A 273,159-nucleotide genomic window follows, 5' to 3' on the forward strand; every position below is an offset into this window, starting at 1 on the left:
TCTCTGGAGGATGTTTGTGAGAAATACACTTGATTATAAACCCGGTACATATAACGTCTAAATTAAAATGATATAATCTTGATAAAATAGTGAAAACATTTACTTTCGGTTTTACTTTCACCATATGATTTGATTAAAAAATACTCATCTAACAGATAGAATACCACATTTTTCAATCTCAGGACAACCAACACCATGTAGAGACACTCCTAAACTAAGAAGAGCCTTATAAATAATCACCATATTTGAAGTGAGTCCAATGACAGCCGCTTAACACTGGCACACATACAACTATGTCTCTTTGTGGGTTGCAGTTGTCACATTTACATTCTGCGGACTCAGATTACCATGTGTTGTGCTCTGATAAAGAAATCCCAGCTGCTGGCGAGGAGCAAGGTGTGGTACAATGGCACACAATATATTATTCAAAGTTGGGGCAGAATTGGTTAAATAAGGTCAAATATTGGTAAAATAAGTGTAGGAAGCTCCTGTCCTTTTCAATCATTGACTCAAATGTGCTTTTTCAGCCATTTTCAGCCAAAAGAGAGTAAGGAACGAAGCAATTATGTATCCTTTCATTGGTCTTTTAGCACAGGAGCCTCTAGGTTCCTTACCAGCGTTAATGAGCTATGAGGCCTCCCACAATCTACAGATCACCCTAAATTTTTCTGAACACAGCCAATCTCTGCACCGTGAGTTTGTAAGAAATGTAAAGTTTTGCTGCCTCTTGGACTTTCCAGAAACAGATTCTTTCCCTCTCTCTTTGTGAATGATTGTTCAAAAATGTTTGTATAATATCAGTATCAGCCATGAAACGTAAACATATCGGTTAATCACTACCTCATACATACATCAAAAATTTCAAAGCAACACTTCATAAAATTAATTTGACTTGCCCAAATGTCCTGAAGCTAACTGTGATGTTGTGTTGTGATGCCCTCTGCTGTCGATCTAAAGAAAGGCCAAGGTCCAAACTGTCAGAAGAGCTCCACAGATTTACAAAGTACTCTCCTGATGCCAGAAACATGTACAGTACACAGTAAATCGCAAGCACACATCTACAAGAAGGTAGCTTACCGCCTAATCACGTCCTATTTTTGGGATCGATCATGGTGCAACTTCAGAATAATCATATAATAATCGGTTGATATGTCGTGTTTGGCATGTTAATGTATCTTATGTTATGACAGGCCATTGCTCGTGTTCAGAACTCAAAGTCTCATTGAGCTGCAGAGGCCGAACTAGCTCTGATTGGCGATCGGTGCACGAGCTGGGCTTTATATAGTGACTATTCCGATGGCAACGCGACTGAGAGACTCGAGTGAGGCTCATTCCGCCTTCTGATTGGGTAATCGTCTTCGCCCAAAACCAAATGACATCATCAGCAACCATCGTGTTCAGTGTTTTCGTAATGAAGAATAAATCAATGATACACTTCAGGAAAAAAAGCAATTTTTTCTGGACTATAAGTTTTTTTCATAGTTTTAGCCGGGGTGCAACTTATTTACACTTATGACTTACATGTGAAATTATTTGTTATTTTCACACTTGCAACCGCATTTCATTCTCCAGTGCAACTTATAACTGTTTTTTCTTCTCTATAATGCATTTTTTGGCTGATGCGACTTATACTCCGGTGCGACTTATAGTCCGGACAATAACGTACGCACCTCGTATCTGGGAACACCGACAGATCCTGTTTATGGAATTTGAAAAACAGAACTCTAAATACTTATTCTTAGCAAAGGGGTAACTTATTTTGGAAGTGTGGAAGGATTGCATTGCATTGCAGGTCACATGTTCAGTCCCTCACAGACGCACTCGCCGGGCTCAAGCCATGAAACACAATTAGTAATGATAGAAAATACACAAACATTCGGACAAATTCAAGTAGCTTCTGAAAGGTTTTTATGCATAGTAGCTGGCATTATAATCATGTATTCTTAAGCTTATACCACAATATTAACAGTCAATGTCAAAAGTTTATTTCTAAAGCACACTTACAACTTTAAAAACCCAAAGTGCTGTAAAAAAAATGCACATAAAGTTTTTTTGTTTTTTTTAAAGGTCAGAGAGAAAAAGTAGTTTTTTTTAACAAAGATCTAAATTGCTCTAGTGTCTCAGCAGATCTAAAATGCAGAGGCTGTTCCAGAGCCACAGAGAAAGCTCGGGCCCCTCTGCTTTTGAGCTTTGACCTGGGCACATCCAGGAGGAGCTGACAGGAAGACCGCATGGTTCGAGCAGGACCATGATGGGCCAGTAACTCCTGCAAATAACAGGGAGCCAGACCATTTAAATACTTCAAAACCATAAGAAACATTTTTAAATTGGATTGGACAGTGAACATGTTGTACACTCACAGGCATTTCTCTGGGTGTAGAATGCATACAACAAATTAATAGTACTCATAAAGCAGTATGGTTGGTAGTATTTGAGGATATTTGTACTGACTGTCTTTGCTCAGCACAAACACAGGAGCTTTGAACGCAAGGGTCAAGTGTGTCAGGGCACAACAGCACACTCTACTGGCTAATGCTGGTTTTGCAACATAGTGACCCATTGTTTCATGTAGTTTATTAAAAAGAAAAATACTGTTATATCTTGGAAAACGCCAAACCAAATTCCCCTTTTCTATCTTTGAACTCCAAAAATCTGGCCTCAAGAAAAATGCTGTTGACTAGCCCTGCTACAGACAAATAAAGTTTATCAAAATTATTACAAGAAGTTAGTGGGTCTTATCACTAATATAAATAATCAGGTTAAACATTTGTGAATTTAGCTTTTTGATATTTCATGGTAGAATTTGGCTACAAATGTACAATGTAATTAATAGATGTAATACAAGTTAATTAAATAAAATATGAATCAGATTAAATCAGACCCATTGTGTAATATTGACCCCTGACCCCATTTGAGATTTAAACATTGTCAAATTCCAGAACCAACCTGCTCATGGGTTACAGCTTCCTCTGATAAACAAAGACTTGTTTTCCACTCAAAAAAATATTATATTCAGTTTTGAATTGTTAATCGCTATGGCAACAGTCCTAATTCGTCATCATTCTGAAACCCGTGGCCTAGACAGAGAATGCGTTGATGGAAGCAATTCTCCTGCTTTGGCGGCTGATCAGGGCTGTTGCCATGGTAACAGATGCAGCTTCATGGAGGATCGTGCCAGATGCTCCACCGCTGGGTCTGGATTTGTACAGACCACAGAACAAGGACAAAGAGGACGTGGATTAAAGGAGTATTGTGTAACTTATTTATATGTTGCTAGTGGGAAATGTCTATTGCTTTACAAAACAATACACAAGTTTAGCATCTTCTACTATGTGTCGGCACAAATTAGCAATATTGTAGCATTGCAAAATTATTAAATTGTACTTAATCGAGAAGGATTGTATATGAGAGATTAAGCATTGCATTAATTAAATGAAAATAATAGTTTGAATTGAATAGTTTACATAATCAGATTCCAAAACATGAACGCATACAGATGATATAGGCTATTATGAAGAAATAAAAAATAAAGACATTACATTTTGTAAATTAATTGTATTTATTTATTTATTTATATTATATAACACAAACATGCAGCAGTTAAATAGAAGTAAAAATTACTAAATACAATCTATAAAGTATCGCACAGCCCTGGATCGTATATGTTTGGGAATGACAGAATCATTAAATGTACGACGAACACAATCAAATCATAGCTGGGCCCAAAATATGTATTTATTTATTTTAGATTTATTTGATTGATTATGGAAAATGTAAAAAAACATATTTAAATCCACTTCCATTAAACTAAACGTCTTAACGTCTTAACGTCGTATCTTTTTTGTGTGCCCACTCCCATGAAACCTTAGCACTATGTTATGGTTGCCACGGTAATAGATGAGCGGGTTTGGCCCACGTGGAGGAGCCAAGATCTGGATTTAGGTCATGAGTCTGTGTTTTGAGAATATCACTGAAACTCCACCATTCTCATGATGCATAGAGCTGTATTCTTTTTAAACTCTTCATATCATAAAAACTAAATAGAATAAAACCAGAGAGTAAAAAGACAAATTCAAAAGGAAACAGAAAAGCTCAAAGAATAAAACTGAAACAAAAAATCAGTCCCTATAATTTCCGATGTTTTTTTGTTTTTTCATCTTGTAAATATCCGTCAAATTCTTCATTTTTCCTGCTTTTTTATAATTCTTGTATTATTTTTCTTTTTCTTCAGTTACACTTATTTTCTGGTGAAAAGCTCGCCACAGCTTGTCTTGAATGTTCCTCAGTATGACATCAGACTTACTTATTTCCACGGAGACAAGCCGGTTACAGGTCAGATCTGAGGAGCGACGAGTCACAGAAAGAACACAAAGAAGGTTTTCAGGGAATTTGAGCAACAAAAACAACTGTAAATGATAAATTCAACAAGTTTATGACCCAGGCAAAGCAAAAACATCCCAAACGGTAAGAATGCGTGAACTGGTTTCGCAGAGTTTTTTTTTTGTGTGTGTGCTATTTTGATCAGCAGAGAGCGAGAATTGTTCAACTTGTTTTCATCTGATACTGTGTGTGATGTCACTTCCTCAATAAAAGGTGTTGCGCAAAAGAAAGCTGCCGAGAGCCTCTACGTGTGGGAAAGACCTCAGCACGTGCTTTTAAAATAATGACCCCGACAAAGTAAAAGACTTTTCAAAACCTTGATTCTGTAGGAGATACCGCAGCTTCCTGGACTCTAAGTGTTAGTTGCATGTTGCATTTCAGACTTCTGTTCTATAGGTAATTCCTCTTTTGGAACTCGGATACTATTTTTCAAACAAGCCGGTGCTGCCGGTTCACATTTCAAAACCGCCCACTCTTAAGACGGCGCTGAAATTATAGTCAGCACTTATTGAACGAAGATGATCTCGTCTCAAACAGAAAAACAGTTTTAGATGAAATACAACCAAACATGGCAACACACACTGGCCCTTATTTGGTGTAAAACCGAGCTGAAAAGGCGGACGAGTCTGGACGGAACTTAGCAAGGCAAATGCAAATCGTTTTTTGACACCACCATCCCATTGAAGTTTGGAATATTGTATTTTCTATATATATACTTATATTTATACTTATACTCTGGAGCGACCTATATGTGATATTATTTGTTATTTTCACACTTGCAACCACATTTCATACTCCAGTGCAACTTATATATGTTTTTTTCTTCTCTATTATGCATTTTTTGGCTGGTGCGATTTATACTCCGGTGCAACTTATAGTCCGGAAAATACGGTAATGTACTTGGGCCTTGAAACTCTCACTATGGACACAGGGGAAGGATGTATTTGGAACATATTCCTGGCAGCGGGGGAAAAAAACATGTATGACTCAAACCGCTCTGACGATGAAGGACTGGACAGTGCCTCAAGTTAAAATACCAATTAAAACAAAAACAATAGACAAAATGGGACAATTATTTGAACTTAATATGCTCTAATTCCTCTTTTCATTCTATCATTATGTATTTTTTTCTGATGCCACTCCCTCATTTTCTAGTTATTTTTTTTCTTTGTTCTTATATTTTGTGCTTTTTGATTCTTTAATACTTTTCATTACCATTTTTTCGGAGTATAAGTCGCACCAGCCAAAAAATGCATGATAGAAAAAAACATATATAAGTTGCACTGGAGTATGAAATGCTGTTGCAAGTGTGAAAATAACAATAATATCACATATAAGTCGCTCCAGAGTATAAGTATATAAGTATAAATATAAGTATAAGTCGCACCCCAGATAAAACTATGAAAAAAGGTGCGACTTATAGTCCGGAAAATACCGTATTTGTCTTCTTCCGAATTTTTTGTCTTTGTCCTTTTTTTGTGCTTTTTGTTTTCATTTCCATTGTTGTTGTTGTTTTATTTTCTGAAACAAAACAACAAAAGAGCATGGACATTTTTTTTAAAAGGAAAAGGCTTTATTTCCTGTAATATTTAACTTAACTTTTCTTCATGAACATGCCACTCGGCTGGTGTGAAATAAGCACAGTTTAGTATTGTAATTGCCAATAAGTCGAGCACATTTCCCAATTATTATCCCCCCAAAGAAACCCCCCAATTTCCTAAATTGTGAATCCCAGAACTACAGTACATACACATTCACGTCACACATGTAGACAGGAAGTAATAGTTATCTGCACTATTTTGCGACCTCTAAAAAAAGAAGAAGTGTGACTTTTCACAGGAAGCGCTGGTTTAAACTCGGTTATGGTGAATTTACATAATACATAACCGACTTGATACTTTTACTCCTACTACTGTATATTTGACAGTGGTAACGAAAAGTATTGCTTCCCACTGTGAGTGACAAAAGCTTTATTTTGACAATATGAAATGATTTGTCTGCTCTGTGCTTTGAAAATACCACAGTATGTGCATTGCTAATTTAATGTTTTAAGTTCAGGAACATTTTCATCTCTTTCTCTCTCCTTTATTTTTATTTTTTATTATGCTATAGCGTAATAATAATAATAATAATTAAAGCCGCAAGCGGCAATGATCGGCCCTCGCCACGCCGCCACGCCGCAAGAGGAGGGGGCGCTAACGCGCCCCAATTGTCCTTTTATTACGCCTACTGCTGAATCTGTGACGCTGTCACATCTTCTCCCCTTTGTTTTACCATCAAAAAGCAATTCTATTTTGAATTCTTGGCAAAATGTGCGGCTTTGCCGCACAGAGACCGTGACTTTTTGAATAAAAATGTGGATACCTTTTGATGGTCCACCCCTGAAGATGAGTCTCACCAAATTTCACGTTGATAGGGCTAACGCCCTGGGAGGAGTTGGTGAAAGTCTAAAGTGTAAACATGTTCTGGCGATTTCCCCATTGGAATAACATGGAAGGTTTCGGTCATCGTTACGGCAACGCCATAACAATTATGACATGGGTCTCATTGACTTTTTTGATGGGGATGCTAAAATTGAGTTGTGTGTCAAATTTCATATAATTTCGCAAAACTAAACATTTAACCTCCATATAAAATCTGTAGGGGGCGCTGTGGCGCCAAATTAATTTATTTCACTTCAAGTAGGTTTAGGGCAAAGAGTTTAACAACAGATTCTAATTTGACGCAATTCGGACTTTATCTGCGCAAACGGCAGAAATGTTAAATTTGGGAGATTTCTGAAATTCTAGCTACAGTTTGCGGCTTCGCCGCACAGAGACCGTGAGAGGTATCAATGTAATTTGGATAACTTTTGATGTCCCACTCCTCAGTAGCATTTTCACCAAATTTCAGCTTTTTAGGGCCAACGCCCTGGGAGGAGTTCGTAAAAGTACGACGTTTGGAAAAACTCCGAAGTCATGTTTAGCCATTTTTGAAGCAATATGGCCGACATTTGGTTGGGCGGACGGCGTTGCCGTAATAATATTTTTTACTTCTCTTGTCACCATGTACCTCTGCGCCAAATTTCATGATTCTACGATCAGATTTTTTTTGGGTCATTTCCCATCTCTCAATGCATTTTTGGTACATTTGGGGGCGCTGACGCGCCAATTTTTTTTATTTCAGAAAAGGGAAATAGCCAGAATGTAGAGAGGCACGATTTTTAGAGGTGTGCAAATTTTTGTGACTTTTCGTCAATGTTCACTGGGTGAAAAATAGGGGGGTTGGTCCCGAGAAGAAAGAAGAAAGAATAATATTCCGATGCGAAAACAATGTTTCCCATTTTTCAAATATCATAAACTATACATTTTCGGAAAGCGCTCGCGCTTTCCTACCTCATGGTGTGGGTCCCTGGTCACTGACGGGTACTTTCGTTAATTTTGAGTGGGCTCCGCCCACTTTGTGTTTTTGGCCCTCTATACAGTAATAATGTTCAATTTTTGCATTACATGCTTATATGCACGGAACATGCAAGAGATGGGGAACGTATTCGTGAGGTACTTAGCGCAAATGAGTGCTTTATATGGGGATGACGACCGCGAAGCGGTCGTCATCTCAATGTAAAGTGCTCGTTTAGTGCGCACTTTTGCACGGGCTTCGCTCGTTTACAACGGTAATGTTCCATTTTCCTAATACTAATTAGTATGCACGGGGCGTGCGTGAGTGAACGAGTGCGTTAGTGAGTGTTTGGAAGTGGGCGAGCTCTTCGCGCTCGATTTCGTGCGCACTACGTGCGCACTTTCGCAGCCGTGCTTTGCACGGCCTTACGAGATTAATAGGCCTCTCGCCAGTTTGTGGCGCTCGGGCCTAATAACTTTTATTTATATAGCGCTTTTCAGTGACCCAAAGACGTTGAACATATATAAAAAAGGGAGGGTATTTACAGACAGGGGGGGACAGCACGTACAATACACATTAATATACAGATAAAATGTAAACAAGACAGAAGAAGTAGAGAGAAAAAGATGGGGATGTAACAGGGTAGAAGAGTAGGGTAGAGGAGGCTAGGGGTAGGGGAGGTCATAGGCTTGGGTGAAGAGGTATGTTTTTAGGCGGGATTTGAATGTTGTGAGTGAGGGAGAGTGGCGGACAGGTTGGGGGAGGGAGTTCCAGAGTCGGGGTGCTGTTCGGGAGAATGCTCTGTCGCCAAAAGTTTTGAGTCGGGATGTTGGTGCAGTCAGGGTGAGAGAGGAGGAGGATCGGAGAGCTCGGGTGGGGCGGTGGGGGATGAGGAGGTCAGACAGGTAGGGGGGGGCAAGGTGGTGAAGAGCTTTGAAGGTGAGGAGGAGTATTTTAAAGTTTATGCGCTGCTTGATGGGGAGCCAATGGAGAGAGCGGAGAACGGGAGTGATGTGATCACGGGACCGGGTGTGGGTGAGGAGGCGGGCAGCGGAGTTTTGGACCATTTGGAGTCTATGGAGGGAATGGGAGGAGATGCCAGTGAGGAGGGAGTTGCAGTAGTCAAGGCGGGAGGAGATGAAGGCATGGATGAGGGATTCAGCAGCGGGGAGGGTGAGGCAGTGTCGGATTTAAGCGTATACAGTAACACATACTTTGAAGATGTACAAGTCCAGTAGGTGGCGGTAATGTAACACTTTATGGACAACAACCGCCACAAAACACCAAAGAAGAAAAAGTTAAATACAGCTCTTACTTTCCCATCAATTTTTTTTTTTATTATATATATATTTTTTTAAAGTGGCCAAAGTAATTTCTACTACTACATTATACTTCTACTTAATACACTACATGTCAAAAATATATATATATATAATTTTTCTGTGCAGACTTTTTAATATTTGTATCATTTTAAAGTACTTACGTGAGAACAGTTTTTGGCTACTTGACCTCCGCTGATATGACGCTATTTTCTTTATTTCAAAAGTACGTAATATGTTGCTTGAATACTTTTTTTAAACTTGTTATTGTAGCAGAAGTTGCAGGATTTCCATGTGTACATTTTATTATTGCTTGCAGTATATTATTCTCTTATTTATATCCTAAAACAACACGACAAATAGCCCAAGAGTTTTCAGTCAGCCTAAAGTTAAACCAATGGTGATTTCAAGATGCGTATGTGTATTCTGATACTACATTTGAGGTATTTCTGGACGATAGTGACACTTTTTGCGTATCGACGATTGACCTTCAGTCTCACAGGCCGATATTAGGTTTCAGCTGCCGAAGAATACACAAAATATCTTCTCCAAACACTAGGCACTGCACAAAATGTGACTCGACTGCGTTCACATCTAGTTTGTAGTAAAACAGGTTTGTGGAAGAGTTTGTAGTACTTTATACTTTCACTTAATACCATTTGAGAGCAGAAATCTGTACTTTCTACTCCACTACATTTTGTTAAGTGGACTGAGAAGTAGACCGTATTTTTTGTACGGTTTGAGTTGTATTTAGCACGTTCATGGTGACATTCTGCATAAAGCATATAACATTTTAACAGCTCTCAAAAATCCATGTGAAATACTTATAGATATAGATAGATTATAGATATACTTTAGATATTTGTACGCTCCAGTGCCACCAGTTTTTTTTGTGTGTTAATTTTCTTTTTTTTTTGCTCCTGTATCTGCACTTTTACTTAAGTAATAAAAGGTTGTATTTCTTCCAACACTGTATAATTTATGGAAAATACATTACCGTATTTTCCAGACTATAAGTCGCACCTTTTTTCATAGTTTTGGCCAGGCTACGGCTTATACTTATATACTTATACTCAGGAGCGACTTATATGTGATATTATTTGTTATTTTCACACTTGCAACCGCATTTCATACTCCAGTGCAACTTCAACTTGTATATGTTTTTTTCTTCTCTATTATGCATTGTTTGGCTGGTGCAACTTATACTCCGGTGCGACTTATAGTCCGGAAAATACGGTATATTGTTTTTTGCCTTGCATAAGAACTATAATTGTATTTATGATTCGTTTGTGAAACTTCATAAACCGCTAAGTTCTGAAAACATTCAGCTGAATTTTAAGTGTGTTTTTTGGACTGAAAACCATTTTTTTCCTGGATAGAACCAGTTAAGGGCAAGATTCTTTCATATTTGTTCAAACTCAAACACATAGAACCATTTTACATCAGAGGGAACCTTCTTAGAACTCTGACAGTTTCAACTGTCTCCACGGCAACAGACAACTACACAGAAGAGAAACAGTTAAACCTCGAGTCCGACAAACCTTAAAATGATATATTTAAAGAACTATTTTATTGCATTTATAACAAACATGTTTTAAGTACTCAAACAAAGAGAACAGAGTAGTCAGATGTATTTACTGTTTTATAGACATTTTCCCACAAATGTGTAGCTGTTTGCTCATTTATTATAGGTACAAATAAGATCTAAATGTTCTTCTTTTCTCATGTGCATTTTAACCATTTCTTATTGTAGATGAAAGACTGAATACAAACTAATATCCTGTTTTTATTATTACTTATTACAGACGGAGGAGCAAATACACACGTCTATGTTTCAGGAGATGAGTAAGTACCATATTTTCCGGACTATAAGTTGTACCTTTTTTCATAGTTTTGGCCGGGGTGCAACTTATACTTATATTTATACTTATATACTTATGCTCCGGAGCAACTTAAATGTGATATTATTTGTTACTTTCGCACTGCATTTCATACTCCAGTGCGACTTATATATGTATTTTTTCTTCTCTATTATGCATTTTTTGGCTGGTGCGACTTATACTTATAGTCCGAAAAATACGGTATTAACTGACTTCCACAGACTTTAGGCTTTTGTATGTCCCAGGCAGTAGACCGCACCAGACCTGCAGCTGTAGGCTACTCATCATTACGAATACTCAAGTCATATTCTTTTATCAGTAAAGTATACAACAAGAAATCAACAAACAAACAAACAAACAAAATGTCCCACAACAGAGAGCCTCCAGTGAGTAGTAAAACACTTAAACAAAGGTGAAGACAGCTAGTGTAGGCCTACTGCAGTGCTTATAGTCCAGCCCGGAGTGAATGAGCTCATTCCCATTGTCGTGAATAGAGTTATTAGTCCAAGTTTGTTTTCGTAGACGCACAGGTCGCATGATGCAGAAGGTGACAGCTGTTAACCCTCCAAAAGGCTCCGAAATCCTACCAAATCACCTTGTCAAAAAACACTCCAGTCCAACAGCGCGTAATAAAACAAGCTTAACATCCGGGAAACACAAGTAAATCCGCTAAAAGACGTGGGATGCCAGTCCTTTTTCCTTTTTTTCTTTTCTGTCCGCCCTTCAAACGCAGTATCGAAGGAGAACTAAACCGCCACATGATTGGTGGATGCGGGGAGCGCGGAGAGAACTGTAAACCCCGTCGTGTTGTTGCATCGGCGGGGCGGAAAGCTCAACGCGCTGCTCTTGTGTTTTGTTTTGCGTTTGTTTCATGTGTTTTTCCCGTTCTTCGTGGTTCAATGACGGCGGCGGCGGGATCCAGGGGTCGGCTGTAGCGGAGGCGAGGCTGTCCTTTCCCCGGGAGCAGAGCGGCCGTCTCCGGGGCAGTGTGCGCTATGTGTGCGGTAAGTGCGCTCCACCTCCGCCAAACGAACTGCGGTGCGTTTGGAAACAAAAAAGGCACAAAGGGGAAGTGGGAAAGGTAACAATGCACACGGTTCAAGGATGTAGCCCGCGGCTCTCTCGGCTCTCAGACGAACGCGGCGTCACGGAGCAGCGCTGCGTGACAGCTGCGGGGCCAATGGGAGCGCGCCGGGGCCAGCTGCGCTCTGACGCGGCCAATGGGAAGAGCAGGAATGCGGAGCTGCTGCGGCTCTAGCCCGAGCGCTCGCTGGCCGGGGGCCCCAGAGACTCTGAGGTGGGGGGAGATGGCGAGCTGAGAGGGGACGGTCTGTTTTAACCCCTCAAGTTTGGTTCGGTCGACTTTTCCCCCTTTATTAATTCAATTTTGTCCACAATCTTATGAAAGGGAACTCTCAAGACTTTTATATGTGTTCCGCCTGGACATTTTTGCTTCATTACAAGTCTCTCAAACTATTTGTTTGTGAATTTAACTTCAGCTTTTAAAAGAGAATTGTCAACAAAAGCTAATTTATCAGCCAATCCCTTCAGAAACCAGCTTTACTCATTCAAACATTTAACAAAGAACATCTTGGCAGGATTTAAAATCTGATTTCCTTTATGCCGAGCTTGTTTTTACTTATATGAGTTAAACAGACATCAGAGTCCAAAACTAAAGTCTCACAAAGGCTCCAGCCAATAGTTTGTGCTCCAAAGGGTTCAGGAACAGCTTCAGTGTAAATGGGGGTCATTTTAGTCAGGTGTCTGAGGAAAATAGGCCCCTGAGTGCAAGGGGTTTAAAGGAGGAGAATTACGTTATTAGAATCACAGAAAAGTGAAGAAAGACTTAATCCAATCCATTTCACTCAAAAGGTTTACATTCACACCGGGATAAAACAAGACAAATTCACTTTATTGTGGCATCCAGAACAGACCTTGGGGGTCGGGACCCTGAAGATTCTGTGGGTGTCCCCAGATGTGAAAGAGGTCCAAACTAGATTGTGTAGGCCGAGGTAGAAGAAGGATGTTTGGTTGCCATTCACCATTGTATCCTCGGGTAAAATAGGGGATGGCGATAAAAGGTATGCAATTACAAGGTATTCTTAAACACTCAGTTGTGTAATTGTATCTACTCAGTGTACATGTAGGTATGATCAGGTTATCAAAGGCTAGGCTTCTTAATTTTTTTTTGTATATTTAGCCCTTCTACAATTCAATCAATGCAATGCAAAAAAAAAGCCAGGTTCTGTGATGTTGCAACACTTGTCAATAGATGTTGTCATAGGGCGATGACTGTGTTCAAACATAGGCTAATACTGACGGCTCAATAGACCTGCTAATTACTGTATCTGCTTGTTTTCCATGTTTGGCCCCTCTGATCACCTGTGGAGGTCTACATCCTGCTCCCTCATCCTTTCACGGTTTTGAATTCCATCCGAATAAAGATTAAACTTAAGTAAACAACAATAAACAACAGCGCTAACAGTTGAATATATATGCTTGATAACCGTGTTGTTTAAAGGTGCACTAAGAGTTCTAGTGGAGGGTTCCGCAGAATGGCATAAAACATATCTTTCTAGCATTTACTTAGTTAAGGGTGTTTTAATGGCTCATTTACAAACCTACCTTACATGGCTGTACAATCGGATAATTTGAATGATCAGTTAAATTAAACCGGTTATTCAGTCTGTTTTTTTTAATGTGTTTACATGCACATGTTTTATTTTAGAAATAAACTTTCTTTTGCCCACCTGGAGGATTGAGGGATTACACAGACGCCATATTTATCAGTTAATTCATGTTTTTTATTCACTTTTAGAAGACAAAGTACAAAGACTTTTAATATTGTTGGCCTCTATTTCATTTTTGTTCGTCACTTTAGTTGCCATTTTTGTGTTAACGAAATCCGGTAACTCAAATGAAGTGTATCTAACTGTTTATAGATCAGTTGAATTATTCTTAACTCCAGAAATCTTACAATTGGGAAACGATCTCGGGTCTCATTTATAAAACTTTACGTGGAATTCTTACTAAAATTATACACACAAACGAAACACAAACTTCCTCAAACTCACTACATTTCCTTGCGTCTCTGAACGCCCTGAGGCACGCTCATTTTTACGTTGTTGTTTGAAAAAATATATATATTCCATACTTAATCTGGAAAATGACGTCACATTTCTGTACATAGGCACACTTTGTAAATGAGACCCCAGCTCACACTCATCGTGCATCTATTCAAATATTTGGATAACTGAAATGAGGTGCACCCAACAGTTTACAGATCAGTTAAATTATTTGTTAACTTCAGAACTCTGACAAACGCTTTATAAATGAGACCCCAGCTCACACTCATCATGCACCTATTAAAATATCTGGGTAACACATCTGGATAATTCAAATGAGGTGCATCCAACAGTTTACAGATTACAAATGCTTTATAAATGAGGCACCAGCTCACACTCATTATGCATCTCTCATTATAACTCAAATGAGGTGCATCTAACAGTTTACAATCGGTTAAATTATTTGTTAACTCCAGAACTCTGACAAACGCTTCATAAATGAGACCCCAGCTCACACTCGTGTCTATTAAAATATCTGGATAACACAACTGGATAACTCAAATAAGGTGCACCTAACAGTTTACAGATTACAAACGCTTTATAAATGAGACCCCAGTTCACACTCGTGCATCTATTAAAATATCTGGATAACTCAAAGTGGGTGCACCCGACAGTTTACAGATCAGTCAAATCATTTGTCAACTCCAGAACTCTGACAAATGCTTTATAAATGAGACCCCAGCTCACACTTCATGCATGTATTAAAATATCTTACAGATCAGTCAAATGATTTATTAACTCCAGAACTCTGACAAACGCTTTATAAATGAGACCCCCAGCTCACACTCGTGTCTATTAAAATATCTGGATAACTCAAATAAGGAGCACCTAACAGTTTACAGATTACTAACGCTTTATAAATGAGACCCCAGTTCACACTCATGCATCTATTAAAATATCTGGATAACTCAAAGTAGGTGCACCCAACAGTTTACAGATCAGTCAAATCATTTGTCAACTCCAGAACTCTGACAAATGCTTTATAAATGAGACCCCAGCTCACACTCGTGTCTATTAAAATATCTGGATAACTCAAATAAGGAGCACCTAACAGTTTACAGATTACTAACGCTTTATAAATGAGACCCCAGTTCACACTCATGCATCTATTAAAATATCTGGATAACTCAAAGTAGGTGCACCCAACAGTTTACAGATCAGTCAAATCATTTGTCAACTCCAGAACTCTGACAAATGCTTTATAAATGAGACCCCAGCTCACACTCGTGTCTATTAAAATATCTGGATAACTCAAAGTAGGTGCACCCAATAGTTTACAGATCAGTCAAATGATGTATTAACTCCAGAACTCTGACAAACGCTTTATAAATGAGACCCCCAGCTCAGGCTCACGCGCTACAACGATCTCTCCCGTTTAAAAGAAGTGCTCTGGCGCGGCGCTCGCTCACAGACTAAACTAAACTTCAACGAAATGGAAAAAAAAGAAGAAAAAAAAAATGTTGTTTGTGTTTCTGGCTGCTGCAGACAGAGGCCATTTTAACCCTCTTTTTTATATAAGTTTGAAATCGCCCGTGTAAAGTAGACCCACACGCGCGTGCCGAGAGCGCGTGAATGAACTCTCGATTAAAAAGCCTCCGCACGGACTTCCACGGCTCCTGTCCGCGCGCTCTTCCTCCTCCCTTCTCTTCCTCCCTCCGCCGTCTCCGTCACCCATCCCTCCTTCTCCCTCTCTCCCTCGCGCTCGCTCTCTCTCCCGGTCCCCTCCCACCTCCACTGCTAATTTTTTATGCATTTTTCTAAAACTGTCATGGCGATTCGGTGTCCTTGGAAATAAAAAAAGAAAAAAGCGCCAGCGTTTTGTCGGGGGGCGAAACATGTCTGGCCGGTGTCCGACGCAGGTGAGCGCTCTCCGCCGGTGGGTGAGGAGGGAGGCTGTGTGCGTTCCGCGGCGGGGTAGACGGGGCTCGGGAGTTCTTTTAGCCGCTCGGTCCGCACGTGTACGCCGCTGTGTTTTTCCCCCCCCCACACACACACACACACACAGCGCGTTCAGCACAACAGCGATGCGGTGACATGACGACGCTAGCGCAGGCGGAGGCAGCAGCGGCAGCGGCGGCGGCGGCTAGCACACGGGGCTGCGGCTAACGCCAAGTAGGACACAATGTCTCGTTTTTCCGCGCCGCTTCGTGGGGTGTTTTGCGTGTGTTTTGTGCGTGTGTTCGTCCCCAGCGGCTCCCGTGTTTCTCCGGGGTCCGCCGGTAACTTGCGGGGTTTTGTAAGCTAGCTTCTCCCAACTTGAGGCTCGCTCGCTCGGGTACATACAGCGGGGAGAGCGGGAGGGGGGGGGAGCTAGCCGCGGTTAGCCCCTGCGTCTGCTAGCATTATCGTTATGAGGCAAAAACGTCAACGAGGACGAGGTGTGAGCTAGGCTGTTAGCGCGTTAGCTTCTCGGGGAGGTTAAATGGTTAAATAGCTTCGTGGAAAAAAAAGAAATGGGGGGGGGGGGGGGGGGAAGTGGACAAAGGAAAGCTGGGGTGAATAGTGCAGGATGAAGACTGGCTCTGGACTGTACCTGGCCAGGTGCAGCACACTCCGGGGTCAGAGACAAAAGCTGCTCTGTCAGTTGTTGCACAGCCTGAGTGTGCAGCAAATGTGCAGAATACAGAACATAAACAAGATTGCGTTGATGTGATTTTATGTCATAGTTGTAAGATGTGTAACTTCCCAGTGTTCTCGCAATACGATATTTCGATGTCGTGGAAAAGGCACGATACTGATTTTGATACTGCTGATAATAAACGATACACTGTATTTTTTTAAGACATTATAAGCGTTCTGTAATTTTCAACTGGAAATAATAGCAGTTTCTTGTAATTTTCCCATGTTTTTGGGATTGTTTTTGAATGACTGTATCGAGTTTCGCCAATAACTTCGTAGAAAAGCTTTTTTCGTTTCCTTAGCGATGTTTGCAAGGTTGTCGGCGCCAAATAGCGTAGTCCAAAATACATTTCAGACGCGTTTGTAGACCTGTGTTAATGAATAAGCCTGTTAAAAAAACTTATTAGACTGCTATGTAAGTGTAAGAAACATAGTAGAATGGCAAGTATGAAAAAAATATACTTTTGTGCGCCAACAATCCTCTCGCATAATTTCAAAACAATGATCTTGGTCGATGCATGTCATTCCCGTCCAACAAAACAAAAACAACGCATTTAAAAAAGCAAATATTAATAATGACATAATCACCCGGCTCATACCAGGCCTTGTCTTTCAAAGCTTTTACTACATTTGCTACATAAATAACACACTTTGAACACAAATTATTAATCTACGTACAAGGCCTTGAACTTTGGAGTTGTTGCATTTGCTTGATTTGTGAATTTGTGGCCTATATGTGCACTTTTGGAATAAACGCTGGTGCCACAAGTGGAAGTGGTTGCAACAGTAAAGGAACTACGGTTTGTATTTCATTGTTGTTTTGCTATTTTTAGAACTCGGGCATTTTTGGTGAGGCGTTCTAAACCAGGCGCACGGAGAGGGTGAAGTTCGTTTACAAGTGCCAAATCGGACGTGTCATACCCGTACGCAATAATGTCATATTCATGAGCAATACTCGTACGCAATAATGTCATATTCATGTGCAATACTCATACGCAATACTGTCATATTCATGTGCAATACTCATATGAAATAATGTCATATTCATGTGCAATACTCATACGCAATACTGTCATTCATGTGCAATACTCATACACAATACTGTCATATTCATGTGCAATACTCATACGCAATAATGTCATATTCATGTGCAGTGCTCATACGCAATACTGTCATTCATGTGCAATACTCATACGCAATAATGTCATATTCATGTGCATATAACTGCTGTAAATAAGAGTGTTTCCTTTGCCACTATTATGATTATTTGTCTTATGTTATCTTGTTATTTGTTCTCCCACTTCTTGCGTTGCAACATCGGCATTTCCCCTTTGTGTGGACAAATAAAGGCTTATCTTATCTGTTTTCTGGTTGATGTAACCGCTATGCTAGCTTAAACAGCAACATTTACCATTACCGTTTCAGGTAGCAAAACATCTAATTGCAATTGATTGTAAATTGGCTGTTATTGCAATTTGCCATTATTAACTCAAGATACAGTTGGCAGAGCTTCTTTTTACATGTGGTCATTCTGAGACGGAAATAATGAAATATAAACCTATGACTAATCACATGTATGGAAGAGGGTGAATGAGTCTATACTACCAACCGACTAGGGTACGTTTTAGTTTATTAAAGGCGAAATGGACGATTTTTCGGCGATTTGAGAACGCAGGCGAAAGTGCGCACACCCCCGTGCGGACTGATACAACACACACGTGCGTTTGTTTATTAGCGCGACGGATCGCATCGCATCTCTCGTCTCCCGTAGATTTCCTTCTACTTCTGAGTCAGCTCGAACTGTCTTTCTCCGTCTTCATTTTGTCCCGTACACTGAGGGAACTATATTATGATAGATCCATGCGCTTAGGCACGCGGAAATGTGGGACGAGCCACACACGGCTGCAGGTGAGCGATAGGTGCGTTTTATGATTGATACGTGGCAGGACTAATCGGCAGTCCACGCCACGAGGAAATAAGACTCAAATTTATGCCAAAAAAATCGTCCATTCAACCTTTAAGAAAGCGTTTGTGTCGTGTCTTCCACATTTGCTAGTGTTCATATTTTATTTGGATTATACATTTTTATGGACAAAAGCAGAAAGGAGAGGGCACAAAGTGAGTTGGCTGGACTTTTTGGAGTGACTGATGCATTTATTGAGCTTTTTTTGCAATTTTATTGGTGTAGAACGTTATCAATTGAACTTGTGTAATTTTTTGTGTGTATTTTTGGTCAGATTGATATATTATCGTATTATAGTATCTGTTGTAGCATTACGCCGTACTCACTTTTAGTCAATCATGAAATTATAACCCGCTTTATGTTTTTTTGTGATACAAGTTTGACTAGAGCTTGGAAAAAAATTATCAAGATGTTTTTTCTCTCTCGCATTGACTGATCTGACATTCACATTGTCCAAAAGCTTGACATTTCTCTAAAATTATGTATTTTTGTCTCTTCCGATTATTAGTTTGTAATTGGGTCCATTCACGTTTTTGCCGATACTTGAACCTCAACAGACATTTACAGACACATTTGAGCACATTCCTGATGCACTGTTTAAATAACATCTCATTACCATTACTGAGGTAATACAAACATATACAGTATCTAGGTATTCATTTTTGTCAATATCACCTCCCGTAAATCAGTCCCATTTAAACACAAAAAAACAAAACACAAACCAAATCACTTGATTTTACATTTACCCTTTAAAAAAAAAAAACTTTTACCTTTTTTAAACATTGAATATCGATCTCAGTAAAAATTCCAATTGCACACCTCTAATTTAGGTTTTATAATAGTAATAATAATAAATATTGTTATGGTGATGATAATAATAATAATAATGATAGTAATAATAATAATTATTATTATGGTGATAATAATAATAATAATAGTAATAATTATTATTATGGTGATGATAATAATAATAATAGTAATAATAATAATTATTATTATGGTGATAATAATAATATTGATACATTTTATTTATATAGCGCTTTTCAAGACATTCAAAGACACTTTACATCAGTGGTTCCAAACCTCACCTCCCAATGACCCATATTTTACCTGTGGATACACTGGGCACCCAAACATCCTTCAGTCTCCTTGTAATGCTACTGTATTATAAGAAAACAATATATTTTATGATTAATTGTAGATGTTATAGAACAGTAATAATTATAAAGTACTTAATAGACGTTATTAACATACCATTCCTTCATTGAAAATCAGTCAAATCTAGTTTAAGAACACCTGGGGAGTCGGACCCCCTGAGAATTTGGATCCCAACCCCCCAAGGATGGGAGTGACCGCTTCACATAACAACAGTAATAAAACAGACAAGTTAAAGACAGACACATGCAAAAAGATAAACACAGTAAATAAAAAAGAGTAGAAAGAGTGAATTTATACTTTTTAGTTCAGTTTGGAGTGGCTACCACTTTGCTACCACCTTTTGATAAAAAAAAGTCCTAAAAAGTATTTTTTTAAAAAGTGTAATAAAAAAAAAACAAGATTAATTTGTAGGAATATTACAGGTAGATAATCCAACCAGAAAAGTCACAAAGTCCACACCTGGTTGGCAATGTGTGATCTAGTCAGCTCTCTGAAGTTAAGCAGGACAGGGCCTGGTTAATACTTTGATGGGCGACTGCTGGAGTCGTGCCAGAGTGGTGCCAGTGGTGCCACAGTTAGAGCTGGATTTCGATTCAAATTTCAAGAATCGGTTCGATTCCGATTTTTACGTTTCAAAATAGATTTTTTTCCGATTTTTCAGATCCCATCTGATTCGCTCCGATTTCGATCTGATTTCCGATTTGATCCGATTTCGATTCGATCCGGGGGTTAATGTTATTAAAAATGAAAAATGTATTTGAACCATTTCCTTCACTTCATGACTGTGTAGAGAAGCAACATATTAAAACTAGTATTATATCAATATTAAACAGCAATTCTTACAAGTATTGATAGTTACTGATGGCTGGAAGACTGATGAAAAGGTTAAGGGTCAATCTACCTTCAAGAAAGATAATCCAGGAGTCCTGAATTATCTTTCTTGAAGGTAGATTGAAGTTCACTGAGGGAAATGTAGAAAATAATTTTAATTAAAAATATATATATATATTTAATTAAAAAAAAAAATCTATCTTTGGACGTACGAATCGATAATCGGTCATTAATATGCGAATCGATTAAAAATCGGAAAATTGATTATTTCAACCCAGCTCTAGCCACAGTGGTGCCACAGTGGTGCCACAGTGGTGCCAGAGTGGTGCCCCAGTGGTGCCAGTGGTGCCAGTGGTGCCCCAGTGGGGCGCGAGAGGGAATGTCGTTGTGTCCTTTGGCAAGGCACTTCACCTACAATGACTAGTAAAGCGCATTGAGTGCTTTGAAGGTGGAAAAAGTGCTGTATAAATACACTGTCATAATAATAGTACATCTTTAATAAAGCTAAACAACAGTTCAAATTAAGCATTTATAACACAGATCTAATATAAAACAAATAATCCTGTGACACAAATGAAGCAGTCGGGTCATAAATTCTGCACACAGCCAGAAGCAGGGACCTTTCTTCTACAGTTCCCATTCATTTTGTGTCAAAACGATGAACTATCACCACGTTAAGTGCATTATGAACTCATTTGAACATCTTACTTATTAACCTTTTAGCTGTAGGTGTATTTGTCAGCCGAGCTTGTAATAAAAGGCTATTCATTCACACAAATCATTTATCTTCCAGACTCCCACGATCAGTTTCTTTTCTTCTGAGGAAATAAGAAAGATAAGTTGTATTTTGTTTGACATTTTTGAATGAAATAAAACTGGGACCCTTCTTTAGTTTGAGTCGACACATAATATTATTGTGGTGTTTTTAATCCAATCACACACGTGCTAAATCTATTACCTGTTATTGCATTGTTTTCCTCTTGCGGAAACCAACTTTGACTACGTATTTTCACCATGTATTGATAATAAATGAACTCTTCTGACAAATGTTCACTGGAGAAAGTAAGGCTAAACAATACGACCCGTCATTGAGGGATTTTTATGCTTTTATTATTTCTGTTTGAATAATTGTTTTAAAATGAATTGCTTTTGTAGCTGGTTAAAAAAGTTAATAATGGTGCCGAGGTTCTTTGAGATTTACAGGGGTTTTGTTTGTTTACTTTTCTGAAAATGTAAATGCAAAACAGCATATCTATTTAAGAATATCCGAGCACATGGTTCCAACAGCTTGATGGCGCTGTTCATCGACGCTTCACATCTTTACTCTCCCATCTCCCGCGCGTCACTCCCGTCCGATGTCCTGGCACGTTTATGTTCTCACAGCAGATATTAATCCACAATGTTCATTTTTAACCGGGCTGGGAATCATCACAGGGTCACGATTCACGATTTAGCGATACATACGATGATCGATATGTATCGCTCATGATTTTCTACAGTATAGCTCTATTTTTTTTTTTTTAAAGAACCCAATACATTTGAACAGTTTTTTGTTATTACAATTGAATACACCCGTTTTAAAATTCGAAACGGTCAAACAGTCTTATGTTTTGCGAGAAAAACAAGTTTCCTCTCTCTAAAACAACAACACAATTGTAGCGCTGTCACAAAATAATTGGGGAAATTATATCAAACAAATAGTCACAGCAATATATAGTTGCTGCAGCCCACGATATCGACACCGTATCGCCAAATTTAGGGTCACGATATGTTGGTATTTTGATATTTTGGCACCGCCCTACATTTTAATATGATAAGATTCCTGTCTGACTGTAAATGGAATATCTTCGGTGACGAGTTGTGATATAGAGCAGAAAGATCCACTATTTTCATTAATCAATTAACAGCTTTTTATTTCACAATGTCCTTGAGGTTTGTGACTATTGTGTTGGTGAAACTTGACTTCAATATGCTATATACATTTAACACATCTCTGCTCAAAACCAGGCTCGATTGTGGACTCTCCATTCCAAAACTCCTCCCAAATAACTGACGACTTCACACGACTCAATCTCGTTCTGTCAGTCTTTCTCTTAATTGCCAGGCCCCAATTGACGCCGATTAATCCCACGCCCTGTTTTGGCCCAACACGTTCCGTCGGATTATGCACAAGGCTTTTTACACGTGGCTGCAGGCTACTTCATTAAGTCATGTTATTATTACAGAAGCAACCGCACAGGAAGAAATACTACATTCTCCATTGTTAAATCACATGCAAAACACCTACAAATTACACACGACATGCTATTTACAAGGGCTGGTAAATAACACGGATGGGTAAATCTGGCCCTTTTTTAAAATCTTTTTAGTTTTGCGCAATATAAATAGAAACTGATGAATTTGTTGCTTTACGTTTCGTTCATGCCCTGATGTTTCCTATTGTTGTGGACACAGCCGCCAGTGTTTATTTGGATGTTGCGTGGCGTAAAAATAGTTATTTCGCTTTGGTTTGATCTCACTGTGCTTGTACGTAAAGTGAATGAAAGTTAATGGAAAGAGTAAAGTTGGAGACGATTAAGTTTGGATTCATTTAGCTTCTTAAATTGCTCGACATAGACATTATTAGCAAGCTCGTCACCAGATACGAATACTACCTGCATGTCATTTGTGATTCATTCAGCGCTCCGATACTTAGACGCCAACAACTTAGGATTTAGATTTGATTTATAGAATGATTAGTAAGCATCTTTTCCCATTTATAGCATGTCGTTTTAAAACATTTCTTTCTTATACTTGTGTAATTGAGCCGTTACTGTGGATTGCCTTCCTCGCCTTCGACTTGAGTGGAATAATGAATGGATATAAACGTGATAGTAGTTTGTTTGAATGAAGAAGCAGACGGTAGACGTGACCTTAAATGTATCGCAGTGTGTAAATACAGTGCAGTGTAGCAGAGGTCCAGACCAGATTAGCTCAGGAGAGGCTGCTGCTGCTGCTGATACTACAGGGATTTGGGGGAGGCTGAGCTCTTTATAATTAAACACAGATCTCTGGTTGTAGATATGGCAATAAACCCTCCAGTGTCGTCTTCTTTTGGGCTGTGCTTCTTCTGGACGTACGTTTAGCTGAAGAACATTTTATTTTCTGAACTGTTTTAGGGGTAGTTTCACCCCCGGCCTGTGTGGGTCACTTGTGCATGTGCACTTATGATGTAGGTGTCTCTGCTTTTAAAGGATACACATTATGCTAACTTGACATTTTTTGCGCTTTTAACCATGTTCTAACATTGTTCTCTCATCAAAAACTTACCTGAGCAGCATTTAGCTTCATTCACACTAGTTTAATGGATGAAAGTCCTCTCTCCTCCGAGCGTCAAACACTCTCTTGAATCTCCCGTATCTGAGACGTTTTCTTGATCTGTGACGTGGCTCTGAGAATCTTCTCTGCTGTTTAAATTCATAAATCATCAGTCATTACATTTGCTCGGCTACATTAGCCTGTTGCCTTTTTCTATTAAATATGAATGACATATTTAAGAGAAAAAGCACTCCATCTACTGCTGCCAGTAGATGGAGCTCATTCCTCGTGTGGGATGAGCCAAAGACATTGGAAATCAGTTGTTTGTTTTTTAACACAAACCATTTGTTTAGTTCTAAAACATGAGATGCCAATCTAAAGGTCACAACACAGTCTGGATTAGAGTCAGGATTGGCCTGGCTGCTCCGGTTTGTTTGGGTAATATGTGCAATTGAACTTGGTTAAAAGCCAGAGAATAGATCCAATCACGGCTAAAGTCCCCCTCAAAGTTTGTTTATGTGACGTGGCTCAGGCAGAGCTCCAAATCTCTTCCTCATGTTTCCCTGTCATTGTTTGGATGATACTGTACACAGCGCCTCTACAGGCGAGGGGAGAGGAGGTGCCTTTCTGAGCATATCGTTTGATTTCAAAAAATGTATTGTGAACGTGAACCAGACCGGCTCAGAGAAAGAGACGATGCTGCCACTTTGATCTCCAATCAAACTGAGTCCACTTTAAGTATTGTGAAAGCAACCTTAATGTTCAAAGGCCAATAACAATACTATATATATATTGTTATTGGCCTATTTTGCAGAGTTTCTTTGCAAAATGTTCTTTTTAGAGCCTTGAACGATGTTATCTTTATAAAAGGAGTTTATTCTGTGTCATTCACACAAATGTCAGTTTTCTTGCTGATGCAGTTTTGATCATTGATCCTGCTGTCCTTCATTGATCCAAATCAAATTGATTTCCATCTTGTGGCTGTCGCACATCTAAAGCCATGAGGCATTTTCCAGGCACATTATTTTGTAATCAAACAAGAAAAGTTACTGACTGTAGCTCTGTATGTTTGCATATGCTGCCTATCCTTTCTCCTGTTTCAGCAGCGCCATGATCCTGTTAAACTGGCACCGCCCACTTTCTGCATCATTCTGTGGTTTAGACTGAAGGAGGGAGGGAACGAGAGGGAGAGAGTTTGGTTCTAGTTTTAGCTCCACACGGATCCTCTTTGTCTTGGGTGAGACTAACTCCTGAACACTGCTGCAGTCAGACGCTCTGCTCTTTTAGAACAAGTGAATCACACAGAAAACAGGTCAAGAAAAATCCACATTGGTCTTTTTAGGTTTGCAGTGCTGGTCCATTTAGGATGCACAATCTAAATCTAGTCCATTGAAACAATTAAACATTGATCAATGTTTTATAGATGTTTGCTGGTCTTTTGCAGTGATTAGCTCTTGGATTTACTACAGGATTTACACCAGATGCCCGTCCGTAAACAGCCCTCTCCAGTGTTGTCAGGGAGGTTGTCAGTGGTGAGGATGTAGACGTAATCGTTGCATAGACAATTCCAAGTTGTCAGAAGTATTTCAATCTCTGTTATGCTACGTTAACTCGTCATCTACTCACTGTGTTTGTTGGGTAGTGTATCATTTATTTTTATACACAATGGTCCTAGACTTTTTTTGTTTCCTCTGATTCACTTTGGAGCTTTTGGACTTTAGTAGCAGCCAAAGGAGTCTGTCTTTGACTCCCAGTGTGCTTTTGAGAAGACAAGACGGCCAAAAGCATTTCATTTCTCACCAAACTTTGACTTGATCTTGTGATAAACCTTCGCATTTCCATTGATGGTAACTTTTTTGTTGAAAGACTTAGCAAAACAAAGCTAGCGCACTGTAGCATCAGCTGTTTCCTTTTTATCGAGCCAACATATAATATTTGCAGTGCAGAAGGCATCGGACATAATCTAAACAAAACACACTACGTACAGAGATGTTAAACTCTGCGTAGAGGCGAGACATAAATGCAGAAACAGCCTAACCAAATTTCTGAGATAAGGTTTATGATTAAAGAATGTTGAAGCTTTTGTTCCCGGCTTGTTATTTTGTCTTTTATTTTTTGAAAAAGAGTACATTTTGTGTTTTCCCCCCGAAGAGTATATTGTGAAAGCAGCACTTTATGATAAGAATGAAACCACTGCGTGCTGCATTGGATAAAGTATTTTATGTCTCGTCAACCCAGAAATAACAGCTGAAAGCAGCGCTGTGATTGGCTGTGCTTGGACCGGACAGCATGAGTTTCATGACTTCACCGTTCTAAAGATTTGCGGGTATTAAAGTGCCAACAAACTTGAGAGAGAATGGAACTACAGTAGTGAGACATCTAAATAACTACTTCCAGTTTTGCTGTGTGAAAATGAGGTACCCCAACCAGGCTTTTAGATAGGATTTGAAAACACCCCGTCCAAATGATTTTGTACGGGGGCCGACTAGGCAAAAAAAACAAGTAGCTTCGGCATTTTCTGGATCACGGCTCGGCAGCCAATCAGAGCCAAGCAAGCGCACAAATTTCGTCGACCAATCAGCGCGCAGCATGCAAATTTTCACTTGTAAACAGTCCGCCATGGTCTGCGTTGTGGGTCGAAACATGGCTGTTGTGGGTCGAAATGTGGCTGTTGTGGGTCGAAACGTGGCTCTTGTGAGTCGAAACGTGGCTGTTGTGAGTCGAAACGTGGCTGTTGTGAGTCGAAACGTGGCTGTTGTGGGTCGAAATGTGGCTGTTGTGGGTCGAAACGTGGCTGTTGTGAGTCGAAACGTGGCTGTTGTGGGTCGAAACGTGGCTGTTGTGGGTCGAAACGTGGCTGTTGTGGGTCGAAACGTGGCTGTTGTGGGTCGAAACGTGGCTGTTGTGGGTCGAAACGTGGCTGTTGTGGGTCGAAATGTGGCTGTTGTGGGTCGAAATTTGGCTGTTGTGGGTCGAAACGTGGCTGTTGTGAGTCGAAACGTGGCTGTTGTGGGTCGAAACGTGGCTGTTGTGGGTCGAAACGTGGCTGTTCTGGGTCGAAACGTGGCTGTTGTGGGTCGAAACGTGGCTGTTGTGGGTCGAAACGTGGCTGTTGTGGGTCGAAACGTGGCTGTTGTGGGTCGAAATGTGGCTGTTGTGGGTCGAAATGTGGCTGTTGTGGGTCGAAACGTGGCTGTTGTGAGTCGAAACGTGGCTGTTGTGGGTCGAAATGTGGCTGTTGTGAGTCGAAACGTGGCTGTTGTGGGTCGAAATGTGGCTGTTGTGAGTCGAAACGTGGCTGTTGTGGGTCGAAATGTGGCTGTTGTGAGTCGAAACGTGGCTGTTGTGGGTCGAAATGTGGCTGTTGTGGGTCGAAATGTGGCTTTTGTGGGTCGAAATGTGGCTGTTGTGGGTCGAAACGTGGCTGTTGTGGGTCGAAACGTGGCTGTTGTGGGTCGAAACGTGGCTGTTGTGGGTCGAAATGTGGCTGTTGTGGGTCGAAATGTGGCTGTTGTGGGTCGAAACGTGGCTGTTGTGGGTCGAAACGTGGCTGTTGTGGGTCGAAACGTGGCTGTTGTGAGTCGAAACGTGGCTTTTGTGGGTCGAAATGTGGCTGTTGTGGGTCGAAATGTGGCTGTTGTGAGTCGAAACGTGGCTTTTGTGGGTCGAAATGTGGCTGTTGTGGGTCGAAATGTGGCTGTTGTGGGTCGAAACGTGGCTGTTGTGGGTCGAAATGTGGCTGTTGTGAGTCGAAACGTGGCTGTTGTGGGTCGAAATGTGGCTGTTGTGGGTCGAAACGTGGCTGTTGTGGGTCGAAATGTGGCTGTTGTGGGTCGAAATGTGGCTGTTGTGAGTCGAAACGTGGCTGTTGTGGGTCGAAATGTGGCTGTTGTGGGTCGAAACGTGGCTGTTGTGGGTCGAAATGTGGCTGTTGTGGGTCGAAACGTGGCTGTTGTGGGTCGAAACGTGGCTGTTGTGGGTCGAAACGTGGCTGTTGTGGGTCGAAACGTGGTTGTTGTGGGTCGAAACGTGGCTGTTGTGGGTCGAAATGTGGTTGTTGTGAGTCGAAACGTGGCTGTTTTGGGTCGAAATGTGGCTGTTGTGGGTCGAAACGTGGCTGTTGTGGGTCGAAATGTGGCTGTTGTGAGTCGAAACGTGGCTGTTGTGGGTCGAAATGTGGCTGTTGTAGGTCGAAACGTTGGCTGTTGTGGGTCGAATCGTGGCTGTTGTGGGTCGAATCGTGGCTGTTGTGGGTCGAATCGTGGCTGTTGTGGGTCGAATCGTGGCTGTTGTGGGTCGAAACGTTGGCTGTTGTGGGTCGAATCGTGGCTGTTGTGGGTCGAATCGTGGCTGTTGTGGGTCGAATCGTGGCTGTTGTGGGTCGAAACGTTGGCTGTTGTGGGTCGAATCGTGGCTGTTGTGGGTCGAATCGTGGCTATTGTGGGTCGAAACGTGGCTGTTGTGGGTCGAAACGTTGGCTGTTGTGGGTCGAATCGTGGCTGTTGTGGGTCGAATCGTGGCTGTTGTGGGTCGAATCGTGGCTGTTGTGGGTCGAAACGTGGCTGTTGTAGGTCCTCAGTGTTGGGCGTTTGCTTGGATAGAAACCGCCTCGAGAGCATCTGCTCATAATCAGATTGTTAGTTTGCAGAGAGCAGCCGCCATCAGGCATATTCATGAGCGACAGGTGTAGATGATTCAAACATTTGGCACCGAGCACGACACACTCTCACATATTGTTTCTTAACTACCATATTTCAGGATGGATGGAGGGCACTCATGCCGAATAGATGTGGATCTAAGGAGCAGTAAGACATTCGTCGGTTATTGTCAAGTCAAATATCTTCTTTTGTAAAATGTGGAGGTTCAGACCCGTGCGACGTACAGCCTTCTGGAGCTGCTGCTCACAGTCTGGGGAAGAAACGACAATTACTTTTCTCTGTAAACTCTTATCAAATCATTAACTCATTATCTCATTTAATTTAAACAAGCGCAGATCCCGGACGTAAATGAGGAGCCTGCACTAATGTAACTCAGGGACAGAGCATTATCTTCACATGATGCGTAGGATTGTCCAGACAGTGTTGGTCCCAGAAGGCGAGGGTACGATTTAGATTCACACCTGTAAAGAATACCGAGAGAGAGGGAAAATGTGAAGTAGTAATTGACTTTTCTGAGCTTTTAGTCATGTCACATTGTTATGGAAAATGGACTTTTTTTCCCCCCCCCAACGTTTAACAAAGGTATAACGGTAATGTCTATCGAATCGGGAGTTGTATTTAACTTCGTTCACGCTTGTTTCATTACTAATCCAGTGTTCAAATTTTTGTTGGTTTAGAGCAGTGGTTCTCAAACGACGGACGAGAGGGTTCATGGAGAGTTTCAAATAATAAAGTATGTATTAAGTAAGTATTAGCTAGAGATGCACCGATTCCAAAAAATTGGCCGATACCGATTTCCGGTTTTTAAGGAGGTCTGACCTGCCAAAACCGATTTTTCCGATACCGATTTTCTATGTAGCCACTGATTTTCCCACAAACTACCCAGTATTTTATGAAAAAGTTGCATGTATACAGGACACACATTTTATAATATAAAATGTAATTTATTTTGTGGAAAAATAGAAAAATAATTAACTATATATAAAAATAATATATAAATACAGAACTATATACTAACTAATATGGCCTGGAGAAGAGTGGGGGACACAGAGGATAAAGGAGTCCATTTCTCCTGCTGAAGATGCAGCTCCAGTGGTTCCAGATTGAAATCAAATGAACTATTTTCATATAGTAATTTATACATTTGTAATTTTACACATTCTTTTGAATGAGCTGGAACCCTCTGCAGGAGAGGAAGCCGATGGAACATGAGGAGGGTCAGTCCCAGAGCGCTGCCAGGTCCTCCCTCTCAAAGCTGGAGGACTCTGGCTCCAGGACCTCTTCCTCGTGGTTCTACAAAAAAAAAACACACATTGCAATTTAGATGACACGGGCTAAAAAACAAATTGTAATCCAACCAAATGCTTTTACACACCTGTGGGTGCAGCAGAAGGGCCAGCATCACCTGAAGGAGCAGGAGCAGCAGGAGCAGGAGCAGGAGCAGGGGCAGGAGCAGGAGCAGGAGCAGCAGGGAGGTCTGAAGGCAAATCCAGATCTTCAAAAAGAACATTGTACAGCAGTTATATTTTAGCCCAGTACATTTACTGCAATATTATTCAAACTTTTACTATTATAATGCAGTATATTAAATGAGGCACATATATTTTGCTAATATCATTTTCCAGTTTCATCAGCTCTTTGATAACTTCACACACTCAGTAGAAGCACAATGAGCTGTGCACTATAGATTCTAGAGCACAGCTGATTGTGTAAACATTTCTTTGAGGCTGTGGGACAATTAAATAGTCCTGACATTAGATTGTAGTCACTCATTTCGCTGTTCGAGTCAGTAATTTAAGTTTTGTATCTACGTAATGTGATCTCAATTGCATCAAAGTATTTTTAAAGTCTCATTTCAGGTGGATGAGATCTCTTGTTAGCATTAGCTCGTAGCCTAGTTGAGCAGAACAACAACAACAACAACTAACTCTTCTGACAGTCCTGCTGCTGCTTCTTCTGGCCCCTTCATGTGTTCCTACTCTTCTGCAGATAACTCTGAATAAACACATTAACTTGTCAAACACAAACCAGCGCAAATTATTTTGACCGCATCAACTATCAACACATAGATTGTAATTGTCTCAAAGTTATAATAACTTACCCCACAGTCCAGTCTCCTCTGATCCTCCTCCAGGCTCGCTCCTTCTTGTGTTCCACCAAAGTTGAACAAATCTGAACTTTTCTGCGACGAACGATTTTAACGCTTTGAAGCTTATGCTTGTCAAAGCGTCTAGAGCAGAAAACACCAAAACGCACCCTCCGCGCCGCGCTCCGCGGCGAAAAAGCAGGAATCGCGTCGCGGGAAACGCAGGAGGTGTTCGACCCGCGTTTACATAGACTTTAATGTAAACTGGACACTTTGGCCGCCGCGCTCTGAAAGAGTCTTGTGGTTTTTAGCTGTTTTGCTCTGGGCGCGTTGAGCTGCTACGCACCGCGCATGCGCGCATGCGGGTCAGTTTGGATCGGCCGAAAACCGGCAATTATGACATGGACCGGCCGGTCACCGATTCTGGCCGATTCAGCATAAAACCGGCTTTTTAAATCGGCGGCCGATTGATCGGTGCATCTCTAGTATTAGCCCATATAAAGCCTCAATCAGCATTAAACAGATGAAACGTGAAACACGAAAGCAAAGATACTCAAAAGTATGTAAGTACTCAAAAATACACGTTTGAAAGGCGCCATGTTTTGTTTCATTTAAAAAAAGTCTGTCTCTTACCCTAACTTCTGCTCGCACATCTTTGAAGCTTTGAATTCTTTGGCCTCGTTTCCACTGCGTAGGTTTCCCTCCAGTTCCTCCAAAGACACGTAATCGGCGGCGGGCTAAGCTTACCCGGTCTGCGCGCTTTCGTTTTTAAACTCAAACGCTATAAGGACAAATAAGGCGCTCTTGCACGTAGGTGTTTAAAGGTTTTCTGAACAGACGGCGTAACGGGGTTGCTTTGACAACCTCGGAAACGTAGCTCTTCTTCAGAGGTCGCATACCAAGTTGAAAAAACGGGTCTGGAACATCTCAAGTCTGTACAAAGCTATTTAGCATGTCACCTGTGAGTTACGCTGACATGTAAACGCTCATCAGGGTTAGTCACTGGTTAAAGAGCAGCTTAATTACACGCGGTCTGAGCGGTGCATTAGCATATTGAACTCGCTAGCGTGATTAGCTTTCCTTAAATAAACAGTTTGACACACGGAGGCGTAAACGATGTTAGAGGAGGAGCATCAGCAGCAAAGAGGGAGCAGTGACTCCTCCCGTCCAGATGCTGCTGATGGTTGATAGTCACGTGACTGAGGCTTTATTGCGTGTATATTTTATCTGTTTTAAATTGTTTTAAAATAATTGACATACTCATTTTTTAAGCGTTATTCATGTAATATTGCAGTAGGGCTACATGTTTTGAATCATATATGTTTTTATTCAACATTAGGCCCATGGGCCAAAACGGGCCCGCCAACAATTTAATCCGGCCCACATCCCATCTTCCAAATATTAATGTTTTAATTGTTAACTAGTTTAATATTGGGTTAGCTCTAGTTTAGACCTGGTTTGGTCTTGATTCTGTTGTTTTTTACTTTTTCGTTAGACCTGTTTTGATTCTGGTTGGTTCTAGTCAAGTCCTAAATTAATTCAGCTTCAGCACTGCGTGGTTTTTGCTATCAGTATTATTTTTGTATTAACTGAATTTATTGAAACAATATTGGGGATATTTCGTGCGACCTAAAATCTGGCGCATCGTGCACCTCTGAAAAAATCTGACCCGCTGGAAAATCAAGTGGAATTACAAGGATCGAGTCAGAGGTATTTCCATGATTGCCTTGAAAGTATTTACAATTTGAGTTAACAGATTCATACATGGATTTAATCATTCATTATCTTGAAGTATGTTCAGGACACTTCTGTGCTAAAAAAAAGAAAGCAAATCAATCAGCATTTTCAAATTTAAAGAATGAGATAGCAGCATGCACATTGTTTGCCACCGGAGAATACGAGACCTTTTTAAATATGAGGTACTGTAGGTCCCCCGTTCATTGAAAAGGGGGAACATAGGTACCGGGGAATATAGGTACCCACCCCAATACGCCTATGGGACATGCGTCGCAGTTTGGATCTGGATATCCCAATCGTCCCAAGTTTCTGAAGACAATCCCAAACAAATAATGATGCATTTTCTTTTGAAAACAAAGGAATACTCCATAGATCTACATAAGCCCTCGTCTTCCATCAGAAATTATGACACCATCAATTTCTAAGGTGAACTCAACCTATTGTACCGTATTTTGAGGTAGTACCCAGTACCTATACATTTTATCCTAAAAATAGCACATTTAAATGTATTACTATTTAAACACGTTTAAATTTGAACATGTAAATACTGCTGGACACAATAGCCCATTGTGCTGGTGTCCAAGCGCAGCCTCATCGCAGGTGCCTGGGGAGAGGGTCAGAACACACGCTGGTTAGGTTGTCGGTCGACACTATCTTATCTTATCTTATCTTAAGCCTACTGCAAAGACCAGGAAGAGCCTGGCGCCAATAACCAGTTTAATACTAAAAGCTTTGGTCAAGTTTTGTCTTGGACAATTAGTTTAGTGAAAGCTAAATCTAGGGAGGGGCAGACGAGACGAGGTCCATCGTTAAAAATACAAAAGCACCACACATAAGGTGGAGGCGTCGACGAGAGAGTTGTCGAAAAAAATACATACGCTCAGCACAGACGTGTGCAGTTTGCAGATAGCGCACTGATATGGGAAAGAATCAGTCTAGAAGTGATGTGTCCATCCAAGTAAATATGGGAAAGAGTCTGGACTGCTATGTGTGTGGCCTTTAATTTCTTTGTGATGTTAATGCATTTTTCCTGTTGTGTGAATCACTTTGAATTGCCTTGGGTATGAAATGTTCTCTACAAATAAACTTGCCTTGCCATGCCATAAGTGGAGAACATCCAGTTTGTGGTTAAGCCTTTATTAGTTATGACTCAAATAACAAAACTCCAAGCCACTCTGCATTTTCTTAGTTTGCTTCAGCCATGACAGGTGTGCAAAGAAAACCACTTTTCCCTGACAGACGGTTTTTGTATTTGATCAAACCCTAAATGTTGACAGAAAACTTTAGCTGGCTTAGGAGTAGCAGGTGGTGCAGTGGTGCTTGGTAAATGGTGGACCACAGACAGGTGGAGGGCCAGACAGCTGAGGTTTATCATCCTGGTGCTAATCTGTTAAAAGACAAAGCGCTTAACGTCATATGTGCAGCTTCACCTCTCACGGGGAACTTCTGCTCTGACTGGAGTGCTTTTTCCATCGAAAGTATGATAGAGAAATATACAGAATTTGTAGCATGCCAAAGCCTGTAGAATATTTTAGAAGACAGAATAATAATTGTGCATCGCTGGACTATTTTCACAGGGTTTTCAAATCAATATTCTTTGATTAAGAGCATATCTGGATCATTATAATTATTTTGAATATGTTTAGGGCTGTCACTAATGGGTATTTTAGTAGTTGACTAGTCAGTAATTATTTCTACATTTAGACTTTAATATGCATTATCATCCAAATAAAGGTTGAACAATTTTAGAGAATATGATTTTTCAGATTTTCACTTTATTCATATGAATAAAGTGAAAATCTGAAAAATCTGAAAATTGTCTTTTTAAAAAAAATGTTTTGATTAGCGGTGCACCGATATTTTCTATACATTGTTTTCATACAAACTTTTGAATATTTTAACAAAGAAATATAGCTATAATCTAATTCCTGTTTCATAAAAATGTTCTATCATATGATCACATTTATTTTAAAGTGTATGGAACTACTTAGAACGCATTTTTCCCTTCATTTGGGACACTTTTGATAGAGCTAGCATTTATTTAGCATTTAGCTATATGTAGGCTATAGGCTGTACTATGATTATTCTTTATTAGAGTAAAGAATAATCGGACACACCTCCAGTTTGTGTGTCATCCTGTGTTGCTCCGCCTCTTCCTGTGACAGCAGCGGCCACAGTCTCAGGGCCGTATTTTGCCCCTGGACTTAGTGTTAACAGGAAGCGTTTTCATGGGGCGGTTCCAGGGCACTATTTAGTGACCTTCTCAGACCAACATCACATGATCTCTCTGGGTGGAGTCTGCATGTCCTCATGTTACCGTGGTTTCTCTGGCTTCCTCCCACCGTCCAAACACATGTATTTGTTAGGCAAAAATTGCCAAGTGTAAATTGGCCCTAGTGAATGAATGTGAGAGTGAATGTTCGTCTGTGCGACGAGCTGGCCCCTGTCCAGGGTGTGCCCCGCCTAACGCCCAAAGTCACAACCTTAACGGCAACAAACGGTAGAAAATGAAGGAATCAATGAATGTTTTTAGATGTAAACTATCCATCCATCCATCCATTTTCTACCGCTTGTTCCTTTCGGGGTCGCGGGTGACTGGAGCCTATCCCAGTGACTTCAGGCCTTAGGCTGGGTACACCCTGGACAGTGGCCAACTTGTCGCAGATGTAAACTACTGAACAAAAATTATATATTAGAAATACTTAACAAAACATTGAATCCCAAAATGTTAGTTTTATGGATCACATGCGCTAAACATCTGACAGCCGACCCTTCTCACCCTGGACACGGACTATTTGAGCCACTCCCCTCAGGCAGGAGGCCACTCCCCTCAGACAGGAGGCCACTCCCCTCAGACAGGAGGCCACTCCCCTCAGGCAGGAGGCTACGGTCCATCCGCTACAAGAACAGTTTCTTTCCCTCTGCCGTTGGTCTCATGAACACTTCCTAAACACTGTCACTTTAACCATAATTTAATCTCTCTCTCTCTCTCTCTCTGCACTGTTCACTTTCTGCTCTACATATGTAAATTCAACTTGTCTACATATTAAGCCTTTTTATCTTGTAGCCTATTTTTATGTTTTATCCTATAGCAGATTTGAATTGTTTTTCTTTTAGACTTGTATCATGTTTCATTGTTTTATGTTGCACCAAATCACCAAAGCAAAGTTCCTATGTTTGTGAATCCTGTTCATTGACAATGGCAATAATGGCAACCTTTTCTGATTCCGATTCTGAGTTTGTGAGTGTTTTCATAGCCAGGTATAAAATCCACGTTTTTCTTGTCATTTGGAATATCATTTTTGTCTTTTTCTTCTGACTGCTCACTTTTCACTAAGAACAAACCAGAAACACTGATATCTGGCAGATTTCGTCACCGTCTGCCGTCTACGTGGTGTTACTATTTCTTTGACACAATGGCAGAAATGGCACAAACACATATTGTACCAACTTTAAACCAGTCAAGTTTTGTTTATTTCGGACATCAAAAACATTGATAAAAACATATATGTACATTGTAGTTGTAGGTAAGAAAATAGTTTGATATTTGATACCTACTTTTAAAGCTAAAACTATAGCTATAATTTGACAATGTTTTTGTATTGTAACGTTACTGTGATGGGTGTAGAAATTATATAATGGTATTAATAGAGCTGGGATGAAAAAATCGATTTTCCGATTTTTAATCGATTTGCATATTAATGACCGATTATCGATTCGTACGTCCAAAGATCGATTTAAAAAAATAATAATAAAACAAATGTTTTTTTGAAAAATGCTCAACGTTTACATTTTATACTTCCAGTTTCAGTACGGGCAGTGTGTGAGCAGTTTTAAAATAAAAATGCTTTTGGTAGCAACCGCTTTTGCGTGAATTCTTAATTATTTTCAAGCATAATAATAATGCACTGGTTAGTGTCCCAGTAGGAATCCACTGTTGCAGATGTAGTCACCTCAATGATGTCCCCATTTATTGTTCTGAATTATCTTTCTTGAAGGTAGATTGACCCTTAACCTTTTCATCAGTCTTCCATCAGTAACTACCAATACTTGTAAGATTTGCTGTTTAATATTGATATAATACTAGTTTTAATATGTTGCTTCTCTACACAGTCATGAAGTGAAAGAAACGGTTCAAATACATTTTTCATTTTTAATAACATTAACCCCCGGATCGAATCGGAATGGGATCGAATCGGAAATCGAATCGGAAATCAGATCGAAATCAGATCGAAATCGGATGGAAACGGATGGAATCTGAGAAATCGAAAAAAAAACGATTTTGAAACGTAAAAATCGGAATCGAATCGATTCTTGAAATTTGAATCGAAACCCAGCTCTAGGTATTAACAACTGCTTTTAGGAAGTTTTGATGACACAGAAGTAGTTTATCTAGTATTGGCAGATACTCAAAGCTGAAGGGTTTCAATATCGATATCGGAACTGAATAAGCCGGATCGGTGCAGCCCCAATGAAGAGTCGTGCCTTGACTGCAGTAAATGTCTGGATTTAATTCTTGCAATCTACTGCCTCAAAGGCTCGTTTTTGACTGGGAAACAAACTAATCTTTCTCTGTTTTGAATACTTCTTGTACTTGCTGTGTTTTACCTTTTTCTGTTTGTTGTTCCTACACAATTTCCTTGTGTATCCATGTCTCCTCAGTACTTTCCTAAATCAGGACTAGCTCCAGCAAATTGTAAACCATGCACGTACCATTATTTTTGTTAAAGGCGCTGTACCTGATGTTTCTTAAAAGGAAAATGAAATACAGCAGTCCAAATTCATCGCTCTTTTACCTAATGCATCCTAAATATTCACAGGCCGGAAAAGAGTTTACCATCACTGTAAAGCTAACCACAACTAGCGTGCTAACTGCACACTTCCTGCTTCGCAGAGTATAAGACGCGTTATAATTAGATGCAGCGCACAGTGGTCTCATTTCAACCCGAATAGATGCTTTTACAATACATCTGTACTGGGGCAATGAAAAGAAAAATCAGGTACAACCCCTTTAATTCTGTGTTTTAGCCCATGTACTATATTTATAAATCACATTTTTTGAGGAAAATGTATTTGCTAAAATCCAAGACTCAAGAACAGACATTTTACCTTGAAATGCAATTTTAAATAATAACAGATTAGAGAACATGGTGAATAGGTGTACGTATGCTAACGCTAACACCTTCAGCTACATGACGCACAGACAACGAACTATGGTAAGTGTCTGGGATGTTAACGTAACATATTAACAGTTATTCAGATAACTATAGCATAAAGAACATGCTAACAAGTTTACCAAAGCATCAGTTTTACCCCATATCACTAAATCTATTGAATTCTTCTTCCTCTGTGTCACTTCTATTCTAAACAACTCCCCAAACTCCGGAGGTAGAGGAAGTGCAGATTCTTCTTCTGCGTCGCTTAGAGCGCCCTCTTATGGTTGTCAGTGTGAAATTAATCAACATGTGAAATGCGGTTGCCAGAGTGAAAATAACGAATAATATCACATATAAGTCGCTCTGGAGTATCAGTCGGCAACTTTAAGTCGGCCAAAACTATGACAAAAATACAGTATTATTATGTTTTTCTCTGTTTGCGCTTGTGCTCATACCTTTCCCCCTCTTTGTGTGATTGCAGATGCAGTGAAGGGCTAGAAGATGAAAATACACAAGAAGGACAAGCAGCAGGTTTGTACTGATACCGCCTCCTGTCTGTCTGGAGGCTACACTTATTATTTAGCGCAAACACATCGACGACGACAGCTGTCTCTTGTCAACATCAGTGTCTGTCCCGGCGAGATGTTCAGGGACGCCGGCGAGCGCGGTTCATTTCAGAAGCATTTGGTCTGGGCTTCGGGCTGATTCTGAGTGGCTCATTTTAGGGCGTTTGCAATATGCCAGGAAGAAAAATGTAATACGGCGGCTGCTGGGGTTGCTACAGTACCAAAGCTAGTATGGGAAAAAAGCTCAGATACTGCACATTTGTCAGGTATCGGCGAGTACTCATCACTGATCCGATATCAGAGCGTCTTTTTACAGGCCTCGCTCTTGTTTTTTTTACGCTTTTATCTATAACAGAACTGAGTACCGTATTTTCCGGACTTTTCACAGTTTTGGCCGGGGTGCGACTTATACTTATATTTATACCTATATACTTATAATTGGAGCGACTAATATGTGATATTATATGTTCTTGTCACACTTGCAACCGCATTTCATACTCCAGTGCAACTTATGTGTTTTTTCTTCTCTATTATGCATGTTTTGGCTGGTGCGACTTGTACTCCGGAAAATACGGTACCTTTTAGTTGACTTTTTCAGTTAGTAGTACGTGGTAATGGAATGGTATCGGTATCAGCACTTATAATTAGACCAAGTATCAGTATTGGAGCGGTTTAAAGCTTTAACAAAGTGGTTAAGTTGTCTTTTAATGAACTCTGTTGGTCTTTTAGTTATAGTATTAGCAGCAATGTTTATTGTAATTATAGTGGTGGTATTGATATTCTGTTATGGTTCAGTTTCAGATATTTTAAGCCTATTAAATCTCCACAATATGTTTTTCCCTAAGCAGACAATATTTGCAGTGCTTTGAGGTGTGATAATATGATATTTCAACACATATTCGTTTGGTGAGTCGTTGCGTACTGCTGTATATAGGCCTGTACAGTAATAAAGTGAGAGAAAGGACTAAATGGATGGAGTTTGATGAGAACCATGTGACTATTCCAGACTGTTCCTTGTCTGTCATGGCTCTACATCATGGCTCAAATTTAAAAGTAAAGTTTTTTTGAACGACAGTTGAAGCTAGGGCTGCAACTAACAATTATTATGCAATTCAATTCATTCAAGACCTGTGAATAACGATTGTATTATTATTTTAAACCAAATGTGACCCAGGTAAAACGGAGTATACTTGCAGAGAAAACCGATTTTTCTTCTGAAACACAAAACTGACATGTTTCCTGTGCCATTTTTAGGTAATTACTGCCTTTTCTGAGCCACAAAACATCTATTCATAGCATGTTTTTGAAGTCTGTTCATGAGCCAGATAACGATTACCGGTAATTGATTGCTAGATGAATTGACTCTTATATAATCAATAATCTATTAGTCCCTATAAGGGTGAGACATTAATATTTGTATATTTCATTATGTAGTATTTGGCTGTAGCTTATGGGCGCTATGGAGCTTATTTTAAACAAAATTATAGCACTTTTTGACACAGGAAAAACAAATAATGACATTGCCTCTTTCAGGTGTTAAGTCAAATTGTCCATACGAGTTTGTTCCTTAATCATTCGTACTTATTTACAGATTTCCAAACCAATTACCTGTCGATGTAATAAAACAGCAGCCACGCGGGAAAATGTAATTACTGCCATATTCATTACATGCTTCAGAGTCTGTTTGTTAATAGATTTGTGGTTCATATTAACAGGGATTTTAATTACGTAGCCATGTGCTGTTTATGGAGGCACTTTTGTGATTAGAGAAGAAAAAAATGTTGATTGTTGGTTACTTTATGATAATGCTATTTAGGTATACGTAGACATTAAAATTGTTCTAAATACTCTAATAAAAGTATCTGTTGAGAACTAGACTTACAGTAGCACATAAAAAGAAGATAACATTTGGTCAAATGTTTACTGTATATTGTGCAAAAGCTTATTGCATTCGCTTGGATGAAAGACTTTTATCTCTATTTCCATGAGAATTGTTGTTTAATTCCTATTTGCGATGAATGAGACGCTGGTCCTTTAACGCCAACAAGTTGAGGCTCTTCTCTCTGGCAACAATGGCAAACCCCAGACCTAAAAGTGATCAAATCTAGAAAAATACACTTGTTCTCCTGCTCTCCTGCTGCGTTTGCGTGCATGTTTGCGTGCATGTGTGCGTGCATGTGTGCGTGCATGTGTGCGTACATGTGTGCGTGCATGTGTGCGTGCATGTGTGCGTGCATGTGTGCGTACATGTGTGCGTGCATGTGTGCGTGCATGTGTGCGTGCATGTGTGCGTGCATGTTTGCGTGCATGTGTGCGTGCATGTGTGCGTGCATGTGTGCGTGCATGTGTGCGTACATGTTTGCGTGCATGTGTGCGTGCATGTGTGCGTGCATGTGTGCGTGCATGTGTGCGTACATGTGTGCGTGCATGTGTGCGTGCATGTGTGCGTGCATGTGTGCGTGCATGTGTGCGTACATGTTTGCGTGCATGTGTGCGTGCATGTGTGCGTGCATGTGTGCGTGCATGTGTGCGTACACGTGTGCGTGCACGTGTGTGTGTCTGCGGAGCGGTCGAGAGCGAGCGACTCCAGCGACACACCGACATTAACTCTTGACTAAGGGTGTAATTGATGTATGTAATAGCTATAACTATAAGCTATAAGAAATAAACTCCGTATTACCCAGTATTATATATCACCCTTCTAATTTTCACTTGGCCTACATATTAACGAGGAAGAGGCTTTCTGTGCAGAAAGCACTTAACACCTTGTTATATACGTATGCACATTTTGCTTATCATTACAATCAGTGAAACTGTCTGAAGGTGGCTCTAAACTGTAGATTTGCTGTGGCCCACAGTCACAGTTGTGCTGAAGACAGAGGAGGTGAAGAGTGTGTCTGTCCCGGGCTCCTCACGGGCTCTGACGCGAGTGCTGAAAGTTCAGGTTTGGGTGGATAATCAGAATGGGATTAAATTCAGTGGGTGAAGTGAGGGGTTGACTTTAGAATCAATACCTTTAGTGGGACTGCTTTCTGTGGGTAAGGTGGAGCAGCTCGTCATCTCTGTGCCTCCCGGCGTACCACCACCACCACCACCACCACCAAGTCTTTTCCGGCTTACTTTCACCCCTGCACGTACTTGGCATTGAATTATTACACAATTAGATCCTCACTATACATTTTGTTCATTCTAAACCCAATATTGATCTAAAATGGCTCAGTAATAGAAAGAGGTTAATTGACTTCCTGTTAAAAACTGCAGAACTGTTAAGCCCCGCCTCTTCATATTCACATTTCACGGTAACAAGAAGCATATTGTCATTTACATATTTTTATTTTGGAAAAGGGTCTACGTCACATTTTAGAACCCTACATTTCAGTTGGAGTCTTTTTCAAATAATCACAACTAAGTAGAGGGATGTGGGCGGGGATAGGGGCTAAGTGAAAACAGGCATTTTCTGAGCACTGGTGCCTTAGTTGCAAGACAACACAGGATTACCCTGGCGTGAATCAACCAAAGTACAACTGTGAATAAACTAATGATGGGGAACACTGTTGTAACAGAGTTAACAGCTCTTTCTAGTTTATTTTGTATAATAATTTATGATAATTAGTGGGTTTAATCCCTCATTCGTCCAGGAGTGTTCCATTGTAGAAAATTATTCAGTTGTATCATCTGGATAAACTGTGTCTAAATGACTGCAACTGAATCTTTTCCAACTATAATCTGATAGTGATAGTATTACTTTTACAGCCTTATCACTTTATGTCATTATGTGATACTAAACCTCAAAGACATGATTTTAGCACCTGTGCTGGATAAATATTGTCTGCTATTGTAATTGAGATCATCCTAAAGCACATCCGTGTGTTGTCAATCATACATCATCAACAAATCAAAATGTTGTTGTCTTAAAACATTTGATTTAGTTATTATTTTATTCCTTCCCTGAAACCATGTTGTCAAGCGCACCGATGTCCTTATATCGAAGCTGTGATGATGGCATTTCCCCGGAGAGGTGAAGTTTATTGTATCTTTATTTGAATTGGCAGCGTTTATCCTCTCCATCTGAACACAGCAGAGATAAGGGCGTTTGTGCTGTTTAGTCTGCGCCAGCGTCAACCGTTTAGAGAAGCGCTGACATCCAGCATACTCAGATTAACATGCTTCACAGGAAGCACTGCAGAGGCACCGACGCGCTATTTACTCAGGATAAGGGCGAGGAAAGGGAGGATTTCTTTAACTAGGGCTACGACGCAATATTCTGAAACTGAGTTGATCCAAAGATCCATGGCAAATATTCACCAAGATCATTTATGTCCAAGTTAGAAATGTGTCCACTGATCTGCTTCACCTTGTAAGATTTTGACCCGTAATTTGATTAGAAATAGAAATGTTTTATATCTACAACAGAAGAAGGCAGAAGGCATGAGTTAGCTGGAGTGTTGGGAGCAAATGTGTGAGCTTAATTTGAATGTACAATTATTCAATCTGCAAGTACTTGTTTGTTATAGATTGTTTGTTTTGCTTTTTGTATGAACTTTTGTGAGCTTGTGGTGCAGCTATTGGTCATCACATTAATTTTTCTTCTCATTAAGTTTTAGCTTACGGTTATTGTGAGATTTAAAGATTATTCACGATTATTGAGACTGTGACAAAACAACAGTGTTTTATTTCTTTCCTGTGGTCTGACAAGTTACTGTTTCTCAAGTTTGTGACCGACTTTACCAAACTGAACTTTCTGAAAGACAAAATGCCAGATATAAAAAAAAAAAACACTTTACATTTAGGTCTACTTTTTTGAGGAAAGAGTGGAAAGTGGCTGAGTGGAAAGGACTTTATTTTGCTTCTAAAATTGTCACTTTCTTTTAATTGAACTAATTGAACAGTCTTGACATCCCGACTTATGAGAAAGCAGACGGCTGTATCCAGACTCACCCGGCTCGTGTTTTAGAAATCTTTTAACTCCCATACGCGCCCGGTTTTTTATCGGTCACCTTTACAGTCAGTTAGTTAGATGACTACCGTATTTTCCGGACTATAAGTTGCACCGGAGTTTAAGTCGCACCAGCCAAAAAATGTATAATAGAGAAGAAAAAAATACATATAAGTTGCTCGTCGAGTATGAGTCGCACCCTGGCCAAAACTATGAAAAAAAGATGTGATTTATAGTGTAGAAAATACGGTAATAAAAATAACTCGCTGTTATTCCCAAGACAATTGCAGTTAAAATACTATGAAATCAAATTGGTCTTGAAGAAAGGGTAATTTATAATACTATATACAATTTACACATATTAAATTAATTAAAAACGAGGTGGAAATACCATATTTTCTGGAGTATAAGTCGCACCAGCCAAAAAATGCATAATAGAGAAAAAAACAAACATATTAGTCGCTTCAGAGTATATTTATATAAGTATAAATATGAGTTTAAGTCGCACCCCGGCCAGAACTATGAAAAACGTTGCGAAAAAATACGGTAATTGCCTTATGTCTTGTGATAAAATGTGAATATATGATTATGTTTCTGTGATATATTTTATCTGCATAATAGTGATATTTTATCTGCATCATTAGTCTAAGAGAAGAACGGGTGTGTGACAAACTGCATTTGTGAAGGGGTCGTAAAGATGGGCCAAAGAATGTTGCCCCAGGGGGGGAGTTGCACCCCCCCTTGCAGGCTTTATCTCTACGGAAAAATACCAAGTGCCTTGATGTGAGGCTGACCAATGAGAAATGTGACCCGCCTATTCCAGAATATCTAATAAAACCAACCAGCATGGGAAAAAACAGGGTGAGACGCAGGAGGGTCAGCCAGGCTCCTTACAACGGCTTGGCTGACACAGTCCCCGCGTTTTCTCCCATGCATGCCACACAAATGTCTGATGTTTCTGTGTCGTTTCATATTCTAGGTTGAATTGTGTTCTCGATGTGTTACGGAATAGCATCGGTGTATGTCTGATTCCATGACATGTCTGGAAGGCTTAAACTTTGTCATTATAAAACAGTAAACCAAGTCCTTTCTTCAGATCGAACACTCTTAAACAGCCTTCTTAATGGGGGAAAAACAAAACAAAAAAACAAACTAGCAGTGTGTCAACCTGTTCTTATTCATGAGTCACACACTATCATCATTTCTTTTTATTATTTCTTTATTTCTCAGCGTCCGTGAGTCAGCAGACTGTGGGTGAAACGATGGTGTTAAGAGAAAGAATTGTCTCTTCGCGCGTCAATGTCTCGTTACGGTCCGTTCTCATTCTCCAACCAAAATCAGGAATTGGGGTTGTCAAGAAATCAATACGCAGTTACTAATTAACCCTAAAACTAGTATCGATACTGAAAAAATAGCATGGAATGGATACATTTGAAACTTGAATATTAATATTTTTTGAAGGAAGCTAAAAGAACTGATTGCAATAGGTCAGTTTGAGATTAATGATACACATTAATCACAAATTGATGCTGATTAATCACGCCAAACACGCTCTTTCCGATTACGAGGCCTCACCTGAGCAGAGGAGGAGCAGCGCCGACATCACACGGTTACATATGCACAGAAAGTCCAGTGGTCTGAAGTTTTATTTTTGTCACATCTGCGCAACTGGGATGATGTATTAGACCAATGCCGTTAGTTTGAATCCCAGCAATGAAAATCTACTGCATGTCCTCCCTCCTCTTTCATCCCCGTTTCAGCTGTCCCGTCTAATTAAGCCAAAAAATCCCCCCCAAAAAAGAGAGAGAAAAACCCCTAGATTTAGACTGATAAGCACTCAGGAGAAACACAGATACATAAACATTTTTTTTCTTCCTATTTATTATTTTTAAACACACAACAACACAGTTTACATAACACAAACTAACCTAGAAATTATAGTTTTACTCCAATCAAGCAGGTATTTGTGGAGAAAACGTAACAAAATCACACTAGGTACACTCATTCCAGAATTTACACAACATTTTTTTTGGACTCTCTAAACATCAATTCCACAAAATAAAGTTCTTCTTGTATATTTTTATTCATCAAATAAAAAAAAAAATGACATTAGAGGAGTTTTTCCCCCCCAGTGATTGCAGAGTAATTTCCTGGTGTGATGTCATCAATTACTATTTTTTATTTTTTATTTTTAACAAAATTTGAAATATATTTAACTTAAAGGTGGAATGGACGATTTTTTTCAGCAAATTTTGTATTATATTTCCTCGTGGCGTGGATAAATCATTTGTCCTGCCACGTATCAATCATAAAACGCACCTATCGCTCACCTGCAGCCGCGCCAGGCTCGTCCCCACGTTTCCGCGTGTCTAAGCGCATGGATCTATCATAATATAGTTCCCTCAGTGTACGGGGCAAAATGAAGACGGAGAAAGACAGTTCGAGCTGATGCAGAAGTGGACAGAAATCTACGGGAGACGAGAGATGCGATGCGATCCGTTGCGCTTATAAACAAACGCACGTGTGTGTTGTATCAGTCCGCACGGGAGAGTGCGCATGCGCACTTCCGCCTGCGTTCTCAAATCGCCAAAAAATCTTCCATTGCGCCTTTAACTGCATTTTTGTTCAATGAGTCAGAGGCATCTGTTAGTTTTTTACTTTTTTAGATTTGACAAATAAGTACATGATTTACTTGTATTAAGAAAATGTGCATAAATACTTCCAAATAGACATTTAATTAATGACATAATAACATAGTAATGTTTAAAAAGCACGCTATGGAATTGATCGTGATTAATCTACATACATTTTTGAATCGATTAATGCTGAGAGGTGATGAAACGGGATCAATGGTTTGTTCTGATTGTCTAAGCGTGTTATGACTGATCTGTGCTGCCGTCCTGGCCAGGAAAAAGAGATACACAATCTCAATGTGTTTTATCCGTTTAATAAAGGTTAAATAAAACATCTATTAAAAAAGGTCTTTATCAGAACCTGTACAAGACTTAAAGGCGGTATGGACGATTTTTCGGCGATTTGAGAACGGAGGCGGAAGTGCGCATGCGCACTCCCCCGTGCGGACTGATACAACACACACGTGCGTTTGTTTATTAGCGCAACGGAGCGCATCGCATCTCTCGTCTCCCATAGATTTCTGTCCACTTCTGCGTCAGCTCGAACAGTCTTTCTCCGTCTTCATTTTGCCTCGTACACTGAGGGAACTATATTATGATAGATCCATGCGCTTAGGCACGCGGAAACGTGAGAAGGAACCGCACGCGGCTGCAGGTGAGCGATAGGTGCGTTTTATGATTGATACGTGGCAGGACAAATGATTTATCCACGCCACGAGGAAATATGATAAAAAATTTGCTGAAAAAAATCGTCCATACCACCTTTAATACTAGTATTATTTTGTTTTGTGAATTGCATTACCTTGTCTTAAAAATAGTGTTTTATAATTTTTGTGGTATTAAAAGAGTTTCTAGAGAATCAAGAACTAAAAGTGATATTTTTAATACATTTGATTACCATAACCAACTTTATTAACTAACTAAACAACTTGATCGTTCTAATTTTGCAGGTTTCTAAAGCAATAATTGCAATAAAATCGTTGAATTTGTATTTGGTGACTAATTATTTTATTGGGACAAAAGCAAAAAGGAAAAGGAACGAATGAGTTAGCCAGAGAATTGGGAATGAATTGTGAATTTATCGTGCCTTTGAAAAAAACAATATACAATACAACTATTTTTATTGTATTGTCATTGCAGTTTTGCTAAAGTGATGAATTGACGCACAGGACCCGTTTCCCTTGACGATTACAGCTCTGTGCTGCCACCTACGTAAAGCTGCCTATGACCTTCACTTGAACTATCGCTGTCATTGACTCTGCGATGCTAAAACGCAAACACCTCAAGCCCAGAGTCTCTTTAATTGCCGCCAGTGCCCGCTAAACGAACTGCAAGTAAGAACGTTTTTGGACTGTACAAAACAGACACACATTTGCGTACTTGTCGGTACATTTGCGTACTTGTCGGTCCATCGGTTGGTGCTGCAGCCGTGAATAGCAGTGGCATCGATGAGACTGCAGTGGTCTATATACAGAACGTGACCGAGAGAGCGCCAGGGCCTGTGTGATATTGATTCATACACAGAGCCCTGTAGGAGCCATGGGCAGATGCACACAACTCGCCCCTGTGCACCGACAGCACCGCTTTTACAGAAGGCAGGTTCAGAAATGCACATTTTATTTGGTAGCTTACTATGGCCCAGGGGCCTCATACATAAAGCTTGTATGCACACTCCGCAGTGTGTAGGCCGCCGTCTGAATTACACGTGGCATTTATAAAAGTTCCATTAAGTGCAGGACTTTGCCGCTCTGTGCAAACTGAGACCCTCATGTAAGTTCTGCACAAAGTATGGAGGCACAGGGAAAAGACAACACTCGTGGAGAGGGCGTGGAGAGAGCGTAGAGAGGGCGAGAGAGGGCGAGAGAGGGCGTGAGAGGGCGTGAGAGGGCGAGAGAGGGCGAGAGAGGGCGAGAGAGGGCGTGAGAGGGCGAGAGAGGGCGAGAGAGGGCGAGAGAGGGCGAGAGAGGGCGTGAGAAGGCGTGGAGAGGGCGTGGAGAGGGCGTGGAGAGGGCGTGGAGAGGGCGTGGAGAGGGCGTGGAGAGGGCGTGGCGTGACATGGTTTCACGTATGCAGATTCCAGCTGCAGGTGGGATCTATAAAGACCTAAGTGTGTGGTGTGTGCCTCTAGTGGTCACTTATAGTATGCACTTACTCAGCAAAATGTCTACACAATCCTTTAAAGATGAGGCCCCAGGTCTTATTAGGGTTGTCATTTTGTGAGATGTGAGTGGTAAAAAAAATGTCGATTTCGAAGAACAGCACCAGTGAATAGAGCTCAATAGAGATAATATATAGTTATGCACCGGAATTTTTTTATTTGAAAAATGCTCCTCAATGCGGTTACAAGTGTGAAAATAACAAATAATATCACAGGTCGCTCCGTTATACTAAGTATATATACTAAATATATTAGTATAAATATAAGTATATGTCGCACCCCGGCCAAAACTATGAAAAAATGTGTGACTTATAGTCTGGAAAATACGGTATATGATAAAGATTGCATAGTAAAACTTAAATATACATACTGATATTTAATATCAAATATAATATATTTTTATATAAATATAAAATATTTTTAACTGGACTTTTTTTTTTTTTACACCTGCCACTTACCACCAAAGCTAAAATCCAGTAAATGCTGTCCGCGCACCAAATTTGATTCCCTGGCTGTTTTTTTTTCTCTACAACGTGCGCTCCAGGTTTTGAATTGGTCGCACTTGCACTTCAGAAGGAGCAGCCAGCAGGTCCGGATGTAATGTGTGGTGCTATGGTGCAAGTGTGAATAAGTAATAAGTGCCTTTTATGTTGCCGTGCCCCCGAGAGGTGAAGAAGAGAGGGAGTGCTGTGTAAGCGCTGCTTTGGCCGCTGAGTGTTCTGGGATATGGAGCTGCTAATATCTGCAGAGGGTTTCAAGTCATTTAGTAGTAGTAGTAGACAGTAACTTTTCTTTGAGACCATGGCTAAAAGCATGGATTTTTGTTTGGTTTACCGAAATGGAAAAAAATAAATTGGAATGAGACAGAAAGGTGTATTGGTACTTTTTTTTACACTGTTGTATCGTTCTATTGCACTTGGGAAGATGAAGTTGAGTATAAAGGCAAATATCTATCACCCATGTAAAAGACGGTCACAATGAGTTTCCACTCCATCTGAGATGGGGTGAAGATATTAGAGAAAGACCCGAAAGCAGCTTGGAGTAGAGCTGCTGCTCCACCATAGGTGCATTTGCCCTCCCTTTGAGACCCAGTTTTGGATTAGTGGTAAAAAACGATGGATGTGAAGTTGAGATGGACTGATCTATTGGCCAATATATCGGGTTGATATTAGTACTTTTTACCATACCGTACGTAGATTTTTTCAGTTTGTGGTAAAAAAGGTTTTTGGATGAGTTCGTAGTTATTTAACATAAACTAACCTCTTATTGGTCGATTTTTAAAATGGAGAGAGTTGAACTAATCTTAATCTTAGACTTAAAGGCCCTGCACCTGATTTTGAAAACGAGTTAATTTTAAATTGTCGGCAGTGATCTAAACATATTGCTCTCTTTTCTATCACATTCAGTTTCTCATCTCTCAGAGGCCAGAGCAGAGTTTGGTCTACTAATACTAACGTGCTAACATGCTAACAGCGCACTTCCTGGTCGATGAAGGGTCAGGCTAATGTAGATGCAGACGGCACACAGAGGTGTCATTTTGATCCTATAGTATAACCCCTTCGACTGAAATACCTGGAATGTCCTTTGCTGTTTATCTTCTAGCCTGATCTAATCTTTTCACATTTGGATCGACACGTTTAACTCGAGTAGACTGCTGTAAGATGACGTCGTCTTCCAATCCCTCTGACAAAGACACGTGTATCGCAATAATGGATCCACAGCTGCGGGAGGGGGGCCTTTCTGTAACACCGGCGTGGCAGCGGTTTCCACGACGACCACATGTTTACCCCCGCCTCCCACAGCTCTAGCGCCGAGAGCCAGTTTCCATGGTGACGGCCCCGTTTAGCCCCACCCCCTCCCCTCGTGTCTGCGAAGGCCGCTCGGTCCTCCGTGCTCGGCTGTGTTCTGCCGTTCTTTCCGCCTGACGCACCTGAGCGAGAGGCCAATCCAAATCAGGCTCACGACACGCGCTGAGCTGTAAAACGAAAAACGCTCAGCCGCGCCCGAAATCCGGGTTCTACACCTGCAACGCCCGGCGAGAACGGCAGGAGACGGGACGCTAATGTGGTCGTTCTTTTGGCATGGTCATAGCTAAAACTTTATTGGGAGAATAATGTGTGCTTCTGACGTCGAGAAGAGTTTAAAATGCAACAGTATTCACACAATTTTATGAGTATTGTCAATTATTGGAACAACAGAAGTAAGCTTGAGAAATGTAATATTAGTTTTAGACTTTTTTTAAACTAAAGCTTCTTGAGCTGCCATTTGTTCTTGTCCAAGTTAGCGAGATCCGAATCCGAATCAGAAAAGGTTTATTGTCATTGTCAATGAACAAAACATAGGAACTTGTCTTGGTGATTCGATGCAACACAAAACAATAAAACAATGAGTAAGTCCTAACAATAATAATAAGCTACTTGGTAAAAATATAAGAGTAAAAATAAAGATAAAAAATAGCTAGAAAGGCTAAACAGCGGAATAGTTGGACCAGAGGGTCAGGGGTTCAAGTCTGGTCCAGAGCGCGGACTGTTTTGCAAGATTAAAACTGGGGTTGAATATTCAAAATGCGTATATTTTAATAGCTTTAATTAGGTGTGTGAATCTTTCAGTTTCTGGCGATTCAATCCCAAATTTTGGTCTTGATTCGATTAAAAAAGTAGTACCAATATATATACTTATAGTCCAGAAAATACTGTAATTACAATGCCCACTTCAGCCAGGACTCTCAGTGGGAGTTTCTTTAGTGTAATAAAATCAACCAGGATTAATTTGCATATATTTTTTTTTATTTAGCTTTGAAACTACAATGGGTTCATGTGCTGCATATGTTTTCGCTTTGCCTAGAATGTTAACCTATTGCATTAAATCAATTGCTGGTATTTTTATTGACAAAAAAATAAAGAAAAAGTTTACATTAAAGTTTTTAATCCAGTTTGTAGAGCTTGTGGTTTACATTTGTTGCTTTGCTGACGTCATTGCGAGCACAGTCAATGCACCCAACTTTAAAACATGCTGAAAGATGAAATAAGACCCTCTCCTAATGTTCTTCTCGCCCACTGCGTGAATCTGAATCCTCGGAGGCAGGCTGATGTCATGTCATTTACTGTGGTTTCTAAATAAAGTCTGAGACACTTTTAGACTCTGTATGACATGCGCTCTGCTGTCATAGAAACAGATCCACTTCTATCACCGGGCCGGGAGATATAGCCATGCTTTGTTCCTATAGAAATAGAGCTGCAAACAAGTGGTCCGGCAGCGCGGTGCTTTGTTTTGGGGAACTTAAAGACAATATACATTTAAAGGAGCAAGTGTGCAATTTTCAAACCAAATATGGAACATTTTAAATGTCCAAAATATATAATGATTATCAACCGGTGTCATAGATACTACCTACTGTATATACCGGACAGACACGCAATTTGCCGTCTTTAAGGTACTTAAATATCCTTAGAGAATTTGGTCTCTGTTTTTCATCAATCTTGTCAAAGGGACAACCTGAAACCGAGCCATTGGAATTTGGAAACTGGGCCAAGCTTCAGCGACCAAACCCAAGCAATAGTATTTGAGAAAAATGTGAAAAACCCAGCATTTTCCACTGTATTTGTGAATGTATACGCTCCTTTTATTAGGAAATATTCTGTAATTAACACATTTTACATGGAAAATAGATGATTAGGATTAGTCTTTCATGCTTGGGCTTAAACCCAACTAGACACAGGCAGAACATCCAAACTGAAAACACTGCCAACCACTTTTTATTTTTTCTTTACCATAGTTGACTAGTTTTTTGTTGTTGTATCAATCGTCATTGGTTTCTCCTGCTCAAAACGTGTCTGTTAATCTGCAGTGCTGTAAATGTATAATGTCTTATTGATATTCTGGAGGCATAACTCTTTATCATTATTAATGTATTTGAAGTGTTAATATTTGAAATCCAGGTTGAGCTGGATCGTCACACCTCAAACAGGCATCATGTGATTGACATCTCAATTGGATCTCTGCATGTTTTATTGACTGGTGTATAGGGATGAAGAACAAAACGAAACCCCAGTGATTCGGTACTGGACTCATAAAACATCTAGCACTCACATACTATATCCTTTTCGTTCTAGAATCTAGACCATCTCAAACCTTAATCCATAGATCGCAAAATTCGCGCTGGAAAAGACGTAAACACTGCCATGCATCGATGCACCCGGACCCTAATTAGCGACGCACGCGTCTTCCCCAGGGCATATGTTGAAGCCGGCAAAATGAGTTTAAAGATGCGAGGGACAGGAGCGCCTCGTACGTGTCGAGCTGCGCGGAACCGTGTATCCACATGTGAACACTGAAGCTGCAGCCGGTGAGATCGCTGGCTTTATTTGAACTGTTTTAAGCTGTGGCCGCCACGTGCGTTGACTGTGATTGTTAATGTGCTGCGTGCGTCGTCACGTGTTAAAGGGGCGGGGTCAGCGTGGGTTCTGGGTTGTGCTTTGGTGTGGGTGTAAATCATGGATCTATTATGGTGTAAATATGAATGAAAAAGAGTAAGTGTTATGTTGTGGTGTGATGTATTTGGCATTTATTTCAGTGGGTTAATGTGCAATATACATATTTATACATCTAAGTAAATACTAAGTCAAAGTAATATTGCTTAATTGCTGCATTCATTAATTTGAGTTTATATTTTGTGATAGTATTTTGTATTCTACAGTTGTTAAATATGGTCTTGTGTTTAATGCTGCTAATATGATGTATTATTTTGATGTGTTGTGTAAAATATTTTCATACTCTATTTTTGATACTGCTAAGTTGATTGCTTTATAGTGGTTCTAGTTGACTTTTATGCTAGTTTTTGTTATTTTACACTGTTGCTTAAAATGAAAGAATGGAAATGTGTCTAAAGGCAAAACATTGTATCAGATGAAACCGCTGCCTTGACCGCTTGACCCAGACTCACTCTGTCAACAATACTCAACTTGCTCTTGTTCAGAAGTTGTTCCTCAAGTGAAACACATGAATGTGTGTTAACTGTTAAGCTATAGTTAAGCTGCTAGATAGTAGCTTGGGATTTGTAAGTTGTAACTTCTGTTAAAAAACAGTGAATAAACCAGACAAGTTGAGTTTATTTCAATCTGCATCGGATTTTGTTCATCGTAAACCACAATATTGATCTAAAATGGCTTAGTAATAGTAGATCCATTGACTTCCTTTTCAAAACTGCAGAACTGATAAGCTGTGAAATTCCCCTGTCACCAGCAGCAAATTGTCATTTACATGCTTTATCTTTTTATTTTTGAAAAGTAGCTACATAAACTTTTAGAGTCCTGCACGTATCACACTGAGTCCTCGCTTTTGAAATAATTGCAACTTAGTACAAGGATGTGGGCGTGGATAGGGTGTAGGTGAAAACTGCCTCAGTTGTAGGACAATACAGACAGAAAAATACTACTTTGAGTAAAATAATGATGCGGAAACACGGTTGCAATAAGGTTTCAAAGCTCAGGTTTTCTGGTACTTAAGTGTTTCGCAGCCATGACAACATTAAAGTTAGAGTTAAAGTTAAAGTTCACATGACAAGTCCTCATGTTTTCCTAATTAGTACTTAGTTTGGTAGGAAAGAAACTGGGAAATATTAATTTGTTTATAGTTTAACGTTTGTGAAGAAAAATCAAAAAATGAACGTGGAAACAGGAAATAGAGTTGAGTTCTGAAACAGTCTCCCTGTGATGTCATCAATAAGCGACACTCAATCCAAAAAGCAAGTACAATTTACACAAAACGGACACATTTTTCTGACAGTTTAAACAATAATTTTACAAAATAAATCCTATCCTCTGTAATATTTAACTATTATACGATTTATGTGGATTTTGCTCTTGTTTACAATACGGTTGCTAGGTAACAGTTATCGAATTACCTCCTCTTATGTCACATTTGCTGTTTAAGTTCAACCAGGAAGTAACATTGTAAACCTAAACCGAAATAAAAGAAAAAAAAGTGAATCTTAATTCCATATGCTTGTTTCCTACGGTTTGATAAAATGTCTAGTTCAAACTGGTAACAGGTTGAACTAGACATTTTATATTCTCACCCTTGTCCACTCCACTCATTTGTGAACATACAACATCGTAGAGAAGGACTTCCAGACCCACTTCACCTTGGCCAAGTCGGTGTACAACCCTGTGGATATGCGAGGTTTCTCTTGATGGCAGAAAGCTACAATCCTCGTTAGCGAAGTGCAGCTATTGACGGGTCCAAATCAATAGCGGCCTTTCGCGTCAAGAGATCTTTCTGCTCGCAATTGCCGCGCCTTTTCAAAACGGACAAAGATGTACGCGCCCATAGCAAGCTTGGCAGACATTATTGGACCAAAGGTTTAAGTAGTTCTTCTTTCGTATGTGTAAAGTTGACTATTTGTGTTTTTTTTGTGTCGGTCGAGAGAAAAGCCTAGCGGTCCATTGTCTGTGGCGGTCGATGTAAATCCACCTCTCAGCTTGTCACTTGTGGTGCTTCATACAGAGACAACTGCCGAGGCCTCATTGACTTACGTTTGTCCCGTTGACCTTCAGAATGAGATGCAGGCAATTCCGAGATCGTTAGAAGCGGCTCGATTTGGTCTGGGGCTCTGGGGCGATATGGCTGTGGAAATAGAAAAAAAAGCGATCTTATTCTCGATGATTTGTGTGAAATCGTCGTATAGTGTGATTTGATGCTTGTTTAATCCATCTGACAGCCAAAACAGAAGCACATTTCTCCACCCACTCCTATTTGTCAGCCTCTGGTGCTGTGAGTGAGTGACGGATGGATTCGACCAATCACAGTAATGCTTAAACTCTTAGAAGCAGCAGGCTTTAGTTACTTCTCTAAAAGCATTATGAATATATTAAATGCACTTGAATCAGGCTAGAATTGAAATTGTGATCCAGGCTCTAAAAATGTTGTATAAACTTTGAAAAACAAATGTAGTTGATGGATATTCTATTGAAAAAGGTCCTGTACATAATCCTGCATGCTGTGGCTGGGTTCTTTTGTCCAAGGAGTGCTTCTCTCTGTTTTTAAAGGACACATATTATGCATTATTCATCAGTGGCCTTTACATATGCTCTTTAGTACCTTTACTTTATCAAACAACACAAAATATAATGATGTAATAAGAAAACAACCTCTACCTTTGACGTCAAAATCTGGATTAAAAAACAGCGTGTTTTCTGAGTGCTCAGAGGGAGAGAACCTTGAAAACAGCATTATCGTTTCAAGTGACTCCTGGAGTGTTTTTGATGAGGGGAACAAAGTTAAAACATGGTTAAAAGTTTAAAAAATACATGTAGTGTAGTACTTTCTTTATTGGACTTATAATTTAGTATATTTTTGAGTATCCTGATAACAATATTCAAACTGTATTACCGTATTTTCCAGACTATAAGTCACACCGGAGTATAAGTCGCACCAGCCAAAAAATGCATAATAAAGAAGAAAAAAACATATATAAGTCGCACTGAAGTATGAAATGCTGTTGCAAGTGTGAAATTAACAAATAATATCACATATAAGTCGCACCCTGACCAAAACTATGAAAAAAGGTGCAACTTATAGTCTGGAAAATACGGTATGTCATGCCAACAGAAATGTGTTAAAACATGTCTGAGTTGAGGCTATCAGACAAATGGGAAATTACTTTAAAAAATATCCGTAAACGTGCAGAAATATCCATTTATTTATGTTTTTCATTTTTATTCTTAATCTTTATTTTGAACAATAAACTTGATAATCCGGTTTTGCATACGTTAAGTATATCTCACACACACACACACACACACACACACACACACACACACACACACACACACACACACTATGAATACACGTACAGTTTATCTTATTTTCAAGTTTGTCAAATAATATTACACTGCTTAAAATGTTTTAAATTTGAACTAGAGCCATTTCAGTCGGACAGCAATTCATTTGACTTAATATAATTACTCCGTGTGTCATACCTCACAACAGTTTGATTTAATTTGACCTCTGTAACCAAGCAACAACAAAAAGTCCCACATTGTTCCCAGAAATGTTCTTTTCATGCAAATGTAAAAAGTCATAATAATGAAGAATGAAAATTGAAAACGTCGTGAGAAGTTTTGATTGAAATAACCTTGAAATGAAATGGATTGAGTGCAGTTCAGGAAACTCGTGTATTTTGCATAAAGTCCACGTGTAGTTTTTGTGTTTTTATGCTGCGGGTGAGACGTTTTTTGTCAATTCAACACAGTTTTTCAAAGCAATCAAATTAATCAGCGTTATATGGATGTATAAATGTTTCACGAACTGTGTGCTCGACATGTCTGCAAAGAGTGTAAATCAAAGCAGAAGAAAATAAATACTATAAAGAAAGAAAAAGTGTTAGTAAACGGCTACTGTAGTCCTGACCAAACCTGGCTCGTCGTGTCCCTGAACGTTGGACTGCAGCAGCTCACGCCTCCTGACAGGTGTCACCCGCCACATTGAAGGATGGGTCAAATGCAGAGAATGAGGGATTAATAAAGGACACATACATCGTTTTTTGACGCAGCAATTATCTCAAATTACATTAACATATTCCGTATAGTTACATTTTTGGGGGGAAATTTATTTGATAAGATCCAAGACCAAGAACAGACATTTCATCTTGAAATGCAATTTAAAATAATAACAGATGAGAGAACATGGTGAATAGGTGTACGTATGCTAACGCTAACACCTTCAGCTACATGACGCACAGACAAGTGTCTGGTATGTTTACATAACATATTAACAGTTATTCAGATAACTATAGCATAAAGAACATGCTAACAAGTTTACCAAAGCATCAGTTTTACCCCAAATCACTAAATCCACTGAATTCTTCTTCCTCTGTGTCAATTTAAACAACTCCCCAAACTCCAGAGGTAGAGGAAGTGCAGATTCTTCTTCTGCGTCGCTTAGAGCCTAGAGCGCCCTCTTGTGGTTGTCAGTGTGAAAATAATCAACATGTGAAATGTGTTTGCCAGTGTGAAAATAACTCACAAAATTATGTAATAATGTGTTAATAATATCACATTTAAGTCGCTCCGGAGTACAAGTCGCACCCCGGCCAAACAATGAAAAAATGTGAGACTTATATTCTGGAAAATACGGTAAACAACAACCATTGATCTGCGCTGTCTACAAACCAGAACATTTATATTTTCATTTTGCTGTCTCATTAAGATTAATAGGATAGGCAGAATGTTTGTATCAGTACCAGGATGTGTGCAACTATTTACAATGAGAAAGAAGTATATATATATACTTCTTTATATATATATATATATATATATATATATATATATATATATATATATATATATATATATATATATATATATATATATATATATACTGTAGGTTTATATTGTTGCACATTGCTACGTTCACAATTGAAGTTGAGAAGTGGAGAATTGTATGTTACTGAAAAGACTCAATAGAATAGATATTTTTCTCCTTTTCAAGTGCTTTTTTCTTCAGACAGGGACACGGGAGTTCATGTTTCATAGTGATGTGTTCTTCTGCAACTATTTGATTTGAAGTATTATTATCGTTTAAGCATCAATTCTGATTCACACAACCCGGCTATACCATCTGAGCCCTACCGGATGGATCACCCGTTTAATTTATAAAACTATTATACAATGTTAAATCTTCTAAAATGAATTTCTTCTATAACTTTAGACATAGACATTTGATATTAAAATACACTAAAGTTTCAACATTTCTTCTTTGTGGGCAGAATGTGTTTTAGTCTGCATTCTAAACACAATTCAAAGTGTAAATAATTGAATGGACTGTGCCTCTTCGGCCTCGCTGGATTTCCATTGTGAATGAAGCCTGAACACACAGCATTGGTACACCTCAGTCAGCATTCATGTACTTCTAAATACTTTTGTCATGTTCCTCTCTACTCATTTGTGATTTTTACTTTGGGAAAAATTTATCTGGCTATGCTTGTTTAACCCTAGAAAAAAACCTTGAGCGAAACCACCTCAGGACCTGGATTGAGAGGGGAATATTTTAAGGATGTTTGGCCCGTAGACTTTATTGGACAGGACAAATGAGAATGAAATGGGGGATGAGAGCAAAGGAAGGACATACAGTAAATAGTTAAGTGTCGGGAATCAAACTCACAACACTGCGGCCGGCTGTACATGTCAGCGATTTCAGATGGATATGATCGACAGGTGGATTAGCAGGGACACAGTATGTAGACAAACATGGCTGCTTACGAGGAAAAGTAAAAGGAAAGAAGCATCACAGGGACTGAAAAACATCTAGTGCTTTGTTGAAACATAAAACTGTTAATCTGAGGTGACAGAAGCGTGACTTTCTAAGTGATAGATGACCAATGAGTTTGTTTGATTCACACACATGTGGTGAAGTGGTGGTCAGTCGCCAAAACAAACCTGGTTTTTCAATAGTTGTAGTTAGCTTCACATTAGCGTCGCTTTCATCACAGCTCAAACGTCCACAAAACCGTCACCTTTCTTTCTTCCACGTGTTTCCCAAAACCACACGTCTCTTTACCCGCTCAGACCTCAAGTCAAATCTGTAAAGTTTAGTGCACATCTGCATTGCACTCAGTCCTCGGCACGCACAGCAGCGCATGAGAGGGACGGCTGCTGCAAAGGACTGTGGGACTGGTAGCTCTAGAGATAATCAATAAATATACATTTGAAATACTTTGGGGCCAGATTAAAACGTTTGGGGGGCCGAATGCAGCTCCCGGGCCACATGTTTGACACCCCTGCTGTCAAACATGTTTAAAGTACATCATATAGAAAGTACATAATGTAGAAAGTACATAATGTGTAGAGAGACTTGATTTCATGCTGCGTGGGAGCCTGTTCTCTGCTATCAGCACTAACAACAGGTCAACTATTATGTTTTTCCTTTTCATTCTACTGAGCTCGCCGTTTTAAAACCCTGAGCAGCCCATTTTCTTTCTTTTGTTCATTTGAGATAGATTCTATACTTCTCATTCGTACTCCATTGATAGAGAATCACTGTTGATAACACATTCAAAAAGAATGAAAAAGATAAATATAGTATCACATATCTACAGGGATTATGTTTTATTTTTTATCACAGTGTAACCATTTGGATCAGTGTTGGAAGTGTCGTAACCTTCTTTCTGTGTGCAGATTTCTATTTCCCCATAGAGATTCAGGTAAAAAGGTATATTAAATGTTCATCAGGGCTAATCAGCTCTGTAGTATTGTAATGAGCATAATGAATACAGATAATGAATAAAGATTTGAAAATATGAAGTACAGTATGGATTCAATCATTTTTTTAAGTCTGTCTGTCCTTTAAAAATTGCAATGTATTTTTCAGACTCTCACTCTCTTTGTCTTTGTCAAATTTATGTTATTCATCTTTTATGTCTTACAATGAGTCGTCTATAAAAACACACACGGGAAGTTTCTGAATCTTTAATCTCCACCGACCGATCAAAACATTTAGCTGAGTTTTAAGTTTTAAATGTGTGTTTTTTGGACTGAAAACATCCGCATTATGGACACGAGTTTGCACATAGCTGTTAGTGCCTTCAAACTGTCGACATAAAATAATCCCAATGGCAAAAATGAATGAATCCGACCGATGCGGGACGAGATCTCACGAGGTCAAACGGCCGCAAAACGTGCACGGAAAAAAAAAAATCCCGCAAGACCTATTTCCCACCGTATATATTAGCACTTGTACGAATGTGTTGTGTTGCACATGTTTGAGCGGCTGCAGTTAAGACTCTTCACGGAGAAACTTGTAGCACACGTGTTCTGACTGAAAACACTTTTTTTTTAGTAGTGACAGGAACAATATTGACGCAAAGTCTGTAAAGAAAGTTCAAATCCTCAGACAATGTGATCCGTAAAGACATTTCTTGGGCCTTTGTTTACAGAAAGAACAAAAGAAAGAAAGTAAAGTCGATTGTATGTTAATAATCTATTGTTATTGCGTTAAATACCAAAATATCGTAATATGTTTTTATATCTATATCGTCGTTTGTATTTCCCAGAACATTTGAACGTCTTGTCAGATATACAGAAATTGTGTGCAGAAAATGTCTATCTTTTATGTACACATTTATACATGAATGATCTTAAACTAATGTTTGCTCTTTTTGCAGATGACACAGTTTTGTTGTTCTGGGAATAATTTAAATAAATGGTTTAATACAAACAAACTCTCACTAAATTGAACTAAAACTAAAAAGGTTATTTACAAATCACAAATGTGCTGAAAATATCGAATTGTTTTTTAATCGAGACATATTTATGAGAAGTCAAAATGGAAGCAACACAAAAAAGAAAGTTGGTACAAACCCATCTTGAGTGAAATGAAAGTGAAATATTTGTTAAATAATAAGGCAATTCTGTATTGTTCTCTGACTTTACCGTATTTTATGTATTGCCTTGAAATCTCGGGTAATTCCTACTTTACTAATTCAATGGCTTTAGTTGTATCACAAAAAAGGGCATTAAGAATATGACACATTTCTTCAGTCATGACTATTGAAATAAATGTACTTGCTTTACAAACTTTATTAATTGTGCACAAAGCAGAACACTGCTTGTTGCCATGGTGGTTTGCAAAGTGTTTTTGTTGTCAACAGTGAGAATAGAAGAAGTAAACGTGTTACTTTAGGTGGCCTTTTGCACAAACTACACTTACCACATGTGTACTTTTATTTGCTGGTGTAAAGCAGTGGAACTCTTTGGACAATGAACTTAAGAAATATTCAAATACAAAAAAAAAAAAGTTATACTGCCTCAGAAAAAAAGAAAGAAAAATAAATATTCAAATACTTAAAAAAACAGCCTCAGAGAAAAGAAATATTGAAATACTTAAAAAATAAATAAAAATACAGTTGTACTGCCTCAGAAAAAAGACATATTCAAATACTATTAAATTTAAATATAAATGTAAACAAAACATAATAACATGATATTTAAAGTAAAACTAAATAAATATATATAAAATCGACTGAGAACTGACCTCTCCATCTCTTCTTTTTCCCCCTTCCAGATGTTTAGTGGTCTTCTGAAGCACACTCCGCCTTCGGCCCTCGCCGCCAGCTCCGCCTCCTTCTCCCCTTCCTCCGCCTCGGACCAGAACCACACACCCGCACACCCCGCGCCCACGCCCACGATCCCACGCGCTCACCTGGTCCTGGGCCCCAAAGACCAGCTCCGCCTCTTGACCCCGGTGGGCAGCTCGGCGACGTCCAAACACTGCACGGCGACCGTCAAGGCGTCCGTCCCCGCAAACCAGGAGGACGATGACGACGGTGGCGGCGGAGGGGGGAGGGCCAAGAAGAAGCGCAAGAAAAAGGACAAGCGCGACAAAGCCGGGGGCGCGGACGAGGAGCCGCCGAGGGGGAGCAGCAAACCAAAGAAACGCAGGGAGGAGAAGGAGAGGGGCCCGACGGTGGTGGTGCTGAGTCCCCGGAAGAGCAAGGAGCCCAAGGAGAAGAAGGAGAGGAAGGAGAGGAAGGAGCGGAAGAGCAAAGCCAAGGACGTCAGAAAGGACAATGGGACGGGGCTTCGGCACCTGAACGTCGTAGGTTCCGGGGCGACCGTGGCTCCCATTAAAATTCCAGGGAAAAGGGGACGCAAACCCAAGATCAAGATCCTACCTCCAATACCGCCAGGTCAAGGTGAGGACGGACGGGGGGAGGAAAAAGGGAAACGGTCCTGCGCACAAACCGTAATGGATCAGCCCCGCCCACCTACACACTTCTCAATCTGATTTTGAACCATGCTAAAGGATTATAGCTCAGTTTGAACTAGGGATACACGATAATACGGGTCACGGATCATGCCAATTATGATGTCACGCCGATCTTTCAGATAATTCCCTCTGAAACCCGACTCTGCCCCTTTTCTCCGGTCCAGGGCGAGGTATTGCATAGAACCTCACGATACGATATGTGTCCCGATTCATGGTTCATTGATATCCCTTAAAACCGGTGTAAAAGTTTACAAAAAACGATGTGAGGATTAAGTAGAATAACAAAATGCATTAGAATTTCATGTTCACACCGTCCTCAATATCAGCACACAACTGTCCCACGATGGAATCACATCTTCAGCTCCTCAGATTCAGCCTCGACGCAGCAGGATGTAGGTTCAGAAGTGCAGGACTCAGCGCTTTTTAATCAAGTCCGTCACGACATATCACGATATACTCCAGTCACACACTCAATATCCATATATGCAGGCTTCTGTCATGCTTTAGAGGAAAGTTATATCAGTGAAACCGCGTTGCACCAGCCTCACGACTACAGGCTTCGTCATACAGAGGTTTCCGTTGCGATGTGTTGCTGCTTGCGCTAAACTCGCTTGACACGGACGCTAACTGGGTCAGACGTTGCAAGGTTTGTGTTCTATTTTTGTTCTATCAAACCAAATAAAGGACGATAGTCGCTTGTGTTCGATTCGAGGCACCAAACATGTGCGTCGCTCTCAGCTCGGTGCAGAGGGCGCGAGATTGTTCGACTCCGCTCACTTTTACTCATTAGTTTCACTGTTTGTCATCGCTGGCTGAGATTGTGTCACTCACAGACCTACAGGGGCCACACAGAGTCGCACAAAGCATATAACCCCCTGGTAAACCTATCGAATTATTCATTTATATAAGTTTAGAATGAGAAAAGGTTTATTGCCATTGTCAGTGAACACAATTCTCAGGCTTAGAACTTGCTTACTGTCATTGACTTAGTATGTTCAACATTTTACAGTTCAATTTACAGTTAATTTGTATTTCTTTGTGTAATATCTGGGCTCTCATAGCTTGGTTTGGCCTCGTTTTTGCCTACAAACAACCCCCCCAGTTAATTAAAAATGTATTTCTGGTTTTCCTTTATTTGTTATCAGTGACAAAAAAATAGAAATGATTGGTTAGGCATAATGGGTGATAAATCCATTATTTTGCAGTCCTAGTTTGAACGGTTCTCACTCTGATTTTGAACCACTATCAGAAGAGTCCAGGTTTGTCATAGGCAGTTGCTTCCATTCCATCCAACAAAATGCTTTTTATTTTCACAGAAGCAATGATATTCTGTCTTTTTCCTCCTCAAACACAGTACACGGAGTAACGAGGCCTAGAGGATCGCTCTTATGAACAGGGATGGTGGAAGTGCAGCGCAGAAAGAGGTTTAGGGCGTATGATCTGCAGACGCTCAGAGCAGCGCTGCGTCCTGTGTCAAGGCGCACACACACGCCTCGGTTTCAGGCGGACAAAATGCTTTCATAAAACAACAATTTGCACTAGAGGACAATCTAACCGCAGAAAACGTTAAGCCTTTATAATTGAAGACGATCGCATCTTAGCAGGCTGAGGTCAGAGGGAGTTTGTGAGACACGGACAACGGAATATGTGTGAATACAGTGCAGCCAGTTATATATTTGTCGCGGGCAGATTGTCTTTATACGCATAGTTGTTTTATGTGCACCTCGACACAGGACCCGGCGCTGCTCTCGGTGTGTTTGCAGATCATTCGCCCTAATCTTCTTTTCTGTGCAGCGCTTCGACCATTGCTGTTCCTAAGATAAAACCCGGAGCATTCAAGTTGAATTTATGCTTCTACTGAATATTCATTAGCAATTAAAGCCAGGATAGTGACCTGGGAGATCATCTTATAACGAGGAGGTTACACTTCCAGCTTCCATTCAGATTGGCATCATCGATCGAAGGAATTAATTAAGTGTTTTAGGGCTTTGCAGCATTTAGTCTTGAACCAAAAAAGACTTATTTATTACTGTTTTTTCACTTTTTCTTAACTAAATCTCAGATATTACAGAGGGAGGATTCTATGCCTTGTGAACTGTGGAGTGTCTCTTTCTGTTTTCTTGTGTGTTTGTTTTGCTGGACAACAAAAGGAAGTGTTTCAAAGTCTCCCGCTGTCCTTAAACGCCCTTAAAGCTACTTTTGGCCGTGTTGCCTTCAAGAGACCTTCGCATTGCAGGATTTTTTTTTGTCTTTCATCAGTTTGGTTTGTAAATACCGGCACATGTGGGAGGCGAGTTCTTCAGAGCTGTTTTGGTAGAAATAGAAACTGTTTCTCTTCATTGGGGGAAAAATATTGTATTCATGCAATGGGAAAGACATTGTAACTGCTAAACTCAAGCAATTTTAATACTATCATATACTACTGTATAATACTATACTATGACCCCACACTAAATTATGTCTGTGTTTAAAATATATATATATATATATATATATATATATATATATATATATATATATATATATATATGTATATATGTATATATATATATTTATATATATATATATATGTAAATGTGTTCGATGGGTTGGTACCAGCCGACACTCTGGACCAGAGGTGCACAAAACATCGATCTGGATCTACCGGTCGATCTGAGAGGCAGAGGGCGTCGAAGCCAAAGCCTTATCTGTTTAACAGACGTTTATTGCCTGGCGTGGATAAACACTCCTCATAGACAACCAAGCCAGCCAGAGACAGAGCTACAATCAGAGCAAGAACAGTTGTTGTTTTGGCTGCTTCTCCATGAGTTTAGACGGGCTAGTGGCAGCGGCCTCAACATGAGTGGAAAACACAAGCCGGCAGCAGAACCGCGGAACAAACTCACTTGAAGGAGGGAGGAGAGAGTTATAGAAAAGAGCAGGGAGGAGAGAGGGGAGAAATTCACCTGTGATGAGGAGCAGAAGGAGGAGACAGGTGGTACCAGAGCGTAATCCTGTTGTCCAACACAGTTTATTATTGGTGTGAGCCAAAGGAAGAGCTGCATGTAATCTTATGGGCCTACTTATATTATTTAGTTGTTACTATACTATAATTTATTTTCAAAATAATCTATAATGATGTGCATCTTTGAGCAGCTGTAGTATAAGACACATGAAGTCATTTATTTATTTTTTAAACCTTTTTTCTTTGTTTATTTCAAAACATTAGATGCCAAATTGAATGTACTCAAGAGCATATGATGGAAATGACTTAATTTAGTTGTTTCCTTCTCTTTATAACAACACATAATTGTGTTAAAAAATGCACAGCATTAAACATAATAATTCTATCAAACAACAAAATGAATGTAATTGTGAATTGAACCGTTTATTGTAAATGATGTCAAAACCTCGTCTCGTTCTTGTGGATCCAGTCTCGTGTCTAGTCTCGTGAAAGTTGTTTTTCATTCCGATACATTTTGTTTTTGTCCCAAGCAGAGGTGGTCAAAGTACTGCTTTTCATTACTTTCATTACATTGGTAAAAGCGCAGATACACCTGGACAAATAATACTCCAATACAAGTAAAAGGAGCTAAGTTGAATTTGTGAAATATTTGCCGTAGAATCCACCTAAGTATCAAAAGTGCGTTCACAGCTCATTTTCAATTGTGGCTTCAAAAATGATTTTTAAAGTTCTAAAAACAAGATGTAGATTGTATTTTTGCTGTATCCTGTTCAGTCCACCATGTGAAACTACTATAAATGATGTAAATATTAGATTAGAAAGGCATTTTTGGTCATGAAGGACAAAAGAATTCAATTAGCTAATATTTAGTATATTTACTTTTTCCAAAACAAAAGCAAGAATAAGCCGACTCGCAGCTTGTTAGAACCGTCAATGTTGTTAACAGCCTTCAAAATGGATTAAAGCCAAGTTAGAACAAAATTGTGTGACATCGCAGCCAGGGAAAAGCTTCTGTGTGAGTCTGGAACATCTGCACAGATCAAGCCTCTGCTGTGAGCTTTAATTGGGACAAAAGACGTGTAAAACTCCTCCGCTAAAGTAAGAACGTATGATAATTGTCTTTCAGATGTAGTGGAGTCAAAATAATAAAGCTAAAATACGGTACGACTCAAGTAAAGTACAGATCCTATTTATTTATATTTTTTTGCAATTTTATTTGTTATTAAAACATAGAACAAAGAAACATAGCAACAACATAAAACAAAATACAATAAGATAAAATGATAATAATTAAAGCATATTCATTTCTGAATGTCTGTTACCCTGAAAAATATTGAAATACTTAATAATTTATGAATGTATTTTTTGCTCCATAAATTGCATATTTCATAAGATTTTTTTCAAACTTTTCCTCAGGTGCACCAGCTCCTCCTGTCCTGTCCAGCAAAGTGTCCGGACACCCGCAGGCTCCCGCAGTCAAGGGCAACGGTCCGGCACACAACCGCGCCCCGCCCTCGGCCCCCAAACAGCGCGGACGCAAACCTAAGTGAGTACCTCCCACGCCTACGGGACAGTAATAGTTATTTATGGTCCCGCGAAAACAATAAAAACACCAAAGACGCAGTTAAGGCTGTCTTCAAGTGGACAATAATGGAGGTGACGGGGAACGAGGAAGCAGTAAAAACGTCAACCTTTAGGAATTATAGTTTGTTCTCGTTCGGGCCTGCAATATATCATTTGGTCTGTCGGTTTTTTTCGAAAATAGACATTGATTTGGACATTTAGCGGTGGATGTGTGACACTTGTTGAAAGCTCTTGTTTCTGGCATTGATCGATTATTATTATTATTATTATTATTATTGTTATGGATGTGAGCAATGGAGTAAAAAACTGATGTGTGGCAAGTCAAATAACCTAATTAGGACCAGGGATGTCATGAGTTCAAATTTTAAGGTAACGATTATAGTGAGAATAAACGTCGCAATTTAACGATTATTCGATATCTTTGACACCAAAACGACAATAAAATCCTACATTTTCTTTCCTTCTCGTTTTTTTAGTAGATTACTGCTCATCAATGTGTGACCCGCTTTATGAAATCAAACTTTCTGAATGATTGATTTGACATAAAAGGCCAGATAAAAAAGCCTAAAAAACTACATTGAACTGAACTAAAAAATACTTAATTTAGCTAAAAAAATCTTAATCTTATTTTTTTATTTAAAATTGTAATTTTCTTGTCTTTACAATTATATTTTGACCTAAAAAAAAAATAATCACAATTTTTGATTAACTAAATCATCTTGACATGAGCAATTTTGGAAAATATGTAGTTGCGGTTTTGTATAGTTTAAGGTTTATTACACTTATATGTAAAAATATAATATTAATATATATATATATATATATATATATATTTTATATAAAAATGTAATAAATTCATAAAATAGTACAAACTTAAAAGAAACCACGGTAACATCAAAAACATACCTGGAGGTGTATTTTTGGCTGGTAAGATAAGATATTCCTTTATTGTCCCACATGGGGAAATTTCATTGGTGCAACGCAGGTAGATACAGAGGTAGATACAGAAGAACAGATCACTTATAGGAAGTCTGAAAAACACTTTCAGTAGAAGATCTCCTATAAATAAATAAAAACTCCCATAGACAAATAAATAAATAAATACATAAATACCATTGCATGTGATCCCGACAGTAATTGCACATGAATATGTGTCACGACAGCACATGAATTGCACATGAATTTCACAGTAATTGCACATATGACAGAATTGCACATCAGTATTAGGTTAGGTCGGTATTGCGAGTGTTCAGTACTAACAGTTTTGTTATAAAGTCTGACAGCAGCAGGAAGGAAAGACCTACGGAACCTTTCCTTCACACAGCGAGGGTGGATCAGTCTCTCACTGAAGCTGCTCTCCAGAGCGGAGAGAGTGTCCTGCAGGGGGTGACACTCATGGTCCAGCATAGATGTGAATCTAGCCAGGACCCTCCTGTCCCCCACCTCCTGCACCGAGTCCAGAGCACAGCCCAGGACGGAGCTGGACTTTGGTCACACAAACATCAACAAATGAAAGGTCATGGACGAGGAGATTTGGATCGTGAACTTAAAAAGCAACTGAATTTCCAGGCCTAAATAATAACATTGATTTCTTGAGCGACTGCATTACATCTAGTGTATTTTTGATGATTGGATTATTGTCAGTGCGCTCACATAAATCTACTTAGAATATACTGTTTAAAATGTTTTAATATTGTCAAACTCGAGCGGTGGAGTCGCAGGCCCCTCACTCACCTGTCGGGCTGTTTGCACCCTGAGGAAGGCCACGAAGGCTGAAACGCATTGGTGTGTATTTTAAGCTAAACTCCTTGCTGCAAAAAAGGCTTTTTGATTTGTTCATAATTTAATCAAGTGCCTTGGTTTATCTTGTCTTTCAGAATACTCAACATGTAGCTCTGTATGTATTTTATTACACTTTTATACCAACATAGGCTGTTTTTTCATATCTGGAGGTGTACTTTGCTTTCAATTTTTGCGAGGTCCTCTTGCTCTGTGGCTCACATTTCAGTTTTTCTCAGATTGTTACGTCAAAGGTAGTCATCCTGCTAAAGTCCATTCATCATCACCAGACTCGTTCTGAGCATTTCTACCATAAATCTTGCTTTTGTCTTTTTCTCCTTGATGATTCATTCCCATTGCTGCCAGTAGACGGAGTGCTAATACCAAATCTCAGTATTGGGAGCGCAGCTGATGGAAAATATCATTATTCTTTTTTGTTCTAAAACATGAAATGCCAACGTGAAAACACTCAATAACAATACAAAACGAGGCATAACGTGTCCTTTAAACAGTTGTGGACATTGAAACTTGCCATTTTGACAGATTTGAACCCGACAGTTTGATGTTTTTTCGCTGAGACTTTTGTTGACCCTATTTCTCGCTTGGTTAGATGAACACATTTCAGGTGATTTCCTTCCACAACAATCGTGACAACAGTAAAAGTTGCAATCGCGTCCTATCAGCTACCTCCAGCTTTCCTATCTGTTTGTTTTTTTTGTCTCTGCAGAGTGTCTGGTTCTCTGCCGGTGGAGAAGAAGAAGAAGGGGAAGAGGAGAAAGGAGGAGCTGCTGCTGGAGGCCGTGGAGAGCGACGACACCACGTCCACGTCGGGCCTCACCGTGGGGGGGGAGGACAGCCAGGACCCTCTGGACAACAGCGTGAGTGAGGGGGGACGGGACGGAAAGCTAACTCGCGGATCTCTGACAGCTTTTTGATGCTCGCTTGTTCCAACATGTTCAGGAGGAGCATTAACACTTGAGAGTAGGGCTGCTACGGTTAATCAGAAGAACTGTAACTAGTCGACTATTAAAGTAATTGTAGGAGTCATTACATTCTCTAAAAAACATACAAAAGATCTTTAATAACACAGACAGCTGCATTATTTAAGTCCCGGCACGTAACTTTACTTTTCAGCCAAAGATTAGGCTAAAATAATGCATGTTTGTGTTCTGTGTCGACTAACGTTTTACACTAGGGGCACTGGTGAGGCTATTTATTTCTATTTAGTCGCACTGACACGCACATATTTTTTGCACAGACAAATAATGTAGTAGAACACATAAATTGATCATAATAAACTAACGCTAATTCTGTTAAGTCCCCGTTTCATCGTGACAGTGGCTCGGAGGTCTCCCCGCCTGCTCCTCGCACCGCTGCAGAGCCTTCTGAACTCTCTCACTGCGTCTCTCTGTTTCTCGCTCTCTCACTCGTCAGTCTTCCGCTGACCTTTGTGTCGCCGACCCCCTGTCATCATTTCCTGCTGAAAAAAGCAACATTTTGGCGCTTAGTTCTGCGCTGTTTAATATGGTTTAGCCTCCAGAGCTCAGCGGACTGAACCGTCCTCTCGGTGGGAACCAACAGTGTGGCGGCCACTCTGGGCTGCGTTGGAAAAGTGAAGGGGTCAGAGTCACAGGGTCGTGTGGAACAACAACAACTTGTGAAAGGTGAAAAGAGGAAGTACAAGCTGCGGCTCGTCCCTCGGCGCTGCTGCTGTGCGAGTGTGGGAGCTCCATCAGAGTTCTGGAGCAGCAGAGACGTGTTGGGACAGAAAACAATACAACACATAAACAGAGTGTCCTCTTCTACAACAACTCTGCTTTTTTCACTCGCACAGGTGCGACTGACTGATATTTTTGGAGCTCACTCCAAAAGAATCAATGTATACAGTTATAGTCACAGTCTAGAACCTGCATCTTGGCGATAAAACATCACTGCTACGGAAAGCAGAACATCAGGGGCAGATGGCGTAACAAACACGGGAAATGGCAAAAATAATAAGCTACAAAGATTAACTGCAGCATTCTCATCCATGTCCTTTAATCCAATAGTATTTTATTCACTTTAAAAAGTGATTAAAAGATGAGAGTAAATGTCCGCGTTAACATATTCACATAGTGAGAATTAGTGAAGCTGCTGCAGATAAGAGACAGTAAACACGACAATAGTCCATCACACCTTTCAGTGCAAAATATTGTTGTGATCCACATTTGATAAAATAACGTCTAAACTAGAATTGCAATGCTCTGCTCTGATTGTCTTGAACACGTTAGAGCCTCACAGTGAGTCGCTTTACTCTAGACAGGAAACAGCTGACGCTAGGTGCGCTAGCTCAAACTGCTAGCGCTGCAGCCTTTGCGCTCATCACATGATTTTAAATCTCATACAATTCTCCTGTAGTGTGTTCCAGCTTTAAGTTAAAACTGCTTTATCCTCATCGTGCCAGCTGTAGAAGTCCTTACTATCTCTGCTGGTATTCTGTTGAGCTCAGTACTGTGTGAGAAAATGAATGTAGCACCTTTTAGGATTAAACTCCGTCACCCTTTCTCTCCTGTCTAGAAGCGGCGTTCAGGGCGGCAGGTGAAGAGGAGGAAGTACAACGAGGACCTGGACTTTAAAGTGGTGGACGATGACGGCGAGACCATTGCGGTGCTGGGGGCCGGGCGGCTCACGGCGCTCAACGCCACGGCCCTGGCCTGGCAGGCAGAGGTGTGTTCTGTTGGTTGTGCTTTCATGTTCACATGCCGCACATGCAAAATGAGCTTTGATGAGCAGTTGACTCTGATGTAATCGCAATCAAAAAACATACCTGGACATGTGGGAAGTTCATGCCAGTGCTTGAAAGGCCTTCAATTTGAGGCATCAATTTGAGGCATCAACCTGTTAGCGAGGTTAAATATACTGTTTGAATTAACAGCACATTTTAATGTTTCCTTATCATTATTTTACTCAAAGTTGTATTGGGATTGATTCCTGCCAGTGAGAGTAATCTTGATTTTCCTGCAACTGAGGCTAGAGCAAATTCCTGTGTTTACCTACCCCCTATCCCCGCCCACATCCCTGTGCTTAGTTGTGATTATCTGAAAAACTAATACTCCCAAGTGACACATGTAGCGTTCTAAAATGTCACAATGGCACTTTTCATATGTAAAAACATTTATGAGACTGTTAGAGTCAAACCTCACTATGAAGAGGCGGGGCTTATCAGTGCTGCAGTTTTGAACAGGAAGTCAATGAACCCGTTTATATTAATAAGCCGTTTTAGATCTATAATGAGGTTGACGATGAACAAAAGGTGAAATGATTACACTGATGTTATAGTTTAATACTTATTACCTGGAAAAACAACAACATAATGTGTCCTTTAAATTGCCTTCAATACTTTGTGTGGTTAGATTATGCCGCTTGAATTACCATGACTACGGCAATCCTCAATCCGTTGCCAGCAGTTGGTGCAGACACTAATCCTGAGGAACAAGGATTGAGCATGTGTCGCATAAGAGGAATTTTCCATACGTAGCACAAGCACTTGAGAGAAACGTCTTTGCTCATAATTCCTTTTGCCGCGCACACATTTAAACACATTTCCATTGTTCATTTGTCAGGAGCCTCCAGAGGACGAGGCCAACATCATTGAGAAAATCCTCTCTGTCAGACCAACGAAGAAAGAGGTGAGGAGGTGGATAAGGCTGCCTAATGACTGTGTTTAATGAATTGCTTGAAATGATGTTTATTACAGCCTTGAATACGATGTGATCAAATGTATTAGTAAATAGTGTTGGGCCATTGTCAGCTTGTAGTAGTTGTTTTTTATTAAATTTAGTGATGAATATGTGGCTGTGTAAATCTAATTCATTCTTTTGATGGGGCATAGGATAATGTAGACTTTATTTTTAAACTAATTCCAATGTACAATATATATTTTGGCTATAACATAGAGTACTAGATTTCATTTAAAGAGAAATGTATTAAAGTTATTGTCCTTTTGTCCTCTTTTGTGTTAATTATTATTTAAAAGAAGCTTATTTGTGGTTTAGTCTCATTTTAGACCTGATTTTGTTGTACGTTTGACCATGTTTAGTCCCAATTTAGGCCTAAAATCTGGGTTTAGACCTGGTGACACTCGCAAAGCCACGTATTATCACAGGTGGTACTTGTAAAACATTTGTGAACCACTGGCCTTATTTTCACTACCTAAAAAAGTATTTGTCACGTTCATTGTGACCTTTTTTTTGCCTGTTTCCAGACTTCATCATCCGAGGACCAATCAGAGGAGGCGGAGGAGTTCTACGTCAAATACAGAAATTTGTGAGTGTCATGGCGGCCCGTTCTCACTTCTCCACATTTGGCATCCGTGGGCTATTTTCAGACCTGCGTCGACTCCACGCCGCTTTGCATAATAGAAAACACGGCAATGACTAAATGAGCACTCCTTGTTTTCAAATCAGCCGAGGTGTTGGACTCCAGCTGTGTTCAAAAGCATGTGATGTTATTTGTGTGAAGTTAACATGATGAAAATTGTATGCTTGATTTTATTCGCAATTTTAAGTAAATTATAAAGCTCTCAGATCCCAATCCACAACACAATACTATTCATTCAGTTTGAAGAATTGTTTTAAAAAAAGCCACGGCATGTTAGCCACACTCGACACAGAGTCTGTCGCTAGCTTTTTGTGCTAAATATTTTAAGTTAAGTAATAATATTTTAATAAGTAATAATAGCACAGTTTCGACTTGATATCTTAACTAGACGTGCAATTGTTTCGAGCACTTCAGAGTCTCAAAACATGAGACGCTTCACTTTAAACAGGAAACGCTGTTGCTAGGTGCGCTAGCTCACAAATGTCAGCTTGTATCATCATTGTAAAGTGTGCCGTCTCTTCTCTGCGATCTCCACGCTCGGGTATACGATGCTCTTCATGTCGGTGGTCTGTACTTTTTGTGTCACGTTTAATCCAATAATACCGTAGAAATAAGCTGCGTAAAGGGCCGTCAAGAGCGACTTTAGCCACAGCAAGATGGCCGCTGCATCACAGAGTTACGATTCTTCTTTAATCATTTTAACACTATAACAAAAGCAGCAAAAATGAATCATCTTTTCACAAGTAACACTCACTTTACTGTTCCAACTGTGTTAGTTTGGCTAAGATAGCAGACGATAAATCCAAACTTAATTACGAAAACCCAGTTAACATGACGAAACAAACATTTACAATAGTAATAATGTATGTAAAATAACACAAATTATTTCTTATCATTGATTCTAGTCCTTGTTATTCATTAATTATTTATTTAAATCTGTTTTGACGGGAAGACAAGACGCTAACAGTTGCAGACCACTTGAGTACATTCAAGATGATGAAACTTGTTGCAATAAAACCATTTTAAGCAACACTACCGTACAAAAGATAGTGTTGGTTAATATAAAATCCAAAATATGGAGACAATTTAGTGAAACGTGACTTTTAGTGGAGCTGAAAATGAGGTCCTGACGTCCTTTTAGTGGAGCTGAAAATGAGGTCCTGATGTCCTTTTAGTGGAGCTGAAAATGAGGTCCCGGCGTCGTCCTTTTAGTGGAGCTGAAAATGAGGTCCTGACGTCCTTTTAGTGGAGCTGAAAATGAGGTCCTGACGTCCTTTTAGTGGAGCTGAAAATGAGGTCCTGACGTCCTTTTAGTGGAGCTGAAAATGAGGTCCTGACGTCCTTTTAGTGGAGATGAAAATGAGGCCCTGACGTCCTTTTAGTGGAGCTGAAAATGAGGTCCTTTTAGTGGAGCTGAAAATGAGGCCCTGACGTCCTTTTAGTGGAGCTGAAAATGAGGTCCTGACGTCCTTTTAGTGGAGCTGAAAATGAGGTCCTGACGTCCTTTTAGTGGAGCTGAAAATGAGGTCCTGACGTCCTTTTAGTGGAGCTGAAAATGAGGTCCTGACGTCCTTTTAGTGGAGCTGAAAATGAGGCCCTGACGTCCTTTTAGTGGAGATGAAAATGAGGTCCTGACGTCCTTTTAGTGGAGATGAAAATGAGGCCCTGACGTCCTTTTAGTGGAGATGAAAATGAGGCCCTGACGTCCTTTTAGTGGAGCTGAAAATGAGGTCCTTTTAGTGGAGCTGAAAATGAGGCCCTGACGTCCTTTTAGTGGAGATGAAAATGAGGCCCTGACGTCCTTTTAGTGGAGATGAAAATGAGGTCCTGACGTCCTTTTAGTGGAGATGAAAATGAGGTCCTGACGTCCTTTTAGTGGAGCTGAAAATGAGGCCTTGACGTCCTTTTAGTGGAGCTGAAAATGAGGTCCTGACGTCCTTTTAGTGGAGCTGAAAATGAGGTCCTTTTAGTGGAGCTGAAAATGAGGCCCTGACGTCCTTTTAGTGGAGCTGAAAATGAGGTCCTGACGTCCTTTTAGTGGAGCTGAAAATGAGGCCCTGACGTCCTTTTAGTGGAGCTGAAAATGAGGTCCTTTTAGTGGAGCTGAAAATGAGGCCCTGACGTCCTTTTAGTGGAGCTGAAAATGAGGTCCTGACGTCCTTTTAGTGGAGCTGAAAATGAGGTCCTGACGTCCTTTTAGTGGAGCTGAAAATGAGGTCCTTTTAGTGGAGCTGAAAATGAGGCCCTGACGTCCTTTTAGTGGAGCTGAAAATGAGGTCCTGACGTCCTTTTAGTGGAGCTGAAAATGAGGCCCTGACGTCCTTTTAGTGGAGATGAAAATGAGGCCCTGACGTCCTTTTAGTGGAGATGAAAATGAGGTCCTTTTAGTGGAGCTGAAAATGAGGCCGACGTGCTCCATAGGCACAGAATGAGTGTGAGGTATCTAGGATCTCTGCCGTGATACGATGTACGACAGTAAACGGCATCCCAGATTAATTCGATTATATACGGGCGTTTTTAAACCAGTCAGAGTGCACTTCACAGCTTTTACCTTTAATTTTGTCGTGTTTGCTTGCTCTCCCTGTGTCTGGAGTATTTTCGGCGTACTCCCGCTCCTCCTCGTCACACTCACAGTTGCTACGCAGGCCAGTCGCACAGCTCGGTTTTCCCTTATCTAAAATTCCTGAAGAGAAAATTCCCGCTGATGAATTCAAACAGTCAAAGCGTTATCTCAAAAGAGTGCCATTGAGTGTTTGAAATTCCTCTAGAGACGCCGCGCCGCTTGTTCTAGCACTTTTCGTGTCTTTGTACAGGCTGCCGCGCCGACACCAATAGGTTAAGGTGTTTGTAATTTATTCCCACTGGTGATGAATAAAACATGTAGCCAAGGCCTCTAGGATTTTGTACACGTTCAAATTCAGAAATAATGTGTTCTCGCACCGTGAAACGTACAAAAAGTTCACATTTGTAACTTTAAAAGAAAAACAAAATGGAGGATTTATGTTATAAGTGGAGTGACAGTTTTATCCATTCGGTTTGAGTTAACTGTTAAATCAGTCATGCTAAAAACAAAGATTTGTTTTAATAGGCTAGAAATCAAGCGATATAGTATTATAATTAGTGATGCAACGGTATTCGATATAATGTAAAATCCTTCACGTTCACTCGATATCATTGGTGTTTAAAATGTTTTGTTACTACCACAAATACCACAGAACTTTTATTTTCTTTTTTTTCTCCGGTGAGAGTTAAAACGTATCAAAATCGATATCGTGACCAGTGTCTGGAGATGCATATCGAATCGTGACAAAACCGTATCATTACATACCTAAACGCCAACCCCACATCTCAAGAAAGTAAATACAGCATAACATTGACAAACTTAATTTATTTTTGAAGACTATAATTTAGGACAGTGCTTACTACTTAACTTCCACCGAGGTCCAGTTTTTTTTATATTTTTCTTAGTTATTTTTCAGCATCCAGCTTGCTAATTAATTCTATTTTACATCTTATAGTCTAATGATGGTATTAAAATTAATTGAAATATTTTATTGCTCTTGTGCGCTGATCAGAACATCGCACACTGGACTCGATAGATGGGGAAATGTTAATATTAGTAGAAAGCGCTTCATGCTAACATAACACGGTGGCAGAGTGGTTAGAGCAGTCCCTGGACCTGAAGGTGTCTTTTCGTGTGGAGTTTGCATGTGCTCCTTGTGCCTTAGTTGGTTTGTACAATCAATTCATTCCAGTTTAAATAAATACATGGCTTGATGGTAAAAGCGCTTGTTTAAATGTATGAATAATTGATGTGCTGTTGTCTGCAGTTCCTATATGCACTGTAAATGGGCCACGCTGGAGGAGCTGGAGAAGGACCCCAGGATCCACCAGAAAATCAAACGCTTCAGGACCAAACAAGCCCAGATGAAGCACATCTTCACTGAGGTCAGACACGCACAATACAAAAGCACTTTACATTGAAGTTTTTGATGTTTCGGAGAATACAATGTACAGATTACAATTTAATTGTGGCCTGGATGATCACAATTGTTGATTATTTTTATTTATTTATTTGTTATTAGTTTATTAGAGCTGGGTCAGTGCACATTGATCATTAATGTCTGTAAATGTGCCAGTATTAGCTGCAGTTTAGCTAGTTTCCAACTATTGTCCCAGGCAACATGTAGAATGCCAGCAATATACAAAACATACATTTACATTATATACAGTACAATTAGGATTAGTAGAAAAATAAAAAATATTACGAGTCCATGTAAAAACAGATTACTGGGTGAAACATGTACAGAAATATGCAAGAGCACAACAATACACAACAATGACATAGACAAGCATGACACTACATCAGGGATGGGCAATTATTTTCCTCCGAGGGCCATATTCGAATCCAGGCAAGTAGCGGAGGGCCGGCCCGCGATCATTGGTGTGAAAATAAAAAACTCAAAAAAATGTAATATCAAATAAAATATCACTTTTCTGTCAAATATAGGCTATTTGAATCTATTATTTAATTCCTTTCATGTCATATTTATTAAGGATAAAGTGCAGACAGATACCTAAGGGCAAAAAGAAGAAAAACAAATTATTATTATTATTTTTTAATATTACTTGGCATGTTTGGCGGGCTGGATTTTAAAAACAAACGTGCCACATGTGGCACACGGGCCGCAGTTTGCCCACCCTGCACTAGACGAAGACTCATTAGGCAGCAGCACAACGGCAGCATTTTAACTATGGTCACAGGTTTGATTCTCAAGTAACCATGATTGCAACATATGTTTAAAAGTTCTGTGTGTATTAGTATTGTGTATGTGCAATGGTATTGTGTTCCAAAACTAAATCATTTTGACATTGCTACTGTGGAAGCTTCAAATTTGGGACTTAACCCGGAACTAACACTGGACTACACCAGGACTAAACCAGGACCAGAACAGGACAAAACCGAGTCTACGTTTGAGACTTTTACTGGGCTAAAACTAGAAGTGAAAAAGGACAAGTATGAACACACCCTAACTGTATAACATATGACTGCATTTACCAACTAAACTACTCTCTCTGTGTCTTCAGCCTGACGAGGATTTGTTTAATCCCGACTATGTGGAGGTGGACCGAGTGCTGGAGGTGGCTGTTACCACGGATACAGAGACGGGAGAGGTACGTCACTGATAAGACAATAATTACAGTTGGAGTTTGATAAAGAGCAAAGAGCTGTTTGAAGAAATAAATGTGAGCATATTTTAACATACTCTGGGAGGACTAAACAGGATGATTCCGGAACTAAATCAGAACTAAATTACTAAACTAAAAAGGGACTGAATCGTAGATGAACCAGCTTCTTAACCAGACAAAATTCATACAAAATACTAGAATGAACAAGGACTAAAACATCACAAAAACAGGACAGAAATGGGTCAAAATCAGTCCAGAACTACTCCAGGACTAAATCTGCTCGAAACGAAACAAAGCCTGGACTAAACCAGGAATAAACCAGGAAGGACTAAAGCAACACAAAACCAGGAAAATATTTAATCGAAACCAAGAGTATTTTCTAGGACTAATTCAGGGACTTAATCAGGATCAAACCTGGGATAAACCTGAGATTAAAACCAATTCAAAAGATAGGAGTAAACCAGGGAATAAAAAACAAGTAAAGCAAGGTCCAGGACTGAACAAGCTCTAAACCAGGTCTGTCCGATGCCCTCTGTGTAGGAGGTGACGCACTACCTGGTGAAGTGGTGCAGCCTGTCGTACGAGGAGGCCACATGGGAGCTGCAGGAGGATCTGGACCCGGAGAAAATCAAAGAGTTTCAGGAGATCCAGAAGCCGCCCCCAGACCTCCGACATGTGGTGAGTCTGAAGTTTAAAACATTTAGACATTGTAGTATTTCCACAGTGTGATCAAAACATCGAACATCATCGAAACATACCTGAATTATTTAGCTTCACTCATGAACGCTAAGTTAAGAATTTACAATCTTAAAATCTCCATTGTTTCAACATTAGACTCATTTCAAACTCTATGAGATCAATCCTGAGGTCTACAAGAATCACAATCACACACAAACATGTTTTTCAAAGATCTGAACTAGGGAGTTGATAGGTTTTAAATTTTTTTTAAAGAACTGAATGTGTTTTATATGTAATGCAAGATGTCGTTGTAATCCCTCATTCGTCAAGGAGTGTTCCATCGTGGAAAAAGATGATGTTTTTGAAAAAACAAGACATTTCGACTTTCATCCAAGAGTATTTTTTTATCTGGGGACCTGGTCTGAGAACTCTGATTTGTCATATAAGCCAAAAACAGGACAGAAGGGAAACAGAACTCTATCCCTTATGTCTTTGGACCAGGCAACACTTAGAAAAACTGGTTCACCCTAAGGACAAGCTGCCGACACAAAAACAGAGCAACATAGTTTATTCTATCCAATGCGGTGAGGAAAGTTGTAAAGAGCGTTACATAGGAATGATTGAACCGCCACTTCTCAAGAGGCTTTATCAGCCCAGAAGACACTCGAGTTCAGGACCACAGAGCGCCGTGCATCTTCATCTTAAAGCCACAAACCACTCTATCAAAGACATTGAGGTGAAGATTACAAACAGGAGAAGACATGGCTTGAAAGAGGAGTTAAATAGGCAATCTTTGTTAAAAAAAAGAAAACCCCTCTTTAGACAGAAATTAAGGTTTAAGGTTCAGTCTTCCGGTCGTGTATATTAGTGTGTTGAAGCCCTGGAGTGGTAGACGCCCAGGTCATCCTGATGCTAATCAGGTACTCTTCAGTGACGAAGGAGCTACAGTCAGTTTACAATAGGATTTCTATGGCCATTACAGGGCTGTTAGGGTAACAAAGAAGATTAGTTTAATAGATTATTTGTATGATTACGTTTGATACGTTCAGTATCATTTTTTATACACCCTTACACCCTTGGATTGTGGACAGGTTCGTTTTTAACGTCTTCTCAATGGGGACTAAAACGCTCTCCACTTCTTCCAGACTAAAGTCGGCTATTATAGACTTACGTCCTACATTTGTGGCATGTTTTAACAGCCTGTATACATCATTATGGTTTTATTTCTAATCCTGTAACTATTTCTCAGAGCATCTTTCCCTGCTGTCCTTGAGACTCCCCACTCGGTCCTGTGTTTGTGTGGCTAATGAGCTTTAACAATGGCCTTATGCTGCTGCTGCTGCTGCTGCTGCTGCTGTTTTTCAAATGCCATTTAAAGATTGTTCAAATGATTATTTAAAAAAATGTAATATTTTGAAAATCATCCACTCTTTAGTGAGGTGAGTTTATGTCAGATTAAAAAACAACAACAACAAGACGTCATTGAGGGTTATGTGAGTTTTGCTAATGGGTGTGATACAATGTTTTTTTTTTGGCAAAATCAGAGACTGGGAAAAGTTTATTTGTTTTTGACAGCCTACTGTAAGAATACATGCTTTTCATGTTTATACTATACAATACTTTTACACTGTGTGGTTTTACATAATTTTAAAATGTTCCAAATTATTCCCAAACTCACACTGGGAATTTTAGTCCCACTATCTTTTCACACCATGTTTCCAGCATGTGTATCAAGTATAGACAAAATAAAAAAAACAATAACATTGATAAAAATCCCTGATCAGCAGTCGTGTAGTCATCGTGAGCAGGTGATCGCAGCTCTTAATCTCCTGTAAACTGCATCTGACACAGACGCCTGCAATACAACAAACAATACCCCATAACAACAATGTTGTCTGAATTCTTTGTATGCAAATGTATTCACACTTTGCCATGACACAAAACTTGAGCTCAGGTTAAAAAAATAATTAATCCACTGATCTTCCTTGAGATGTTCCTACAACTTGATTGGAGTCCACTTGTGGTGAATTCAGTTGTTTGGGCATGATTTGGACCTGTCTATATAAAGGTCCCACAGTGAACAGTGATGTCAGACCTCTGAGACAGGATTGTATCAAAGCACATTTCTGGGGAAGGGACAGAAACATTTCTGCAGCATTGAAGGTTCCTCTGAGCTCAGTGGCCTCTTTCATCCATAAATGGAAAAGGTTTGGAACCACTAAGACTCTTCTTAGAGCTGGGCCCGACCAAACTGAGCAATAGTCAGGGAGGTGACCAATAACCCAATGGTAACTCTGACTAATCTCCAGTGTGTCTCTGTGGAGAGAGGAGAACCTTCCAGAAGAACAACCATCTCTGTAGCACTCCACCAATCAGGCCTGTGTGGTAGAGTGGCCAAACAGAAGCCACTCAGTAAAAGGCACATGAGAGCCCACCTCGAGTTTGTAAAAAGGAACCTGAAGGACTCTCACACTATGGAAAAACAAAAATCCCTGGTCTGATGAAACAAAGATTGAACTCTTTGGCTTGAATAGCAAGCATCATGTCTGGAGGAAACCAAGCCTCGCTCATCACCTGGACAGTACCATCCCTACAGTGAAGCATGGTGGTGGCAGAATGCTGTGGGGATGTCAGGAGCTGTCAGGAAATGTCATGATCAACAGAAAGATGAATCCTGCAGTTACAGAGACATCCTTGATGAAAACCTGCTCCAGAGCGCTCTGGACCTCAGACTGGGGTCAAGGTTCATCTTCCATCAAGACAACGACCCTAAGCACACAACCAGGGTAACAAAGGAGGACAGCTCTGTGGATGTCCTTGAGTTGCCCAGAGGCCAGACTTGAACCCAGTTGAAAATCTCTGGAGAGATCTGAAAATGGATATGAACCGACGCTCTCCATCCAACCTCATTCTGCAAAAAAAGAATGAGAGAAACTGCCCAATAATAAGTGAAGCGCAGCAAACTTGTAGTATTATATAGTTTTTGATATATATAATTTATTATTTTATCATAACGACTTGAGGCTGTAATTCGTGCCAAATGTGCTTCAAAACAGTATTGAGCAAAGGCTGTCAATACTTTTAATTTTGAATATATTTTTTAAGAATTCAGTCAACCTTCTTTCCCTTATCACTATCATTATGTTTGTAGAATTTTGAGGCAAATAATGAATTTAATCAGTTTTGGAACAAAGCTGTAACAAAATGTGGAAAAGAATACTTTCTGAATGCACTATATGTGTCCTTGAAGTTAAATGTGGGGAACATTCCAGGCAAAGCACATTTCAACAAGTGACTGGCCTCCCATCCGAAAAGTAACATTGTGCACTTTTAAGGAAATGAACCTTGTTTGATAATAAATCCTCTACAGTGAAGAAATATGTTTCTTGTGTAGTCCGACTGTGCCGCTCAGTGGTCGAGTGGATTGCACATATGCCAGGCTCAACATTGTGATTTCAATTCCGGCTTAGACATTTTGCTGCGTGTCTTTCCCTCTCTCCATTATCCGCTGCACTACAATAAGGAAAAAGTCAGATTGCCCTTTACTAGAATGCTTTTTCAATTATTGTAATCGTCATAGTGGGTCAATCATTTCAATATAATAATTTTTTTCTGTAGTCATAATAATGTGTGTTTTGTGGGCTCTTCAATTCAATTTAATATGATTAAAATGCCTACGCCTGCACGTCCAAAACATTTGAAATTGCGTTTCACAACAAAAGTTTGATGTTATGATATTTTTTGCTGAAACATAAAAGAAAGACAATGAACACAATGTTTGAAAATGTCCTCCTTTTTCGCTCATCCCCATTTCGCACTAATCTGTCCTGTCTAATAAAGCCTACAGCCCCAAACATCCTTTAAAAAGAAAATAGATTGATCTGAAGGTACTTTGAACGTTGTATTTTTCTGTTGTTTTTGTTGTTATTATCGAAATAGTTTGCATCTTGGCATGCGTTGTTACACTAAACCCATTAAAATATTTAGATTCAAGCCAAATTAGAGAAAAATACATTTATCTTAACTCTAGACCAATACTTCATACAGTGATGTTTCCTTCTACTTGACTAATGTCGATTTGAAACCCGAAATATCAGAAAACAAACAAATAAATAAATCTACATCATCTGAATTGCGATTAAGACTGTAATTGATTTTAAAAGCGCGTTTGATGTGTTTGTCACTTCCAGGAGCGCCCCTCTCCAGAGAAGTGGCAGAAGTTGGATAGTTCCAGAGATTACCGAAACGGGAACCAGCTGCGGGAGTACCAGCTGGAGGGTATGAACTGGCTCCTCTTCAACTGGTACAACAGGTCAGCGCCACTTCTGTCTTCTCATACGCCACGTTTCCACTGGTTCACTTTGGAGCGCGTCGCTATGGCCCGAAACCGTCTCGAATAGCTTAAAGTCTATAACGCCTCATGTTTTTCTAATTTTGACTTTATTATGTGGTATAAAACCTGTAGTAAACATTTGTCATAGTTTTACATCTGTGAAGTTGCAGTTGTTGAATACATTTTGAAAAATAACACTTTAAAATAGCTGGAAGTCGTGCCAAGTTCTTCAGTGCATTTTACACATTTATTGTTTTGTTACAGCTATGTTCCAACATTTATTAGATTCATTATTTGCCTCAAAATTCTACAATAAATAATAAACAATACCCCATGATGGCGACATGAAAGAAGGTTGTTTGAATTCCTTGCAAATGTATCAAAAAAATGAAAAAGACGCAAAAAATTGAGCTCAGGTACATTGTCGTTCCATCGTCGTCATCCTTGAAATGCTTCTACAACAAAATGTGGAAAAAGTTTAGTGCTCTCAATACTTTCCGGATGCACTGTACTGACTGACTGACTGCACTACATCCTTAGTATTCACATGCATTAAGTTTTGGTCACGTGTTCAGCTTTGGAACAGCAGTCAATAATCTCTCATCCAAGAGTCATATATAGCAATGCAATCCAGGTTTTTGTTTGATAAAATGCTTATGAGACATATGCCACTTGCATGGAGCACTTTTTCTTCAATGACTAGTGGAACAGGTTAAATGAGGATACAATTAATGATTAGTGAAATTAAAAGAGGATTAAAAACTTTTTTTAAATGCTGGTGAGACAACTTTAAGCCTTAAAGTGCATAAGGCAGATTTTTTCACGTTTTTGCTAATTATTACTTTGTTTGGTGGGATAGAACCAGTGTTAATATTTATCATAGTTTTACAGCAGTTTGACAAGAGAAATGTAAAAAAAAATCCCTCTATGATGTCATTAATAGGCGACGTTCCATCGAAAATGTGGAGACAATTTACACGCGATTGACAGTTTAAACAATCATTTAAACCACATAGGTCTTATTGGGTATTATTGCTTGTTAAATCATAACTAATATAACTAAATTATATGAATTTTGGCCCTTGTCTATATCATGGTTGCTAGGTAGCAGTTGTGAGATTACCTTTACCTATTGCTTGGGGAACTTGGGGAAAATCAAATTTGTTCATTTAAACCATTTATCCATTTGAGCTCTTTGACTAAAGGCTTCTACATTTAGGAGTTTACTTTCTGTCAGTTGTCCATAGCAATTGTCTACTTGGCATAGATAGGAGCAACAGATTTGTGCAAAATACCTACTTTTAAATTAAGACATAAAGTTAGCTAGCTAAAGTAAAAACTGTAGGATGTTTTCCAAAACAAATGACTACCTGAACTTAGGTTAAAGAGCAGACTCAGTGATTTTATTACTGGTCACACAAATCCAGAGTTTACGAGATAAAAAGCACATGAAGGCAAACAAGTTGGAACCTTGACATTTATTTCGGAATCCTGTGTTCCCGAGGACCACATGAACGCGGGGGCGGTAGTAGCTAAGTCTGAACGTCACCGAGTTGAATCCCGCTCTCAAAATAATCATCCTGGTAGAGTGGTCAGATCCACTGGCCAAGAGGTTTGGCATGGTGATTGCAGCTGCCTCAGGAGAATAGTCGCCGTGTCCTTAGGCAAGACACTTAACCTGCCTGCGTACACTGGTGTGTGAATGGGCGAGTGAATGAATGGGTGTGTGGTTCCTTGAGGTAAAGCACTTTGAGTTCCTGGAAGGTAGAAAAGTTCTATATAAATGGGACCTTTTACCATTTATTTAAGGCAGCATTAATCACATCTGCTGCTCATGTCTAACCAGGAATTAATTAATTAAAAGTCACCAAAACGGTCAAACTGGGGAAAAACTGGCACTTTTTTTTGTAAAATCTTAAAATGTGGAATCTATCCTGGCCTTTGCACTTTACACTTTAGATAATCGGAAGGAGTCTGATGAACTATAATTCCCTGCAACGGATTCAAACATATCTGAGTCCGTCTGTTTCACCTGATATAGTTCTTTCAATTAATTTCCTCTTCTTTTTTTTGGATCCGGCAGGAAAAACTGTATCTTGGCCGATGAGATGGGTTTGGGGAAGACCATCCAGTCAATCACGTTCCTGTATGAGATGTTCTGCCTGGGCATCAGGGGGCCGTTCCTCATCATCGCCCCGCTCTCCACCATCACCAACTGGGAGAGAGAGTTCAGGACGTGGACCCCCATGAACGTGATCGTCTACCACGGCTCGCAGATCAGCAGACAGATGATCCTGCAGTACGAGATGTTCTACAGGGACGCACAGGTGAGGACTGCGGGATTAGTTTGACCCAGGAACTTCGGGTAGATTGTTATAGTCACGAATGTCGTCCGTGTTTCTTGTCCTGAGCGAATCGTCCCTGTCTCTGAAAATATTTGTTAATAAATAACTAAAAACTTTCTGTAATCCAGCATACTCAGAGGTCCTCGGGCAATTTCAGTCTTGTGTGAATGCTCATGTCTGATATGGACCGTTATTAGTCCGTGCATTGAGCTTAACTTGACTCAAAATGTCAGCGTCCATTTTACGGCCACATTTTATTTTCCGGACTATAAGTTGCACCGGAGTATGAAATGTAAAAATAATATGAAAATAACTAATAATATCACATATAAGTCGCTCTGGAGTTTAAGTATAAATACCGGTATATATGAAAAAAGGTGTGACCTATAGTCCGGAAAATACGATATTCAATATTATTAATTCACTCCGGAACCTTCTCCAATCCAATTCATGTTTTTTTTTTCAACAATTAAAAAGTAAAAAAGCTCAAAACAAACTGCAGTAAAGACATGACCCATAGAAGTACAACCCGTTCGAATAAGGCTCCGTTTTACCTAAAGACGTCTATAACATGGAAATTAGCAGCTGGAGACGGCTGGTGTGGAGCATGACCTGGCTCTGAACTCTTTCTACTTCAGGAAGGCTCCGCCCAATGGGCTGGACTTACCACAGAATAGGATAAATATCGGAGTTCTCGACCTAAATTCTTTTATTGACAATGACTCTTGGATGAGAGTCGAAATGTCTATTTTTCTAACTGAGTCCAGATGACTACAACTGAAGCTTTGTTTGTTATGAATATTTTCTTTTTATTTCTAAAACATGAGATGCCAAACTAAATCAGGCTCATCAGGAACTTCCAATGAAGCTGATGGTTTGTGGGTGTGTATAGGAGGGGTATATTATGGTATGTGTGAAGTGTAGTGTAGTGAAGAACGCAATACATACATTAGTTTGTGACCTCAATCATTCGTCCATTCAATATTTTCGTCTTTATTTCATATTGCTAAAATGCATCTCACTGTTTACAGAGTTCAAACTGATCTGAAAAAGTAACATTTCAGTAACAATTTGATTTCCGGGTGTAATAAAGTATATTTAGATTTACCCCAGTACAGATATATTGTAAACTATAGGATGAAAAAGAGACTGCTGTGTGCTGTCAGCATCTGATTATAGAGCATTTCATTCTCCTCGCAGCACGAAGTGTTAGTTCGCTCACATTTGTTAGCTTTACAGCGACGGCAAATGCTGCACTGGGTTGTGAAAGTTGTGGAAAACACTTATGAACACTTCACGGTCAGTCATGGGATGCTCTGAGTGCATTAGGTAAGTGAGCGATACATGTGCACTGCTGTAAACGGTCTCACTAGCTTTTTCTCACAGCTTTTCACATTTTTTAAGACAAAAATACAGCATCTTCAGAATCAGAAAAGGTTTATTGCCATTGTCAATGAACAAAATTCACAAACATAGGAACTTGTCTTGGTGATTCGGTGCAACATAATGTCAACAACAATTATTATTTCTATGCAAACCGGTACGTAGTCTATAAAACTTTTTAAATGTTTTCTGGTTGTCGTCAGGGTAACACGATCCCCGGGGGGATGAAGTTCCACGGGCTGATCACGACCTTCGAGATGATCATGGCGGACTGTCCGGAGCTGAGGAAGCTCAACTGGAGATGCGTGGTCATCGACGAGGCGCACAGGCTGAAGAACAGGAACTGCAAACTCCTGGAGGGACTCAAACTCATGAACCTGGTCAGTGGCACTCCCTTTGCCCAAAATACTGTGTCATATAATATCTACTTTAAAGGAGACGTATTATGCTTTTATGCTGTTACCTTATATTTAATTGCAACATAAGTAGATCACCATTTTTATAGTTTGTTCATTCTTAAAATGCAATATTGATCCAAACCGACTTAGAAACAGGTCCTGACTTACTGTTCAAAATTGCAGGACTGATAAGCCCCGCCTCTAAATAAGACTAATGTAGGATTTGTGGCGCTTGATGAAACAAAACCAACATTTTCTTGTCAAACTCTTGAAATGTGGTCGTTATCCTTATCGTTAATCTTAGCACAGATTGTCATTAAACTAAACGAATCTTCAACGTTGCATTTCGCCGTAGCAGGCAGTGGATTGTCATGTACATGTTTTTCTTTTTGACGTGGTTAAATGTTATTTAGAACCCTACATGAGTTACAGCAAAGTAAAGGGATGTGGGCGGGGATAGGGGGATTCCTGTGAAAACAGGAATTTTCTGAGCACTGGAGCCTCAGTTGCAGGAAAATATAGGATTTCTCAAACCTGCAGGAATCAATCAAAATACAACTTTGAGTAAACTAATGATGAGGTAAAAAGGTTAAAAGTTGATGTTACATAATTTCATTGAATCATTGTCAATATTTTTTTTTGCTTTCACATCCACACATGAATCAGTCTGCAGTCCATTCTCGTAGTGTTCAGTTCAGCTTCTAAAACTTGATTTATCCTTAAGTGTGTTGTGTTTGCAGGAGCACAAGGTCCTGCTGACCGGGACGCCTCTGCAGAACTCTGTGGAGGAGCTCTTTTCTCTTCTTAACTTCCTGGAGCCGCTGCAGTTTCCCTCCGAGAGCACCTTCTTAGAGGAGTTTGGAGACCTCAAGACAGATGAACAGGTCAGTGTAAAATGTATTAATCATTTTGAAAATCAGCCATTTTCTTCGCTCCACTCTATGCTATATATCAGATATAAACTAAAGAATTACATTGTTTTGGTCTGGTGGAGTGTCACCGCCTGCTTATCTCCATGGGGATTTTATTGCTTTGTCTGGAATCTCCCACAGTGTGATATTCAACATCTTCAACATTTACATTGCTGGGAAAAACACAAAGGGCTTGCCTCACCTGCTTGTCTCCAAGCAAAGCAATAACATTTCCATGGAGACATGCAGGTGTCAGACACCCTCCCCTGTGAAGCTATATAATGCACCTTTAAAGCAAGAAACAGATATTAATAAGAAATGTGTACATGTTTTCAGTATATTCCCAGGTCCATTTGTCTGCACAGCAGCCTAAAGCTGGTGTCACTGTTCTGTTTGTTTCATCTTATACGACTTATGTATGTCTCACTTCAAGACATAGGGACTTTCAAGTGTCATTGTGTGATGGTTCACACCATCAGTCGTGACTACCACCAAAGTTTGTCTGAGTGAACATCAGGCTCTAGGCTGTGTTCAAGTCACTGGTGGAGGCAAGCGCTATATGTCAGTGGTGTTTTTGAGCCTGTTATGTTGGTAAATGAAAGGAAAATGGGGAGATACATGAGGGTGATAAATAGGGCTGCAACTAACAATATTTTGTTCATCATTCTTTCGCTTAATCAATTAGTTGTTTGGAACGCAAAAAGTCATGTGATGAAAAGAGTTTTACTGAATGACGACTGTTTAAATAGATGAACTTGTTGCAGCTCTGGTGATAAATCACAACTGAGCTTTTCTGCTGCGAGGAGCGCTTATGTTTACCATTTACAGAAACTGTCGACGCAGCAAGAGGAGGGTTCACTCTGCGACAGCAATTCCAACATTTCAGTCATGTTTGTTATAAGTCACAGCTCGTCTTTGGTCGCACGTCCTTTAAGTTGAATTGTTGTCCCTGTCTTAGTGACAGGATCTATGAGCCACCATTGTCATAGTGTAGTATATTTGAACTTTTTGCATCCCGTAAGCACAGATTGTCACAAAACATGCATGGTTGTGGATACTTTGACCTTTGCCCCCTTGACCCCTGTGCTGTGCTGCTGCAGGTGAAGAAGCTCCAGGCCATTCTGAAGCCCATGATGCTGAGGAGGCTGAAGGACGACGTGGAGAAGAACCTGGCGCCCAAAGAGGAAACCATCATCGAGGTAGGGTGAACGACAATCGTGAAAGAATTAATCATTATTGTTTTCCTCCTCACAAACATAACAGAGCCACTCTTTAAAGTCTCTGGTACGGCTCATGAAAAATAATCTATCAGGCTCTGTGTTGTTGTTTATTAAGGTTGTATTGTACAGTGTGTGTAGCATACGAGGTCGAATGTATTTTCTTTAATTAGCAGTGAAACTCCCGACAATCAAACGGTGCCCAATTGTTGTAGTAATGCAAAAAAGTTAGTATTTTTTAGCCTGGTGCTTGGGGTTTCTGCAAATTCCCTGTTCATGATCCTACAGAAGCCCAGAATTGGTAAGAATACAGATATAAAGAGAGTTATACATATGTTATAAAAATGCTGTCACCTTCAAACCACTTTGAGCTCCACTAATTGTTGGATTTATGGTTGTAATCCCACATTTTATTTGCATTTTATCTATCTAACCTGTTTTTTTTCTTCCTTTTGCTTGTTTTTCTATAACAAAAAAGAGAGTTATTGGCTTTCCCTTATAAATGAGATGAGATAAGTTTAAAAAAATGACATAATTTGATCAAACGTTTAATCCGTTTGTCACATTGTTTATACTGAAATAATACTGTGGCTCTTTCTGACTTTTATGGTTTGAAATGGCTTGTATTCTGTTCATGTTTGTGTTCGGTTGAAGGCGTTTGATTTGTCTGTGACTGCAGCTATTGTGACATTGAGAGGTTTTATTTATGTGCAGTGTTTTTCATGGGACAAGTTTAAAACGCGTGGAAATAATACACATTAGCTGTTTGTTAGCGTCGCTTCATGCTATTAGCTCCAGGACAAACTCCACGCTGTGTCCACGCAGAGGACGGAGGAGCGTGGACCTGTTCTGTATTATTTCCACCTGCTTTAAACACTGCACGTAAATAAAAACCCTCAACTATACTATAGCTCCAGGACTAACTTACGCCTCTGCCCTCTTAGTTAGTTTAGGAGAGTTTAAGAGCGCTTAACGCAAACTCTGCTTTTCAAATTAGTAACATAAAGCAGAGACCTTGTGGAAAGTTTAGAAAGAAGTTAACTTAAAGTGTTGCTTTTGATAATTACTATGGAAGTACTCACTGAAACTGCACTGCTTTTCACGGAAATATAATTAACCCTGACCCAAAAGGAAACATTGTCATTATTTTCTTGGTAACACTATGGAAACAGGCCTGTGAAGTGCATTTCTTCTACATTATGTTACTGACATTGTATTACAAAACAACACACGGCCACAAGGGGCTGTCACACCATTGCACACCACTATTACTGTGTCGCAAAGTGTGACCAAAAGCGTCAAGTCACATTCTGTGTCTTTTGCAGGTTGAGCTGACCAACATGCAGAAGAAGTATTACCGTGCCATTCTGGAGAAGAACTTCTCGTTCCTGGCCAAAGGAGCCAATCAGCACAACATGCCCAATCTCATCAACACCATGATGGAGCTGCGCAAGTGCTGCAACCACCCCTATCTTATCACAGGTGTGGACCCACATCACACACACGCAGAACCTTCTAGACACATGTAAAGCCCTCGTGTTTATTATGGTAAAGTCATGGGATGATCTAAACTAGGATCGGATATGGCAAATAAAACCAAGTGTTCACCTTTGTTTGCCCGAGCGCCGCCAGTCGATGTAATCCTTCTTTCGGTTGTATTTGTTTACATAGGGCTGCCGAGCTCCAGAGAAAATAAGCTCTACACAAGCCGTTTTCTGGCCCAGGGAATCAGTGCATTGTTGACGTGTTGGTCACATGAACATCACACACTAATCAATCTACTTTATGGCGTGTTTTAGCAGCAAGACTTTTCCGTCGCTCTTCATTTAGAATAATTGAGTTTCCGCTCGACCGAAAGTGAGATTACAACAGAAGTGCCTATTCGTGGCAAAAAGAGGCAAAAGTGGCTGAGAATTACCCAGAACAACTGACTAAATTAGACCACTTATTCTGTTTTTGTGAGCAATATTTTACCAAGAAAATAATTTTTATATTTTTCTTATCAGAGTGAAATTAAATGGTTATGAATTACATGTTTTAATGGCAACTACCATTACTTCAGTGGCATTATAGGCACATATATAACTACTGCACTACTTCTACTATCACGACTACGCTGAAGTCTTTTGCGAAATCTACTAAAACTCTGCTGCTACTGTTTTTGTTCAGGCAAGAAAACACACTTTGCTTATCGTTTTGACTTCTGTTGAACCAAACCCATTTGAACTTTTCTTTTCACTCAACCACTGATAATGAAGTTATAATTTGCTAAAACATTAGTTACCACATTATAAGTCGCTCTGAACTATAAGTCACACCAGCTAAAAAAAAAAAAGCATAATAGAGAAGAAAATAACATATATAAGTTGCACTAGTGAATAGGTTGGGGGAATTTGGGGGACATTAATTTGATAAAATAGAAAAGAACAGACATTTCATCTTGAAATGCAATTTAAAATAGTAACAGATTAGAGAACATGGTGAATAGGTGTACGTATGCTAACGTAACACCTTCAGCTACACAACGCACAGACAACAAACTCGTAAGTGTCTGGTATGTTAACGTAACATATTAACAGTTATTCAGATAACTATAGCATAAAGAACATGCTAACACGTTTACCAAAGCATCAGTTTTACCCCAAATCACTAAATCCACTGAATTCTTCTTCCTCTGTGTCACTTCTAAACAACTCCACAAACTCCAGAGGTAAAGGAAGCGCTGATTCTTCTTCTGCGTCGCTTAGAGCCTAGAGCGCCCTCTTGTGGTTATCAGTGTGAAAATACTTAACATGTGAAATGCTGTTGCCAGTGTGAAAATAACAAACAAAAATGATATAATGACGTGTTAATAATATCACATATAAGTTGCGTATAGTCCGGAAAAAACGGTAAATCAGAAACATCTCTACCTCCCCCAGGAGCCGAGGAGAAGATCTTGGAGAGTTTCCGTAAGAGCCACAGCCCCGACGCCCTGGACTTCCAGCTCCAGGCCATGATCCAGGCGGCAGGCAAACTGGTGCTCATAGACAAGCTGCTGCCCAAGCTGCTGTCAGGAGGCCACAAGGTCCTGGTCTTCAGCCAGATGGTGCGATGCCTGGACATCCTGGAGGACTACCTCATACAGAGACGGTACAACACGAGCTCAAAGCACTGTGGGAAAAGACAATGACAGGGAAAAGAAACTACTCAATTGTATGGATGTAGTTGTAGAATATTGTTGTAGATCTCCTTCAGGTGGTACATGGTTTCTTTTTTTAATTGCATTACATATTTTGCAGTGTTTTTCCCCAACACAAACAATAGAACACGACACAGAAAACAAACAAAATCTAGACATCCACTAAATAAAACAAAAATTTCAGCACAACAAATGAATGAATGATTTGGTTCCCGTCCTTGATTATTGGTTCAGTTTGAGTCATTACCTTTTTTTCTGGTAATGGCCTTCTTTCTGCTGCCTGGAGTACGTACCAATATTATTGTGTCCATGGCTTGGGTTTCTAGGCCCAAATACATAGTTGTGAAATCAGGTGGGATGGTGGTGTCAAACAGAGTCTGTAGCGCTTTATTTATCTCAGTCCAATATTTCTGAGCAACAGGACAGTCTCAAAAAACCTGGCTGCCACAATTTCTCCAGCCGTTGGAATTTCCTTGTGAATAATGAGCAGTTTGACACGGTGTTGTGAAGAAACGTGTTACATTTTTCCAACAAAATTCCCTCCAAACATGTGATTTTGTGGTTCTCTATTGTGATGAATGTTCCCACCATTCGTCTGTCAAAACAAGATTACCTTCTTGAACCCGATCTTCATTGTGCAAGTCAAATGCCATTTTCATTATACCTGTCACTCAATTAATGATGAAAAATTATCCTATTTTTTACACTGAATTCTATTCCACTTCACCTGTAAATTATGTGTGCAAAGTTAATATTTTATGTTGCCAGAAATCTATGATATGTTTATTCATATTTTATTACATTTCATTTGCCCTCATGGTTGAATAAATCAAGCTTGTTTCTAATACAATAAGGCACATATAAAGCATTTCAAAACGAAAGACAAGCAACAACAAATTCAATCGTCTTATAATTGTGATAATTTAATCATTATGGAAACATGTCGCTCTTCTTCTTCTGCACGTCTCCAGTTACACATACGAGCGCATCGACGGGCGAGTGAGAGGAAACCTACGGCAGGCCGCCATAGACCGCTTCTGTAAACCGGACTCGGACCGCTTTGTGTTCCTGCTGTGCACCAGAGCCGGGGGTCTGGGCATCAACTTGACGGCAGCCGACACGTGTATCATCTTCGACTCCGACTGGAACCCACAGAACGACCTGCAGGTACCACGCCTCTGCTTTCCACTGGGGGTTTTATACAACCTGATAATGTTAAAAAATAGTGGTCACACAGTTATTGCTACCATAAATGGAAATATATGTTTAAAAGTGAGATTCCATGTGACCAGGGATGTCACGATTTAAAATTATGGTGAGAGTAAACGTTTTTCGATTATTGAAATCACGGTCAAAACAACAATAAAATCCAATATTTTCTTTCCTTCTTGTTTTTTCAATACAATAACGCTGCTCAATGTGTGATCTGCTTTATGAAAACAAACTTTCTGAATCATCAATTTGACGTAAACAGCAAGAAAAAAAAGCACTTTACATTTAGGTTTACTTTGAGGAAAGGCTGAGCAGAAAATACTTCATTTCTTTTAATTAAACTAAAAAATACCTAATGCAGTTCAAAAATTGTCATTTTTCTACAAATTAAATTTGTTTGAATATTTTTCTTTTTCTTGTAAATACAATAAAATAGTTTTGTCTTTTTGATTATATTGTGACCTAAATTATCACAATTATCGGATTAACCTAATAATCTTGACATCCCCACATGTGACTTTATTGGGGAGGTTTACAACGGATGGCAAAGTGCTTTTGTTCAATGTATATATATAAACAATTGCACAACAAAAAACAATAAAACAGACTGCAGCAAGTTTTCTACAACGATATAGTATATTATACATATTAAATAAACACTTTTCTGCTGGTGTCACTTTTCTGCTGGTCTCCATGCAGTTATTGTTTGCATGGAATGTTTCCACAGTATGGCATTTCTCATCCGATATGTGATGCAGTATAATGCACCTTGTAATACTTGATCATCGTTGGTAAAAACTGTACCTGATTGTCTTAATAAATGTAAACAACAGAACCAGTTTATTTTAAAGCGGCGCATGTATCGCTCGCTGTATTGCTTGCTTACCTTCGGCTTTCTGAACATCCTACATTTTCACCACAATCAGTTTATAAGTGCGTTTCACAACTTCCATAGGCCAGAGCAGAGTTTTGCCATCACGGTACAGCTAACAGACATTAGCATGCTAACAACACACTTCTGCTTCGTGAAGAATAAAACGTTGCAGAGCTGCTTTTAAAATATATCTATTCCGAGAAAAGACAGATTTTTACTTTATAAAAACAAATCGGGTACAGCCCCTTTTAAACATTTGTTAAAACTTGCCAAACTGCTCAAATATTCTAATACTTGTGTAGATATTCCTTGATTGCGGTGTGTACTTTCTCTCTTATAGGCCCAGGCGCGCTGTCACCGGATCGGTCAGAGCAAAGCTGTGAAAGTGTACCGCCTCATCACCAGAAACTCCTACGAGAGGGAGATGTTCGACAAGGCCAGTCTCAAGCTGGGGCTGGACAAGGCCGTGCTGCAGGACATCAACCGCAAAGGCAGTCTCAACGGGGTGAGACGCGTCGCCGCGGACTTCTCAGGACGTCCCGCTCGACCTCAGAAGTCCCATTTTATTTTACCTCGAAGAGACGTTTTATCCGAGTTTCTGCGGTCGAGTCGGAAATGCAATGAGCAGTGGATTACAGTGACAACTCAAACAAGTGTTAAACTATGTAAATCCAAGTTCATTTAGTGTCCCAGACGTTACATTTACTGTTTATAAAGTAATGTTGAGTAATTTTTTGCTACATTGAGAGTCATTTTTTGCAACGTGAGCATTTCAGAGCGAACAAATCGAACTTTCGGAATGACAAAATAAAGTTAAAGGTATTACGGACGATTTTAGTTGTCAATATCTGTTAAAAATAGACTATTAGATGTGCAACAGGCTTTTACGGATGGTAAACTTAAAAAAAAAAATATATATATATAAAAATAGATTAAGTGTGGACGTGGTGGGGCCAGTAAAACGTTCACCAATTGTAAACGACATTACCACACTACCTACTAGACAACGTTTCATTTACGAAAACCCCTCAGTTCTCAGCGGTTTCTTCAAACTGTAGCTTCCTCTCTGCTAGCACGACGCTCATTAGCCGCAATACAAAGTCAGGGTTTGAGGTTGCTGAAAAAGAGTAGCCGAGGGGAAAAGGTAAAGTAAAACCAAACTTAAGTGATTATCAGATTCTTTCCAACGATAGCATGCATTGAAACCAATAAAGGGTCTTTAAAACAGGTCGCTAAATGGTACGTACGTTTTATTTATCGTTTGAAAGCTTGAGCGAGTGCGTTTTTTTTTTTCAATTACACACATGCGATCAGCTTTGAGTTGGAACGATGCAGTAGCAGCAGCGGTTCCGGTCGTAAACACAGACATTTCCCAGCGTAAAAAGGAGGCGTTACTTCTTAGGCAGTGGTAGAACACGCACAAATGACACCGAGCACAAATCCCGGTAACGCCAACACTATAATCGCACGTAAAAGACCGTTGTAGACGTTATAACGCGGCTCACGTCCGTGTGCGTTTATCGCCCGGCGCAGGTGCAGCAGTTGTCCAAGCTGGAGGTGGAGGACCTGCTGAAGAAGGGGGCGTACGGAGCTCTGATGGACGAGGAGGACGAGGGCTCCAAGTTCTGCGAGGAGGACATCGACCAGATCCTTCAGAGGAGAACGCAGACCATCACCATCCAGACCGAGGGCAAGGGATCCACGTTCGCCAAAGTGAGCGTGTGGCCGGGGCGAGGGATTGGAAGGCGTGACGTTCAACTCTGATTACGGGTGTCACAATGTCAAATTTTAGTGTTACGTTTGTTGTTACGCAATGATCTACGAGGACAAATCAAACTTTCTCACGGACAAAATAAAGTTAACGTGACTGAAACAGAAAGATTAAAAAAAGGACTTTACGTCTTTTATATTCCATCTAATGTCCAAACAAATACATCTAAAAGGTAAATTTGCTTTGAAAATTGTCACGATTATTATTTTTTTGTTTGTATTATATTGTTTTTTGTTTCTATTATATTGTGATCTGAATAATTACAGATATCGATGAATCTAATTATCTGAACATCTGTAGGTTTGATCATGTAACAGGGAGGAAAAGCATTGCATAATTGATACACGAGTATATACTTTTTAGAATTGTTTAAAATTAAACCAGGTAAATTAAAAGTAAACTACTTACTTACTGTTTATATGCAGATTGACTCTTGTATCATCAATCCTGTTTATGAGCTTGTCTTCTCTGAGCACTCATAACTCACACAGTTTGAATTGCCTCATGGGGGAAAAAAATCAGTTTTTGAGTCCGTAAACCAACGCTGGACTCTTTCTGTTGCCTAAGGGCTTCATTTATGTTCTTATATTTTCATTGTTCGTACCTCACTGGAAACAGAGGTGTAGTTTGTGAAATACCTTTAACCAAAAGCCAACTAAAGCAACTCAAATATCCATATATCAGCTTTAAAACAGAGCCAACAGTATTAAAGACTGATTTATTAGAAGTTTATAACACATCTGATGTTAATACGTAGAAATAAAATATATATAATAGATGTTCAAAGTGTATGTTAACATTACCTACATTTTTTTTTTTTTTTACTTTTAGGCCAGTTTTGTCTCGTCTGGAAACAGGACGGACATCTCTCTGGACGACCCGAACTTCTGGCAGAAATGGGCCAAGATCGCAGAGGTGGAGATAGACTCGAGGTCTGAGAAGGTAAAAGTGAAGGTTATAGAACATGAGCAATTAAGTAGAGCTTGTTTAATATGAATTTATTTATTTACTCCATGTCATTTCAGCCGACACGGATATGCAGTATTTGTCTCGCTGTTGTGGCCAAAAATATCGAAAAATGTATTATATTGCTGTTAAATACTTTCATTGTTTAAATCAATTCAAAATGACAGCAAAAAGAGCTGATTTAAAATATATTAAAAACATCTAGTTTAATCTCCCAAACAAGAGTATAAATTGATATTTTAACTCTTTTCTGGTTGAATTTATGGTCAATTCCATAATGGTTTGTGCAATATTTGAACCTCAACTTTTACACACATTTTAGCACATTCTTGAAATATTATCTGAATATTGTTATCAATACTATGCAAGAACTGTTCACAAATTCACTTTGACCTCCACAAAATGTATTTTTTTGGATAGAATACAGTGCAGAGGAACATGTAAACATACAGCTTGTTCTTTAACCTCTTTCTCGTCTAATTCCGTTACAAATTACAAGAAAAAAAACGCGAAACATTCCCCAAAATCACTTATACTGCAAAAATATATCATCCATCTTGAAATGAAATAAAAATCAAAACCTGCACGACATTTTTGAAGCCTCGTGTCAGCTCCAAGACAAGACGAATGTCAAAAAAAGTCTTCGATAAAAGCGGAAAATCAAACAATGCGGGGTGAAAATGTGGCGGCACACTCTGCAAAACGCATACAAATTGGGAACGCGCGGCTGCAAAAAAAAACAAAAAAAATCCCGGTCGCCTACCGCCAGCTCAGACAGATGGGAGCTCTTAATGACTGAACTACACACGCTGCAGTTTTAGGCCGTGTGCGACTCGTGAGCTGAATACCTGATCATGTCGCTCCTCATCTGCACCCTTTTCTAGCTTTTACATGCACTTTTTGTTCTTTTTAAATTCAGTTCAGAAAAATTCTATCATTAACAATGGGGCAAAGACAAAGTAATACAATCCAGTGCGCCTTTTCTATTTGAAGTGCTTTATTTGTCATTATATTGTACTTGTCAGATAGGGATGCGTACCGCTACGACGGACCGGATCCGGACTTGTAAAAACGTTTCGGTTCAGGTCCAAAAAAAACGAAACCCCGTTGATTCGGTTCTGGACTCATTAAAAATCTACCACTCACATTCTATATCCTTTACGTTCTAGAATCTAAACCCATCTGAAACCTTCCATAGATCGCGAATTTCGCGCTAGAAAAGACGTAAACACTGACATCGCTGTCAATGGCGCGCCCGGAGCATCAGCGATGCACGCGTCTTCCGCGCGGCAGAAGTTGAAGCCAGCGCAATGAGTTTAAAGATCACTGGCTTAATTGAAGCGTTTAAAGTCGCCGCGTGCGTCGCCGCTTGTGTCGCTCCGTGAGTTAGTTTAAGACGCTTGTTAAAGGAGCGGGTGGTTGGTTTGGGTGTAAATATTGTAACTTCTCGCTCAGGTCAGTAATGCTGGTTTAGTGCTCACAAGTTGTCACTTTATTTCTTGAACAGAGTTGGTTACTGTTGGCCGTAACCATGGTGATGGAACAGGAACGTCAAAAACTACCTCGTCTCCTGAGCCCGCTCTTAGCTCCGCCCCAGAGACCGCGCGCACGCGCACTAGAGACTAGGGTCGCTACAATATGAATAAAATAACTGTTATGTTGTGGTGTGATGTAGCATTTATTTAGGTGGGTTAATGTGCCAGATACATATTTATACATCTACATAAATACTAAGTCAAAGTAATATTGTTTAATTGCTGGATTCATCAATTGGAGCTTATATTTTGTAATAGTATTTGCATTCTACAGTTATTAAATATGGTCTTGTGTTTAATGCTGTTGATATGATGTATTGTGTGTAGTGTAAAATATTTTCATATTCTATTTTTGATACTGCTAAGTTGATTGATTTATAGTGGTTCTAGTTGACTGTTATGATAGTTTTTGAAGGTTTTTACCTGACTTTGATGCCAATGGAGCTGCAAAATTAAAGAGTGGAAATGTATCTAAAGGCATTAAACTTCAAGTGTGGGGAACAGCCCAGTCAAACCAGTAATACACTTGACAAACATAGTATCAGCTGAAACAGCTGCCCCAATACCAATACTCAACTTGCTCTTGTTCGGGAGTTGTTCCTCTAGTAAAACACATGAATGTGTGTTAGCTAGCTCGTAGCTTGTGATTTGTAAGTTGTAACTTCTGTTAATAAACAGTGAATAAACCAGATAAATTGAGTTTATTTCAGTCTGCAGTTAAGCCTTGTGTTTGATAGTCGTCCTTGTTCAAGTGTCTTCAGCTTAATTTAGCCAAGTAGCTTGTGTTATGCTCTTATAACATTATGCAAAAATGGCATGAGTTCAGCCGGACTCATTAGGTCCGGACCTGAACCTAAACCTCTGGATTCGAATCCGGACTTGAACCTGAACGTGGGTTTAGGTATGCATCCCTATTGTCAGAACACAAACACAATTCTTCTTCTTAGAAACATGTCAGACTGCGCAGGGATAGAGACAGGTTTAGGCCGTCTAGTATTTTAGCATAAAACTTTGTAGCTTTAATCACTATACGTATAACCAGCAAACATAGGTAAGAGACAGCTCATTCACGTCAGACCTGCTAGGAACTACTTACTCACTAGATATTTTCTCTCTGCGACACAGATAAACACAATGAAGGGCCAATAGTTTTCATTTTGTGAATGTAATGAGTGAGAAGGTTTTGAGTCTCTAGTACTATGCTGACGTGGGGAGAACTGCCACAACATTTGGATGTATGAACCAAAAACTCTTAGAGCCCGAACATGTGCATAATAGTGATGTGGCTGAACCTTTGCATGTTTGGAGCAGTGCCTTGGTCCATGTTCAAAATGCTCTGGCCTCTCAAAGTTATGATTAATGGTAAAAATGAACACACTAATCAGGAATTGGATGGTAAATGATTGGTTCTGATATCATGTGGTATGAAAATGAAAATCAAGTACAGATCACTGACCAGCTGAGGTTTTGGAGCTTTGCTCCCAAGTTTTTTCTCACGATTTTTCTTGATTTGACCCGGGCCCAGGAGTCGCTGGTGATCGACACTCCCAGGGTGAGGAAGCAGACTCGTCACTACAACTCGTTTGAGGACGACGAGCTGATGGAGTTTTCGGAGCTGGACAGTGACAGTGAAGACCGGCCGTGCAGGACCAGGAGGCTGGGAGAGAGGGGCCGCAGGTACCTGAGGGCCGAGTGCTTCAGAGTGGAGAAGAACCTGCTCATATTCGGGTAAGACCAGCAATACAAACGTTGTGAGTGTGGGCCATTTCAGCGTGATCATTAGATGGATTAGTTCCAGTATCGAGTGATTTAAAAAACACAAGATATTGGCTGATATTTGGTGATATTTTTTCTGTATGTGTCTGTGTTATTCCCAGTTTGTCCTCACTTTGGATTTGTCTTTTTGAATAGACATTAGATAAAATGACTTAAAAAAAAAGCTTCATGTTTACACAATCATGCAACAAATCCAATTACATTTTTCATTAGGCCCGAGCGCCACAAGCTGGCTAGAGGCCTATTAATCTCGTAAGGCCGTGCGAAGCACGGCTGCGAAAGTGCGCACGTAGTGCGCACGAAATCGAGCGCGAAGCGCTCGCCCACTTCCAAACACTCACTAACGCACTCCTTCACTCATGCACGCCCCGTGCATACTAATTAGTAGTAGGAAAATGGAACATTACCGTTGTAAACGGGCGAAGCCCGTGCAAAAGTGCGCACTAAACGAGCACTTTACATTGAGATGACGACCGCTTCGCGGTCGTCATCCCCATATAAAGCACTCATTTGCGCTAAGTAGCTCACGAATACGTTCCCCATCTCTTGCATGTTCCGTGCATATAAGCATGTAATGCAAAAATTTAACATTATTACTGTATAGAGGGCCAAAAACACAAAGTGGGCGGAGCCCACTCAAAATTAACGAAAGTACCCGTCAGTGACCAGGGACCCACACCATGAGGTAGGAAAGCGCGAGCGCTTTTCGAAAATGTATAGTTTATGATATTTGAAAAATGGGAAACATTGTTTTCGCATCGGAATATTATTAGGCCCGAGCCCCAGCAGGGCGGAGGGCCTATTGCTCCCGCAACGCTGCCTTCGGCAGCGTTGCAACTGTCTGACCAAACATGCGGGCGCAGCCCGCATGTTTGGTACCCCGTCGCCCCTGGCAAGTACAGTGAACTAGCCCATGCCGAAGGCATGGATCATGCATACTTACTCCTGCTATGACAGAAATAGTCAACAATGAGTGAATGGGCGTAGCCCATTCACTCATTGTTGACAACAGCAGCGCGAAGCGCTGCATTCCTCCAAAAACCCTCTTGGCATCGTCCCGTACGCGAAAATCCATGCCGCAGGCATGGGTCATGCTTGTATCTGCTCAAATCAATGGAAGTCTATGGGGAGTGGGCGGGGCATCCCGACGGAATAGGGAGTGACGAGCGCGTAAGCGCTCGTCATGATGATTCCACCCCATGACGGCATCGGGAAGGCTTAGAGCTTTCAAACGATGTATAATTTGTTGTTATAGTGGAAACGGCTATATTGTTTTTGCTAAAAATATTATTATTTTTATTTTTCTTGTTCTTCTGCTTTTTGATCTCTAATTTGACCCCCTGAACATGCTCAAAAACTCACCAAACTTTGCCCAAAATTCAGAATCGGCGAAAAATTTGATTTTTTCTGGGCCATTTTTTTTTTCGTTAAAAAATGGCGCGACAGCGCCACCGACAAAAGTCAAAATACATTGCGCCTATGGGAGACGCCCCGAGGTCAACTTTGGCGTAAAGCTACGAAATTCGGGACACGCATTCCTCTCGTGAGGACGAACAAAAAAAATCATTGTGGCCACGCCCCCAGACTTACCCTATGGCCGCCATCTTCCTTTGAAAATGAAAACAAGCTGAGTTAGCCATTTTGTTTACGTCAAACTTTGACGAACTCCTCCTAGGGCGTTTTGCCCACCGACTTCAAAATCGGCGTACGTCCTCTGGACAAGTGGGACATCTAAAGTTATCCAATTTTTTGAGATACCTTTTACGGTCTGTGTGCGGCGCAGCCGCAAAGTTGGACAACTTATTTTGGAATATTGCAGATCTAAAAATTGTTCCCATTTGATCAAAACCAGTCCGATTAGGACCAAATTTGAATCAGTTGTTAAACTTTCTAGTTTGGACCAGTTTAGGCTGACAAAATTGAAATGGGCGCGATTGCGCCCCCTACAGAGTGACCTTTAAATTAACATTGAAGGTCAAAAATTAGTTTTACCAAAATTGTCTAAACTTTACCCAAAATTCTACTTTGCCGTAAAAAAAAGCCAATCACAAAAATGCCTAATTTTTTACGGCGTAGTCGTAGCGATGACAGAAACCTCCCATGTTATCCCTATGGGAAAACCACAAAATCTCTCAAATTACCACATTTTTATGTTTTACACTTTAACGAAGTCCTCCTAGTGCGTTTTGCCCACCAACCTCAAAATTGGTGTACGTCCTCTAGACAAGTGGGGCATCTAAAGTTATCCAAATTTTAAGGATAACTTTTACGGTCTCTGTGCGACGGAGCCGCAAACGTTTCCCAGAATTCTGACTATTTGGCCTTCAGAGTGGTCTATAAACAATAGAGTTTTTCCAAATGACATGATATTTTGAACAAAATTCTAATTTGCCATCCTGATCATAAAAGTATGAGAGCCAAAGTCATATTTTGTACGGCGTAACCGTAGCGTTGACAGAAACATCCCATGTTATCCTTATGGGAAAATCGTAGAATCGCTCAAATCACCACATTTTTACGCTTCACACTTTAATGAACTCCTCCTAGGGCGATTGTCCGATCAAGTTCATATTTGGAGAATATCATCTACACAAGCGGGCCATCAAAACTTCCCCATATTTTGATTCTAAGTGCTACGGTCTCTGTGTGGCGGACCCGCAAATATATGTCAGAAATGGGAAAACAGCGAAATCTCTAAAATGACCACATTTTCACGCTTCACACTTTCACCAACTCCTCCTAGGCCGATTGCCCGATCAAGCTCATATTTGGAGAAAATCATCTACACAAATGGGGCATCAAAAGTTATCCATATTTTGATTTTAAGTGCTACGGTCTCTGTGCCGTGGAGCTGCAAATATACTGTCACAAATGGGAAAAACGCCAAATCCTTGAAATGTTCACATTTATGCTTCACACTTTAATGAACTCCTCTGTGGGCAATAGCTCGATCAAGCTCATATTTGGGAAAAATAATCTACACAAGCGGAGCATCAAAAGTTATCCATATTTTTATTCCAAGTGTCACGGTCTCTGTGCGCTGGAGCTGCATATTTGACCGACATTTGTGTTCATTTGCACTGGTTGTCCACATGTCCAATGTGTCGCTGTCTTAGTTCTTAGATAATTGCGTTAGCGCCATCTCTGTAAAATGCAGAGAGCAGAGTCGGAAGGCCGGCGGCCCGCGAGGGCCGTTGGATGCCGCTTGCGGCTTTAATCTTCTTCTTCTTCTTCTTCTTCTTCTCGGGACCAACCCCCCTATTTTTCACCCAGTGAACATTGACGAAAAGTCACAAAAATGTTCACACCTCTAAAAATCGTGCCTCTCTACATTCTGGCTATTTCCCTTTTCTAAAATAAAAAAAATTGTCGCGTCAGCGCCCCCAAATGTACCAAAAATGCATTGAGAGATGGGAAATGACCCAAAAAAAATCTGATCGTAGAATCATGAAATTTGGCGCAGAGGTAGATGGTGACAAGAGAAGTAAAAAATATTATTACGGCAACGCCGTCCGCCCAACCAAATGTCGGCCATATTGCTTCAAAAATGGCTAAACATGACTTCGGAGTTTTTCCAAACGTCGTACTTTTACGAACTCCTCCCAGGGCGTTGGCCCTAAAAAGCTGAAATTTGGTGAAAATGCTACTGAGGAGTGGGACATCAAAAGTTATCCAAATTACATTGATACCTCTCACGGTCTCGGTGCGGCGAAGCCGCAAACTGTAGCTAGAATTTCAGAAATCTCCCATATTTAAAATTTCTGCCGTTTGCGCAGATAAAGTCCGAATTGCGTCAAATTAGAATCAGTTGTTAAACTCTTTGCCCTAAACCTACTTGAAGTGAAATAAATTCATTTGGCGCCACAGCGCCCCCTACAGATTTTATATGGAGGTTAAATGTTTAGTTTTGCGAAATTATATGAAATTTGACACACAACTCAATTTTAGCATCCCCATCAAAAAAGTCAATGAGACCCATGTCATAATTGTTATGGCGTTGCCGTAACGATGACCGAAACCTTTCATGTTATTCCAATGGGGAAATCGCCAGAACATGTTTACACTTTAGACTTTCACAAACTCCTCCCAGGGCGTCAGCCCTATTAACCTGAAATTTGGTGAGACTCATCTTCAGGACCATCAAAAGTTATCCACATTTTCATTCAAAGAGTCACGGTGTCTGTGCGGCAAAGCCGCACATTTTGCCAAGAATTCAAAATAAAATAGCTTTTTAATGGTAAAACAAAGGGGAGAAGATGTGACAGCGTCACAGATTCAGCAGTAGGCGTAATAAAAGGACAATTGGGGCGCGTTGGCGGCGGCGTGGCGAGGGCCGATCATTGCCGCTTGCGGCTATATTTTCAATTTATTTTTGTAACGGCCCAAAATCACAACAGCAGTCGCCTCGGTGGGTGTTCCAGAAATGTTGATTCAAATAACAGAAGGTTAGAGAATCAAAGAATGAAATAATCAAAAGCTGATTAAACAATTATTACAGGGATTAAGCACATGGAGAGCTGTCCCAGAGCGTCCCCTGTCCTTAGACCCTCTGTCTGAGAGGAAAAACTACAAAAAGCCCAGTGGAAAAAAGAAGAAACCTTGAGAAAAACACAGTGAAGGAGAGAACCTACTCCAGGATGGTCCAATACTGAACCGGGACTGAACCGGGACTGAACCGGGACTAAACCTGGACTAAACTTGGACTAAACTTGGACTGAACCGGGACTGAACCAGGACTGAACCAGGATTGAACCAGGACCGAACCAGGACTGAACCAGGGAACCCGGGAACCCGGGACTGAACCAGGACTGAACCAGGACCGAACCAGGACTGAACCAGGGAACGAACCGGGACTGAACCGGGACTAAACTTGGACTAAACTTGGACTGAACCAGGACTGAACCAGGACCGAACCAGGACCGAACCAGGACTGAACCAGGACTGAACCAGGGAACCCGGGACTGAACCGGGACTGAACCAGGATTGAACCAGGATTAAAACAGGACTGAACCAGGCTGCAGATGGTGATGATACTAATAAAAGAAAATTCAAAGTTATAACAAATTGACACAAAAAACACAGTTACAGTATGTTTTTTGAAGAGCTTAAAAGGGGAAAAAGAAACAAAAGATAAGAAAATAAACATACTAATATATAATTTTCCATTTATGCACATTTCCCGACTTGAATAGCTATCACGCTGGCTAATTCACTCAAAAAGAGAGTAACAACGAACCTTCCGCTAATTTTCATTTTGCACAATGACGATATATAGGGATAGAATTTGTGCAATAAAGTCCGTAATTTTACTCAATTACATGGGGAAACAAACAAATGAAACGGTGCAGCCTCTTTAAGTACAGGATATTGTCTACCATTGCTCGGGTGCGAAGAATAATCACATTTTCAGTAAATAGGCGCACATTAAAGCGTTGTAGTTGTACCAGGCAGATGTGGTGACTAATATCCTGGTTCATTTCCCGGTCGGGTATTGTGTTTTTCAGCTGGGGGCGCTGGAAGGACATCCTGAACCACGGGCGATTCAAGTGGCACCTGGCAGAGAGGGACATGGAGGTGATCTGCCGGTGAGTACAGGACGCTCCACGCCCACGCAAACAGAGACGGCGTACCACTAAATAATTGCACGTCACCGGTCGGCGTTGCCACAAGTGAAGATCCGTTCGCCATAGTCCGCAAAGAATCCTGGCAAAGCAAATTTGTACCTTGTGTAAATTGCTTTATAAATCAAACGTTGTGTCAGTGTAATCCCTCATCCATCTTTTAAATACATTTGTATTTTGAGTGATTCATGTTGAAGTAATCCAATATTGTTCTGTATTTGAAGTGAGTGCTCAGAAAAATGTAGTTATGTGTTAGTTAGTTGTAGTCATGATCTATGGGTTTGATGGTTTATTACTAAATACCAAAAAAAAAAACATCATAATGTTTTCTTTAATCATCTGGTGGTATATTAGTTATTAGTATAATTAGGATAATAATTAGTATACCGTACTTTCCGGACTATAAGGCGCACCGGAGTATAAGTCGCACCAGCCAAAAAATGCATAATAGAGAAGAAAAAATCATATATAAGTCGCACTGGAGTATGAAATGCGGTTGCAAGTGTGAAAATAACAAATAATATCACATATAAGTCGTTCCAGAGTAAAAGTATATAAGTATAGATATAAGTCGCACCCTGGGCAAAACTATGAAAAAACTGTCATAGTTTAAGAAGACTTAGACTTATAGTCCAGAAAATACGGTAATTGACTTTTTGGAGCTTTTAACCATGAGATAACATTGTTCCCTTATCAAAAACATACCTGGAGTTGTATTTAGCTTCATTCACGCTAGTTTGATGAATTTGAGTAAATCTCTCTGAGCCTCAAAAAACACTCAAAGCTCTTGAGATCTTCTGCATTTTAAGTCCCTAAATCGTCTCGTTCTGAGCATTTCTTTCTCAAATCACGTTCATTACAACTGCCGTACATGATTACATTAGCACGGTAAGCTAGCTTTTGTTTATTTCTCCATGGTAATTCCCTCTGCTGCCAGTAGATAGAGTTTTAACATGAATGAGGGAACACATGACTGATTCAAAAGTAATGAGATGCCAAAGTAAAGGTACTCAAGAGAATGTTAATGACACAAATAACACATACTGCATCTTTTAATTACCCTTTTGTACCCGTTCATTTCATGGCAGTATATCATCGTGTGAAATGCTTTAGGGCTGTATTTGTCTTCATTTGACCCATGCTCAGTGCTTTGACTCCACCTCACTTGCTGTAAACAGAATGGCGTTTGTTTCGTTCCAGGGCTTTGCTGGTTTACTGCCTCAGACACTACAAAGGAGACGACAAGATCAAGAGCTTCATCTGGGACCTGATCGCTCCCACCAAGGACGGACAAGAGGACCAGACCCTGCTCAACCACTCCGGTCAGAAACACAACCCCAAAAATACCATGTTTACAAATAGATATTCTATTGCAGTGAGTAGTATTTAAATGTATTCATCATGATTTGGGGGATAGAATGCCTTCTTCAGAGGACTATGTATTCTGCTTTCACTGGGTTTTGTTGTAGCGTCTGATTTCTTGTGTAAGTTCAAATGTTAATACTTCAGTATATAGTATAGTAATACTCCTAGAGACAGTGCTGTTTGTTTTCTACTTCAATATTAGCGTGTTTTTGTTTGGTTAAACATTATCTCCTACATTTTACACTAAAACCAGTGACACTCGTGTCGAGTTCTTAAAGTGACGTCTGTGTCGAGCTGTGTCACTCTGTCACTTTAAGAAAAGTCACATGACCGACACATCTGCTGTGTCATTTAGTGTTGCTCGTGTCAGAAGCTGAAGCTGCAGCGTGAGGCTCAAGTGCTTTGTCGGTTTGCTTAGTGGTTCTCTGATGATAAATATTTGCCGGTTCCTCTTAAAGTTATAATTGAATAACCTCTCCAAGCCCTGTTTTACAATTATTTTGACATTAATTTTGAGTCACGTTTTATTACAGCCCACTTTATTGTACAAAAGCCTGTTATTTGATTTAATTACTAAGATTGAGTTTCCTTCTCAATAAGTTATCTCTTTGTTGATCATCAGAACACCTTGTTATTCATTTTTTTAATGAACGAGACTTGTGTTGTGTTAATGTCTGTTTAAGAAGCAGTAGTCCTACCTTTTTTCAGACCACGAGATGGCGCAATACAGTATCAGGAATGTGTAAGATGCACCTTGACGCGTCAGCTACTCATCACTACTAAAAACTGCTCGTTTAGACATATTTACTTCTGGTAGTTTTAAAAAGAGGGGAGCGCAGATAATATAAAATAATCTAATTAAATCAAAACACACAAAAGTGAAAGGTCAGATGTTTTTTTCTTTTTGTCTAATAGCCTATAAGTTGCATATCATTGGCACATATGTTACTTATGAAGCACAATTATATTTTGCAATGATACAAATTCAGAGCTGTATTACAAATCATTAAACCAAATAAACGATGAACTCTAATGGATACATATTATGCCAGATTTAAGTGTTCTGACCCTTTCCCCTCATCAAAAACAAAAGTGCATTTAGCTTCATTCACACTTGTTTGATGAATCCTAGTTAGACAGTCTCCTCGCCTCCGAGCGTCAAACTGACTCTCGGTCTGTGACGTGACTCTGAGAATCTTTGTCACTGTTTTTAAATCCATAAATCATTGCCGGACTCGCTCTGTGCATTTCTGCCGTAAAATCACCATCAAGGCAACTGCATGCTTAAACCAGGAAGTCGGTGTTGATTTAAATTTGTGAAATGCTCGCTACAGCCTGGAGATCGAGCCAAAGCTCAGTTACTCGGGCATCCCTAGGCAGTGGCAAAATTATATTGTTTTTTGTAAAATCCTTTTCTTTTTTAGTTCTAAAATATGATATGCCAAAGTAAAGGTACTCAAGAGCATGTTTAAAGGCTAATAACAATACAAATAATGTATCATATTTGTCCTTTAAAGCACCAGGACTAAACCAGAACTAGAACAGGACCAAGCCAACAATACATCAGGACTAAACTGGGCTCAAACCATAAAGAGTGAAAGCTACTTTATATACGCAGGCTGGAGAAGGGAAAAAAAAACAACAACTAGCCCTCTAAAACATAAAGGTCGCGTAAACACTTGAAACAGACATCACGCCAAAACTATCAGTAAACCCGGAACTATGGGTCAAATTCAGAGGACACATTTCCATACGGGGGAAATAAAGGCTAATCTAATCTAGGACTAGAACAGGACCCGACCAAGTGTACGTAAACCCAGAATCAAAGCAGTACCGAGCCGGGACAAGCAGCGTTTTTTTTGTCTCATCCGGATGTGTTTGTGGCAGGTTTGTCAGCTCCGGTTCCCCGTGGCAGGAAGGGGAAGAAGCTGAAGACTCAGGGGGGAGCAGAGGTGCAGAGTGCGGACTGGCTCGTCCACTGTAACCCGGAGGTGGTGCTGCAGGACGAGAGCTACAAGAAGCACCTCAAGCAGCACTGCAACAAGTTAGTCCCACGCTCACGGGTCGATATATACTGTATGCAGCCAGGAGGGACGTGTTTTGTTCAGTCAAATACAAACTCTTCCATTAAAAATACACATAATTAATTTCACAAATCATAAGAAATTTACTTAACTGTGTTGGAAAGCTGTAGGATTGTCACTTTATACCTCTGTTTGGGAAGGTTTTGAGGTACTTTTTAATAGTTTTAAATGTAGATGATATGTTCAATATTCTACTTTGCAAATTTACAACGCAACATTCGCGTTATGTCATTTAAAATAAATAAATCTCCACCTCTAATTTAGAGTGATTTAGCATTTGAGACACCCTTTGCTAGAAACATTCCCATTTCCGCTCACCACCTATCCATGGGTTTGAGAGTGATGAAAAAATGGGACATTCAACAAATCAAACCAAAAATATTCTATCTTCATAAATGTCAAAACTTCAATATGGCATTTAAGAAAGAGAAGAAAAGAGGAAAAACGAAAAAGAGAAGAAAAGAGGAAAAAATATTTATACATAAAACTAGATACAAAATAATGATGATGATGATAATAATAATAATAATAATAATAATAATAATAATAATAATAATAATAACAATCATGATAATAATAATAATGATGATAATGATAATGATAATAATAAAATACGTTAAAAATAAAAATGGGCAGGACCAGAGAGGACAGAAGATAAATGGCTGGCATCCAACAAAAACGGCTGGTTAAAGCATATCAAGTTCAAAATAATTGTCCCGTATAGTCCATTGTTTCTTAGATTATTTCCATGTTGAGTCCAGAGGTTATTTTTGCCATTGTGCACATGTCGGTCATGATATTAGTCCAGCCCTTAATCATCGGAGCGGTTCGAGTCATCCATTTTATGTGACGACCTTTTTCCCAGGCGCCAGGAGAACGTTCCAAAGAATGTTCTAAGGATATTATGCCATCCACAGAGCTGTACTTCCATTGCATTACGCACTTTTGTTCATTTATTTATTTATTGCTTGTTTGCCTTTATTTGCTTCCGTATCCAGCAGGGCGTGGTCACTTTGTTGCAATGATGTAAGGGACGTACTGGAAAGGATTTATTACAACTATTATCACAATAAAAATGACTGAAAATGTCACTGATTTTGACTTTATACCCAAAACAAATAAACAGACTGTCTTCTTTAAACTCGAACCAGCATTTTTTATCATTAAATCAACGTTAATGAATGAAGCGTGCTTTTATATGGACCGAAAAAGGTCTATCTCATCCCAACACAATGCCAGGAAGACGGTTTCAGTTGCACTCAGGCATGCTAGAAAAACTGGAGCTCCGCCTGGGTCAGTTGGGTCTTGGGGTCAGAAAGACTTTCACATTTAAAAGCGCTGTACCTGATTTTTACTGTCTTAAAACGTGAAAAACAGATTGTGTTGAAACTGTTCCCACGGTCCACATGTGTCGCTCACTTACCTAATGCCTTTCGAGTATCAACAATCTTTTTTCATAGTTTTGGCCAGGGTGCAACTTATACTTATATTTATACTTATATACTTATACTCCGGAGCAATTTATATGTGATATTATTTGTTATTTTCACACTTGCAACCACATTTCATACACCAGTGGTGTATGAAATGTTGGCTGGTGTGACTTATAGTCTGGTGCAACTTATAGTCCGAAAAATACGGTAATAATAAGAGAAAAAAAATCACATTAGGACTTTTGACCTTTTGTTTTGAAATAACCTTTGTCTTTATCAGAACCAGTATAAAACCTCATGGCAATATAAAGAAAGTAGTGTTATTTAGTGTTGAAAATTACATTCCATTCACAAAAAAATATGTTTTTAATTATCACTGCGGCATCAAGTATTGAGCCTGTTCCTCCGTATCGAAATTGACATTTTTAGTATTGTGACAATACTGACTTTCTAAATATTCACTGCATAGGAGTTTTAAAAAAGCGCTTTTCACAACTGTCTGAGGCAAGAGCGAGTGTGCCGCCCCGATAAAGAGAACAAAACACTCAATAATGATTACATATGTTTATTCTAATGGCATCACAATTGTAAAGTAATGTTACTGTTATATGAGCGGTTCGACAGCATGTTCACAAATGTCTCCCCAGGGTGCTGTTGAGAGTGCGGATGTTGTACTACCTGAAGGTGGAGGTGCTTGGGGAAGCGGCCACTCAAGCTCTGGAGGGGGTTCCTGCCAGGTGATGGATTCAAAACCAAAAATCACAGAAGCTCGAGTATATCCGTAACACTGACTGTGCGAATACTGACGGAGATTGTTTGTGCTGACAGTAAACTGGAGGTCACACTCCCGGACATCGACTACATTGAGATCCCCGCCTCGTGGTGGGACGTGGACGCAGACAAGTCTCTTCTCATAGGAGTGCATAAACATGGTACGGGCAGAGTTACTACTACCATGACCACCCCACTACAGTGCAAAGAAATTAACTTAACACAACGGTATATAATGCGTTATTATTTTTGTTGTAATCCTATTGCTTTCAGCTCATTGTTGATGGGTCATGTGCCTTTACAAATGCCACAGAATCTTTTATTTTATCTTTGTGCAGCATTTCTCACAAGGAGGGTTTAACTGCGTCGCAAGAGAAAGAAAGAGAGAAAATCAATCATTTTTCAAAACAGGTGCACTTTGGTACAAGTCAAAGCAAAGAAATAGACCCTGAACGTTAATTAAGAGTAGCTTTATCCACTATTAGCTCAGATATAGATATAGACCACAGGCACCTTTTATGTTCCTGTCTGCGTTCGCTTTTATTACAATGAAAACATTCTGTTGTGTAATGCAGCTTGTTTGCTGGTGTTTTTGCATGTAGGCTGTTGATTTAAATCACGTTTGCACCTAGATGGCGAAGGGATGGGACGAGATCAAACTGCCACGCGAAGAATAATCTCACAAGATTTATTTCCCAGGCTTTATTTTTAGTTTAGTTTTTATTTATCTATTTTTAAATTATTATTATTATTATTTACAATATTTATTTATCGATACAGGGACAATGCACCATATGCATCAACCTTTCTTAGATTCTGACACTTTAACACTTTACTTTGTAGTGCCAGGATCCATTCAATGCTTTGGTTTATAAACAAATATTTAAATATACATCTACATCACCTACGTTTTTCTTTCCTTTTTTTTGCTTCCTTTCTTTTAAATCAAAATCTAAAAAAATAAATAAAAATATTTGACAGGACAGTTTAGGGTGGAATGGGGAGAGAGAGGGGCGAGACATTCAGCCAATGGTCAAGGATCTCATCAAACTCATAGCGCCATGGTAACAACAACGCCCTTATCCACTGCATAACCGGCGATGCAAAGTTTCCACATCTCGCGTTTCATAAAAATTCCGTTTCGTCCTTCTTGTAGTAGCTAGTGATATTCATAAACTGTTATTTTTTCTAATAGCCACAGTAATGTGTCCCCAGGTTACGAGCGGTACAATGCGATGCGAGCAGACTCCGAGCTGTGCTTCCTGGAGCGAGTGGGGATGCCCGACGTCACCGCACTGTCTGCCGAACAGGGCGGGGCCGAACAGGGCGGGGCCGAGGCCAGCGCAGAACCTCCTGACAGGTACAGGAACTGCCACGTGTAGTCTGCTGGTACTACATGTCTCCTGTGGGTTCAGGGGAGTCCTCCAGGCTGAACCTTCGCTACAGCGTCATTTAAAAGGGGGATAAATAGACTTTCCTGGGCTTTCAACTACCGTATTTTCCACACTATAAGGCGCACTTAAACGCCTTTAATTTTCTCAAAAAACGACAGTGCGCCTTATATATGGATTAATCCTGGTTGTGCTCACTGAACTTGACGCAATTTTGTGTCTTCTTCTTCTCCTCCTCCTCCTCCTCTTTTTTCTTCTTCTTCTTCTTCTTCTTCTTCTTCTTCTTCTTCTTCTTCTTCTTCTTCTTCTTCTTCTCCTCCTTCTCCTTCTCCTTCTCCTCCTTCTTCTCCTCCTCCTCCTCCTCCTCCTCCTTCATAACTGTTGTGTAAATTAGGTAATCTTTTGCAGGTAAAATGATACACTTCTCCAGAGGAAAACTTGAATACATCTACGTTATAGTAACAATAGTGTGCACTGTACGTTTTGCTGAGTGAGACCTGCATTTATCCACCAAACCCTCAGAAAGATTACCTGTATGCAGCCTGCTTCAAGGTGTTTTCTGGCTGTTGCTGTGGCGCTCAAACATAAAGAGAAACTCACAAACTCCTCCACAGACTTTCCTCCGGAGCTGGAGGTAATTGTAAACGGCGTGTGCTTTGTTAGCGCTGCGCCTTCATCTCAGAGACGAGCTCCACCGGCGAAACACATGAGAGGAAGCGCAATCCAAGCACTCAAACACCGTGACGGAGGAAAAGCGCACACAGGGATCTGACGGAGCACGTTTTTATTGAAGAGGAAGAAGAAGGCCTGTGTCTTAAGTGTTGGAACATTCAAGGAGACCGCATGGAGTTTGTATATTCAAGCTGAAACGTGCGCAGTAAGTAAAATCCTGACCAAGCCGAGCTCAAGACATGGAGATACGGCCCAAACGGCGCTCTATTGGAGGATAGGTTCAATGCGGCGTCATAAGAACAAGATAAATGTGTTGTTTTAAACCTGGTTATTAGCATGTAAAACAATTTAAAGTACTTTTATCTGTTATTTGATATGAAGAGCACAAATACTGAATTCCAATAAACCAGAGATCATGATCTTTAATACTGTTTAATTTAATATAATAATGTTTCTTAGATACAAACTAAATACTGTTTACTGCTTCTGACATAAGGGGATCTTGTGGAATATATAAAATCACAGCCTACAAAATAAACTACTAACGTATATACATTGCCCCGATGCTAACAACTCCAAAGGGGGCGGGGCCCTTGGATACTTCCACATTGACATTGTCCCTAATGTGCAAAATTACAGCTTTTGTTGCAAACAACTTTAAAAAGACTGAATTGCGAACTGAGGAGATTGACGCCCGCCAACCTCGATATCACTTGTGGCGCAAAATTAGACCGGGCATTTCCGAGTACAACCGAACGCAACCGAACGCAGCGGCCAATCAGATGCCCGCTTTCATCGACATTAAATCACGGACACCGCTCGGCCAATGAGAAGCGAGAAGACTGCGAAGTGGCATGTCTGTCAAAACGAAACTTAAGCGATGGAAATGCCCGCGCACATGCGCTCCGCTGCCTTCCTCCGCTGTAGAACTACAGCAATAATCGTGGTCTGTAATATAGCGCGCCCGAGTTTGTGCATAGGAATCGCTTTGGGCATGTTCACCGCGCTGTTTTTGCCTATTAAAAATTTATATTACGGCGAAAAATTTGCGTCGGTCATTGTGTCCGGAGCCTTGATTTTGGAGTCCATCTATTTACTCATTACAAAATCATGCCATTATTGAGCTGAATTAGTAAAAATAGAAGAAGAAAAAAATCCACAATCATGCAACAAATTATTTTACATTCCATACATGTTGTTATTAATTTAACTAAAGTGATTTTTATTTTTTTTTCAATGTAAGATCTAATTTAAGATCTAAATATTTGTTATCGGCCACAGCAGCAGAATATCGGATATCTATAGCGCCCCAATATTCCATGCGTGGTTGTATTTGTTACAAATAATCGATAAAATGTTTTAATGTGTTTTTTGTGTAATCTTTAGTGTTAAATTTCACACAACTTTTTATTTATTTATGCAACAGTTAATACATAAATACACAAAAGAGATGTTCCACTCAGACCCATAGTGTGCAGCACAGATTATATCACTTACAATGTGGCCAAGCATTTAACAACCATCTTGGCTCCACTTGTGGGGAATTTGGAACATCATGTGGAAAACACACATAACTTTGTGGACAAAGTGAAACATCTCCAACTGGACCCAGATGACCTCATGGTTTCATATGATGTCGTGTCCCTTTTCACCTGCATCCCGACCTCTGAGGCAGTAGCAGCGGTGAGGATCAGACACCACCTACAGGAAAGGACCAAACTGACACCTGAACACATCTGCAAACTGTTGGACATCTGTCTGAACACCACTTACTTTCAATTCCGGGGACAATTTTACAGACAGATTCATGGTTGTGCCATGGGCTCGCCCGTCTCTCCCATAGTGGCCAACCTCTACATGGAGCACTTTGATAAAAAGGCACTGACCTCCTTCTCAGGCATAGCTCCAAAACTTTGGCTTCGCTACGTTGATGATACTTTTGTAACAATCAGTAAACAAGAGCTGAAAACCTTCTCTGAGCACATCAATGCTGTGGACCCTCATATCAGGTTTACAAGAGAAGACGCTAAGGAGAATCGCTTGGCCTTTCTTGATTGTTCCACTATAAGAGGAGAGGACGGGAAACTCCAAATAGAAGTATATAGGAAACCTATACATGCAGATCAGTATCTGCTCTTTGGTTCCAACCACCCACTACAGCACAAGCTGGGAGTGATCAGAACCTTACAACACAGAGCTCAAGGGTGCCCACCAGCTCAGAGGGCAAGAAGAAAGAGGAAAAACATGTCCGAAATGCCCTCTCAGCCTGTGGTTACCCCGCGTGGGCTCTCAACAGAGTGAAGAGAACCAAGAAGCAGGACAAAAGGGAAACTGAACAGAGAAGGAAGGGTGTCCCTTATGTCTTGGGACTATCTGAAAACCTGCAGAGAATTTTTAGACAACATGAAGTCCCTGTTTATTTTAAACCAGGAAACACTTTAAGGCAAAAACTGGTTCATCCTAAGGACAAGATGCCAACCCAAAAACAGAGCAATGTAGTTTATTCGATCCAATGCCGTGAAGAAAGTTGTAAAGAACGGTACATAGGTGAGACAAAACAGCCTCTGCACAAGAGACTCTATCAGCACAGAAGAAATACAAGTTCAGGACCTCAGAGTGCCGTGCATCTCCATCTTGAAGCCTCTAATCACTCGTTTGAAGACGGTGAGGTGAAGATTTTAAGCAGGGAGAAAAGATGGTTTGAAGAGTTAAGGAAGCTATTTTTGTTAAAAAAGAAATACCTTCTTTAAACAGGAATGGAGGGTTAAGGTTCAATCTGCCTGTAGTCTACAATGGAATCTTGAACCCCTGGAGAGGTAGAGGTCCAGGACATTCGGATGCTTATCAGGTCCTCAGGGTGAGTGAGCCAGGGACACACAAAAACAAAGGGGAGACTAATAGCCCATTAAAGGGCTGATAGTAAACAAGGCTAGCTTTTTAGAAAACAAGAGGGTAAGTTTCTGTTGAAACAAACAACTTTTTCTACTTTAGGAAGGACCGCCCGATGGGCGGGACTTACCACAGAATAGAATAAATATCTGAGTTCCCGGCCTGAATTCGCTTATTGACAATGACTCTTGGATGAGAGACTTCAACTGAACCTTTTTCTACAATAAAAAAAAAAAAGAGTTGCTTGCGGATATTGGGGACAGATACTCGTGCTGGTCATTTGCATTGAATTATTACATCATAAAACGACCGTTCATTATTATCGAATTGTGTTTGTTTCTTTCCCAGTGGCAAAACGGAAGAGACGAAGGAGGACGCCGAGAGCAAGGCGGAGCCAGGAGAGGAGCGCCAGGAGAATGGAAAGGTAACGCTGAAGTGTTTAAAATGCAATACGCTTGAGTAGATACTTTGCTTTTCATCACCTGAAGACCACCTTTACCTGATCAATTCCCACTATTGGCCACACCCTAGACCAACGTTTTTCACTAGCTGCACTGGTGTGACCTATTTTATTACATCTAGTCACTCTCTTGCACAAATTACTACTATTACAGATAAATAATGTAGTACCCAATGTCTAGTCCCAATTGCGAGTGGGGCGGAGGAACGTTTAGGGTCGACTAGTAACTTAGCAACAGCATCAAAACTTTGCAGCTATAATAATTGTCAGTACAAAGATTCTACATATAATTACACGTATATATTTTTTGTTCTCTTTTACATGGAACGTTTGACTTGCAGACACGCTAGTCGGGAGATTGTCGCTCACAGGTTTTGTTTGCGCGTTGTTTCTTACATTCCATTCACTAAAAAAAAAATGTTTTGTTACTGAAATTGGTATTCTAGTGTCACTTCTAGTGTCATTTAATACAGATTTTTCAACTTTTCTACACAATTATTAGTGTGAAACTATAATTTATATGTACAACAGGTTTAAATACACTTAAGTAAAATCAAAATTATAAAATTGGAAAAACCTGTCAGGTTTTCCTGCCTGTAAACGCACTTCTGCATCGCCAACCAAACAACAAAGGCTTCTACGGTATATGATACGCCTATAATACGATACGAAACCCCCAGGACTCGGCGGGCGGACACACTCTCTCAATCAGTTTGGCACGGTGACGGGGGCTGTGCTGTAAAAGCGAAGGGGGCGGAGCTACAACAAGCGTTCAGAGATGTTCCGAGAGTGCTGCAGAGCGGGTTTAAGCGGCGCGTCTCCTCCCCGGCGCTGCTGTGTCTGCGAGAAGCCGGAGATCCATCGGTGTTGGCCGTCCGACGCAATGCTTTTTCACATGTACCCCTTGTCCACAAAACTTCAGCATTTTGAGTATAGATGTTTTCAGTAGCAAACTCTAAAGCAATCAATGCCTATGCAACCGTTTCACTCGCAGTCAAGAGCCCTGATTTGTAACTGTACAAGCAACAGAAAGGTTTGTGGACATTATAAAAAAGATAAGATTGATAAAGGAGCCTGTGCTGTGTAAAATGTACCGTATTTTCCGGACTATATTGTACCTATCTTATATTTATACTTCTATACTTATACTCCAGAGCGACTTATATGTGATATTATTTGTTATTTTCACACTTGCAACCGCATTTCATACTCCAGTGCAACTTAGATATGTTTTTTTTCTTTTCACAACCAGGTGTGGAAGGGGATTAACAACCTCACACACTTTATGATATATTTATAGTTACATACCGAGCCCAAACATATGAAATTTTGCTAACATAATGATCATTCTTAAACAGGAATGAGGACATGAGGTCAAATAGCTGCCACTCGGGATTTCAATGAATGCTTTTTGAAGAGAACTTTATTTGTCGTTGTGTCCAGGGAGGAGAGGAGACCTGCTCCAGCACGGACAACACCTCGGACAAACCTGACAGCACAGCTCTGGGTAAGACGTTTATCAAGGACACTCTAAGAACGAGGGATGCAACGATATTCCATATAATTTTGAATCGTAAATATAAAACGATTGGTGACATTTGTGCCCAGGGACCGGACAAAACCTATAATTATTCAAGAAAGGGTCTAACTGTAGGAACATTCAAGAGTTGTTTTGCTCTGTACTAGACAGTGTGGAGCATGTTCTCCCCTTGCACGAGTGGGTTTCCTGACCTGCCACAATCCGGCTGCTCTAATTGGCTGTGGAAAAGTTGATCGCAAGCAGCAGTCGTAAAGATCCAACCTGATAGAAACTTACAATTAGAGGTTTCGGAGCTGCGACCCCACAGACATGAAGAGTGCCACTACAAATTATCACTTTCAAGGCTTTTTAGCAATAGCATAAAGCACCTTTAGATACAATATTCTATCTCAATAATCAGTTCAACAATGATCATAAGGCAGTGTACTATGTCAGATCTCGTCACACCTCAGTACGAGCTGGAAGAATCCCAACGTTTCTGATATTCTTTTCCCCAGAACCTCCTCCTGCTCCGGACTCTCAGGCCCACCTGTCCTTAGACCTCAGCGCTCAGGATGCCACTCTCGTTACCACGACGACCACCGGCAGCGGGATGGGGGTGGCTGCTCTCCAGTTGGTGCAGACACGCCCCCTGTGGCCCACCGGCCCCGCCCTCACGGCCCGTCTTCGCCGCCTGATCACGGCTTACCAGAGGTTCACCCTGCGGCGTGAGCCAATGCTGCGGCACGACTTCCTGCTGCACGACGGACTGGTCGCCATGGGGATAGGAGGAGGTGCGGGCCATCACGGGCCGTTGGCGTGGCAACTGGGGGAGGAGCTACGGAGGTGTACGGTGGTGCCAACAGAAGCTGATCCGTTGTTCTTGGAGTGGCAGAGAAGGTAATAAGAATGTGTAAGGAAGGGCATCCAGAGTAATCACCGTATGAAATGAGTGTTATATATATCTATATATATATATCTATCTATATATATATATATATATATATATATATATATATATATATATATATATATCTGCTCCTTCTCTGAGCCTCAAAAAACACTCAAATTCAGATTCGTTCTGAGCACTTCTGCTGGCAAGCTAGCTTTTGGTCGTTTCTCCGTGGTATTTCCCTCTGCTGCCTGTAGATGGAGTGTTAACACCAATCTTGATGAAGGAACGCCTGACAGATAGAAAGTCCTGTGTGGTTTTCAATGTATGCATTATGTTAAGAGATGGCAAAGTAAAGAGCATGTTGAAAACAGTTGAAATAATGCCTAAAATCTGTGTTTCATATAAATGTGAATAAATAGTGTCACCATTTCTAGTATCAGGCTGCAACATTAAAATGGAGTGGAGTTTCCATACTGCGGTAAGAAGAAAGCTCTTCATAAATGCCTGTTCAGCATTTAAATCTGCACCTTCTCTTGTAGATGGACGCGCCGCGAGCAGGCAGACTTCTACAGGACCGTTTCCTCGTTCGGGGTGGTGTTCGACCCGGAGAGGAAGGCGTACGACTGGTCCCAGTTCAGAGCTCTGGCCCGGCTGGAGAGGAAGACCGACGAGAGCCTGGAGAGATACTTCAACTCCTTTGTCAACATGTGCAGAACGGCCTGCAAACTACCCCCCAGGAAGGAAGAAGGTGGGTCGAGTGCCACCGTCTCCGTTCAGTACATTTATTCGTCTTTTATCGTACTTGAAAATAACGTGGCTTTGTAGGTCTGGTGGATCCTGCGTTGGTTGTGGAGCCTCTGACAGAAGAGAGAGCTGCCAGGACGTTGTATCGGATCGAGCTCCTACGGAAGATCCGGGAGCAGGTACGTTCAGCGATTCAGAGATCCTTTTGTCTGTTTATGATGTAACTCCTTACTTTATGCGTAATATTTAATATGTAAATAGATGGCAGTGACGGACACTATGGCACTGGAAACTGTAACAAGATATCGAAGGAAGAAGTGCTGTTTTTTTTGTCCAGTTGGATTTTTGTTTTTTTAACTTTGAATTCATCTGATTATTGAGCAGTAAAAGTGTCACGATGTCAAATTAAAGTGACAATTATTAACGCCACAAAAGGTCATTCTAAAATCTATTGAATTTACTTACAAACTATCCAATTTGATACATGCACCCTTCCCTTTAATAGTAAATGTATAATGATCATTTATCCTTTTTTATCTGTTCATATTGTGTTTGTCATATTTTTTTCTGTTATTTAAAGCGCTTTGAATTACTTTGTGTACAAATTGTACACAATACATAAACTTGCCTTGGCCTTGCCCTATATGTGGTAACTATGGGAGATTTAGTTTTTGAAAGAATGATCCGAACTTATGATTCATAAATATAAAACCGTCTCGTTGTTGTTGTGGAATTAGCTCCATAAACATAATAATCATATTCATTTTAACAGTTTGAAGTCCTCGCAACTGACAAAAATCACGTTACTAGGGTTGAATAATGACAGTGTGAAAAACGACATTTAACTTTGTTCCAATTTTTTATTTCATGTGAACGGGCCCAGTAAGCACAGAGAAAGGAACGATAAACCAGGACAACAAATGTACAAAACGGCAAATATCATCGTAGATTCTAATTTGTTGGGATGTCGCGTGATACTTTTTACTATTTACCGTATTTTCCGGACTATAAGTCGCTTTTTTCATAGTTTTGGCCGGGGTGCGACTTATACTTATATCTATACTTATATACTTATACTTTTAATCCGGAGCGACTTATATGTGATATTATTTGTTATTTTCACACTTGCAACTGCATTTCATACTCCAATGTGACTTGCATTTTTTGGCTGATGCGACTTATAGTCCGGAAAATACGGGTTTATTTTTCAACATAAAACAAACAAACATATACAAAGGGGAAAAAAAGAGAACAATGAACAAGCTTTTTTAGTTCTTTAATTCATTATGACAGCTATAATCACACGACCCCTGAAAATACTTACCTCATTTTGAACGCTGACTCCTCCCCCTCCAGGTCCTCCGCCACCCGCTCCTCTCGTCCCGCCTGCAGCTGTGTCGCCCCTCCCTGTACCTGCCCGTGTGGTGGGAGTCCGGCAAACACGACCGCGACCTCCTGCTGGGCGCGGCGCGGCACGGACTCAGCCGCACCGACTTCTACATCCTCAACGACCCCCAGCTCAGCTTCCCGGAGGCGCACCGCAACTACGTTCGAGGCCACCCGACCGCCGCCGCGCACCACCATCACCACCCGGGGCTAGCTGTGCACCCCGGGATGGCTCAGTCCGCCTCGCAAATGCCGCATTGCTGCATGTACGACTCGGGCATCCAGCCTCCGGACTACCACGCCGCGCACCACCAGCAGCAGCAGCAGGCCCAGCATCACCCTTTAGCGCCTTCGCCCGCGCCGCAGCTCGACCCCCACGAAGCCAGCGCGGCGCCGTCGAGCCTGGGGATGGGGCCGGGGACGAGGGCGGCGGCTGACTTCATGGATTGCCCGCCGCTGGACGACGCCCTGGAGCTCGGTTCCTTGCAGCACGAGGCAGACAGTCTGCACGGTGGGAAAGGCTCCAAAGACTCGCTGAACGGGTTCCCCTTTAACTCGGCGGCCGGCGGGCAGAGCATGCTGAACTCGTACGGCGTGGGCGGGGCGGATCTGGACTCGAAGTTGAGGAGCGACGTGCTGGTCGGCGAGCAGGGGTCGTCAGAGGAGAGCGGACTCATGACTCCCTCTGTAGAGCTCAACCAGATTCAGGTAAGTGCGTCGCAAAAACATGATAAATTCTTCTGCAAAAGGAAAAAAAGTCTTACATTTTGAGATATCAACAATTGTAGTAATCTAGTACTAGTAACTTTTTCAAATCAGTAATGCGTTTTCACTCACTCACTCACCTCCGCTTTCTCCCCGTAGGCTCCCTGGGACAGCACGGAGGCCTCCAGCCCGGCCCACCACATGTTCAACGAGTCGGACCCGATCCTGGGCCCGTCCGGTCTGGAGCCGGGCTTCCTGGAGGAGGACGAGGAGGACACGAGGGGGGCGGACAGAGCAGAGGAGGGTGGGACGCTAGAGGAATGTCTGGGACTGCCGCCCTCTGCCTCCCCCTCTCTCCCCTCAGCTGGAGACGCATCCACTTACATGCTCTTTAAGGTCGGTGCTTGTCTCACTCTGTACATTTTGTTTTATAATAAAGCTTCCAAGTTTACCTTTAACTATGCAAAGGTTAGTTTGCTTCTACGAGTATTTAACGTCTCATATATAATTGTGAAAGATGTTAGTGATATGACCAGTTACTAGGGATGCATACCTAAACCCACGTTAAGGTTCAAGTCCGGATTCGAATCCAGAGGTTTAGGTTCAGGTCCGGACCTAATGAGTCCGGCTGAACTCATGCCATTTTTGCATAATGTTATAAGAGCATAACACAAGCTACTTGGCTAAATTAAGTTGAAGACACTTGAACAAGGACGACTATCAAACACAAGGCTTAACTGCAGACTGAAATAAACTCAATTTATCTGGTTTATTCACTGTTTATTAACAGAAGTTACAACTTACAAATCACAAGCTACGAGCTAGCTAACACACATTCATGTGTTTTACTAGAGGAACAACTTCCGAACAAGAGCAAGTTGAGTATTGGTATTGGGGCAGCTGTTTCAGCTGATACTATGTTTGTCAAGTGTATTACTGGTTTGACTGGGCTGTTCCCCACACTTGAAGTTTAATGCCTTTAGATACATTTCCACTCTTTAATTTTGCAGATCCATTGGCATCAAAGTCAGGTAAAAACCTTCAAAAACTATCATAATAGTCAACTAGAACCACTATAAATCAATCAACTTAGCAGTATCAAAAAAAGAATATGAAAATATTTTACACTACACACAATACATCATATCAACAGCATTAAACACAAGACCATATTTAATAACTGTAGAATACAAATACTATTACAAAATATAAGCTCCAATTGATGAATCCAGCAATTAAACAATATTACTTTGACTTAGTATTTACGTAGATGTATAAATATGTATCTGGCACATTAACCCACCTAAATAAATGCTACATCACACCACAACATAACAGTTATTTTATTCATATTGTAGCGACCCTAGTCTCTAGTGCGCGTGCGCGCGGTCTCTGGGGCGGAGCTAAGAGCGGGCTCAGGAGACGAGGTAGTTTTTGACGTTCCTGTTCCATCACCATGGTTACGGCCAACAGTAACCAACTCTGTTCAAGAAATAAAGTGACAACTTGTGAGCACTAAACCAGCATTACTGACCTGAGCGAGAAGTCACAATATTTACACCCAAACCAACCACCCGCTCCTTTAACAAGCGTCTTAAACTAACTCACGGAGCGACACAAGCGGCGACGCACGCGGCGACTTTAAACGCTTCAATTAAGCCAGTGATCTTTAAACTCATTGCGCTGGCTTCAACTTCTGCCGCGCGGAAGACGCGTGCGTCGCTGATGCTCCGGGCGCGCCATTGACTGCGATGTCAGTGTTTATGTCTTTTCCAGCGCGAATTTCGCGATCTATGGAAGGTTTCAAATGGGTTTAGATTCTAGAACGTAAAGGATATAGAATGTGAGTGGTAGATTTTTAATGAGTCCAGAACCGAATCAACGGGGTTTCGGTTTTTTTGGACCTGAACCGAAACGTTTTTACAAGTCCGGATCCGGTCCGTCGTAGCGGTACGCATCCCTACCAGTTACTGTTACAAATACCTGTACTGTGTTAAAGAGCAAATACTCTGTATTGTTTGTATTGTTATTATCATTATTTACTTTTCTCGTGGTTTAGAACTTAAGTAATATGTACTAAAAGCACACACAGGGGCCTGTCATGGGGAAATAAACATAAACGCTAACCCATAGTATGCATCCCTAAACTAAGACTACTACTACTCCAGCTTGAACTAAAGGAGGATTAAACCTGGACAAAATACCTGACTATCAAATCAGAACTTGTGATTTTGTGTGTGTTTTTTTGTTTGTATTTCTCTTCCCTTAAACCTATTATGTGTCTCATTTTACATTTGGCCAACATTAAAGGGGATGGCTTCATGGTCTGTGCGGTTAAACCTCCAGGGTAATCACTCACAAGGACTGTAGATAATAGGGTCTTTAAGGGAGGAGAAGGCGAACTCAGTCAGGCTTTGTAAATTTAAAAGAAAAATAAAAGTAAGAGATAATGCAATCAGCAGCAGATTGTCTTTGTAATGAAGAACCCCCGGGTAAAAATCTGAAAGCAATTTAGGTATTAGTGTAAAAACAAGTCAGTGTTTTTAGTGTTGTATGACATGTTTGCAATATTCTGTTACATTTGTTGTTTCTATGTAAACATTTGTTATTTCTTGCTAACCTAAATCAACATGCTAACATTGCATGCCTCAGTACTGCGTTTTTTGGTATTTGCCGTGTTATAATAACGTTGGTTAATAATAATGCATGTAAATTGCGGTTGTACTTGAATCATAGCAACAAAAAGTAACAGCAGGCATAAGTGACAGTATGGAGGACCGCGTGGGGCTGACTCTACAATACAGTCAGAAAAGTTACTGTTGCCAGATTTGAAAGTCCCAAAATGCATGAACATGTTGTGGCGACCACTGTTGCCCCAAAGCACCGAGTGCATTGGGCCGAAGTATGCAGGCTAATGTTAGCACATTACCAAGTGTTATCTTCTTGTCCTCACTGGCACAATGGGAAGTCTCTCCATTTGCGCATGGGGCAAATAATGCACTGATGCTTCATGTGCTCACCGAGCGTCAGCTGGCTGTCTCATTTCAGTCCATCTTAGTCAAAGTGGGTCGCTACTCACTATTCATCCAAATCTATATTCACGTAATATACTGTAGGTCTAACCTCTCGCTCCATCCGCTTTGCCTCGTCTCACCCATTGTCCATAAATAAGCTCCTTTACGCATGGTGTTATCGAGGTTAGATTTGGTGCTGCATCGTGCATAGGACAGGGACTGACGTGTCGGCTGTGGGTGCTGCACCGTGCATAGGACAGGGACTGACGTGTCGGCTGTGGGTGCTGCACCGTGCATAGGACAGGGACTGACGTGTCGGCTGTGGGTGCTGCACCGTGCATAGGACAGGGACTGACGTGTCGGCTGTGGGTGCTGCACCGTGCATAGGACAGGGACTGACGTGTCGGCTGTGGGTGCTGCACCGTGCATAGGACAGGGACTGACGTGTCGGCTGTGGGTGCTGCACCGTGCATAGGACAGGGACTGACGTGTCGGCTGTGGGTGCTGCACCGTGCATAGGACAGGGACTGGCACCTCAGCTCAACTACTACCAGAGACTACTACTACTAAAAATAAAATGTGAAACTGAAGAAAAAATATGAATATAAAAAAAAATGAAAGTGATACTGGCACCATTGGCAGCTCTATGCTTTTGTATATTTTCTTTTTTTTTAAAGATTTTTTGGTCCGTAAGCTTTTATTAGACAGGGCAGCTAAATGGGAATGAGAGAAGGAAGGACATGCATTAAATTGTCAGAGCTGGGATTCAAACTGCGGCCGGCTGCACGTGGAGCCTGGCATATGTGCTACCACATTAACCACTCGACCACCGAGCAGCACGCTACAGGAATCTGAGAAACCTATGAATATTCCATGAATGTATTTATTTTTTGCAGGATATTGGCGTCACAGAGGAACACAGCGGCGACCAAACCGATCTATCAGCAAGCCCCCCTCCACCTTATGTCCCGCCCCCTCCGCTGTCACTCTCTGACATCACCGACCACGAGCCAGTGGACCAGAGTGATGTCACAGAGACCCTGGCCAATCCTGATGAGGAGGGGGAGGGACAAGATGGTGGCGCAGGGTTTGAGTTTGACAAGAAAGAAGACGAGGAGATGCAGAGAGATCCTGAGAGTAAGGATGTGGAAGCTCAAGCAGGTAGGATCAAGATTAGACTGACAGGAAACATATTCTGTTATTGTCAGATATGAACATCAAACTACAGTAATATGACAATCTAACAATGCTGTGGGATTTAATCCGCTGGCATTCCAAACCAATGTCGTAGTATCAACGCTGTGAGTGGACACGTTATAATTGGTTAACATCAGCAAATTACAATAGGTACAACTAACAAAATATGCTTTTGCACCCTTACTGATGAACATAAAAAAACACACAAATGTACTTAATATATTGTTTTATCGTGTTAACTTAAGTTATGATAGTCTTGAAAGTGCACCTTGTAACTGGAGGGTCCGCCACTTGCTTGTGTCCATGGAGATGTTATTACTTTTCATAGAATGTTCCACTGCTGGCATTAAACCTATCTCTCAGATCTGTGGAGCGGCGAGATCACTCACAAACAACAAAATATGTTTCCATGGGCTGCAACACTAAAATAAATGCAAGTGTATTGCATACTGCTGAGCATCCCACAAATGATTTAATAAAACATCAATTCATTTTGTGTAATGCAAATATGAAGTAAATGCTTCAGCCAGTCAGCTGCAAATACTCTGCAGAAATACTTTCCAAAAGAAACCAAAAGATCAGAAAACCACTGAAAAAACAAAACAGTTTTTATACATTTTATTGTCTGGTTGTAGGCTCAGAGCCGGACGTGATGATGGATGTATCAAACCCCCTTTCTGAGGACCTCCAAGGCACCTATAGCGATACAGTGGATCCGTTTTTGGGCAAACTGGACCAGGACAGCTCCCTGGCCTGTTCCGAGTCCCTGGGAGAACCTGGCGAAGATGTGGACCAAATCATGCTGTACCAGCCCATGGAGACGGGAAATCCCCTCAACGCAGACGTCCTGATGGATAACGCTACGGATGACTTCTTAGAACCACCAAACCTCAAAGAGGAATGTACAATGCAAGACACGGAATTAGCAAATGACATAGATGCCATTTCAGAAGGGCAAGCAGATCCGGTATCGCTAATGGAGATGCCCATGTTGCAGCCAGATGAAGAAATTGGAGAGAAGGTTGTTCAAGGCGATGAAACAGACTTGGAAGAACATTCTGAAGCCAACACCTCACAGAACAATGATAACGTCGAGGTCAAAAGTGAAGCAATTATCGATGAGGATGGCAAAAGTAATTTTGAAAATGAAATCAAGCCAGATCCAACTCTTTTCCAAAACAGCGCTGATTTTTCTAACTTTTTAGCGAACGAACAAGTCGAGACGAAGCCGCAACAACTGCCAATTAAAATGGAAGACGCTAAGCAAGAAGACGTGTTCGTGAGATATGATGACGCTATGGAAATAAAACCATTAGGATGCTCTGTAAAATCAGAAATGTTCACCAAAGCTGAGCAATTAGACTATCCCATCAAGGACGAAGACGCCAAACCGCAAAATTTGACATTGAAACAGGAAAGCGTGGACAGTAAGGCAAACGTATTCCAGTTAGCTTACTCGGACGAAATTAAAAGCGAAAACAAGCCTTTAGAGTTTCAACCTTCATTCGCAGACCTCAAGACGGAAGCAAAACCGGAAGATTTGTCGGCGTTTGCAGATAACGTCAAGTCGGAGATAAAGACGGAGGGGCTGGAGCTGACGGCGTGTCCGGATAGCACGGAGGTGAAAGCGGAGACCGGAGCGGAGGAGTTGGAGATGGTTAAAGGGGAGGCCAAGCAGGAGCTACTGGAGGCAGACAGCACAGTTATAACTCCCAGGATGGAGCAGGCAGGAGGAAGGGCGACCGATGGACCGGAGAGCCTGTGCAAAAGTCAAGTGAAGGAAGAGCGGCCCAATACTCCAGGTGAGAATGTAAACACTGTGGGCATTGTTTGGAATGTGGAATGTGCATGATCATCTTGGGAGCCCTGGAGGTACTATGGTTTCCCCCCATCAACCTTAACACATGCACAGTAATCCATCTAGGTACTCCTGACTGTAGACATTTATAGTGACGAAATTCTCTATTTCTTCCCGTTCCTCAAACTTGGGTGATGTGTCAATTATCTAGTCTCCTCCCCAGTAACAACTATGACTTTTAACAAAGATTTCACTTAAATATCAGTCCAACTTCATATTTATAATTTGCTTTTCTTGCAGGCTAATGCTAATGCCTATAAGAAAATTCAGGGCTAGCCGAGTTGCTAAGTGATCAATAGCATGAGTATCGAACACTGTGTTTACTTATTGTAATTCTACATTCCTGACCACGAGCCGGAGAAGAGCTGGTTCCTCTCAGCATTGAGGGATGGGTCAAGTTATCTTGATGTAAAGTTGTGCTGAATAATATTGATAATAATAATGCCCTGTGATTGTTAAATAGGTATTTTTGGGGTGTTTAAAGGGTCCGTCGCCGAGCTCTGTTGCTTAATTCTGCTTTACATTAACAATACAATTAATGCATAATGCACATCTTTTAAAATGTATTCCAGACATCTAGTTACAAGAGGGGAAAAGAAACACATTTACAGCACACTCCTTACCAAACATCTCCTGTATCTCCCGTAGCACCCGCGCTGGAGGGCTACAGTCCTCGCTTTGCCACACCCATGTCCATGTGCGACATCCCAGACAACCTGCACGACTCAAGGGAGAGAGAGCCCACCATCGCACAGCTGCTCCAGGAGAAGGCCCTCTACTCCTTCTCCGAGTGGCCCAAGGTACGCTCCGTCTGCCATAGTCACACAGCACAATGTCAAATTAAAGAATCTATTCATCCCTTGGGAATTAATACGATTAATTTTGATTTTATGATTGTCATGAATTTAAACACCATGAATTGTGACATCTTTAATTGATACGAATAGAGTTCCCTATCTTTAATTCTGAATTTATTTTGAAATGATTGAATTTGACTAAAACGTTCACATCGCGTTTAAACATTGTTTACTATTAGTATAACATGCAGCAAAAAAATGTTCAGTGTGCAGTGCACCATCAGGATCTCAATGTTATAAAAATGAGAGCAATATTGTCACCTTTACAGCGTTCGCTTTTGCTTAAAATATACGTTCAGACTCTCCTGAGACTCTCCAGCCCGCAGTGTTTTCTCTGCTCTAGACAGGACAGTCCAGTCAGACTGAATCAGAGTGCTCCTGGTGCAAGGACCGTCTGAGATTGGGAAATCAGGGGTTCGTGTCCCCAATAGAAAACAGGTTGTAGTATAGGAAGTGCAACAAAATCATACTCACATTGTTACTCATGTTAACAATATTACATTTAAAATACACCAGAAGACAGAAACTTGCACAGTGATTTATAACAAAATTCTAGGGGGTATAGTTTTGTAATAGAAGAGATATGAGGAATAGTTTTAGCGGTCTGTGTTTTGATTTATAATTACCATATAATAGAATCATTTCTTCTCGGCCCCTGGTGTTGGTAGTGGCCCCTGGGGTGGCTTTTACGGGATGACAGCTGACTCACCCACGGGCTAGACACTGATGGTGATGGTAAACAGGAGTAGAACATGGAGAGTCTGAGGAGGCTGATGTTTCTGCTGCTGTGGTCAAGTTGAAGTTGTGGTGGTTTAGTTTCCCGTTGGTGAAATCCCAGTAAAGTAAAGTAAAAAGCCCCGTTTGTAGGATTGGGTTGGTTGAATCTTTCTAGTTGAATTTATGCTGCCGCTTTCAAATAAAGTTGTGCTTTTAAAATGTGATTGCTCCTATTAGGTTCTCTGTATGCCCACTTCACAGGACCGTGTGATCATAAACCGCTTGGACTCTGTGTGCCACGCCATCCTCAAGGGGAAGTGGCCCTCCTCCAATGAGCAGTACGACTCTCCCGGGGTGCTAGCTGCTAACTCCTGCCTGGCTAACAGCTTGGCTCAGCAACACCATCAGCAGCAGCAGCAACAGCAGCAACAGCAGCAGCAGCAGCAGAGGGCGAGCTTCCTATCCTCCACTTCAGTCCAAGCCCGGGTCCAATCCTCTGCCGCTGGACTGAGCTTCCCCCTGCCTCCGCCCCTCACCAGGCTGCCCAAGGTGAGTCACCATTCTTTATACAGCTTTTGAATCACCAAAGATTTGAACTTGTAATCCCTCCGTCTCTCGCGTCATACTGGTCAGTGGTGTCCAATTTGAAAGGCTCACTTGACTGAAATAAACCTTAATTAACACTAAACCTCCTTTATGTATAACTCTATTTATTATGAAATGCTGCTTTGTATACTGCCCAATTATTATGAAGCCATCTATAATGCACTGCTTTGTAATTCAACTATCTGTTCATTTTTTTGTATAGACCTTTCCAGGAGTGATGCGCTTGGTATTGTAGTATTAGTACTGGTCCAAATACTAACTTTGTATCCAATACAAAGTTGATATCAATTTTATCTATTAAACAATTGGATTAAAATATAAAATATAAGTTATTTGATGGTGCCCCCAAATAACTTATATTTGATAAGTTATATATACGTTATTTGGGGCACCATCCTCAAAGGTGATGCAATTACCAATCCTCAAATCAAAATCTAAATTATTTTTTTTATCAATAATTTATAGTTAGTTAATCTGAAGGTTTGTGAGAACATAACTGTGATATTGACCACTTTTCTGGAAATAAATTTCTCTTTTTCCAACTGTGGTTTATAAATATTCATTGTCCAAACAATGAAACTGATTAAATATGCAAACTAGTCATTAACAGGTGGAGAAACAAGATGATGATTGTTATAGAACTATCTAGATCTTTTCGGCCAAACTGTGAAGCAGGAGGGTTCAGTCGTGGGGTCCCAAATATCTAGCGTAGCGTGTTAGCTGATGTCTGCAGAAGGCCCTGTCTGGAGAAGTCAGCCTGCTCAGATGAGGGCAGCATTGATCTGAAGTTTGTTTTGGCTCTGAGGCCTTCCTCCGCTGATGGGAAAGCAGTTGCACTGATCCACAGATGAGGCCAATTTGAAGATTGTCCTGGACCCTAATTGTTATAGACTTGAAAAGTGGCAAAAAGTGGAGTTTGTATGTGTTTCAGTCCTAATCACGTCAACAGGCACGTTGGCGGCCACATGATTAAGGAGGAGAGAGAGTAAAGTTAGTAAAGTTGTTACGTTTTAAAGCTCTCTCTGGAATTTCTCTATCTCCCATCTTAGCTGATAAGCACAGAGACGCTCTGTGTCTCTCTTCTCTCAGTCCTTGGTCTTGGAGGACCAGGATGGAGCTACTCAGGGGGTTGATGTGGCCCCTGTTTTTTTTTTTGCAGTAGACACAACACATTGAATATTGGCGCGAGACTTTTTACATCAGTGCTAGGCTGTGCGGGCAACTACTCTAAACACATCATTCCTGGAAACGTCTATATTCTTCTTAGCTCAAAGTGTAGAAATACGGGTCAAATGCAGAAAAACACACCACCTGATCTGTGTTCACCTCACCTGTTAGCAGCCACACTATTGTAACAGTTTGGTGTATCTTCACACCTACATTGACTACGGTAAGGTACAGCACCGTTATACATTGTACTCAGGGCCCCTCCCACTCTCATTGTTGTGTTGTTGCTTAATGTAAAGCTTTTTGTCTTCGTAATGTGTATTGTTATTATTATGAATGTTTGTAACAGGCCTGGGTGAGAAAATGATTTGTTAGACTTGATGTTGCTTAAGTTTCAAGGCATTAATTATTCAGCTCAATCTAATATGAATAAAACATAAATTCAAGACACTGTATTAATACTATACAATGCTGACTATTATAGTCAAGACACACAATACAGGACTTCACTTCAACATGATTATGTGAACTACTTTCAGTGAGATTAGCTGTCTTACCTGCCATATGCAGTTTTTCTTATAAAAATGTTGTCATTATTGTTTTCACAAACCTCTCTGACAACAACTATGTTAAGTTTAAAGGTGCTTAACTGTTCTGGAGGTGTGCACAGCTTGACACCATAGACATGTGATTGCTTTTTTTGGAATGTTCCACAGTATGGCATTAAATGCACATCAAATGTATCACAAATTTCTCACAAATACCTTGAAAACATGCATTTTTACTGTGAGCAAGGTTACCTCTCTCACTTGATTATCTTCAAGTTTAAAAGAGACATAATATACTTTGTTCCAGGTGATTTGTGTTGAACTACAGTATAACAGACGTAGATCATAATTTAACGGTTTGTTCATAGTTCAAACCCAATATTGATCTAAAACGGCTTAGTAATAGAAACAGGTCATTGACTTCCTGTTCAAAATTGCAGAACTGATAAGCCCCGCCTCTTCAAAAATGACATTTCACTGTAACAAGCCACAGATTCTCATTTACATGTGACTACATCACATTTTAGAACCCTGCACTTCACTATTTTTTTTATTTTTTTTTAAAATAATCACAACTAAGTGCTGGGATGTGGCAGAGATAGGGGGTGGGTGAAAACAGAATTTTCTGCGCACTTGCGCCTCAGTTGCAGGACAACACTGGATTACTCGGACATGCACAAATCCATCAAACTGCAACTTTGAATAATCTTATGTCCCCTTTAACATTATACTGTGAAACATACTAGGCAAAGTTATAACATCTCCATGGAGACACCCTCCATAAGAAAGGTTACGCAGTGTACCTTTAAACTGACCATAGATGAATTCATGACTCTTTGGCCCAGGCCTGGTTGCAGCTGCTTGTTTGCGTCCTGTACTTGTCCATGTGTGTCTAACAGTGCTGCATCTCTCTCCCACCCATCCCTGTGTCTGTCGCCTGGTGCAGTTTGTGTCGCGGGGCGGGGCAGTCGGGAGGGGCGGAGCTTGGCGCCTCACCTCGTTGCCTCTGTTGCAGGAGAGGCTGGTGGCTCCTCCCTATCTGCCCGAGCTCAAGCGAGGGGGAGTGCGCCGGCCCTTTGACTACGAGGCCGCGGCTAAAGCGCTAACCGGTAAGATGACGGCCAGCGACAAGGCGGGGAGTGTAGTAGCTCCTCCCACGCGCCGCACGCCGCCTATGTTGATCAACGGCTGGCAGGAGACGGCCATGGATTTGACCAAGCCCTCAGGAGGCGACCAGGAAGAGGGAGGGGCCAAAAAGATAGCCCCGATCGCCGCCCCATTGCCGGGACTGGACATGTCGGGCATCCTGCAGGCCGGCCTCATTCACCCGGTCACTGGGCAGATAGTGAACGGCAGCCTGCGCTCGGACGATGCCCTGAGGAGGAGGAGGGGCAGGAGGAGGAACGTGGAGGCCCTGTACTCAGAGTTCACCAAAGGCAGAGGACTGACCCCCGAGGCACAGGTGAGGACTGGGGGACCGTCAGCTCTGTGTGCACTGCCTCTGTTTGTCCATATGCCATCACATTACATCATGTCTGTACACAAGCTGAGATCTACAGCTTCTCAAACTCTGGTACGCGGTCGCCTGGATGGTTTGTCTAGTTCAAATGGTTTCTGGTTTCCTGTATTAGATTGTTTTAGCCTAAACCTAGATTATTGCAGAAGTTATAATGCAATATCCAGCAATTTACAATGACTTTGTGGACTGTTAAACTATATAGACCATGATCCTTTGTTTCTGTACGGACTACACGAGTTGTTTGTCCCCATGTTGAAGACATCACCACATGCAGTTACCTCTCTTTTGTGACCCTGTGGATAGTCATAAAAAATAGTGCATAAAACTGGACATCAAAGGGGTTGAAAGTTCATGAATACGGAAGTTATAGGTTTTGATCCTTATCTACTGCGTCGAGTCGCTGACAACAATTAAAAGCAGAGACAACTTGCCACAACAAACTTTTGTGGACATTTACGATCAAGCTTCCTCGTCCACAAGCCCTCTGCACTGGACAACCCCTCAAAACCTTCAAGAGCATGGACTTTGTGTGTGTGTGTGTGGACAGTTTTGAAATTAGGCTTGCAAGGTCTGCAAGCAGGCGAACGTTTATTATGTAAACTAGCATTAGCTAGCTGCTAACTCCCTGAACAAACAGTTCAACACTCAGTCTGGAGTGATTTCTGTAAATCCACTGGTCCCTCCTGACTTAGGCAGGGCACGACCCACAGTGAGCATGCGGCTTTCGTCCCCTAGATGGCAGCAGCAACGAGTCTGTGACGTCACTTTGGACTCAGGTTCATTTTTAGATATTAAGGAGCATTTTCCAGTGACGTGCGGTCAGGCCAATCTGTAAATTACTCTGTGTCACAAATATATTTAAATTGTTTTGAAATATATCCAAATAAGCCCGTTTTCCCCTCACTTCTGCTGCTGAACCTTGGCTGGAAGTCACTGTGTCGTTTAATGCCCATGCAGGCTTTCTTACCTTGTTCAGAGGCCTGTTCATGTTCCGCTAATGATTAGATGTTAGTGAGAAAAACAGGCGGTTATTTAATCACCCAGTGATTCATTTATAATCGTAATTGAGGAAGATCCACACTAAGCAGTGAAGACCAGTGGCATTAGCAGTGGAGCGTCGTCTGTGCCCAGAGGTTTTATGAAGCTGAGCAAGTCAATCTGTGGCTGTTTTGGACCTACTCCACTTCAGGGAAATACAGAGAATTTCTTCAGGAAAGACGTGGCTTTGATTTGCATCTGGGAGTGACAGGTGAGTTTTATTGTGGCTGATTTAATGCAGGGCTGTTTTAATGTGACGTTTGGGGCATTATGGCATTGTGGCTTTATTTAAGTGCATCTGTCTGACCAGTGCACTGCTATTGTATCTCTTCATATGTATGTGTTCTGTTCTGTGTAGTCAGAGCATTACACACTGGAAGAAGAACTTGAAAAAGTACTGCACTTATAATTTCCAACAATTTACTGTACCTTGAAAAGTAGTGCTTGACCGGTCAATAGAGACCACAATGCATTGACATTGTTGGAAAAAGAACAGTGACAGGTCTTTAACTGGACACAACACGACTAACAGAAAGCAGATTGAGGAGCACATGAGTAAACACAAAAACTGCTTACCACAGCGTGAGCCGTTCAAAGATCACTAACACAGGCAAAAGGTTGAGGCAGCATGGTGGCAGAGTGGTTAGCATTCCCCCCATTGATTGGTCCACAACAGTGGGAAAACCCTAAACTGTGTTGATGAGTTTGTTAAGGCAAGAAAAGCACAGTCCTCTTTCTAATCCACAAATGCACAAAGTGAATTCTAGAGTTTGTGAAATCATGAGAGTTCATCTGGCTGCGCACTTTTTCAGTGCAGTGTCAGATTGTTGGTGTGAAAGCTCTCGGATCATCTCAACAATGATCTATTTGCTTCAATGTCTTTGTTTCTCTCCTCAGGCTCGTGTAGAGGCCATCAGCCACTCGGCCGTCTCCTCCTCCACCTCTTCTCCCTCCCCCTCCCCGTCAGAGCGCCCTGCTGGCCCCCCCACGCCCTCGTCCTCCACCCCGACCCCGCCCGCTCAGACCCCTCCACAGCCCGAGATCGTGGCCATAGACCGCGAGGCTGCCAGCAAAGGCCTGATCGAGTGGCTCCGGCAGAACCCCGGATACAGCATGGATCTGCCCGCTTTTGCCCATGTGAGTTTCTAATAGTCATAATGTTATAGTGATGATCAAAATAACTACAGGAAGAGGCGCAATTCTAAAATTAAAATGCACGTTGGAAACAACACACTTTCTTTATTAGAACCTAAATATTTGTTAACGTTCTTCATTAAAGATACACTTTTTATTCATTATATATATATATATATATATATATAAAAAAAAAATAATCTAATTTATTCTGGATCCCAGAACTATTCTTCCTGGAGTCCACATAAAACGACACATTGCACAATTTCACTCATTTACCGTTTGTTTGTGCAAGTTAGAAACAACTTTTACAACCGAACAAAGGTAAATGTTTATCCCTTTAAATGTGAATGAATCCATACATATATCTGGTAAAATTCTTAAAAATTGGGCCAGTTTGCTTATCAATCTCTGCTCTATAATCTGCCATGTCTGGTGTGTCATGTCTACATTTTCTCCTGTGGAGCAGTTAAGAGCTAGTCTAGCAGCTCTAATGGACAATACTCTAAATGAGCTAAAGCTAATGCTGGTATGACTAGTTTAATATACATCAATATACATTTAGAAACATCTGCTTTTTCTGTTAACAGATAGACTTTAACTCCACCCCCAACAGTTTGATTTCCTTTACTTGTTCTAAAACTGCTCCATGTAAGGAGATGGTCAGTTTTGGATTTGCTCAAAATCATGACTTTTGTTTTAGAGGTTTTCAATTTGAACTGATTTTTATCAAACCATTTTGAAGGACACATATTATGCTGTAAACATCGTTCCCTCGTCAAAAACATACCTGGAGTAGCATTTAGCTTGCATTCACGCTAGTTTGATGAATCCTGGTTAGAAAGTGTCGAAAACACTCCATTCTGAATCTCCTTGACGATCTGACGTGAATCTGAGAATCTTCTCTGTCGTTTGAAGTCCATAAATCATCGCCAATCTCTGTGAATTACAACTGTGTGCTGAGACCTGAATGTTCAAGGGCAGCGTGAAATGTGTTGAAAAAAATGTCTTAAACTGTGTGTATTTCCCTCTGCGGCCAGTAGATGGCGCCAAAAACTCAGTTAGTCCCTGGGGAAACAGCAGAGAGCCAAGTGTACTTTTGTAATTTTGCCTGGTACAAACAATTTATTTTATTAGTTCTAAAACATGATATGCCAAACTGCACTTCTCAAGAGCACGTTTAAAGGCTTATAACGATACAAATAATGTTGTAGACTCCAGGAGCCAGTGTGCTGCACGGTTTCATCGAGCGTCCCAAACAGAGGAGGCACCGCTGCAAAGACCCCACCAAACTGGACGTGAACTCTCTGACCGGAGAGGAGCGTGTGCCCGTGGTGCACCGTGGCACCGGGCGCAGGGTAAAACACACTCGGATCACAGCCATCGCCACGTTCTTCTTATATTTGTCACATTAACCAAAAATACTTGTACTGTTGCGCTTCCACAGCTAGGGGGCGCTATGGCTCCAGCGATAAAGGAGCTGTCGCGGTGGCTGGACGCTAACTCGGAGTATTTCGTGGCTCCGGACTGGGCTGATGTGGTCAAACATTCTGTGAGTAGAACGCACTGCACTGCACATGAAATGCTAAATATCACGTTCTTACTTTGATCGTCAAGTTCAACATCTGCGTTTATATTAGAGCGACACGATTTAGGGGGAAATACACGTGCAATAACGATTAGATTTGTGTTATGATAATATGATTGTGTTCAAAGTGTCCAGGAGAATTGACAAAAAGACTGAAATAGGCCTATGAGCTGACAAACGAATAATTAAAAAATATATGTTTATTTATTCTGTTTTTATCAGGGGTTGAGCTGATAAAAAGACAGATATATTGTCATTTGTTTGTGCTTGTAGTTATGTATTAAATATATGAATTAATTATTGGTTCTTGGTTAATGTACTTTTCTTTTTTTTTTAAAGGAAGGGAAAAAAAGGAAATAAATAATTTGGGAAAGTAAATATATGGCCTAAAACACATTGAAATACTGGTGTGGTTTTCTGGTTTATTTTCCCTTTTTCTCATTTTTTAAAATCTATTTTTAATCAATATTATTTAGTTTGTTTTAGTTTTTGATAGAGAAAACAGGATATTTCGTTGTATGCGGAGGAGATTATGGTGCTTCAAAAATCGCAGCTGTCTATTCAAATTGCGATTTCGATTGTGATTATCCTTACAGCCCTAATTTATAAACCTAGAATATTCTACCGTGTCATTATTTCCTGTCCTTCATCTGGGGTCTAAGATATTGCAAACAGAAAAAAGAAAAAAAAAGAACTCTATTCGAGCTGTAGTGCAGTAAATGATATATATATTTAGAATTTTGTTGTAGACTTTAAATTAAAAAGGCCTAAACTAAGTATAATAAGCTAAAAGTAGACCAAGTATGCATTATAATGTTAATATTGTATTGAGAAATGATCATATTGTAAAGCACGGGGGGAAATCCATCTCCATTTATAGCGATAATGAGATAAAACAAACGAATCGCAAATGTTGGGGCTGCATTTAACATACAGATGGACTAAGGGTTTAACTGGTGTGGAGTAAAACATATTCTCCTTGCTTTTCTTTTCTCTGTGCGGCTCAAACTCATGAAGGAAAAGTGCGTCACTTCTAAACCTTTGGTCCCTGTGACTGCACTGGGCAGTTCTCCCATAATCTTGTCACTTTTCACTCAGAACACAGTATGTTTCTTTGTTAGCATTAAGCTAACGCCGTAGCATTCCTCTCCTGTGTCCTCTCTAATAGCCCGTGTGAGGCACTGTCGCCGTAGGTTTAGCGCTCATAAAAGAGTAATACTGTGAATGAACTAATCAATGAGTGTGTATTAACTACAGGTTTTGAAAAGACCCCTGAGGCGTTGTGTGACCTCCACCTCTTGTCTTGTGCCCCACAGGGATATCTGCCTGAGGGAAAGTTCTCTCGCATCCTGACCGAGCCTGTGAACCGGGACGCAGCCAGACGCCGCGGCCGTCGCCCTCGCAGCGAGATGCCCAAGCCCCTGCTCTCCGTGTCGGACGCCTCCCCCACCACGCTGGGCCCGCCCATATTCATGAACGGCGGTCTAATTGGCAGCGTGGACACGATGGTGGCGATGCAAAACCTGCGCGGCGCCGCTATCTCCGGTTTACCCATCTCCGGCATCATGGCCAGGTTTCCTCACGGCTTCCCCGGGGCTTCCTCGTCGCCGGAAGACGCTAAAAACGGCTTGAGCATGCTACCGATGATGCTACACGGTATACCACACGGCGCCACTCTACCGCAACACGCCATGCTAAGCGTCGGTATGATGGCGCACGCTCCTCCGCCCGCTAAAGCTAGCCAGTCCGAATCGGCTAGCCCCTCTTCATCGACTGCAGAGAAGGAATCGTCTTCAAGCGAAAAGGATAAAAACAAAGACGAATCTGGGGAAGGAAGTAAAAAAGCTGCGACCACCACAGCCGCAGCGATAGTCGAACAGGCTGCGATAATAACGTCCACCAGCAGGGGGCATATCAGCGCGGCGCACATTGGCACGAGCGCGAGTAGCCATCTTACGTTTAACCCTTTCCTAATCCCGGGTATGTCGCACGGCCTGCTGTACCCTCACATGTTCCTGCCGCACGGGGGCATCATGGCGCTGCCCGTGATGCCCCCAGGTGTGGTGGATGGGGCCCCGGCGAGCCCAAAGCGGCGGCGCAAGAAGGAGGAGGAGAAAGGAGGCGACGAAGAAAAGGAACTCAACGCCGGCGCGAGCTCGCAGCCGGTTTGTCCGACGGCGCCTCCCGCCAGCTGCGCCGCGAGTGAAAGTATCGAGACGCAGGCGGCGACAGAGAGTCAAGACTCGCAAGGACGCGCGGAAGAGAGGAAGCAGGAAGTGGTGGAAGAGCAAAGACAAGCAAACGGAGAGGAAGGCTAAAATATCCAATCTACTTTCTTGTAAAATTTGTGCCGTGTCTGTCAGTTAATGTCCATGTAAAGACTTTTTCAACAATGATAATAGCGTCTTACTCGGTCATGTTTATAAAGCCACCTCTCTCCCCACTTCTCCTTGTATACAAATACTAGTGCAAGAGACAGAAAAACACATCAGTGTATTCTTTCCATTCTGCATCGACTTCAATGAGAGCAGGACGTATGGAAAGTGCATAAACATTGTACTCGAAGTGTCTGTCGGACGCACAGGAACAGTGACTCATGGACACGCATTTCATCATGAGATCTCTCAGTTTGTCTGTCCTCTTATTTTTTATTTCCTGGCACACTCCAAATGTTTCAACCAAGTGCAATGTTGCGTAGCGAAGAGAAGGCAGAACCAGCATTCCTATGACGACGTGACCCATGAACGCGCCATGGAAACGCCAAATGCAGTGTACAACCGTGTATGTCGTCCCCCTTTGCAGTACTCTTGGCTCGAATGTCAACACACAGCAAGGTATTTGAAAAAAAAAAAAGATGCTTATCGATTAAGTCATGTTTAAGGTTAAATATGTGTGTTATCTTCATTAAATGTCATCTTAAAACCAGCAGCATTGATCAGCCCAAACCCATTCATATTGTAAGTACAATAAAACTGCATTTAAACACGTGGCCCACCTCACACTGAAGTATGTTACAAATGAAAATAGACATAGTCATAACATGCTGGTGTAGCCCATGGCAACAGTCCAGCGTGTTTACAGCATGTGGATCATGTATGCTCATTAACATAATGAATTCAATTTATTTTTGTAATTTCTCAAAATCACATCAGCGGTTGCAATAGCGATGAAGAGTTCTGAAGTGTGATATATATTGCTACTAAAATATCACAATAAACAATAGTGTTGAAACTCAGTAAACCTTTTTTTAAGAGTGCAATAATAATAATATTGTTAAGAACATGAAGCACTTCACAAGTTTTAATATCTAGAGTCCTAAAGTTAGATATTTGACTCTCACAAACTCCACTAGTGCAAAGTAAAGATGATCATACTGAGCCTCTAAAAGTATTGTTCTGTCGGTTATTGTGCGATAAGTAATTCATTATCGCGACAGGACAATTTTGTGTTGAGTTTTACCTCAAACTGACCTCAAAATGTGCATTTCTTTTCCTAAAATCATTTACTGAAGATAATACATTAACTGTACTTGTACCTTATCATTATTATTGAGCCTAATTTTCTATCTTTTAGTAAGATAATGTTAGTTAGTTACACTTAAACCTGTAAGAACTTTTAATTATTTGAATTGCATGTGGTTATGATACTACAACAACTGCAATTTACCATCAGAACAAAATTAATCCTAATATAAATGTTCACTTTTTTGTTTGCTTTAAGTCATTTGGAGCAAAGAACAATCATGAGATTAATTAAATGTTTCCAATCGTGCTTTTAGTTGCTTTTCAGCTCGTCACTTTGCAAACAAAAGATGTTAAATGTCCAGGTCTCTCCACCAGATGGCAGTATACGTTGACCGTTTTTTATCCAGTATTGAGTTTAAAATCCACCCCTAAACAAACATCTTGTAACATCAAACTCTTTTTTTTCTTCTTGTTTTTACGCATATCTCTGTCCTGTGCACTTTGTTCATTGTACGTTTCCGTGTTTGTATCGAAAGGGAAAAGATTGCTAAACCAGGAAGAGGAGTGCCTCGTTTTGTCTCGTTACTTTACACCGACTTGTCACGCCTTTTACGACTTTTACATTTGTAAATCTGTCGCTGTACATTGCTATTTTTATTATGCATCGTATATTATAATTTTGTTTGCCTTTTATTCTTCAGTGGGGAGGGGGGAAAATACTTGACTTAACACACGGTACTGTGCAAAAGTGTGTGCGCGAAAAAGCTATGTCGCAGCTAAGTGTCCAGAAATAAACGCAAAATCAAATTGTTAATTTCTAGGCTAAATGTATTATTTTTATTTCCTTTAGACACAAACTTATATTGTTAAGAAAAATAATCTTACAATAGCGCAAAAAATCTACTGGATGTACTCAAATCTTTTAGCCCGTCTTTTAGCCTTTCTAAAGACATTAGCTAAACATTTTAAATTACTTTTTTCTGTTTTTACGTGATCTTATTTAAAGTTAGAACTATGGCGTTCACTTTCCTCGAGTCTGGTCATTAGAAAGTGATGTAGCACGTCGAAATGGCAAATTAGCAGCGTAGCTATTAGCAACGTGGCGCTAGCATCCGAAATTAGCATCATTAAACTTAAAAGTCCACGATGTAACTTTTCTTCATCTTCGTGGAGACAAAAGCGTGGCGTACTCTTCCCTGGAAACATTACAGAGTGCACTTTTAAGATGGTGTTAGCATGGCGTTAGCGTAGCATTAGCGATTTCCACACTCCCTTTGCACAGTGCCGTTCTCTGGGGAGCTACATGTTGTATCAAAGACAAATGTACTGTACATTCGACTGATGCGAGTTGTATCATCTTTTGCTTTCATAACAGGGTGTTTTCTGTGAGGGTCAAAGGTCAAAAATATGGACTTTTCATGTTTGCGGACTGAAACTTTTTATTTTTGCACAGCCTCCGTGATGGTGAACGTTCTGGGTTCATGAATCACGTCGGACCATGTGACCACGCATGCGCACACATTCAATTTTTTATGTTTTTTTTTTTTTTTTTTCAGCGTGATAAAAAAGCTGAAATGTCGCCTTGTTATACAGACGTAGACGGTACAAAATAGTGGACCAAAGGATCTGACTTCAAAAGACGTATAACCGTTGCGGGTTTCTAACTGGCCTCAAAGAATATTCTTCAAATTAACTTTAAAAGAACATTAGCAACACATTAAAAAATACATAATAGAAATAAAACTAAATAAATGGCCGGGAAAATGCATGTAAAATTGAAATCTCCGTCCTGTGTTTTCCTGGATTATTGGAAATGAGATTATTAGAGACTGTTACTGCTGTCAATACAGTAAAACGAGCTCTAAAACCAACCAAAATACAGGACATTGCACCTCTTTTTTTACCTTTTTTGTTGGAATAGCACACACAAACCCACATTCACCGCTTTATCTTACTTGCACGACACACTGCATACCTTACTGTGAGTCACTATGTGTTATTTTACATACAGAAGGTGTAGGACTCAGTTACTCTGCCCAGACAAACACAAACCAACAAACAGTGGCAGAATAGAACAGATATGGCGTGTTCAGGGTCATACCAAGCAAAAACATCACCACGGAAACGACCGAAAAAGCTACACAACACGCTCTTTTCTGCCTTTATTAACCTTGCATTGGTTTTGATCCACTATTATCCTCTTGTCTGAGCTCTTGAATGTGTGGCTGCATTTGATTTTATTTATTTTATACTTTATTATCTGTTGCTTTTCACCAAATATGCCATTTCTCGTATTCATATTAGTCAAGTTAATGCCTTATTTAGCGCACGCGTCGTGTATTAGCGGCTGTTACGTGTCCATATATTGCTACGTTTATGCCTTGTATTCGTTATTCGTGTGTCGTCTTAAAGAAGCAGAAGTGCAAAGGTCCCGCTGTCCCAATCCACTCAAAAAGCACAAACGGTTAGAAATAGCTGTTCTCATCAGTGCCTGAACAAAAACTCTGCCTACGTATTTAGTTTTCATCGGGCTTCGATTCAGTTCTGCCGGCGTCGACGGCGTGTCCGAAGTGTTTCAATGCAACGCCTTTGAAAGTGTCAGTTGGACTCTTATTTTGAAGGTACGACTTTGGTCACGATAACGCCACAACGATAAAAAATACTCAACCGTGTATCATTTTTTTTAAAAGCTTTTTATTCGCGACCAAATGTGAAATATATTCCGCTCTGGCGTTTTTGTCGTCGAACGTTGGCGTTTTATTTGAGATTAAAATAAGTGAAACGACAAAAGGCTGAACACGGTGGAGTTTGCATGTTCTCCCTGCGCCTGCGTGTTCGGTTGTCCCGGTCCAAGCCAGACGGAATTGAAAAAATATATATACACGCAAGGCAAAAAAGGACAGTATTTGGTAAAGGTTGACTCGACGTGACCTTTTCGGCGCAGGAAGAACATATTTAGGTCAAGTTTGGATTAGCAACGTCACTTTAGCGAAGCTTCCTTAGCGCTTCTCTGGTCCTCGGTCCGCTCGACAAAATCCCAATTCGACTCAAGTCTGGACTCTGGTTGGACTTATAAACCCCTTTGTGACCGCTGTGGACGTTAGTAAGTTCCCGTGTGGTCAGAGTTCTACAGGTTCTTTGGCTGATCACTTACATTCCGATGAAGATGGAGATTACCGTATTTTCTGGACTATAAATCGAGTATAAGTCACACCAGCCAAAAAATGCATAATTGAAAAGAAAAAAAAAAAACATATAAGTTGTACTGGAGTATGAAATGCGGTTGCAAGTGTGAAAATAACAAATAATATCACATATAAGTTGCTCCGGAGTATAAGTAAATAAGTATACATACAAGTATAAGTCGTACCCCGGCCAAAACTATGAAAAAAGTAATACGGTATTTGTCTGTGATTGGCTCTAAATGACTGTGACATTAATCTCATGGCTTAAAGTCCTTCTGAATAATGGCACCACACGTCATAAGAAGCCGAATCATCTAAATTGTGTTGAATCCAGAGTTTAATAAAGCCTGCAAATGTAGTACGTTCGATTGACCTCCACCCCAGACCACGATGCTGCTCTGTGATTGGTTCTTGCCCCCGTAAGCCCGCTCCATAACGCACCAGCATGAGGTTAGGCAGGTCGAGCAATTAAAGAGAATTGAACCATAAACCAGCTCGACAAATGTGCAATCTGACGGTTTAACTGCACATTTCCCCTTAACACGCTCACAACGCAGCGTTATCGTGACCAAAAGAACGACCAAACAACACCATCCGTTTGAATTTAACTGCAGGTAAACGATAATGGCCCATCGATTTGAATCTCTGCGGCGGTTTCCACGGTAACGCCCTCATTCCATGTACATTCTCTCTGTTCTGGCTCGTGTTGTGTTGGAGCTGGTGACCCGGACTGTCCCGTTGTGGTCATCGCGCCGTTGGTTCACAGTGTCGTCCATGTGTTCTGCAGATGTTCTGGAGATGTTCTGATGGTCACCTGGACACGGCGTGAACTCAAAATGATGTATTTATTGTACAGCGGTTGTCTCACAGTGTTGTCCTGACTGATAAAGGCTGGCTTTGTTACTCCTCAAGACAAATGCATTTGGTTCACTCTGACTCTGTGTGGTTTCTTTCTCTCACTCGACACGATTCACCTTCAGTTTGAGCCTGGATTATTCTTATGAAGTCCTTGTTAATGCTTTATTTAGGCTATTAAAAGTGTAGTTATTATAGTGTTCTCTAGAAAGTGTTGCCAACATTACAGTTGTTAACTTTACTTTCACCGATTTAAACACTCCCCACTGTCGCCAGCAGAGGGCGTCAGGTTCTAGGCTTTTTCTATGCACTGTAAACCAGATTTATTATTATCATTATATAAGTTACTGTTCTTCAGTTAATGCTTTAAAACTCTGACTGCCAATGTTACGGTGTCAACACTATTTTAAGAGTCGAAATAATAAAGCATAATGGGTTTATTCGTATTATATATATATTTTTTCTTTTGCCAAAGGTTCAGTCCAACACAAAACACATTAAGACACATGTTTTTAATAACTATTTTTTGAATCAAGCAAACTTCTCAAAAGCGTGTAAACCTGGGTACCACTGCTGCAGCCTCAAAATATACACGAAGAATACATTCACTTCTTAGTACAATCCATTTTTTTACAATGATATTCTGTGTGCTTATTACAGACTGTACTTTTACTTACATAAACAAAACCAACATATTTGTTTTACAAATATTATATTAACACAGAAATATCGATGCTTTTAGAGAAAGTGACTTCAATTCCAAAACCTTTAACTCTTATGTAAAACCATGCAACAAAAACTACAGGATAATTGCAAAATGTATTTATTGCGGAATAGTTCATTTGAGTGACAGCTGCCTCATCTTCAAAGAGAAACGCTAACTTTAATATGTACTATTTGAAAGTAACAATTGTGAATGAATATAAATTACATTGATGAGCTTTAATCAATGTAAAAATCTGATAAAAATGATGTGCGGTATTAAAATGATTTATCGCGTTCATTCAATTACAAGTGTTTCATCGATTTAAATATATATATTTTTCTAACTTGAAAAGCGCTGCCGCTCCACAAATCTGACCTTTAACTTGGGCTAGTGCCTGTTTCCATGGAGATAAGATGAGTTAAATACCATCCTGTGAAGACACTCCAAGCGTTTCGATCACGTGTAATCATAAGTATACATTTTTTCTTCATTCGCGTTTGTTTTATTAATCCCGTTTCCGAGGTCATCTTCTTCTCTCAAATGACTCTGTTTCAATTTCCCCCAGATTGTCAGATTGTATACAATTCTACTCAGCTTTTATGTCCGCGAGCCGACGCTGGACTCTATTAGCGCGCCCGTCACGTTGCCTAGGGGCTTCGTTTATTTATTTATTGATCTTTTCATTGTTCACTTCTGCAGACAGCATTTGAAGATGGCCAAAAGCATGTCATTTAAAGCCACAAGAATGTATAATTATTACGTAATCCGTGTCTAATTTATTAACATTAACATTTCTCGCAATCATTTCAACACCGCTCCAGTTCTACATTTTAGAATTGAAGCCACGATACAAGTACATCTTGAACGACCCCGGGCTTTGCAAAAACAAAACAGACCAACAAACAAAAACGGTACATTCTGCACGCTGGGATAACCGCACGCGCCCGGATGGTTGCCGTGGCGTCTCCGCTCTGTGTTAGACGTTTTCTTGGCTGCGGCGCGTCGAAGTCTGTCAGTTGGTGTTTATTCTGACGACGGGAGCTCGATCCGTGCCATCTTTGCGTCGCAAACCTTTTTTACGCACAAAACCAGGACAAACGCTCATATATTTTGTACCGTCCGAGCTTTTAAAACGACTTCGGACGACTTAACCTTCTTAGTCTGGGTATTTCTTGTAATTTAACTCATATTATTCTAAAGGTAAAGGCGGTATGGGCCTCACACACGCTCACCTCCCACTTCAACGCTATTTCGTGTCCACAATTGTTTGTCTGAAGTAAGTTTTTGATATTAACCCGGTACAATGTAGACAAATGATCACAGTGACACTTATTCCTTAGTAAACCATTTATAATGCATGAATACCGTATTTTCCGGACTACAAGACGCACCTTTTTTCATAGTTTTGGCCTGGGTGCTACTTATACTTATATTTATATACTTATACTCTGGAGCGACTTATATGTGATATTATTGGTTATTTTCACACTTGCAACTACATTTCATACTCCAGTGCAACTTATATATGTTTTTGTCTTCTCTTATTATGCTTTTTATTTTAGCTGGTGCGACTTATAGTCCAGAAAATACGGTAAGCGCTTGTTATTTATCACTTGGTTATTGTAAAACTGTTTAATAAGCCGCTCTGGCAAAGGCTTTACTAATACACACGTTTTCGGTTAATGGCGTATTAACATTTACACGGTTTTATTAAAAAAATAAACAGCTCGTGCCTCTGAACGCCTTAGAAATATCTGACCAACTAAAGAACCTTATTTTAAAGCGATATCCTGAGCCCTGTGCGCACCAGACCAAACACGTGGGTAAGTGTTGTCATTCTGATCAAATTTAAGTGAAATATGACAAAATCAGATCAAAAAGTGAATAGTTTTGACTCTATATGGTAAATTAAGCAGCTGTTTTTCCATTTTATCTACAAATATAGCACATACTTTAGCACAAATTGTACTTTTTGGGAAGCTCAGATCCAATTTTGAGTCTAAAAAATGTAATTTTTGTCATAGATAAACTCACATGAATGAATGAAACTTACGCCTAATTCAAAACTGTAGTAAAACCTAAAAATGCTAAATTTGTCTCATTATCTTCTATTACGAAAGCAAAATAGAGTAGAATAAAACCGTAAATATGTTTAAACCATTCTCTGACATCACGTATCTGAGAACTTTTCATTTGCCAAAACACTTACAATACGTTCCATTTCACTTTTGCCTCCAGTTTCCTTCATTCTGGAATTTAGAACGTTTCTGTTTCCAAATGTTTAAAGGATATACATGCTGCAAAAGATATGGAAACACGTGAATAACAATTGTAACACATGAATATGAAAAGCAAGCAGCAAACTGGTATTTAGAGAAGAAAATACAGATTATTGGAACCTCGTCAGCGTTTTTTTGAGGAATAGATGCTGCTCATTGGCCAGTGTTTTTGTCAGCTGTTTTCTGATTGGTCGATGCTGCAGATGGGAGCCTCCTGGTTGGCTGAAGTAACCGTGCTCTGTAGCCTGGTTGGTGGTGGTGGTGGTGGGGGGGGGGGGGGGTTATTAGCTGATTGGCTGATGCTACTGTCTGAGCAGATGGACGTCTCCTGCTGTCGTGTGATTGGTCAAGAGGCCCTTGGCAGCCAGAGCCAGCATGTGCAGTCTCTTCCTGCTCCTCTTCAACCCCAGTCCCTTTTTCCTTTTACCCCCTTCTGCACAAACAAACAAACAAACAAACAAACACAACAAGTGATCAGACATTTTTTGTTCAGTTCATTTAAATTTTCTTTAAAGGTCCCGTATTATGCAAAATCGACCATTCAGAGCTTTGAACCTTCTTACAGTGCTATTGATGTCTCATATGTGCCCAAAGTGTTTTTTTTTTTATTGATTCCCGCAGTCTTTAGCTAGAGAACAGTCTCTCTCCTTCCCCTTGGATGAGCAGACGGACGGGGCCTACTCACCAGGATGAGCCGCAGCACGCTTCCCTGTTTCAGCCCATCCTCCAGGAAGAACTCCTTGGTGTATTTATTTATGCCTGATGTACATATGAATGATAGTTTTACACCAATCAAGTGGATGTGGAGAAAAGAGGAACAATCTGTCCAACAAAACTCATTCAAGTCAAAGTTTAAGCAGAATTTACACAGAGAAACAACTTTTTTGACTCTCTAAACATTAATTCAATGAAATAAAGTTGCTCTCATATATTTAAATTTGTCAAAAAAAATGTTGTGTGTTTGCTGGGTAATTTCAAAGTGTGATGTCATCAATTACAAACAGAAAGTTAAATCATAAACCTAAAAAAAGTGCTATTCTGAGATAAAAAAAAAAAATCAAATTACGGAAAATTGTAAATATCTTAACTGCATTTTAGTTCAATGAGTCGTCCTTTCAGAGACACTTTAAGAGTCGTCACTATGGCAATGAAGCCTTGTACTAGTGTCTGGCTGCTCTGATTGGCTGTGGTAAAGTTGTTGGAAAATAAAACAGGTGCAAATAAAACCAAACTGTTAAAGAAGGTCAAATCTATTGAACAGCTCATATTTAAATCACTTTGACTTTACGTGTGTCCAATCGCACAAAGAAACATTTACACGGAGTTGCTCTGGCGCGTTGTAAATCCTTTTCTTGAACTCAGCTCTGTCCTCTATAAAACTTGCGCCCGGTGGTTCACACTTGGAGGAGGTCGTCAGCGCTCCAACAGCTGCTCCACACCGTGTTCACCAACACGCTAAAACATCCAACGCAAGAAAGATGAAATAAGACGAAAAACGTGTGGAGTTATTACATGAGCTGAAATTGCACTAGACTCTCTCTCATGCGTCCGGCTTTGCTTTGGTGGAAAACCTTGATTTTAGAGTTCTACTTTTAGATTAAGTTAGCTTTCATAATTAAAATCAATTAATTTGGATCAAATTATTGTAGTTATAGCTTTACAGTTTTTTTCTTTTGTATTAATCGGCCAAAGATTTACGATACAAAAGGTGAACTTTTCTAGTAAAATTGACTCGTGTTTTTATCGCAAAACATACATTAATCCATGGATATATTCAACATAGCCCAACATATACGTTTAATCATACACATTCATAAAGGCAAAATTCTCGATGACTTGATGCTAACAGGATGCTAACAGGGTGCTAACAGGATGCTAACAGGATGCTAACAGGAGCTACGTCAAACGCACGCTTCTTCACATAAGGTGCATATACACTAAATGGTGACGCAAATCCCTGTATTAAAGTATATATATATATATATATATATATATATATATATATATATATATATATATATATATATATATATATTTGTCATTCATCTGCTCTCCTCACTAATAACACAAAATCAGAAAACCCTGAACTTAATTTGGTGCATCAAACATCCTGATGACATCACATCCTGGAGACTCACTACATGGTCCTGCCCCTTCCAGCTGACGTCATAGTGCACTCCAAGTGCAGACTCTAAGCTCAATATAAAAGCATTTCAAAATAAATAATATATATAAATAGGGAGTTCTGACAGATTTTCAAAAGCTTTGCATTTTTACACATTAATATGCTACAATGTACAATGTAAATAGTTTTATTGCAATAAAAAATATAAAAACCTCCTATCTAGTGTCCACTGCGTGTTCTGAAATGTTGCCAAATATCTGGCCCTTTTTTTTGTCACCCATCTACAAACATGAATAGCACTAATAACGGCAGACAGAGGAATAGAAGAATGAGACAAGCTGTTATTTTTAAGTTAAATTACTACAGAAAAAACTGAATTCATGATTCATGTCACGCCATCTGCTGGACGAATACTTTGTTGTAATACCCTTTCAGAACTAATATCACCTCTTGTCTACAAGTCATACTGTTAAACCCATCGCCCGTCCCACCCCGCACAGGGAGCTTGTTAGGGGCCCCGGGGAGGCCCGTGGAGGAGATGCATGAACACATGGCTGCTGCACCGTCCACTCTCAAATTCAATGCAATGTGTGTCATTTGTTATTGTAAACGTGTACGTACAAGTTTCTATTTTTAAGATGAATTTCCAAATACAATTCCACACTTTAATACTGGAGTTTTCCTTTTTCTCTATTTAAACAATTAGAACATTTCTGCAATCCTTTCTAATACCCTAATGAGCCTCATCTCTTTCCTCTTCTCTCTTGGCTCTTTCCTCTTCTCTTTCCTTGGCTTCTTCTTCCTCATCCTCCTTGTCTTCTGCTGCAGTAGAAGGTTCCACTATCACCCAAGTGGAAGGGTTCTCCTCCCAGGATGAGGCAATGAGGCAGGGAGTGCTGTTTGACCCGGCCTGTAGGTCCACTGGCTCACCACAAGGGCGTGTCCTTTCACCTTTGATATTCATCCTGTATACCAGTATGACCAGTACTATGACAACAGGCTCATTGTTAAACATGCTGATGTCTCTGTTAGCCTACTCAAGGAGAGGGAGACCAGCCATGGGCCAATTGCACCAGATTTTACAAAATGTTGTGAGGAGTCGTCTCTGTTTTTGATTGTTAACACGACTAAAGATATGGTTGTTGATTTTAGAATAAGCTCAAACAGGTTTGAAGCGGTCACATTCAATGGTCAGACTGTGGAGCTGGTGACCCAGTGTAAGTGTGTGTGTTCAAGATGGGACTGCGCCTGCACTGCCCCAGGAAACTGGCTTTTGATGTGGTGAAAACTCTTATGTCTTTGTTTTATTCTCTTTTCATTGAGTCCATCTTCGCCTTCTTCATGTCATCTTGGTTTGGAAATGTGTCAGTGAAGAACAAAAATGCACTTTCTCAGATTGTGAAATGGGCTGGAAAGCTGATTGGACGGCCACACCGAATCATGGCGTTTAAATACACCAGCAGCTGCAGAGACTCCAGTGTCACGCAGGACCGGAGCCACGCCCTGAACGCTCTGTGTCAGGACCAGGACCTGCCATCGGGGCAAAGACTGGTCGTGCCAAGATATAGAGACAGGTTCGTCCCAGCAGCTATTGTCCTCGGCATAATTAATCAATTTATTAATCCATATTGTCTGTTTTTATATTGTGTGTATATTTAATGTCTCTTAATCACTGCAAACCAATTTACCCAAGGGTACAAATAAATACACCTAACCTAAGATTCTGCTGTGTAATTCACTCTGCAGCCTGTAGATGGACAATAACATCTCCATGGAGACAAGCAGGTGGACCTTTAACTTTAGGCCCGGTGTGGCTAATCCGGCTTTGAGGGCCGATGGCCGATCTACATGTATTTGACTTGATGTGCTTTGTATGGACCAGTGTCTGTGACCGAGGGCCAACAGCGACGGAGGGCCAACAGCGACCCCGAGGACCAACAGCGACCGAGGGCCAACAGCGACCGAGGACCAAGGACCAACAGCGACCGAGGACCAACAGCGACCGAGGGCCAACAGCGACCGAGGACCAAGGACCAACAGCGACCGAGGACCAACAGTGACCGAGGGCCAACAGCGACCGAGGACCAACAGCGACCGAGGACCAACAGTGACCGAGGACCAAGGACCAACAGTGACCGAGGACCAACAGTGACCGAGGGCCAACAGCGACCGAGGACCAACAGTGACCGAGGACCAAGGACCAACAGTGACCGAGGACCAACAGCGACCGAGGGCCAACAGTGACCGAGGACCAAGGACCAACAGTGACCGAGGGCCAACAGTGACCGAGGACCAAGGACCAACAGCGACCGAGGACCAACAGCGACCGAGGACCAAGGACCAACAGCGACCGAGGACCAACAGCGACCGAGGGCCAACAGTGACCGAGGACCAAGGACCAACAGCGACCGAGGACCAACAGCGACCGAGGACCAAGGACCAACAGCGACCGAGGACCAACAGCGACCGAGGGCCAACAGTGACCGAGGACCAAGGACCAACAGCGACCGAGGGCCAACAGCGACCGAGGACCAAGGACCAACAGCGACCGAGGACCAACAGCGACCGAGGGCCAACAGCGACCGAGGACCAAGGACCAACAGCGACCGAGGACCAACAGTGACCGAGGGCCAACAGTGACCGAGGGCCAACAGCGACCGAGGACCAACAGCGACCGAGGACCAACAGTGACCGAGGACCAAGGACCAACAGTGACCGAGGACCAACAGTGACCGAGGGCCAACAGCGACCGAGGACCAAGGACCAACAGTGACCGAGGGCCAACAGCGACCGAGGGCCAACAGTGACCGAGGGCCAACAGCGACCGAGGACCAACAGCGACCGAGGACCAACAGTGACCGAGGACCAAGGACCAACAGTGACCGAGGACCAACAGTGACCGAGGGCCAACAGCGACCGAGGACCAAGGACCAACAGTGACCGAGGGCCAACAGCGACCGAGGACCAACAGTGACCGAGGGCCTGGGCCTCGTCGGGAACAGAGACTGGATAATGCAGCTGTCTGTTAAGCAAAGTCTTGTCTACTTCTAATTGTCCCTTCTTATCATGTGTTACTTCTCTCGTATGATTGGTTGCCTCTCTAGGGGGCGAGTATTGTTATTTTGAGAGCGCTGCACAACATAAATGATCAGTAAGTGATATTTTAATTTTAAAAAATGCTACAATATCGCCTTAATATCCATGTCCAGGCTTTAGACGTCTGGCTCATCTGGAGAGGAGGAGGCCTGTGTTTGAAGCAATGTGCTTATGAGAACCGAAGCTTGAGGATGATTGTGCCTCTGCTTCTGTGCGGCAGTGAAGAAGACTTTGGATTTGCTCACCTTTATGTTTGAACTTTTGTGGATAGTGGTTTGTATATTTACTTTTCCTTGTATTCTCAATAATTTATCAATGTATTTATATCAAGTTGCATGGCTAAGGCAAATTGAACAAAAAGTGGTGCTGCAGGGAATACAATATGTACAAGTTAAGTCCAAGATTGACTTATAACATATGCTATATTTCAACAAACAACCTCTAAAATGCACCAAGTTACATCAAATAACATCTATTTTATTCAAACTAAATACTTTGGCTGACATTGAAATACTTGTTGATGCCGTTGTTACCTGTGTTTTGCTGCTAAGGTGTAAAAACAGTTTACAGTTTTTACATATAGCACGTTCAATACGCATTAACATAATAAATGATATACATATTAAAATGCATAGTATTGGTACGAAATGTTCCCGGGCTGAAAATGAGTCCCACTCCGGCCCTGCTTACACAATTGTTCCTATGGAGTTCTGAACTTCCAGCTTCACATAAATGCAAACTGCAAATAAATAAATAATGAATACCAAATACATCAAATCAAATCTGATAATCCCCCAAGCCAATGTCCCTGAAGTTTTGTGTGAAACGGTCGCGGTTACAGCCAAAACCACGAGCTAGAACCGGCTTGTGTTTCTGCAGCTCAGTCAAATCCCCCCCAAAAAAAGAAAAGAAAAAAGGGTTATAAAGATTGTAAACTCTTGTATCACAAAGCTCAGATATTATGGCAACGCTGAGACTAATCATGGTCATAAAAGTGCATGGTTGCATAAGGCTAAACTCCCGTTCCAGCTGTTCTGGCTCACAACCCGGAACACATTTTGACATAGCGACTTGAATGATATCCACGGGTCGACTTTAGTTGTCCCATCGCGTTAAAGGAGCTTTGGGCTGAGATAGAAATGTGCTTTTGATGTGTGTTGTGTTGGCTCGGTATGAAGAAAGGGATTTGTTGTGTCAAATTGTGATCTGTCATGTTTGGAGGCTGGTTGGACTTCAGAGAGGCAAGACAATAGATGTTTACTGACGTGTACAGTTTTTCATTTCAATTGCTTTGACGCTAATGTCAAAATGTTGGCAATATATTCAAAACACTAGTATTAGCGCAACCATTTATCCGTTCCCAAGCCTTAACGGAGACATAGTGTACTTTTTTCAGGTACTTAGTTACTTTTTTGAATCATTTTGTCAATTGTAAACTGCAATAGTGATTTAAACGGCCTAGCAATAGAAACAGCTTCAATGACTTCCTGTTCAATGACTTCCTGTTCAATGACTTCCTGTTCAATGACTTCCTGCTCAATGACTTCCTGCTCAAAGAGTTCCTGTTCAATGACCTCCTGTTCAATGACGTCCTGCTCAATGACTTCCTGCTCAATGACTTCCTGTTCAATAACTTCCTGCTCAATGACTTCCTGTTCAATGACTTCCTGTTCAATAACTTCCTGCTCAATGACTTCCTGTTCAATGACTTCCTGTTCAATGACTTCCTGCTCAATGACTTCCTACTCAATGACTTTCTGTTCAATGACTTTCTGTTCAATGACTTCCTGTTCAATGACTTCCTGTTCAATTACTTCCTGTTCAATTACTTCCTGTTCAATAACTTCCTGCTCAATGACTTCCTTTTCAATGACTTCCTGTTCAATGACTTCCTGTTCAATGACTTCCTGCTCAATGACTTCCTGTTCAATGACTTCCTGTTCAATAACTTCCTGCTCAATGACTTCCTGTTCAATGACTTCCTGTTCAATGACTTCCTGTTCAATGACTTCCTGCTCAATGACTTCCTACTCAATGACTTTCTGTTCAATGACTTTCTGTTCAATGACTTCCTGTTCGATGACTTCCTGTTCGATGACTTCCTACTCGATGACTTTCTGTTCAATGACTTTCTGTTCAATGACTTCCTGTTCAATGACTTCCTGTTCAATGACTTCCTACTCAATGACTTTCTGTTCAATGACTTTCTGTTCAATGACTTCCTGTTCAATGACTTCCTGTTCAATGACTTTCTGTTCAATGACTTCCTGTTCAATGACTTCCTGTTCAATGACTTCCTGTTCGATGACTTCCTGTTCAGTGACTTCCTGCTCAATGACTTCCTGCTCAATGACTTCCTGTTCGATGACTTCCTGTTCAGTGACTTCCTGCTCAATGACTTTCTGTTCAATGACTTCCTGTTCGATGACTTCCTGTTCGATGACTTCCTACTCGATGACTTTCTGTTCAATGACTTTCTGTTCAATGACTTCCTGTTCAATGACTTCCTGTTCAATGACTTCCTACTCAATGACTTTCTGTTCAATGACTTTCTGTTCAATGACTTCCTGTTCAATGACTTCCTGTTCAATGACTTTCTGTTCAATGACTTCCTGTTCAATGACTTCCTGTTCAATGACTTCCTGTTCGATGACTTCCTGTTCAGTGACTTCCTGCTCAATGACTTCCTGCTCAATGACTTCCTGTTTGATGACTTCCTGTTCAATGACTTCCTGTTCAATGACTTCCTGTTCGATGACTTCCTGTTCAATGACTTCCTGTTCGATGACTTCCTGTTCGATGACTTCCTGTTCAAAACTGTGGACATGATGAGCCTCTTCATAGTGATTTTTCACTGTAACAAGCAGCGAACTGTTTTTACATTTGTGAAAAGTGGCTACATGACATTTTAGGACCTACACGTGTCACTGTGGAGTCTTCACTTTCAAATAATCACGGCTAAATACAGGTACAAGATGTGGGCAGGGATAGGGGGTAGGTGAAAACTGAGCACTGAAACCTCAGTTGCAGGACAATAAAAGTTATAGGAATCAATCAAAATACAATTATGAGTAAAATGATGCGTAAACACCGTTAAAAGCTCATTAAAACGGATTTAGCATAAAGTGTTGCATTTTTACATTAAAACTGCATAACACGTATTACAGGTGTGCTTTTTGTTACCAAAATGATTGTGTAATAATTGACTTGTGGCTTATACTTACTCTCAACTAAAAACAGTACAATATTAGTCCTATAATAGTCTTATAATACTCCTTTTACACCAAGGTGCAAGTTCTGGGACGGTTCAGAGCCAGCCGTTTTGGGGCTGATGCCAGCCTAAGGCACACTTATATTCATGCTGTCTGAGCAGCATCTTGTGAGGTGGGATGGATTATCTCTGAAGATGAGAAGTGTCACTAGCAACAGAATCCAACAGATTTTTGAAAGAAATGTGTCTTTTGTGTCTGTAGAGAATATTTTATAACTTCAGCTCATGAAAAATAGGAGCAAAAACAAAAGTGTTGCGTTTATATCAGTGTGTAGTTTGGCTCAGTTCCACGCGCACTGAGGGAAGCTGAGAATCTTCAGATCCTGCAGAAGAATCACCAGCGTGTCAAGTGTAGATCTAATGTGGCCGGCAAGATGACATTTTGTAATATTTGTGAGCTCAAAAACATCTGGCCAGACTCCCACAGCAACCGGGCCCGAACCTCTGCTGTTCAGAGACACATCACAGGGCAGCATTGTGGTTCAGGATGAAGTCCTTACGATGGTTACGATGTTTGCAGTCAATATTCGAGTTAAGGTCAGTAGTCCGGTGTCTGAAACATTTGGAATAACCAGTTTACACGCGTGAGCAAACAGTTACTCCTGTATCCATGGAAACTGTAATCAATTGGGATATCGGCTGTTAAAAGTCCCCCGGGAGAGTACTACACATCCCACAATGCAACAGGGTTCATTGTAGTTCCTTAAGGCCCGTATGCCGTGTGTTTTTCCATTACTGTTTTTGCCATCACTGTGTGAGGAGCGGAGCCCAGGTTCGCTGTCTTTTATCCTGCCCTTTTTCCTGCCTTTTTATCTTGCCCTTTTATCCAACCTTATCCTGTGTGTATAGGTACCGTGTGCGTCCATATGATGTGAGTATTGTTTGTAACCATGCATGCATATTAAAGTTCTATAAGTTAGAGCGCAGATGCTTGTTTGCGTGCCTGTTAAAGTGATAGCGCACCACCTGTTACTACCTACAAATAGTTCTTAAATTCTACACATGCATGTCCATAATCCAATCATCTGTCCTGTATGTTTCCTGGTAAATAGTCCCTTATGTATATTTGTGCAGTTTACTTTGTATAAAGTTAAGCTTCACCTGTAACCACTTATAAGCTATGGCTCCCTCTGGTGGTCATTTAATGCAATTACACTATGGCTCCCTCTGGTGGTCGCCAAGTGTAACTGCATCATGGCTCCCTCTGGTGGTCGCCGAGTGTAACCTTTATCCATATTCAATGCAATCTGTTTATGACTGTTCCTGACACAGTTTTTATTGTGTTTCTTTTCAGATAACCACACACACACACACACACACACACACACATTCGCACCTTTCCTCTCAACCCATCTGTATATAGACCTCCTCCTCCCAATGTTTGATCCCCTCAATAAATGTTCAAAGTGTGAACTGGAGTTGTCTGTTCCTTCTGACCGAGGAAGACTCAGCTGAAGATTTATCAATAATCAGTGCATACCGGACGCACATAGTATCGCACAAGTGGTCCTTCGAGCCGGATAATCTTTGGCTGAGTCAACGAGATGACAACTCCACAGAATCCAGATGAGGCACCTCAGGAGAAGAGTCACCGTCCACGCAGGAGCAGGAAGCTTCCAGGACATCTGGCAGACTACAAACATGGCTTATCTGATCCAGAGGACTTATCTGACAGCATTTCAGTAGAATCAGACAAGGAGGAGAGGTCTAGATGGGAGAAGATGGAGAATGCTTGGGACAAAGTGCTGACAACCATGAAAGAGATGCAAGTCACCATGACGGAAACCAGCAGTGCATTAACCAAGCGCGTGGAAAACCTAGAGCGTGACTGTACGTCAAGTAGCCCTTTTACTCAGCGCAGTGATGTGCCTGCACCAGTCAGAGTTTCTTCTCTTCCGCCTACAGCTGAACCAGCATCAACCTCAAGGCAGGACACCGAAACACATGTGAACCTGTTGCTTAGGCCAGTGCAACCTGCTGCAGTAAATACAAGCTTTATTGTCCAGCCTGCTCCCTCCGCACCCGAGAGTTATTCCGATGGTTCAGCCTGCTCCACTACCTGCTCCCCCACCTAGAGCCAATCATGCTATTCATCCTGAGCGACAACCTGCCGTTCGAGTAGCCCAATCAATGCAGCTTGAAAGAATGGAACCAAGTCGGGACCAACTCCTGTACAGCCCGAGTTTGCAACATCTGCCTCCTCTACACAACTCTAACCAGGTTAACTCTGCACAGCCTCATGGGCCTGCAGATGTCAGTAGGCACTACTCTACACCCTTGTATCAGCCGTCACGGGTGGCAGGAGTACAGCAGCCTATTGCCCTTAACCAACAATATGTTGCTCCGCCCACTGATATAGCCAATGCCTATCATCCTCCTACCGCAGATGTAACCCCGCCAAACTTGATGGAAATGATAGTAGCTTCATCATATGGCATCCCTAAACCTAAGCTGGCGACGTTCAGATCAGGCAGAGAGAGTGACTTTGCATTGCTGAAGAAGGGGCTAGACAGTCTACTTTGCCCACATACTCATCTCACAGAGGAGTATAAATTCCACATCCTGCTAGACCATTTAGAGCATCCGTGTGCTGCACAGTTGGCCCGGCGCTACATTCATGACCGCACTCCCTACACTAGTGCTATGAGGGCGCTAGAACAGAGGTACGGACAACCTAGGCAGTTAGTCCAGAGTGAGTTGAGTGCCATACTTAATTGCCCTCCTATTAGGGCCGGTGACACTCAGGCCTTCGAAGATTTCTCACTAGCAGTATCCAGCTTGGTCGGTCTCCTCAGCTCTATAGATGATGTGGCAGCCAGTGAGCTTCAGTGTGGTTCACATGTCGACAGACTACTCACCAAGCTCCCTCCAAGCTACAGGGACAGTTTCATCGAGTACTGCATCACACGTGGTATCATCCGCACTGGTAGCAGCCGCACATACAACATGTATGACATCTCGGAATGGCTGGAACGGAAATCACAGGTTTTGCAGCTGTCAAGACACACCTCTCAACCTCAGCTGGCAGACAAGCCACGCCAAGAGAGAAGCAACCCAAGAGGCACTACAGGGCCCAAGTCACAGAGTAAGTCTACCTCCATTTATTATGGCTCAGACCCTGCTCAAACACAACCAAACCCAGAGCCCAGGGCACAAGCTTCTCCTTCCGTCCCTTCTAAGTAGAGGCAGAAGTTTAAGCCATATTGCCCTTACTGTGAAGGCACAGAGCACTACCTTAACGGCTGTGAAGACTTCAGGAAGCTAGACCTTAAAGCTGTAGCCTCCTGGGTAAAAGAGAAATCCAAATGTTGGCGCTGTGGCCGTAAACACTCTCCTGATCAGTGTACCCTGAAGAAACCGTGCAGCAGTTGCGGAGATCAGCACTTGTCAGTGCTACATGACCTAGTTGAAGCTAACAAACGTGACCCTAACATTCTAACTGTGAGCACCAGCAGGATCTTCATGGGTCCTCTCGGACACTCAGGGCGTGTTATGCTCAAGGTTGTTCCCGTTCAGCTACACCATGACAGCAAGTCCCTGGACACATTTGCTCTTCTGGACGACGGCTCAGAGAAAACTATCATACTTCCAGCGGCAGTCAAATCCCTAGGTTTAGAACAGGCAGAGGAGACCCTTTCATTGAGGACTATCCGTCATGATGTGATCCAGGTACAGGGAGCCTATGTCTCATTTCAGCTCTCACCAAAGTCCAAGCCGAAAACCCGCTACAAGATAACGCAGGCCTTCTGAACAGTCATGCCAAGTAGGGCTCTTAAAGGAGAAGTACCACCACCTACAGCGGGTACAGCTTGAGGGTTTCACACAGGTGCAGCCTTTGGTGTTAATTGGCTCTGACAATGCTCACCTTATCACTCCTGTCCGTCCAGTCCTGCGTGGGCCAGCCCATGGGCCCGTGGCCATCTGCACCAAGCTCGGGTGGACCATCCAGGGTCCAAGCAGCAGTCTGCCTAAACAGCAGGGGGAGGTGCACTGCCTGAACATATCATGCCTTTCTCCTGCAGAAGCCCTACAGCAGAATGTACAGCGTCTGTGGCAACTAGACGCTCCCCTCTACAGACCAGAGAAGGAGGTTACACGCTCTAAAGAGGATGTAGAAGCCATAGATATGTTAGAGGCCAAGACCATCAGAGTTCCTGAAGAAGGGATGGAGAGATATGCCACTCCCCTGCTTAGGAGGAAAGATTTCCCACAGCTCAAAGTCTCTCCGGAAGTAGTCAAAGGCCTCCTGAGATCCACAGAACGTAAGCTAGCTAGGAACCCTGATCTAGCGCTCACTTACAACAAGGAGATCAAAAGGTTAGTAGACACAGGCTATGTTGTTAAGCTGACTCCAGACCAGATAGATAACTCTACTGAATCTTGGTATGTACCACACCACATAGTACATCACAACAACAAGTCTAGGGTTGTCTTTAACTGCTCTTTTGAGTTCCAGGGGACCGTCCTCAACCACTACCTCCTGCCAGGACCTCCACTGGGCCCCACGCTGCTCGGCGTGCTCCTCCGCTTCCGACAGTTTCCTGTGGCTGTTATCAGACGGCGTTGTTAGAGCCGCAGAGGTTCAGGTTAATGACAGTACCTACGTTCGCCCTGTAACCAAACTGGTAGAGCTTCCTGCAGTGCCTGAAGACGCTGTTAGCGTTTCTCTAGACTAGTGGACTTTAGTATGTGTGTATTTGCCCTGCAAATACAGGGGCGGCTGTTAAAAGTCCCCCGGGAAAGTACTACACATCCCACAATGCAACAGGGTTCATTGTAGTTCCTTAAGGCCCGTATGCCGTGTGTTTTTCCATTACTGTTTTTGCCATCACTGTGTGAGGAGCAGATGCTTGTTTGCGTGCCTGTTAAAGTGATAGCGCACCACCTGTTACTACCTACAAATAGTTCTTCAATTCTACACATGCATGTCCATAATCCAATCCTGTCTGTCCTGTATGTTTCCTGGTAAATAGTCCCTTATGTATATTTGTGCAGTTTACTTTGTATAAAGTTAAGCTTCACCTGTAACCACTTATAAGCTATGGCTCCCTCTGGTGGTCATTTAATGCAATTACACTATGGCTCCCTCTGGTGGTCGCCGAGTGTAACTGCATCATGGCTCTCTCTGGTGGTCGCCGAGTGTAACTACATGCCTTTATCCATGTTCAATGCAACCTGTTTATGACTGTTCCTGACACAGTTCTTATTGTGTTTCTTTTCAGATAACCACACACACACACACACACACACACACACACACACACACCTTCGCACCTTTCCTCTCAACCCATCTGTATATAGACCTCCTCCTCCCAATGTTTGATCCCCTCAATAAATGTTCAAAGTGTGAACTGGAGTTGTCTGTTCCTTCTGACCGAGGAAGACTCAGCTGAAGATTTATCAATAATCAGTGCATACCGGACGCACATAGTATCGCACATCGGCGCTGGTACTGACCCACCACCAGAACTGGACATGATTCTGCCTCACGTTCTTCATTAACAGAAGGTGAGAACATGAAGGAATAGAAAATGGAGCCGGAGCTGTGTCGTTCATATCCACGCTTCCTGTTTCCTGTTTCCATCAGAGCCTCATGGACACTTTGGATGAAGGTGAACAGTTTCCTCATCGCTCTAAAAGTGTGGTGCTGTGTCACGTTTGTGTGTCACCATGTTACAAGTCCTTTTCAAATACAAAATATGAGCATACAGTTGGCAATGCGTAACTGGGTTATTGCTAATATTCCAGTTATGAAAGGGTTTTTGACTGCATGTAAATATAGTCATTGATTCTAATAAAGAAATTGCACATACCAAATATTTTTGAATATTTTTGGAATGAAAATACCTCAGTCACAATCAATATATATTAATATTATGGAATCAATCGGCTCGTCCACTGCTGCTACTGCCCTGCCACTGTTTTACACTGCTGGGGTGTGTGGTCTGGAGTTTCTCTCATAAAAGTCGGAAGATAAATAGAGAAGAAGAAGTAACAGAACGCTATGTCATATTATTTCTCATCCTGCTGGACAAAAAGCAGAGCATGAATAAAACCAGCTGACATTATATAAATACTTCATTACTTATTTACTTACTTTGAAGCATTTGGCCATTGAAACAAAGTAATAGTGTCAGATACAAATTGTTCCCCACATAAAAACGATCAACTATGACAGGTAAAAGACATTATAATTCATATTTTCCTCTGAAAGCCTCTTATCAAATCAGATTAAATCAGATCGTGAGACACTCCGACATTCCCAGTCTTGATTTACAATGACATGATTCAAGTGGGACAATCCTGAGATGGAGCCGAGATGAAGACTATTCTCTTTATAGGACCATCTTCACAGGGCGCTTCCTACTGAGAGCGGGAGAGGTAAACCCACAACCCCAGAGCCATCCTGGAAGAGTTACGACTTGCAGAGCTCATCCTATGGAGAACATATGGGATATACGTCCACATGACTTCAGCTCAGCACATTGTGCTCTCAGTGTTTCGTGACGAGGGTGGGACATTCATTAGGGGGGGCAGGCTGTAGAGGGGAACGGCCAGGATGCGTGTTTAGTCCTGATTTAGAGAGCTTCTTATGAGCTTCCTTAGACATAGTTGGACAAGTCCCTGTTATACCTGGTCGCCATGGTTTAGACAAAAGGCCTAGTCCGGTCCTGGCTTGAACTCTTGCTTTAAAGAAGTTCTGGGGGCGTAAGAGTTCTTGGGGCGTTCCAGCATCTTTTGTGGGTTCAAAAACTCTTGGGAATAAATCTTGCTACGATGCGTTCAGACCGCAACATTGAAATGGCAACGCATGCCTCCACGTGTTTGAGAGCAGACAATAGAGACATGGATCTTTGACCTACACAAATCTGTAGAAAGAGGCTGGTCGGCCTGGTAAACACAGGTAAACGTGACGCTTCGGTCTGAACGCATCATTAAGCTCCTGCTGTTGAGTTTGATCGTGATAGGGGACCAATCACAGGGCGGCATTTGGATCTGGGGCGAAAGCAAAGGGGAAATGTACACCAATCTGGGGGTTAACATGTTCTCCCACTGCGACGGTTCAAACGTTGAATACGTCTGTTGGAGCAGATTTTAGGCTCCAACTTTAATTTATTTTGCCCAAGTCAAAGGAACGCCAACGGCAACAGCATTACACAGGCCTTATTGGAAAAGGTTTTATGTTTACTTACTCCGTAGTTACACTGAGTAAAAGCTAGCTCTTTATTAGCTGTGTTTATATCATCAAAAATAGTTCTAATATGTTCTGTCCATTCCTAAATAATTGTAATGGTAATTTCCGTGGTAGATTTGTCCTTTGTGGTGACGGTGATGGAGACCAGGGCTCTTGTCAGAGATGGATCAGAGGAACATGAATTGACCAATGCACGCAGCCACATAAGTACATAATAACGGACAAAATGACTATGACTATAATTTAAAGCCTGATATATCACCCACATCACTGAGACCACTGGAGCGGCAGAGGCAGAAGGTTCAGCTCTCTTTAATTGGTTTAGGCTTCTAAATCGTTGGCAGTGCGATTCCCTCTCTCGCCTACATATATTACATAGTACAGTACATATTTTAAGGGTTTTATAATTGGTTCAGCATTCCATAATAAAGTATAACAGAATAGGCTACTGCTGTCATTGTAGTTGGTTAAGCCATTTTGGAAGAAAAAAGAAAGAAAACTATCTTTCTCTGGAGAAACGGCTCTACAGCTCTGTTTCATTGAGCAACTGATGTCACTCAAACATAACTAATGTTTTCTTTATAAATTAAACCTAAATCTCGGCGATTTACTAAACATCTAAGTGTGTAGTACTCAGAGACGTGGCTAAATGGTGTCATAGTATGCCATGGTCTTGATCCTGGCCTCGAGCACATTTGGACTCGGTCTTGGTCTTGATCCTGGCCTCGAGCACATTTGGACTCGGTCTTGGTCTTGATCCTGGCCTCGAGCACATTTGGACTCGGTCTTGGTCTTGATCCTGGCCTTGAGCACATTTGGACTCGGTCTTGGTCTTGATACGGGCCTCGAGCACATTTGGACTCGGTCTTGGTCTTGATCCTGGCCTCGAGCACATTTGGACTCGGTCTTGGTCTTGATCCTGGCCTCGAGCACATTTGGACTCGGTCTTGGTCTTGATACGGGCCTCGAGCACATTTGGACTCGGTCTTGGTCTTGATCCTGGCCTTGAGCACATTTGGACTCGGTCTTGGTCTTGATCCTGGCCTCGAGCACATTTGGACTCGGTCTTGGTCTTGATACCGGATTCGACTTAAAGTCAAATTGAATATCAGCGTCGAAGACAATCAATTTGCACCGTCTCAATGATCTCAGTCCAGTATTTTTGTCTAACTGGGCGGTCCCTGGGCGGTCCCTGGGCGGTCAGCAGATCCTTGCGAGTAGTGAGCACTTTGACACGGTGTAAAAAGAAACAAGATACATTTTACCAACAAAATTCCCTCCAAACATATGATTTTTTTGGTCCTCCGTTGAAGTGAACATACAGTACATTTTCCCATTCTTTGCCTGTCAAAACAAAATAACCTCCTCTTTCCAGGTCGTAAGCGCAGATGTTACCCAGGGATACTCGATTTATTACAAAATTTTTTCCCACAAAACGTCATGTTAGCAACGCTCTGATTTGATCTGAAATACAGTATAATTTAAGGCAAGGTAAACCCAACCTCCTATTTATTTTGATAATTGTAGAGATTTAAATCAGATCCGAGGTTTCCTGCCTTAATATATCCATTTCTTTGAAGATTGGTGAGAAGGAGAAGAAGGAGCAACAAAAAAATCCATTAATAGAGAAGATTTCCACACACCGCTGTCAAACACCATTTTAGAGTACAAATAAACGTATCTCTTATCACCGTTGCGCGAAACAATAAGTAGTTAATTTTGACATACAGACATTGACATTTCATGTATTTTCAAGTTATTTCAAGCTTATTTCTCTTATAGCCAAAGCCCTGCACCATAGACACATGGCCCGCCTAATGCATCTGTTCATTCTCCTGACCGTCCTACGCCCTGAAGGTCATACACATGGTACAAATTCACAAATATGCACTAAACAGTGGGCAACAATCACTTCGTCTTTCGCTATGCTCTTTTTATCCCACAGCAATAACATATGTATACAGGCTAAAGCAGAGCGAGGCGGGCAGATGTGATGAGCTGGTATGTCACAACATCTAAAGTGAAACCTTACCGTCCAAAAAAATCCTTCCCTTTTGACCAATGGTCCCCGCAAACGTGACGACCTCGAGGCTTGTTTCCGTGCACATGCAGCAATGCTTTTCCCTCACTTTTTGAACTCTTCTCCCGCCGAAAAGTTTATTTACTTTTATGACACAAATGTTTGGATTTCAGAGTTCTCGTACCAAACCCATAGTCCCCCGGGAGCTCCGCAGAATAACGGGCTGTTCCTGTGTTTAAAGAGACGCACCACAAGTTATTGTAATAAAAAACACTGTTCCCATCGAGGAGAGTGAAAAGTAAACAGCGGTTCAGTTGGATTTGGATAAAAATTACATTGTTTTCAAATCGTAGATAGATTGAGTTCATGTTTCCGCTTTAATGCATGTCTGGGATACGTTTTTGTGAGCGAAAAAACAACTCTATGTTTTTGATTAGACTAAAGACTTAACATGGTAGAAAATTTGACAAATAAACGGTACAGAGCAGTAAAAAAGGCTGTTTCCCCGTCCTCTTGTTCTTCTGACTTCTAACCCTCCATTGTCCATTGTGATTCACATTCGTGCCCTTCAAGGATCCAAGGTTAAAGGTCCAACTAGGATTTTGGACTTATTTGACTTCCTGGCTCTAAATCCTGACAGTTAACAAGATAAGATAAGATAATCCTTTATTGTCCACACATGAAGACATTTCATTGATACAACGCAGGTAGATACAGAGGAAAAAGACAGATAACAGATTATAGCAAGTTTAAAAAACACTCTTAATAGAAGATCTCTTATAAACAAAAACTCCTATAGACAAAACCTCCCATTTCCCAAAAAGGGATGGAGGGGAAAAATGAGGATGTCCGCCGGGATAACGTGACGATCTCCGGGTAAGACGATGGTTTCCCCCTCAGTTTCATAAGTTCCTCCTTTGTATAAACGCGCACGGCGGCGGTGGCCAAGGACCGCGGTGGGGCCGGGGGGGGCAAGCTCAGAGCCAGCGCACATCACGGCGACGAAAAACACTCAATAATCCAGCCGAACAAAGTCAAAACAAGTTGAATTAAAGCGATTCCAGCGCGTGTAAAATAAAGCACAATAAGTGTGAAAAAAGTGTGAAAAAAGAGCGGAGCGTTGCACCGGGCTGCCAGCTGGACCGGCGCCTTTGTGACGATAATTACACAGTTATTACACAGTTATAAACAACTGGTAGTTCTGGTGTAGGGACCATCATCGGTTTGGGATTACAATTGTCCCGTTTTGATGACGCAGCAAACTAAATGTATCGTTTTTCTCTTAAAAAGTACAAGTTAAGTGCTGCCTGGTGGTGGAGTGGTTAAGTCACAGCGCACATATGCCAGGCTCCACGTGCTGCCGGCCGCAGTGCCGTGAGTTCGAATTCTGAATCCGACATTTACTGCATGTCCTTTCTCTCTCTCATCCCCCATTTCACACTTTGCCTCTTCTGTCTAATAAAGTCTATGCGCAAAGAAATCTTTAAAATAAAAGTTAAATTTAAAAAAAATACTTGCAATGTTTTTATGTTAATTAAAAATGAAAATAAACAATGCATCAATAACCATGGAACATTACTTGTAGTGAATATATTTTATAAATAGTAGATAGGGTTATTGGAAATATTGGCGTGTTTCTTCCCACTATTTGTTTATTATGACCTACAGTTGTTTTTAATTAATATAATCTCTGAAATGTCCAAACATGTGACTGCTGTAATATCAAATAATGATTTGAAGACGTTGATATCCCTTTGTAAAATTAATTGAAAACATTAAAGAAAGGATTAACTATGAAAAAAGTCAAAATTACAACAATAAACGTGTTGCTCACATAATAAAAATGACTTATAACAAGCATTTATTTCAGACAAACACAGTAATCGTGGTGTCTATATTCCCATATAAATGTAGGTATTTTCACAGTTTACTTTGAACTTCTTCTTTGAATTCAATAGAAATGTAATAATTTAAATGCTTGACAAAGGCATATATTTTGTAGCAGAAGCGTTTTGAGTGCTTCAGATCAAATGACCGCTGTAAAACAAGTTCAGTTCAGTTCTGTTCCTGTCGTATGCACTTCTGGCCAACAGATGGCACTGTTTTCTAAAATGACTGGTGTGTGTCATTTGTAATTTCTACCTTTAGTATTAAGTATAACATAACTTCAGATATTGTAGAGGACATGATGCTATGCAAAAACAGGTTTGGTGTGGGACACTGACCAAAAATATCAATATTTTAATTCTGACCGGAGAATTGAAAAGCATCCATTCTTATGCAAAATGATGGATACTTACATTTTCTCATGAAATAAGCAGTTTTATGATTGAATTTTAGTGCATTTTTGAATGACATTGTTTCATAATTTAGTTTATCGGCATATTTAATGTTTAGATGAGTTCAAGCTGAGGTACATAAACAATATACGGCGGTAGAACGGTTTAACAGTTTTTCAACAGTTTTAACACAAAACTCCTATCAGTATCATATTATCAATATTGCAATAGGAGAAACATACCGTATTTTCTGGACTATAAGTCGCACCGGAGTATAAGTCGCACCAGCCAAAAAATGTATAATAGAGAAGAAAAAAACATATATAAGTCACACTGGAGTATGAAATGCGGTTGCAAGTGTGAAAATAACAAATAATATCAAGTCGCTCCGGAGTATAAGTATAAAAGTTTGAATATAAGTATAAAAGTATAAATATAAGTATAAGTCGCACCCGGGTCAAAACTATGAAAAAAGGTGCAACAAAACATCTTCTGATACTCTGAACTTAATACAGTGTGTGTTCCATTACATAAATATCCCTTTAAACCAGTGTTAAACGTTTAGAGTTAAGGTGAGGGTTAGGAAGTAATTACTAAGGCTGAATCATTCTTAATAAACTGTTCATTATTAATTAAGTCTTTGTTCATGCTTTACAAAGGCAGGAATAAGTGTAGTTATTATAAAGTGTTACCCAAAATACATTGGGATTTCATATTCACAATGACCTTACTTTTTGTTTTTTTATTGCTTTGACATAATTTTTGAAACATTTAATTAATCTGGCCAATCCATAACACACTTTGCCAAACTATTCACTTCAGTCACAAAACAGTTCAGGGTTTGTAGAATCTAACTTTACGAATAAAACAGTGGACAGTGGACCAGGTTTATGCTGCAAGTATGTATCAAATATTTATGTGACAAAAAAATCGTATTTACAATATTTACTTCAGACTTGGACGATGGAGTCTCTGGATCTAAACCTGTTTCAGACTTGGTTTTTACAGAAGTCTTTCAATGTGTTTTCAACTACTTTTATAGTCTGACAATAAAAAATCATAATGTGACTGCACTTGTCTTTAGTCAGTGAAGAAGACTGTAGTAAATGCAAAGAGGCCGTTACAACTGTGTTTAAATAATTCATTGTGTTTTAGGTTCTGTAGTGTTGATTTGAGAACTATTTTATCACCACTTTTATTTTCATTGTAAATACCAGCGAGCTATATGTCATTTTAAAGACAATAAGCAATTACCAATAGTTTGTGATAAAAATCTACGGTTCACAACACATTTCTTACCTTTATTCCCAGTTCTGACAGACTCAACAGGGTTAAATCCACCAGTAGTTGGACTCATTCTGTCCGTAATAATTCACAGAAAAACAATATCCACTTGTATTCTTCCTGAAGTCATTCCATTTGGAGAAATAGTCCAGTTAACTACTTTTTCTTCTGTGAAAAAATGTATTTAATAGTTGGTAACTGCTGATTGCATTGCTAAAGCACCTAAACATGCCATATCGTAGTCCATGTTGATGTTTTATGTTTTTTGGCAGTGGTTGAAGAAGTACCAGTTTGAAATTGATTTGACAAAAAGCGTTAAAGGTGCCATAACATGCTTTTTTTCACGTTTCGTAGTCTATCCTAAGTGTATAATTGATAATAATAAGGGTTGTGCAACACCCTTAACATAATAGTTAAGAAATATCACCCAGACCTTGGACCCCCTCACCAACCCGGAAATGCAAACGGCTTGGTTTGATATTCGCCCCCACCCTTGCGAAGAGCGATCTGGCTCCCCCGCCCAACCCGTGACATAGTCTCAGAGCGCGTGTGCCCCGCCCACCTGTGACTTAGTGTGTGCCCCACAGCTGTCTGCTGTCTGCTCCGCGGTGCGCAGCTCCGCGCCAGTGAGTGAGAAGCGATAGAACTTCAGATCAACACTACTTTGAGACTAAATAAATCTGGAGTTTATTCTACAGCTTGCGCAGAACATAGCTGCTACATAAACCTTCACCATTGTGATAATAGTAAAGAGTGCGATATCATTAATGACGTTTTGGGCCTCTTTGAGCCGTGTTTCGTCGTAAATCGAAGCAGAAAAACTCCGGGGCTTGTCGGGAGACACAGCCTGCAGCAGCGCGGGGCCGGGGGGAAGGGGGCGGGAGGGGGGTTGGAGGGGGGTGGAGAGGGTGGATGGTGACGCGTGCCTGTGGTTATGACGCGGTCTTGTAGACACCCCCCGTCAGTTTGGAGATTCGAGGAAAGGAGATAGTCTGTAATATAGCTAAACACTGCGGGAATCAATAAAAAAACACTCTGGGTACATATATGAAGCACACATGGCAATGTAAGAAGGTTAAAAGCGCTGAAAAGTCGATTTTGCATGTGATGGGACCTTTAAATGTAGTAATTTGATATAGAATTGTGCTGATTTTTGGTCAACAAAAGCATACATTTTTCTTGTTAATTTTTTGTATATATTTTTTGTTTGCTCAAAGCTGGAGTTCAAGCTCAAAACTTCACGCAGAATATTTTCATGAATGTGCTAAAAAATAACCCCTCGAACCATATGAAAAGTACTTTCTACTTTTCAGTCCAGCTCAAAAAAAGTGGAGTAAAAGTAAAACATATCCTCCGTAAAAATGACAGATACCTAATATTCTTTACTGAAGTACTTTGTTACTTTCCACCACTGCAGAAAAGTTGTTGATATGAAAATGAGCCATCAATACGAACACAATTTTTTACATTTTTTTATGCTCTTTATACGGTTCAGGTTTAGATCTGGATCAATTATGATTCAGTCTCGGTTTATAACTCTGGTTCAGCCTCTATTTGGTTCTGGTTTGCATCAAATACATAAAATGGACCAAAACCTCTGCTCTTACTTTGTCCGAATACCAACGCTCTTTTGGACCAGACGTTTTTCAGATGAAGGCATCAAGTACAAGCGCTCTTCTGATCCTCCACAATACAGTTCAGGCTCCGCGCTGCGCTCAGAACCACATGTTGCGGTGGAACTTATGCAGCCTACATGGATATTAAGAGTAAATCAGGTTTGGAGGAGTGGACATGCGCCTAAGGGGGACGCACCACCCGGAGTGACCACACCAAAGACTTACAGTGACCGACGGGACACATGAGCTGGGAACACTCATGTGGAAGAGCGACAAAAGGAGCCCAGACTGTGGGTGGGAACAACAAAACAAAAGACCAACTGGTTCATATTCAGCAAGCAAAAACACAGATTTAAAAGACACTAATTCTGCATTTTTTTAATTGTTCTTTACCTACTATTGCCTTTACCTTTTTTATTTTCTTTATTTTTAGAACGTAACACAATGTATCTACTAAAATCACACATGACTTATTACTTATATCTGTGGCAATCCCTTATCAGGAATTGTTTTGGAACTCCATCTACTGGCAACGGCGAGAATTACCATAGGGAGATATACAAAAACTAGCTTGCCCCCGAAATGAACGTGATTTGACATGAGAAAATACAAAAAGATGATCGTAATTAATTTTAATATTAAAACAGTGCAAAAGAATTCCGGATCTAGATAAAGTATAACAAGTATGAAGTGTAGTTAAATGCAACTTTAGGAGTGTTTTTGATGAGGGAAAAATGTGAAAAGCTCAAAAAAGTGCATTTTATCTTGGTGACTTCTTGTTTTATCTTACTTCAGCTTCAGCAACCAAATTCATCTAAGAACGTCTAAGAACCTGCGCAAACCGTGTACATTGTGTCAGTATTTTCCAATTTCTGTGTGAAACTGCACATTTTACATACACTAAAGGTCAAGGCTCATGAAAATGGCCAGGGTGTTCTCAGGGCTTTGAAACTACACGCCAGCTAACACAACATTACTCAAAAAGAACTACTTAGGAGTTTTTGTAGCCCACACAGACACAAAGCACAGACAAAGGACAGAGATGAAAGGAGCTGCAGGTTCCTCTATCATCAGCCCAACCACAGCCTTGTAATCTGTTAAGAGAAGGTCGTCATCTTAACCGAACACAGATGAGACTTCACACCAAACCAACTCTTTGTTTACTGCTCGGGAGTTGCAACACAAACACTTTTCTTAACAATGAATGCAAACAAAACATATAACCATGACAATTGCAGCATATGAATGAAAGAAAATACACATCTATTCATGTAAAATATTGCTTTAATAATTCTTATAATATTCCCTTAAAAAACAAAAATGGATTAACGTCTCGATGGAGATGTTATTGCTTGACCAGGAATGGTTGATATTTCGACATTGAACTTATCCATTGAATGTATTTAATTATAGGTGTTTATATTGGCCAAAAATACCATACAATAATAAACTTACTGTAAGCTCGCCTCTCCATAGATCTGATCTGTAACTTTGCCTGGTGGCTGTGTGCTTGTCTACAAAGAGATAGACACCCTCCACCATAAAGCTTACCTAGTGCACCTTTAAGGGCGAGATTAATTTAATTTCAGGCAAGGAAAATTAATGTAATTAAATAAAACTTTGAGAATTTCCCAATATTTTTAATAGTCCTGATTTTAGTATTAACCGTAAACACAAATCAATTAAACTTTTTATGCAAAAAGTTGTAACACAAAATGGTATCAGTCCATTAGAAACAACCCCAACAAACCCCAACAAACCACTACCACACCTGTTTAAACAGGCTGAAGATCTACCGACCGATTTTTATTATTGTGAGTTTTTACAATGAGTTTTTAACTGGAATGTTAAGCTATGGAAACACAGTGTAGGCCTAGCTTAGCCTAATAGGCTTATAACATTTTATTCAAATGTACAAATCTGAAAATTACTTGCTTATTGTACAGTTACAGCCTAAATGTCAATTTGTTAATAAATGATAGTGGCCACAACTAAATAGGCCAATAGATGTTCAAGCTTATAATCGCCTCATTTGTAGCAGTATAAGTACAACAGCAGTGTGAACAGGCTGGATTACACTGTGGCACTACCTGTCTCCTCCTCCCCTGTGGGCTCCGCACGCACTGTGGGCTCGCTCCGCGCGCACTGTGGGCTCGCTCCGCGCGCACTGTGGGCTCGCTCCGCGCGCACTGTGGGCTCGCTCCGCCGCGCACTGTGGGCTCACTCCGCGCGCACTGTGGGCTCGCACTGAGCTTTGGGCTCCAGCGTGGTGAAAGTTCCACTGTTGCATCTAAACACAGGGAAGCTCTCAAAAACTGTAGAGGTTCATTTGAACTTGTGTCAACCTCGTGTGACGAACTGGTAATTCAGCGCATTTATCCTCATGCACTTGTACCCCAGACAATAACTGTTATAAAAATAGGGCTCAGAGATCGCAGTCGGTTTGGTGACCACTGATATAGGCATTTTAGAACAAATACAATTTATAAAGATGTATTTGTACACATTGCATAAAATTATAGAAAAACAGGAACTGCACAATGGAACTCAGATCTTCATTGAGAAATATTCCATGATATCAACCAAAGCATCCTAATTTCACCCTCAGACACGTTGTGCTAAATCGAATGTGAAAAACAAAGCATTGGAACTATCATAACCAACGCAGCTTTCTTCAACTCATCCCCAACTTCAAACAGCCCGCCCTTTAGCCCGCCCTTTAGCTCGGCCTCGCCCCCGTGCTTTAGCAAGCGTTTTAGCCCGCGCTTTAGCAAGCCCTTAGCCCACGCTTTAGCCCGCCCTTTAGCAAGCCCTTAGCCCACGCTTTAGCAAGCCCTTAGCCCGCGCTTTAGCCCGCGCTTTAGCCCACCCTTTAGCCCGCCCTTTAGCAAGCCCTTAGCCTGCGCTTTAGCAAGCCCTAAGCCCGTGCTTTAGCCTGCGCTTTAGCAAGCCCATAGCCCACCCTTTAGCCCGCCCTTTAGCAAGCCCTTAGCCCACGCTTTAGCCCGCCCTTTAGCCCACGCTTTAGCCTGCGCTTTAGCCCGCCCTTTAGCAAGCCCTTAGCCCGCGCTTTAGCCCGCCCTTTAGCCCACGCTTTAGCAAGCCCTTAGCCCACGCTTTAGCAAGCCCTTTAGCCCGCCCTTTAGCAAGCCCTTAGCCCACGCTTTAGCAAGCCTTTTAGCAAGCCCTTAGCCCACGCTTTAGCCCGCCCTTTAGCAAGCCCTTAGCCCACGCTTTAGCCCGCCCTTTAGCCCACGCTTTAGCCCGCGCTTTAGCCCGCCCTTTAGCAAGCCCTTAGCCCGTGCTTTAGCCCGCCCTTTAGCCCACGCTTTAGCAAGCCTTTTAGCAAGCCCTTAGCCCACGCTTTAGCCCGCCCTTTAGCAAGCCCTTAGCCCACGCTTTAGCCCGCCCTTTAGCCCACGCTTTAGCCCGCGCTTTAGCCCGCGCTTTAGCCCGCCCTTTAGCAAGCCCTTAGCCCGCGCTTTAGCCCGCCCTTTAGCCCACGCTTTAGCAAGCCTTTTTGCAAGCCCTTAGCCCACGCTTTAGCCCGCCCTTTAGCAAGCCCTTAGCCCACGCTTTAGCAAGCCCTTTAGCCCGCGCTTTAGCCCGCGCCGTGATCTCACATAGGAGCAGCTGATAAGATCTCTGGGAGTGCACTAACACGGAGCCACTCCAGTCAAATCGAATCTGTCACGGTTTCAACCTCATGAAACGCTTGGAATCTACCAACCACATGCTGGTCTCATTTTAGACATTACAGAGGGATACTTTGCAACTGTGCAAAGAGTGGACAAAATGAACTGTTGAGTCTTGGTTTACTCTTGGTTTAGGCTATATTTAGGGATTTGAGCTGGGTTACTCCTGACTTGGTCGTGTCCTTGTTATTTCTGGTAGTTGGGCCATTATATAACTTTTAAGAGTTTCCTCTCTCATCATCAGCCCACTCAAAGTTTTATTTTGTATTTTTATCGATTCATGCAAATTTCAGTCATCCTATATTGTCCTGTATTCAGAAATGTTTTGTTTTCACCTGCAAATTAAGTTTAACGTTGGCAAAACAAGGTTATTATGGAAAGCCTTCTGACGGCTGTGCAACGTTATTTTTTGTTCGGCCCAAACGTTCCTTTAAAGTTTAAGATTCCCCCTATCCTAATGTGATCAACAGAGTACAACACCACTCTGCTGTGAAAGCCCAGGGACGCTAAAGTTCCTCAAGAACATAGGCAACTAGGTGCAATTACCTGAAGGACAGAGACATATGAAGAATAGTACACAAATTGATTTATTATTATGCATAAACCCTGCTCAGTTGTCAATTAAACCAAAGACTGTATTTCACTTTTAAGGCTCAGTGAAGACAACAAAAAGGTAACATGTTTTTAGTTGCATGGACCCTCCTCCGTGAGCATTCAGTCCGAGTTTCAGCACCTCTGGGCGTTAGTGACTCAGCTCTGGGTGAATCTAGATTAACTGAGAAAACAATAGAAAAGTCCGATGCCCGATGTATCAATGTATTACTTTCCTACCAACGCACTCATATCCCACGTGCTCGAGCCGTTTTAGTGATGCAAATCGGTTATTCTTCCCATTACTAGGGCACGTGGAGCTCCTGTCCATTACCAATTGAACAGGAATCGTGACTAAATTCATGGCAAAAGGCCTTGTGCAATATTTGTTTGGGGACTACATAATCCATGCATATTACAGGAATGATTGGCCAGATCGCTGTAAAGTTCGTGCATGTTTTCTTGATTTTCTTTTGGGCAAGGACCCCCAAACCCCCTACCCAATTCTGAAATCTTAGTTATAAAATGTATATATGTATGAGTATGTATATGTCCGTATACTCATCAATATGCTTCAATACGGCTCCATCACCTCCAAAATTCCACTATACATCATTTTTACACATCCACAGCCCTGTTTCTACAAGCCAATAATGTAGCTGTGAAATCATGTTTTGTGCAGTGGCCTCTTTGACCTAAAACAAAGCTTTATGTCTTTCCTTTAAGCAGTTAGTCAGCCCAAACACTGGAATGCCTTGCATCTCAGAATTTCTACATGGAATCTTGGGACACGTTTATTAGTTAGACAACCCAACATGGCTCCAACAATTAAAATATGGATAGTTCTTACATTATTTCCTCTAAAGTTTCTCGCGCAGCCGCTGAGCCTCTGCAGTTATAAATGTGCTTTTATGACATGTTGCTAATGTCTATACAGTTTTATTTATTGACCTTCATTTAATAAGGAACATTCCCTAGAATGACCCTAGAGGGGAGGAGCCTATTGTACATGTTTTTACTGGTAGAGGAAACCGGAGCACCAGGAGGAAACCTACGCAGTCACCTGGAGAACATGGAAACTCCAGCGAGACCATGAACTGCTGCACTACCACGTCTAATGACAACACAAACAAGAAATGACTCTCAAATGTTCATTTATTTATAAATCAGTGTAATCCCTTAGTTGTCCTGGAGTTTTACATTGTAGAAAAAAATATTTAGTTGTAGTCATCTGGACACTGTTTTTTAATTAAACAAACAAACCTCTGATATTTATTACTCAGAGTAGAATAAATATCTAAGTTTTCAGACTCAATTTACAGATTAAGAATTATTCTTGGATGAGAATCGAAACATCCTGTTTATCTAAAAAACAGTGTCCAGATGACTATAACTGAATCTGTTCATTTATAATTTACAAATGTAATTACATTGTCCGTGTTAATGAATGGACTGAATAGGAACCACATTTTGGTTGTTTTGAGACTCCATAAATCAGAAAAGGAAAAAAAGGGAGAGTATGTGACAGGCTGCGGCCTTAAGTGCCCTCACACCGCCAAAGAAGATAGTTCCCACACTTGACCAGGAGCTGCTCTGTGCAGCAGTTTCTGGCTCATGAGCATCATCGAGTTGCTCTTCAAGACATTGATCCGCTTGGTGAATGGTGTTCTTTTTATCAGTGACCTCATAATCTTCCATATATTGTGGTAGTCAGGAGGGCCGTGTTGATCTCCAAACACTGGAGAAGATCCTAGTCTCTCCGTTGCAGCTCCAGAGGGCTGAGAGCGCTGATCCATAGTTGCCCTGCCTCCCACAGGAGCAGGTGCTAAGGTCTGAGCGGTCACTGACATCAGATCTCGGGCCTGTCTGAAGTATTCATTGTTATTTGTTGTCAGATGCTCCATAGTTATAAAAGGGTGGCTCAGGGCTTCGCTTGTTGTGAGTCTCTTCTTTGGATCTGTCTGCAGCATATTTTTTAATAAATCCATAAAAGCCTTCATGTCCAAATGTACATCCTCATCCAGATTTTCTGCATCGAGCATTATCGCTGCCTCTCAATTTGGAACTTCCAAGGTGCACTCTGCAATCTTTGGCTTCTCCCCTTCAGTGTCCTCGTACTCAACAGGAGTCTTGAAGGTCCACTGGCTGCTGGTTTGCAGAAAGAACTTTTCAGCACATATGCTTTTCTGTTGAGCATCTCGTCGCTGGGTTGTCCGAGCAGGTGGATGATGGTCCTCAGGTGGTCGTAGGGTGAGGCGTCTGAGAAGATTTCGCAGCCAAGGAAGAACTCGGCCACAAGACAGCCCAGGGACCACATGTCCAAAGCCTCAGACAGTGGAGCTCCCAGGGTCACCTCAGGAGCACGGTGAAGATCATGCCCTGCTGAAGCTCAGATAAGAACTCCAGAGCCAAAGTCGATGAGCTTCACTTTAAATGGTTGCTCTTCTTAGTTGACCAGCATAATGTTTTCTGCTTTCAAGTCAGTGTGAAGTACTTGTGCTTTCTTCAGTGCCTCAAAGGCCACGAGGATCTGATGAATAATGAGTCTCATCTCGTTCAGGGAAAAAGCATCTTCATGCTGACAGTAGTAGTCCAGGAGACTGCAGTCCAGAACTTTATAGGCAATGCATCTGTACTTCTCCGAGGTGAAGTGGTGAGTATATTTGATTATATGGTGTTGTTGAGATGCTGGAGGATTTTCAGTTCTCTTTCCCCATGCTCGACACCAAGTTCAAACATTTTAAGCGCCACAACTTCCCCAGTCTGAGAGTTTAAACATTCAGTGACTTTTGCAAAGCTTCCTTTTCCAAGAAACTTCTGCACTCGGTAGTCCCCAAGCTGGAGGCCCCTCTAACGATGCACCGAGGGGTCTGCAAGTCGCAACCGTGTTAACAATGTCCATTGTAAGAGCTTGTGTTAAAGTCGCTTCTATCAAAGACTTGATTCAAATGAGTGGTGTTTTATGGCGATTGGTATTCTAGTACCTTCTTCTTCTTCTTCTTCTTCTTCTTCTTCTTCTTCTTCTTCTTCTTCTTCTTCTTCTTCTTCTTCTTCTTCTTCTTCGGTGTTTTATGGTATCCAAGTGTTACATTGCCGTCAGACTTTATTCCAGAGCTAACTCGTCTTTATCTGCCGATGTTTCTGCCGTACAGCTTTTTTCTTTAGGCATTATTATTTAGGCTTTATGCTTCTATTCTTTATTCTTGAGATTTTATTATTTATTCTTTAGACTTTATTCTTGAGACTCTCTCTCTCTCATTTTTAGTTTTTTTATGGTATAGCGTAAAACACATACTTTGAAGACGTACAACCACAGTAGGTGGCGGTAAATGTGCCTTTTTAGTTGGCTGCCAACGCCATTAAAAGTGATACAACACAACAATAACTACTACAACAACAACAACAACAACAACAACATATATTGTACAAGCCGGTGTATCAATGCAAATCGGTTAATCTTCCCATCACTAGGGTATAGTCTTTCTCTAAAATGGTTGACAAATCTTTATAGAGCACTACGCGCACTAAGAGAATCTATTTTTGTAACGGGTAGATCTTTCTAAAGGTCAAACGGGGTCGCCGGACCAAAGCACCCCGAGAACATGGAAGCTCCAATGAGAGCTGCTGCACTACCATGCCCCCAAATGACAAAACAAACAATAAGATAAGATAAGATATTCCTTTATTGTCCCACATGGGGAAATTTCATTGGTGCAACGCAGGTAGATACAGAGGTAGATACAGAAGAACAGAACACTTATAGGAAGTCTGAAAAACACTTTCAGTAGAAGATCTCCTATAAATAAATAAAAACTCCCATAGACAAATAAATAAATAAATACATAAATACCATTGCATGTGATCACGACAGTAATTGCACATGAATATGTGTCACGACAGCACATAGGTTGCACATGAATTGCACATGAATTCCAACAGCAACTGCACATATGACGGAATTGCACATCAGTATTAGGTTAGGTCAGTATTGCGAGTGTTCAGTACTAACAGTTTTTGTTATAAAGTCTGACAGCAGCAGGAAGGAAAGACCTACGGAACCTTTCCTTCGCACATCGAGGGTGGATCAGTCTCTCACTGAAGCTGCTCTCCAGAGCGGAGAGAGTGTCCTGCAGGGGGTGACACTCATGGTCCAGCATAGATGTGAATCTAGCCAGGACCCTCCTGTCCCCCACCTCCTGCACCGAGTCCAGAGCACAGCCCAGGACGGAGCTGGACTTCTTGATGACTCTGTCCAGCTTCTTCCTCTCCCTCTCTGTGATGCTGCTGCTCCAGCAGGCCACACCGTACAGGAGGGCTGATGCCACCACAGAGTCATAGAAGGTCTTCAGGAGTGGCCCTGTCACTCCAAAAGACCTGAGTCTCCTCAGGAGGTAGAGCCGACTCTGGCTCTTCCTGTACAGTGCGTCCGTGTTATGAGTCCAGTCCAGTTTGTGGTTCAGATGAACACCCAGGTACTTGTATGAGTCCACTCTCTCAATGTCCCGTCCCTGGATGTTCACTGGTGAGGGGGCAGTGGGGTGGCGTCTGCGGAAATCCACCACCATCTCCTTGGTCTTCCCCGCGTTGATGAGGAGGTGGTTCCGCTGACACCAGTCCACAAAGTCCTGCGCCAGTCCTCTGTACTCCGCGTCATCGTCGTCCGTGATGAGTCCGATGATAGCAGAGTCGTCAGAGAACTTCTGCAGGACACAGCTGTCCGTGTCATGTCTGAAGTCTGCAGTGTAAAGGGTGAAGAGAAAGGGCGCGAGGACAGTGCCCTGGGGCGCCCCCACACTGCAGGTCCGAGTGTCAGACACACAGTTCCGGGCTCTCACAAACTGGGGTCGGTCTGTGAGGTAGTCCAGGATCCACTCTGCCAGGTCATACTCCACACCAGCCGTCTCCAGCTTGTCCCTCAGGAGCAGCGGCTGGATGGTGTTGAAGGCGCTGGAAAGATCGAAGAACAGAATCCTCACAGAGCTGCCAGGCTTTTCCAGGTGAGAGAGAGAGCGGTGCAGCAGGGAGATGACGGCGTCCTCCACTCCGATGCCAGACCGATATGCAAACTGCAGCGGGTCCATGGCTGAGCTCACGGTGGAGCGGAGGTGGTCCAGGACTAGCCGCTCCAGTGTCTTCATCAGGTGGGACGTGAGAGCCACTGGCCTGAAGCTGTTGAGGTCTTTGGGGCGCGGTGTCTTAGGCACAGGTACCAGACAGGAGGTCTTCCAGACCTGTGGTACCACCCTCAGCTTCAGGCTCATGTTGAAGACATGCTCCACAACTCCACACAGTTCATCTGCGCAGGACTTAAGGAGCCTGGGGCTGATGCCATCAGGTCCTGCTGCCTTCCTCACTTTAATCCTCTTCAGCTCACTCCTCACCTGTGCTGCTGTGACAGTCAGTGGTTGGCAGGGGGACTGTGTGCTGGGGGGATGGGTGAGTCCAGGCGATGTGGGGAGCCGATGGTCCGGGGCAGATAAGCGAAGAGGAACAGATGCAGGGCATTGTCCAGCTGTGGAAGAGGGAGCATGCAGCTGTGCAGGGGGAGGGGCGGGTGACCGATCAAACCTCAAGAAGTGAGCATTTAAATCATTCACCCACTGTAGATCCCCCTCTGTCTGGGCAGGGGGGATTTTGAAGCCCGAGATGGTTTTCAGGCTCCTCCACACTCCCTGAATGTTCTTTTGCTGCAGCTGCTCCTCCATCCTCCTCTTGTAGCCGGCCTCAGCCTGCCTGATCTTCCTCCTCAGCTCCTTCTGCACAGTCCTCAGCTCCTCCTTGTTCCCTGACCTGAAGGCTCTCTTCTTCTCCTTCAGCAGAGCCTTCAGTTCACGGTTAATCCATGGCTTGTTGTTTGGAAAACACCGCACCGTCCGGGAGGGAACAATGTTCTCAAAACAGAAGTTGATGTAGTCCGTGATGCACTCTGTGATGGTGTTGATGTCCTCCCCATGTGGGTCATAAAGCTAAGTCCAGACAGTGGTGCTGAGGCAGTCCCTCAGAGCCTCCTCGCTCTCAGCAGACCACATCCTGACCTCACGGGACACCACAGGCTGCCTGCGCACGATGGGTTCATACACAGGCCTCAGATGTACAAGGTTGTGGTCCGAGCTGCCCAGGGGAGGGAGGGAGGAAGAAGAATAAGCCTCCTTGGTGTTGGCAAAAAACAAGTCCAATGTTCTATTCTCTCTGGTGGGGCAGGTAACATACTGGGTGTATGTTGGTAGAACAGAAGAGGGAGAAGCGTGGTTAAAGTCACCAGAGATGAGGAAGAGAGCCTGTGGATGCTGTGTTTGCAGCCTACAAGTGCAGGAGAGCAGTGCTTCACAAGCATTTTCAGCATTGGCAGACGGGGCCACATAGACTGCGATCAAAATCACATGTGAGAACTCCCGGGGCAGATAGTATGGCCTCATGCCAATAGCCAATAGTTCAATATCCTTGTTACATAGCTGCTCCCTCACTGTGCAGTGTTCGGGTTTGGACCAGCTCGTGTTCACATACACCGCCAGACCTCCACCTCTTTTCTTCAAGCATTCTTTCGTTCTGTCCGCCCGCAGCAGATGAAAATTGTCCAAACCTACAATAGAGTCTGCATTTCTGCTGTTAACCAGGTCTCTGTGAAAATCAAGACGCTGCTGTCCCTATAAATCCTCTGGGACCGCATGAGGCTCGCTATTTCCGTCATTTTATTTTGAAGGGACCTCACGTTACCCATGACTACGGCGGGAACCGACTTCCTGTTTGTCCCTCTCTTCTCTCGGAGTTTACGTCCAGCCCGTCTGCCTCGTTGCGTTTTCCTTAGGATGTCCGCCGGGATAACGTGACGATCTCCGGGTAAGACGACTGTTCTCCGCAGTTTCATGAGTTCCTCCTTTGTGTAAATGCGGTACGGCGCCGGGCGGGGGGCGGGGCCGGAGCCGGGGGACTCAGAGCCAAGACACATCGCAACGACACGACGAAAACACTCAATCCAGCCGAATAAAGTCAAAACAAGTTAATTTAAAGCGATTCCAGTGCGTGTCCCGATCGTTCGTGAAGTTCCTCTTTCATATAAACGTGTATATAAACGTGTACCGACGACACGCCGTACTTTAGCGCGGCCGGAGGGCGCGAGCACGCAGGGAATGATTGACATGTGGGAGAACTACTCAGCTGTCTACGCCACGAGGAAATTAGAATCAAATTTAGATTCCATCACTAGTACTGTCCTGTAGACAGAGGTACACACACACACACACACACACACACACACATACATGCACACGCTTGAGTTTTCACAAGCAGTTTATTTTTTCTGAAACAAAAGTGAATCTTTTAGACATTCAAAGCTCTTGACTGGTCAGGTCTTCATTATAGAAGTCAGTTGTTCCCCAAGGCCACGTCTGCTCACTGATGGTGCAGATTTAACTTAATACATGTGAGATTTGTGGGAATGTGCAGAGCCTGCTGCTGTGTGGTACAGACGGGTCTGGATCCATGTGGCAGCACCCAGACGACTACAGGCTGGGACTTATATGTGCAAGAATGAAAACAGTCACGCATTTTTAATACTAGAAATGTGCCAATGGCTTTGCCTCCTTTCACGGTTATCTCGCACCAGAACCACAGTAGACCTATTTTCTAAATAGTTGTTAATTATTATTATAACTAGGCCCGACGAGGGACTTATAAAATGAAGACCTCGAGAAAAAAACATTGAAAGACGGGTTACGTGCTGCCCGGTGGCTGAGTGGTTAAGGCACAGCACACATCCCTAACCTGTCCTATAAAGCCTACGGGCCCAAAATCCTTAAAAAAAGAAAGAACGCCACCTCTACAAAATACTTTATGTGAGGATATGTAAAAAATCATACTATGACCCCGCCCTAAATCATACAGGAAGTCGGCCATATTGGATCAAAGATGGCGCTGGCAAAAGTGCACCTCGTCGTACTTTTGGCATCTTTGCTTATAGTTTTAATTGAAAACACGACAGAAAACTCATAAGCAATAAAATGTTCTAAATTTAAAGCTGATAGGCCTTCAGTGTGGTCATCGTGAATGTAAAATATTTAAAAAGTATATACATTTCTTAAATTTTTTTTTTATGTTTCATTTCATTGGCGCGTTTGTGAAGATTTCAAAGCTGAACATAGTGTTATGCAAATGTACTAGCTATCGGATAAAATGGCTCTCTAGCACACTCTTCAAATTTGATTTTTAAAAATTCATAAAAGACAATTTGTCCAGTTGGAAATAGACGTGGAGAGACAAGTCGGATTGGTGAGAAAGTCTTACGTCGTCTCAAGTCTCAGCGCTCCAAGTCCAAGTCAAGTCCTGTGTCACTGGCCTCCCAAGACCAGTGTCAAGTTATACATGTGTTCGCGGTGATGTCATACATCCGGGACTTCCTCATAGCGGCCATTTTGAAAGGGGCACGCAATATACTAGCAACCACCACGACTGCATCCTTTTCTACGGCATAATGAGCTACGAATACTTTGATTCTTTAGATGATAACTGCAAACTAAGGCACACGACAAAGCTATCATTCCTTGGTCTGACAACACAGCAATGTCATAACAAAACGCAGGTTTTTTGGCCTCATATATCCTGGATATCGTATGTAGTAGACGTGCGGTTGTGCCCCTTTCAAAATGGCGGACTCGGTTGCTACTGTACAAGTTCCTGGATGTGCGAACGCATGTATAGTCCATTTTGTCTCAGGTCACTAAAATTGTGTCTGACTGGAGGCCGAGTCCAGTTGGTTTCAAGTCCTGATGTGTACTGCAGCAACTCTTCAAACCTTGTGCCTCCTCATGGCAATGGTGGAGTTTTGCTCAGAGGGCTGAAACACGTTTACTACTTTCCATAAAATAGGATCATTAACAAAGTCGAAGTGCTACCAGACTTGCCAGTCTTTAATCAACAAGCATGTCAGGGTTAAGCTGACAACAAAACACAGCAAATCAACCATTTTTATTTTGTCCTGTGAGACTGTGCTGTGGGAAACACAAGCAGACGGTCTCTATTGTGGAGCATACGGATTTTCATTTTCAATATAATTTTGTCTTCTCAGCTCCGTGGGACATTTTCTGCTCTCCATAGCATGTTTGTCGTTAAGATTTTAATCATATCCAGGAGAGTTTTATTTGAACATGATCTGCTTTTGTCATCTGAGCGAAGGAACACAGCTCAATTGAATCGCAACACACGGACAGGATTTGAGGCCCGGGGTCAAAATGCTGGTCTGACTGGAATGCAACAAGTTTCTCCACTGCGACTTCTGTGGTTACATGGATCGTATTTATTCAAGCTAATCGTAATTTGGATCAGAAATATCTCTATAATTATATAAATGTAAGGTAATTTGGGTATTATGGTGCTGTAGTGAAAGTTCTGAGTGTTTTACTTGAGGCTCATTTATGCTCCATAGATTCCTCCGGTCATATGTCACTTCCTGTGTCACCGGAACATCCATAGCAAATAATGTGGTACAATCGGTGATAAACTTCAAATAAACATCCCAAAACTGTATTTAGGGATTTCTATTGAATTGCCAAACACAAAAGGAAGGTGAAGGACCAGTGTTTTGGATTAAGACAATTCACAGAGACGATGGTAAACGTTTCTAAACTGACCGACTTGACTCAAAGTTAATCATGTATGTGTGTATCAGATGCATTCATTTTCATAACAAATATTTGCTAATGTTCACGTTTTATGATAAATGAGCTGGCAATCTAAGTAAAATATTAATTTACGTTATGATTTGTGTTTCAACGCAACGGTAAAAGTGCCCGTACGACCGGAGATGTTGGGATAGGATAACTCCTGACACTGTGTGGGTTCATTTTGCCAAAAGGATTCTTCTTAAGACATCTCGTGACTCCTATTTCTCACAGTTTTTTTCTGCTGTGTAATTGATCAGGATCAAATTACAGCCTTCTATATTACTATGCAAATTGTGTTGAAGTGTTATGAAGGTAATCCAGTAAAACTCATGGATGGTTTTGCGTCTCAGGGCTCTTTGGGTCAGTGAACTCAATCTCAGCACCTGCGCCAAGTAGTTTGCCAGGTAAGTCCAATTAAAGGAAAAAAACACTTAAGCAGACCACTATTTTCAAGCAATATGGGAAAGAAAGAGGATCTCTCCAGTGCTGAAAAGCGTGAAATAGAAAAGCATTAAATAGTTGAATGCCTTGCACAAGATGTGAAAATCTTAAATATTTCATGAAAACTTAAGCGTGATCATTGTACTATTGAGATATTTGTAGCTAATTCAGAGCAGGATTTTTGCAGATAAAGGCACAATGAGGAATCTTTCTGCCAGACCAATACAGTAAGTGGGATTAAGAGAGCAGCTGCTAAAATGCCATTACAAAGCAGCAAACAGGTTCTTGAAGCTGCTGGTGCCTCTGGAGTCCCATGAAGACTAATTCACAAATGAGTTTCGTGCAACCCTGGATGGTCCAGATGGCCAACAAGGCTACGACGTCAGAAAGAAGTGGCAGAGTCATGTTTTGGGCCAGAATCATGGGAAGAGAGCTTTAGGGTCCCTGAGGGTGAGACAATGACAATGTAAAGTATGTGGAGTTTCTGACAGATCACTTTCTTCCATGGTACAAAAAGAAGAACCGTGCTTTCCGTAACAAAATAATCTTCATGTGTGACAATGCACCATCTCATGCTGCAAGGAACACCTCTGCATCATTGGCTGCTATGAGCATAAAAGAAGAGAAACTCATGGTGTGGCTCCCATCCTCCTTGACATCAACCCTATTGAGAACCTTTGGAGTATTCAAGCAAGTGAAAGATCTGTGAGGGCGGGAGGCAGCTCTGGGAGGCTATTCTGACATTTAAGCAGAAACTCTCCACAAACGCACAAGTTCAATGGATGTAAGAAGCTTCTATCAAATAAGGGGTTCGATGTTAAATGTAATTTGACCTGTTAAGATGTTTTGATTGAAATAACTTTTGATTTCAGTAAATACCCTAATGCTTCTAATTTAATAAATAACTATTTTCACAGTACACTAAAGGTGGATGACTTGAAAATGATGACTGTAATTTATATTGACTATTTAGCAAAATCAGATGAAAATATAATTTGCATAATTATTTGGAATGCAGTGTAAAATATTTACCAACTTCTCCGTCCATGGCTGCTGTGTCGCCAGTATCAATATTTTGTTGGCACAAAACTATAACATTTTAACAGTTTGTATCTCCCGCCTATATGTTGAAAAGGGGGCGTGGCTGTAGCGCTAGCCCAAAAGTACCCTCCCACACCCCATTTACACCGCCAACCATTTCTAATGTCCAGGCTGTGTTCTGATATACGATCACCAGAGGGCGGTCCCGGTCGTTTAGAGCGATGGTTCAATCTTTTTCAGTCGCCATAATAACAATCATTGTCATTTGTGAGCCCCAAACACACTAAATAGGCTAACCACAACATTTTAAAGTAGCCTTATTTCTATGTTTGAGTTTATTCTGGTAGCCCACCAACAGTACACACTGAGGAGTAAACGTAACAGTGATGTGAGTGTGATTTAAATAAACTACAGTGCTAAAACTAAAGCGTTCTGTTGTTGTGTGTCAGTGCTCTTGTCAATCCGCTCATTCTGTTTTAGTGATGTTTTTCATTGCTTGAGGACAGACCTACACGTGCTTATTATATGGCATTGTAGTGTGGTAATCCGTCAACGTAAAAGATTAATAAAGCTCAGTCAAACGCATTTACTTTGCTTGATTATTTTATATTTTATTGATATTGATATTTATTTATGTTCCTGTGTTCAGCAACGTAAATCGATTGTCAGCAAACTATATTGGACAGATAATAGTGTTGATTATTGGTAACGCAAGAGTACTCTAACGCATTACTTTTATAACAAAGTAGTGCAGTAATGTAACACGGTAGTTTTCCAGGGCAGTGACGAGGTAACGTAAGGAGTTCATTTGAAAAGTAACGCTAGCCAACACAGCGAAGGACGGACAGAAGCCTCAACGCGTAGCTGAATGTGCCTTGAATGAACATAAATGAGCCTTTAGTAAAGAGGATAAATGAAACAAGCATGGATGAAGCTAAATAAAAGTCCAGTTATGTTTTTGATCGAGAACGTATCACAATATGTCTCATACTGATGGTGAATAAATCTCTCCTGTGTCAGACTTCTTCTATTAAGAGTGTTTTTTACAAGAGTTTGTTTAAGATAAGATAAGATAAGATAAGATAAGATATTCCTTTATTGTCCCACATGGGGAAATTTCATTGATGCAACGCAGGTAGATACAGAGGTAGATACAGAAGAACAGATCACTTATAGGAAGTCTGAAAAACACTTTCAGTAGAAGATCTCCTATAAATAAAAACTCCCATAGACAAAACCTCCCATTTCCCAACAAGGGATGGAGGGGAAAAATAATAAAGATAAAAATACATAAATACATAAATACCATTGCATGTGATCACGACAGTAATTGCACATGAATATGTGTCACGACGGCACATAGATTGCACATGAATTTCACAGTAATTGCACATGACTCACGACAGTAATTGCACATATGACGGAATTGCACATGGTTAGGTCAGTATTGCGAGTGTTCAGTACTAACAGTGTTTGTTATAAAGTCTGACAGCAGCAGGAAGGAAAGACCTACGAAACCTTTCCTTCACACAGCGAGTTCTTCTATTAAGAGTTTTTTTTAAACTTCCTATACGTTATCTGTTCTTTTCCTCTGTATCTACCTGCGTTGTAACAATGAAATTTCCCCATGTGTGGACAATAAAGGAATATCTTATCTTATCTTATCTTATACCTCTTTTTACAATCTCAGGTCCGGCTCTACACCTACAATGCTCGTGGTTCCCTGCTTATTGTCTTCCTGACGTATTAATTTGTGTCAACGCACTCTTTCTCCTTTTGAGTCTGTCCAGATTGAATTATCCAGAGGCCACACGTGCTAAAAAATGTTCCCGTCACGGTTAGTCATCCTCCATGCAGTTTCACAAAAGTGTAAACTCTAAAGCATCCCCAAAGTCCAGATCAACAACAGGTTTCAATCAAAGTCAGAGAGGAAAAACATCACATAATCAATTATTAGCATAGGAATCTTCATACGATAAATAGAATCACAATTTTCTTGAAACCACATCGTGATCACAATTTGATCATGATTTATGTACATTTTGAAGTTTTATACTGCTTTAAAGAGGTAATTCAAGCCTTCTGCTTCTTCTCCCAAAAGGTCACACTTCACAATAATCAGTTAAATAATGACAAACTTAGCCCCCTGGCCACAGAACTTAACCATGCAAAACAAGTTGAATTTAGAGTGATTCATGCATCGTAAACGGGCAGCACCACGGTTTTCAACCCAAGAGTATTTTTAAGACTTAAAAATAAGGCGCTGGTACAGCTGGCAGCCTGGTGTAAACGCTCTCTCTTCTTTCTCACACTTATTGTGCTTTTGTAAATATAGTTAGTATATTTTTTTCTATTTTACTGTACGATAGGGACACGCGCTGGAATAGTTTTTTAATTCAACTGTTTTTGACTTTTTTTGGCTGGATTTGAGCGTTTTTCGTTGCGTTCGTTGTGTTGTGACGTGAGCTAGCTCCGAGCGAGCCCACCAGCCCCCCCCCCCGGGTCCTCCGGCCGCGCTAAAGTACGGCGTGTCGTCGGTACACGTTTATATACACGTTTATATGAAAGAGGAACTTCACGAACGATCGGGACACGCACTGGAATCGCTTTAAATTAACTTGTTTTGACTTTATTCGGTTGATTCGGTGTTTTCGTCGTGTCGTTGCGATGTGTCTTGGCTCTGAGTCCCCCGGCTCCGGCCCCGCCCCCCGCCCGGCGCCGTACCGCGTTTACACAAAGGAAGAACTAATGAAACTGTGGAGAACTGTCGTCTTACCCGGAGATCGTCACGTTATCCCGGCGGACATCCTAAGGAAAACGCAACGAAGCAGACGGGCTGGACGTAAACTCCGAGAGAAGAGAGGGACAAACAGGAAGTCGGTTCCCGCCGTAGTCATGGGTAACGTGAGGTCCCTTCAAAATAAAATGACGGAAATAGCGAGCCTCATGCGGTCCCAGAGGATTTATAGGGACAGCAGCGTCTTGATTTTCACAGAGACCTGGTTAACAGCAGAAATGCCAGACTCTATTGTAGGTTTGGACAATTTTCATCTGCTGCGGGCGGACAGAACGAGAGAATCCGGGAAGAAAAGAGGTGGAGGTCTGGCGGTGTATGTGAACACAAGCTGGTCCAAACACTGCACAGTGAGGGAGCAGCTATGTAACAGGGATATTGAACTATTGGCTATTGGCATGAGGCCATATTATCTGCCCCGGGAGTTCTCACACGTGATTTTGATCGCAGTCTATGTGGCCCCGTCTGCCAATGCTGAAGATGCTTGTGAAGCACTGCTCTCCTGCACTTGTAGGCTGCAAACACAGCATCCACAGGCTCTCTTCCTCATCTCTGGTGACTTTAACCACGCTTCTCCCTCTTCTGTTCAACCAACATACACCCAGTATGTTACCTGCCCCACCAGAGAGAATAGAACATTGGACTTGTTTTTTGCCAACACCAAGGAGGCTTATTCCTCTTCCCCCCTCCCTCCCCTGGGCAGCTCGGACCACAACCTTGTACATCTGAGGCCTGTGTATGAACCCATCGTGCGCAGGCAGCCTGTGGTGTCCCGTGAGGTCAGGATGTGGTCTGCTGAGAGCGAGGAGGCTCTGAGGGACTGCCTCAGCACCACTGTCTGGACTTAGCTTTATGACCCACATGGGGAGGACATCAACACCATCACAGAGTGCATCACGGACTACATCAACTTCTGTTTTGAGAACATTGTTCCCTCCCGGACGGTGCGGTGTTTTCCAAACAACAAGCCATGGATTAACCGTGAACTGAAGGCTGTGCTGAAGGAGAAGAAGAGAGCCTTCAGGTCAGGGAACAAGGAGGAGCTGAAGACTGTGCAGAAGGAGCTGAGGAAGATCAGGCAGGCTGAGGCCGGCTACAAGAGGAGGATGGAGGAGCAGCTGCAGCAAAAGAACATTCAGGGAGTGTGGAGGAGCCTGAAAACCATCTCTGGCTTCAAAATCCCCCCTGCCCAGACAGAGGGGGATCTACAGTGGGTGAATGATTTAAATGCTCACTTCTTGAGGTTTGATCGGTCACCCGCCCCTCCCCCTGCACAGCTGCATGCTCCCTCTTCCACAGCTGGACAATGCCCTGCATCTGTTCCTCTTCGCTTATCTGCCCCGGACCATCAGCTCCCCACTTCGCCTGGACTCACCCATCCCCCCAGCACACGGTCCCCCTGCCAACCACTGACTGTCACAGCAGCACAGGTGAGGAGTGAGCTGAAGAGGATTAAAGTGAGGAAGGCAGCAGGACCTGATGGCATCAGCCCCAGGCTCCTTAAGTCCTGCGCAGATGAACTGTGTGGAGTTATGGAGCATGTCTTCAACATGAGCCTGAAGCTGAGGGTGGTACCACAGGTCTGGAAGACCTCCTGTCTGGTACCTGTGCCTAAGACACCGCGCCCCAAAGACCTCAACAGCTTCAGGCCAGTGGCTCTCACGTCCCACCTGATGAAGACACTGGAGCGGCTAGTCCTGGACCACCTCCGCTCCACCGTGAGCTCAGCCATGGACCCGCTGCAGTTTGCATATCGGTCTGGCATCGGAGTGGAGGACGCCGTCATCTCCCTGCTGCACCGCTCTCTCTCTCACCTGGAAAAGCCTGGCAGCTCTGTGAGGATCCTGTTCTTCGATCTCTCCAGCACCTTCAACACCATCCAGCCGCTGCTCCTGAGGGACAAGCTGGAGACAGCTGGTGTGGAGTATGACCTGGCAGAGTGGATCCTGGACTACCTCACAGACCGACCCCAGTTTGTGAGAGCCCGAAACTGTGTGTCTGACACTCGGACCTGCAGTGTGGGGGCGCCCCAGGGCACTGTCCTCGCGCCCTTTCTCTTCACCCTTTACACTGCAGACTTCAGACATGACACGGACAGCTGTGTCCTGCAGAAGTTCTCTGACGACTCTGCCATCATCGGACTCATCACGGACGACGATGACGCGGAGTACAGAGGACTGGCGCAGGACTTTGTGGACTGGTGTCAGCGGAACCACCTCCTCATCAACGCGGGGAAGACCAAGGAGATGGTGGTGGATTTCCGCAGACGCCACCCCACTGCCCCCTCACCAGTGAACATCCAGGGACATTGAGAGAGTGGACTCATACAAGTACCTGGGTGTTCATCTGAACCACAAACTGGACTGGACTCACAACACAGACGCACTGTACAGGAAGAGCCGGCTCTACCTCCTGAGGAGACTCAGGTCTTTTGGAGTGACAGGGCCACTCCTGAAGACCTTCTACGACTCTGTGGTGGCATCGGCCCTCCTGTATGGTGTGGCCTGCTGGAGCAGCAGCATCACAGAGAGGGAGAGGAAGAGGCTGGACAGAGTCATCAAGAAGTCCAGCTCCGTCCTGGGCTGTGCTCTGGACTCGGTGCAGGAGGTGGGGGACAGAAGGGTCCTGGCTAGATTCACATCTATGCTGGACCATGAGTGTCACCCCCTGCAGGACACTCTCTCCGCTCTGGAGAGCAGCTTCAGTGAGAGACTGATCCACCCTCGATGTGTGAAGGAAACGTTCCGTAGGTCTTTCCTTCCTGCTGCTGTCAGACTTTATAACAAAAACTGTTAGTACTGAACACTCGCAATACTGACCTAACCTAATACTGATGTGCAATTCTGTCACATGTGCAATTACTGTGAAATTCATGTGCAATCTATGTGCTGTCGTGACACATATTCATGTGCAATTACTGTCGGGATCACATGCAATGGTATTTATTTATTTGTCTATGGGAGTTTTTATTTATTTATAGGAGATCTTCTACTGAAAGTGTTTTTCAGACTTCCTATAAGTGATCTGTTCTTCTGGATCTACCTCTGTATCTACCTGCGTTGCACCAATGAAATTTCCCCATGTGGGACAATAAAGGAATATCTTATCTTATCTTATCAAATATGATGCAGTATTTGTAGCGTTATTGGCCTTTACATGTACTCGAGTACCTTTAGTTCGTCATTTCATGATTAGAACGAACAAAAAACAATACACCTTTGTCAAAGCCTTGCGAGATGCCAGAGTAACTGAGCTTTGGTTCCATCTATTGGCTGCAGAGGGAATTACCCCATTTTAAAATCAACACTGTTCCGGGTTTAAGCTCGCAATTGTACTGATCATGATTTGACAGCAGAAATGCACAGAACGAGTCCAGTGATGATTTATGGACTTGAACAATAGTGTTTTTGATGCTTGGAATGGGTAGACAACTTTCTAAATAGGATTTACCAAACTAGCTTGAATTAAGTTAAATGCTACTTTTTGATGAGATGTTTGAAAATGTTAAAAAACTCAGTAAACTCAATTTAGCATAAAATGTAGATCAATATGGCAATTTTAAAAAGGTCCAAAATATAACCTAAAGATCCACGGGTGTTGTAGATTTGAACTATTCAGTAGGCAACAGCACAATAGGTCTCCTTTAAGCAATGACCAACAAGAGGATCATGGGATTCAAACTTCACAAAGCGATGAGTGCAAGCCAAACTTTAAAAGGAAACAATCTCCCACACATTTTGATATTATTAACAAAAGAACAAGATGTGAACCCTTGGCTTTTATAGGAAGTTGCTGGCTCCACCACTGGATGTTCTCATACATGATTATTTTCTAATTATTTGCTTAATAAAATATATACTGTCTATAAAAAGTATTAATGTGCATTTATGCAGCATACAGTATACATAGCTGACATTATTATAATTAGGGGGACGAGGGACCTGTTCTAAGCCAACAAATCAAGTGCACTGTCAGTCAACAACACTGGTTTATGACTCCCGTTGATTCACTTGTGCCTAACTAAGACCAGCCGTTATCCAATCTCCAGCTCAATATTGCACAAATTCAAATTTATACGAATGACAATGTAATCTCCTTCTTCTTTATTCCCTTCCAATCCACCTCATAACCATAATCACTTAATACAAAAGTTCAGTTGCGATGATTCGAACCATATTTCTCTTGTTGCCTCCCTGATGTTATGGCTTCTCCGTGCGCTCAAGTTGTCTCGTGATCGTATATATTGAAGAGGTCGAGACTGTGCGATTTGAAGTCCCGTAATGCGTTCTGACTCGTTTTTGGACGGAGAACGGTAGCGTGCAAGCCTCGAGTGGTTCTGTATTTGATTTTTAAAAGACAGACAGCTGTATTTTTTTTTTCCTCTCGGTGCATCACTTTGATAAATTAAAGTCGCTCGTCTTTTCTGTCCAAGTGTTTTTAAGGCGAGGGTCCGGCAGCGAGCCACCTGGCAGTTTTGGGTTGTGACGAAATGGTGGAGCGCATCATTCACAGGGGAAAACGTTGAGATAAGATTGAGTATAATGGGAGTATAATGGTGGATTTAGTCTTCATAGGGGATCTGCCTTGGTGCTTTGGTCCACGCAGGGGTCATATGAAGTCGATGTAAGACAGATGCACGGAGAGCGTTGGTTCAGATGGGAGAGTGCATGGTGTGCTGTGTTTAAAAGAGGGGTCTTCCGTGGGTCAGAGACTGGGATTAAAATGAATTGTATCGAGCAGTTTTGGGAGATGTAAAGTTTGCTATATCCGAGCAAGATTGTTTCTTAATTCCCCGATAAAACTTCTCACGGTGGAGAGAGAGATATTAGCCAGTTGTGCTAGATAGGTAGCGATTAGCACAGAAATGAACAAACATGCTAACAGCCCCCTAATAAACATTGATTAAACCTAATATTGATCTGGACAATGATGCAACAAAATCATAGCAAGCAACAGCAGATTGACATGAATATTTCAGTTTTCTGTCACCAAGCACTACAAACCTTACAGTAATAACGGAACTTTAGAAAGTGAAATTTAAAGTTTAAATTTAAAATATTGACAGTTATGACTTATAGGCAAATGTGCTTAAAATATAGAGAAGTGCCATTTGTCTTTGCCGTCTGTAAACAACATTTTAAAATGAATGGCATGTGTAAATAAGTACCAGGCTGCGTGCGCTGTTCCAAACACATTACAACTGGAAGGGTCAGGGCTTTTCCGCATCAGGAATTAAGATAGTGCTCCATCTACTGGCTGCGGGGGGGATTACAATGGGGAGATAAACGCACGTATCTTGCCCTCGACATGCTCAAGCAGACAAGTAATGAATGATTTAGGGGCTTAACAACCGCGCAGAAGATCTCGGAGTCAATTTTGCGTAATACTGTGTGTGTCGTTTAAATGACACTTTAGAAGAATATTGTCGTTGCACCCTTGTGAAACTTGGCGGCGATCAATGTTGCGCTTTACAATGAACATAATGTAAAGTCATAATAATCTACCTAATCCAAACAATTGCTTATTATTCTCTTGATATTTTGCTTGAATCTATCTTTGTATTTCAAGCTAGCCTCCACAATGTAGGCTACGTGCGTTTGTGATCTAAATGAGCCATGTCGTGTTGCCTCCAGCTGGATGGTCCTGGTGAAATCATTTGATCACTGACAGTTTGGCCCTTAGCTACAGACAGTCCCTGTACAAAAGGCCCCGTGACTCCTTTGTTTCCACGCACATGTAGTTAGTGGTCGTTGCATGATAGTGTGCTTTATGATGTGCTTCGGAGATAAAGGTATACAAGCGGCGGAACGATTACGGTCACGACCACGATCACGTATACGATAGCAGTCTTGCTAGACAGCGACACACCTGAACCAGCACCTTACACTCCACACTGTCCGTAGTCATCTCTCCAACAGTCTCTTTACAACAGCTAAACATTTATTCCCTTCTAAAGTAGCCGCGCTGCTGTCTGTGAAAGGGAGCATGCTAAATCAACAAGGCGAACGCAGATTAACGCTGCCATAAATACAACTTAATAACTCTTGGCCCTAACGCCGAACACATGTCATGCTCCAGGATACTGTAGAAAAATGTATGCTGAGTGCTAATGCTAAAAATAGTGTGGGCTAACGGTATAGAGTAGCGCATAGAGTGTGGCTAATCATAACAGGCATGCTGTATGAATTTACTCGCTTGTGGTTGAGCAGTCTTCAGTGAGAGGAAACACGCAAGGATTTTATTACCAGAAAAGGCACTAGCGATTCATCTGCAATGTTTAGAGTCATGTATAACATCGACGGACTACATTTTCTGATTACGCATGCAGTTACTGTGTAACCTTAAGGTCGCCAGGCAGATGATGTGAAATAGCATGGTGCATATTGGAAAGATTATATAAATTGGTAGTGAAAGATTTAGGAGGTTTTGACAAAAAGGAAATTAACTTCCTATTATATTTTTCCTATTGCAATTATTTTTGTTATTTGTTTTTAATAAGTATATAGTGTCCAAGCAACAGGGTGTGTCTATGTCTGAGAATGAATGAAAAATGGTTCAAAACAAAGGCAGTGTTACATGTTGCGTTACCATGAAGGTTCCCGCTCCGATTGGGAAGTACCTGCCTCAGAGAAGGAGCTAAAATGATGGCTCCAGTCCCTAGATCCTACTCAATCACCACGTTTATATGCACGGGGAAATCTTACTGCGCTAATAAAACTGACTCAAACCGTCTTTCCCCTCAAGTTCAGAGTTTACATGCAAGAGAGTAAATCACTTTAAGCAGGCGAGCACGATAACTCCTGGCCAACAAGGGCAGAGTGCGTTAAGCGGATGCATCCCACTATCCTCATTCACTATGGATGTGCGTTTGGAACAGGTTCAGAGCAAGGACTGGTGGGAGAGTGTAGTAAACCCCTTATGTGTTCTGTTCTAGTGGGAACTGGACTGAAACACCAAATCTACCGTATGTACCTTTGTGAATAATAATACAAATGCTTTAGAAGTACTTCAACTGTAACCTAAAGTTTTGGTTATGGAGTAATTACAGAATAATAAGTCGCACCAGCCAAAAAACATAATAGAGAAGAAAAAAACATATATAAGTCAAACTGGAGTATACGTTTTTGGGGAAATGTATTTGATAAAATCCAAGACCAAGAACAGACATTTCATCTTGAAATGCAATATAAAATAATAACAGATGAGAGAACATGGTGAATAGGTGTACGTATGCTAACGTAGCACCTTCAGCTACATGACACACAGACAACGAACTGTGGTAAGTGTCTGGTATGTTAACGTAACATCTTAACAGTTATTCAGATAACTATAGCATAAAGAACATGCTAACAAGTTTACCAAAGCATCAGTATTACCCCAAATCACTAAATCCATTGAATTCTTCTTCCTCTGTGTCACTTCTAAACAACTCCACAAACTCCAGAGGTAGAGGAAGTGCAGATTCTTCTTCTGCGTCGCTTAGAGTGCGCCCTCTTGTGGATGTCAGTGTGAAAATAACAAATAATATCACATATAAGTCGCTCTGGAGTATAAGACGCACCCCAGCCAAAACTATGATCAAATCGACTTATTGTGTGAATTGTGTGAAATGGTCGATCATTTGGGAGAGGTTGTTTTTGAATGGAAAAATCCACAGTTGATCCTCTGTCAGTAAAGCATGTGGTTTTGAGCAGAGGTCAGCCTTTGGAGGAAGACATTTGAATATTTGTGTTAAATGGCACTAGCCCGAGTGCACAGGAATGTCTTGGCGAAACACCTGCTTTTCCATGTGAACTATTTGGGGGATTTATAATGGATTAAGATTAATGACACTGCAGACTCGTACCCTTTGGGAGAAACTGTACAGGCAAACTAAACAAACAGCCTTGTAAAACAGTCTAGCCACACAGCCACACATCGCACAACAGATGTTTGTGGTGTTGTTAATAAGGCTGAACCGTGTTTGAAAAGCACGATTTTTCTGAAGTCTAGTAATGGCAATTAAGAGTTCTGATTTCTGTTCCCAAGGCACAATTTAAGCACTAAAGAACTTAAACAAAGACATATTATGCTCGTGTCTGCTTATTATTAAATTGATCTAAAACGACGTCATAAAAGTGACTAGTTTGTCAACTTCTGGTTCAGAGGCTTTTTTAAAACATTCGTGCCAAAATGCTGCGCAGGCAACAGGGCGTATTTGGAGCGATGGCATCTTAATTTGAGTAGAATTAAGTTTACATGAATCAGTCACCTGGAGAGAAAGCTACCAAACTCAATTAATATCTGCTTCCATACCAGTCAGACCACTCTTGTCCCAGGTCAAAGAAACGATCAGGTGTGAACGAGGGGCGTCTAGCAATTTAGCATTAGCGCTAAGACTTTGCAGCGAGAATACAAGAAAAGTCTGCAGTGGAGGGATCTAAAACGAGTGAGTCCACGTCCGAACACATGACAAATATTTCCTTGTCTGTTTCTTACCTGGTGCAGTCGAATGCCTCTCTTAGTGTGATGGGACTGCACTGGTACTCTTCATGCAACAGGACTAGGATTAAACATGGACTTCTCTAGAGGCCAGTTATGCGGTTTTCTTAGCCTGCTTGTAAATGTAGTGATTCTAAATACAACTCTGAGCTGGAAAACAAGGGAAAACAATCATAAAATGTTTAAACGCTCTTAAAGGTACATTTTACTTGAACTAATACAAGACCAACACCTTACAAAACATGTTTTTAGTGGTCTTTAGGTAGGATTAGCAAGACATTGTATGAATTTTCTTCCATATTGTATCTCTGTCTCTAGTATAATCAAATGTGAAGTATTAACTGCTCAGTATTCTAACTTTCCCAATGTTTTTTTTTCACAGCTTTGTACAACTACATATTGGAGAGCACAAAATACAGTAACATTATAAAACTGGAAAATGGCTTCCTCACTGTGAATTATGCATCATCTATCATTTTGCTCTTACTGAATGCTGGTATGTTTCATCCCGTCATCGGCTTTTTATGTTTTATTTTTTTAAAGAGTTCTTGGCCCGTAGACTTTATTAGACAGGAGTGTGAAAGTGTGGAATGGGGAATGAAAGCGACGTGAGGACATGCAGTAAATGTCGGAGTCGGGATTCAAACTCTCGACACTGCGACCGGCTGCACTTGGAGCATTTGGACTGTTTCCTACCCATAATGTGAATTTTATGCGCTGTTTATTGCTGGCATTTTACTCCCTGTGGACTGCAAATGTATACTAACTGTATACTGGGACATATACAGAAATGTGTATTAAATATGATTGACTCCTCCTCAAAGCCTTATCTAGCAACAACTTCACACTAACCCCTCTGTGATACTTCTACTAATCCACATGTACACAATAACACTATTACATTACTTCCACAGCGTGACTAAGTGCACAGATTCCACATAACATCGGCAGGAGCAGCAAGTGAGATGATTTGAGATGTTATCAGACAGAGGGGAAGCCATTTTGAAGACGCTCAGTCCTTTTTAAGTCATGTGGGATGAGTGAGGGTCGAAGCAGGACGCGCTTATCGAATCACCATCTCCTGCTCTGTTTTCCATCCTCTGTTTCCAATCCCAGTTCTCGGCACCATGCACAAAACGACCCCAGGCTCTGTTTGGACACTGTTACGTTGTTAAAGCCAATCAGTCTCAACAGATCCAAGAATGAATGTTCTATGTCCACGGACCAAAAAAAAATCAAAGACTAGAGTTTTGAGCTTCATGAAGACAGCTGGACAAAAATGTGGATAACAATTTTGTGGGTGAAGCAGAGCCAGAGCCCACCCCTGTATAGATGTATAAAAGTGTTGTCTACACTTCCACCAGGCCTGTCGAGAGCTGCCTCACCTTTGCTGCTGCTGCCGGGCAACAAATAATGTCCGTCTCTGTTTGGACGATGTATATTTGAGTTTGTGCTTTTGTTTTATGCACTACAATCACACTGCCCACCACACCAGTGATATCGATATGCTCACAACCTCATACCTTCTTATGCAAGTATTACTCTTTGTTTGCTTTTGTTCTTAAATCATTCTTTTGAGCATGTTAAATCCAGTCTCGTCTTTGTTGTGTCCATGAGCCGGGCATAACAAGCACCTGCTGGGAAAAAACAAAACCAGACTCTTGTTGCCTACAAATTACAAACAATTTACTGACAAAGGACAACCCTGATGGAGTCCATCATGCACCAGGAACAGGCCTGACTTACTGCTGCCAAAGGGCCCCGGATCCCATCCTCCCAGAATACTCTGGACACCTCCAGGCACATGGTCCAGTGGGGCTGTAATCAACTAAATACATTCTTGATTGACCTGCTCTGTGCATCATTTTGTGATACTTAACAAATATAAATTTGAAACAAAATAAATATGTTTTGTTCTAATGCTGAACTCCACAAACTATATCCATATTCAAGGAACAAACATCACCAAGCTTAACATATTGTTGTCCTCCAGACAAGTAACTGTTATGCCGTTCTAAAACCAAACCCCTGATTCCATATCAGTCTGATTTACGAAATAGCATATTATTATTATGGTTGATTATATCAAATTATTTTTTATTTCAATGAATATTCCTCAAGCATTTTTTTCTGCTCAATGGCATTTTACATTTCTTCTAATGCTTCAATTATGGCTCATGATGTTGACATGTTCTAACTACAAACTTTCACAAATATTAATGCCAATAAAAATTGGCTTGAGACATTTTTTGTTGTTGATGTATTGCATTTTTCTCAAATTGATTCATTCACAACACGGCACAAGCTCAAGACCAAAAGTATGAAATCTGTATTGAAATTGTTCATAAATTCAATTGAAAACATGAAAATGATCATGGTGAAGTCATTCATTACATTAGATCTACAATAACAAACACACGTTTATATCTGGCGTCAAATCAATTATAGGTGACATCATGTTAAGCAAAAGTATTTTATGAGCTGTGGAGTCAGTTCCGATTCCTTCGGTACCTCAATAGATTTTACGACAAACCATCAATCTGCAAATGATCATAGTGCTGGAATTAGCGGCCTTGTCATTTTGTCACATCTGGTAGTTTGGTATTTGTAATGGCCTTTAACCATTCGATTGAGTAGTAATAATGTATGTATTGTCTCAGTCAAGTATTGGTGTTTGTACTCTATGTACTGGCAACAAAGGGAATTACCATGGGGAAAGAAACAAAAGCTAGCTTCCCCCCGATGTAAGCAATAGTAATGTAAGCACACCTTTGTAATGAACATGATTTGATGGTGAAGATTTAAGACCCTTTTTGGAGCTTTACCTCTGATGTTACAAAACACGAGGGTTAAAAGAGAGAGGACTTACTAATATTAGTGATTTACATAATATTTGACTAAATGTGTTGTCTATTTTTCTCCGGTCTGCCACTTAACTGATGGAAAACTACCTATCATGCCCTTTAAGTTAAAAAAGCTGTAGTAAAATCCAGTTTATAAATATATATATATATATATATATATATATATATATATATATTAAAATACATATACTAATCTGAAAAGATGCACATGTTTAAGCTTCCATAATCCTCGGCTCCTGAACAACCAAACCCGTTAAAGTGGGCCCTATAAGTGTTAATTGGAAGAAGCACATGTTGGAATTTTTTTATGGGGTACAATTTCTCCCACTTGGCATTATAAATCTGGCCCGTGTGTCAGCCTAGAGCCGGCGCGGCACAGATGTTGGCACGGCAACAGAAGCCAGCAAATAAACTCAGTGATCAGGTTATGTCAGACTGAGCTTCATTAGAAACACACACAAGTTTGTTTGGGACCACTGTAGATGATACATTCATGTAAAATACAGTACATCTTTTACAACAAACTCAAACTTAAAGTATTTTGATGGAGAGAAAAAATATGTCACTAATTCCAGGAGTTTTAAGAGTTTACGCAGCGTTCCGGTTTTCCACTGTGGTCGGAGTTTGGACCATGATGTTTTTGCCGTGTTAGCCTTCCGTGTTCCACATTTCAAGACGGAGGATATGATTTTAGCGACCATTGAAGTAAGTAATATAAGAAATTTACTTTTTGAGCTTTAAACCATGTTATATCCTTGTATTTAGTTGTGTTTAGCTTCATTCACGCTTGTTCGGTGAATCCCTTTTAGTAAGTCCAAAAGAAAGACCCTCAGAAAACACACTGCTTCAAATTTCTCAGACCTGCTGTGCTGTTTTTAAATCATTGCCAGGCTGGTTCTGTGTATTTGTAAACCGTGTTCATAACAACCGTGTTCTTACATTAGCATGTCAGGGAAAGCTAGGTTTATTTTAGTTTCCTCTTTGTAATTACTTCTGCTGCCAGTAGTTGTAACACAAATCCCGATAATGGAACGCCTGAAAAGTAGTGTGTGCTTTGAAATACATAATTTTAAGTTCCAAAACATCAGATGTCAAAGTAAAGGTTCTCAAGGACATGTTTAAAGGACAATAACAACATAGAATGCATAATATGTGTTGCTTAAAATATGACAAAATCGCAATTTAATCAACTTTACACAGCTGCATTATGTAACATTTCTGCATTCCTACCATGAGCGGGCATGCCTCTCCACAGATCTGACCTGTGAGTTGGCCTGGTGGTGTCACTTTGTGTTTGTTAATGACATACTGTGGAACACTCAACAAGGAATAGTTGTACTAATCAAAACTATTAATAGAAAGTATAAAAACAAACAAAGAATGCAATAAAACTGTAATAAAATGTAGTAACGTAAAATAAAACCTGCAACATTAGCAAAACGTCCCATTGCATTTCACAACAGCACAGCATGAGTCATAGGCCTGGTGCTAGAGTCTTTAAAAAACAACAACATGCAATTACTTTCTAACTAAAACATGGCTTTTTAAAAAAATTGTTCGATCTTACCTTTTTTGGGTGGTGTGCATCGCTTCCTCATCCTGCACCTCTGCGTCTCAGCCTGTAGGGGGCAGAAGGAGGTGGTCTGGTTGTCGGACGTGCCCCTGGTCCTGCTCTGTCGGCCCCACCTGTAGCCGCACGTGGCCCCGTCCCGCTGGCACGCGCTCCACTCACTCCACTCGCCCAGGGGAGCCAGGAGACAGTGGTCTGCAAAGGTGCACCATCATATTTAAGGGCTATAACACCTACTCTAGACTTTGAGGAAGTGTGAATGACGCAAAATAAAACTCTGATGAAGGAACAATGTTAGAACATGTTAGGGGACGGTAAAGTAAATGCATTACGGTTAAATAGAGCTTAAATCACATCTGAGTTCTCTGCTTGTCTCGATACATTTTCTGCTCACTACCAAATGTCCTCTGATCTCTTCGAATCCGTCATGGCAGCTGGTGGGCAAATTTCCACTTCTTTTAAAGTATATATTTAGTCTGTATTTAACTAAACGCCGCCTTATTGCCAGGGTTCAAACCAGGTCCACATGAACGGATCCAACGCTATCGCCCCTTTGCATGATGTCACCTGCTCATTGAAGTTCTTTCCACTGTGTCCCCATAATGGAAAAAGAAAACAGGACGCCCGGCATTTCCTTCAGTACTTATCATTATCATCGTCAGATCTGGGGATTAAGAAGCCTCGTTAAGAATCAAGGCTGTGCTTGAGGTGTGTGCGGCGCGGCAGACATGAAAACTTTGAAACATCCACCATCAGATCCAGATGTGCAGCGTTTGCCAAGAATAGTCCAGTAGCCCCAGATGTTGCAGGTGGATGGCAGAGAGATGCACGATACATCTCACTTACTGAGATGGAAGCAACGGACAAGAGCAGAAATAAAGATGAATCCTTTTCGATATGTCGTGGACGGCGTCTGCGATCCGTACACGCATGGGAACATGACTGTGGTTTAACAGTTTTAGTTGGTGATAGTAGCAGAAGCACAACAAATACACGAGCTACAGGCAAACTGACTATTGTAATCTGTTGTTTTAAGATACGTTTAGTGGTTACAGTTAGTGTTGACATGGTACTAAAATGTCAAACTCTGAGAATAGGCTTGACACTGATGATGGTTCCACAATGATCATTAGAAAAATGGTAATAATTTGTTTATATAACAGGCATTTTTAACACAAGTGAATAGTACTTTCTTTGTGTTACCATGTAGTCGTATTCTAGTTCTGATAAAGCTCAAGAGCATTGTACAACTTCCAGGATAGGTTGTTGAGTATTACCAGTTGTAGTTTTGTAGTACCAGTATCCTTGGTATCAAAATTGGGTTTGAAATGTTTGCATCGTGACAACACTAATAACAACCACTAAACGTATCTTATAAAAAAATAATTATGATGTTCATCTGATCTGTTTTTGTATTTATGCTTGACCAAATTCATTTCTAGTTTTGATACTAGTACGGACTGGTACCTGATTTTTGATATTTTTAACAACCCTTTTCGTTCAATCATTTCAATTTCAATTTCAAAGTTTATCTGCAAAATCAGGAAGTAGTTGTTTTTATCATTTCAACAAACAAGTGTGACCATAGTAATGAAATCATCGTCTTTGCTAACGTTCTTTTTGTTTTTGTGGGCCAGTCACCTCCAGAGTTTTGCTCTAAAACCTACAAAACCTCGGGGTAATAATGGACTCAGACTTGAACTTTAACAGCCACGTCAAATCAATAACATCAGCAGCTTTTTACCATCTAAAAAGCATTGCCAAAATCAAAAATATACTGTCAAAACCAGATTTAGAGAGACTTATCCACGCGTTTGTCTCCAGTAGATTAGACTACTGTAACGGCCTGCTCACTGGTCTCTCCAAACGAGCTGTAAAACAGCTGCAGTACATCCAGAACGCTGCTGCTCGGGTCCTGACTAGAACCAGGAAGTACCATCACATTAGTCCTGTTCTCAGGTCTCTGCACTGGCTCCTGTGGCTCAGAGAATAGACTTTAAAGCAGCTCTGCTTGTGTACAAGTCTCTCCATGGCCTAGCACCAAAGTACAACTCGGACATGTTAGTGTCATATGAACCATCTTGGACTCTGAGGACCTCAGGGACCGGCCTCCTGCTGGTGCCCAGAGTCAGGACTAAACATGGACCGGCCTCCTGCTGGTGCCCAGAGTCAGGACTAAACATGGACCAGCCTCCTGCTGGTGCCAGAGTCAGGACTAAACATGGACCGGCCTCCTGCTGGTGCCAGAGTCAGGACTAATCATGGACCGGTCTCCTGCTGGTGCCAGAGTCAGGACTAAACATGGACCGGCCTCCTGCTGGTGCCAGAGTCAGGACTAAACATGGACCGGCCTCCTGCTGGTGCCAGAGTCAGGACTAATCATGGACCGGTCTCCTGCTGGTGCCAGAGTCAGGACTAAACATGGACCGGCCTCCTGCTGGTGCCCAGAGTCAGGACTAAACATGGACCGGCCTCCTGCTGGTGCCAGAGTCAGGACTAAACATGGACCGGCCTCCTGCTGGTGCCAGAGTCCTTGCAGACGTGGAGGAACAGGCACAGGCGGCCGGACAGTGGAGACAGTAGACGTGTCCTCTGTACATCAAGCTTTCAAAAATGATGTGTGTTTTATCACAATCTGACTTATTGATTTAAATAAAAAGAGCTTAACGAGGAAATTAATTAAGGTGAGGTGCAGATGAAGCGCAGAAAAGTGAGACCGCGGTCACTGTCATGAGCCACCTCAACCCGCCCTGCTGTGGGATGATCCTTTCTGGGCCCAACCCTCGTCCTGCATCAGTCAGATCGCAGCGAGGCTGGAGAGCGCGTTTACAGCGTAGGAGATCAGTGTGGTGTCTGTTATTAGGCCTGTCCGACTAAATGAGAAAGAAGCGCTGTGCAGACTCAACTTTTCCACTTATTAGAGAAACGAGAAGAACGTGAAGGTGTAGAGGGTTTTAGAGTGTGACGCAGCCAATCACATCGCTGCATTCAGTGAAGTTTAGTGCAGAGTCCAGTTTGTGATGTTCTGATCAGTGAAAAAGAGCAATACAATATGTCAATTCATTCTAATACCATCAATAAATAGAATTCATTGGTAGGATAAATGTGTGAAAAATAATGAACTTATATTCTAATAGTTTAGTGGCCCTTGCCCTAATGTCCCATGACCCCAATCCAAATGTGTTCCTGAAACAAAAATCAAGCCCTACCTTTAACATATAGATTGAGGAGTAATTTTTCAATTCATAAATATTCCATTATATATATTTAAACGTCTTCAGTAACATATGCAGCTTTTATCAGTGTGTCAGATTGGTTTCTCTAACACAACTGTCAGAAAGCTCTAATTTTTCACAACTGCAGACAGCTTTATCTATAGCTTTATGGACTTTTCTGAAACAAACGCGCGTCATTGTCAGATTTCTGCAACTGGATGTGAATAGATATGAAACTGCACAAGATTACTGTAGATAAGAGCGATAAAAACAATTTGAAGCAGAGGCTTCGGGATCAGCTGCTTTCCACCGCACCTAGTCCATAACTGTGAGTTCAAACAGCCGTTCGAACGCATTCAAGTCACTATGGACACATCGAGATGACAGGCACAAGATAACTGACGAGTTTGTGAGCTTGTCCATCTTTGAAATCTAAATCTGATCACACTGTTTTTCATCATTTTGTCAGTCATCATCTGTTTTGCATAAAATGTAAGCGAAAGAAAGTCTTCTTTCAAAACTGCTGCACACAAACTATCTAATTTGTAAAGCTAGCTATGCAAATTAATTTATTTGTTTTTGCTTTTAATCATGTTATATATCCCTGCCCTCCGTAGATGTTATGCCTCTACGACGATGATGCGGAGTACAGGGGACTGGCGCAGGACTTTGTGGACTGGTGTCAGCTGAACCACCTCCTCATCAACGCGGGCAAGACCAAGGAGATGGTGGTGGATTTCCGCAGACGCCACTCCACTGCCCCCTCACCAGTGAACATCCAGGGACGGGACATTGAGAGAGTGGACTCATACAAGTTCCTGGGTGTTCATCTGAACCACAAACTGGACTGGACTCATAACACAGACGCACTGTACAGGAAGAGCCAGAGTCGGCTCTACCTCCTGAGGAGACTCAGGTCTTTTGGAGTGACAGGGCCACTCCTGAAGACCTTCTATGACTCTGTGGTGGCATCAGCTCCTGTATGGTGTGGCCTGCTGGAGCAGCAGCATCACAGAGAGGGAGAGGAGGAGGCTGGACAAAGTCATCAAGAAGTCCAGCTCCGTCCTGGGCTGTGCTCTGGACTCGGTGCAGGAGGAGGGGGACAGAAGGGTCCTGGCTAAATTCACAACTATGCTGGACCATGAGTGTCGCCCCCTGCAGGACACTCTCTCCGCTCTGGAGAGCAGCTTCAGTGAGAGACTGATCCACCCTCGCTGTGTGAAGGAAAGGTTTCGTAGGTCTTTCCTTCCTGCTGCTGTCAGACTTTATAACAAACACTGCTAGCCCTGAACATGTGCAATACTTGACTGACTTAATCATGTGCAATACCGTCATATTCATGTGCAATTACTGTCATACTCACAAGCAATTAAGGCCATTTCATGTGCATATAACTGATGTAAATAAGAGTGTTCAGTATTACAGTATTAGTATTATTTAGTCTTATGCTAGCTATTTTTACTTTACTTTACTTTATTATTATTTACTTAATTTTATTATTATTTTATTTTAATCTTTTTTATTTTTTTTTTAATTTTTCCTCCATTCCTTATTAAGATAATATCTGAGAGTAGTTTTGTTAATAAAAGTTTTTTGTTTTGTTTATGAGAGTTCCTATAATCTGTCCTTTCCCCCTGTATCTAATGCGTTGTAACACCGAAATTTCGCCATGTGTGGACAATAAAGGATTATCTTATCTTATCCTTCAACATTCCAACTTAAGGGACATTTCCATAGGAGCAGCACAGGGGAAAAGTGCTACCTGCTTGAGTAGTGCAGTGTAACTCAACTTTGGGACAAAAATATTGTAATATAAATACCACACGTTTTTAGCACTGTCACTTATATACACAATATCATGTATTAAGGCAAGGCAAGACAGAAGAGGCAAGTTTATTTGTAGAGCACAATTCAAACACAAGGCTATTCAAAGTGCTTCACACGAAAAAAATCATTAAAATCACAAAGACATGAAATAAAAACCTTCATTTCTATTCATTCAATTTAACAATTTTGCTGACATGAATCATACATTTTGTCTGTGCTTTGTGATCTACCAGATGGCAAACCAAATCTATTGGACCACACTATCCTGTATTTATTTGACATTGCCAGTATGACAGGCGTCTCCATAATGGACACATCACTTTTAGATTGATTCTTTCCCATGTTTGACCGTCCCTAGACGTCAACGCACTATCTGCCTCTGCACATGTCTGTGCTGAGCATATGTATCTTTTACAACGACTCTCTCGAGTTTAGTTAAACTAAACTAACTCAACTAACTGTCCCAGACAAAACTCGACCAAAGCTTTTGAAACTGGCTCTTGATCCGTGGGTACGCATTGCAGTGGCCTTAGCGCCAACTGACAATCTGACCAGAGTATGTTCTGACCCTCTCCCCAGGTGATAAATTACAATTTAAGAGTAACTTGCCCAACACTAAATGGAGTAACATCCACACTCACCCAGGCAGTCTGTGAGGTGAGAGAAGGTCTCCAGTGGACAGCGGCTCAGACACTTCCCTTTGTAAAGTTGAAAACCTGCTTTACATTTGGTGCAGAAGTCTCGGCTGAAGCAGTTTTCACAGTCCAGGGAGCGGCACTCTGAGGAGCACAAATTACATGTTGAGCCTATTGAAATGTATTGTGTAACTCACCCCTGAATCACCAAGGCAAGTTCCTATGTTTGTGAATTATGTTCATTGACAATGGTAATAAACCCTTTCTGTTTCATTCAATCAATAATTGGCATCGTTTGACATTTAAATTTTAATTTATGCATGTGAAACACACTCTTCAGAGTGAATAGTAGTCACAGCAAGATCTTTTAGTGGGAGTTGAGAACAGGGCAGTGTCACAGGTACAGTGTTTCATCACAGAGATCACACCACTGTGTCCTTTGTCCCTCTATTACCCCGTCCCCATCCGCAGAGTCACACAAAGTGGTCTAACTGACAATGACATTAGAACATTTAAATATTCAATTTAGTTGTGAATCCTTCATCGTACTTCTTTTGAGCTCTGTAAACTTGCACTTAAAAAAATATGCACAAAAGGCTCAAACACTGACATTAACAATAAAACTAAAAAAATGTTTTTAGTTGCTAATTGACAATTGTTTTTTGTGATAAATTTATTTCTTTTTATATCACAAACAACTGTGTCTAAGTCAGAAAATGAATAAAAATAATGTAAATATACTTGTTTTAACAAAAAGGTCCCTGTTCTCTCTGGAAAGTACCTAGCTCTAACTAACTTTAATGTTTCTTCATCACGTCAGAATAATCAAATTACCACTGAAAAGGTTTTTAAATTTCAGGTTAAGTTAGACCACTTGCTTTAATTTACCTCTGAATTTCCTATTTATCATCCATTGTTTTCTAATACGCAGCAGACCTCTGTCAGTAAGTCTGTACATGCTGTTTTGTAGACTCACTCCAAACAAAGTGTAAACCACATCCATCCGGAACAATCTGACACCTCTCACTACCAAACAACGACATCCCAGAGGTTTTGCGTGTGTTCAATAAAAAAAAAAACTCACTGCATTTTGGTTTGGGATCAGATCATACAAGACGTTTGGAAACACAAGATGCATTTTTCAACAAAATATTGTTTTTGAGAATGCTTATGGCGTGCAGAGAGGCTGTCGGCGGACGGCTATTTTGCAGTTTACACTTGTGGTCTGTGGTCGGGGAGATTTTTGCTGCGGTCTCGTTGGCAACTCTCCTTCATATAAAACCTTTAATGCAGAGGCCCAGCTATGTACGGAGGAGGATGTTTTTCTTTCATTAGCGGAGTGAGTTAAAGGGATTAACAAGGTGAATCTCCTGAACCATGGATTTTATAGCTCTGCATCTTAATGTATGAAGAATGCATGCTAATAAGACAACTCCAGTTCATTGCCAGTAGAAGTAGAATTAATAGGCAAGAAACTGCAGGTGATCAGGAAAAACTATACTTAAATAGAAATCAAGTCTTAATTAATATGGGTTGACTCTTAATTGTTCATAATTCTTACTGATAATCATAGTCTTTGTTTTCTTTCACTTATTTTTCATTCATTTTTCATTCATTTTCTTAAACTCACTTCCAGCTTTGTTCACAGCACAGTGTTTTCAGTGTAATGCAAGTTGTAAACACAGTTGACACCAATCTTGACCTCCTGTAGTCTTTTATCTTTCTTATCATCATTATTATATAGGTTAAAAAGGCACAGGGACAAAACACACCCCTGTTGGATTCCTCATTTGTTCTCCATTTTGTCTGAAATGCCTGTTGGTTACTCTATGGTTAATGGAGTATTCAAAAACAAGATCATCCCACAAATGAAGTACAATGTACACAATTGCACATTACTATCATCCATGAGAGCACTTTGCATGATTTGTCGTTTCCTAATAAAAGAAGATAACAGAGCACAACTGTTTATGACTTACTCATGCAGCGGTTCATGTCCTTGCTCTTCTGTTCGTAGTGTCCCGTGGGACAGGTGAGGAGACATGTCCCATGGTGAGACATCCCATCCCTCTGCAGGAACAGGAAGAGTCGCTCGGGGCAACGCACACAGCCGTTGTCACGGGAACACTCCAGACAGCTGCGGCAGTCGTCTGTGTCCCTCCGAGCTTCAAGACACACAAGGACTTGAGTTTAGATGGAGAGAAAATCCATTAGCATTATCAAGGTCAAAGTACTAACAAAGACCCTTTAAAATGCTCTGTCAACATAATCTATAATATCTAAAGAAAGAAAACAGAATTGACAAAACATGTAAAAATAAAGTATTTGGAAACAAAAACTGCATATTTACTTCCCAGTGTATTAATGTCAGTTATTATACATTTCTATTAAAAAGAATGAAAGAAAATGGGCCAACTATTTTCTAGCCCTAACATTGTAATAGTAGTAGGTAGTAGGACACAGAGGCTGCTGAAGTAGGTACATGTCATTCAAAGTGTTTTTATTGAAGGTTTTATTCCTGTATATAGTATAATTTGGCTTTTATTTTTGTGTTATGCTTGATCAAAAGTATCTGAAGCAAAAGCAATAATCCCACAGTTATAGTTGTGATGTTAAAAAGTACAGATACAAGTAATGAAACAACAACATTGGTGCATTGTTCTCAGTCACTTCCAGGTACATCTGGAAAGTGCTGCACTTTGCAATAACAGTTTATCTCAGAGGATAAATTAAAGTTATCCTTGTTAAAACCTTTGCTATCAATTACACAGCCAAATGAGTGTTAGTGATGAAATGTTGTGATCTCAGTCAGATGATCATCACCGTCAGATCTTGGACTCATTCCTAAATCTTAAGCCTCGATGGAAAGAGATCCAAAAACCTGCAATATTGCACAAAAAGAGGCAGAAGAACCATCCGATGAGCCTCTTCGTGAAAACGTTTGTCATCTAGAAGGTTAAAATAATCGTGTTTACAATCCAATGTTGCCTAACTAGCAAATGGATGCCCACTCATTGTCTCTCTTTTCCACAGCTCTGACTCGTTCCTCGCTCTCACAATCCCTTTGGCACATTGCTAGAATTCACACACATGAATTTTGTGGGTTCAGCTTCAGGACAGCTGTTTCTCTTTCTGTCTTTGTCCATTAAACGTGACATAGAGAGGAGGGGGTTAGTTTGCACACTGAACTGCACTAAACATGACAAAGGAATATGAAAGACATGCAAAAATCTAAGCTTTCATCAGTATTTATTCAATGCCAGTAACCTTTGGATAGTACTTGTCAGGTATCGCTGTGTCGGCCTTTCAGTGTGGTGTTTGCATTCTTGTTTCATCCTCATACTCAGGTTCGACCCCATCCATGTACTTCTTAAACTGTGGTACGTGTACGAATAGTGGTACTTGGGTCTCTTCTCAAATTAAAGATTTAATGATTGGTCTTTTGCATGTTTAGGTCTGGTTTATACCAAGTTTAGAAATGATTGAGTCCAGATTTGGTGCTATTTAAACCCAGTTTTTAGTTAGACTAGCACTGGTGGTACTAAGGAAGTCAAAAGTTTTACAAAGTGGCACATGGTGGTTTAGCTAAGTGTTGTTGAAGCACAAGCTCAAGATCTGAAAGGATTTAGGAACTGTACATATTGTGCTAGAAAATTCACATGGATTCACGTGTCCATTTTAAACTTAAAATACCAAACTTTGTGCAATAATAAATGGATAATGGTGAATGTTTAACCCCATCTAAGGCTACATGTCACTAGTATATTGATTTCTGGCGGAGTAACTATCTGGCATTTCTGTTAAGGGGTGAAAAGGTTGGATACCTCTGGTCTATAAAGTACTCACTAGAAGTGTTGCATTAATCATTAGTTACCAGTCTTTAGTGGTCATATGATTCACCTACACACAGGAGGTGAAGTGTCTTGCCAAAGGACCCAACGTGAGTATTTAAATGTGACATACTATGCTTTTTTTAAGCAGTAAACTACAACATATACAGATCATTATTTTATATTTTGTTCATTGTAAACTGCAATATTGATCTAAAAAGGGTTAAAGTAGAAACAGGTTATATTGTCGTTCAAAACTGCAGAACTGATCAGTCCTGCTTCTTCATAGTGGCATTTCACTGTTGTAAGCAGCACATTTTCACTTACCTGTTTTTGTTGTTGAAATAAGGCTATGTGATTTTTTTTTAGAAAGGGGGAAGCAGACATTTTCTCATTACCAAAGCCTCAAATGAATAACCAAACAGGATTACCCAAACGTGCATGAGTCAATCAAAATACATTTTTGAGCAAGCTAACGATGACGGAACACTGTTATAACATTGTTGAAGCTCATTAAAGTCTATTCTACATAATATGTCCCCTTCAATGCCAGTATAGGGGATCAAACTTCCATCCATCCACAACAGTAGGCAAACATCTCTACTGACCAAGCCGCTGCTGCCCATGACGACTGAATGTGTGGCGTACCTCAAACATGACTGAATTATGGCCTTTTCATGGTCCCAAACAGTGATGGTCTGCTCTCAATATTTCACACCCTGGAACCACCCTGACTGACAACTCCAGCACTTTAACCGCAGGCCTGCATGCAAGGGATTATGGGATAAAGAGGCCAATCGGAGGTCGTTCCCAAAAACCCGGTCCAAAAAACCTCCGTCCAAATATGAACCTGCACAGACCCATGGTCCAGGGATGACATATTCACTGTAGATATGTAAACTACAGGCAGCCGAGAGGTTCACACACGCTAAGTATTTAGACAAAATAACAGATTCAAATTCCAAAGAGGTGATCAACAGAATCTATGAGACCAATGAAGTGATAAACTTAAATGCTCCGTTGTACTGTCCTGAATACTGCTGTAATACTGCTGTGTAACAGCCCTGCACTACACTCCTTGCACAGCAATATTTTTTTTATATTTGTGAGTTCACAAAATTCATCCCCCAATGTTTCATTTGGGCCGGTCCGTTGTATTAGACCAATTACAGAGCAGCATTAGCCACATTTCCATAGAAGCAGTATGAGGCAGTCCTATGCAAAGGAATCTGTACAGCCGAAGGGGGTCATGAGAAGTAGTAGCTTCCAGAGTGTGCTGGCTCACTTTTGGCTTTTGTCAAAAAATAAATAAAAGAATGCAGACCCAGGTGAAAATGCTGCTCTAAATACAAAATAATCAAAACAACGCTAGCGTTGTTAGCATCAGCTGTTTCTGGTTTGTCGACGGACGGCACTCAAAAATGTAACATTTCCTGAGCATAATAGGGCTGGGCAATAAATCAAATGAATTCTATTAATTTGGGTATTTAATAATCAAGTATGTGAGATAACATCCAAGGAATGGCCTAGCACTGATTTAGCCAGTACTTAATTAGAGACACGAGCAGTGTATTGGAGGAGCTTTAATGCAGTTTAATGTGTAAAAGTTGTGTATCTGTGTGTGTGTCTGTGTGTGTGTGTGTGTGTGTCTGTGTGTGTGTGTGTGTGTGTCTGTGTCTGTGTCTGTGTGTGTGTGTGTGTGTGTGTGTGAGTGTGTGTGTGTGTGTCTCTGTGTGTGTGTGTGTGTGTGTGAGTGTGTGTGTGTGTGTGTGTGTGTCTGTGTGTGTGTGTGTGTGTGTGTGTGTGAGTGTGTGTGTGTGTGTGTGTCTGTGTGTGTGTGTGTGTCTGTGTGTGTGTGTCTGTGTCTGTGTGTGTGTGTGTGTGTGTGTGTGTGTGTGTGTGAGTGTGTGTGTGTGTGTGTGTCTGTGTGTGTGTGTGTGTGTGTGAGTGTGTGTGTGTGTGTGTGTCTGTGTGTGTGTGTCTGTGTGTGTGTGTGTGTGTCTTTGTGTGTGTGTGTGTGTGTGTGTGTGTCTGTGTGTGTGTCTGTGTGTGTGTGTGTCTGTGTGTGTGTGTGTGTGTGTGTCTGTGTGTGTGTGTGTGTGTGTGTCTGTGTGTGTGTGTGTGTGTGTGTGTGTCTGTGTGTGTGTGTGTGTGTCTGTGTGTGTGTGTGTGTGTGTCTGTGTGTGTGTGTGTGTGTGTGTGTCTGTGTGTGTGTGTGTCTGTGTGTGTGTGTGTGTGTGTGTGTCTGTGTGTCTGTGTGTGTGTGTGGGTGTCTGTGTGTGTGTGTGTGTGTATGTGTCTGTGTGTGTGTGTGTGTGTGTGTGTGTGTGTGTGTGTGTGTGTGTGTGTGAGAGGTGGTCACACGTAAACTTAAAAACGTTGAGATATGAAACAAGTTGACGTGTGACTGAGCAGAGCTGATTTTGCAGAATGAAGGAGTGAATTTAGCATGAAGTGGATTGAGACTGTAGAGGATGATCAGAAAGAAAAAAAATGCATAAATTAAGATGAAAATAATACAAACAAATGTTAAATTGAATAGATGGCAAAGTAAAATGCTAGTAGACTACTAAACCACAGCAATAAATCCCACAGGAATACATACTTTGCAGCCTAAATTACAGGCATATTAAAATGTATCAAAATACTGATGATAAACCAGAAGTTGTGTCTTTTTTACTCCAGCTTTAGCCAAGTCTCACAGTGCCACAAACCCGGGATTATGTCTTTTTGGGAGTTTTTTTAGCTGAGATCTACCGCATGAAAAAGTATAATTATACCTTTATAAAACTTCAGCAAAATAACAAAATATGCAGCACACAGTGAACATTAGTACACATAAAAGCAAAAACCAACACCAAACAGAACACATCACTGCGCCTGTAGATCAAGTATAATTATTAGACTGTTTTATACAGGGCTGTATACAAGGACTGTTGAATTTGTTTTTTAGCTTTACCCAGTTAGCTTTAGCCCGTTATCTTTAGCCCATTAGCTTTAGCCAATTAGCTTTCTACAGACTGTAGACTGCACATATTGTACATAACAGATCATTGTAAAAATATGAATGTAGTTTCTGTTCACTGCAGACAATGCCCACAACATTAGACAACTAAGCACTTATCTAAAAGTCACATCCAGTGGTCATTTGTGCTATTGTTAGCCTGTTAGCAGCGCAGCTAGCTTAAACCTAATGCTGTCTTCGGCTGACAACTCTCTCTCTCTCGCTCCTTTTTTTACGGTAAAGCGTAAAACACATACTTTGAAGACGTACAACTACAGTAGGAGGCTGTAAATGCACCTTTCCTGTTGGCTGCCAACCGCCACTAAAAGTAACACAACAACAACAAGCTTTCAGAACAAAAACCCCAAAACGTGACTGTCAGTGGAAAACTATGCCATAACATAAATATATATAAACCCTCTTTCAGCTTCTTGTTTTTCCATTCAAAAGAGATCATAATTTGTATTATATTTTAGTTGCTATGGTAACTGTCCTAATTTATCAACATTCTGAAACCCATTGATAAAGTTGGGAGTTCATGCTGGTCTGTGCTGGTCTGTACTGGTCTAAGATGGTCTGTGCTGGTCTGCGCTGGTCTGTGCTGGTCTATTCTGGTCTGTGCTGGTCTGCGCTGGTCTGTGTTGGTCTGCGCTGGTCTGCGCTGGTCTATTCAGGTCTATTCTGGTCTGTGCTGGTCTGTGTTGGTCTGCGCTGGTCTGCGCTGGTCTATTCTGGTCTGTGCTGGTCTGTGCTGGTCTGTGCTGGTCTATTCTGGTCTATTCTGGTCTATTCTGGTCTGTGCTGGTCTGCGCTGGTCTGTGCTGGTCTGTGTTGGTCTGCGCTGGTCTGTGCTGGTCTGTGTTGGTCTGCGCTGGTCTGTGCTGGTCTGCGCTGGTCTATTCTGGTCTATGCTGGTCTGTGCTGGTCGAACATTTCATACACAAGGCAATTCAAAGTGCTTCACACAGCAAGAAAAATGCATTAAAATCACAGATAAATGACAGAAACAGAAATACAATAAAATTAACTAATATTTTCGGAGTCCAACTCCCTTTTAAATCAGTCCAACTGATTGTACCAGCAAGAAATCCATGCTGGTCTATGCTGTTTTTTTCAGCAAGTTCAGGTACAATAGTTTTATTCATTAAGAAGACATTTCTTATGTTTGGGTGACGTCAGCTGCTTATGTGTTAATCCACGTCTTATTCCACTGGTGTGACACTTCGATTAATCAGCTTGGAGCATATCTGAGCGACCCATTTCCTCTCATTGTAATAGGGTGAAAAGAGCATGGTAGATAGAACTACTTTACAAATGGTAATAACAACATATTTTCCTGTGATTACTTGTAACATTATTTAATAAAGACAAACATGTTCACTTTCTTTTAGTAATTTCGATGTCTTTAACATGTAAATATTATAATTATACATTTAGTTATCGCGTTTTCCATCAATGTACCATGCTATTACTTTTTGTTACCACAATGCTGATTGATTTATGTGTGCTCTTTAATTAACATTTGGGTTTTTAGTCCAACCTGGACCTCTTTAGACCATATTAGCTGCAGTTGCCATCTCATTTCATTTCATTGGCGAGTCCGTGGGCATAAATACTCAGGTATGTAAAAGCATGCCATTCGTGACTGCCTATACATAATCCACAGGTCCATTACACAGCGCTTTGAGGTCCGGCTCCATTGTCTGCAAACCCACATGTGCGATCGATCTGCCGGATTAAGGGACTGGGAGAGCAGCGGCAAGTTTAGGTAGCGTAAAACGGCGACCTCTGACCTTTGTATGGGGTCGCACCGGCGCCTTAACAAGAACCAGGTGGGGCAGGCACCGCTGGGGTTAGGGCTAACACACAGGGACTTCCACCCAGCAAACTGGATTCATATGAAGGATGAGAAAGGGGCAATAAGAAGAGCATACAAGGGTCCGGACGTGAGCAGATGTAAGACGTGGCAACACCGTGAAATGAGGGAGAAATGAGAAGTATGTCGGGAGTGAATATCTCCAGAGCTGATAACGGAATAGAGAGACTCAATATGTTACAGGGACTATGCAATCTACAAGAATAATACAATCATATAAGGGCAGCACGTTTTCTGTAAGTTTAAAAGTGTTTGGACAAATTATTAAAGGCCGTGGCTGCAGGGCCGCGGCGCGGTCAAATGGCCCAGCAGTTTCAGAAACCGCAGCACTGCCATATAGCCTCATGCCTATCCCTAACCCTAACCCTAACCCTAACCCTGACCTTAACCCTAACCTTAACCTTAACCTTAACCCAAACCCTGACCCTGACCCTAACCCTAACCTTAACCCTAACCTTAACCCTGACCCTGACCCTAACCTTAACCTTGACCCTGACCCAAACCCAAACCCTAACCCTAACCTTAACCCAAACCCTAACCTTAACCCTAACCTTAACCCTGACCCTAACCCTAACCTTAACCTTGACCCTGACCCAAACCCTAACCCAAACCCTAACCTTAACCCTAACCCTAACCCTAACCCTAACCCAAACCCTAACCCTAACCTTAACCCTAACCCAAACCCAAACCCTAACCCTAACCCTAACCTTAACCTTAACCCTAACCCTGACCCTGACCCTAACCTTAACCCGGGACGGTCTAAAGCAACGCGGTCAAATAGCGCAGCAGTTTCAGGAGCCGCGGCACAAAATAACATGGCAGTTTCGGCCGCGGCTCTGTAGACACTCCCAAAATTGAAATGTGTAAAGGCACAGGGGACTCCAATTAAATATGTGGTAACAAATATCCATGATGGGATTATTCTTAGTCCAAAAAACATACCGAAAACATCCCTGATTTAATAACTCGCATTATGTTCACACACACAAAAGCATCGGCGAGTTTATTTTGTCAGTAACAGGGATCAGAATTACTCAATCAATCAAATCAATAAAAAACAATCACATAAACAGGGAAATTCAGTGTGCAGTGGCAATACAGACAACAGACAATTTAGACAATGTAACAATAGACTTGTTTAAGAAACTCAAAGGATTACGAAAGACATCTTAAAAGAGAGGTCACCGTCAAAAGAGACAATTCAAGAATATCAAATTGAGTCTACAAAATAACTATAAATCAGTGCCTTGTCAACATTAATATTTCAAATGTTGGGATTTGAACCTCTAACCTTCAGCTCCTGTAGACTTAAAACTTGCCATATTAGATCATGGGTTAATGAGACCAATGTGCCAGGTAATGTCCGCTCACAGATGTGCAGACTTTAGGCAGCGTGGGAGTTCTATAGTCTTACATCTGGGAAGCCTTTTCACACATTTCTTTCATGTGATTTTTTTCTTTTAAGGCAGGTTTGATGAGATGGTCTTGGGTTTTTTTCTGGGTCTTTTTCACCACAGGCCTCTCAGGGGAGCACTATTACGGTCGTTCCGTACTCGTACAATGAAAAAATGAAAAGAAGCTGCATGAAGAATAGGCTCTTGCAGTGTTTGAGAATACCTGCATTCTAAAGACAGGTATCAGATGAATGGGAGGATTAGCTTTAAACATCAAACATCACAAAGTAAAAACAAGAGCTGTTTTGCTCGACCTCACATAAGTGACATCAGTGTGTGTGTGTGTGTGTGTGTGTGTACATCACTGGCCTAAAGACCGGTTTGCTTTATGGTGAGTTCACACAGCAGCGTCAAAGTGTCCAGTTTACATCCCAAGTCTATGTGGACATGTGTCCTGGGCATCCAGCTTTTTTGCAGCGTGTACACATACCTACAGATTTCACTATCCAGATAAGGACCAAAACAAACCCTGCACCAGTAAAATATCCTCCAGATGCAGCTCTTGGAGCAAATGATGATATTCACTAAACTCTGCTCAGCTCTGAAGTATCTGGTGGACTCAGACAAGCCTCCACTGTTGGACTTTGTAAAGCAAATACAACAAAGCCACCCTCTCGACTTGGTCTGCCAAGACCAAGAGAAAGTATAAGTATAGAATTTTATACTGCCAAGGGTGTTTTGGCCATTGGAGCACTCTAGCACTAGCGAAATAAGCACTCACAAAGATCCAGTTGTTTCTTTTCACTCTTTGGGGTCAAAAAACAGTTTCTCTCCTCCCATTAGCTAAGCTAGACACTTGTGGCCCCTCCCTGCTTCTACAGGTGAAGATGCCTGACTGCAAGGGAGGAGAGACCACAATCTGCATGAATCATAAACATTTCAGAACTCTAATAATCATGAAATGTACATTCTCTGATTTTAATATAAACTGGCTCCAACAAAGGTAATACTTGAAAGATAAAATGTGCATAGAAGTCAGTTTCTAAATCAAGAGAGCTAAGTAGAAAATATGTCGCAGAAGAAACTCTTCGGAACATCTAACAAAGTATTCCTTGCATTTGTTTAAAACATGTTTGAATATTGTTTGTGAGAGACATTCACGCTCCACAGGCTTAAGCCACATGGAGTCACCGCGTTGATGGAATAATTGAAATTTATGTAGAAAAGGTTTGATTTCATTTCCAAAGCCACAGGTGGGGAGGCCGTAAAACAGGACTTTAAATGTAATCACTGACCTCGTGCACACATGGTCTCAATAGAGCTGAAGAAAATCTCTGCTAAATGCATACCTTCCACTGCATTTGCCCTCCTTCTGCATAAATCACACATGCGCATGGACTGAATTATTATTTCAATGTTTGGCAGAAGCACACAGGAATCTAAATAAGCCATAGCATCAACTATAATTTAGTATATGAATGTAGAACGAATGTATTAATTAATATAATGAACGGTGATGTGTTTCCCATTGATCTAATAATAGTCTAATTGTATTCCCCATAGTCTAAAAATAACAGAACAATCAACTGGTATGACATGTAATACTTTTGAACTACGCTGTTCAAAAAGGTTTAAACTGTTTAAAGATAATAGAGGCAATAAGTGACATTAATAACAACAGTTAACAACATTTGCAAAGTACACAAAGACATTCTGCTTCAAATCACAATCATTACATTATTAATGTGCGCGGCTGCATTAGCACGACGGAGGAAAGCTAGCATTCATTTATCTCACCCGTGTAGTTCCCTCTGTGGCCTGTAGATGGAACCAAAAGTCAATTCTTAGCGTGGGAATCCCCAGAGTTTCTGTATGTGAAGTAATTTTGTTTTTTATTAACACCTTTTTTCAGTAGATGCCATAGTAAAGGTACGCAAAAGCATGTTTAAAGGCCAATAACAAAAATAATGCATAATATTTGTCCTTTAACACAATATTCTATTCTATCCATTTTATTTCTAGAGCACATTTACAAACACACGCTGTTTCCAAAGTGCTGCACACAGTGAAATAAGTTAACACAGTGAATAAACTATAAAATCAGATAAACTAAATAGTAAAACAGAAAAAAACGGAATAAAAACATAATTAAATCATAAATAAATAAGCAAAATAGTGATGATATATAGTGAATGAAACTAAGCCTCCCCTGGTGCTAAAACTTCACTGTGAGTTTTGCATTTCTCTTCTCCACAAACCTGTTTCTGTCAATAACCTTTTTTTCTTTTTTCCATGACAAAAGCCAGTCACTTCTGATGGAACCGCTCGCTCCAGACATGTACTCCGTGTACTCCGTGTCTTTCAGGTACTCTGTGTCCTCTTGTTTCTGGCACTACAGCAGAATGACTCCCACACTGCTCCAGATGTCATAGTTGTGTATAAGTACCATGAAAATACATTTTAGGGAAACGCACCTAGACCGAGTATTATGCAACCCGCAGGCCACTACGGTTACAAAAACATCAGTAATCGAGTTATGTCACTACGCTTTATGTAATGCGCAGGACGGGGAAGGCTAGCTAACTGTTTAGCCTTTGTAATGGACTGTTTTAAATGAAGTGAGGTGTTTACATAATGGTGGTCTGATCTGCTTTTTGGCTCGTACTTCTTTGAGTTGTTTTGGTCTAGTTTTTCCCATCAAAAACAATCCTTGATATTTAGGCTTAAGTTCCACCTGTTTGTCCATCAACGGGAATAGAAGAAGTGTAAAAGTCCTTTAGCTTTCTCTTAAAATTTGTTGATCTTTGTCATGGAATTAATCTGTAAATATTGTAAAAAAAAAATGCTCTACGTAATTTTTCTACTTGTCTGTTTTTGTTAGGGGAGGGCGGTTGTGACCAAAAATAATCACAATATTTTTTCTTTATATTCTGACAATATTTTCAGGAATGAGTTTAAACAATCTTTAAATGTCTTGGTTGTATCACAAAAAAACATGAACGGACCATAAAAAGAACCACCAAAAAGGGCAGAATTATCACTTTAAACTGTTGTGGGGATTAAGATAAGATAAGCCTTTATTTGTCCACACAATGGGGAAATTTCGGTGTTGCAACGCAGGTAGATACAGAGAAAAAGGACAGATAATAGGAAGTTTTAAAAAACACTCTTAATAGAAAAACTCTTATAAACAAAACTCCTATAAACAGAACCTCTCATATTCTTAATAAGGAATAGAAATAAAAAATAGAATTAAAAATTAAAAAGATAAAATAAAATAAAAATAAGATAACATAACATAAGACAAAATAATGATAATAATACTAGTGGTAAAGTAAACACTCTTATGCACTTACACTGGATGTTTCTGATGTCTCTTTATTAATGATGAACTATATTCTAATTTAGCAAAACAAGAATTGTGATATTATCCATTTTCAATATAGCTTCCATTTCTATCCACAGTATTGCATTAAACATACTGTATCTATCTCCATGGAGACAAGCACCCAGCTAAGTTATGGTCAGGGGTCTCATTTATAAAATGTTACAAGGAATTCTTACCAAAAAATGTACAGTATAGCCAAACTTATTACAACGTGCTAACTTCTCCTCTCTCATAGCTCTTCTATCTCATTTCTGAAACCTGTGAAGAACAAATCAGTTTATGGACCATTTCTGGCTCATTTCCGTGTCAAGTTTTCTTTTTATAGATCACAATGTGCAGACTACGCAACTTGTTTGTCCGTACACATTCTTATAAATGAGAACCCATAATAATAATAATAATAATAATAATAATAATAATAATAATAATACAACATAAAAAAATAAATGAAATATACAAATAAAGAAATACATCAAAATAAAATGAATTCACAAAGTCATGGAGTGGTGGAGCCCCAACCAGAAAAGGCACATACTGCACCTTTAAATAATGCATATGTAATGACAATAAATCCAGTCCTAATGATTGACACCATTGCTACATGTGGTTAATAACAACTGATGCTAGTCTTATGTTAAATGTGCTTTGTGAAGCTGAAAGGATGCACTTTAAAATCACAGAGGAGCACTTCCTGGAGCTTAAGGTGAGTTCTCAAGATGAATACAACCTAATACATTTAAATGAACAAACTCAATTTAGCATTAGATCTGGCCTTACTGTAACAACTTAAAGGACACACATTATGCAAAGATGACTGTTTTGAGCTTTTAACCGTATGTTCTAACGATGTTCCCTCTGCCCTCAGCCGCCTTCAGCTCGAATAGAACGCTGTGGCTCATTTTCTGTCCAACACACCAGACGTCAGCCCATCACCACAGCTCTTTTTGCACTTCAACGGCTTCCAGTTTATTTACAATTGATTTTAAAATGTTGCTTTTTTGTTTTTAAAGCTCTAAATGGCTTTGCACCTCTTTATCTGTCTTTCTCTGCCGCTGGTCCCAGACTCTGGAACAAACTGACCCCAGACGTGCTCCATCTCAGACTTTAGCCTTTTTAAATCAAGGTTAAAAATGTATTTATTCAGACTGACTTTTAACTCTCAGTAATGTAGTGACACTTTATTTTGTACAGTCTGTTTCACTTTTATGTCTTTTGCCTTGATTTTCATTGTGAAGCACTTTGGTCACCTCGAGTGTGGTAAAAGGCTCTGTGAATAAAACATTATTGATCACATTAGTCCTGTTCTCAGGTCTCTGCACTGGCTCCTGTGGCTCAGAGAAGAGACTTTAAAGCAGCTCTGCTTGTGTACAAGTCTCTCCATGGCCTAGCACCAAAGTACATCTCAGACATGATAGTGCCATATGAACCATCTCGGACTCTGAGAACCTCAGGGACCGGCCTCCTGCTGGTGCCAGAGTCAGGACTAAACATGGACCGACCTCCTGCTGGTGCCCAGAGTCAGGACTAAACATGGACCGACCTCCTGCTGGTGCCCAGAGTCAGGACTAAACATGGACCGGCCTCCTGCTGGTGCCAGAGTCAGGACTAAACATGGACCGGCCTCCTGCTGGTGCCAGAGTCAGGACTAAACATGGACCGGCCTCCTGCTGGTGCCCAGAGTCAGGACTAAACATGGACCGACCTCCTGCTGGTGCCCAGAGTCAGGACTAAACATGGACCGGCCTCCTGCTGGTGCCAGAGTCAGGACTAAACATGGACCGGCCTCCTGCTGGTGCCAGAGTCAGGACTAAACATGGACCGGCCTCCTGCTGGTGCCAGAGTCAGGACTAAACATGGACCGGCCTCCTGCTGGTGCCAGAGTCAGGACTAAACATGGACCGGCCTCCTGCTAGTGCCCAGAGTCAGGACTAAACATGGACCGGCCTCCTGCTGGTGCCAGAGTAAGGACTAAACATGGACCGGCCCCCTGCTGGTGCCAGAGTCAGGACTAAACATGGACCGGCCTCCTGCTGGTGCCCAGAGTCAGGACTAAACATGGACCGGCCTCCTGCTGGTGCCCAGAGTCAGGACTAAACATGGACCGGCCTCCTGCTGGTGCCAGAGTCAGGACTAAACATGGACCGGCCTCCTGCTGGTGCCAGAGTCAGGACTAAACATGGACCGGCCTCCTGCTGGTGCCAGAGTCAGGACTAAACATGGACCGACCTCCTGCTGGTGCCAGAGTCAGGACTAAACATGGACCGGCCTCCTGCTGGTGCCAGAGTCAGGACTAAACATGGACCGGCCTCCTGCTGGTGCCAGTCAGAACTAAACATGGACCGGCCTCCTGCTGGTGCCAGAGTCAGGACTAAACATGGACCGGCCTCCTGCTGGTGCCAGAGTCAGGACTAAACATGGACCGGCCTCCTGCTGGTGCCCACAGTCAGGACTAAACATGGACCGACCTCCTGCTGGTGCCAGAGTCAGGACTAAACATGGACAGGCCTCCTGCTGGTGCCAGAGTCAGGACTAAACATGGACCGGCCTCCTGCTGGTGCCAGAGTCAGGACTAAACATGGACCGGCCTCCTGCTGGTGCCAGAATCAGGACTAAACATGGACCGGCCTCCTGCTGGTGCCAGTGTCAGGACTAAACATGGACCGGCCTCCTGCTGGTGCCAGAGTCAGGACTAAACATGGACCGGCCTCCTGCTGGTGCCAGAGTCAGGACTAAACATGGACCGACCTCCTGCTGGTGCCAGAGTCAGGACTAAACATGGACCGGCCTCCTGCTGGTGCCAGAGTCAGGACTAAACATGGACCGGCCTCCTGCTGGTGCCAGAGTCAGGACTAAACATGGACCGGCCTCCTGCTGGTGCCAGAGTCAGGACTAAACATGGACCAGCCTCCTACTGGTGCCAGAGTCAGGACTAAACATGGACCGGCCTCCTGCTGGTGCCAGTGTCAGGACTAAACATGGACTGGCCTCCTGCTGGTGCCAGAGTCAGGACTAAACATGGACCGGCCTCCTGCTGGTGCCAGAGTCAGGACTAAACATGGACTGGCCTCCTGCTGGTGCCAGAGTCAGGACTAAACATGGACCGGTCTCCTGCTGGTGCCAGAGTCAGGACTAAACATGGACCGGCCTTCTGCTGGTGCCCAGAGTCAGGACTAAACATGGATCGGCCTCCTGCTGGTGCCAGAGTCAGGACTAAACATGGACCGGCCTCCTGCTGGTGCCCACAGTCAGGACTAAACATGGACCGGCCTCCTGCTGGTGCCAGAGTCAGGACAAAACATGGACCGGCCTCCTGCTGGTGCCAGAGTCAGGACTAAACATGGGGAATCTGCATTTCAGTTTTATGCAGCTAAAATCTGGAACAGTCTTCTGAAGATGTGAGACAGGCTTCTACTCTCTCAAATCAAAGCTAAAAACAGTTTTGTTTAGCTGCGCATACGGCTGAAAGGATTTTCTTTGCACTCTTCTCTTTTATGTCATGTCTTTGTGATTTCAATGCATTTTGTTCCTGTTGTGTGAAGCACTTTAAATTGCCTTGTGTATGAAATGTGCTCTACACTTGCCATGAATGATTGATTGACTCGCTTCAAAAAAATGATATCTGTATTAGCAGTAGCTTCAGTCAAACTTCTGATTCTGAATACATCAGAAAGTATGCAGATTTTATTGTCAAGTGATGCTGTTTTATTTTATTTTATTGCAATGTATTTCAATGCTAGCTCTTTGTGTCATGTTTTGTTCTTTTCTGTTATTAAAAAAAAATAAAAAAATGAACAAAATTTAAATAAACAAATGCTCGGTATGCACAAAAATAATTCAGCTGCTGTTGTAAAATTAAACACAGGCTGAGCACATCATTAGTTGTATAAACTATAGCCTACAATAAACCCTCATTTGAGTCATGAAGAAAAAAAAGTATGCTTTCAGTAGCTACATTAGACATCTTTAGAACTGAAATAAAGAGCATGCAAATTACAATAAGCTACAAAACAATGCCGAATATGAGCCAAAGAATAAAATAACATAACCATTCACAGTAAATATCGTCTTGAAAACACCACATATGGAACACATTTCTGCACACTTTACGTGATCTCATTAATACCTTACATACTTCCAAAGTATTATATACCCATTTATTGACTCAAACTCAGCTCTGTGCCCAAAATGTGATTCATACCGGCTCCAACTCGGAAAAGTACTTTGTTTTACTCCTGATTTCCAAACCGCCGGAGGTGCGAAGGAAACTGAATAAATCGCAAAATCTAAACCAAGCACAGATTTTTCGTTATTGTCGTGTCGTGTTCACTTTATCTGCCAAATGCCACTGATAAGCAGGAAGTGTGCGATAAATTGGAGGAAATGGGTTTTGTTGTCAGAGTCTGAAGCGGTTACGATGGTGAAACGAGGCCATGGTTCAGCCGCGTGCTCAAAGCGGTTGTAAAAGTGTCTTTGCAAATGTGAGAAAATAAAAGTTATGAAAAGGTTCTAACGCCAGGGTCTGCATTTCCAAACACGAGGCAGTGGAATCATGGAAACGGTTTGAACTTGAAGAAATTTTGCTGTTTTAGGTAAATATAAATGTTACAATAAACCTTAAACAGTTGAAATTGTTGTTTTTTACAGTAAGACTATTAAAAAAGAATCGATAAACAATTTAGCAAAAACATGAACACAAAAAATAATATGAAGATTTTAGAGGCAATTTTTGGTCTTTTTAGTTCAATATTTAGCCCAAAAAATAGACCTAAATGGATTTAATGGGATTTTACGATGCAGCAATGTCATTTTGCAATAGAATTTTGTACACATTTCTTTTTGCTTTCTTTTATGTTTTAACTTGTGAACTAAAGGTTATGTAAGTGGTTTGAAATAGCAGGTCAAATATTAATAAGCATAACACACTAAAGGCTGCCAAAAATCATAGTTTTCCTTAAAAATTACTGTAAATTCTTTAAAAAGCAAAATCTATGGAATGGATTATAATAATATATTTGTCTATTGCATGTTGATAAGATTCTTGTTGATTAAAACACATACATCAACATTGTATATATCAGTTGTTAACAGTTGCTAACCTTTTCAAACTGAATTGTTTGCTGATAACAATGTACACAGTAAATTGTAAATATGTAATTTCCTTTTCTTTTTACTTTCCTTTTCTAAACAATCCTTGAATAACAGTATAATAATGTCAATCTAAACAGAAATAATAAAAAACTTCTAAGAAAACAATCGATATTCTAAACATATTTTTTCACTTTTTCTGTAAATTACACTCTTGAGTAAGTTTTGTCTTACTCTTACCACTTTATAATAACTGCACCTTAATTACTTTATAAAGGAGTTTGGGTATTAATTAAGTAGTTACTAAGCCTGAATCTTTCGCAATAAACTACCGTACATTTCGAGCCATACAGCGCTCCTGAATAACACCTGTCAATACACAACATGAGATATTTACAGTCGTACACGGTGGTGATGCGCCACTACTGTCCCCTCTGTCTCTACTGTCCCCTCGGTCTCTACTGTCCCCTTTGTCCCTACTGTCCCCTCGGTCTCTACTGTCCCCTCTGTCTCTACTGTCCCCTCTGTCTCTACTGTCCCCTCTGTCCCTACTGTTCCCTCTGTCTCTACTGTCCCCTCTGTCTCTACTGTCCCCTTTGTCCCTACTGTCCCCTCTGTCTCTACTGTCCCCTCTGTCCCTACTGTCTCTACTGTCCCCTCTGTCTCTACTGTCCCCTCGGTCCCTACTGTCCCCTTTGTCCCTACTGTCCCCTCTGTCTCTACTGTCCCCTTTGTCCCTGCTGTCCCCTCTGTCTCTACTGTCCCCTCTGTCTCTACTGTCCCCTCGGTCCCTACTGTACCCTCTGTCTCTACTGTCCCCTCGGTCCCTACTGTCCCCTTTGTCCCTACTGTCCCCTCTGTCTCTACTGTACCCTCGGTCCCTACTGTCCCCTCGGTCCCTACTGTCCCCTTTGTCCCTACTGTCCCCTCTGTCTCTGCTGTCCCCTCGGTCCCTACTGTCCCCTCGGTCCCTACTGTGCCCTCTGTCCCTACTGTCCCCTCGGTCCTTGATGACTGTGTGAGCTGATTTAACTGTCTCAAGTCAGTGGGTTTACATGCAAACGAAATTTCATAAAATTCAGTTTTGACGTGTTGGACAAGCTCTGTCCTTGTCCAAGTACACATGCAGACGAGAAAGTCAAATTCCTGACAAGAACGTGTCGTCCTCCCAACACTAGGTGGCGATATGGGTCGTTTCGGCGGACTAATACAACCCCCCATTCTGGTTGACCTGGTGCGTCTCATATAAACAACTATTGTATGTAATGTCCGCGTTAGTTATTGTGCAGATAAAGTGCAGTGTGAGTGAATGCGGTTGTGTTCTTCCTTGTATGGTTTTGTTCCGGGGTCATAGGTCAGCGTGGGTCGTGGAGCATGCGCACAAGCCTTGAGTTACTTTCTTCCCCTGCCCAGTAGACTCCTGAACGAGTTGAGCAGGCATAATCTGAGCTGAGCAGGCATAATACTTTTATATGGGATTCAGGAAACAGAATGCAGAACGTACGGAGCAGCGGCGGCAGACCCACGCGCGCACCGAAAACACACAGAAAAAGCGCTGCACACTTCCAGTTAACCACAATGCTCCCCTCTCTCTCTTAAAGGGGCCAGCCAGGCTGGTAACACTTGTCTAGTCTCAGTCCGATACGATAGCCCGTTACGCAATCGCATAATCTGGGTGTCTCAATCGGAGATTTTGAACGCCAATTTCTATCGGAGTAAGGTGTTTACATGCACACGAAGATGTCTGATTGTATCGGATTAAAGCAACTATTCATTTTTTTCGTTTGCATGTAAATGATGTGTGTTCACATCTAGTTCATCTGCTCCTGAGCTTGTGCTTAGTGAGTGAGTGTTAAGTTGTAACATTTGTGATATGATATTTACACAGAAATATGGTCCACGGTAGTGATGCCCATGAGTCAGGTCGGGCCAAGAAAGTCTCATTTCAATGCGCCAGGTTCTAAACTGCAGACCATCGTATATCGCACGTCCGCGCACGTCTAGAGTCACTTCCTCATCAGACTCGTTTTTTTGGGAGAAAAATAGTCTGATTGTAATAAAACAGTGTTTTGAAGCTTAAAATAAAATAAAGTGACCACTGTCCACTGACGTCTTCTTCTACAGTGGGTCAAACGTTTGTGCATAGTGCTAGAGCGCCCCCGGGGCCGTTAGCCAGTAAAAATCTATAAATTAACCGCATCGTTTTATGGGCCGCAGGGTTCAAACATGGGGGAAAAGTAGCGGCTTAAAGTCCAAAAAGTGATAAATGATCATTATGAATTAAGTTTTCATGCTTTATTAAGCAAAAGTGAAGTTATTATCCAAATAAAACTAAACAGTAGAATTAAGTAAAATATGGCAATCTATCCAAATAACTCCAACACAGTGAAACCATTGAAATGTCTACAAAATGTGAAACAGATTTTTTTTTAAAAAACTCTTTGCAAAAATATTTTACAGAGTGGCCCTTGAACCTGTCCTAAATGCATTGTAAATGTGTTCCAGATGCGGACTACAGTAATCTCAGACTGGGCCAATCATGACTTTGACCCGCTGACCCAGAGCTGCCAATTCACGCTTTAGGACGGACCCACTTCAGAAAGGAAACGAGAGAGGGAAGGACGGAGCGGCTCCTTTCTGTCCCGCAGCAACGTAGCAACCATAATTAGGATATTTTTACTTACTGTTCAGTACAAGAAAGACAAACTATATCGTTTTGACATTTTTGGTCTCAATATTTATTATGTGTCTTTTATTTGCACTTTTTTCTGTAGTTCTTTGAATAATTATTAGATCTGTAACTCATTAAAGATGAGACATTACAGACTCATTAAAGATACTTACAACTTCAATTAAAGATCAGACTCGTTAAAGATACCAACTACAACTTCAATTAAAGATCAGACTCGTTAAAGATACTTACTACAACTTCAATTAAAGATCAGACTCGTTAAAGATACTTACTACAACTTCAATTAAAGATCAGACTCGTTAAAGATACTTACTACAACTTCAATTAAAGATCAGACTCGTTAAAGATACTTACTACAACTTCAATTAAAGATCAGACTCGTTAAAGATACCAACTACAACTCAAATTAAAGATCAGACTCGTTAAAGATACTTACAAATTCAATTAAAGATCAGACTCGTTAAAGATACTTACAACTTCAATTAAAGATCAGACTCATTAAAGATACTTACAAATTCAATTAAAGATCAGACTCGTTAAAGATACTTACTACAACTTCAATTAAAGATCAGACTCGTTAAAGATACCAACTACAACTCAAATTAAAGATGAGACTCGTTAACAATACTAATTACAATGTAAGTGTTTCATGGCGCTCACAGCTTACAATATTTCTGATTTAGTTTATGTAGAGAAAGGTTTGTTCTAATTATTCTACTTCTAATAATTATACTACTAGATCAGAGAGTCAGTGACTTGAAATAAAAATGTTTTTTCCTGTAACATTATATTTCACTTCTCAGTTTGTTATTGTGACCGGCCGAGGTAAGAAGAATGTAACGTTTATGTACATTTACTGAAACAAAAATGCTCAAAATGATCTGTTCACACTAGATGTTTCAGTCACATAGAACACACAAATATACACGTTTTGATATACAAATATACACGTTTTGATATACAAATATATACGTTTTGATATACAAATATACAAGTTTTGATATACAAATATACACGTTTTGATATACAAATATACAAGTTTTGATATACAAATATACACGTTTTGATATACAAATATACAAGTTTTGATATACAAATATACACGTTTTGATATACAAATATACAAGTTTTGATATACAAATATACACGTTTTGATATACAAATATACAAGTTTTGATATACAAATATACACGTTTTGATATACAAATACACGTTTTGAGTGACCAAAACAGACAGATGGAAAAAGCTCTTGAGCCCAATATACGGTACATCCTTTTACATAGTATGTTCCCTTTTAATAAAAAATGTAAAAGAATAAGTGTTACATATTTAACCTTAATACAATAGACAAATGCATTCATTTAGATATCTTTCTTTAATGGCCTGAGACAATTTATTTTTAAATAAAAATAGAGAATATTAATCTCTTTATTCATTTTATTCCATAACTGAGCCCCAGAAAAATACATTTCATTTTTTTTTTGCAAAATAAACTGACAATAATCTCTTAGTTTAATCTAGTTTATACTTTTTAACACATTCTGAGAGAATATATTCATTTTGCCATAAACATTATTTGACAATTTTGAACAAATGTGTATTTAAATAAAGACGGACAGACGGAATTGTGCTAATTGTTATTTATTATGTTTTTTTTATTTTATTTTAACAATTTTCAACCCTTTTTGAAGCCCTGTCACATACTAACATGGTTCTGTGGAGAAAGCGAAAAGAATAATGACAAATACAAGAAGCGACAAATTGGAGATGACAGGGGGTCAGACTGCAGCCCAAACCCAGCGCTTGACCTTTGACCCCTGACGCCCCGCACATTATTACATCAGTCACCATCCGTACCAAGTTAGTTGTGTCTAAATCGCTTTACGGGCAAAGGCAGGAAAAGTATTCAGAAATCTGGGTTTAAACTAAACACATGTATTTCCAATTCAGCCCACTAAATGAAACACACCTGGGAAAACAGAAGAGAAGAATCAATACAAGGTGGAAAATAGGCGCCGCTTTAGCAAATACAGGATAATAATGTTAGCATTCTATGGACGTTCTATGGAGCCTGCGATATGTGGTGGCATGTAGCGCTCCAAGCCAAGAGCACAGCATTACATTGTGCAAAATCTAAGTCCAGTTGAGTAAATAACAAGAAATGAATGCATTGTAGTAACCTGCATCCTCTTGCCAACATCTTGAAACGTACTTTATTTTTGCATATTTGTAAGCTACAGTAGATACTCTTTCTGCCTCTGTAACTGGGGTGGCCGATGTGTGAGAAGCGTCTTTTCAGTTCGGTCCAGTGTCTAAATAGATTGTGCTAAGACTTATTTTTTTGCTTTTATGCATATTGGCCAACATTAGTTCTGAGAGATACGTTACTTTGTTTGAACATTGTATAAAAAGGTTCAGTTGTTGACTTCATAAAAATGTTAAGGAAAAAAAAACACTACGTTTCGACTCTCATCCAAGAGTAATTTTTAATCTGCGGATCGAGTCTTGGAACGCAGATATTGAATCTTCTCTGAGCAGGCCCTGCACACGTATGCCAGGCTCCACGTGCAACTGGCCGCAGTGTCGAGAGTTCGAATCCCGACAATTTACTGCATGTCCTCCCTTCTCTCTCACCCCCATGTCCTTTCCACGAAATAGGATTTCGTTCCCACAATCGGGGCACTACTTTTCAGCCCTCAGAGGCGACTGTTGTTGTGATTTTGGGCCTTACAAAAATAAATTGATTTGATTAGATTTGATGTTGAGAATGACTCTTGGATTAGAGTCGAAACTTGGAGTCTCTAAAAACTGTGTCCAGATGACTACAACTGAATCTTTTTTTACAATGAAACGCTCCTGGACGAATGAGGGATTACACCAACTTTATTTGAACTTTTAAGCAATTGTGTAAACTTTATGTAGCGCTTTTCACAGATACAATTACAAAGTGCTTTACAAAGAGCAGGCACAGCAAAATTATAACAATAATTGCAAAAAATAAGACTCAGTCAACTGAAAGTTCGTCTAAACAAATGCGTTTTCAGCTGCATTTTAAAGGAAGAACAGAGTCACCCGCTCGGAGAGACAGAGGGGCCACAGCCGCTTTAGTGCAGCAGTGACTTCAGCACAAGATGATCTGGTACAAATGTGACTCCTGCTGTCTCCAGCTTTGCCGGGCTCTGGATATTTGAAAAAGCATTAGAGATTTGCTGTGTCTTGTAGTAACTTCACTGAGTTTATAGTTATTCACTAGCAAGGACCACAACCCCAGATACGATGCAAGGTGTTTATTGGCAGGGGAGAAACATGAACAACACGAATGTACGAAGTTGATGCCGTTTTGGGTCTTCTTGCGATGAGGGCTGAAGGCTCCCGGGCCTCGATACCCCCAAAAGAAGCTTAACGAGGCAGTGCGGATTGGCAGAATGGAGGACGAGGAAGTAATGGTGTGTGTAGACCTGGAAAGTCATGGAGAACCAGTGCTCCACGATATAATGAGGCGGTCACCGACTCCTTAACTGGAGGCAGATGTGGCAGCGCCAATGTGGGAAAAGTTTGGTAGGAAATGTGGGGACCAGGTGTGGAACGACTTTAAGTAAAGGATGAACCAGATCCTGAGTACGCTGGGAAGTGCCACTTGACGACCAGTGCACAAGGTCTGGACGGATTGCAAAGGGGCTCGGAATAGATCGTGTTACCACAGTAGTCCTGCTGTTTTAGGGGAAGACTTAAGCGTTGGTTGGAGGTACTTGATGCAGGGGTAAGGAAAACTATTGTGGACAAGACGGCCTTTGAGCAGGGGAACGTGCCTGAAGAGACGTCGATGCCACTCGGGTAGGCTTTGAGTACTTGCAATGTGACTGGTAGTCGAAGGTGAATGGGAAGTAATTAGTTAAGAAGGTTAAACGTGGTGAGGGTAGAATGAAGCCATGATGGAAGGAACGTTAACTGAGCTGGATGGTCTAGGAAGACTGAAGCACCTGAAGCGGAGCTTATGTGTGAAACGTGGTAGCTGAGGTTGGAGGAACTGGGGTCGATGATGTTCCACCTCGGTAGTAAATGTTCTGAATGCATTTGTTGATGATACAGGGTCATCGGACTGGACGGCCATGAACATGAATGACCCGACAGGAAGGCAGCAATCCTGATAGCATCGGTCTTAAAGAACCCCCAAACCGGCTGATAGAACGGTGTATCAAAGTGCATCAACAACTTGATGGACTGGATGAGAATGACGACGCTTTGGAGTGATGAACCGAAGACGTTAGGGTCGAGAGGTGGGAGATACAGGGCTTGTCCCAAGGGGATGATCTGCATGGTAAAGTTGGTATAACCAGCTGCTGTTTAGAGGACTCCAAAACATGGAGGACCGGCATCCCGGTGCCCGAAGGGGGAAGAGGCGGCATCCCGGTGCCCGAAGGAGGAAGAGGCGGCGGTATGAGGGAAGAGGCTGCATGAGGGAAGAGGCTGCATGAGGGAAGAGGCGGGAAGAGGCTGCATGAGAGGCGGGAAGAGGCTGCGTGAGGGAAGAGCGAAGAGGCTGCAGGAGGGAAGAGCGAAGAGGCTGCAGGAGGGAAGAGCGAAGAGGCTGCAGGAGGGAAGAGCTAAGAGGCTGCATGAACCTCACGGAAGGAGGAGACATGGCATCCCGGTGCCGGGGGGGAAGGGGGGTAGTGGGTTAGAGGTGGGGGGAAGAAAGTTGACCTGGCATCCCGGTGCCGAGGGGGGAAATAAAGTAGACCTGGCATCCCGGTGCCGAGGGGGGAAATAAAGTACACCTGGCATCCCGGTGCCGAGGGGGGAAAGAAAGTAGACCTGGCATCCCGGTGCCGAGGGGGGAAAGAAAGTAGACCTGGCATCCCGGTGCCGAGGAGAGAAGGGGGGAAAGAAAGTAGACCTGGCATTCCGGTGCCGAAGGGGGAAAGAAAGTAGACCTGGCATCCCGGTGCCGAGGGGGAGCATAAGAGAGGGCATGAGGTAGAGATGTTTAGTAAAAGGTAGTGTTCATTGTTAGGGGGAAGGGCAAAAAGGAGATCTGGCATCCAGGTGCCTGAGGGGGAGATATTTAGTAAAGGTAGTATTGACGGTTAGGGAGAAGGGCGAAAAGGAGGTCTGGCATCCCGGTGCCTGAGGGAGAAATATTTAGTAAAGGTAGAGTTCATGGTTAGGGGAGGACGAGGAGGAGATCTGGCATCCCGGTGCCTGGGGGAGAGAGCATGAGGGGGTAGAGAGTGATCATGAAAGAGGGGGCATAAAGAAGAGACACTTGTTCGGATTTGGTTTAATTTAGAAATAAATGAGAAAAAGTGAGGCCTAGTGATCCAGGAAGAGAAAATTGCGACCTTTCGCTGGATAAGAGTGGGGCCTGGCATCAACCCGGCGAGAGGGAGGGAGAAGGAGGAAGGGGGAGAAGGAGGAAGGGGGAGAAAGAGAGCGCGGGTGAGCGAGAGCAAGGGTAAAGGACGGGAGGAAAAGGAATGAAAGGAATGAGGCTGGAACCTGGCGACGTAAAGCCAGAGGATAAAACGCTAGAACCTGGCGACGTAAAGCCAGAGATGAAACGCAAGAACCTGGCGACGTAAAGCCGGAGGTGAAACGCTAGAACCTGGCGACGTAAAGCCAGAGATGAAACGCTAGAACCTGGCGACGTAAAGCCAGAGATGAAACGCTAGAACCTGGCGACGTAAAGCCAGAGGATAAAACGCCGGAACCTGGCGACGCGGTGCCCGAGGATGAAATGCCGGAACGTGGCAACGCGGTGCCCGAGGATAAAATGCCGGAACGCCCGAGGATAAAATGCCGGAACGTGGCAACGCGGTGCCCGAGGATAAAATGCCGGAACGTGACAACGCGGTGCCAGAGGATAAAATGCCGGAACGTGGCAATGCAATGCCCAAGGATAAAATGCCGGAACGTGGCAACGCGGTGCCTGAGGATAAAATGCCGGAACGTGGCAACGCGGTGCCAGAGGATGAAATGCTGGACCGTGGCAACGCAGTGCCCGAGGATAAAATGCCAGAACGCCCGAGGATAAAATGCGGGAACGCGGTAACGCGGTGCCCGAGGATAAAATGCGGGAACGTGGCAACGCGGTGCCCGAGGATGGAAACGTTAGAACCTGGTAAAGACTGTAACCGAAGCTATAAGCTGGCAACTTTGAGTCAGGACGAAACACGGTACCGGGATGAAATGCTGGAACCTGGCAACGCCGAGCTTGAGGATAAAACGCTAGAACTTGGCAACGCAGTGCTCGAGGATAAAATGCTGGAACCTGGCACGCCAAGCTAGAGGATAAACCGCTAGAATCTGGCATCGCAGAGCCAGAGGATAAAACGCAGGAACCTGGCGACGTAGCCAGAGGATAAAACGCAGGAACCTGGCGACGTAGCCAGAGGATAAAACGCAGGAACCTGGTGACGTTGCCAGAGGATACAACGCAGGAACCTGGCGACGCAGTGCCAGAGGATACAACGCAGGAACCTGGCGACACAGTGCCAGAGGATACAACGCAGGAACCTGGCGACGCAGTGCCAGAGGATACAACGCAGGAACCTGGCGACGCAGTGCCAGAGGATACAACGCAGGAACCTGGCGACGCAGTGCCAGAGGATAAACCGCAGAAACCTGGCGATGCAGTGCCAGAGGATACAACGCAGGAACCTGGCGACGCAGTGCCAGAGGATACAACGCAGGAACCTGGCGACGCAGTGCCAGAGGATACAACGCAGGAACCTGGCGACGCAGTGCCAGAGGATACAACGCAGGAACCTGGCGACGCAGTGCCAGAGGATACAACGCAGGAACCTGGCGACGCAGTGCCAGAGGATACAACGCAGGAACCTGGCGACGCAGTGCCAGAGGATACAACGCAGGAACCTGGCGACGCAGTGCCAGAGGATACAACGCAGGAACCTGGCGACGCAGTGCCAGAGGATAAACCGCAGAAACCTGGCGATGCAGTGCCAGAGGATACAACGCAGGAACCTGGCGACGCAGTGCCAGAGGATACAACGCAGGAACCTGGCGACGCAGTGCTAGAGGATAAAACGCAGGAATGTGGCAACGCAGTGCCGGAGGATAAAACGCAGAAACCTGGCGACGCAGTGTCGGAGGATAAAACGCAGAACCTGGCAACGCAGTGTCAGAGGATAAAACGCAGAACCTGGCGACGCAGTGCTAGAGGATACAACGCAGGAACCTGGCGACGCCGTGCCAGAAGATAAAACGCAGAAACCTGGCGATGCAGTGTCGGAGGATAAAACGCAGAACCTGGCAACGCAGTGTCGGAGGATAAATGCAGAACCTGGCGACGCAGTGCCAGAGGATAAACCGCAGGAACCTGGCAACGCAGTGTCGGAGGATAAAACACAGAACCTGCCGGAAGGTGGCAACGCGGTAAAACTATGTAACTTGGCGACACGGTGCCAGAAGATTAACGATGAGGAAGGAGAGGAGGGGGGAGAGATGGCAGGGTAAGTTTTTTTTTTTTTTTTTTTAATATACGTTTTTATTATTATTTTATAATATACACATGCACGTTGTATGTATTTATTTATTGTTATTTTGAGCGATGCGGGAGGGGTGAGCGAGTAAGGTGAATTAATTACTTGAAAGAGGTGAGAGAGTCTGGCTCCAAGGCTTGAGTGATGGGCAGCTCGGTGCAGGAGGAAGGAGACAACGGAGGAGGAAGGAACGACGGAGGAGGAAGGAGACGAGGGCGAGGATACTTTACCTGGAGGAGCCGCTCCTGCCCGCGAAAGTGGGCGGGGCAGAGCGCGCTCCGCTGTGGAACGAGAGTTAACGGGAATTGTGAGCGCAAAAGAAGTTTAAAACATCATGATTTGATGACGGTGCCGTGGTCTGGAGACCTGCCGCCGTCCACGCGGACGGTCAATGTAGAGAGAAATGACGAGCGCGTGCGGTGGGCGCTTAACGAGCGAGGCCGCGGGATGAGCGCTGGGATGACGCGGGCGCTGGAAAGACCGGAGCGCTGGGAGGAGGGCGCAGGACGCGCGGCGATCTCAATACCGGACTAGCAGAAGTGATGCGAGGTGGGACGCCGGTCTGCTGACGGGAGCCTGGCCGTGAGCGAGAGCTGAGCCTGTGAGAACAGCTGATGGGACCGGAGCGGTCCTAGTGGGACACCAGTGGAGGATGGCCCGGTGTGGCTCGCCTGTGCTGGGCAGATGCATCGAAAGGAACGATGTCGAGTTGATTCATAGAAAGGTCGGGAACGAGTGTGTTTTCGAGCGAGGCTCCCGCCGCCATGGAGCGTGTGCACGAAAATCACGAACACAGGTGTGTGTGATCTGGATGATTAAGTAGTGTAGCCGCAGGAAGGGGCGTGGTCCTGCTCCCGAACTTAAGATAACAAACTTATCTTCATTTATGAGGGGTTTTCATGGTTAACCGTCACCAAATGCTTAACCGAGTGGTATTATTTAGACAGGATAACATTTCATTTGTCTTGTTTCTGCCATATACTTGTAATACATCATCGTGCCACCAGAGAGTGCGCAAGTGCCCCTTTACAAAACTGACGGCTCCTGAGGGCAGAAAAGTAAGCTGAACTGCAGAAATAATGGATTTATGTCATAAAGACTGCGCAAACCTCATAGCACAAACTAAATATAATGTAAATGTATGTAAATTGTCTGTTATTTGTCATATGTAACTTAAATGGCGTAAGGTTATGCTTTTGATGGTGCTTGATTGTTGGAGTAAGTGCGGTCACCATGCCGACCCTACTGACTTTTACCCAGGTTTGGAGCAGGTACCGAGCTCCTGGTCACATGCACCAACAGGACCCAGCTCTACAAACCCGGTGAGAGCGATCCAGTTTGTCTTTCCCGTTGCTGTGGTGACGGCACTGGAGCACAGGCTGAAGCTCTGTGTTTCTCTCAATTTTTTGGGGTTTACAGGATTTAAAGAAAAAATGTTTCATTGGATCTTTTGCTGGATTTTCTTAACCTTTGGATCTACCTTGGAAGTCTAAATACGAATTATAAACACAAGGGATAAGAACTGTGGAACATTAAAGGGGCTATATGAAACAAAAGAGTCCAAAGAAAATGTGTACTTAAGCTAAGGATGTCTCTAGGATTGATTAGTGGCTCAAAAAATAGATATTGAACCGTTTTATTCATAATCAGGACTAAACAATGCATTTAAACCGTTTTTCTAACGTTCATTCAGCCATGTTGTTTAGTTTTGCTGCCCTGCGTTTACTCTCTTAAAGGCACAATGGACGATTTTTCGGCGATTTGAGAACACAGGCGGAAGTGCACATGCGCACTCCCCCGTGCGGACTGATACAACACACACGTGCGTTTGTTTATTAGCGCAACGGAGCGCATCGCATCTCTCGTCTCCCGTAGATTTCTGTCCACTTCTGCGTCAGCTCGAACTGTCTTTCCCCGTCTTCATTTTGCCCCGTACACTGAGGGAACTATATTATGATAGATCCATGCGCTTAGGCACGCGAAACGTGGGCACGAACCGCACGCGGCTGCAGGTGAGCGATAGGTGCGTTTTATGATTGATACGTGGCAGGACAAATGATTTATCCACGCCACGAGGAAATATGATAAGAAATTTGCTGAAAAAAATCGTCCATCCCACCTTTAATGTATTGTTGGTATTTTTTCCCGACAGTATTATGTCAATGTATTGGATGTCTTTAAAATGTATTACCAGATGGATGGTAAAGTATCTGTTAAATCACAAAAGTGCAGACATATTTTTCACTGTAAAAGATATATTCATTCATTCATTTTCTACCACTTGTTCCCATTAGGGTTGTGACTTTGGGCCTTAGGCAGGGTTAGGTTGTCAAACCTAAATAAAATCAATTATCAAAATCTGCCCTTAATATCAGCCTCAAGGACGACAAATAAAAATAAAAAAACAATGGGCAAAATGGGACAAATATTTATATTTTATTTTGCTCTAATTTCTCTATTTTTTAAATTGATTTATTTTTCTTCTTTTTTTCTAATGCCAGTCCCACTTTTACCCCTTTACTAGCCTTGTGTTCTACCTGCTCCAGCTCGTTCTTTGTGTTTTTTTTTATCTGTTGTTGTGTTGTTGCTTTGTTTTTGTTGATCTATGTTCTAATAAACAGAATAAAAAGCGACAGCAACAAAAAAAGAGTTTATCGGGACTGCGGGGGATTAAAATCACTGGCATCGGACATGAACACAAAAAAAAAGCATACTGTTCGATCTCTCTCCCTTTTGGTTGGAAACCGAACAATTTGCGAAAAACAAACTGTGCCACTGACGCCACTATTAAGCCATATATTTCTTTTTCAAGCTACTCAATTCTATCAACCATTTTTCTCTTCTATTACAATAAAAAATTCAACTTGCAATTGGCGCGGCTCCTCTTACAAAATGATTCCAAAAACAAAATTGCAAATATTTTAAACTTTCATCTTATCTTAAACGTGACCAGGTTTCCAGCAATTTCCCAACACCTCACACAGACATTTCTATCTGTCACTGCCAGTTAGCTTGAAATTTCACCTGCCGGCCGCACAAATCCCCATAAGATCCTTTTCCAACACCTTTGACAGCCATGGGAAAAGCCTTAATGTCGGCAGTAATTTGGACCGGATCTTCCTTATTTTTCGTGGGAATTCCAGTCCAAGGTCAGTGCATACCTGCGTGGAATAGGCCTATAAAAAGTCATTACCTCTAAATGTGGTTCAGAGCAGGATTTTGTCAGTGAGCGAGGAGCTTAACCAGGTCCGACATGACGATTTAGACTTTAATGTGAGACATGTGAGAGCGAAAGCACCAAAGGAGCAACGAAAGAAAGGGGCGTGGCCCAGATAAAGCGCTGATATTACGTAAAAACAACTCTGTGCCGATATCGAAAATACACTGTGGTGGTTTTACGCGGATGAATATGGATAATCTGAAGTCTCTCTTCTTTTTTTTTTCGATGTTAAAATGGTTGGCCCCACTGCATGATGTCATCAGGTGGTGAAACCCAAAATATTGTGTGTTTTTTAAAGCCCACACACTCTCATCCAGATGCATCGTGCTCGGATTGCGTTCACAACGGAGTGAGCCAGCAATCAGCTTTTTTGCGTTATTTAACCTCAGACAATTTGCTGAATGTATTCCCAACTCTTCTCAAGTTTTGACGCTACACTGCTCGGTCTAACAAAGCAGACAGGCCAAAAACATCCTTTAGAAAATAAACTGCAAAACTGACGAGCAGAATAGGAAGTATCTACTGTCGATCTATTATAATTGTTTTGTCTTTTGTCCGTTCGGGTTTAAATGTAAATATATAAATTTGAAACTTCTGCTGTAGTTTACTCACATAAGAGAAAAATAAAACGTTTATCATCATGTAATGTTTTCATTAAAATAAGGCATTGTATGTTTAAAAACATATTTAGGACATATAATTCTGGGCAGAGCATGGTTTAGATTTTTTTGGGTAATTTTAAGATACAAAAAAACACTATAACTTTCTGATTTAGTTTTTGAGTAAAATTGGCCTAAAAATTAAGCCTCATTTTTTAGGCTTAAAACATGAATAAATCAGGCTTGGAATTAGATATGAACAAATCCTCTGGTATATTCTGGTATTATAAATTTGGTGTGTGTTGGCGCTACTTTAAGGACTGATATTTATGATTTGTCCGAGAAAAATGCCTTTTCAGAAAACGCCCTGTGAAGTTACAATGTCCCAGAGTAATCGTTGGTCGAAGTGGATTAAATGAAAATAAAACATTTTTATGGGCAGATTGGACAATGCTGTTTCCACATTAAAGCTAAAATGTTGAGAAAGTAAGTTGTCAATTGTAATTTTCCTCATCATTTTAATACCATTCACGTTTTTGATGTAATGTTGTAGTTGCTGTGCAAAATAAGGGAAAAATATCATTTGAAAAACTAAGATTAAAATTGATCTGCAATTTTTTCGCAGATATTCACTAGACTAGAAAATAAGACAATTGCAAAGGTTCCTGGCATACCTTACATCATTATAATTTTTTACCACTATTAAATATCAAACTTTTCACCAGAAACGGCTGCCGTAGAAACAAATTGTAAACGCTTCTCAAGAGCACAAGATAATGGCAGTCAAGTGCAAAGTAAAAGGAATTTAAAAAAAAGAAAAGAGTAAAAAGAGTTAAAAATACATTTCCAATACTGTAAAAGTGACTATAAGGTTTATTCATCAAGTTTTTTTTAATGATTATATTTACTCAAGTAGAGTAATTTAAAATGTCACCAGTAACAGTGAGAAGAAACAATAATACTATTAATACTAATACTTATGTTTTCATTTAGACACAAAACTAAATAATGGGCAACATTCTGATATTTCAAACTATTAAACATTCGAAAAATAATGAAAAATCTTTACATTTTGGTGCAAAAAACACAAACACTGCAATGTCAGTCAAGCTTTTGTCAACTAAAGTAAGTAATAGTTATAAGTTAAAAGAAGATATTACTTCCAATGTTTGGAAGAATACTTTGAAAAGGTATTTAGCTACTGAATGCTGAATTCCTCCATTAAAATGTATTTTGTACCTAGAATACTTTCACATTAAGTGGTATTATATGGAGCTAAAACAACTTTGGCATGCAGCCATTTATCCCTCATTAGAGAAAGAAAAGTCACATACACACTCACCACAAGAGCTGTGTTTTCTCACCAATACCTCCAGTTTGAACAGAAAGAATCATGATCAAGTATTGCCATGTAACTGTATTCTGAATACCACCAACATCTAAGAGTAACTGTACACCTCAATGTAATAGTACAACTAAGACGTATTATATATTGCTATAAAACTACTGAACCAAAGAAATCCATATGAATTAATAATAATAATACTTGAACAAACACATCCTCAATCACACAACACACAAATTACATTTCACGGCAAGACAGTACGGGCAAAACTCATTTTTTTCAAAACATGTAAGCATTCACGTGGAAACAACAAAATTGCCCAATCTACTCCCCATATTATGTACTGTATTACTACATTTAATCCACTTGCGGATTACTGGATTTACACGGGACAGTCGTTTTCTGAAAAGGTACAGATCAGCTCTTATAGTAGCACCTACACACACCAAACATTTAGAAAAACAACAAGATTTGGACTGATCGCACAGAAGGGTGTATTGATATCAAGCCTGATTTATTGATGTTTTAGCTAAAAAAAAAAAAAAAGAGGCAAAATTTGATTTATTGCGGCAATCTACTTCACTCAAATATGAAATAAGCTATCCAAACCCCCTGTGTAAATATCAATCTATTTAATGTCAACAAAAATGAAGAAATAAATGTAAACTTGACTTTATCCCCCTTCCGAATTTTCTTCCATTTTACACATAAAACGCCTGATTTATTCACAAAAACTTGACATGATTCATGACTTTTGAGTAAACAACGGAAGCACTTTCCAACCGATATCTCTAATTTCAAGATGTTTTTTCTCCTCCCAATTCACCTGCAGCGTCTCGCCTTTAAATTCCCTTCAAATCCTCACACAAGCCCCCCAAAAAAACGGCTTTTCCGCCCCGACCGCCCGCTCTTTTCGCCGTACTCACCCGTTTGCCTGTGCACGACTCCCGCTCCCATCCGCATCACCTCGCACATTACAGACACCACAATGGACAGCACTCTCCAATGCATCTGGGCTACTGCGGCGCGTGCCCGCTTCACCGCCAGACTGAGGACATCATCGCCAGGTTGGACGTACTTCTTCACCCCCCCTCCGAAAAAAAACGTTGATGCAAAGATGCAACCTTTGATGCTTTGAACGCCGCGACAACGATTAAAGCGCCGGACTCCCAAAATGACAGAAAAGTTGCGAAAAGTAGATGGTAGTCCAAAAAAGAAAGGATGGAGCTTTCCTTGCGTCGACTGGCAGCTCGCAGGATACGCTCACCGTCTAACTACCTCTGTCAAATTTGCAATAAACTAGCCCCCACTTATCCCATAGCCATATTTAACCCTTTGGGCGTCTTTAAGTAGTTCCACATTTCCGAGCTCACGCCTCCTCCCTCCTTCTCCCCTTCTCGCTGGCTCTCCTTCCTCCACCACTTTTTATTATCCTTGTTTGTTTTTTGGGTAGAATGAGATCGCCGTTTGCCCCTCATAAATTTGGGCAGTGTTAAAACGTTTTTTCTCCCCTTCAGGTTGGTTTGAAGATGTGGCCACCCTGAAGAAGAGAAACTGGGGGGAGAAAACTGTTTACAATTTGATTTGGGCTTGACATGTTTGAGTAATCCATTGGTTCTGAGGCAGGTACCAGCAGTTTGGGGGCTCAGATGGAGCGATAAGGTTCAGTTAAGGGAAGGAAATAGAACTTAATTGTTTTGGCTCAAGCAAAGCGTTTAGAATGTATGTTTGAGACACTGCTGGCAGTTTCTCTCTCTTTTTTTTGGTCAGTTTGATCCATCTACATATATCTACGTCATGTGCAAACAGCAAAATTGTCCAATCTGCTCCTGATTTGTTTTTTATTCTTTCATTGAATCCACAGATTTCTTTGGGACATTGTAACTTCAAAGGCCGTTTTCTCCAAAAGCGCCCACAGAGACCTAAAGATCAGCCCTTAAAGTAACATCTACACACTCTAAACAAACAGAGGGTTTGACAAACTGTACAGAAGAATTTGTTGGTATCTAATTCTAAGCCACATTTTTTTTTTTTTTTTCACCAATTTTCAGTCAGATCTCATTTACTCAAAAAACAAAACAATAAATCCCAAATCTCCTCTGTAAATCTGTGTCAACAAAATGAAGCAAGATATTTAAACCTGGCTCGGTCCATTTTTCAGATACACATGTCCCAAATATGTGCAATATGTGCAACAAAAATCTTACATGATGACAAACCGCCGGGCCGAACGGAAATGGCGCAAGTCAAAAAAGGTTCAAAAAGAGATTTACAAAGAGAAGCTGAACATGTACAACCTAATCTTATGTAGAACTAGGGAAAGATATTTTTCTGAAATAATGGGAAGATGCAGTAACAACTCGCGTGTCCTGTTTGCCACAGTAAACAGATTAACAAACCCTCCAGCTCAGCTGCCGTTAGAACTCATTTCCACATCCAAGTGCAATGAGATTGCATTATTCTTTAATGACAAAGTTCAGGGCATTAAACATTCTTAAAATTTGTCCTATCACAATTATGCAGACGACGCTGAGATCTATGTTTCACTGTCGGCAGGTGAATCTGGACCAGTGGATTCACTCTGTCACTGCATCCAACAGATCAGTGTGTGGGTGCAGAAGAACTTTCTCAGCTGAACTCAGACAAGACTGAAATAATCGTTTTTGGCCCAAACAAACAAAGAGAAAGTGTTAGCGGTCACCTCCAGAATCCCACTCTAAAGTTTACACATCAAGTAAAAAATCTGGCAGTAATAATGGACTCAGACTTGAACTTTAACAGCCACGTCAAATCCATAACATCAGCAGCTTTATTTTTATTTTCCCAAAAATCTTTCACTTAAGTATTTGTAAGGCAGCAGTTCAATAAAAGTAGTCTTTTTGAAAAAAAACAACAACTTTAAATCAAATCAAGAACCACCAAGAGTTTTGCCTCTACACACAAATTCCATTCACAAATATGACCGCTTTAGATGTGGACAAAGTGATGCTGAAAATGCATAAATCATATTTTTATTGGAAAACGTGCTTGTCTATCTTGATGATGCCATGCTTTCAGTGCCAGATGATGTTGTGGTCTTGCTTCTGACTCTGGGTTTTATTATTCGCATGTCGACCCCCCGACTTTACCGTCAATCTATTTCAAAGGAGGTGGGGCCAAAGTAACGTCTCCATCTAGACTCATATTCTTTTCAAATAAAATTGAGTTACCGACCCACTGCACCAGCCAGCAGCGACCGAAGAAACACAGTAACTGCGGCACATCAGCGCTTTTTAAAACAAGAGCGAACAGGAATAGCAAATACATGCGATTTTGGCGGAAAAGAAGACAGGTTTTTCGGACGCATGAGGTGTGCAGGGTGACGAGGACACAGAGACAAATGTCCACACAGCAGGACTTGAATGTGCCTTGTCTAGTCCAGTGTCCTCTGATCTCATCCCCTGTACTTTATCAACAATTTAACCGTAGACCGACCCTATGGAAAATATACATCGATACAGACACTACAGGCGATATAAAGTTCTCACACAAAGAGGGAACAAACAGAGCCGTAGCATTCCTCAACTTGAAAATACAACACAACAACAACAACAACAACGGCAGTATCAATACTGCTACGGGCTTCAGAACATCCCACAGCACACAAGATATCTGTTGTTGGAACATTGTATGGAAGGACTAACGTGGACGACACAGATGGACGTGGATGACACATGCAACACGCACGAGAACCACGGCAATATCCAAAAAGGGCAATCACGTGAAACAAAATACAGAAAGCAACAAAATGACAGAAAAAAGAGAACTGGGACGTCGTTGTACTACCGCAGTACATCCGGAATCACAGAGCGCATACAAAGAGCAATGAAAAAACAGAATACCGTATTTTCTGGACTATAAGTTGCACCGGAGTATAAGTCGCACCAGCCAAAAAATGCATAATAGAGAAGAAAAAAAACATACATAAGTTGCATTTGGGGAAATTCATTTGATAAAATGCAAGACCAAGAACAGACATTTAATCTTGAAATGCAATTTAAAATAATAACAGATTAGAGAACACGGTGAATAGGTGTACGTATGCTAACGCTAACACCTTCAGCTACATGGGGCACAGACAACGAACTGTGGTAAGTGTCTGGTATGTTAACGTAACATATTAACAGTTATTCAGATAACTACAGCATAAAGAACATGCTAACACGTTTACCCCAAATCACTAAATCCACTGAATTCTTCTTCCTCTGTGTCACTTCTAAACAACTCCACAAACTCCAGAGGTAGAGGAAGTGCAGATTCTTCTTCTGCGTCGCTGAGAGAGCGCCCTCTTGTGGATTTCAGTGTGAAAACTACAAATAATATCACATATAAGTCGCTTTGGAGTATCAGTCGCGGCCGGCCAAAACTATGAAAAAAGGTGTGACTTTTTGTTTATAGGAGATCTTCTACTGAAAGTGTTTTTCAGACTTCCTATAAGTGATCTGTTCTTCTGTATCTACCTCTGTATCTTCCTGCGTTGCACCAATGAAATTTCCCCATGTGGGACAATAAAGGAATATCTTATCTTATCATATAGTCCGGAAAATACGGGATAAATACAGCCGTCGAACCGTACAGAAGGACAACTTCTAGTGCGCCAAAAAGATGAAATAGAACACTGGTAACGTAATGTATGACAAAACACATTGATGAAACAGGGAGAACTTTTACCATTAAAAGATGAACGTGGAAAAGGCATGTGGAAAAGGAAAAGCAGGAAGAGTAACCAGGACAGGACGGCAGAGAGGGCAGCGAGACAACTTTGAAAAAAAAAATTAATAATAATTTAATCTGCGATATCGGAGCACTGCATAGGTAATAATCATATTATGGACTAGGACAACACACAGATCATCAACCAACGATTCCAGTAAATACAAAGCCTGGGTCAAAGAAGCAATACAGATCAGGAAACGAGGCACTTTAGCATTGAATTGAAAGGAGCTTTCCAAATTTCATGAGACACACATGACCAGCAGGGGGCGTGGTCAGCCTGATGTCACCTAGGAACAGCTTTTAACACACTTCACACCAATCATTGCGTGACACCTCTGACAAGGCAGAAGTTTCCCTCGAAACACGTCGAGGTGATTACACCATAACATTGTTCCCGTATTCATGCTTTGTTTTATTATTTATGTTTACAAGGTTGTCAGAAATCACTCATCATCATCAAAATATTTTTTCCTGAATTGATTTGTAATAATTTCTTGGCATTTTTGCAGTCAAATTGTGATCACTACAAACACTTTATATATATTTGCACGATGGCCCCGTTGCTAAATGACTGCTAAACCTGGTTTCATCCAATCTTTATTCATATAGCACATTTTACATACAAACTGTTTATAATAAACTAAAACATTGAATGCATGCTCATTTAATTTTACCAAAAAAACACAAAATATCAATAAATAAATACATGAATAAAAGCAATCAAATCAATAAATGAAAATGCTTCTTTCTGTCAGCAGAGGGAGCTCTAATGCAAATCTTTAATGGATTGGAAATTCGGACCTTGCTTTCACAGTGTGTTTTCCGAAAACAATGTTATTTTCTGTTCTAAAACCTGACATTTCCATGGGTTTCAGAAAACATAATCCCTCATTTGTCCAGGAGCAGTCCACGGCCGAAAAGGTTTCAATGATATTCATCTACACACTTTTTACAAATCATCGTTTTGACTTCAATCCGAAAGTGGAAACGTTTGAGCAGCTAGAATTTATACTCTCCTGAGCTCTGATTGGTCCTGCCTAAAGGGAGGGACAATAACTGAAAGTTGCCCTGACTTTGTTTGAAGGTCTGACAGTTTCACTTTTACATCTTGGGTCATTAAGGTCTATTGAGGTCTGGCCACCTCCACCTCAGAGCTGTGTATGAATTTTACCAGTTGATTTCTGCCAAAGCCTTATGAGTATTGGGTGATTTGATAATGTTTTTAATTGAAACAATTTCAAAGAAGATGATTTCAGAATGCATGGGATGTCTTGGTCTTCGCTTGAGTTTGCTTAATACTTTGACTTGCATATTTATCATTATTAGCCTAGCACACTGACTGATGCCAATTCTCTGTGGTTGCCATGGCGCATCCCCCAACCTTTAAAAACAAAATGTCACTTGATAATAAGAAAAATATGTTTAATGGACCACCAAAGTAAAAAGACTTATGAACAACTCACTCAAGTATGTGCTCCAAGATTCCAAAAAACAATTAGGTGAACAACCATAAAAGATCACTGAAGAAAATGCTGAGTAACACACTGTCTGGGCAGCACGCATAAGGAGTCTGCGAGCTACAAATCTTAAGCTTAATAATAGCAGTGTTGTTCACAGGTGCATTCTGGGTAACAAGAACAGACACATCTTTTAGCTGTTGTTTGGTTGATATAATGACATCTTTTCCATATTAAGTCCTGTCACGTAAGTTCTTGTGGGTTGGCTGAACGGGAGATTGACAGTCTGCTGTCAGCTATAAAGTTGGACTGAAGAGTCTTTTAGTGCACGTCTTCATGCAGCATGTTGTCCGTGTGCATCCTTCTTCCATTCATGTAGCGGCGTCTGCCCGAGCAGTGGCCAGGGCTGCTACGACTCACTTCTCACTTCACTTCTTCATCCTTTTTCTGACCTCAAACCTTGCCCAGTCACCTACTTGTTTTAACATTTCAGAGAAATGTGTTATTGGTGATGTGGTCGTGAGACACATGGATATATCTGTCTCTAACTAATAATAATGAATCCAGTCAGACATTGTCAGAGTGAGTCATTGAAACTACTTCTACATTTAATTGAAAACTTAACTGCTATGGAAACTTTTTACTTTATTTAACTGTTTTATTAGAACTTAAAACCAAAAATACATTTTCAGTTTGTAATAAACACTTAATGGAACGCTTTTGCCATGTCTTCAAGTAACGAACCTGCAGTCCTAGTGATATTATCTGACTTGTATTGTATTCTATATTTAATATATTACATTACATTACATTGTTGTGGCATTGTTTAATTTATTTGAGTAACTTTTTTATAAAGTGGTGTTTCCAGACACCATAAGTTAACTCCTACTTAAGTACTATATTCATCCCTTACTCAGTAAAGGTTTGTGTTACTCTTCTCATTGTGAGAAGGCCAATTAACAAAAGCTTTATGATGACAAATTTGAGCATGTTCTGAGATATGATTTTGTTTTTCTCTTTTGTGTGGCCTATCCTTAAAATAGCTGATTTTTTGCATTCTTTATTCCTCATATATTCTCTTATTTTCACATTGACTTCTTATGATAGAGCAGATGTTACAGTTACCCTTACAATTACTCTTACTTTACTTTGTATTTTACTCAAGTTTTTTTTTTGAGCTTGAGTAATTTCTTCATTTTAATGCAGAAATAACAGTACTCTTTAGGTAACTTTAGGCTTCTAGACCTTTCTTTTTAAAAAAGTGAACACACAGGTGCCTTAAAAGCACCTGTGTGTTCACTTTGCTACAACAACACATACACAAGCGTTGATGCTCCCACAATGGTTTAGTGTGAACAGAACACAGCTTGAAAGAAAGAAAAACACTGTTTATGATTATTACCATTCTCTCAGCGGCGCATTCAGAGCCGAGGTCGTGCAGAGTTGGAGAGTCTTGGGGTCTGGACACATGGCTGTATAGTCTGCATTTGGACCATTATCCCCTTCAGAGCGGCCCAGGCGGACTTTGCTCTGGTCGGCTCCAACAGAGAGGAAGGTGCAGTCCAAAGCAGCTCTCTGTGCCTCAGGGCTCAACATCAAACTATGGATGTTTGTTGTTTAACTCGTCGGGGAAGCGTGGGGGGTGTTTAGGGAGCACATCATGCACTCAACACAGACTAGTAATAAATAATCAAACTGTATTGTTTAAATGTTAAATGGAACAATTTAAATGCTGTGGCCCGGGGATTTTCTCTCTGCAAAAACTGCTGAAATTACTTGAATTACAAGTAATGATACAAATATTTACACAAGGTAAAATACATTTCCAAGCTATAAAACTCCCTCAGCTTTGTACAGTTCATCCTTGATCCATCCAAGATGAAGTGGACTCACCGGTCATTGGAACTTCAGATGCTAAAGCTAGCACTATTCTTGCTACTGCCGAAGCTAGCCCACAAGCTAACAATTGCCATGACAATTTTGACCAAGAAGATGTAAGTTATGCTGGAGGCGATTGCTGGAGGTGTGGAGAAGATGTTGGATGATGTAGCAGTAAATAAAGCTACTCTGAGAGGTGACATCACCAAATCACACTGGAGGACAAGACCCCGGAGGACAAGACCCCGGACGCAACACAGGAAAGGTAAATGGTGGTTCAGCTGCCCAACGTGTCTGATAGAGCGAGCTGGAGTTGCCGACATATCATTCGGCTGAAAGCTGAGGCTGTGTGCTGAGGTTGCATGGCTGAACAAAGCTGAGCTTTCAAGCTGTTGAGGTGTTTGGTTTGGGGGGGATATTTCTTTCTTTCTTTCTTTCTTTCTTTCTTTCTTTAGCCTTTGATGAATTCTCTGGACGCCACTGTGTAATCCTGTTGTAGAATACTTTCTAATGTCCTGGGCCTGGAGTGTGGGTGGAAAGATAAAATGGGAACAATAGTGTAGTAGATGATGGAGGACAGAGGAAACAAACTAGTGTCCTTCAAAACACAGAGGAGACAAGGTCACAACCGAGGGCAATGTGCAACAGATGCTTGTGTGAGGCTGTTCTGGGTACAGTGGCTTGGAAAAGTTTTCACATCCCTGGAACTTTTCCACATTTTGTCTAATCACAACCACTAACTTAAATACGTTTTATTGGCATTTGAAAATTGTGTGTGGGAAAAAGTACATGATTTCCAGATTAAAACATTTAAATAAAAGGGTGCAAAAGTATTCAGCCTCTTTCCCCTGAGTGTAACCAATTGCTGTCAGAAGTTTCCTAATGATTGCTGAAAGATTGAATGTTGACCAATGAATGATTCAATAGAGTCCACCTGTGTGTAATCTCAGTATAAATGCAGCTGCTCTGTGAAGGCCACACAAAATGTGTTTAATCTGTTTCTGTTGAGTATAAATAACCTGTTTAATCTGTTTTATCTGTTTAAGAAACAGATACACTTATGAAAAGATTTCTCAAGTTTTGAAAATCTCACGGAGCACTGTTCAATCCATCATCCAGAAAGGAAAAGAGTATGTCACAACAACAGAGATGCAGCCAAGAGGCCCACGGTTACTCTGGAGGAGCTGCAGAGATCCACAGCTCAGGTGGACAGGGAATCTGTCCACAGGACAACTATTAGTCATGCACTACATTGGACCTTTAAGGAAAAGTGGCAAGAGAAAACAATGGCTTTTTGCAGTTTGTGGATGAAGATGTTCTGCTCTGATCAAGCACATGACTGAACTCACCATCTGTCCCACTGTCAAATAAGGTGGTGCAGCATCATGCTGTGGGGCTGCTTATATTCAACAGGGAAACGGAAGCTGCTCAGAGTGGATAGGAAGATAAATGGAGCTAAGTAGGACAATCTTGGAAGAAAACCTGTTGGCATCTGTAAAAGACTATGGTGGAGGTTCACCTTCAGCAGGACAACAACCCTAAACATAAAGCCAGAGCTACAATGGATGGTTTAAAAGAAACCATATGCATGTGTTAGAACAGCCCTGTCAAAGTCAAGACACAAATCCAATCAAAAATCTGTGGCAAGATCTGAAAACTGCTATTCACGCTCTCCATCAAGTCTGAGCTGTTTTGCAAAGAACAATGAGCAAAAATGTCAGTCAGCAGGTGAGAAAAACTGGTAATGACAAACCCAAAAACACTTGCAGCTGTAGATTGCAGATAAAGGCTTTTCCACAAAGTATTGACCCAGGGAGCTGAATACTTTCGCACTTTTTTGTTTTTAAAGGTTGAATGGACGATTTTTTTGGCGCAAATCTGAGTCTTATTTCCTCGTGGCGTGGACTGCCGATTAGTCCTGCCATGTATCAATCATAAAACGCACCTACCACTCACCTGCGGTGAACTCAGGCGGAAGTGCGCATGCACTTCCGCCTGAGTTCTCAAATCGCCGAAAAATCGTCCATTGCGCCTTTAATTAGGAAAATCGCATAGAATTTTCCTTTCACTTCACAATTGTGTTCGTTTAGTTTTTTTTCGTGAAAGAGCAACTCTTACATAAAAAAATATGGCAATTCAATTTATTTAAGTTGATGTAACAAAATGTAGAAAAACACTTTTGCAAGCCACTGTCTACTTCACTATATACAAATATTTTTAGCCTTTATTTTTGTAAGATGGTCCTGGGTTCTTATATGGGAAACAAGAGCACCCGGAAGAAACCTCCGTAAATTAAAGCTGGGACCTTCTTGTTGTGAGGTTCAAGCACTAACTGCTCTGGTACTATCTCTGCTCAAAACTAATAAAATATATAGTGGAGCACTATTGATTTCTCTTCACTTTCACGCTCTAGTAGTCGATAATAGACTCTAGTTACTGTTCTAACCATTTAAATGATTGCAGTGTTTCATAATTCTAACCCTTAAACTCTACCCAGTAAGCCAAGATTAGCACAGTGAGACATTACATTCCTGCCCCTGCTGCGCCAGGGCGAGGTGTTCATTTCTGTGTTCTCAGGTCCAATTTTTTGGGGAGAAATTTCAAAGAATGTTACAAATTCCCATCAGTGCTTTTCTTTGAATATTGGCTAACGTAACAATCATACAGCATTAAAAGAACTGTAGCCAATTGTTTTAATGTGATAAAGTCAATTTTGTTCTGCCCTAGTACAGATATATTGTAAAAGTGGTTCTTGGGGTCAAAATCCGACTACTGTGTGCTGTCTGCATCTGATTCTAAAACAGCAAAGCAGAATGTAATGCAGATACTCTGTTACATACACAACCTGGCTTCTGTAAGTTGTTGAACATGCTTATTACTGTGAGCATGATAAGAATGCTCGGAATGCGTTGGGAAAGTGAGAAATATGTTTTGACAACTGCAAGCTGTTTAAAATGTAATACTTATGTTTTTCATGTTTAAAAGATGTACACTGACTGCGAGACAGGTGCGGTTCAAACAAAGTGATTCAAACAGATCAAAATCTAGTAGGCTCCAGCGCCATAATCTTTTGGCTTTTCATCAGCATCATCTTTACACCAAATAGCAACTTCTGCTCTAGGCACAACAACTTTCCGAGTTAAAAGTGCACTTTTTTATTTTTATGATAATAATCTGATCATTTTGGCACCCAAATTGCTTTTATTTAAGAGCAAAGCATAGCCAGAAAATATACGAAAGGAGAGCTGTGTTTTTACCTGCCCTCATGTTCAAAGATGAAAGAGAAAAAGGATTAATAATTGTCAGGTGCTTGTTCAGAGCCAGAGGCCTCTGAAGGTAATGGAAGGTAATGAGAAGGAGCCCGACTTGTTTGGTTAGACATGATAAAAGACATTTTTTTGTTTTTTTGTTTAGTGCTTGAATCATTGAGTTTGCAGAATTACGTGCTGTTTCTCAGACATCGTTTTTCTTCTTTCTTTTTTACTCAGCAGCCAAGTTTCTTAGACACAAATGGACCATATGTTTCAGTGATAGGTTAATCCACCTGTCAATCATTCCCATCAGAAATTGTGATGACAGGGCACGCTTCCAGACTTTAAAAGCATGTGGTCTTGAGCGTCCCAGGCAAGAGAAACTCAGAGAAGAATTCAATGGTTGAAATTGCCTTTCATGTGCTGCCCAGTGGTCGAGTGGTTAAATCACAGCACACGTATGCCAAGTGCAGCCGGCCGTAGTGTTGTGAGCTCGAATCCTGACTCTGACAATGTACTGCATGTCCTCTCTTCTCTCCATCCCCCGTTTCATGCTCACCTTTCCTGTTTAATAAAGCCTTCAGGCCAAAAATGAAAAATAAACTGCCTTTCATTATTTCAGCTTAAGGCAGAGCGCTGCTGTACTGGTGTGACCCAGAATATGAAGCTCAATGGAAAAAAAATATTCAGTGTAATGTAATCCCTGGGTAAAATCTGTGCTTATAACATGGAAGGAACTAATCAAAACATACAAACTAAACAAAGATGTTAAAATCTTAAATGTTTGGTTTCACGACCAAAGTTTTGCACAGCACAGCACAGAAAGAAATGCAAAAGTGCTGTACCTGATTTTTATGTATAAGCAATGTTAAAAACAGAGCCAAGTTTGCCGCAATACACATATATCTATATATTCACCACCTTGACTTGAGAAGTACTTTTCACAATTGTCTGAGGCCAAGTGAGTGAAGCTAACAAACATTTGCATGCACTTTCTTCTTTGGGGCAAATAAAAGGTTCTATAATGCAGAGAAAGAGCTATGGTCTCATTTTCACCCGAATAGATGGTTTTACAATGCAAAAATCTGGTAAAGAGAAAGACATTTTATTCTGACAGATGAAGAATGGGAACATAGGTATACTTCTCAATGGAGGACCAAATAATCACATGTTTGGAAAGAATTGTGAAATGTATCACAGTATTTTATAACACCATGTCAAAGTGCTCACTGTTCACAGGCAAATACTAGCTGTTGGAGATACTGTGGTTGCCATTTGACCAATCAGTATCATATATTTTGGACTGTCCTCATGTTCATACATATTAGACTGAGATCTGTATTGGCATCTCAATGGCTAACTCTGGAACATATTTCTGGCAGCAAGGAAAAAGGCCATGACGAAAAAAAATGGATGACACAAACTGAACCAACAATCTTAAACCAAACGACTGGACTGACTAGATTACAACGCCTGGGAATACCTCGGGATCCCCCCAGAGGAGTTTGAGGAAGTGTCTGGGGAGGAGGAAGTCTGGGAGTCCCTGCTTAGACTGCTGCCCCCGCGACCCGGCCCCGGATAAGTGGAAGAAGATGGATGAATGAACCTTTTTAAAAAAAATTCTGTAAAACAAATAAGTTGCAAAACATGTGGTTGTTGTGGCAGAAAATAATAGGGTATATATTTGTCTTCCTTTTGTTAAAAAATAAGAGGTAATTGATAAGTGGCAGTTCGTGTGATACTGCAGACAGATGGATAATAGAACATGCTTTGCTATCTACTGATGATGCCTTACACAAAAATAACCTTACATAAAACATGCTATTGATGTTTTATTAATAGTCACAAAAGTAATCTTCAACACAAGCCAAGACAATATCAAGAAATGCATTCCCCTTTCCTTAAAATATTCCAAATGTGATGTCGATTCAAAAGGAGTGTGTGTTAGGTGGTGGCAGTTGTAGTAGCTGTTCACAGCTGAAGCAGTCAGTGTCTTGCATCTCGTGACTGTGAATAATAATAAGTGCAAAGCCTCCGTCAGCAGCTGTGGTAGGTTCATTGATCCCACATGTCTCTGTAGAGGAGAGAGAAAACACTTGGTCAAAGCACAGACAAAGTGCACAAGTCAGGGTCATCCACAATTCTCTTCACTCATTAGAAAAGTCAACAGGGGTGTAGCTAGCAAACAGACGAAGAGGGAAACAGATTGGGGCCTCACATGTGAGTAGGTGTAGTGTTCAAAGTCGATCAACTGCATGGCTCAAATTTAATGATAGATAATATATATCACTCTTAACAAGTCCAAAACCTTTCTCAAAGTTGTTTGTTTGAGATGTTAAACAGTATGGCATATAGCATCCCCATAAAAACAAGCAATACACTTTTTGCAACATGTTTGCTATATTGGGTCTATTATTTCTTTGAACTTTGATCGATCGTTTGTATATTGTCCTTTTCATTATAACTTTATTCTGTGGGGCTGTATAGTCTAAAAAAATAAACAGAAAGGTAATTATGAAATGATTTGACAATATTCAGTTTTGAGGGAAGACAATCAGGTCACTAATCTATATTCCATACGTTAAGATCCAGAGTGTGCTTATGACTGTGAGTCGGTTTATTTACATTCTGAGCAAAACCAATGCTGTCAGGGTGCTGAAAGAATTACTGAGGCAATTATCACTCACGTTCACATGGATATGGAAATCTCCATCTATCACCACTTTATCCCGGGCTAAAACTAAGTTTGATATAAAGTCAGAAAACTCTGTTAAAAACTCTGAATAGGGACCAGGAGGTCGGTAGATAACTATGAACAAAACTCCGTTTTGGTTTCTCCAATTTGGACACGTGATCGACAGCATGAGGCTTTCAAATGAGTGAAGTGCACTGTTAATTTTAGGACTCGTGAGTAGTCTTGAGTGTGAAATGGCTGCCACACCACCACCTCGGCCTGTGCTCCTGGAGGTCTGAAAGTTAACATGGGTGGGTGGGGTGGACTCATTTAATCTGACATAATCATCTTGTTGAAGCCAAGTTTCAGTTAGAATTAGAATACCTATGTTATAATCCCTATTTCATTTATTAACAAAAAGCAATTTGGAAGAAATTTACCTAATGTTTAGCAGTCCACATTGTACATGCATAATTGCTTGCTTATTTGTATCATATGCAAGTGTTTTTTTAATAATTTGGCCTGACACCCGGAGGAGCTTTTCAGAGATTGTATGAGGGACCTTCTGATCACTTAACTTGCAACAGAGCGGGCGAGAGCTCAGCGACAGAGGAGCATCTTACACTGCAGCTCTGCGCCCGGCACTCATCTTTGAGTGGTCAATTTAAGACGAGACATTTTATTTTTAATGCATTATACGTTTTTGAGGAGTATAGATATTAACAACAATTCAAGGTAATATGAGGATTTGCCCTGACATCACGTTTCTGAACAAATGTTTTTATTCTGTCATTATAATAATAGTTTTGCGTGCAGTGTCTGGATCAAGAGGCTGTTTATGTCCATCTTTCCACATCCCACAGTTTGTAAAAATAAATAAATTTGGCTTTAAACTGACAATGTTCTTGTGCAGTACCTGTGCATTTTAACGAAAATAAGCCGTTCATAGTCAAAACAGAGTAAAAAAGAGCTAATTTCTGATGGACGAGAGAAATAAAAAGGTCTTGGTTCTCCCTGCTAAATAACCAACTTTAAACGTTCCATTGAAACAATTTTCTCAGCAGGGAACAGACTCATGCCAGAATAACTTATTGCCCGCTGCTCCGATGAGGAAAAAAACAAGCTTGATAGAATCATTTTAGCAGCAGGATTTAACGGTGTATTTTCCATTGCTGAGGGCTCGGTGTGACAGGAATTAACGATTTGAATACAGAATGTAGGACAGAGTCAACACAATATTTTTGTTCTTAATAAATCAAAATGAAATCGTACCTAAATGATACGTTTTGAACAAAAAGCCGGCCACAGCAATTCACACACAAAAAAGGTTTGTGGCGCTGTGAAATATTATTAAAGCTGGAGTAAAAAGAAACCTTTTCCGGTTTGTCAGATTTTTCTGCATTTATTTCACTTCTCTGTGCGTCTAACATCTCGCTGTGTAATGCATTGGGTTTGGATAATGTCAGCTGCATGATCAATAACGCTTCTAATGATACTAATGTGTATAAGCTTCCTTTTGCTAAGCATGTCGTCTCAACATATAAGGTTAAAATCCCTCGTGATGATCCTGCACCAGTACATGTCCAGTACATCTCCAGTACATCACCAGTACGTCTTCAGTCCATCTCCAGTACAGAATTTTTGTGCAATTCTGTACTGACCTAACCATGTGCAATTCTGTCATATGTGCAATTGCTGTTGGAATTCATGTGCAATTCATGTGCAATTACTATGAAATTCATGTGCAATCTATGTGCTGTCGTGACACATATTCATGTGCAATTACTGTCGTGATCAGATGCATTGGTATTTATGTATTTATTTATTCATTTGTCTATGGGAGTTTTTATTTATTTATAGGAGATCTTCTACTGAAAGTGTTTTTCAGACTTCCTATAAGTGATCTGTTCTGTTCTTCTGTATCTACCTCTGTATCTACCTGCGTTGCACCAATGAAATTTCCCCATGTGTGGACAATAAAGGAATATCTTATCTTATCTTATCTTACATCACCAGTACATCACCAGTACGTCTTCAGTCCATCTCCAGTACATCACCAGTACATCTCCAGTACATCACCAGTACATCACCAGTACATCTCCAGTACATCACCAGTACATCACCAGTACATCACCAGTACATCACCAGTACATCACCAGTACATCACCAGTACATCTCCAGTACATCACCAGTACATCTCCAGTACATCACCAGTACATCACCAGTACATCTCCAGTACATCACCAGTACATCACCAGTACATCACCAGTACATCACCAGTACATCACCAGTACATCACCAGTCCATCTCCAGTACATCACCAGTACATCTCCAGTACATCACCAGTACATCACCAGTACATCTCCAGTACATCACCAGTACATCACCAGTACATCACCAGTACATCTCCAGTACATCACCAGAACATCTTGAGGTTGACTTGGCCTTAGCTGGAAGATTTGACCTACTGTGCATGTTTTGGCTGATGAAGGAGGAAACTCACCCAGACACGGGGAAAAACATACAAAGGAAATTAACTTTCAACCTGAGAAGCGTGAGCACTAGCCACTAGCAGTTATTACGCCTAAATCATCCTTTTTTATAATTTTATTTTCATCTACATTTTCAAAAAAAACATATAAAACACAAAACATAGAACAAGACAAGAGGGTTTTACCTGATGTTTACTGTTTTAAAACGTGAAAAACAGAACTAGTTACAGCTCCACATGTATGGCTCACTTAGCTAATTCATTTGAAGCATCTTAAGTATTAAGTTTATAAGCATTTTTCACAAATCACTCAAGTTTTGCAGTCCTGGATACATATAAATACATATAAATACATGCAGAGAAAGCGCTTGTCTTATTTTCACCCAAATAGATGCTTCTACAACGTATCTGTACTAGGGCAAAACCGATTTTACTTTATCAATAGTTGTTTTTCACATTTGTAAACAGTGAAAATCAGGTATTGATTCATTCTTTATTCATGCTTTATTAGGGCTAATTACATTATTATAAAGTGGTACATAATAACTCAATCATTATTTTAGATAAGTCCTCATTGACCCCATCTGCACTGGTCTGAATGGACTGCCGCGCCCACATGTTTTATATTGTTATTTACAGTCTCAGGGACATTGTTTATTGCAGCTCACATCACTGTCTGAACCTGCCTCGTTACTTTGGATCACTGACATTGCTTCATCTTTGTTCCTTTCTTTCACATCTGGATCTTTTTGGATCACTTTGTCCAATTATGTTGCTTGGTGCTCTTAAGGTAGACGTATAAATCTTTTTATCTGGTATTTAGAAATAGCCTTCATCATCACCGGCCGCTGTCTCGAGAGTTCAAATCCCGACTTCGTAAAATGGGGAATGAGAGAGAAGGGCAAACATGCAGTAAATGTCGCTCACCTTTCCTGCCTAATAATGCGTCTGGACCCAAAAATTCTTAAGAAAAATAAAACGCAACATTGAACTAAACTGGTTAAAAAATGCTGAATGAAAACATGCCTGCCCCTGACCTTAATCCTACAGTGGCGGATTTTCTTTTAATGCTTGGTTTGTTTTTAAAGGCTACTATATGTAAACTTTTTTTATTCAGAATATTTTTTTATTATTTACAAAAACATATAGTTTTATTTTTCTATGGCAACAAACTTCTAAAAAATAATATAAAAATTAAGCCGTACATCTTAAGAACTAGGTAATCACTGACCACAGTTTCACCAATATTGCTTGTAGAATGAAGTAAAAAAAATACAACTTTGATATTTTTCCCGATTTTGAGTCAAATTGTATCTCTCCAGCCGTTTGGGTTATTTCAGCGTGACTGCGGTTCCGGACCAAACTCCAAACCCGGCAAATAACGGCCCGGTAAATGTGGTGTTGACCGTGTGGATGTGGATCAACTTGTCTTCTGAAACTCTATAGAACGACAGAGCACCCGCGGGACAGTCCACGTACACCGCCACTCTGCCTACGGGAGACGAGGCGAATGTGCCGACCCTGGACTCGTTCCCGTTGTGTCGGAGGCAGTAATATCCGTAACACACCATCAGACTCCAGGACTGGTTGTTGAACCCAAACCCGCATTCGTCGCTGTTCCCTTTGCGACTGATGCCTCTGTAGCTCACGGCGATTTCCACTCCTCTGTTTTTTTCCCCGGGCCATTCTGCCATCCATTCCACCTCCCAATAGCATCTTCCGGACAGGGCATTGCAGCACAGGACCTGGGGCCAGTAGTCGAACCTGTCCCGGTGGAGAGGGTACGCGAAGCCTGTTGAACTGCGGCTCACGGTTCGGTCGGAGAGATGAAGTTGTGGGTTGGCGGTGTTGGGGTCCAGAGTGTTCGCGCAGAAATCTGATGGACACAAACAGGTAAAGACAGTTCCTTAGTAGATGACTTTACAAGAATCCATGGTAGATTCAATATGACAATAATGCAATGAAAATCCCCACGATCCAAATCTGTGAAATATCAATGCAGAGAGATTATTGTATTGACGTTCTCTGCTTTTCTATTCAGTTAAGCTCAATGCACATTCTCACTATTGTGCACCCACTCAAGAGGTTGGTCCAACTTGAATCATGATTGAGTGACATGTGGATTCAACTAGTCAGAGTAAAGTAAGAACAATTAGTTATAGTTATTCAACTAAGTAACTACCCCTTCAGCTCCCTTGTGAGAATACCTTTTATTTATCTCTATTTTTCCTTTCTGTCTTTATTGCATTAAAAGAGTATTATCACATGTGTATGTGATTTTGCATGGTTTCTCAGCCGAGTTGTCTGGGTCGATGTCGGCAAATGTTGCAAAGCTGGTTTTCCACCCAGGGACGACACACACTTATAGCACCCCTGGAAATACATTTTTAACCATCACAGGGACTTATTAAGACATTTTAATAAAGTGAAAATGTTACTTAGTTCTGCTTTAACTGTATTATTACACTGAAAGTGTAAGTGGAGTCGTGCTTGTGAGTAACTAGCCTCCATCTGAACCTTTCCTCGGCCTTGTTTCCATTAGTTTGCTGTGGACCAGATACATTTGTCCTAAGCGGCCCATGTGAGGTACTATCTCCCAAAGAGGTCTGTCCCTTTGCAATTCCAGGTCCACTGTCACAAAAGAGGAGCTACACACCAAAGCACAGTATACACATTATGCACAGTTTATGCCTGTCCTACATGTATTAATTCCCCCCGATATCCTGTTTTGAGCAATGTATTGAAAATTTGAAAAAATGGTACATACACTTTCTCAAGCCTGGGATTAGCCATCGAAGACCTACAGGCTCCAAACTGCAATATAACAAGTACAAAGGGGTCACATTTTAATAAGAAACTGATTTACATTTTCAAAGATGATAGAAAAGTGGCAGGTGTCACCAAGGAGGTAATACACCGCTGGTCAGAGCATGAACTCAAATTGCTCTAGTATGCCACTACGACCTCGATTTTGCTTAAATTGATAGGCTTGTTCTCACTTGAGCGTCTCCAGGGCGTATTGGGGGTCCTCCCATAGACAAGTCAGTTGCTCAAACGCGGAGGGTCCAGGGCTGTTGTAGCTCAGGTCCAGACTTTTCAAACAGGATTTGGGCGTCATCAGAGCAGAGGCCAGGGAAAGGCCACTTATCTCTGAGACCAGACATCCAGACAGGCTGAGTACACAGAGCACAACCACAGGCCTGTGTCAATCAACGGCTCAATCAACAAGTTCAAAGCATTTATGTTATGTTAATGTGTATAGCTTTTAAAATATCTTTGATCACCATTTGAGAGCCACTGATGTAAATTTAGGGTTGTGTTGTGGAAATGTCTCGATTTCAAAAACCCTTTCTACGATGGACCACACCTGGACACACCTGGACGAATGAGGGCTATATCGACGGTCCCCTCCTCTATTGTTTGTATTATTAGGATCCCCATAGCTACAACCCAGGGTCAGCTTATCTTGAACATTTTATTTGACACTTTAACACATAATATACAGTTTTCAAAAACATAATTAATGCCAAATATGTTTTTATTTTGGGTCTGTAAGTCTGAGGAGATCTACCTGAGGGTCTCCAGTCTGCAACCAGCACTACTGAGTCCTGCACTTAGTTGCTCCACTCCAGAGTCCAGCAGGTCGTTGTTGCTCAGGTCCAGGTGTCTCAAACTGGAAGACTGGGAGTAGAGGACAGAGGACAAACACCCACCACTCCTCCAGGACAGGTTACACAGGGACAAGCTGCAAACAACAGCTCTGGTGTATTTAGTCCATTGAGAAATACATAGGCTACTAGACAAGGGCAAGGTTCATACACATTCAGATGACTCACAATAGTGTCATCTTTACACTGCCCCCACTAAGAAGCAATACAAAAAAAAATCAAACTTATTTCTTAGTGAGATTTATTTAAGCCATTCTACTTGAAAAGGTTATACCAATGCAAATTTCCTTTAAAATAGTTTATAACAAACAAACAAAAATTACATTTGGATGCTTTTTCCGCAGAGTTTTGGCACCATCTACTGTACTGGCTGCAAAGGGAATTAAACACAATTTCATAGTTTAAGGAATTTCAAGCTCACTTCCTGGCACGCAGTTGTACTGATCGTGATTAGACAGGAGAAATGCACAGAAAGAGTTTGCTGAGGATTCTCAGAGTCACAGATTGAGAAAACGCCAGTTATCGAAGAGCTTCAGAACAAAGTGATTTTAATGCTCGGATGGGAGACGATTTTCTAACCAGGATTTATCAAACTAGTGTGAATGATGGCTAAATGCTACTCCAGGTATGATGCAGTGGTTCGCAAAATACTAGGTCAAGGTCCAAAGAGGTGTTAAAGTGCAATGTAATGTATTTAGCTATTTGATTAAATTAAAACATGTTTAAGGCTTAAGGGTGGAAGTATAATTGTTATAATTTTGAAAATGTGCACATTAAAGGTATAGCCTAACTTTTATAACCAGGCCAACTGAAAACAGACCTGAAACCCACCAAATGAAAAGACATTTCCCCTGTTTCCAGTGGGAGGATGCCCAGACCCCACCAAACTTTATATAGTTTCCATTTATATTGTGTAATGTTGGGACCCAACTTAAAAATGTGCCCATGGGCCCTTACACAGTAAATCCGGGCACACTTCAAAACCTAATGATGTCTTCACATTACTACTTTAAATGGGATTTGGACACAATGATACATTTATATGCAACTTTATAAACAACATGAAAATAATGATATAATGATAATATTTTGATGTTCAGGGGTTTAGCCAAGAAATCCTAGAGACGTCCCTGGTGTGGACCTATATCAGACCACATGGTAGGTAGTATTGGAGGAACGACAATTATTTTATGTTGAAAATTACAGTCTGTGCTATACACAGTGTTGTGAGTTTGATTCCACTGTGACAATTTGCTGAGTTTCCTTCCTCATCCTCATTTCCTACACTGTTTTGCTGTTGGATCAAAATGGGTATTGTGCATCAAGCTTTTTCTCTAATATTGAAATCAATTTTGGATCTTTAATACTGTGAAAACACCAATATAGGTGCTAACTCTATAAAAGTCCTGAATAAAACAACTCAGAAAATAAACATGGTGAATTTGTAGTTTGTTTTTACTTAAGCGTCTCCAGTCTGCATCCTTGGTTCGTTAGTCCTGAGGACAGCAGCGTAATTCCAGAGTCCTGGATCTGGTTGTGGCTGAGGTCCAAACACCTCAGATTGGACGAGTGAGAGCTGAGGACAGAGCTCAGAGGGGCGCAGCATCTCTCCGACAGGTTACACGTGCTGAGTCTGGAGAGGAGCCACAAATCAGGTTTTTATTAAAGTTTTAATTGGTTTTGTTACTGTGATTTTAAATCAATTGTTCTTGTTCTGTAAAACATGTGGAATATTTTTTTTTACAAATTGTTCTCTACAAATAATATTTCCATAACTACAGAGACGTAGCTTTTAAACATATCAAAGTATAGTATTTAGAATGACTGATGACACAAACAGAAGAATTCCTTGGTGTAAAGTTGTCAATGTTGTCCTTAGTATGTACGTTTAATGTGCTCACTTTTGTGGTCTATGGTTTGACAATGACTACAAAAATAGCGGACTAATTAAACCTAAACTAAATTCAATCCAAAGGTTTCAACACATTTGGAGTCATTTGTTATGATTATACCATCCAATGAAGAAAGGGAATACTGGAGTCTGACCTTGTCTGAGCATGTGTGAGAATCAAATTCTGCTATTTCCCCTTTGTGGGACAAAAAATAAGAATATGATAACATATATGTGAGTGACCGTGGATAAACCAGTTACAAGTCTACCCGGAGACATTTTGAGTTATTTCAAAAGCATTTGAGTTAATTCAAAGCTATACAATGATTTCTCACTCATGCACATCTGATAATATTTGAGTAAGTTGTGGTCATTTGAATGTATACAACTCTCAAAACCTTTTCACCTGAGTGAGCCCAGAGTCACAGGGGGGCTCATTTGCATCTCATTGAGATAAGTCCTCCCCCTGTCACACTGACACCACCTCCCCCTACAGCGGCTGTTGACATCTGATGTTTATCCACGTCAGTTTCTTTGTAACATAAAAAGCAAAATTTGAACTCACATGGCTTTTTTGGATGCTTTGACAACGGGCATCAATCTAAGGAGGACCCCCTCTGACGCCTGGTATATCTTCAGGTCAAACACATCCAGATCTGTGGAGAGCAGGAGGAAAGCCAGTGCTGACCACTCTGCTGGGGTCAGGGTGGTAGAGAATCCTCCGTTCAGGTAGCACTGGATCTTGTCCACCAAAGAACGGTCCTTCAGCTCATTCAGGCAGTGGAACAGGTTAATGCTTTTCTCTGATGGCAGACCCTCATTCAACCTCTGCTTTATGTGGTTTACTGTCTTCTGATGTGTCTCAGAGCTACTTCCTGTTTGTCTCAGCAATCCTTGTAGGAGCCTCTGATTGGTTGGTAGAGAGAGGCCCAGGAGAAAGCGCAGAAACAGGTCCAAGTGGCCAGTTGGACTCCTTAAGGCCTGGTCGATTGCTGATTGGTAAAAGTTCTCCTCTGGTGTGGTGTTTACAGAGGGCTCGACTGCTGACAGCAGGTTGACACCAACATTTGTGAAGCTGTGATGGGCGTAAAAAGCCGCAAGAAACTCCTGCACACTGAGATGGACAAAGCAGTAAACCTTGTCCTGGTACAGTCCTGGTTCCTTCCTGAAAACCTGTGTGAAGACTCCGGAGTAGGACGACACCGCATCCACATCTAGACCACATTCAATCAAGTCGGACTCATAGAAGATCAGGTTCCCACTCAACAGTTGCTCAAAAGCAAGTTTGGCCAAAGACTCCACCATCTCGATGTTCCTCGGAATCCATTGTGGCTCCACCTCTGACCGTCCATCATACTTGAGGCTCTTTGCTTTGATCTGCACCACCAGGAAGTAAATGTACATCTCTGTGAGGGTTTGGGGCAGCGTGTCTCTGGATTTGGACTTGTTCACGTGTTCCAGGACAGCGGCGGTGATCCAGCAAAAGATTGGAATGTGACACATAATGTAGATGCTTCTTGATGCCTTGATGTGGGCGATGATGGCTGTGGCCTGCTTTTCAACCTGAAATCTCCTCCTAAAGTATTGGTCCTTTTGTTGGTCCGTGAACCCTCTGACCTCTGTCACCACAGCGACATAGCGGGCAGGGATTTGATTGGCAGCTGCAGGCCGTGTGGTTATCCAGATTTGCGCATGAGGAAGAAGGGTCCCTCTGATAAGATTTACCAACAGGTTTTCCAACGAAGTAGATTCTGCAACGTCAGTTAATGCTTTGGTTGTGACAAAATCAAGAGGAAGCCTGCATTCATCCAGACCATCAAAAATAAATATAACTTGGAGGTGGTCGAAGCTATGAATTTCGTTTAGTCCGCTGAAAAAGTGATGCACCAGTTCTGTTAAGCTAAACGGTCTGTGTCTCAGCACATTAAGCTCCCTGAAAGTAAACGGGAACAAAAGCTGGATGTTCTGGTTTGCCCTGCCTTCAGCCCAGTCCAGGCAAAACTTCTGGGTCAGTACGGTTTTCCCAATGCCTGCCACTCCCTTTGTCAACACTGTTCTAATCGGTAGCCTCTTACTTATGTTGCTGGATTCCTGCGAGGATATTTCAAAGATATCTTCACATCTGATGATAGTTTCGGTGTCAGTTTGTCTCCCTGATGTTGCTTCGATCTGTCTGACCTCGTGTTCCTCATTGACCCCTTCAGTTTCTCCCTTTGTGACGTAGAGTTCGGTGTAGATCTGGTTTAAAAGAGTGGGGTTTCCAGCTCTGGAAATGCCCTCAAAGACACACTGGAACTTCTGCTGCAAGCTGGACTTGAGTTTACGCTGGACTTTGGAAATATATCCTGAAAAGATAATACAAACAAATGTAAGGTCATAGTCCTCCACAAAAGACCAATCTTGCTTCAGCTCATAAATGGATAAAACAAACAGTTCTGGCCACTAAATTAACAATAGAAAACATTCTGTCTATATTTATAACCTTGAACCTCATATTGTTCCCGAACCCTGGGACAATCCATATCTCAGAGCCCATAAATTCTGATTCCCTTGACACCAAAGTCTGGAACCTTCATTTGAAGTGACACAGGGAGAACATTGGTTGAGTAACTTTCCACTCAAAACCACAACTGCCCGTGTTATAAAAAGTTGTCCTCTTTCTTTCTGCTGCTGTCTTCATGATCATCTGGGAGCTTCTTGAATAATATATGTGCGCTCCCGGCCCTACCGCCATAACTGAGCAAAAGCAGTAGTTCTCACCTTATAACTGTAGACAAGTACAAAGATTATTCTAACTCCTGCAGCATGCATCATCGTGGATATCTGCAACACCTCAGCACAAAAGCCCAATCGTGACCCAAAGAAGGAGAAAAGGCCCTGATCCACTAAATGACGTCTACAGAACGCCATTAGGACACGCGCCGGGCCCATCATCACAGTTGGCATTAAAAAGTCAGAGTTATCCACTTAGATTTATATGTAGCCATAGTAAATCTAATATTACGTTTACTGTAACAAGTTCAACTCCAGACCTGGCCTGGTAAAACGGCCTTTTTGTTTTTCTTCAAACCAGAAAAAATCATGTGGTTTTAATTGTTTTTTGGAGTCAGATTTTTAGTTTATTTTAGTTTAACCTTTATTTGTCAGGGATCATGTACAAAATCATTAATCTTCAAGAGAAAAGATGCAACTGTAATAAAAGTACAATTACACATTAACACATTACATTTCATTATTAACATTAGCTTAGTAAAATACACTAATACACTAAGATATTAAAAAAAGTCAGAAAAAATACAGCTAAAATCTAACTTGGCTCATGTCGGCACCGTTGATTATCTAAGATGTGCTTTTTCAAGTTTCAAGTGAAGTTATGAATATCTGCAGACAATTTCAGGCTGTCTTGGTGTCTAGCTGCCCTCATTGATGCATCATAACTGGCTCTTGTGAGGTTTGCATGCGCGCTGGAACAAACCATTGTATCATCTATCTTTCTGTCCTTTTAACATGAGCCGCATGCGCAAAATGTGCCGTGTAGTTATGTCTTTCATCAGTCCAAAACTGCGGGGAAACAGGCTGAGTTACAGCGCTGTGTGTCATCAAAGTATCGCTGACAGCAGCCAAACACTCCATGAGGCCCTCAAAATAAGTGAATGTCCATATTGTGGCTGTTACAAGAGACTTTTTTTTTAAAAGGCCAGAGAGCAACAGAGAATTTAAGACAAGTACATTTAAAAATAAGAAGAAGCAGCTAAAGTGAAGCGTTCACTTCTTTCTCATCCGATGTAAAGTTTAAACTAAAATGCAATAAAACAAAAGATGTATAATAAATAATGGATTATGAGGATTACATTATGGGGAGTAAGCCTGCAGTCTTCTGTTGAGAGGAATATAGATAAGCAAAATAGCACCAAAAAGTACAAGAATAATGACTTTGGGGGGGGGAAATCAAACATTTCCAGTAATTTTGTTGCACTTTTAGGGTATTTTTTTGCAATTATGGTTAAGATTAATATTAGAAACTAAGAAAACTAAAGAGAAACTAAATATATCATAATAAGATTATATTAGTATTAGTATTAGTATTAGTAGTTTTGATGATGAGGGGAAATGCATTGTTTTTACTGTGAAATTCACATGCAAAAGTGATGCATGTTGAGAATGGCGCTGTTTTGCATAAACACACCTTTTGGATGCTTGTCCAGTGTAAGTAAATCAAAGCAGGCTACTCTAAACCAGGACAGTACATTTTAAAAGTTTAAAAATATAAAGATGAATTACATTATTTTTTATTGTTTGGTCATCAGGTGTTCCAAGTAGGAGAGAGCAACTGTAAAATGTTAGCAGCCAATCAGACAAGGCCAGGCCAATTTACAAACTTTGTAAGTTCCAAAATGTGTTTTCCACCAAAAAATATATTGTTACAAAATTTAGACTGTACAGTCTGCAGCTAATTATCAAGTATGTTATGTCTCATCAACCCAGAAGTTTAAAGCAAGGTTATGATTGGCTTGGGTTGGGTGGTTTCACTTTGCCATCTGAAAAAAGTTCTGTAAAAAAATTCTGTAGTATTGAGAATACAGAGAAAAGTCCTACTGCTTTTTAGACGATCAGCCATCTTTTCCTGCTTCATCCTTCGCAAGAAATCCAAAGTGAGACTGAGGAAAGCCTCTTTGGTCTTCTGCTCTTCACTCTCCTCATGCACAAGGGACTCTGGGTAATCAAACTCCAGAACTCTCCTAAAACTCTGCAGTTCAGCTCGGACAAAAGACATGATGTTCTTCTCCAAATGCTGTGAAGCAGAAGGTAAACACACACAGTATGTTTTTTATTATGTTCAGGAACTCATTTTCTCTATTATTTAATTTGTTACTGCCCGTGGTAGAACTTGAAATTAGGTTGACTATGTGTCTATGTGTCCACAAAGTGTCATACAAACCCAGAAAATCACATCCAATTGTGTCTGATGACTCTCTGAGCTTAGCTCCAGGCTGTGGACCAACAAACCAAGATGAATCTAATATTAATAATAACAATGTTGCTGACTATGTTTGTGATGAGAAATCACCATCATTAATTCATTCATTGTAATTATGATGATCACCTGCTTAGAGAAGGATGTTCATCGTTGAAGACAATAGGATGAACCATAGAGTGGTCACTTTTAAAGGACACATAGCTACAGTCGGGTTTAGGGCTTCCTGTCTCCCTCCTGAGAGAAGAGAACAACCTAGTTAAGTTATGGAACAACCTCACCAGAAGAACAAACTGATTCATGATAAATAACGATTGAACACAACAAACCTAGTATTGAGAGAATAGGGTCCCTGGTTAAACAGTATGGGACAATCCAAAGACTGGCCACTTCTCACAGACACAGAGGCAGGTTCAGGGCTGGGTCCACGACTTCCCCACTTCATGCTAAAGACAGACACACTTTAAAATTAACACATAAACACATATTTTCACCCTTGACAAACCAGTTTCAATCACAATGTTTTTCTGTTGTTTTTACTTGTTTAATAAATAAAATAAAGAGCATTTAAATCAAAGTTAGCCTCTTCGATTGCCTAATATTCCTTGAGTTCTAAACAGGTAAGCCCTGATGTAAAGAGAAAAGAAACTTCAGTATTCCATCAGTCTTTGGTACTTATGGACAAAAGGATGTTCATTATGTAACGCTCTAAGATTTCTAAAGCACAATTGGACACATACACACTAAAATGTTCATTACATGCACAAAGACAGGAAGGATCTATTTGGATGAGTGACAAAAACATTAATTCTTTTGTCTAGTTGACAGAATTAATTTCCTTTTGCTATAGTTTAGTAATGATAACAAAAAAAAAACATATGGACACAACTCTATTAGACAGATTTGTAGTAAATATTAATTTAAATACATAATATAAGAGAATAACGGCCATCTTGAAACAGTATGGGAGGTCCCATAGAGCGGTCACTTCTCATAGACACAGAGGCAGGCTCAGGACTGGGGCCACGACTTATGGACTTCATGCTAAAGACAGACGTATTAAACATTTTCATACTGAGGTTGCATAAAGAACACACACTGTGCAGTATTTGTATTGTTTCTATCAAAAAAACAACCATAAAAAAACAACAACTGTAAGGCAATATTGATGACGGTGTTGGAACTCTTCTGGCAGCAGAGGGAATTACCATCGGGAAGCAAACAAAAGCTAGCTCTCTACTGATGTGCTATAATCATGATTTGAAGCAGAAATGCTCAGGATGCTCAGTCTGGCAATGATTTATGGATTTAAGAAAAGCACATGGTGATGGAGGAGGTGAGGATGGTGGCCCTGTAGAACTGCACCATCATCAGCTTGGCTTTCCTCAGCTGCTGCAGGAAGTACATCCTGTGCTGGGCCTTCTTGATGAGTGATGATGGTGAGCTCCCACTTGAGGTCCCGGGTGATGTTGGTGCCGAGAAAGTGGAGGGAGTCCACAGTGTAGATGGGGGAGTCTGTGGTAGTGAGGGGGGGCTGGGGGGCTGTGACTTTCCTGAAGTCCACAATCATCTCCACTGTCTTCTGGGCGTTGAACTCCAGGTTGTTACCGCTGCACCAGGACACCAGCCGGTCCACCTCCTGTAAACAGACTCATCCCTATCCGAGACGAGCCCGATCAGGTTTTACGGAGTCGTGGCTGGAGGTGCAACAGTTTGTGTACAGGGAGAAGAGCGGAGGAGAAAGTACACAGCCCTGTGACGGTTCCAGCCCCTGGAGCTAGAGGTGAGGCCAACTATAGCTGCCCAGTAATGTTCGATCTCCCGCAGAAGCCCAGGAACTTTTCCCTCCAGCGAGTTCATTCCAAGTCTGTGTCCAGTGATTCGGTCTTTGAGGCCCCTGCTCCCCAGGACACGGTACGGCCCCACATCGCTCCTTCAGGCTATGCCTAGCTGGGCCCGGCAGGAATGAACCAGGTCACCAGACGCTCGCCGTCGAGCACCCACCACAGGCCTGATTTATTTTAAGGACATTTTTCAGATTTGTGTGTTTGGAGTACAAACTGAACCTGATTCTTCCCAGAATGTTTGATTTGACTGGAAATAAGTTGGTTATTGCTTTCTTTTTTATAACTGACCTTCTTTTCACATCATTTTTTATCAGATGGTGGATAAAATGAACAAATGCAGAACATTATTATCCCTGTACAGACCCATCAGAAATTTAAGGGATTAAAAAAACGATATATGAAATTTTGAAGCATTTAAAATTCTAAATCTGATGAAACAAGTCATATTCCTCGCTGACACATGTACCTGTTGCTGCAGTTCTAGCCTTACCTGGGATTTACATAAGAAGATCCACCTTTGAAGATGACAGGAGGTCCCATAGACTGGTCACTCCTGAGAGACGCACAGCCAGGCGCACCTGCCTCCTTCCTGAGAGAAACACAATACAAGAGGGAGTAGACGTATTTATTTTCTATTTAAACCGGTAAAAAAACATTGAGCTCAAAACCTCTTTTTCAAAGGTGACCTGGGCCAAACTGGAAATTGCAGCACACAATCAAACATTTACACTAAACTAGAGACATTAATAGAAAGATTAAAACAGAACCACCTTTAAAAGCACCAAATTGTTGTTATATTTTTTTTTTCCAAACGATTAAACACAAAACAGAACAATACAGACGAGCGAAAAGCTGTCAAATTACAATTCTCATAGGATTCTCCCTAAAACTCCATAAAATACAGTTTTTGCTCTATGTTCACTCAATTTATTGCTTATTTTGCTTTTGGTAAATCCATTGACATTCACTTACACTCACACCTTTTGAAGTATGTTACTACTGAAAATCGATCTCAATAAATTACAACAGTTACAATGAACAGCAGAAAGAAACACGGAAGTTATTTAGTATCTATAATGTTTCATGGATGTTAGTCATTTGACCATCTACAGCTTGTTACTATAAAGAAACAAGAAAAAAGTTCCACACTAATGCAAAGAAGGTACTCGCAATAAATCTGCCGTAATAAAGCTATAATAATTGATGGATCCATTACTCACCTTGAAGCCATATTTCTCTATTAATCTGTTTTCAGTGAATCTCGTCCAGCATTTTGTCCTGAAAACACTGGACTCAGAGCCGTAGTGACAGATTCTTCGTATGTTGTAAAGTGTTAATGTTTAACTTTCCAATATGAAATGAGCAAAGGTCTTTTCTTGTCAAGACACCGCTGAACATGAGCTGACGGAAAACTCTGGTTCAGACTAAAACATTGAAACTTCAAGATACATCTCCCTAGTTTCTTCTGAAAGTCCTTTGTGCGGCTTCGGTACAACAAAAGTTCTCCTGAAGCGTTCTGCCTCTAAACTTCTGCTTTTATACACTGTTTTGTGCCCTTAACTCATTTAAAAACGTTTCACTTCTTGACCTTTTTTACGCCCTAAAAGTTTAGCATTTGGCGAAGATTTTTATTAGCAAATATGTATTTTTGGCAATATATTTATCATATTTAGGAGAGGATTTGGGAAAGGATTAGGATTATGTTTAGGAATAGTTTATTGGGTGAAAATAAAGGTTAAGATTAAAACGTTGGGGCTTGTTTTTTTGGGACAAATGTTTATTTTTGACTACATATTTCACATTCAGGATAAAGTTAAGGTTAAGGCTAGAATTAGGTTCATTTAGTTAAAATTGGAGCTTTGAGGCGTGAAATGCAAGTGCGCCTGGACGAAATGCCAAGCTTTTAGGAAGTCTCTTTTGTTACGACACAGATAAAGCTTGCTTATTAGCTATTGTCAGAACAACCTCGTACACGCTGTATAATGTATATATATTATATCATAATGGTATAATTGTATAAATATAAAATAATGCAGAGGTAATCCTCTGGCAGGTCATAATGATTAAAACTGATTATTGTAATAAACAAATAATTGTTAATATAATGTTAGAATATAAAATAATTTACAAAAATGGAATTACACTGTAAATTTGTGGCTGTTGTGGCGTAATAGGATTTTTTTACTGCGTCAAGATGTTTGTCGTGTATATTTTGATCATGCCTTGTTCTGTGCTGCCCCCTTGTGGACAAGCTCAGTCTCACAACAGAAAAAAAAGGAAACGTCCCAATCAAACTTTAAATGATTTGTCAAAAATAATACGTTCAGACACAGTCAATCCTAACGTAGATTCTTTTTTTTTTAAACAGTTTTTTTTCTTTAAAATGATAAATAAATACTGAAGTTTATATACAATAAAAATGTCCTGAAAACAGGACATGTAACAAAAAACACAAAACACTCCATACACATGACATAAGTACACAAACGATTAGAGAATAACAATATGAGGTAATAGAATAAAACATGCTAAAAGGCCACCTTACACACAAAACATGAATTAAACAGAGACATCTGTAAGAGAACCTGGTGGGGCCGGACCTGGTGGGGCCGGACCTGGTGGGGCACCTGGTGGGGCCGGACCTGGTGGGGCCGGACCTGGTGGGGCACCTGGTGGGGCCGGACCATGAAGGGCCATTTGAATGCAGACGCCCTTGCGTCCGAGGCGTCCAGCGCACATGCGCAGTGGAGTTGTTGCGTTTAACTCTGGTGTGTGGCTCCTCTGCCCCATGCTCTGCCCCATGCTCTGCCCCCATGCTCTGCCCCATGCTCTGCCCCCATGCTCTCCCCCATGCTCTGCCCCCATGCTCTCCCCCATGCTCTGCCCCCATGCTC

General features: G+C 41.2%; 3 protein-coding genes across 3 annotated transcripts; 1 reads left to right on the forward strand and 2 right to left on the reverse strand.

The window, feature by feature from the left end:
• The first annotated feature begins 15,850 nt into the window (after positions 1–15,850).
• On the forward strand, positions 15,851–144,837 carry chd6 (chromodomain helicase DNA binding protein 6). Its single transcript, XM_072451754.1, has 45 exons — positions 15,851–15,941; positions 38,069–38,118; positions 60,940–61,570; positions 66,005–66,134; positions 68,679–68,829; positions 70,508–70,657; positions 71,554–71,619; positions 72,195–72,256; positions 76,141–76,258; positions 77,399–77,485; positions 78,041–78,178; positions 82,369–82,490; positions 84,595–84,838; positions 86,443–86,619; positions 87,378–87,521; positions 88,649–88,747; positions 90,091–90,247; positions 91,687–91,897; positions 92,918–93,113; positions 94,373–94,537; positions 95,566–95,745; positions 96,635–96,745; positions 99,830–100,032; positions 105,585–105,665; positions 106,902–107,023; positions 108,954–109,110; positions 111,231–111,320; positions 111,412–111,515; positions 112,570–112,714; positions 116,655–116,730; positions 118,210–118,273; positions 118,804–119,185; positions 119,720–119,928; positions 120,006–120,103; positions 121,281–122,018; positions 122,175–122,411; positions 125,926–126,190; positions 126,862–128,028; positions 128,733–128,884; positions 129,920–130,207; positions 132,926–133,441; positions 135,434–135,673; positions 136,885–137,028; positions 137,118–137,222; positions 138,575–144,837. The coding sequence occupies exons 2-45, from the start codon at positions 38,089–38,091 to the stop codon at positions 139,574–139,576; spliced, it is 9,954 nt and encodes a 3,317-aa protein (XP_072307855.1). The 5' UTR covers positions 15,851–15,941; positions 38,069–38,088; the 3' UTR covers positions 139,577–144,837.
• A 3,212-nt stretch (positions 144,838–148,049) lies between these two features.
• rspo4 (R-spondin 4) lies at positions 148,050–242,473 on the reverse strand. The gene is made up of 5 exons (XM_072452959.1): positions 242,305–242,473; positions 209,423–209,608; positions 207,450–207,587; positions 201,764–201,961; positions 148,050–148,180 (listed from the first exon to the last, which is right to left on the reverse strand). Exons 1-5 carry the CDS (start codon positions 242,387–242,389, stop codon positions 148,050–148,052), a joined length of 738 nt encoding a protein of 245 aa, XP_072309060.1. The 5' UTR covers positions 242,390–242,473.
• Positions 242,474–259,099: 16,626 nt separating this feature from the next.
• On the reverse strand, positions 259,100–268,436 carry LOC140365370 (NLR family CARD domain-containing protein 3-like). The gene is made up of 8 exons (XM_072451756.1): positions 268,383–268,436; positions 268,040–268,235; positions 264,009–265,788; positions 263,012–263,185; positions 261,456–261,629; positions 260,884–261,057; positions 260,652–260,698; positions 259,100–259,760 (listed from the first exon to the last, which is right to left on the reverse strand). Exons 2-8 carry the CDS (start codon positions 268,215–268,217, stop codon positions 259,216–259,218), a joined length of 3,072 nt encoding a protein of 1,023 aa, XP_072307857.1. The 5' UTR covers positions 268,218–268,235; positions 268,383–268,436; the 3' UTR covers positions 259,100–259,215.
• Positions 268,437–273,159: the final 4,723 nt, after the last annotated feature.

Source organism: Eucyclogobius newberryi, unplaced genomic scaffold (assembly GCF_026437365.1).
Source record: "Eucyclogobius newberryi isolate DKJ021-1_F unplaced genomic scaffold, fEucNew1.0.hap1 SCAF_19, whole genome shotgun sequence".
Taxonomy (NCBI): domain Eukaryota; kingdom Metazoa; phylum Chordata; class Actinopteri; order Gobiiformes; family Gobiidae; genus Eucyclogobius; species Eucyclogobius newberryi.

Bases quoted from the DNA above. Each gene is read 5' to 3' on its own strand.
- rspo4 (XM_072452959.1), bottom strand. From the start codon at position 242,389: ATGCATTGGAGAGTGCTGTCCATTGTGGTGTCTGTAATGTGCGAGGTG. The intron at 209,609-242,304 runs GTGAGTACGGCG...TGTGTCTTGAAG, and splicing joins AGTCGTGCACAGGCAAACGG to CTCGGAGGGACACAGACGAC. The intron at 148,181-201,763 runs GTAAGATCGAAC...TTGTTTGTGCAG, and splicing joins ATGCACACCACCCAAAAAAG to AAGGGGGTAAAAGGAAAAAG.
- chd6 (XM_072451754.1), top strand. From the start codon at position 38,089: ATGAAAATACACAAGAAGGACAAGCAGCAG. The intron at 111,321-111,411 runs GTGATGGATTCA...TTGTGCTGACAG, and splicing joins CTGGAGGGGGTTCCTGCCAG to TAAACTGGAGGTCACACTCC. The intron at 122,412-125,925 runs GTCGGTGCTTGT...TATTTTTTGCAG, and splicing joins CCACTTACATGCTCTTTAAG to GATATTGGCGTCACAGAGGA.
- LOC140365370 (XM_072451756.1), bottom strand. From the start codon at position 268,217: ATGTCTTTTGTCCGAGCTGAACTGCAGAGTTTTAGGAGAGTTCTGGAG. The intron at 263,186-264,008 runs GTGAGTTCAAAT...GCTCCTCTCCAG, and splicing joins AAAGCATCCAAAAAAGCCAT to ACTCAGCACGTGTAACCTGT. The intron at 260,699-260,883 runs GTGAGAACAAGC...GTTATATTGCAG, and splicing joins TACGCCCTGGAGACGCTCAA to TTTGGAGCCTGTAGGTCTTC.